We start from the raw sequence: 288,358 nt of genomic DNA, 5'->3' as shown, positions 1-288,358 counted from the left end.
AATTCCACAACACATCATCCGCACACTGTATTTTGTGTTCACTGCCTCAGATAAAGTCTCCTTCCATCACTATCTGTCCCCGCTGTACCCTCCTCCTCCTCCTGCCCCTCACCCATGGCAACCACCACTGCTGTTCGTGTCCATGAATTTTTTTCTCTTTTTTTTCTTCTTTGCTCAATCCCTCCACCCAACACCCAAGCCCCCAGCCCTCTGACAGCTGTCAGCCTGCTCTTCAGTTATTTAAAATAAATGAACTAGAATCACATCTTCACCATACACAAATATCAAAAAACATTGTTGAGCTAAAAACCAAGCCCAGAATGATACCTATAGTATGATACCATTTACGTAGTTTAAAAACTTGAAAAAAAGCAATATTACTTTATGTATTGGATTGGCCAAAACATCTATTTAAATTTTTCTGGAAAATAAAAGACACATTTTTCATTTTCACCAATAACTTTACCAATTTGGACATTTTGAGTATGTCGGCTGTCTCCTGCTATTAGTTTCTAGTGGGTGGAGGCCACGGCTGCTGCTGAACATGTTCCAATGCAAAAGACAGCCCCACAGCAAAGAATTATTTGGCTAAACTGTCAATAGTACCAACAAACTTTGCAAACCACTTTTGACACATTTAATCAGTCACAGCACTTCTCCATACACTGCACAAATCTTTTTTTGCATTTCAGTTGCATTTTTACCTTTCTTGAAATAATAAAGCATAATATGAAGTCTATCCAGAAAGCATCCAGCCACGTACTATGAAAAATAGAGACATTTATTGAAAAAAGATATAAGACACAAGAACCATTGTACATAGGAAAATGACACCTCAATCCCCTTTAAAGTAGGCACCTTGGGACCTCACTCAGTTCTTCCAGTCACCATCAGCTGCCCCGTCATATTTTCCTGAATCTCATTGACAGCCTGAAATATCTTCCCTTTCAAAGGCGATTTCAGTTTTGGGAAAACCCAGAAAACCCAGAAGTCACAGGGCGCCAAATCTGGGCTGCTTGGGAGTTGAATTACCTGGGTGACTTGATGTTTCACCAAAAACCCTGCATGAGACGTGATACATGAGTGGACACATTGTCATGATGAAGCTGCCAATAGCTGTGGCCTTCTGAATCATCTGAATACTTTCCGCAGAGGAATGTCCAAGCTTAACGCAAAATTTAATGTGGATTTGTTGCTCTACTCAGTCATTTTGAATGCGACAGCCACACAGTACACATGCTCTCTCAACAGCATCTACCACCCCCAATGACTAGTACAGTGCAGTCTTCCTTGTTCACACAAGCACATTCCAATCCACTCTCCTTCACTGCCAGGTTACATCAACATCGCACAAACCATTCTTGTTATATTAAAATTGCTGGACTTTTCTGGACAGACCTTGTACACTGAAAATGCTGCATAGTTTCTTCCATCTTCAGTATAAAAATGACTGCACAAAAATTCACCAGTTTTGATAAGTTTTTAAAAATGCATGCTGGTATGACAGCTGTCACAATACAATCTAACAAAATTATTTTGAATGTAGTTAAAGACAACTACATGCCACTAGGACCATCATACAGAAAAATCATAATGGACTTCTTGGCCAATCCAATATATGAATCCACAAATATGTGGTAATGGATAAAAACCCAGAGGGTAAAAAAAAAAATACAGCAACAATGAGCAATCATGCCGATTTAGAGATGACAGAGAAGGCTTTCTGAGAAAATGATGCTTGAGTGACAGGAAAGGGTTGGATGCTGAGCTGGGGGCAGGAGCAGAGGGTTCTGCACAGCCTGGAATCAAATCCTGCTCTGTCTGCCATTTAATCACTGTGTGAACCTCAGCAAGTTATGTAATATCTCTGTGCCTCAATTTCCTCATATATCAAACAGCATAATAATAGTATTTACCTGATAGGGTTGTGGTGAGAATTAAACACATTGACAATGTATTAAAAAATTAGAACACTTCCTGGTACATGGTAGTGGCTATAAACGTTCACTATTATTTACATACATTCCAGGTGGAGGAAACAGTAAACTCAAAGGCAGGATGAGGAGAAAGAATGAGCAGGAAAGATTTGAATATTTATATACTAGCAAGAAACCCATATGAATAAAGCTAAGTAAATGAGACAAGGCAAAGGGTGGATGACATTGAGGTCAGAGAGTAAGGCAGGGGTCAAATCCCAACAAGTCTTAGAGGTCATGGCAAGGAGTATGGATATTGTACCATATGCTACTGGAGAGATATAAGCCATTAAACAATGTGATTCAATGTGTGTACTTGAAAAAGAAGACTGACTTAGCCATTTTTTTTTAAACCAAACTATTAACACAATCATTGGATGAAACTCTAGGAAATTATGCCAAGTACAAGAAAAATAAAGCCAATCCCAAAAGGTTACATACTGTGTGATTGCATTTATACAACATTGTTGAAATGGCATTATAGGAATAAAAAAAAGATGAGCGGTTGCCCATGGTTAGGAAGGGTGAGGAAGAGAAGGAGGTGGCTGTGGTTGTAAGAGGACAACACAGGAAGAGATACCTGTACGCCCATGTTCACAGCAGCATCACTGACAGTAGCCAACAGGTAGAAGCAAACCACGAGTCCACTGGCAAATGAATCAATAAATAAAATGTGCTCTATACATACAACAGAGTATTATTCAGCCTTGAAACAGAAGGAAATTATAACACATGCTCCAACATGGATAAACCTTGACATTATGCTAGTGAAATAAGCCAGTCATGAAAGGACAAATACTATATAATTCTAATTACATGAGAACCAACAGTAGTCTCATTCATGGACACAGAAAATAAAATAGTCGTTACCAGGACAGTAGGGGATGGAGAGTTATTGTTTAATAAGTACAGAGTTTTACTTTTGCAATATGAAAAGATTTCTGTAGACGAATGGTGATGATGGTAGCGCAACAACGTGAACGGAAGAAATGTCACTGAACTGTACACTGAAAAATGGTTACGACGGTAGATTCTATGTTGTGTCTATTTTACTACAATTTTTCAAACATATAAATAAATAAAGTAACACAGGGATCCCTGCGGTGCTAGAGCTGGTCTATATGTTGACTTTATCGATGTCAATATTCTGGGTGTGACCTTGTACCATTGTTTTGTAAGATGTTACCATTGGGGAAACTGGGTAAAGGGTATACAGATATCTCTATTATTTCTTACATCTTCATGTGAATCTATAATTATCTCAAAATAAAATGTGTGACTTTAAAAAATCACTCTGGCTGCTGGAGGAGCACAGATTGGAAGCAGGGCAAGGACAGGGAAGCTGTTGTAGTTGTCCAGCTGAGTGCACGGGGCCTGAACCACCACAGGATGGGGTAGAGAGGAGTGTGGACATGCAACATGCTTCAGGAAAATAGGCATATAGAGCTGGAATTTAGCGAGATGATGAAGGGAAGAGAGTGGAGGTGAGAATGATGTCAACTTTCTTACTAGGATGATGGGTTATCCAGGTCAGCTCAATGTAATCACAAGTCTGAAAGTGTGGAAGTGAGCGGCAGAAAAGTCAGTGTCAGAGCTCTGCCACATGCGAAAGACTAAACTGGCCATGGCTGGCTCTGAAGATGGAAGGAGACCATAAGCCAAGGAATGCAGGCAGCCTCTTTCCTTAGTTGGGAAAGGCAAGAAAACAGATTCTCCCTAGAGCATCCACAAAGGAACGCATGCCTGCCAACATTCTGGTCTTAACCCAGTAAGCCCTAGTTTGGAATTTTGGCCTTCAAAATGGAATGATAATGACTTTATGTTGTTTAAACCGTTAAGTTTATAGCAATAGGAAACTAATATAATTCTTAAAGGGGTAGTAAAATGGCCTGGTTTGGGAAGGACCTAGGTAAGGGCCCTGTCACGTGCCAATCCATCAGTGAGGAAGGGAAGACCAGATGGATGAGAAGAGAATTCAAGAGAACTCCAAAGTGTAATAGTAGTCCTGGTTGGTGTGGCTCAATGGATTGAAGGCCAGCCTGTGAACCAAAAGGTTGCTGGCTCATTTCCTAGTCAGGGCACATGCCTGGGGTGCAGGCCAGGTACCCAGGTGGGGGCATGTGAGAGGCATCCGATCAATGTATCTCTCACACATCAATATTTCTCTCTCTTTCTTTCTCCCTCTTTACCCCTATCTCTAAAAATAAATAAATAAGTAAATAAATATTTAAGTGTAATTAAATAACAAATCTGAGGTTCACCCCCACCTGCACTCTAAACACCATTCATGTCAGACAACAGGAAAACAGCAGAAACATCTCTTAATGAAAAAATAGCAACTGAACCACCAGGAATATTGGGCAAACTGCTATTTTTACTGGCCTCACAGAACTAATTGTTTTGCCCATGGCCCATGATATAGAGGCCTGAGGCCCCTTCTGTCTCTGGGCTGCCTGAGAGGAGCCTCACTTTGTTTGGGAAAAAGCAATTAAATGGCCCCAGGAGTTCCCTGAAAATGGAGTTTCAAGCTATTTTTTCATAACAAAAGTGGTATCTGGTATTGCCGTGTATTTTAGTGTTGTGAACACTGATAGGAGTCAGTGAATGCCCACTGGTTGGATGGCTCTGAGTGTGTTTGTCTTTCTGTCTCTCTACTTTACTTTTTTATTGAGAAATAATCAACCTACATCTCTGTACAAGTTTAAGTTTATGATTTGGTGTATACACACACACACACACACACACACTCACACATATTGTGCAATGATTACCAAAATAGGTTTAGTTAACATTCATCATCTCAGATAGATAAAATAAAAAGATATATATATGTGTGTGTGTGTGTGTGTGTGTGTGTGTGTGTGTGTGTGTGTGTATCTATCTCCTTGTGATGAGAACACTTAGGATCTACTCTCATAACCACTTTCCTACGTTATACAGCAGCATTAACTAGAGTCATCATGTTGTACATGGCATCCCTAGTACCTATCACTCTTGTAACCAGAAGATCATACCTTTTGACCATGTTCCTCCACTTTCCTGCAGAGCCTACCACAGAGCCTATTCCATATACATGCCTAGATTGGATCTTCAGAGAAGGGGACCAGAAGTGGGAAACCGATGCTTAAAATATGGTAAAATCCATAGACAACAAAACTTTGAAAATTCTGGGGTCTCTATCTCAAAGTGGGTGGCCTCCAATGCTGGGAAATCTGAGACCAGGTTTCTAGATTTGGGTTCAAGAAGCTGGTATGACCTTTTATTCCTTGACATCTCTTAGGAAATAACAAATTAAAGTCATGGAAGGGGCCCAGATACATGACTTTGCTCTACCACTAATTTTCTTATTGAATAATTGAATAAATCACTTAATTTATCCATACCTCGCATTCCTCATTTTAGTAAGAAATGACCAAATCAAGAGACCAATTTTACTATGTCTAAAGAGAGCATATACCCTTTTTAGATTTTAGATATCTATACATTCACTAATTCCTTTTGTCAACATTCTATTTGTTTATTTCAATTACTCTTTCATACAAAAAAGATTTAAAGCTACTGACAACCAACATATAAAATGGAGCAATATAATAAGAATTAGGAGTGGGTGAGAAGGAAGAACCAAAGGCACAGGCAAACAAGAGTGAAAGTACAATGGCAACAAAAATGAACCTGGAACACAAAATTAAGTTCTATGTGCTGGCTAAAAGTGAGCCTAGAATTCTATTCTGAGCTCTCTAGAAGCCAATAGGAAAAGGGACACTTAGATCAAAAAATAAAGGCAAACCAACCACTCAATAGAAGACAACTAAACACTATACAGAAATAAGACAAAGAAATTCTCCTGAAGTTCCTTGCAAGAGAAGAACATTTGCTGTGATAATCAATGTCCTCAAAAGCTGCCTTAGAGGACACCCAACATAGAGATCCTTAGGATCCTTACAGGTTGGTGGCATCGCACCCATATGAGACTCCGTAACTCAGAACTCCAGTGCAATCGGCTTTAGGTATGCAGCTTTCTAGGGTTCTGGGTAAATTCAAGGATTCTTTTCAGATTTTTTTAACACTCACCTGAAGACAATTTTTTTTTTTTTAATTATTGATTTTAGAGAGAGAGGAAGGGAGAGAGAGAGAGAAAAAAACACCAATGTAAGAAACATTGATTGGTTGCCTCCCGAACTCGCGCCAACTGGAGATGTGCCCTGACCGGGGGCTGAACCCACCAACTTCTGGTGTGCGGGAGGATGCTCTCACCAACTGACCAACCTGGCCAGGACCAAAGCATTATTTTAAATGAACTAGACGTATGAAGGACTACACACGTCCCAGAAATCTTCACTTAATAGTGTTTCCAACTAGTTTCAAGATATCAGATAAAGACATTTCTATTACCTTTTCTTTTTAAACTCACTCCAAACAGTAAAAGGGAGGGGAGCAGAAATACAAATTTCATCTTCAGTGAAACTTAAGGAGCTTCGTAACTTAGAACAGAACAAAACAAAGGCAAAAAGCAGATGGGAATGACTAAGCTGGGATCAGGAAGGTCATGCCTAGAACCCTACAGTGGGGTCAAGAAGAAAGTACATTCACAGGAAAACCCAGACAGCCTCTGGCACTGAAGGCTGGGGTACAGCAGAAGGCAGGGAAAGGGAAGATGTGGAAGCAAGAAGACTGTTTGAAAGACTGAAGGGTGCGAATTTAGACTCCCAGGACCTAACCGCACCCAGTCTGACAACTCACTTCCAACCCCAGGAATGCTAAGATATTAAACCAACTGAGAGTTGCCAGGCACTGAGAAGGGAGGACCCATTGAGAAGACAGTGGGAGGGCCCGGGAGGGACGCGGGGGAGTTCAACAAAGGCTTACACAGTGACAGGGGAGGCAGGTAGCCCTTCGCTCCCTCCCTGCTCCCAAACCTCAGCAAACAGGGTTACATTCCCAGCCTGGGAGCTGGAGGATCCTTCCCCACAAAACAACAACAACAACAACAACAACAAACCCACAGACTAATTAACACATGGGTGTCTACAAGGAAAAGCCTGCTGACCACCCATCCCTCCCCCAGCACAGCTCCCAAAACAATAAGCCCCGCATGTACACACACGGCTCCAATCAATTTCTTAAACATCACTCTGAAATATGAATGAACTGTGAAGGGTGAGCAGGTCTTCAATGTGAGACAGAGATGCCGAAACAAACGGTCAGGCAAATAGGAATTTCAAGGTATAAAATAAAACTTAGGTGGAAAAAAATGCCTTATCCTCAGCTGGATAAGGAAAAATCTAAACAGATCACAGAATAATGCAGTTATTAACTCTAAGAAACATAAAAGTTGAACAAGAAATAAAATATTGTCATGGTATATTACTCAACTCAGTGAACAATATTCATAGAGTCACAATAGAAAATACGCAATACAAATTTAATAAAAAAATATGATTTAACCATAGTGGGAGGATAGGAAAGGAGGGGATTGGTGTAAGAAAAATCCTCATCTTCTACAAAGTTGATGAATCATGGTACAGAACACATTATTTAGGATTGTGGCCTTAAAAACTAGAAGAAACTATAAGGAGAATGAAAAGTATTATTTAAGGAGGAGATTAGGGTAGAAATAGGAACTCTTTTTTTCTGATTTAACTTTTAGCATCATGTAACTTGTTTGACTATGTGTATGTTTTACTCAGATAAAATAAAAGTTGTCTCAGCCACATGTGAAATTTATTAGATGAAGGTCAATTCACAGTCACATTTTCTTAGGACTCACCCATTTGGTGTGTACCCAGTGAAGCAGAAGTCTCGTGTTTTTACGGTCCGCTGAGATGGGAAGCTGCAAACACACCTTGTAGCACGAGGCCCTAAGTTTCAAGAAGGCGGGGACCACGCTGGGTATGTCCACTTAGCACCGACAGCCATACCGGCTACACTAACTAATAATAGCTAATGTTGTTGTTGTTTACCTCTAACTATGTGACGATCGTCAGCAGCATTTTGCATGTGGTATACCATTTAATCCTGCCAACATCCCACAAAACACATATTACTGTTATCCCCCACTTAATAGATGAGACAACAGAGGGACAGAGAGGACAAACATTGCCACCTAGCAAATGGTGAGCCCAGGATTGGATTCCAATCTGACACCTTCCCTCTCAATGACTGTGTGCTCAATTAATATTTGTATAGAGAAGACGGCAAGGTGGAAGGCAGGAGGAAAGAAAAATTAGCAGGAAGAGAGAAAAGGAAAGAAAGGCCAATTCTCCTTAGAAATCATTTGGAATCTGATATCACACAGAAACTCCAAAATTCTCCTCCTGTGACCAAGAATACAGTAATTTTAGCCTGGAAAAATGTGCAGGCACATCCATTCAAAAGATGCTTCCAGGCTAGCAAAGCCAAGCACCCCTAGCCTGGCCAGACTTCAGCAGCACCGCTGCCTGGTGTCTTCTCCAAAATCACCTCGCGGCAAAACAGAATGGCAGCAATGAGGGCAGCTCACTCCCCAAGGAAGAGGCTGGCAGGACAGCAAGAGCCTGACCTCCTGGGACGGCCCTTGCAGACCCTGCATCGGTCACCTGAACCTTCCATTTTACTACAGGAATCAACACAGCAGTTATAACGCAGGATTTCCCTGGCTCCACCCCACCTGCTGACCCAGTGCCTGAGCCACGCCGGCGGCACCCATTCCACCCCACCCCCTCACGTGTGCTCACAAGTGCCATCTTCCAGCCACCCCCAGAATGGCCATTTTCCACCTCTCCTGCTCCAGCTCCAGCTGCCACCACCGGCTCCGATGTCTGTGCCAAGGTCACGGGGGCTCGCAGACTCCCCCATGCCATCCCATGGGTGCTGGGAACCGCAGGGTTCTCACGGGTGTTTCCTTTCCTATCTCACTCCACCTGTGGCTCCCAGGCCCCCAGCAGTGAATCCACTGGGAACAGGTCCCTCACCAGCCCCAGGGCCACCTTGTCTCCCAGCACCCCTCAGAGACTCAAAGAAATTACTTCCCCACTTTCTCCTTTCTCCAGGATTTGGGATCAAATTCCTGAGATATTAATTGAAAATAGATTCCACCTGTCTCCAAGCAGCCCTGCTTTGTCCAGAATCTTGCCCGGGGCCACAACCCTCCCGTCTTTGTGTATTTCCCAGCCCCCTTTAGCTCCTGGACCAAACAGGTTCCTGAGAACAATTCTAAAGAAAGATGGAGAGGGGAGGAGAACCAAGAACAAAATCATACAGACCCTCCATTTGGGAAAAAGAAAACTTTCTCTGGCTGAGCTGGCCAGGGGCTGCTTCAGGGAAGATATAAGATAGAACTGAAGCTCAGAGCATGACGGGACACGGGAGAGCGGGGTCCAAGTCGGGGTGCAACAGAGCACGTGAGTGCCCGGTGTTCAGAAGCTGGAAATCCGGGTGTGCTGGGCCAGCGACAAATGCAGGGAAGAATGAGACAAGCCTCCAAATTTTAGACCTTGAGTACAAGGTCAAGCAGCTTGAAGTTTAAAAGAATTCCAATTCTGGGAATCGCGCTTACAGCTCTATTCACACTTGTGCTGTGGTGGATGAACTCTGAGGAAGGCTCACATACGTTCCAGCCACCTTCTCCTGTACCTTCCTCTACAACTGAGCCTGTAAATTCATTTGCACCCTCCTTTAAGGCCAGGGTTAACTGGCCACTGTGACGCAGTCTGGCCATATACATGGAGGTATGTTCTTGTAGAGAGTTTCCCTTTCATTAGCCCCCACCCCCACCCCATACTCACACAAAAGCAAATTCTGAAAGGCAAAATGCCTTTGGCTTTTGCCCTTCACCTTCACTCTTCTTTCTTCCTAACTGGAATGTAGCAGCAGCTCCTGGAGCTTCAGCAGCCATTTTTTCACCAGGAGGACCAAAGCCATAAACTAGGGTGACAGAAGAGGAGGACAGAAGAACATCTTTGAACAGCCCTGGACTGCCTGCCTCCAGAATTCCCATGAATTTAAGAAAAGGAAGGGAGAAGATAAGGGAGAAACAAGGAAGGAGGGAAGAATCTTGTTTAAACCATTATAATCATGTTTATATATATTTATAGTTATAATCTATTACTTGCAGGACAATGCATTCCCAGACACTGGAGGATCACCTGTAATATTGTAAAATGGAAACAATTAAAATGGGAGTGGTAACACAAATCATGAGCCATCCACACTATGGAATACTATACAGTGGTTAACAAGGATGATGTAAACACACACACACATATAGGGGCATGGAAAGATCTCTATAGCATATTGCCAAGTAAAATACACAAATCAACAGAACAATATGCAGCATTGATCCTTTTATGGAATTTTTAAATTATATGTGTGCATGTATCTATCCATCTACCTACCTACCTATCTATGAATGTATATATAAAAGAAGTACATATACCAGCTTTGAACAATGATTATTATATCCTGGGGTTGTGGGAGAATAGGATTGGGATGAAAAGGGGCTCAGGCACTTCACCTTATGCTTCTTGGGGAAAAATAGTTAAAAAGTACAGTGTTAGTTTGCTTCCTTCCATGTGGGTAATTAAGTTCTAGACTCTCCAAGTCTGAACAGATGAGTAAAATGGCTTCGAAGACCATCCTCTTGATGTGTTTGGCTCTAAAATTCCAAAAGCCTCACAGAGCCCCTACCACAGAGGCAGGCATATGGCTGCATGGATGGGGCACCCGCTGGAACCGCCATGCTGACGGCATTGTGCTGTCCTTCTGCCCCCAGAGACCTACGAATGGAATTCTTACACCCCAATCATTAAGCCATTGGGTGATTCAAAGAGCTAATTTTATGGCATCCCAAATTCAGCCAAAATGTCCCTGCCCACTGCAGCTAGGGGACTGTCCACAGCCTGAGTGCAGCCTGCTGCCCGTGCAGTCCGGGGTGGGAGGGGTTTCCCTGGACCCCTGGCGCTCCCTCCGCTCCATGGACCTGGGAGCCTGAATCGGGAGCCTTCCCATCGCTTCTCCACAGCACCGAGAAGCGGCCTGGCGCTGGGGCCTCGGCCTGTTTCTGGCTTCCTGGGCTCTGGCAGGTGTGGGTCTGCAGAATGCCATTAGCAGGGTGAATGGAAGTGACCTGTGAATTACACAGCTGCTCAGAGGGATAATTGCTCTGTAATCTAAACCATAATGGGAGTGAGGGGGAGACTTTTCCACAGTGGCTGCACTGCATGCCTGAGGATGTTCACAGTTGCGGTTCCCTGTGAACAGAGGGCTGGCTGGGCATGGGGGAGCCCATGGTGGGGAGAGCACTCCAAGTTCCCATTCAGGGGAAAGGATCTATGTGCACACTTGTGCTGGGAGCTGACCAAACGCGTCAGAGGCATTCCGCCTAGTGAGTGCCAATTAGTAACGGTGCGCTTATGAGGTGGGAGCAGACAATTTCACTTCAAAGACAGCACCAGGGCTTGTGGGAGAAGCACAGGACTCATACACAGTGGCCCCTGCATGGCATCCCGGTGGCGCGGGCCAGCCTCCAGTTCACTGCTCGCAGCCTGGTACCCCTTGAAAATGAGGAGGATCCCACAGTCCTGTGCCACTGGATTTTCTGCCTCTTAGAGCTAAGTCCCACATGCATCCAAAATTCCAGCCACTTGGCGCTTATTGGCTGTCTCCTGCATGCACGACCCCAAGTGGGGCAGGTGCAAGCTCGGTGCCTGTGCACTTGTGGGCAGGGGACATGGTGGGGCTGTTACTGGCAGGGCAGCTGCCAATCCAGACATCATGGGAGGGATGACCACACTACAGACAGCAACTGAGCACCGGTGGGCAGGGAGAACGGGGGAAGGCTTTGTGGAAGGTCGCACTCAGAAGCGTCCCTTATCACCATCAGGTCACTGGGGCTGGTGGTCACAGCTACTGCTGAGCATCCTCCCATCTGTGGCTGAGAATGGGTGGCAAGATCATGGTCTCCTTCTCATGTCAGCCTTGAGGCTTTAGTGGAGACGGAAGGGTCCCGGGGAAGCATGTGATGAGGGTACAGAGGGGCTGGGGTGCTTGTTGAGGACACGGAGTGGGCACCATTGCACTGCACCACTTCACGGAGATCCCAGAGCACCCCGGGAGAACCACCCCACATCCTTCTGCTCCCAGACTCCTAACCCGTCTCCCTGACCCTCCTCACGGGGGCTCCACCAGCGCCGCTGAGCTCTTCTCCTCTCCTCCAGGAGGGTGGAGCGATATCCTTGCTAAGGGGGCTTGGAGGAGGCGGCTGACAGAAGGGGTGTGTGGAGGGAAATGCTCGGACTCCTTCATCTCAACCCAGGCCACTTTCTGCGACTTGCAACCCTGACATTGCTCAACTGGCCCATCTGCCACCTACCTTCCCCTCCCACCCACCACACTGGTGCTTTTAAAGTGTGGGCGGGGGGGGGGGGGCACCCAAATTCCCGTAAGTAACAAAGAATCATATAATTACTTTGCATCTACTTGTCCTTGGTAATTTGATGCTTGTGTTGCTATAATTACACATTATGTGGAGTTAGAGAGTCACAGTGCTTATCTGGCCAACCAGAGACATCTGCAGTACATATCTGCACACGGAGAGAACAGTCCTTGAGGAAGCCTGGCTGATGGAATCTGCAGACCCCAAGCTCAGAGCGGTGGGGGCAGAAAGTAAGGGGCAGGAGCGCAGGTGAGGCCTGCGTCCGTGCTGGAGGGGGGTGCCCACCGTGTGCGGGGCAGGAGGCCCCGTTTGTCTAGGAGTGCCAGGTCTGTGTGTGAACCTCACCCACCCCACCATGCAGCACCGCGATTCCACGCAGACCCCTGCCTGTCTGCGTGGTGATTTTCAGTCACCTCTGAAAATCTCTCGCTTGGTTCCCACTTCTCTTCCTGTCCAGCGAGGCCACTCTCTGCCCAGCCCTCGCCTGCACTCCTGCCTCAGCATCCGCTGCCATGGCCATGTATTCTCCACACACCCCTCGAGAGTCTTCTTTTAAGAAAAAAAAGAAGAAGAAAAAGCAGATACTACGACTTCTTGCCCCGCGTTCACTGGCTTACCATTGCGTTCAGGGGACGACAGCAAGCCCTGGCGCGGATCCCCGGGGGGCCTGGCTGCCGCAAGGCCGCACCTCATCTCTCACGCTGTCCTGCTGACCCGCTTCACTAGGAGCAAGGAACCAGGGACGGCTGGGCCCAGGGTCATCCTCGTTACCCGCTTACTCTACGCCCGTTCTCCTGCTCTGTTAGCTTTTATTCCACTCAAGGGTGGATCATAAATCAAACTAATTTGGCTCCGGAATGATAATAGGTACTCAACAAATTATAAAAACATAGAAATTTGGAGGTGAATAGGACCCTGGGGCTTATGGGGCCGGTGGTTCCCAGCCACTGTGCGCATCGGACTAGCCTGCAGGGCTGCGGAAACACAAAGCCAGCCTCACGGCAGCGTGGATTGCTCGGGGTGGGTGAGCCTGAGCATCGGCAGGGTCTGGAAGCTCCTGATGTCATTAACGAGGAATGCAACACTGGAGACTTGGAGTAATTTGTCTCCGTTAGCATAGGCTGTGTAGGGATGACCCAGGGACCCAGGCAGGCCACCCAGGCCACTGACCTTGGCCTCTGGCCTGCTCCATCCTAGCCAGGCAACCAGGGGTACAGAAATACCACCACAGGGGCTGGTAGCACTAAGGATACTTGGAATTTCCCTCCGAAGTGTTCTAAAGTCCCATTGGACTCAGACCACCCACGTGAGGCAGGAGGAAACTGACGTCACTGCTCCATTGCACTGATCTGGAAAACTGAAGAGCTGACAGTTTAAGTTCTAGGAGGCAACAGAGTCCAGTGACTAAGATCCTTGGCCGTGGCCTCAGACCTGGTTTCAGGGCTGACCCTGCACTCACCAGCTGTGTGATCTTGGGCGGATCACTGAACCTCTCTCAGCCTCGGGGTTTCTCGTTTGCTAGGCGGGGAATTGTAAGGGTATTGTGGTCTTGAAAGAGTCTGGCCCATTATGCTCTGTGATGAAGAAATGCTCCCCAGTCTCTCTGTCAGCTCCTGAGCAGACAGGAGTGGGTTCACAGACGACGTACAAAGAAGAAAGCTGAGGCGCAGCCCCCGCCCCTGGGCAGCAACAAGCACGGATCTGGCAGAGCGCAGTGGCGAGAGGGGACCCGGAGTGGCCGGGCTCCTGGTCGGGCGGAGCACGGTCACCCTCCTTCTCATCCGTCATCTGTCAGGGGTGCACCCAGCAGGCATGTAGGATCCCCCAGGGGCCCCAGAAAGAAGAAACTGCGGCCTTGCTCACCCCAGAGGAAGACATGACCAAGAGCAAAGAGATGGCCCAGAATCAGGAACCTGCAGCAGCTGGACTCAGCGTGACTGTCACCCACGGTAGTGAGAAGTGCGACCTTCATGTTACCCCGCAACAGACCTGTAGCGAACCAACTGTCGAGGACCTGGCCCAGGTTGCTGAAAAAGCCACAGGGTCCTGCTACCTTTTCGGAAACTCACATGGAAGGGGAAAACGTCTGTAGGAAATGGAGAAGCCATTGTCTGCACTTGGAATGCAAAATGGTTGTGGGGCTGTGGTAAGTGGGAAAAGGAACAGTCCAGAGGAAGAAGTTGAACTAAAGAAGTTGACAGATTTGGAGAAGTCTGTGGAGAAGATAGCTGACCAACTGGAAGAGCTGAATAAAGAGCTTACCTGAATCCCGCAGGGTTTTCTGGCCAAGGATTTGTAAGCTGCAGCTCTCTGCAAACCCGATAGGAGAGAAACAGCCACAACCGAGCAGTTTATGAAGATCTTGGAGGAGACTGACACACTAATTCTGCCAGAACATTTCAAAGACAGCAGACTGAAAAGGAAGGGTTTGGCGCAAAGGTTCGGCGTTCCTAGCCGAGCAGGACGACGCTGGAGCAGAAGGCATGCCAGGAGACGGACTGGTGCCGTGCACATACTTAGGCCAGGCCGACTGAGGGGAGGGGGCGGGGAGGCTGTGCTGCCCTAAAAAGCAGGACCACCAGCTCTGCCCTCTCTGGAACAGAAGTTACCTAATTTCTCCAGGGCTGCTGGGGACAGCTGGCCAGTTCTCAGCTGCCAGTTTTCCTTCTTCCACACCTGTTCTCCATGAACAACTATTGTCTTCATAATCTTAAGAAGAAAAAAAAAAGGAGGAAGCGGAGACTCAGAGAATTCAGAAGACTGGCCCGAGGTCACACAGCAAGCCGGATGCAGGACTGGGACTGAAAGACAGACCCCAGCCCCAGGGCCTCCCTCGTGACCCTCGGGCTTTCCGCAAACGCTCCAGGAACCCAGGTCTGTGGACTCTCCCGCAGGCCCTGCTCACTCAATGTGCTGCTTATAATGCAATTGGAAAGTCACCTCCTTGTTAGAACTCCGGGGGCCGGGGGGGGGGGGAGGCGGGTGAGCGCATGAGAAGGAAGAAAGAACCCACTGGTCCTCCAGCCTCCGCAGTACACTCAGCCCCTGGAAGAAACGTAATTAAAGTCATGAATCCTGGGAACAGTGGCTGCATCACTATTCACATTAGCTCAGACCCCACGCGATCTCTCCATGGGGCCACCTGACAAGGAAGAGTTGATTTGCAAACAAGCACAAACTGCTTAGCTTTGGATTTACAGTTTGATAAGGGACCATCCATCACATTTATGGGGAGATAATCACCTATGAGCACAGAAGCAGCCATCCGAGCCACCGCGGGAGGCCAGCCCAGCTGGGCCTTGGGACAGGTCGTGATGGGCCCACCTCTGGAATCAGAGAGAACGTGAATGGGGCAAAGGCCACCTGGGGAAATGGAGAATAAAAACTTCTCTCCCATTCCCCACTGGTTTCTCTTCAGCATGAGAACAAAGTAAGATTAATTCATGCTGGTTTCATTTCCCCTTCCAGAAGACAGCAGAAAGAAGTCAGGGCAAAGTTAATCAAGCAAGGGAGAGTGGGGCGTGGCCCCTAATCCCTCCTGTGTGCAGTTCTTGCTCAGCTAGTAACTGACTGTGTGGCCCGCGCCCTCTCTGGACCTCGCTACCTCATTTATAGAGTGACCAGATTAGACCAAGCTCTGACACTCTGTCACTCTGGGGCCCGTGGCAGGAGAGCCAGGTGCACCTGAGCGAGCAAGTAGCCACTGCTGACTGGGTCAGGCCTGCGACTCCAGTGCAAGGACAGACCTGGCACCAAGGCCTCCATTCCGCCTCCACGGGTTGGAGAACAAGAAGATCACTCCCCCGGGGGAATGTTTCCTAAGAAGCTGGGATTACTGGGGCCTAGAAGAACGGCAACCCCAGAGGACTCCAGGTGCCACTGGGGGGCATTAAGATTCTACTCTTTGGAAAACAGGGGAATCTGCATTTCTGAGAGCAGTGACACCGCCCAGCCCCGGGACACCACCCAGCCCGCGCCTCGCCTCGGGAGGAGTGCAGCAGGAAACGGAAGGGGCGGGGCGTGGGGGGCGTGGGGGAAGGGTCTGGGCTCAGCCCTCTCCAACAGCAAGGGAGGCAGGCTAGAGGCCTCTTGGGAGCCCCAGCAGTCAGCCCTATGTGTTCCCATTAATTAGAAAATTGTAAACTACCTAAAGTTTATTATTCTTCTTATATTTTTTAGTCTATTTAAAAGACCTAAAGACTTGAAAAGCAAAGGAGCAAGAGAGCACAGGAATGTGCATCCAACAAGTGGGAGCTCTCTCTGTCAACCCGAAATCTCTGCTTTTTATTAATTAGAGGAGCCCAGAAATCACCCTTCAAAAACTGGCCCTTCGTCCAGAAATGCCAACTGCTCAGCCTTTCTGGGAACCGTGCTGCTGGCCACCTCTGGAGCCACCCTTCGGTGCCACCTCTGCCTGTTAATTACCACATGGGGGCGCTCCTCGCTGGACCTCCCCATCCATCTGCTTCAGGAGCAGCTCCTCCCGCGATGCTCCCGGGCGCCGGGCTGCCTGAGCTGCTGCCCCAAAGGCCAAGCACCGCCGCCTCTCCCCTCCTCTCCAGCAGTGGCATCTTCATCTCGGTCTGGTTCCCGATTCGTTCCACGGCCGGCTCCGCTCCTGGCAGTGCAGAGCAGAGGGGCAGCTTGGGAAGCCTAGGGGACAAAGAGTGGCAGCTCCCGGGGCTTGAGCCCCGCAGCAGTGACCTCCCCTCCTGCTCAGCTGCACTTGGGTGGTCTGAAAGTAGAGGGCAACACAGGGTGGCCACCACGGGACTGGTGATCGTGGGCACTCAGAGTCTCCAGGCAACATCTGATTTCTGCCCCACAAGGACAGGGGAGGTGAACCCTAGAGATGAGGCTGCCCACAACACGAGACACTGTGATTTATAATAAGAAATACAATATATGTTTAATCTTCCAGTTAAGGGCACAGAGCTAGGAAAGCCCTTGGGATTTTCTAAGTGAAGAAAGTCGTAAAGGTCTCTTTGTTATGTTTATGAGGTGACTTTTGGAAACCCCTAGGTAACCCAAGGGTGGGAGCTGGTTGCCAGGGTAATCAACCATGTGACTAGAGGGTTGGAACTTTCTGTCCCACCAGAGGGAGGGGCTGGGGATTGAGTTCAATCACCAATGGCCAACGGTTTAATCATCAATCATGCCTAAGTAATGAAGCCTCCATAAAAAAACTAAAAGAAAAAATAAACAAACGGGACTACATCAAACTAAAATGTTTTTGCACAGCAAAAGAACTCATCAATAAAACCAAAAGACAACCTATTGAATGGGAGAAGATATTTGCAAATGATACATCCAAAAAAAAAAAAAAAACGGTTAATATCGAAAATATATAAAACATGCATACAACCTAACACCAAAAACAAACAATCTAACTTAAAAATGGGCAGAGAGCCTGGATAGACAGTTCTCCAAAGAGGATATATGGATGGCCAACATACATATGAGAAGATGTTCTACATTATTAATCAGAGAATTGTAAATTAAAACCTCAATGAGATATCACCTCATACTTGTCGGAATGGCTATCATCAATTAATACATAAGAAACACTGGCAAGGATGTGGAGAAAGGGGAACACTTGTGCACTGTTGGTGGCATTATAAATTGGTACAGCCCCCATGAGTGACAGTATGGAGATTTCTCAAAAAATGAAAGATAGAGTTTCTATAAGATTTAGCAATTCCACTTCTGGGTGTTTATCTGAAGAAAACAAAAACATTAATTCAAAAAGATATAAAAAGTCTGTCCAGAAGGTATTCAGCAATTTAATATGAAAAATAGAGACATTTATTATAGAAGATAGAAGATACAAGAAACATTGTACATAGGACAATGACATCTCAGTCCCTTCAAAGTAGGCACCTTGGAACCTCACACAATTCTCCTAATGGCCATCAGCTGCCCTGTCGTATTTTCCTGAATCTCATTGACAGTCTGAAATCTCTTCCCTTTCAAAGGTGATTTTAGTTTTGGGGAAACCCAGAAGTCACAGGACACCAAGTCTGGGCTGCTGGGGTCTTGAGTCACCTGGATGATTTGATATTTTGTTAAAAAACTGCACAGGACATGATGCATGAGCAGGTACATTGTCATGGTGAAGCTGCCAATCACCAGTTGCCCATAGGTGCGGCCTTCTGAATCGTGTGAATAGTTTCTGCAGAGGAATGCTCAAGCTTAATGCAAAATTTGATGTGGATTAATTGCTCTACTCAGTCATTTTGAATGTGAGGGCCACATGGTATCCATACTCACTCAACGGTGTCTACTGCCCCAACTGACTAGAACAGTGAAGTGGTCATTGTTCACACATGTGCATTCTAGTCCACTCTTCTTGGCTGCCAGGTTACATGGATGTCATGCAAACCATTCTCATTTTATGAACAATGGTTGGACTTTTTCTGGGCAGACCTTGTATGTACCCCTATGTTCATTATAGCATTACTAGTAACAACCTAGATATGAAAGGAACCTATATGTCCATCAATAGATGAATGGATAAAGAAGTGGCATATATATATATATATATAATGGAATATTATTCAACCATAAAAAAGAATGAAATCTTGCAACTTGTGACAACGTGAATGGACCTAGTGAGTATTATGCTAAATAAAAAAAGTCAGACGGAGAAAGACAAATACCATATGATCTCACTTATATGTGGAATCTGAAAAAAAATTATATCAATAAACCAAACAGAAACAGACTCATAGACATAGAGAACATGCTGATGGTTGCCAAAGGGGAGAGTAGAAGGTAAGGACAGGCAAAACTGGTCTTATATATAATAATGTTCAAAACAATCTTTGTAGTCTAAAACCAAGTCAGTTTCAAAAAAAATAAATGAACTAAATGTGACATAACAATAATAAAATTAGGAAGTGTGCCTGTCTGCAATATGGAAGAGAAGGAAAGAGCACAGGCTGTGAAATCAGATGGAGTGATTCCACCCCAATTCTGCCACCAACTTGCTGACAGTGGGCTTTAGCAAGTCCCTTAGCCTCTCCGAGCCTCAGGCTGCGTAAAACAACAGGTCACAGAGAAGGCTACTTCTGAGTATTCCTAATCTTCAGTGTGGCAGTGCTGCCAGGCCCCAGACCTCACCCTTTCCCTTGGCCAGAGAGGGGCTGGACACGGGGCCCTTTAGAGCCAAACGAATGGAAGAAGGCTCCCAAGGTCACCCAGAGTCAGGAGGGGCAGGGGCGCATTATGGAGAAGTTTTCGTAGCATAAGGTCAATGTTACGCTAGCAGAGAGGCTCTGAGTCTCAAATGCGGAGCTGATAGGGGCTTGTGGCAGAAGTCAGGCCTTGCAATTTGAGGTATATCTGATCGGTTTTAGGAACTTGATGTAAATATAAGGAAAAGATGGCAGCAGCTGAGAGCAGAAAGTCACTGTTGCCACCTCTTCTCTTCCACCAGGCATAGAATGGATGGTGTGACGAGCTCACACTGTGTCCAGAGGCAGTAAATGCTCGCAAGACAGTGGGAGAAACTTGAAACATCCCACATTCTGGTGGAGGCTGAGGGTGGGGCATGGAGAAGGAGGAGAAAGGGTCTAGGGGAAAAAGAAAGGAGTTAGAAAGGCAGAAAAATTATGTGGGAAGGGAAGCTAGTGAAGCAGAGAGGGTACCATATGCTGACCAAGGGGACATCCATTTGGGGTCATCCCAAAGGTCTGAGGCAAGGCGATACACTATTGCATGACACGAAGGTACAAGATTGCTATAGCAAGATAGGGGGTGGATAGCAACCGCCTGGCTCCCTTCATATGGCCTCTACGCCATTCTTCCTTTACACCCCAAATTCTTGCCCCAGCCAGCTTTCTAGACTCACGCTTGGCATTGACAGGGTAGTGAAAAGAATTCCCTGAACATATTAACACAGCGTGATGTTCCTGGAAACACAAAGGGAGGGAGTCTAATGAGTGTCAAATATGACACAGCATTTACCACCACTAATTAAATATTCAGTAATAAAAAGAAACTTTTTATCTGGTTACTTCTCTTAGACAGAGAAAGCACTTTGAAATAAATATTTTAATAAGTCACTTAATGGTGAGTGACATAATTATCAGAGATGATTGTAAACTGTCTTTTATGGAAAGTAGGTCTAGTTAACCCCATTAATCTTTGTTTCACTGTGGTCTGTGTGGGGTTTTGGTGCCAGTTCGGGAACAGAAACTGCGCAAAGCTGCTCCGCTGTGCGTGAAAGAGGAGAGGACCCAGGTCAGGTGCTGCCTGGTGCCTGGGAGCTAGAAAAACACTCAGAGGAAAGATTCTAGAGAAGCAGAACATCCAAAATGGATCCTTAAGTACTTAGCTGTGATGTAAACCCCTGGACCTGCCTCCCCAGTGAGAGCTTCTGTAAATCCTACTTTGCTCGCTGCCGCAGTGGTGCGCGGGAATTCTCATTCAGTCTGCTCCCAAGTCGGCGCAGGATAGAAATTCAGGCTATTTCCACAAATACCAGGGCCAGCGGAGAAGCGACAGCTGACGTCTGGCACAAGTGGAGGGACCATGGAGTCATCCGTGCTGGATGTGATCTGAAAATGTCCTCAGGAGGAGACAGGGCTGGGGAGAGGCAGGGAAAGGATGTGAAGACGATGGCAGACAGGGTGTCCCTGGGGACAGGTGATAGAATCCAAAAGCACGTTGACCTGTCAACTACCAATGCCACACCTGCCTGTGTCCCTGTTTTCTCCACATGGGCCATAATCTTTGATTCTCACAGGTCAACAGGCCGGCCAGGGGGTGGGGGGAGGGCAGGAAACCAACACCACAAAGACTCAAAAGACGTTTTGTCATGGAAAAAAAAAATGATAGGCTTTTACACCAAGCACTGCTCTGGGAACCCAACTGTTCCTGCCTTATTTCAAGTGTACATTTAGGAAAAAAGAAAAAGTAAACTAGATGAAAGCACTTGAAATCCTCCCTGAAAGAAGGCCGCCCCTGCTTTGACCCAGCCGTCACTCTGCCCTGTGGCTCTCCTGAGCCTGGTACCGCTGGCCACAGAAATGGGAGATTCTAATTAAAATGAGGCTGGCTGATGCTACCGCTCAAATTAAACTCCTTAAAAAAAAAAAAAAAGAAGAAGAAAACATTTTCAATAAAGAGAGACTAAACTCAGCATGCTTTAGTCATTATTATAGTACTTTTTTCCCAGGAGGATTAGCAAATCTGAAGTATAGGGTCTAGAAATTCTGATCAAGCAAAGTGTTTTTAAAGGGTTTTATTTTCTCCCTCTATCATTAAAATTGCACTACTGCGATTCTATTCTATATATAAGACATATATATACAAGCATGCTGCGTCTCTTCTGTATTGTGAGGACAATAGGACCCTCCATAGAACCAATGTCTCTTTTAGGATCTGTTGGGGAAAAGCCTTACATACAAAAATATAAATGAAAAGTACATTTATTTGCTCAAAGAGGCAGATCTAGGTGTGGGAATGTGACTTAGGGGAGGCCAGAGGGAAGAGCCTGGAGACACGTCTCTAAGTGGCCGGACCTGAGAGGAGCTGAACCCGGGAGAGAGGGCAGCTGGTTGCTGCAGCCTGGAGCCTTCTGCCCCCAACACCTCCCCTCCTTTTAGGCTCAATGACTAGAAAGGAAGGAAGGGGAAAAGAATGGGGAGAGGAGAAGACAAGACAGAAGAGGATGAGGAGAGGAAGAGAGAGGCAGGCAGGAGAGAGAAAGAAAGACAGGGGGAAAGGGAGGAGGGAAATGTTGCAAGGTGCCTTTGGTCCAAAGTTAGAGTTACCAAGTCCAGCCAGATTAAGAGAAAAGGGTTGGATGGATGGATTATGAAGACAATGGGGATGAGTAGTGGACACACTCATAGGCGGGACTCAGGCAAGTTCTGGAACGAAGACCTACAAAACCTTTGGGGTAGGATGATGAAACAAGGGCAGAGGGGGAAGGGCTGTTGGGTTTCCCTATCTGGAGGTCATGGAGCAGCTTCCAGGGAGTGGAGGGCTGACAGCAGAACCCCTGTAGGAAGAAGGGGTGAGGGGGCGATCCTGGCAACTTTGGCCAGGAGTGGGAGCGGAAGGGAGGAGTCCCAGCTGGGGAGGTTAAGGATCCCCAAGGGACCTGATGAGAGGGAAAAGGTTTGAATGATGCGGGAAAAGAGCCAGCAGGGAAGGAATGTGGTATCCGGAGGAGGCAAGAGTGAACACTGGCCTTGGGAAAGAGACGATTCTTCCATTTCAACACAAATGAAGCAGGAAAAGAAGGGCAATCGGAGCCTATAATCAAAGCGAGGGAACCCCAACAACGTGGGGTGTGCAGGAAGTGCTTGCAGCAGAGGGAGACTTTAGGTAGATCATGAATGGAGGTGGAATGGAGGAATTAATAAAAATGAACTGATGAGTGAATATCCAACATGTTTGGCCACAGACATGCCGATCAGGCCTGCTGTTTTTGTATAAGATTTGCTCTCAGGTTGCCACCTGTGCCCCTGGCCACTTGGTATCTAGTCTAGCAGACAGGAGCTTTCCCATCACCAACTGGAAGTAGGCCATCGAGCTGCCCACAGGCAAGCCAAATTTTCCCCAGAACATATTGCATTAACTATAAAAGCCGGAGGCGTATGATTTAAACCCCTAAAGCTGCAAACCACAGAGCAGGCAAAACTTAATCTGGGCCCCGGATTATTTTAAGGGCCATTGTTATAAGCAAAAACAACCGGTGGGACTTCCGTTGAGCCGGGTTTCTCCTCTTCACTCCCTCCCCACCGCCACCGCAGGTACTGACTGCAATAGGACGCCCCCGCTCTGTGGGCCCTCGGGTCCCGAATAAAGCCCACTAGTATAACTGGGCCATTGAATTTCAAATTAAATCGCCCCCACAGGCCCGGCTTCACCAGTTACTGGGCTCATTAGAGCTCAGATAATGGAACATCTCCTCCTGCTAATGGCCCATGAGCAAGTGAAGGAGAGAAACCAGCCCCTCTACTACTTCACTAAAGAGAAACAGGGAGGGAAAGGTCACTGACTACAGCCCCAAAGTTTTTAGTGCTTTGGAAGAACTTTCTCCTGACCAGGAGAGATCTGGAGCATGAAGAAAGAATTTACTGGGACGTGCTGTTTATAAACAGAACAGACATCATTCACACACCCTAGTGACCCAAGTCCACAGTTCTGGAATTTATCATTCGAGAAGGTTCTGTGGCTCATCTCACTGGTAGAAATGGGGCTTGTGAGATCACTGGGGCCAGAAGCGGCTTTCAGAAGCTGCGGGGGTGGCATGCCAAGAAAAGTGAAGTCTGCTAGGAGCTGCCTGGCTTATGTTGACTTCTTCCGCATGAACCACGGGGTCTGGACAAGGCTACCCTCTCGGGGCCCAGTAAAGAATCTGACAGTGACTGGACAGCTGGAACACAGAAGCGTACCCAGATGCTCCTAGCATCCAGCCGCGCATGCAGGGCTGGCCCCCACATGTGTGCGGCTGCTGGGGAACAGGAAACATTCTGGCCTAGGAGCATTTCCGGGGCTGGGACTCCCGTGGTACCTCCACCAGGGACCACACCAGGGGCGTGAGAAAAAGCAGTGCTTCTGTTGCCCACCTGTCTGACGCCGAGCCCTAGCCTGCCTCCAATCACATTTACTTCTTTAGAAATCAGCTACCTTAAGAAAGTGATAGCACATAAAGCAAAGGAACTAGATCTGGTTTGGGGGTGGGGAGGTTCCAGGCACAAGAAAGCTAACAGCAGCCTCTAATTACATCTGGACCAGACAGACTTTTCTTGAAGGACAAGAGCAGAATGGTCATTGTCAAATGGGAAGTGTGGTCAAGTGCCTTGCACATGTAAGGTGAACTGTTTATAACTGGCCCCGTTAAAATCACTCGCTAAAATGAATGGAAACAAAGGGATTCATAGTTGTGGGGCTTCCCTAACCCACCAGCCTGGAAGTCATTTCCTGAAGGTGAGTGACGTCAGGACAAGAGAACTGGGACTCCACAACCAAATTCCACTTCAGCCTCTGATCAGGCCCTCTTACTGTCATTCTAAGGTTGAGGTGCCTCTTTAGGGCCAGTTGAGGACCTTGAGCAGTCATTGCCTGCTTGGCCCTTCTCTCCCAGCCTCCCGTCCATCACAAAACCTGCAGAGGAATTGCCGCGAATCCCCAAAGCCTGCCATTGGAGGAAAGAGGATTTGTGCGGTGTGGGGTCACAAGTGGGACATGGAAGTTTCATACGTAGGGCCGTGGTGATCTCAGTTACATCACAAAAATGTGGGACCAGGAGAGAACCATCACCATGGCAACCAGAGGGCACATAGCTAGGGTCCAGGAGGGCCCTGTGGCACAGATCTACTGTGTCACCCCTGCAGGTCCCCTTACAGCCACCAGGAAGGGGAAGGTGGGGGCGGGGGGTAGGCCCTGAGCAGAAACCCAGCAAAGACCTCCCTCTCCCTGCTTCCTGGCCCACCGCCCACTCTCACCGTGTGCCCTACTCATCCCACCCCCACCTCTCCAAAGTCCTCTTGAGGCCCCATCACTCATCTTAAGGAAAGTTAATGGTTAATAATAAATCATGTTTAAGACAATATGAGAAAGCTAGCATTTGTTAAGCACCATCTTTGTACCAAGCACCTTGTTACCCCACACAACTTATTTCCTGCTCAAGAAAGACCCAGTGATCTAGGCGCTGTGCTCATTCCCAGGCGACAGATGAGGAAACTGAGGCTCAGAGCAATGAAGGAGCTTGTCAGGAGGTTAAGCACAGGCCTTCTGGCCTCTGAGATTTCGCTCTTACCTTTTTTCTTCAACTTCCCAGGAGCACTTGCGAGCTAAATTTAAGCACTTAGAAAGAAAACAATGCTTAACGCTAAGCCTTAATTACTAACAATGATTTTGCACAGAGTACCTACAGAGAGACATATTTTGAGAGAGAACAGTTCTGGAATCAGTCTCCAGGTGATCTCCTCTTTCCTCCATTGTTCATGAGGGGGGATGAAGGGGGATTCCTCTAAACTCTCGCTTCATTCCTTCATTTTTTACCTGTTCCTTTTCGAGGGTCCCTGCCCAAAGTCACACAGGTGTCCTGTGCATGGTCAGGCTGGACCCTGGTAGGCCGCCACTGAAGTGACGCCACACCGTGTGTCTGGCACTCTGAACGACAGCCCCACTTGCTCGGACTGTCATGAGCCACTCTGCCCTGAGCTGAGCAGCACAAGCAGACAGGAAGGCCCCCAGCACCTCCTGGCCCCATCCCCCAATACCTGTCCCCAAGGAGTAGAAATCCAGGGTCATGGGCTCCTGAAGTTCTGCTCTGTCTCCACCTTATGAGACAGCTTGTAGGAGCATGCTGTCTGCAGATTTCCCTCTGATTCAAAAAAGCAAATCTGATGACAACAGTATCCACCAAGGCTGCAGAGGGAGTTTAACCAGAAAAATGCAATTACACAGCTTGGACTGGGTCCACGATGTCAGCTCCCGGGGAGGCCACAGGACCTCAGAGGCAACCCAGGGTGGCACCGCCAGCAAGCAGCCCAGCTCCCCAAAATCAGAGCAGAGAGGGGGAGAGGAGACAGCCCTCACCAGCTGCCCCTCATGGGGGTGCTCACCTCCAAACCCCCAGAGCAGAGTTGGGGGCCATGGGGCACCAGGATCCAGAGCATGGCCTGCGGGGAAGGACCTCTGGGAGCATTTTGGTCCTAGGTCCTCAATGCACTGGATTTTGAAAGAGGGATCTGGCGGCAGCAGCTCACGGCCATGGACACAGTGGGGGGCCTGGAGGTCTAGATCCTGGCTGAGCGTCTCCTGGTCATGGTGCAGAAGCAATGTCGGACCTCAAAAAGGACAAGGCTGACCTTTCTTGTCCAGCCCTCTGTCCTCAGCTTTCAGTTTACAGACAGTGCCCAACCTTCCTTGCCTGCCCAGGGAACCAGGTGGGGCAGCCGGTTTCCTAACCAATAGGCAGGTGTGAATGCCTCCCTTGTGGAGAGCTCCGGATTCCTGGGCAGACCCTGCCTCAGGGGGACCCTTGGCAGTGGGGACAATGGACTGAACACCATCTACTGAAACGCAGGTCAGAGTGCGATCCAGGCAAGATGACGGATTGAGGAGCCTGGGGAGGCCGGAGAAGAGCGTGGTTGCTTTGCCCAGGGAGATCTGGGAGACTTCACGGAGGAGGTGACCTTGAAGCTGAGAATACTGAACAGATCATTTAGAAGTACCAGATAGTTCTCCCAAGTGGGCTGGGAAGAGCTCTCAGCTCCCACAAGGCAGCGGAGAGTCTGCAGCCAGGGTCTGGCTCCCTGGAGCCAGGGTCATACCAGGCGACCTTCCTGGCGGCATGTTGATGGGGGTGTTCAGGGACTTGCACTCGATTGTGCCTCACTCTCTCCATCTTTCCCTCTAAAAATGCCTCCTTCGGGTCTGGCCTGGTGACTCAGTTGCTGGAACATTGTCCTATATACCAAAAGGTTGTGGGTTCAATTCCCAGTCAGGGCACATACCAGGTTGCGGGTTCAATCCCTGGTCAGCAGGGCGCCTATGGGAGGAAACCGATCAGTGTTTCTCTCTCATATTGATGTTTTGTTTTGTTTTTAAGATTTTATTTGTTTATTTTTAGAGAGACAGGAAGGGAGGGAGAAAGAGAGAGAGAGAAACATCAATGTGTCAATTGGTTTCCTCTTGCACACCCCCAACCGGGGACCTGGTTGGCAACCTAGGCATGTACCCTGACCAGTAATCGAACCAGTACCTTCGGATTTGCAGTATGATGCCCAGTCCACTACTGAGCATCACCAGGCAGGGCTCTCTCACCTCAATGTTTCTCTTTCTCTCCCCACCCAAATCCCCGCCCCCATCTCCCTTCCTCTCTCTCTAAAATCAAGAGTTGTAAAAATGCCTCGTTCCTGCGGTGCTTTTCTACCCTCCCTGAAACAACACTATCATCCCACTTGAAGCACATTTTTTAAACACATACAAAAGTAGAGGAGATAATTTAATGTGCTATTACCTAAGTTCCATTATTTTTCAAGTCAGTTGTAGTTCGTCCATACCCTCTCCTGTTTCCCCCACCTCTACCCTAGACACCATATCATTTCATCCATAAATATTCCAGATGGCATCTCAAACATAGCTGAGTTTTAACACACATCCATAATATCATTGCCATTTCTTTAAAAATGTTGTCAGTTTCTGACTATTGTCAAATATCTAGTCAGTGATCCTGCAGCCTGGATGTTGCTGAAAGCATCGCCGAGATAAACTGAATATGCTCCCCTGTCCTTTGAATTTCCTGTAAATTGATATTTAGATATAAAAACTTAATCCAAGACAGTACAGTTATTTTTGGCAAGAAGCATCAAAGCTGGCCGAGTACCTTGCGCCGGGGGTGCGCAGTGCCTGGCGAGCTCTTTCCATGGCATTCGGGAGCACTGCTGACCAGTGCCAGATCCATTCACCCTTTAGAGGTGGTCACTTGGCAATGTCCTCTTTGTAAAACGCCTTTGTTTATTAGCTAGAATGCTTCTAGAGGAGAGAAGCTTTTCAGGGGAGAAGAACAAATGCTCGATTCTTTGCCTTCTTGTACCGGTTTCCCAAAGAATGAATTACTTCCCTAACATTCTCCAAAAGTGATCAATGAGCATTTTATTTTTCGCCTCTTTAGAAAGGCTTGAATTTCAACATATTTGATGTGTTTTCATCCATTGCTGTCAATCCCTGGCAGTTATTATCCTAATTGGCGTTTGAATCTCCTCGTCTCTGGCTGGCAGGAACCACTTAGGGCCCTATGTCCACTTGACAGTTTCCTTGCTTTCTGCTGTGACGACACGTCCCAGGCTCATCTTGTACGTTCATCTTATTCTTGTTTATTTCAACAGCAAGTCCTCTGACCCCCTCCTTCCATCAGTCTGTGTCTTCACTGCAGCTAGAATAATCTTCCTTAAATTAATTTTAGCTCTGTTTCTCTTCTTGGGAGGCAGGGTGGTGCAGGGAACAAACATGAGCTTTAGAACTTGAGAGAACTGAGTTTGTAAACTGGCTGCGTCAGTGACAAGCTGTGCAACCCTGGGCTGTTTACAGCATCTCTCTGGGCCTTAGTTGCTTCATTTGTAAACTAATGATATTTTACCTTACAAGATCATGGTAAAGATTAAATGTAAAGTGTCTAGCTTAGAATCTGGTGAAAATTGGCACATGCCAGTATCCATTTATTTTCTTCTTGCTCTTTTCTAGAGATATCCTAGTGCCCTTCCCATTGTCCACATGTTTAAGCCCCCTTTAGTCTGACTCACTTTATCCACTTGTACCTATGACCGTTCTCTTCATCCACCTGCCCTCTGGCCCCATCAGCCTGCTCTCATCAGAGCAACTAACCCCTTCACCAGCCTTTACTTACACTGGCCCCTCTATGCCCCACATCCTTCCATTTGTTCAGATCCTACCTGCGTCAAAGACCCAGCTCAGCTCTTTCTGTTTTCCTCACCCCTTCAGCCCTCAGTTTCCTCCCATCTCGTGAAAGCCTGATGGGAGCTTCCTGTCCCCTTCAGCTCGAAATCACAGAGTTCTGGCGACTCTGTCCCCCCAGTGAGGCTTCAGCCAGGATGTGGGAGGACACTGGAACCTGATCTTTACAGAGACCCAGTGATGGTCTCCTGGGGGCGGGGGTCTCATCTTCCTAAAACAGATGTGACCCCATCTGGAACAAGGAGACAAGCCCGAAATGACTAGGGGGAAACTTCCCTGTCCAGCTTTGACAGCTGGATCCAAAACTAAAGAATTCGGCACAGAATCTTTCCATGGAAGAACCGTCCCACGGAGTAGCGATGAGTAAAGACGTAAGGACGCTCAGCAGGGTGGCCTCTGCTGCTGAGACAGGGCAAGTCCTCCTGGGGCTTGACCAACTGCCCCAAGGCACCACAAAGTCCAGAAGCAACTATGGCCACGTGATGTCCACCCCGGCCCTTTCCAGACCCCTGGGGTCTGGCCCAGGACGGAGCCCGGCCCAGGACGGAGCCCACAGGCAGACCTCAGTCACTGCTGTGCAGAGGAAGAAAGAAATGATGCTCCAGGTGGGACACAGAGGGAGCTCCAGGGCAGGTGGTCTTGGGTTTCCAAAATTAACTTTAGGTGGGCTTTCTTGGGTCTTTAGGGTTTAAATGAAACACCTGCTCCTTCCCTAAAAGGTGTCACCCAGGTCAAAGGACTTCAGTCAAGCTGGGTTCAATGCTCAGCATAAAACAGCAACGATGATTCAAGCAATAAAACTGGAATGTCCCTGGGGGGTGGAAGGGACAGGGGAGGGAGCCCGGGGGCAAAGACAGGGACTGAACAGCAACTCAGAAAGAACTGGCAGAGGCCCCTCAAGACAGGGATGGTGACATTTGAAGTGGCCACTGAGTCCACCTCTGCTGTCCCGAACCATCGAGGGGACATACATCCTGGGCCCGTGTGCACTAGGGACAAAGGGGGTGGGCAGAATCCCAACTGGCTGCTCTGTGCCCGGGGGCATCGGAAAAGCAGGCAGGCAGCGGGGCAGCCATCGCAGGTGCAGACGTGAGACAACCCCGTTCTCGGGAGCGAGAGCGGCCTGGGGCACGAGTGCAGGCGGGCTGCGCTCTTTCTCGGGCGGAGTGTATACGGGACCTCGGGTTGTTCTGCGGGATGTTAAAGAAATGGCGTCACCCTCCCCGCAAATGGGTTCAGTGTGTGTGCAGCCTTGCTGTGATCTTAACCCACGCAGGACCTTGTGTCGGCTCAGAGCAGGAGGAGGAGTTCCCAGGGAGGGACGGAGCTAATTCCCACTTGCCGTCACGTGATAAACAACATCTAATAGTAGCCCACACTGCCCCAGATTACAGTGCCGCGGTGACTTGAAGATGCCAGCCCCCATTCCTTCACAGGCTTGCCGCAAGAACAGCATCTAGGAATGTGAAAAGCACCCGATCTGGGCCACCAGCGCCCTGGTAGAGGCCCCACCCCCAGCCCTGTGGGCGCTGGGACCAAGGAGGGTTGCCCCTGGCCGACAGCCTCAAGGAGACAGACAGGTGCTGATGCACGTGTCTTTAAAAACCCTGCAACCTGCTCCCTAGTTCTGACCTATAAATAGAATGTGCTTTTGTGCATCTTTCTGGAGCAGGTCACGTGTGCAGGCTCCCCTCCCACCACCCCTCCTCAACCCCCCACACCGACTTCTCAACCCTTAAAAGGGTCCTAGGGCCAGGCCTCCTGGAGGCTCTGACTCCGGAATTCTGAGAGAGCCTCTCCCCACTGCCAGCCAAGGAAATCAAAGCTTTGAATGGCCTGCTTGGGGCACTCTCGCTGGGGTTCCAGGAAACTCTTTATTGTCTGCTTGCTTTTGTATTTCAGTTGTCTTTAAAGGACCCTGTCTGGCTTGCTTAAGAAGGATGCACTTGTCCGCAGCCATGGCCTCACGAAGTTAGCAGGCCATCTTCTACCCCACTGACGGCTCAAAAAATCCTAGAAAGGACCACCTGCCACATCCTGCATCCCCTGATCAGGACAAGCCACACTGAGAAGCAGGGCAGCAATGGGGCCGAGATGGGCATCCCGAGCCTACTGGGCACAACCCTCCAGTGCAGCCTGAGTGAGCATCTCACCTGCCTCACTGAGACCAAGCCCCGAGTGCAAATGATCCCATCTTGCACTGCATAATTCATAGGTTCTGGAAGTTTTCCCAGGCATCTGCTTTAAACTCTTCTACTTCAAATTGAAAAAGATCATAGTTTTTGTTGCAAGAGAGACAGAGACACAGAGACAGACAGCGAGATGCTCCCAGGCCTGCCAGATGCTGTCTATGTGATCTTAGGCAGCCCTCTCCTCAACCTCATTTTCAGTTCTGATTTTTTCAGCTTGATCTCGCTACATCTTTCAAGCTCTGCTGGCGGCATGAACTCCATGGGACTTCCCACAGGCATCCTCGTCATCGTGCATTTCATTTTCTGTATAGCTGTCTCACCCTTGAGCCCCTTCCTTCATTCATTCAGTGCCAAGCACAGAAGGCTGGAGAGGGCAGGGTCCGAGGGCTCGGTATGATGACACCAGTATAATCCAGAGGGTTCTGAGAATCAGCAAGCTCAAAAGGAACACAGTTTGCTGGGTCTGTCTGCCCCCAGGACCAACCTTTGGGACCATAAGGAGTAGAGGAAATAGCACGCTGTGGAAAGGTGCCCTGCACCCAGTAGTGTATACACAGGAGATGGAAAGAGTATAAAAGATGCACTGGAGAGAGGGGGAGAGAGAGAGAGAGAGAGAGAGAGAGAGAAGCCTCAGGAAATAAGAAGTGGCTGGAAGGGGACGGCCTGGGCATCCTGCCTGCACTGCTCTGTGTCCAGTGGGTTCGGGCTTTTGTGTGTACACGGCCAGCTGATTGACACCCTCCTCCCACTGGGCATCTCTGAAGCTGCAGGCTCTGGCTTCTTGAGGAGGAGGGGAGGGGGGTTCTGACTCTGAAACCAAGAATCTGGGAACAGGCCAGAATCGGGGGACATTCAAGACCAGAAGGGCAAGAAGAGATGATCGAAGGAAGTGCAACTCTTTAGCAATTTAAGGAAAGCCCTTGGGAAGCCAGGAGAGGAGACTCAGCTCATACCACCCTAGAAGTAGCAAGGGACGCTGGGGCGTGGCCTGTGCCTGAGGAACCCCACGCGGGAGTCAGGCCAGCGTGCACCACGGGCCTCAGCCGTGACTGCGGTGGCGGTGAGCACTGGATCACTGCTCTTAAATTCTAAATCAAATGCACTCTGCTAGAAGAGAAAGGTCCCTGTTAGAATACGGATCACTGACAACAGGGATCTTGTCTTTTTCTTTTTTCAAATTGTGATAAAATACACCTAAGATAAAATTTACCATCCTAACCATTTTTAAGTGTATAGCTCAGTGGCCTTCGGTACATTCACACTGTTGTGCAACCATCACCACCATCCAGCTCAGAACTTTCTCATCCTCCCAAATTGCAACTCCACCCATGAAACTCCCCACATCCCCTGCCCCCAGTCCCTGACACTCACCATTCTGCTTTATGTCTCTATGGAGTTGAGTACTCTAGGGCCCTCATATAAGTGGACTCATACTATATTTGTCTTTTTGTGATGGTTTATTTCACTCAACATAATGTCCTCAAGGTTTATCCATGTTGTGGTGCGAGTCAGAATTTCATTCTTTTTCATGGCTGCACACTATTCCACTTTATGTATAGGTCACAGTTTGCTTCTTTATGGGACTTAGTCTCTTCTGTTCACTGCTGTGGAGCTGTTTAAATACGTGCATTCACTTCATGAATGATTTACATGAAATAGCCCATCAAAAGCACTTCTTTCAGGCACATCAAACTTTCTGCAAGTATTAGCCATTGCTGTGATTCGTCATCTTCATCCTGAACTCATCTGTATCAATATATCACACATGGCAGAAAGCAGGTCTTAGCACTGCCAGGAAGTGATTGCATTTCCTCACGGCCACCATGTGTACACACAGAGCGAGGCAGCAGCAGCCACAAGTTAGAGTGAAATGTTGCTAATACTTTTGAGTTTGAAAGTTACAACCAGAAGTTCTACTAGCTTCTGCCTGAGGAAGCACTTCCGGGACCCAGGCTGGCCCCTGCCACCTTGGTGAAAGTTTTCTAGATACACACTCCGGTGGAAGCCCCTCGTAGCTGCCCTCTGTCACCCCCATCTTTCTCAGGGGCCCCTGCTTTCCTCACAGATGAACTACCCCTTCCGAGAAGGCTCAGGGCAGCATGGAGCATGCTGTCAGCACTCTTGAACAATAGCGAATGAAATGGTGGAGGCATGAATCCATGGCCCTCTACATTCCCTTTAGAGAGCTGGGGGGAGGGGGTGTTTGTTTGATTGTTTGTGTGTTTGTTTGTTTTTCTGAGAGAGAAACATTGATGTGAGAGAAAAGAGACACCCTGACTGGGAATTGAACCCACAATGCTTCGCTGTACAGGACGATGATTCTACCAACTGAGCCCCCAGCCCAGGTGAAAACCTGGGCTTTTAGATTGGTCCTTTTTCATTACTGGGAGAGAGAAGCCCCCTCTACTTCCTCTTTGAATGCATTCCAGGAGATCTAGATTATCTGCCCTGAAGAGGGTGAGCCAGCAGCCCAGGGCCATCTTTCTCATCATGTTTTCAGGCCCCAAGATGGTGTCATTGCCTGAAGGCCTCTGCTCCAACACAGAGAGAAGCTGTGGGCTGGTGGGAGCCAGAAGGGAGCACGGGAAAGAGACTGTTACATCTCAACACAGAAAACTCCAGAACCTTTAACCCTCCCCTGGAGCCTCGTGGCCCAGAGCCTGTTGGGGACCCACTGCCTTCTCCTGTCAGATTTGGACAGCTTAGCACCGCAGCCTTTTGACATGAAGTAATAATTGTCAGAGCGGGTCAGGGCTGCACCAGCTGAGAAAACACCAGCGTGACCCCTGAAAGGAGAGTGGGCCCCGCCAAATCAAGACACAGCCCATTAGCAGGTCAGAGGACCTGCTGACATGCGTGTCGGTGCTGCTCATCAGGAAATCTGACGCGGGAGACATCCTCTGTGCAGTCACCTCCGTGGGGACGTGTGCTGAGCCCTCTTCAGAGTGGTGTTTGGCAGATGGTTTTAAACGCCACCATAAAAACACATTAGAAGGCATTTCACGGTTATTATTGCTTTAATACAAAAGGAATAAACAATCACAGAAATTTTGGAGATTATAGAAAAGCAGAACGAAGGAGTAAATTGTCTATAATTTCACTCCTAAAAGATTAAATGATACCTCTTGCCACTGTGGTGTAGAATCCTCAAATTGGTGCCAATGCCTATGTGTGTGCATGTATGTGTATGTGTGTGCGTGTATGTGTATGTATATACGGCCATCCCCCCTTAGGTACAGAGAATATGTTCCAAGCATTCCAGTGGATGCCTGAAACTGAGGATAGTACCAAACCCTATACTATGATTTTTTTTCCTCTGTGAACATACCTATGAGAAAGTTTAATTTATAAATTAGGCACATACGAGACTAACAATAACTCATAATAAAATAGAACAACTACAGCAATATACTGCAATAAAAGTTATGTGAATGTGATATTTTTCCCCTCTCTTTCTCTCAATAATTTTTATATTTGTCAGTCCAAACCTATTCCTGAGTTTGTGTAACCTTCCCTTACTTGCAGTAAATGGCTTGGTGTCGCTTGTTTCAGGGGATCCTTGGCTGAAGTCTTCATATAAGCTCAGTGTTTTCCGGTGCAACACACTGTTCTAGCAAAAATAATTCCGAAACTTTCACAACGCTGATGCATTTGGCTGTTCCTTGATGCATTTAGCAAAGCAAGTTTGTGAGCAGAGATAGGAGGACACAGCTATGCTCAGGGAAGGCCGCTCTGCTGGTGGCCTGCCATCGAAGTTGACTAAGTTACTGGAAAAGCCAGCTTTCTCCGGACCCCAACAGCAGTGCCCCCGCTCCAAGCCCGTAGCCCTCTCAAGGCTGCCAGGCAGCAGCACCCAGTCTGGACGCTGGATTAGAGGCGTTACTTTCCACTTAAACTCAACATTTCAGATGCATCAAGAAAGCCACTGTTAAAAAGAGGAAGGGGGTTCGGCAATGTAAACCGGTAAATGAAAGAAGACCCAGGGACTGCATCCAGGAGAGATTTGTGAGTAGACTTTTGCCCATGGAATGAACGGGAAAAATGGAATGAAGGTCTAGGGTACAAACTCACTTGGGCAGAGAGCCCACACCGTCTCCCTTTGCAGGTGTTTATAATACATGGCAAAAAGCCACGGCTTTGTTCTATTTTGGCCTCCAGGTCAAGCTCTTTACATCGAATAGTTAGGGAGGAAATATTTACCCACACATCCCCGAGGAAGCATTTCTGGTCTTAAAGACAGACACAGCAATCGAGGGCTGAAGTGTACATGGCGGGGTATACAGTCCCTTTAGTTCTCACGACAACCCTGTGAGGTGCCCCTGTCAGCAGCACCTTTCAGAGATAAGGACACTGAGAGGTGCAAGAAATTTCCTATCATTCATTCCCTAAAATGGGCCTCAGACCCCATGCCTGCAGCAGCAGCCGGGGTTCTTCAGTGTGGCCCCTGCGCCCCTCGGCATGACCGCGGCACCTTGGGTAACGCCCCCGCTCCGTGGTGTGAGACAGCCTGAGCTCCTCGTGAACACATCCCATCCCGAACTCGGGAGAGCCCTGGTTCCTTTGGAGGAAAAGGGTTTCACATATTTAATACTCTGATTGGGGTTTCGGGGGTGTTCACTGTCTCCAAGCCTCTTAATTGGACAAAACCATAAAATACTTTTCTTTTTAAAAATAAAACACAGGAGTGCCTACTAAAATTTCCAATTCAGATTCAGAGCTGTAAGGCTTTTATTTAACTCATTAATCACGCATCTGCACTTCTTTCCTTCCATGCCTAGAATTCCAGGCCTCAGTGACGCCAGAGAAAAAACTCATTGGCTTCATTCCACTATGTGCACACAATGGTTTTAGAATAAAAATGCCTGATACTACCACAGACAATAGAATTAGTGGATACAGTTTTACAAAATATTTTACAGTTCTTTTTGTCCTCAGAATACAGCCTAACTCAGGATGCTGAGTTAAATTACTGCCTTTTATAGTCACTTGAACTAGTCTCTCTCTGAGTAATTACGCTACCAGGCCAATGCCCGGTTCAGTTCACTTATTTCATTTTGCTTTCGATGGTTAGGGACCACTTCTCAAAATTTATTTCGTAGATATGTAGAATATTTATACGAGTCTAAAGTCAAATATACAACACAAGGTGAAGTTTAGTGGGCAGTCCTTATCAGTTGTGAGCCCTAGGACAGGGTCACAGACTGAGGCCCTTGTCTCATATATACATGTATTTTAAAGGTATGAACAGAGCCAACAAATTCTTAAACAGCATTCTATTCCACTCATAGACTAGCACTTAGGCTTCTTCACATGGACGTGGAGGTGAAATTTCAATTTCAAATTCTTGGCACCTTAGAGTTTTACGCTAGAACACAAGGGCATGGAGCGCGCCTGGCCCTTCGGGCTCCTCCCGGACACTCGGAGAGGCTGCTGGCAGCAGGCCAGGCTGCCCTGCCAGAGGAACCCAGCTTCTCCCTTTGTCTCCTCCATCCCTGCCATTTTCGGTTTATCATTTCTTTTAACAAGTATAAGCGAATTTTACGTATAAGCATATATACTTACATACACACATTTATACGCAGACTTTCTACTCTGTGGTGGGGACGGGAGGGAGGGGACAGGAAACACACTCTCACATAACCACTCTCCTAACAGCTGATAAGTTGTCCCGGTGAGCCAGCAGCAACAATGAACCCAACGAGCAGACAGTGAACACAGGGAAACTGCTTCCTGTCATTTTGAGGCGATTCTGTCAAAGGAAGCAAATACAACCTAATTCACATTAACTAGTAGGAAAATAAGACAAATTGGACCTAAGAGAAACAGATTCAGTTCAGGCTCTGGAACCAGAGCACCACCACCACCTTGAACTGAAGTGCTGGTGGGCCCACCTTCTCTTTGCTTTGCAAACACCTAAATGTGACTATGCCCCAGGTCCTTTCAGGGAGAAGAAGGAAGCTTCTCCCCAACGCACACACGCACACACTGCACCAGCGGAAAACTGATTCATTCACCCCACAGCCATTTTACAAACTGCCATCTGCAACTCCTCGATTTTTCATGTCAATCAGTCCCATATGCCCCACTTTTGGAATTTGCTTTATCTTCTTCAGCTCCATTTCCCACCAGCTCTTATCTGAGGTAAGAGCGGTGCTTCACAGCGCTGCAAATTGCCAGCTCTCCACTGAAGCACCATTTCCTCAGCTACCAGGGAGGGAGCCTTAAACTCTTCCTGCTGAATGATTAGCAGGCTGCAAATCAATATCTAGTCAAGTTAGGAGGATGAAATCAGAAAAACAAAAATCAGAATTTCAGGCACGAATCAGCTTCTGTGTCTTTCTTTTACCAAAAAAGGGCTGGACCTGTCAGGGACACCCTGGGGGACTCACTAGTTTCCTCTGGGGGACACTGCGATTCATGAAGCGGCCACTAGGTGGCCTGAGGGTCTGAGGGAAAGCACTTCTCCCCACACAAAAGCTGATAGGACGGAAAACCCATGAACCAGCGAAGAGTTCTTTTCTCAAAATAAATAAACATATATATCATTTAAAACTTACCATAGGTTATATTTATAAGAACAATGTGGTGTCCATTCATTTAAAACATTACCTGTAAACCACCACCTAACTTTATCTTGGGTTGAAAATCTTTCCAATTGTTTTTAGAGTTAGAAATATCAGAAGCAATGTTCACTCCATATTAGCCTTATGGGAAAGAAGCCTCCCTCTGCCTCCATAAGTAATAATCAGCAGAGCTTTGCTGGAAGCTCTCAAAGTCTCTTTCCTGAGAGAAAACCAACAGGCCCTTTACAATGGGCTCTTATCCCCTACCTTTTGTTTGCTCTCCATTTATGTAGTTAAAAAAAAAAAAAGTCTGTGTGGAAGCATGGCACCCAGGCTGCTATACCCTCGTCATGACCAGCTACCCAATTGGGAATACGGTTCACCTCGGTTACCATGGGCAACCATTGCTTGTCCCTCGCTCTCCAGGGCCTTGTCACAAACAAACACTTTTCTGAGATTGACAAGATTTTCTTTGTTAAAGAAGGACTTCCTTCCTTCATACTTTCAATTTCATCCTGACATCTCAGACCAATCTGCTTTATTTCCCTTCCAAAAACTCAAACATTTTGTACAGACCAGCTGGTAAATATAAATGACTCCACAAGTGGAGGTCAAACCACAGGGCTGCTCAGCTGGGATGTTAATATCACCACTTGTAGAAACAACTTTATCTCCATAAGACTGCTGGTGAAAAGACCATGTTTGTTCTACAGATGGTATCATAAACTAATCTTAGTCTAACATAGTCTGGAAGGAAAGAAGGAAGGAAGAAAGGGAGGAAGGAAGGGAGGAGAAGAAGGAATGTATCGGCTCATGTCGCTGGGAAGCTGAAGGAGGCTGTTGAGCTGAATGACGGGCAGAAAGGGTACCATGAGGGCTCTCCGTCCTTGCGCCACTTGCCACTGGTGGCACCATTCTGCCTCAGCCTCCACTGGCCAGGCAGGGTGACCAGCCTGCAGCCCAGTCCCAGCCTGGAAGCCCAGCAGAAGGACATGACGCAGTGCTGTTTCGGTATTCCTCCCTGTGCTCCAAATCACCAGCTCACTCCAAACACCCCAGCGTGCAATAAGGGACAAGCTTGGGGGCTATAATTTCTTTGAGGGTTTACTTTCTTTTAAGAAGAGGAATTAATTGTGGACTTTCATTTTTCTTCCATAGAGGGAGGAGTAAGTATCAGGCAACGTCCAATCAGAAGAAAATGACTGCCATGGTTATTTAAATAGGGGAATTTTAATGTGAAGAACTGTTAAATAAAACTATTAGAGGGGATGAAAAAAGGACTAGCAGGTGTCCAGAGGTGGCAAGTGCAAAAAGGCATGACTACTTCTTGGCTGAGGGAGTCCACAGAAGGACTGGGAGAGGGGCCGCCCCAACCCCGAGACAACAGGGCTTCCGGGGAGCACGCTGATACCAAGAAGGTTGCTGGAGGGGCAGCCAGCCTAGGCTCCTGTATGGAAGGATAATAGTAAGGGAGGGCACGGCCTGGAAGGGAAGGGTCTTCCTGCTGCCTGGCCTTGTGGGGACCCTTTGTTGCCCTCTGTTGATGAAGCCTAACCTCCCTCCATCCAGTCAAGGAGACATGTTTACACGGTCCAGCTCCGGTGTCCCAGGCAGAGCAAAGAAAGACAAGAGATGATCAATTAATAACTGAAGCAGGTGATTGTTTTGCTTGGCCTTTCCTCTCTCTGGTAAAATAACAATGGGAGGGGCTGCTACTGTTTGGGGCACTTTGGGGACATTGTATCCGGGTGATGCCATCAAACAGTCATGGTGTCTCTTTCTGGGAAGGCAGGTCGGGCATGGGGCTGGACATGGTGCTGGGGGCCGCATGTAAAGTGTGTTCTTGGCTTCAGTTTTGTCCCATTTTTACTTACTTGAGGGCAAACAGAGCTGAACTTCCCACTTCACCGCTCCTGCAAGGAGATAAGGGATTGGCAGCGGAGCAAGGAGGAGGCAGCATCACAGCTCCGCACAAGCCTTCAGAGAAGAGGAAGCCGAGGAGTTCCCACATGGCTTCGTGCAGCATCAGGCTGGGCTGCATTTGCTGTGGGTGGGGCTGCTGTTCACGAGGGTACCCGGGTGCACTGCTTTTCTGTCCTCGTGGGACACGGCTGATGGCCGAGCCCTGCCCTGTGCTCTTTTCTGCCCCTTGCCAAGGGATCCAGGTGTGCTTTGCTCTGGTCTCCTGCACGAAGCTCCAGGGGAAAAGGTGATCAAATCCTAAGTTTTCAGATTGTGGCTACAGGAGAGAGAAAGCCTCCTGCAGAATCCAACCCAGCTTTGCCCAGCTTCTGTTAAAGTGGTGCCTGCCTCCCCTTTTACGCCTGCTCCTTGTCACCATTGATCCCTTGAAGCTCGGCAGCCAGGACTGAGTGTTCCTGAGTTCCCTTCACCTAATGATGCTGACACTGGCCACAGGACAATTATGCTTGATTCCTCATGGCAGCTGTTCAGAAGACCTCCTGCCAACAGACCCAGCCTGGAGTCTACCGGCCCTCTGAGAGGCCAGGCTGCAGAGTCCTTGCACTGTACGCGAAGGACACGTACATTTGCACTGCAGATGCACCAGTGCTGCGGTGATTCCCAAGGGAATCTCCGAGCCACGGGATTCAGCATGATAAACCACCCACATTTAGCACACACCTAGCCCTGGATTTGCACAGAGGAGATCCTGGGGAAAGCAAGCCTGAATGCACAAAAGAATGAGCTTTGGGAGAGCTGGTGTGTGCTGGCAAGCAGGTGCCCGGGTTGTTAGAGCTCTGAATAAAACAGGAAACGCTAAGCCTTCATCCATCATCCAGGCGGAAGGCAAACCGATCATTTCCCCAAACAGCACTTCTCTTCAACAAACAGTGGCCATAAAAGCAGAGGCTTCGAAACTTTAAGAGGCCATAAACCCTTTGGCGATGGCACAGGTTCTGAGAACACACACATGAATAAATAAAAACCCAAAGCTGCCGCGAGACAAAGCCACGTCCAGAAGGATACAGATCAACAAACTCTTAGAGGAAAGAAACACAGGCCATTCCACCTGACAGCATTTCACATGAGCCAGGGGCAGCTACCTGCCCGCCAGGCACCCAGGGTCCCCAAGCCCTGAGCTAAGGTGTTGGCTTCCATCCAGCTGAACAGGAAGGACATGTTGCAACACAAAGTCAATGCCATTTTTTGGTCAATGGAATAGGGACCTCATCGGATGACTCTAGGCCTGCAGACACTCTGCTCTGAGGAGGCAGGAACAGTCCTCTGTGCCTGGGGATGCAGACACATTGCACCCTGAGTCACCACGTTCACATTCAGTCTCCCAACCAAGTACTTAAGGGCAAAGAGGCCCACTTGTCAGGCCCCGCATTCAGTGATGTACGTGGGAAGGCTTTCCACGTGGAAACGCTGATATTAAATGCTGGATTTCTCCACTGAGAGCTGGCTACAAAGACCCCGCCGCCTGCCCCCACCAAGGCTTTATCCTCAATTTAAAAACATTCTTTCCCCTGCAGACCTCTGAGCAGTGACTGTAAAGAATGGCAATGAGGCCCTTGAATCGGACAGAATTAATACGACTCATTTCTCCTGCTGGATTTCGATAGGACCCTTAAAACCTAGACCGCATCCATGTAGCTCCTGTCCCAGGACCACATGGCAAGGCTGGGAGTTCCGTTCAGCTTCAGGGATCTTTGCAACAGAATCAGAGTGGGGGATGTTTTCTTGGGGCGGGGGGAGGGGTCTTTCTTTATTTTGTCTTCTTTTCACCTGCAAGGACAGCTTTCCAATCATGTGCCCAGACACACTTTTACCAGGGCTGGAAAAAGGCATATAAACCAGGACTTGCAAGAGGCAAGACAGAGAATCCATTAAAGCCACCGCAAGGAGGCAGAGTTTGGCAAATAGGAGTAGGGCCGAATGAGAAATGAACCTATTAGACTGTCATCCTAGGTCCCCTGAGCACTTTTTATGTGCCAATGCCACGCTGGGTGATGGAGACATAAGCAATTTGGGGACAGAGGAAAAAGCCCGAGCAGGCGTTTGAGGGCAGCTATGCCCTCGGGATGATGGACTGTCATCCTCAGAGGGGTCCATGTGGGGACAGGTCTAATCCTTCACGTTCTGGTAAAGAAACGGATGCTCAGAGACAATAAATTAAACTTAGCCTTTCCAAAAATAATAATAAAGTCTGCGACTGCTTTTAAATCATGGGACTACTGTGTCAGAAAACCTCTGATTTTATCTGGCTGCTATAAGAAAAATATTGGGTTGGCCAAAAAGTCCATTACTTTTTTTTCCATAAGATGGCTCTACTAGTGCTTAGTTGTCTTTAATGTCATTTGAAACAATTTTGTTAGATTGTGTTGTGACAGCTGTCATATCAGAGTGCATTTAAAAAAAAAAATCAAAATTGGTGAATTTTTGTGTAGCTATTTTAATATTGGAGATAGAAGAAAATACGCAACATTTTTGGTATATTATGTTTTACTATTTCAGGAAAGGTAAAAGCACAACTGAAATGCAAAAAAAAGATTTCTACAGTGTATGGAAAAGGTGCTGTGACTCATTGGACGCGTCAAAAGTGGTGTGTGAAGTTTCCTGCTGGCGATCTCCCACTGGACATTGTCCATGTTTGGGCAGACCAGTTGATGCTGACAGCAATGAACTCGAGACATTAACTGAGAACACTCAAAGTTATGCAACTCAGGCGAGAGCCAACATACTCAGACTATCCAAATCAACAAAGTTATTGGCGAAAATGAAAAAGGTGTTTTTTATTTTGTGGAAAAAAAACTAAATAAACCTTTTTGGCCAACCCAATACAAAAGGCTGTGTGGCTTCAACAACATTCATTTCTCACTGCTCTGCGGGCTGGCAGATTCAGTGTCTGGTGAGGGCCCCCCTTTCACAGATGGACCCCTTCGCTGTGTCCTCTCACGGCGGAAGCATTCATGAAGCCTCCACCCTCGTGACTTACTCACCTCCCAAAAGCCTCACCCCCCAATGCCATCCCAATGGGGAGTAAGATTTTGACACACGGACTTGAGAGGGACCGAAACGTTCAGACCATATCATGGACCAAGCAAGCACCGCAGCCTACGGGCCACCTGATGGAGGCAGGAGAGGCTGTCGCCGTTCCTGTGGGAGAGTCCGAGGAGTTCAGGAGTCCCCCTTTTGGGAAGTTTTGGGTAAAACTTCCCTTTTACCCAAATAAAAACTCACTTCCTTATTCCAAAATAAAGCAACTTACTTTTTTTTTTTTCTTAATACCTTCAAGGCATTAAGAAATAGAAGGTACCAAATGCTTCTATTTAACCCTCACAACACTCCTAACAGGCTGGCGTCCCATTTTGTGGATGTGGATATGGAGGCTAAATCACCTGCCATGATCTAACCATGACCTAGCCATGATCTAACCATGACCCAGCCACGATCTAGTCAACTCTGAAGCTGACAGATGCCCTTTCCAATACTAGCAAAATTCTCATAGATTTATTTGTTGCACATGAGCAAGGAGCAAATGGAGCAGATAAATAAACTCCACCCCACTGGCCATTCTCTGGCACGAGTGCTCTCAGAGGCCGGCCGGGAGCAAGTGTGCTCACCCTTGCACACAGGAGGGGTGGGAAGCTGTCTGCAGCAGGGGCCATGACGGGGCCATGTCACCCCCGCGACGGCCATTCCTGAGGGTTCTCAGGCTGTGGAACTCCAGGAGATGGAATGGAGCGATGGCAGCCCATGTATCTGGGGTGTCACAGGCTCCTTGCAAATGCCTAGACCCATGTTTCCATAGGAACAGAGCTGGGGTACCTGAGTTGACCCCTGTGCACTTCTCCCAAGCATGTCTGCTCCATCTGATGGGTCTCATCAGTCACTAGTATTAAGCTGACCTTCTCCAGCATACGCAGACAGCGCTGTGTGTTTATACCCTCTAACACAGTGCTTTTCAACTTTTTCACCTCATGGCACCCATAAACTAATTACTAAAATTCTGTGGCACACCAAAAAATATTATATTTTTTGCTGATCTGATAAAAATAGGTATAATTTTGATTCATTTCCATTAGATGGCTATCATTTTTTGGACGTTGTTACTTTTTTTATTTGACAATCTAAGGGGGAAAAGGTCAGTGCCCTGACTAAATTGTCAGGTATTGCATGTTTTACAAATTCTTACGCCACACAGGCTGAAAATTGTTGCTCTAACAGAATCCCCCTGCTGTTTCCACCGTAACACCTGGGAATGTGGCAGAGCCAAGTCAGAGAAACCCATTCATTCATTCATCAAACACTGCAGGGTTCCTCTTATACACCTGCTGTCGATGTGGTAGAAATGTTATGGGTTTCCAAGAGACTTGTTTTCAAATCTTGGCTATGCCACAGACTATGTGACCTTGAGAAAGTTACATGACCTTTCTGTGTTCTCATGGGTAAATCTACTTCATGAGGCTCTGAAGGAATGAGATGGAATAGCACCTGGAATGACAGCGGTGTGACGTGATCAGTAACGTGACTGCTCCTGCGTTCCCACTAGGCAGGGACCCACCTCTTCCACAGTAGACGCGGGCCTTCCGTGGCTTCAGTGCTTGGCCAAAAGTTTAGGATCTGTGACTTCTGTGTAAAAAAAGAAGACGAGTACATCTGACAAACTAATTGCATGCACTTCCTTTCTCCACAGAAAGAGAGAGAGAAGAAATAAAAAGAAGAGGGTTGGCAGGGAATGGGCATTTGCAGGCAGAGAATGGGAGGGGTTTTCTGAGAAGGGGCCCTGTCTCTTGGTAGGGAAGTTCCCGGATAAGTTTAGGAAAACAGCATTAGGGGCAGTTTCCTCATGGCTTTGGAACCTGGCAGTGAGCAGACGCTGGAAGGACTCAGAGGAAGTCTCAGTGAAAACCTGAAGAGCCTTGAAAAACTTCTTGTCCTTTAAGGTATAACTGACATATTCCATTACATTAGTTTCAGGTGTACAGCATAATGATTTGATATCTGTATATATTGCAAAATGATCACTATAATAAGTCTAATTGAGATCTGTGATCGCACATAATTACAACTTTTTTTTTGTGATGAGAACTTTTAAAATCTACTCTCCTAGCAACTTTCAAATATACAACATAGAATTGTTAACTGCAGTCGCCATGCTGTACATTATATCCTGAGGGCTTCTTTATTTTATAATTGGAAGTTATATATTTTCACCTGTTCCTAGAAACATGATTGTCTTTGAGGAGGACTCAGATGAGGGCTTCCAGGAAAGAGGAAAAATCTTACTGGAAACTGTAAGTAGTCGTGGCAGAAACTTTACCAGCACTGTTGCTGAAGTAAGGTGGAAAGTAAGAAGAGCACCTTAAGCACTAGGTGATTTGGCTGAGGAGATGGTCCAAGCAGAGTACTGACGGTGTCGTCTAATTTCTTCTTGCTGCTTCTGGTGAGATAAGAGAAGGTGAGATAAGAGAAGGTGAGGACGGACTATTAAATAAAAGAGAGCCAGAACTTCCTGGTCTGGGGGATTCGTAACCTCTCCAGGTGGCAAATGATGTCAAAATTAAGAAAGGGCTCCCGGGCAAAAATCAAGTACAGGGCACAGTCAGGAAAACCTGGTTTAAGGATGCTGCTCTGTCTTAGCTGGCTTGACCTATCATAACAAATAACAAATGCCACAGGCTGGGTGGCCTAACTGGCCCTGTCCTGTGCAGGCTTATATTTAAGATTCTTGTAGGTAAGGCTCTTTTCCTCATGGAGTGAGCCCCAGTAAGAGTCGCAGGATACCTACAAAGTTTATAAGGGAATGAGAGTGGAAAAAACCTTGCCAGCTTGGGGCAAAAGAGGCAGACAAAAAAAATGGAAAAGATGCCTTTGGACTCTGGACCTTCTATAGGCAGAGAGCAGGCTGAAAAAACTGCACAAACACAGGAAAAGGGAGGATGACTCAAAGGGTGGAAACAAAAGTCCATGAAGGGACCGAGAGCCATGAAAAATTATTCTGAAGAACTGTCGATTTGCACCCAACTGGATTTCAGAATTGCCATGAACCAGTGGCTTCAGGGCCTCTCTAATTTCCACCTTTTTGAACAGGAGGGTCTACAGCAGTTATCCCATCTTGCTCTACCATTGCATGTGGTAAATTAATTGGTGGGCTAGGGGCTCAGGCATGGGCTGTAGCAGCTATAACTGCAGCCTGCGGGTGGCGTGTCTGCAGGAAGTGGGGCCAGGTTGGAGGATTCTACCTCAGTGAAGGAGGGAAATCCAGAAAAGGGAACCCAGTGGGCCTTGCTCTCTCTCGCCCTTCAGGAATGCTGTTGCTTCAAGCTTGTTTTCTAAGGCCGAGGTCCAGTGAGTACTCATGCTGAACTCTGATGGACCCGTCTTCTCAGGGACCCAAAAGCCAGGGAGCACTCCTGGGGCTAAGGTGGGTAACCCTCCCAGGCGGGGGCCATTCTGTGTCAGTGTCCTGCGGGGGGCGGTCTTGAGACAGGAAGCAAGGATCAGGGAGGCCAGCTGTATCTGGGCCTCCCAGCAGCTGGGTGGGACCCTGATTAGGGACAGGCACAACGCCCTCCCCGGGGTGGGAGGTGGCTCCTCCTTCCCATTCAGGCCGCCTGGAGGCCAGGTTGGGGAACCCTGGAAAGGACCTCAAAGGCAGACCTGCCTGAGGCTCTAGGAGCGGCCGCATCCAGCGGCTTGTCAGTTAGTTACCTGTGCTGCACCTCGTCCCCCTTCTTTCTCCCTAGCCTCTCAGCACAGTCTGGTTTCTGTCACCGTGGAGGAATTTAAGGGGAAAGCCTGATCCGGGCCTGAAATGCAGTGCCGAGTGCCAAAGCTACCACGAGGGTAAGGATGGCGGCCTGAGGGAGAGGCATGGAGACACAGCTCGATGACAGAGCACATATGAGCCATTATAACCCCCAAATCAGCCCCTAAGAGATCTCAGGGGGACTGAAACCTGGGCAAGGAGGGCACCCGAGATTAAAAACTCACAGGTTAATGAGTGGCTGGGGAACTCATGGAAAGACAAAGTGTGCCTTAACTGGTGGTCACAGACTGGTGAGGCCTGCGCAGGCCGGCTATTGACTACATGGTGATAGACAGGCGGATGGAGATGTAGGTGCAGGCTGGATAGATGAGCGAGAGGAGGGGTGGCTAGCTAGGTAGATAATGAATATATAGGTACAGGATTACAGGACTGATGGTGAAGGAGTTCAGAACATGTCACGCCCAAATGAGCCATTCTGGCATATTGACCACTTTGAGTTAGAAGCACTTAAGAAACATCAGGTGTAAGAGGGGCATCCTCCTCCTTTTGTATCCTGAAAGCAGAAGATAAAACTGTGTGAAAGGTGCCCTCTTTATAACAGGAGGAAGACAGACAGACAATCTTATCCCCAGAGATAGAAAATGTGGGCCTGAGAGATCTGTATGAGCAAATCTTGTTAAACTCACCCTTGTGTTCCTAGTTACTTCTTCACCATTTACTACCCTTAGCCCAAGCCCCTCTGTTTTGTCAATTCTGCACAACTTTATTTTATCTTTGTCTAAAAAGTAAAAAGCTTTCTGCTGTGGTCAGTTATTTGGGTCTTCATTATTTTTTGAAGACTCCCATGCATTTGTAAAAATTTAATAAACCTTGTAGCCATCTCTCCTGTTAACCTGTCTTATATCAGTTTAATTCTTAACACCCAGCTGGAGACCCAAAGAGGGGAATGGAGAATTTTTCTCCCCTACAATGGATGGATGAATGGGATAGATGGATGGATAGATAAATAGATAGATAGAGAGAGAATAGAAAAACAGAAAGAGAGAAAGGAAGGAAGGAAGGAAAGAAAAAAAGAAAACAAAAGAGAGAGGAGAAAACTGTGGAGGAAATATTTCTTTTATTATATTTCTAAAATGTGGACAAGGGGCATAGAAAGGACAGGAAAACATAAGTGAATGGGAAACCAGAATGCAAATTTCTTGCTTTAGCTCATCACACTCCAGGAGGATTTTAGAGGCAAAGTTCAGTGGTCCCCAGTTTCCCTCAGTTCTAGATACCCATGATGGGTACATTTCACAGCGATTTTACCCAGTCCCATTCAGGAGATCAGAACAACGTAAGACCCTAAGAACCAAAAAGTGCTTGTTTCTATCCCCTACATCACATGAAAGAATGAAAGAAAAGAAAGTTGTTGAGATGGACCTGGAGAGAAGGCTGGTTCTTGAGGGTTTTACCTTGAGCTCCCCCAGCCCACAGTCCTGTGGCTCCTTTGGTCTGCCTCCTTTGTCCCTTGCATTTCCCATATACAAGGTGAAGGCTGTGATATTTTACCCACTTCCTAGTATGTGTCAAGCAGCTCCAACAACTATTCTAAAGAATGTGGCAATTTGCGGGGGGCGGGGGGCATCAAAGACCCTGTGCAGGACAAATCACTGCCAATTTATAACCACACAAGGTCTCCAGAAATGTGGGAGCCAGAGAGATTCTGCCGGGGAGCGAGACCAAATGGAGCCCATGGGATGCTGAGAGTTCTAATCCCCCGTGTGAGCTTAGCTGGGGGGCCCAGCCACGCGCAGTGCGCATATTTTTCTACTCATAAAGCTGATTATCTACCATTACCCGGGAACAAAGAAAAATTACTGGTAATTATTCTAGACTGAAAAATAGCGACTTCTGGAAGTTTTTTTGACTCCCCTCCTACAATGCCCATTAATGGATACAAAGAGGAAATAATAAAGCATTGAGTTCGACTAATGCAATAGATCAGAGCGTGATTCACGTCGTAGGAGGTGGGTGAGAAGGATCTACCTTTAAAGAACTCCAATTAGAGTAATTACCATTGTTACAAAAATTACTGTTTTAAAAAGACTGACGTCCTCTATTGGAGAACACTTCAGAAAGCTGGGGGAGAAAACCCACATGACCAGCACGATTAAGGAGAACAAAAGCCAAGCATTGTTTAAACGGAGCTGCTTAAATCCCCCCATGCCTAGTTCCTTGGTGGGAAGTCACCACTCCTGAAAGCTTGTCAGACTTTCTGAAGTCTTCAAAGAGCTGTCGGCAATATTCCAAGGGTGGGAGGCGGACCGACGCGTGAGCCCTGCTGCACGTGGCAGGGTGCGCCTGCCACTGTCTTTTTCTGAACTTACCTGCAGGCGAGGTGGCGTCCTGTGGCTCCCCACGCTGGACTAAGTTAAGGATGGACCACGGTGAGGTACCCGGGTCTGAGACTCCGGCCTCAGACTAGATAGAAAATCACAGAAGGAACGATAACGGGCAGGGCCAGCGGCCCCGCAGAGGTAGGGGACACAGGGAGATGGTCCCAATTCTGTCTGGACAGCCGCTGTGCTCTGGGCTTGACCCTAGAAAGATCCGGTTGGGGGTTAATGTTGCGGGGGATGCTTTCAAATTATGAGGAAAATGACTGTGTTTTAAATTTTTGGTGTGCTGCAGATGGATATTTTTTGTAAAGTATCCTAAAAATTAATCACTGGGTACATGAAATTAATAAAACAAATACAAAATATAAGCCCCAAGACTTTGTTATTAGGCTCAGCAGACAATAAAAATTACTCTGTCCAGTAGTTTGAACTGTTTAGCTATAATTAGCTTTATAAGTCCCTAAAAGCTCACCTTCAATTTCTGTACTACCTCTTTGCAGACCAGCGCCCACGGGCCACACTGGAAGCATCTCTGCTCTAGACCAGCAGATCCCAGAGTCGTCACCGGAACACTAAGTTACCCAAGGTGACCACAAGAAAGCGGTTCCAGTTGTCAAATAAGGTTTGCAAAAAGTTACATATCCTTTTGAACAGTCACAATGCATGGTGGCATATTAAAGGCTATGAGAAATTCTGTATTGAAAGAAAAAGTTAAAAATGACTTTCTTTTATTGAACTTGGTTTTCCAAATTTATTTGCTTACTATCTTTCTCTCCTTTATTTTTTTCCTCGTCCAATTCTCACCCAAGGATATGTTCATTGACTTGAGAGAGAGAGAGAGAGAGAGAGAGAGAGAAACACAGATGTGAGAGAGAAACTTTGATCGGTTGCCTCCCGTATGTGCCCCGACCACAGGCTCAAACCCATAACTGTGCCCCATCTGGGAATCGGCCCATGACTTTTTGGTGCACAGGATGACTCTCCAACCAGCTGAGCCACCCAGCCAGGGCTCTTTCTCTGCTTGTTAATTGTATTTGTTTACTTACTAATTTGTTTTTGCATAACACCTGAAATCTTTGTCCAACTACATTCCACCAACAGATGCTAAGAAATGCTTGCCTGGCGTCTGGCCTCACAGGACTCTGCCTTACTGGGGACAAGCTGGTCGGTAGTGCCAGACCCCAAAGTGAAAAACCGGCCTGCATCAGTGAGTCGTTGCAGCCTGAGCTGACCCTGCAACGGTGATGCCGCACCCATTTGCAGACCTCGCCAAATGGTCCAAGGAATCACTTCCAGTAAAACTCAGGTGCCTCTTTAATTGTTTAGCTGCAGCAGATAAGAATTCCAGCTGTTAATGCTACTATGTTTTGGCAATTGTCTTGCATGCTGGGACACGGTGGCCTTTACAGACCACCGTGCATGGAATAAACTCAATCAAGTGTAAGGAGACTACGAGCAGGACCAAGGAGCTCCAGCACACCAGCTGTAGCGACACCACTTACCCTTCCCCGGTCTCAGTCATGCCAGGCCCAGAATGCGTTTTCCTAATTAGTTGGCATCAGGCAAACATCCCATGGTGCAATCAATGTCCTTACGCTAGGTCCTCAAATACTGCTAGGAAGTGCATTTGAATCACTCGGCTTCCCAATTCCACTCTAACAAAACAACTTCAATTTCTGCACTCAGAACCCCAAGTGCCATTCACAGCAGGGGTAGTGGAATGAGAGGTCTGGTTGTAGCAGGACTCGACTCACCCCTGATTTTGACAGTCACGAGGCAATCGGATATCCTAGAATACTACTGTCCTTCAAAGATATAGGATTTTCCGGTGTTGTATCACAAATCAAAGGCATGCCAAAGTCCAGGCCACATTCTTGTCTATTGCTCAATCTCCTTACTGTTTCTTGCTTTCCTATTGCTGTTTTGTATCCCTGTGGGATTATCACTTTAGAGTCTACTCTGATATAAGCCATCCTGAGCCACAGGAAAAAGTATTTCCAGGCCTGGGGATTTTCCTGGTAACTGCAGAGATACAGTATTTAGTCAGAAAATGTAGCCACTTGTCTGCATGTTACACCAACCCTTCTGACACAAACTGCCAGCCACTGCAGGCACCAAAAGACTTTCACTGACACGGGGTATAATTAGGAGGTGCTCAGACTATGTCACAGGCTTCCGTGTGGTTATAAAATATGCCAGCAAATTCCTGGACATGCCTCCCAGGAAAAAGCAGAGTCTGGCTTCCCTCGCCGTGAATAAGGGTCAGCCACGGGCACTGATTCTGACAGACAGACTGCAGCGGAAGAGACGGCTGCCGGTCCTCTCAGGCGAGGTCAGAAAGGGGTGCAGTTTCGTCCTAAGCTGCCACGTAGGAAGTTCTGCTCTTCTGAAGACGTGCTGGGCAAACCATGAGCGAGACCACCTATAGAGAAATGGCCAAGTGGGAGGAGCCCTGGCTCTTCCGGCCCAAGTGCCAGATAGGGGCGCCAAGAAGCCTTTGAGATGTTCTCAGCCACTCCTGACACGTGAGAGAGGTGCCCCCACCTTGAGCACATCCTGAGGCCACACTCCTTGGCTTCTCCCCTTGCAGGCGAGGAGCCCTGTTGGGTCCAGGCCTGTGGCTGTCGCCTGCAGCTTCCGCACGCTCACTCACTCACTCACTCACCCACTCATGTGTTTAGGAGGCTTCCATGGGGCTCCGGCAGCAGAACAAAGCTGATAATCTCTTGCCATGCTGCAGAAGCAGGGAGGACGCTCACATCTTCATTAGCAGTGTGATGAGCCAACACCAACCAGGGCACTGCGCAGCTAGGACACAAAAATTAAACAGGAAAGATTTGTTTTGTTGCCATCGTTGCATGAAGCCTTGTGAACCTGTGAATGAAACAACTACTAGTTTTCTCACAGAGCTTTTGTAAGGATCAAATGGCACAATAGAGGTAAAATGCTCTCCCCCGTGCCTGGCATGTAGGAAGACAGGCTATTCTGATTGTTTTTACACATCACCTCAAGTTTAACATGTCCAGTGCTGAGCTTCTCACATGCCCTCGGCGCTTCCCATATCTTCTCCATCCCAGTTCATGGCATGATGTCCTTCTAGTTACTCAGCCAAAAAACAAACAAACAAAAACAACAAACAACCCCCACACCTGGAGTTGTCCTGTGTCCTTTCCTTCTCTCACATTTCACATCCAGCCCAACGGCAGAGCCTTGTGGCCTTGTCTTTAAAAATGGGTTCGGGATTGCCCACGGCTTACCCCTCTGCTCTTTCTGTCCGCGCTCCGTGCCTCCCCTTAGCACAGCCAAGGTGCGCTAACTCCTCTGCCTGCTGCCGCCTCCCTGCCCCCGCCCCCGGCCCCACCCCACCCCCCACGCCCTGCCCCACTGCCTCGCAATCGGCTTTTCTACCAGTTGCCAGGAGACTTATGTTTAAACAGAAGTGCTGTCAACGTTTTTGCTGAAAATCCGAACGATCTCAGGATCTGATGAGCTGGCCTTGAAGAGTTAGAACCGAGTTAGAGGTCAAGCCTTCCTGGGTCGCTGCTAGTTCTTATGGAGGCCCTTTGGCGCCGTCAGTGGCAGGTTTCCAAATTTATTCCCCACCCCCACTCACAATGGGGTAAATACTGGGGGGGTTGAGGGGGTGCACATTTCCTTGACAGCTAAAAATCATGTTGAGTGGGGGTCCCAGGATATGGGTTTTTAGCCCAGGCCCTGCTATTCACAACCTGAGGGAGACGGTTCTGCCGCCGAGGCACCTGCCCTGACCCCAAGAAATGAGTTACCCTCTGCCTTCTCAGCAGACTCACACCACAGATGTCTCTGCAGGCCCCAGGTGTGTTTAGGACAAGAGCCTTACCCGTAACTGTAGGAAAGTGACTAGAGCATTTTGTGGAGACACTCCTGCTTCACATACAATAGCTTTTCCCTTCTCTCTCTCTCTCTTTTTTTTTTTTTTTTTTTTTGTTTCACTTATTCATTTATTTAGCAAATGCTTATTCAATACCCATCTAGGTTACAAAAGTTGAGTGGCAATGAGTCTTACCCTCAGAGGGCCTTCATTCCCTCTCTGCACCTCTGCCTCCATGTTTCCTCTCTCCCTGAGCTGTACACCCTATTCTGCTCCCCGGGGTGAAGCTCATGGTCTGTGAGGCAAGACAGGGGGTTGGTTCCTGTGCCAAGTGCTCGCGTTGGGAAAGTCATAGCCCTCCAAGGGCCCGGCCGATACCTGCTGGCAGACCCCAACATCCTGTAACCCCCTACCCATGACCAAAGTGTTGGGCAACCTGTCTCAATGTGGACCTGAGAAAACACTTGAAAAGGAAGCAATGCGGGAATGCAGGAGAGCAATGACTAAAGATTTACTGGAACAAAGGTGTCAGGAGCTGTGGGTTCTGTAGGGATGGGTTTGTCAGAGTTGGCATCTGCAACATGGCACGAGGCCCAGGCATAGCAGGTGGCCTAGACTCAGTCTTAATTGATAGCTTAATTAAGGAATTAGGTAGGTTATAACTTCCAACCTACAGCTTGGTTTAGCTAAATTTTATTATCTCCCTTTCCCATACAAAAATACACAGACATAAATGAGGAGTGGGTGTCATCCACCCAAGAACCGTTGCTAAAATGGTTTGGCCCACCTGCACGCATGAAACGCAAGAAAAACAATGTGTTAGGGCGGCACTTCCTCCACCTGCTGCAAGCTGTTCCAGGGAACCCCCAAAGGCAATGATATACCCTTTTCCCCTTAAGAACTTGTGGAATTGTCCTCTGGAGACGAGAAACATCATCTCCAACAGCCGGACTAGAGCTTTCAAAGGGTCTAGATCTGTGAAATGAGTGATCTGTCAAGACAAGACATAAAGCCATTCCATTTACGTCCACAAGCTCTGCAGAGGCAGCTACTATGTGCTTCAGGAACCATATTGCACAGCTGCCTCCGGCGCCAGGAAACTGCTTGGCCCTCCAGGACAGTGCGATGGGTCTTGAACTTCTTTCTCATTCTTTCCAAGGAAGCCTGGCCTTGATCCTCGTTTCAGCACGGTCCCCAGCCTTAACAGCATCAACATCGCTTGGGAGCTTATAAGGACAAGAAAACGTCAGGACAAGTCACAGACCTATGGAATCGAGTCTGCATTTAAAAAAAGATCTCTAGGTAATTTCTCTGCACATTAAAGTTTAAGAATCCGTGACCTGGAAAATAGATAGTACAGATAAAATGGGCACTCCCCTAAAAAACTTTGTATAACTTGAAACTGTAAGAAAAGTAAGGTCGATTAAAAAGGCCACTGGATGGAGAACCATAACTTAGATATGACACACCTATTTAAATTTAAACATGACGCTGGGGCTCACGAGAGAAGTGATACCAGGTGGCAAGAGTCTTAGCTACATATGGCAGGTGGATACAAAGCAATAGATGCTATACAGGAAGGGAATGGGGGATGCTGAAGGCTTTATAATTCTGCGACTAGCCTGGTGGGTGATGTCCTTCATGGGTACCATGGAAGATGGCCTTCGCACTCTGGGATGCTGCGGACTTGGGAACATTGACCAAGCTACTGAAACCTGCAACCCAACAAATGAAGAGACCAGCTGTACCTCTTTGTTGATCTCTTATGCTATCAAAACCCCTTAGGCATTTTCACACAAACATCCAACTTTGATACTCTCCAAACCACCGCCATCTGAGTTATTCCCAGGGAGGCCCTGGAGCCCCAGGAAGCAGAGACAGGAAACCCTGCGCGAAGGATGTTTATGTCATGAACAGCCTTGAAAGTCAGCTGAGTGACCATGGGGAGCCACTGGGGTTTTTAAGCAGAAAAAGGACATAACCCAGGTTAGGCATTAAAGGTATGATTTGAGATTTTGTAGTTGAGTAGGAAGTTATTGCAATAGTCCTGGCAAGTGTCACTGAACACACTTGAACTAAAGTTTTTGGTTTTTCAATTGGGATTGTAGTGAACACATGTAACTTTATTCTGATGGACACTTATGGCCCATAGAAGACATTCAGCAACACTGGTTGAATGAATGAATGTGAGTGACTTAGACATCATTACACAGACCAATCTACACAATAATACAATTAAACCTTAAATTTTGTTGAGCTCTTTTCATCCATGTTACCTGAGCCAAAATACCATTTCTTGAATATTTGCACCTGGGGTCCTTGGTTGGTGGCTTTTACATGTAACTAGCTTTTTGTCTTCTTCCCTCACTCTCAGGTTGGGCGCTCAACAGTGTCCGCCTGCCACCTTTGAATGCTGTGGGATGCAGCAGTGGAGGAAGGGGAGGGCTGGCCCTTTGCTCAAGGCCAAGTCAACAGACCTTCTGGCCTCCTTTCTTCATCTATAAACTGTCTATCAGGAAACGGGGAGAACTTTAGGGACGGCCTGGCCTCAGTCCACAGGAGCCCTGAATGAGCCTGCTGGCCTTGGGGCTGGTCTGTCATTGTAAGGGGTCCCCCAAGAGGCACAGTGTTTCATCTCTGCTGCCCTAAGTGTGGACATTCCCTTGGTTCAGCCAGGCTCCTTTTGGCCTCTTGTCCTCTGGTGAAGCTGCCGGGTGACCAGGTTCTGGATAGGTAAGTTGTTCCCGCTTCTCATTAACACAATTCATCATAAAATAACATCTGGTTTTCTTTGCATGTGTCACAATTTCTCATATCAGCTTCAATTACTGTATTTTGCCATGTATAATGGACATCCACATTTTTGGCCCAAACTTTCAGGAAAAAAATCTTCCGTTTTCATTTTTAAATTCAATTATTTATTTGTTTATATTTAAAAACAAAACTGATTATCATATTCCAGGGTATTATGTTGCATATGGATGTTGTTACTGCTTTCTAGAGTTACACTTTTAACTCATAAGAATAAATAAAATAATTTAAAACATTTATATAGATAAGGAATTAGCACTACCCATGTATAATGTGCGTCCTTATTTTTCCCTCAAAAATTTGCACAATAAAGTGCACGTTATACATGGCAAAATACAGTTGGGTCCTACTTTCTTATACTTCACTCAGCTACTCTCAGACGTCATTCATAGATCACCACGGATTTTTAAAATACATTGTACAGGTTCCTTCTCAGGACACTGATTAAACTCACAAACCCCATCTGGTGTTACAAAAGCTGTTTCAAGCCTGGATTCCTTCTCTGAGGTTATTTGCCAACAGTCGACCCATAAATTAATAGTTATGGTATGTTTATTAGTTCCCAGGACTTCGATAGTACACTGATTCTGGGCAGAAGCTTAGCATTTGGTTTGGCTAAAGAGTTTAATTTTCTACAAACCGCACAATCTAATCATATCATCTGGTATTGAACAAACACCAATTTAATGGTCTTTGAATGCTGATGTGTGCACCAGGGCTGAGCTATATAGAGTGTTCACCAGTCTGCAATGCAATGTTTATAAAAGATAGAGGGAAAGAGGGAGAGATGAAGGAGGAGGAGGAGGGGGAGGGGGAAGAAAGGGAGAAGAAGATCAATACAGTGAATTTTTTTAAAAAGGGTAATTCAATTTAAAGACTGTCCATTTTTCTGAGTTCATGATCTTTCCTCTTTTTATGTGTGTTACAGTTGTCTTTAAAATATTTTTAAAATAAGTGTATTCGACAAATAAAAATGGACAACTGTACCACAGTACCTCACATCTTGGAGAACGTTTTACTGAGTTATGAAAGCCAAAGGAATAGGCTATCCAGGACTAATACAGTATCAAGTGAGTTTTAAAGGATGGGACAAGTCCAGATTTAAAACCTCCTCCATCCCTTTCTGGTATGAATAAACATCCGCCACTGTTTCTCATCAGGGCCGGCCAGGGTCAAAAAGATGGGCTTCCCAGACAGGCTCGACGATAGAAGCCTCTATGTCCAACAATGACTTTGCAGAAAGGGGCCATCAGGCATCTGAATCCCTGTCCACTCCCCCATATTTCCAGGTCTTCATATTTCTAAATAATTTTTCAAAAAAAATTTATTGCTTTCACTCACTGGGCATCATTGATCTTCAGCTTCAATGGTAAAAATAAGATTGTGCTCTCGGTCCCAGGCCACACCAGCCTCAGGCAGTCAGAGCTCGCCTTCCGCTGAGTGTCCCTGCTCTCAGAGCTACCAGCCTGTGGCCACTTGCTGCCTTTCAAGGCTGCCCCAAGAGCCTTCCTGATTTTCTGACCCGTCCTTCCTCCCCTGACAGAAAGAACTGGAATGGAGTGAACAAGGCAGTTCAAGAAGAGTAAATGGCAGATTGAGAGCCTTTCCATTGAGGACTGGCATTTGCCGAGTTCTATCCAAAGCCCTGCCACGCTCATTTCTGGATAAAGCCTAAACGGTGACCCAAGCGGGGAGCATATGCTCTGCTTCGCTCCTGCCTCCTATTCCTACCACCTGGGACACACCCTGCTCTCCGCCTTTGGGGATCTTTCCCCACCCTCACCGCCCTGCTATTTTTTTCAACATGTTTAATTCTTATATCTCAGATGCCTGCCCAACAGTCCTAAATTCTTATTCACTGTCTTAAAAGGTTCAAAGCCTTCATGCAAAAGGAACTTCTGTGGCACTCCTTGACAGCCCATGGATCCTAAACCTATGGTTAGCAACCCTCATCCCCAACCCACCCATGACCTTCAGCACCAGGTGGCTGAGTCTAGCCTCATGGCTGGTCTGGAAGGAAGCCAGAGGCTAGAATGTCAACCAAGTGCTATGTGAATACTGCTTGGCAGCTTTTTTCATTCAGCAATAAATCATAGACATCTTTCCATGTCAATCGTATTATCAAGCTACATATGCATGTATTTTTAAAGGGTGAACCTATTCTTTTTGTATGGTTATATCATAATTTAACCTCTCCTTTACTAATGGACATTTAGGTTATCCTTTTACATGTATGTATTTTTCCATTTGTACTTCTGTTTACAGTAGTAGTGTTGCAGGAGCAAAGCACACAATGTACAAACGCTGAGGTTGGGAAGTGGTGCATTTGCAGAATACAGTGTTCCTCTCACTAGTTGGCCATTCCCATTCTTTTAGCCAACAGTCTTTGCCAATCATTCAAATTTCAATTTCTCTAATTAATTGGCTTGTATACCGTATATTTAATAGCTTTGTGCTTCTTTATATGTACATTTTCTTTTCCCCCCAAAATACTTTATTTATTTTTAGTGAGAAGGGAAGGGGGAGAGAGAGGGAGAGAAACATCAATGTACCAGAGAAACATCGATCAGATGACTCTCGCAGGCCCCCAACCGGGAACCTGGACCACAACTCAGGGATGTGCCCTGCCCAGGAACTGGACCAGCGGCCCTTAGGTTTGCAGAGACTCCCAACCCACTGAGCCACACCCGTCAGGGCTCTGTACATTTTCTTTCAATATTCTTTGTCCATATTCCATTTGGGGGCACTTCATAAATCTAAAAGATGAAAAAACTCTTTAAATATGAGTATCAGCCCTTTCCCTATGCAAACATTTACATTCATCACTTAACATTTATGTTCTAGGCACTGTATTACATGTACATTATCTGAATTGATCTTCAGAACAAACTTGCAAGGGAGACCTTATTTTTCCCTATTTTATTCATGAGATTGATGTCCAACAAGGTTAGTGGGAAAGCTGAGACATCCCCAAGTTTGTTTTCAAGCCTGTATTCTTTCCACTACACCATTTGAAACCTCTACATAAACATTTCCTAACACGATTTTAGGGTTGTTTCCTGATCATAGTAGATGACATGGAAACTAGAAAAATTAATAGAGGTGGAGAGAATGACATTTCCTTTCTTTCTCTGTGGTCAAACACTTCACTTGTTAGCAGAGGCTGGTCATTCAGTTTTCATCAAAGGTTTCAAGTCCAAGGCTCTGATTTCTTGTGGTTTATTCCTTCGCAATTGCATTCCATGGTTAGGTCCTAAGGGATATACTCCAGAACCATGAAATATTGGCCTGTATCAGTATTTAACTTCTTTGGTCTGGGATGGGCCTGGGATAATATTTTGGCAACTTCTCAAGTGATTCTTATTTGCAGCCACAGTTGAGATCCACTGTTTTAGAGCATTTCCACAACCCTTTCTAGCTCTGATGCCCCCATTTTATAGCTGAAGAAAGCGGGGCCCAGAATGTGACCTGTCCAAGGTCACGCAGCTGATGAGTGGCAAACACAGACTGCAGTGCATGTCTGACGGTTACCAGGCCGCTCTGCCAAACTGCCAATGTACAGGGAGGGCCACGGCTGTTCTAACTCAGCTGACGGCATAATTCATGGGCTAGACGTGGTTGAGAACTGAAAGGAGTCCTCATGTTAGCACCTAGAGCTGCTGTGTCAGTACTGGCCACTCTGTGATCTTTGCTCGGAAGCTGTGCTGAGAGCCGCTGCATCCCCCGAGGCTGTGAGCCGGCTTCTGCTGCCCCTTTCTGGCACTACTTCCCCTGAACGTCCCATTCGACTCACATCTTTCTCAAGAGCGTCATCTCCATGCTTGCCGTTACTACAGGTGCTGAGTGCACTGGGTTCTCCTCCTCCCTGGTGCTGGCCCAGGCGTGGCTCATCTGTGTTGGTAACCCTGTAATTAACACCAGCCTTCTCCACAAGGCTCTTCACTCCACGAGGCCAGGGACCATTGCTCACCATTGTTTTCCTAACATTTGACCCAGCACCCAGCACCCAGCCTCTGGGAGGTACACCCTCTCCTTAGAGTTTGGGCCAGGAGCCTTTACAAACTCTTCCTCCTACTCTAGGGTTTACAAATTAGAAAAGCAACAGAGGCCCAGGGACCTACCCAAAGTCAGAGAATGAATTTGTGGCAGATTTTATTAACTCATTCAAGACTGAGTTAGCTTTTGAGGGAGCCACAGTTTGTTGCTGATCCATATTTAGCTTACAGAGAAGCCACCCTCTCCATCTTTGGTGCGCATATACTACTCCCGAGTCGCATCTCCAGTTAGTGTACATTCCATTGCAGTGCAACTTAGTGCTCTTCAAAGTCAAGGATGACCATGGACAGCACTTAAAGAGTTTTCTTGATGCCCCCTGCTTTGTATTCAGATTATGCTGATTTTTCTCCAAATTAAAGTGCGAAGTCTGAGTTACAGAAAGTTTAATAATGGGTGCTTTAATACTCATTGATACATGAAGTAGTCACGAACTGGAATTAAAGCAAGGGCTGACTTGTAGGACTTCAGCATGTTTGAATGGCCCAAACTGATTTCTAATTAGGATTATTTTTTCCATGTAACTACATCTGTTCCCTCCACCCCCGCCTTCACTCACCCTTCCCTCCAGTCACTAGTCAGCACTGCCCATCTCTCCTCCCTCCTTTGGAAAGAGCCAATCACCTTCCACGGGTGCCTGCGCCCACTGCTATCCGAATGTGGCTCTAAGGACAGCATATGACAGCACTGAGCTCCTAATTGTCAAATCCAAACTGCCTTTTCAGTCCCAGTGATGGGGCCCTTCTGTGCATTTTACACTGCTGCTACTTCCTTTTTTGAATGCCTCGTCCTCCATCTGTGGCACCGCCTTCTCCTATCACCCTGTGTGCTTCCCCTCTCACGTGTCCTGTGCCACCCGCTGCCTGTGAAGTCGAGGGCCATTCCTCTCGCTCACTAGAATCTGGCGCAGAGGGAGGATGTGAATGTAGACAATATTCCAAAGCATTACTGTGTGACGGTGCTGCACGGAACCATTTTTGCAGATTAACTCATTTGACCCTCACAATTCCATGAAATAAAAATACTACCGTCTTCCTTTCATAGTTTAGGAAATGGATCAAAACATAAGCTCCATGAGGACAGGGATCTTGTTGTCCTTTATGTAACAGTTTTACCAAAGGCAGTGGGGCCCACCGATGCAAGGTTCAAGCTCGAGTCATTAGGACTTCAAAGCTCAATCTGCAATCACTGGACATTCAAACATTGCAGAGCCAGTCCAGGACTGTTTCCTCTGAGTCCTTCATGCACTCCTTTCCCTCTGGCACCTATTCCTTCTCCTGAATTCTTTTTATCAGACGGTGGCCCCACTCTTCACCCTAACACCCGACACGAGAATTGTACAAATCAACCTTGACCCTGCCTCCCCCCTCACCAGTACAGAACAGTGTTGAAGCACCCTGGCTCCACAGAACACAATTCCATTCACAGAGCAAGAAAAAGAAAATCTCAGAAATAATTTTAACAAAAGAAACACAAGATGTGTACTAAAACCAGAAAACATTGCTGACAGAAATTAAAGATCAAAAAAAAAAGGAGAGACATTCTATGTTTATGAATTGGAAGACTCATATTTTTAAGAAGGCAATTATTCCAAAATGAATCTATGGATTCAAAACAATATTTATGAAAATCCCAGCGGGGTTTTTGTTTTTGTTTTTGGTTTTTTTTTTTGGCACAAACTGACAAACTGATCCTAAAACTTACATAGAAATGCAAAGGACCCAGAGTAGTGAAAACAATTGGGAAAAAAAAGTTGGAGGATGTGTCCCTCCTGATTTCAAAATATAAACCGATATATAAACAAATCAATTGACTTTTGACACAGGTACCCTTACCTCACATCATATACAAAAATTAATTCAAAATGGCTTGTGGACTGAAATGTTAGAGCTAAAAGTATAAAACATCTAGAATAAAACAGGAGAAAATCCTTTGTAACCTTGGGTTAGGCAGAGAAACAATGCTACAAGCATGATTCATAAAGAAAAAACTGATAAATTGGACTCCACTAAAATTAAAAACATTTGTGCCTCAAAAGGCACCAATAAGAAATTGGAAATACATGTCACAAATTGGCAGAAAATATTTGCAAATCATATGTCTTATAAATGACTTGTATCCAGAATACAGTATGAACTCTTACTGTGAAATAATAAATCAACCCGATATTAAGTGAGAAAAAGATTGGAATAGACATTTCTTTGGCCCACAGGCACAGGAAAGGATGGCCGAGATCACTATTAGAGAAATACAAATTAAAGCCACAATGAAATATCACTACACACTCACTAGAATGGTCATAATAAAAAAAAGTACAAAATAACAAGTATTGACAAGGATATGAAGAAATTGAAACGCTCATACATTGCTTTCTGTTGAGAATGTAAAGTGGTGCAGACACTTTGGAAGACAGTCTGGAAGTTTTTCAAAAAATCAAACATAAACTCACCATAAAAGCCAGCAATAGCGCTCCTGTATACCCATGGGAAATGAAAACATGCACAAAGACTAGTACACAAATGGCTGTATCAGTTCACAAACAATCCAAGCCTATCAGCCAGTGAATGAATAAACACATTATAATATTGCCATACGATGGAATACAATTCAGCAAAAAGGAAAGTACCAATACATTCTACAACATTCAAAAACATTATGCTAAGTGTGAAAGGTAAGATGCAAAAATAAACCACGTATTGTCCGATTCCACTTTTATTAACTGTCCCTAAAAGGAAAATCAGAAAGATAAAGCGGGTTGGTGGTTGCCTGGCACTGGGGGCAGGAAGGCAGATGGAGCGCAAAGGGGCCCAGGAGATCATTGTGAGGTGAAGGAAATGTTCTACAATAGGTTTGTTGCACAGCTCTGTAAATTTATGAAAAACTTATTGAAATGTACATTTAAATGAGTGAAATATTATGTGAGGTACACTATGGCTCTTCAAAGTTTTGTTTTTTTTTTTGCAGGGTGCAGGACAGACTTGAGATTCAGACCATTTGGATTCAAGTCCTTGCGGTTACCTACTGCTGTGTCACTAAGTTACTTCATCTGATCTGTGCCTTAGTTTTCTCATCTGTTAACTGGGACTTAGAGTAGTACATATGTTATAGTTATTGTGAGAATTAAGTAAGTTAATATGGGTAAAATGCTTACGCAGGGCCAAACATGTAAGTATTCAGTAACTTTAGCTACTTTTCTTATGATTGCTATGATGTCCAACAATTACCAGGTCTTGCCCATTTTACTTAGTAATTAGCTCTCAAGTTAATCACCCTCTCTTTGAAACTTCTTCCCTGGCCTCTGTACCACCGTTTGGCCAGAACACTTGCCTCAGTCTCCTTCCTCTCAGCTTGTTCCCTCACATCTAGGCCCCACTGCTTCTAGGGACCACACAGGTAGTGTGAATGTAACAATGGAAAAACCTGCCTACAGGAAGGACCAAGTTCAATGGCATACAAGGCTCTCCAAAATCTGGTCTCTCTGTGGAATCCCACACCCACCCATCAAAGTAGCAAACGTTCCCCCGTGGGCCATGCAGTTTCTCATGCCTTCCCCGCGGAGGAATGCCCCCTTTTCCCTCCCCGTTTTCTGTCCACTTTATGAATCCCATGAGGTGCAGCTGAGGCAACTCCCCCACAAGCTTCTCAGCCTTCTTAGCTGTGGCCTTCTGTGCCTGCAACGTTCGTCTGTGCAGGTCTCCAATGCTGAACGGGGATGCAGAGGTGATACAACTTGTCTCTGATACTCAAATGTGAGTCTAGCACAGTTCCTAGGATGAATCACTGGGGGTGCTTCATAAAACGCTGACTGGTCAAGTGAGTAACCAGTCTAAGAAGCATTTCCTCAGCTCCTCACATGGGGAAAGTGCATGCAAGCTTCCAAACAACGTAGGCCTTTTTTCAGCATGTCACTTCAGGAAAATGACAGAGGCTGTCTAGGGAAATGGAAATTCAAACAAGGCTCTAGCTATTTTGTACAACTGTTGTAAGCAGTAATGAGAGACAGCACAGGGTTATGCCTCTTTCCATTTGAAGGGATTTATACTTTCGACAACCGTCAGTAGTTCATCAAAATTTATAGAAATTGCTGGTAATATTAATCTTTCCAGTGGAATTTTTCCTAACTTACCTAAAATTAGAGTCTTTAAACTCAAACTGATCTGTGAAGAGTTTTTGAGACAGCTCATGGTAGGAATATAGGACAATCAACTTTAGAAGGATTTTTAAAAAACAGCTTAACTGACAGAATGGGGGAAAAATACAATTATCTGATACCTGGAATCAACCCTGGCCATTCTGATTTAAGGGGCCTGGGGTAGGCACACAAATTTTTTTTTTACGTTCCCATATAATTCTAAGGAGCAGCAGGGGTCGAGATTCACTCCTATGAAATCTAAACTTTGTTCCTTTATTAGTGTTCTTATCTATAAAATGGTGACAACTTATCCTTAGATTTATAATGAACTGAAATCATTCTGAAAGTAAAATTGTAAATTCTAAATGGAATCATTCTACCTAAATGCAATACCTGTGTCATTGTAAGAGTAAAATTTGACTTACTAAAATCACCTTGTCAATAAGCATTTATAACCATATTAGAGATGGACATTTACAACCCATTAAAGACCAATTAAAACAAGCAATAACAACAAAAAAACAGATCTCAAAATCATAATCATAACTCACAATCAAGTGCATACTAAAATAAGGTGTGAGTCTAAAAGATAATTGAGAGTACAAATATTTCCAGAAGCTTAAGCTTAGGTCCTCTATGAATAAAGCCCCATTTATGGACATGGAATGTTTTTCTCCAGTATGAAAAGAGATCTCAGGGCAGTATTGATGAAGTACTGTTTTTATGCCTGAATTATAATGGGCCCTGAGGAAGAGGTCTGTGGTAACTACAGATATGAAAGTCAATTTTAAAGTTATACTGAGTATAACATAAATTTAGTATTAGAATCTTCTTAAAATGAAAAAAAGTTAAAACAATCACATCACATTCTGTAAATATCCCTTTTTCTTCTCCAGAAATATAAAATCTCTTTTAGTTTTTTTTCAAAAAAAAACCTTTATTTTTGATGCTGAAGGGGATCAGGACATGTCACCCCAAAATATTGCCACTTTGGCATAAGATTTTGAGCTGAAGGTATTTGAGTTCCTGAAAACCCTTATATGCCTCAAAAAGCAGAACCTCACCGAAGAACGCAATAGTCATACATCCTTTTCCCAGGCAACTCTAATCTCTTCTGACACCACACCCGGACTTGTCACAAACTATCGTATCTCCCATCTATTTTTCCAGAAAGCCTATCTATTTTCCAAAAAGTCACTTACTTTTCCATATGGGCCGTTCTCCCTAACCCTTCTCCGCTAGGTTGCGTATCTAGACTCTACATTTGCCCCGCCTCATCACTGGGTCCTCCCATTTGAATGCATGATAAACAGGTTAATAAACTTCTGTTTGTTTTTCCCTTGTTCATCTGCTTCTTGTCAGTCCAATTGACAGGGCCTCCATTGGAGAACCTAGAAGGGTAGACAAAAAAATATTTTTTTCCTCCCCTACAATACTTTGATATCTGACTTTACATGTTATTTCCTAGCTTTAAAAAGCTATCATTAAAAAAAAAAAAAAAATCCTACAGAAAACATAAGTTCCTGAAAGAGTCAAATTTTAAAAATCATTTGAGACTCTGGGTCTACTTTTTTTAACTTTTCAAACTAAATATTAAAAAAATATAAACTATACCAAAGTGCTTATTATTTTAGGCAAAACTGCCATGAAGACTTAGTAACAAAATATTTACAAGTACATGCAATTAGAGTAAAATCAGTCTCCACTCATAAAAACTCTTACCAAATGTTTTTCATTAATATATTTTAACCCACTTTACCAATATTTATAATTTCTTCATTATTTATCTTTATTAAAAATAAATCTGAAAATGTAAAATTGAATTGTGGCAAATAACTTCAAATTAAATTTTCCTATTTGAAAAAGTAACATAGAGATCTATACTTTGTAATGGGGAAGGCTGGAAATAATACCTTATTGCTGTTAATAATGGCAGATTAAATAATATATAGGACAGATGCTATAGTTCTAAACACAGCACTACTGGAAATTAATAAGGTACATAACACAGTATTTGATATATATACAGTCATGTCAGCAAACACTGGGCAATATCGACTCAGTTAGAAGACAATTAGCCTCAGAAGGATGAGGGATGCAGCACTTCAGTCGTGTGAATAAAAACACAGGAAAGACACAAACAACATATATGTATTACTTTTAGCATGTTAAAAACAATCACATCGAAAAGTATACAGATAAAAAATGTCATAGATGACATAAGAAAATAGTGTGTGTGTGTATACATATTTTGCATACATATATATATAAATCTACAGTATCTACCACTGTTGATATATAGATTTAGGAGCAGCTCAGGTGCTGCTATTATGAACTAAATTGTACAGCTTGGTTTATTACAAGTCACAGAATCATGATTTAAAAATTAGAATGAATATCCTCAGCTACATTTTTATATACATTTATTTCTAAGGTTCACATGATCTGAATCGAGAGCCCAGTGATGTCAGGATTTTGTTTGCACTTCAGTGTAGTTTTCACCTGCTAATATACTTCATTTGTTTTGCCATTTCATAACATCATTACCAAGTTGATTAAAATTACATTAGACTCATTATATACATAACAAATATCATCACATTCACTAGCTACACAAATGTTAACTTTCATTTTAAAAGACATACTTCTGTACCTTGAAAGCTTAAAGCCCCGACTTTCAACAAGAAGAGCCCGCAATATTAGGTTTTCTACTCTATTATTCAAATGTGAGCGAAGTAATGTTGAAAACAAGCTCTCCGATTAAACACAAAGTCATACTTTCTTGGCATGCTCCAAACTTTGTCAGTGTTTTGGTAACTGTAGTGTAAATAGAATATTTTAAAAGACATTACTAATTTCTTTTTAACATGGACCTAAATTTTTGTCACTGAACAAAAAAAAGATTTTTGAAATTATGAAAGTCATACTTTTAAAACAGGACCAAAATCTTAGATTCCTGTTAATAATTCAGGTCATTTTTTACAATTTTATACACTGATAATTTAATGGCCTAAGTGCAGTAATACCCACTGACTACATTCTTTAAAGAAAAGAGTGCCAGGAAAAAGATCATGTAAATGACCACCCCATGTTTTGTAGTGAAGCCTTGCAGGAATTTGAGGGGCAGAAGAAGTAACCAAATTGTTAATCCTGGTTTCAAAGGAATTTGCAAGTAGTTTGTTGTGTCACCCAACAGTAATTTGCAGCCTCCCCTGAGGGCTCCACAGCCCTTCCTCTGCGTCTGGCAAGGGACCTGCCGCTGTGAGCTCTGCGAGAGTCAGACCGTCAGACCGGAACAGAGGGCGCAGGGGCACTAACGCCCATCTCCGCGCTATCGGGGCACTGCTGCACCTTTGCCATAAGCTTACTTTAACTGCCACAATTCTTAAGCATCATTAAGGGGTTAGCCATTTTCTCCAATGTCGTTAGTTTTCAGAGTAAAGAAAAATGTTAGCAACGGAATGAAAAAATACGACCATTCTGTGAGATTTGAATTAATCAAGTCAGGGCAAACCCTTAAGTCAGTTTAGGATATGGGTTAAAAACATGAGGGGGGAAAAACTTCACTGAAAAACCAGTTAAAGAAAAGAAGAAAAATAAATTATTCCATGGATCTAGAGTCAAAGCAGAGTTGTGTTTTGGGGTTTTTTTTTTTAAACATTTCATTAGTTCTGTGTTCAAATGTGTATGCATAGATGCCTATTAACTATGAAGAGATACATACACTACATAGAGCCTTAAAAATATCTACTCTACACAGACAGTTTTTCAGTGCTTTGTAACATTTCTCAAAATAGAATGGGCTAATAGAGTAAAAGGGATCAGATTTTGGAGAAAGCTACAAATGAAACTGAGTAGTGAATGATTGCTTTGCGTGCATCCCTATATGCTATTGCTATGTTTCCATGTTAAATCAACAGGTTCAGTGATGATGTGATTTAAAATGCTCACCTTAAGCAGCATCTACAGGGGGAGGGAAACACTTCCATCTATTCTTATTACTAACATACATAAGAATTGTGCGAGTTGTTTACAATGGTATAAAATACTGCTTTGGCAATTATAAACATAGCAATGTAGGTTCTGTATGGTGTCTATTCTCTTGTCTTAAGCAACTAGAGATGAAGTCTCACAGCAATACTGATTCTTGAATAGAAAGCCCATCCCGGTTTCTGTAGTGATACACTGGAGCCGCGGGCCCTGCATATGGATACCCAGATGAACTGGCGTCTTCTAAAGCTGGGGATGTTCTATACCGCAATGGACTATCCACGGAAACTGCGGGGAGGTTATGGTCCTGAAAGGGTACATGTTGAAAGGCAGAATATTTTGTTAAATTGCTTAAGTGGCTACGGTTAGCATCTTGAGTCCGTGACTGTTCAGACATCTCAGGTCTGTATGTGTAACTGACTTCTGACCATTTTCTGTTATCTGGCAAATAATCCACTGGAGGAATGATGAATTTTCCATTCTTTGGGGACCCTGAATTGCCCGAATATCCCCCAGCACCAATATCAATGGGAAGAACTTCTATTCGACTAGATGGCAGGACGAGAGGAGTTGGGCGGCTCTGTGATTTCTCTGGAGAAACACTGATGGAAAGAGTAGAACTAGAACCATAGGGCTTCCTGGAAGGATTCATTTGCGCGCCATGGCTAAACTGTGGAGAAGCAAAGCTGCTGTTAGCGGCAGGGATGTGTTTTGGAGAATTTCCATGGTAAACAGGGGGATTGCTGTAAGATGGGGGGTGTATTGTCCCGTGATCTTCCCCATCTAACTGAGTTGGATAGTTTGCATAACTTGGAGGCTGTACTTTAAAAGTAAATTTGTTTGATACTTTTGATGGACTAGAACTTGGCTCAGCGAGCTTTCTTGGACTGTGAGCGTAAACAATAGTCCTTGGACTCTGAGAGTACGCCCTTCCGAGTGCCTCTTCAACAGACGTGCCATTTTCATTCTCAGGCACATTATCATACTGCGATGCGTTCGAGCCCCGTTTCCCTTCCTCGGCATCCCAGACCTTCATCTTCGGCCGCGCGTTGGACATTCGAGCATCAGTGGAACATGGGATGGTGACTGTAAGCATGGGGTGTGCCGATCGACTTTTGCCTTCAGTGGCATATTTGGCCGTTTTTTCAATAGCTGAAACATCTGACGGTTTATTCCATTTCGGCATAAATTCCTTCCTGATATTTGAAGTAGCATTGCTGTTTTGATTAGCAGCTGCATGATCATATTGCCTGGCATTGTCTTGTGGACCTGATGGAAGTCTCCTTTGAAGATCTGACTCATCTCTAAGCTTTTTACTATCCTCATCCACCGATTTCCGCCTGGGCTGCCTCACTCTTTCTGGTGTACCAACTCTACTTTGATGGTGAGGGGAATGCTCTGATTTCTTGTGAGGTGAGGAGTCACTCTCTCTTCTGATGTTCTTATGGGGACTTGACCTGCCAAAGCCTTGTCCATTGCTCAGATGACTAATGCCAGCAAACTGAGATTCAGGTGGAAGCTGTCCCAAAGGTTTCTTTGGAAATTCATCCTCTTTACCTAACAGGAAAGACAAATTCATAAGTAACGTAAACACATGAGTAAATAGTATGAAACATAAGAACCACACTATAAATAACTGCATATTTCTATTTGCACTCATACACATACACACAGAATTACAGTGGCCTAAGAGAAGCATTTAGAGAGACTGATAGTAAGACATACCAAAATTGAAAATCTTATTAGGTAATGTGCATATGGGGATATTTTATAGCCTTACGAGTCAAGTTCATACAATTGTGTAACATATGGTTCTTATATTTTGTTAAGACATACTGTTACATGCTTTTTCAAGAATGCAAGGCTCTCTACTTCCCCCAGTAGAGAAGTAGAGAGGCTAAAGGATGGGTAAATGACTTGGGGTTGTGTACATACAATGCAATATGCAGATGATTTGTTATAGAACTGTACACCTGAAACCTATATAATTTTATTAACCAATGTGACCCCAATAAATTCAATAAAAAGACATGTTTTATCATGGGGGAAAAAAAAAAAAGAATGCAAGGCTGATAGTCTCATTTCTATTCCTAAAACAATCCTGCAGGTCAGTTATTCAATGTCTTGCCATTACTTTCATTTTAGCTGACCTTGACTAAAATGATTTTGAAATCTCAGTAAAACATTTCTTACCAACTTCAAGCAGATCTGCCAAATTTAAAAGTCAACTGATGACCAACTGTGATCTAAAGTTGTCCCCAATAGCCTATTGTTAGTATTATTACTATCATCATCATCATCATCATTATCTTAAGTACCTTCCACAGTAAAACTGTTATCATAAAAAGAAAGAGTACTCTTTCTTTTAAAGCTAATATTCTAAGAGGATCCTCCTTTAAAGAAAAAAAGAATAAAACAAAAAAAAGAAAGAGAAAATCATTATTGGCTACTTTTAGCTTTATTTTAAATAACATCAGAAAATAAATGAGGAATTAAAGAAAGTACAATAAGTTTGGCATTTAGCAGTGTTTGAAGATGATCTATTACATATGAATATCCAATAAATATCACCTTGGAAAGAAACAAGATTTCACTTATAAAAGCTCCATAGTTTAAGATATATTTTCACCAGTTATTACAAAATAATATATTCTCACTTAAAAATAGTTGCGGCTCACTTCAAGTATCCACCTGTCTGTTGTCCATCCATCTAACAAACACCGAGTGAGCTTTGCTTCAGGACTGCGCTAAGCAATGAGTATGTTAGTAGTGAGTTGGCAGACCTGGTCTTTGTTTGCATATAGCTCACTTCCTGTAAGCACAATTTTGTTATTTACCCACATATCATAGTTTTCTTTAGAACATTTCAAAAAATATTCGATGAGCTTTTCTTTGGGAGAGGAAGGAACAGAGAATGATGAAGAAACAATATCCTTCACATAGTTAAGCTACCAGAATCAATCAAGGAAAAATAACCTCATGCTCTTCTAATTTGGTGGTTGTGAAACTTTTTATAAGCAGATTTTGTTTTTGTCAAACCAAATTTCATATGAAACCCCAATATATAAAAAAGACATAAAGAAAGCTGCTCTAACTAAAGCGGAGGGGCTCAGAATGCCCCCATCACCCCCTTTTCCACCCCCCTCAGCTGGGCAGCTTCTCCGGTCCCTGGGGTTTCAAAGGGGTCCCGTCCTGGCCACATTTTATGGACAGGAAAGCAGAGTCTCAGAAGCCAAGTCATTTTTAGTGGCACAAATAAAACGAGAACCAGGGCCCAGTGTTTTCTTCCACTGTGCTATGTTCATTAAACTCCAAAGAAGCTTCTGATGGTTTTAACCAAATTTAACTTTACTTTGACAATATCTGTACAAGATCTTTATTTGATACGTTTGAAAGCACACAAAGCATTAGAACTGGGAATCAGTTTGTTTCATTCACTCACCCATTCAACGAGTACACACCTATCGAGCAACCACTTTGTACAGGAGCTATTCTAGGTGCTGGCCATGCGGGGACAAAATGGGGGAGCCCCTGCCCCGTGGGGCTGATGTGCGCGCTGGGCAGAGCTGTGAGCAAAGGGCCAGGGCAAGGCCAGTACAATGCCATGGATGGGGCGGAGCAGGGCAGGGGAGAATTCCTCCAGGAACACAGGTGCTCTGTTCCTAGCATGGGAGGCCGGTGGGCAATGACTGCGGACGGGGCCAGAGGAACGGAAGGTCACGCCGCACGGGGCCTTGAAGAACTCTGGACTTTTTGTCTGTATCAACTACAAACTACTGAAGGCTTTTCAGCAGGAGAGCCACACAATCTGATGTCTATCTTATTAAGTTCACTTTGAATAGTGGGTTGGACTTAGATTGTGTAATAATTAATGAAGATAGAAAGAGTACTAGCTAATACTCATTAAGCCCTTACCTGTGTCAGCACTTCTCAAAAAGCTATCAATAACAGCATCAGCAATAGGCCTATACCATAGCTCACAACTATTATTCTCATTTCAAAGATGAGAAAACTGAGGCAGAAGTGAATTTGCCCAAGGGCGCACAGCTAGTCAGTGGCAGATCGGGAACTCAAGCCCAGGGCTGATTCCACAGCCTTCGCTCGTTACTCTTACACTACAGTGTGGTGGGAGCAGGGAGGAGAGGTTGCTGCTAGGACATGTTCTAAAGCAGAGTACAGCACTCGTTCCTGTGTTAGATGTGCGTGATGAGCAGAGCAGAGCATGGCTCCTGGTTTACAGACAGCAACAGACAAGTGCTACTCAGTAACGTTCTGCGTCTTTCATAATAAAGACATTTTATGATATGTGGACAAATTATTTCAAGTGATAGCCCCGATTATAAAATGCTCATCATTGAAGAAGTTTTCTTTGTTCATGAATGCTGTATGTAAATTAATCCAAAGCATTCCAGTGCTCTGACTAGTCTCATAGGAAATACCTAGAACTGGGGTCAGAGTTGACTCAAAAGCAGTCCAAGTCAAGAAGTTTCTAAGTACATAGTTATTCAGCTTACATGGTTAAAAACTGACAATAAAAATTAAAATATATCTAGTGTCCCCAAAAAGTTTTTATCAACTCTACAAATAGTGATCCATTTAGTCCAGATAAATAGATGCATTCCTTCCTCCCTATAGGCAACTGACCTCAATAAACAGAAATTATCAGAAGGCAGAAGACCTATGTAATGGAAAAATTGGATCTATGAATTTTCTTTTAGTCCCTACTCGAACAATTTTCTAAGGGTACACAACTCAGCTACTTGAATGGCTAATTTCAATGGCTGGTTGATATTCCATCAGATAATAATATTAGCCAATCGTCAAAACATCCTTTTCAGGTTGGTGAGTAGGAGCCTGATGAAAAACATAACCATTAAAAAGAAAAGGAAAACAGTGGCACCCAGAGAGTGGTTAATTCATGCCTGCAAGATGTGCTGTTAAGGGACAAAATTGGATTAGTTGTAGAGATTTTCATGCTGAGCCCTTTAAGCCGCCCCACTTCCCCAGCACTCAGTGGCTTTTAGCAGCCTGCAGAGAGAGCCTGGTTCATAGGAAATCATTTTAAATATTTTAAAAATTCTCCATATAAGTATTATTTTTTTTAAAGACGAACATCTGTTACAACTTGCACGTGTACTCCCTACAACATCAATCTGTCCCAAAAGCTTCAAATGTTTCTCTTAGACTGGACTGTGGATACTCAGAGCCTGTTTTCAATGTTTCAATCTATATCAATTCACAATTCATGAAACCAAATCCACACGAAATTAGACTTTTCAAAGGTTAGTTACCTACTGTATTCCGAACACCTGTGATCCACTCCCCCTCCCAAATTCCATGTGGAAAATCCCCAAATGTAACCCCAGTGTAATCGTATTTGGGGGTGAGGTTTGAAAGGTAATTAGGTCACAAGGTAGAAACCTCATGGTGGAATTCACATACTACCACGCCCTCTAAAGTGGAGTAATGGATGGGGCCAGAAAGAGAGGTGTGATCTGCCCAGTTTTTACCTCCCCTGAGTTGCGGTCAGCTGTGGAGAGAGGAGAGGCCCCTGGCAGAGCAGGAAGGAGCACCCGGGGAGGACAAGCAGTCAGGCAGGAGCTCGGGACCACGTGGGGACAGCCCATCTCTTCCTGCCCTCACACCTTTCCAAACACACCAGAGAGAGGTGACACGTAAGAGGGAAGGGAGACTGTCCTTGATTAGTTGTGGGAAGTCCTGGACAGTGCCTGGCACATGGCGGCCCTAGTAGAGGGCTGCACAGTCTGGGGCCCGGGAGGTGGACTGGGCACTGGGCCTGAGGAAGATTCCCCAGAGGACGAATCTGTGCTTGTCTCTTCTTCAGCAAGGCCTGTGCCTGAAAACCACCTCATTGTTATGGGCCGAATTCTGTCCCCTCAGAAATCATATTCTGAAGCTCTAATCCCTAGTAACTCAAAATATGACTGCTTTTGGAAGTAAGACTTTTATAGATAAGTAAGGTTAAATGTGGTCACTGGAGTGGGCCTCTAATCCAATATGACTGATGTCTTTATAAGAAGAGGTCCTTAGGACACAGAACGGACAGAGGGACAACCATGAGAAGACAGCCATCTAAAGCCAAGGAGAGAAGAATCCGACCCTGCCAACTCCTTGATCTTGGACTTCCAAGCTTCCTGAATAGTGAAAAAATAAATTTCCATTGTTTAAGCCACCCAGCCCAGTCTGCGGCATTTTTGTTGTTATAGTCGGTGCTAAGATGCGACCCTTAGGTCTACATCCTGGATCTGAAACCTGGTTTGCATTATTAAGCACTCATTTTATGGACTGCTTTTTTCCTAAAATAATGAAATATTTATATTTATGATCATCTGCTTCTATGTCCTAGCACATTTTCAATGTGTCCCAGCAATAGTAATTAAAATTTATGTTATAGAACCACATCAAAAAGGCACTGTACACAACATATGTGGACACAAGCAGTGCCAGACCCACAGAGGCGTCTAGCTTTCCACTACTCTGCGGACTCCTGTATGACACTTCCTATGTCTTGTCACCACCATCTTACTGCTAAGAACAGTAAGTCTGCGATTGGCTTCCCAAAGCATTTTCTACAGACATTCAGCTACAACTACTTACATACTGATGAAGATGAAAAGGCATCCTATAAATGTGGTACTCAGAATTTAAGCAATATTCTAGGTTTGGACTAACTGAAGAAGAGCTGAATAGGGTATAAAAAGGAGCCAATGAGGGGGAAGAGATTTTTTAAAAAGACTTTAAAGCGGGAGTAGAAGGGAGAAAGTGGGGAGGAAAGAGGACTGCGGAGGATAACTAAACATTTATGGGAAAAATAATGCCATTTCACATGTTGTTCATATTCTAACATCCATAGGATTTTCATTTTTAAATCCTTTAGATACACACAAGGCATACCTTGGTAAAAACTAACAGGACACACAGTAAAATGTAGGAAAAGGCATGTATTTCTTAGGAGAAGCAACAGAAAAATTGAGAAGGAAATAATGACAGACGGAGGTGGTAATTTCATGCACGAAACAAAATGGAAAGGTATGTATCGTACCTACGTACCTACGTGCGAGATTTAACTGTTCAATATAAAGGTAAGAGAAGTATTCATATTACACTTAAGACTCCTTTATATTCAAGTCAAAAGAGAAATTTCTCTAAGGAAGGGAGATTAATATTCTATGCATCTACACATCATATTAGAATAATAAGAAAAATTTAACATGTTCCATTTACTGAATAGGTAAGAGACCAAAATTTGTTCTAAAATATCCAAAAAGTAGCATCTTAAAGTTCTTTTATGAAATATATTTCCCTTCTCCCCTAGTAGACAAAAACTTAAAAGTGACTTCTACTTCTTTTGTACTTCTTCCTGAAATATCTAAAATAGTAACAGAATTATAAATAAGGTGTTGACAAAATGTCCGTTCATGACATATAACAAATATGAATTTAGAATAATGATGCACTGTTCCTATATTCACTACAAAAACATGATGGTTATAAATACCCAAGGTATACATAGCTAAGAAACGAGATATAGCAGGGTTTGGAGAAAAAAAAAATTCAGTGCAAACAAAATGGCATTGTGTCTTATTAATTTCTAAATGGCAATCTCTCATTAAGAACTAGGACTCTGTAAAAGGTACATGGCAAATACTTCAAACATACAAAGACACAGAGAGAGTACGGCCATTTGCCCTCATAAAGATCTTCAATAAGCGAGGAAGAAGGTAAAGCAATTTGAAAGAGGCAGTAGACAGCAACCTAAGAAATAGCCTCCTAAAATATAACAGCTTAAAAAAACCAATTCCTCCCAATTTTAAAGACAGTAATGCCAGTTCTGCTGGGAGGCCGCATGGTAGGGTGAGGATACTCACAAGTGCCAGGGCCACACTGTAATGCTGGGGTTTGTTTAATTTAAAACAGTGTCAGCTCACATCTACTTTCTATAATGACTTGTGATCAGGGAGCATGCTAAAGACGAACAAGTGGAACCAACCCATGACTCATGGTCCCATATCGACATCTATCTTCCACAAGTGTTTGCTGACGGATAACACCGTTGGATTATGCCATGTACAGGTTATGCCCATAAATGACCCAACCCCTCTGAACAATGTAAAATTCTATATACATTGTTGGCACATCAGCAAGGACCTCAGGCGAACCTCACCTACGGAGAGCTGTGTCTCTCAAGAGGAGGGGGAGGAATGAGAGGTGATGGAAAGGAGCGACCAGAGAAGGAAAGGAGAAGAGAGGGAAGGAGAGGCATAGAAAGAAGGAAGGGGAGAGAGAAGAGGAGGGCCGATCATGGTCGGTGGGTAACGGAGAGGACCGGAAGGAGGAGGAAGGGAAGCAGGAGGCCAAGGGACTGGGAGGCAGAAAATGGAGACCGCCACAGGGAGTGTTACGAGTGAGCAGCTCTTGTCCAAAAGTAGGTTCTAACAGCCATGTATGAGTGGGGACGTGCTCATGTGACACGGGGCAAAGCAAGGCCTTTCAACTCCAACCGCAGGGACTCAAGGACTCTTGTGCCCGGGCGATCTAACCTTCACAGGGATGAAATTGGGAATAAAATCTACTTGACTTTGTCATAAAAGTGACTCTTTTTGGAGATTAATTACTCAACTTTCATAGAGCTGAAGGTACACTATGTGGATCCCGTACGGAGGACAAATGCCTTCACCAGCAGTAATTTTGTATGCTAATATTAATGTTCTCAGCCTTTTTCCACAGAAGTAGTATTTGCCGTTATAATTAAACATTACTGTAGTCTGTTAGAGCCCTCTTCACCTACTTGAACACACACACACACCGCCCCCCCAACACTTGGCCTTTGTTTTTTTAACTATCTCCTTTCATCCCTAAGCAATTGAGTGTAACTAAAAGATTCAAGCATAACTAATGCCAAAACAGACAACTAAAAATAGGCAGTAAGTATTAATATTTATCATCCACAGTTTCATTCTAGACTGCTTTTCAGCAGACATAATATTGTTTTGCCCACCTCATTATAGCTCCACACCTAAAATTTTATTCTTTCCTCCTTCCCCTGAAACCACATGGGAATTACTGCCTTACTCCTTAAAGGATAGGAAAGCACTGCAATTCCCATCAGATATAATAGAGGATGCTTTTGTGAAAATACCACATTGATGATAGTTTTCACTGCTATTACCATCATGTAAGTGATGAGCATCTTTAAGCCAGCAATTAGGATATTCTACTCAAAAAAGGGAGATATAACTTGATATATTTCAGAATAAAAGCAAAAATATTTAGTAGCTTTTCTTTAAGCCAACAACAACAAAAATAGTCTAGCCACCCTTAAAAACGTAAGGGAAAGAGTCCCTGTTAAACAGTCCCTCAGGCTGCGCTCGGCCATCTTTGATCTTACTCAGGTCTCTGTCACCCCCCAGTGGACACCACGCCCAACTACAAGCCTTGCAGATTAATTGCCTCAGAAGACATTAACAGCTTTTTGCACCCAACAAGAGACATACAGTAATTACAGGAAAGTGCTCTAAGTGCTCTTTCTTGTGAGCAACATTTTACTTTTAAATTTCAACACTAGACAGTATGGGCTCTGACTGTTCTAACAGTATTAAGTAAGAAAATGGTGGGGGCTGCTGTCAGGAAAATGATTCTGGGAGGGTAGAGTCATCTCATTCCCTCCAAATCAAATATGAAGTCCAATCAAGTTTTAAAATACTGTCGCAAAATTACTGATCTCAAATTTATATCTGAAAAACTGTCAGCCAAAAGAATATACAATTCAAACACTATTACAGCCTTCAACAAGGTGATCAAAAGAGTAGTTTGCTTTCTAAATTATTGCTAGGTTATTAAAAAGTCAAAAAATTATTATAATTAGGCTCATAGGCTGGACTTTTCCCTCATCAGGTAAAATTTGAAAGATAAAGGAAGGAGAAAGGAGACAATTATTTAAACACATTTTGTTTAATACCACATAAATTCAGTAGATTTTTGTGAAATAATTTTATTTTAAAAATCTGCACTTTGTGTTTCCTAGCATTTCAATTCACATACATATACATAAAAATGGTTAAACATATATGATTAACACTGGTTTCCATTATATAAACAAATACAAGTGAAAACACACTCAAAGCCTCAAAAAGTGGGACAGGTTGTTTTTTTTTTAAACTAACAATAAAATTTGCTTGTTTTTGTGTGTGTGTGCAATCAGGATACAAAACAATTCCATCACCTCAAAAACGTCAGTAGTGCATTTTGTCCTTTGTTGATTTTTGTTGTTGTTGTTTTTGGTAATGGTAGTCAAAAACTTTGAAACACATGAAAAAAATTTTTTGCATGCTGAATTAACAAACTTAAAGAACTAGGTTTCTGGATTTATATCTTAAGTAAAACAAATACTAATTTTAGAAACCTACATAATGCCATTCATGGAAAATTATCCTTAAGGATATTAAAAAACAAACAAAGTTACACTGACAAATACCTTTTTCCAAAGGGCTGTTGGAAAAAAATAACTGATAGGTGTATGTAAAGAAAGCATTTTGTAAGGAATCTAAGACTCAAAAGTTTGCTGTTACTATTAATCCTTAAAAGTGGCCAGGGAGGTGGGATGGATGGAAGTAAGAAAACAAGCAGGCCAAGGGGGTATTGCATGTCAAACTCAGAAGTCTGGATTTTCTCCCGTAAGCACTGAAGTGCCTCTGAAGAGCTGGCTATTCTGCCAGGTTACTCAGGCTGAGCAAGGAGGCAAGCAGCACCGGAGTCAGGGCTTCCAGTGTGGGCGATGCAGTTTTGGCGGCGAGGGTGGGGAGAAGGGGAATGTTAGAGAGGTATTAAGAATCAAAAGAAACACACAACTTGGTCACTCAATGCACTGAAGCTACATGGAGGGCTAGTAAATGAGGGTAGCAGGAAGGAGGAGATTTTGGATGACTAAGAGGATGAATGAATATTGAATATTTTACCAAGACACGGAATGCAGAAGAAAAATGGGAAAAGGTTGGAGGTGGGGTGGGAATTCAGACATTAAGCCTGAAGTATTTGAGGGGCAGGTGGATGAAGATGCCATTTTAAGGCATCAGTTAAATGAATCTGGAGCTCAAAATTTCCAGCGCAAAGATATGGATCGAGGTTCAGAGCTGGAAGTTTTTAATTGACTGCCATAAGCATGGGAAATGATAGAGAACCTAGGGCAGTGTGTAGAATGAAAAGAGGCAAAAACCACGACTTCAGACACGTAACTTAAAAGAGAAGCTCAAGAAAACGAAGCCATGGAAGAAAAAGAGAAGGAATGGTTAAAGAGGAAGACATGGGGGAAAGTCAAAAACAGACCAGTTATCTGGAAGGGAGACAGAAAGAATGCAGAATTGCAATTCACAGAAAGTACTGCTGTGGACAAACACCAATGAACATTTTCCTCCTATGTTCAGTCAAAAATTTAGACTGATATTACAAAAAAAATACAAAGGAGAAAATGTAACACTGAAGCTGTAAAACTTTTTCTATAAAGAAAATAAAATTCTGAAATTACTCTAGGGGAAAAAAAAGCACAGGTACCAGAGTTAAAAGCTACAAATGCCTGCTTTCTTAAAAAGGTTCCTTCAGTTTCATATTTTCTGATATCTAAAATAAAAGATAAACTTTAAAATGGCTCTCTCAATTATTCTAAAAAAAATTTCTTTCGATTGTTCTATATAGGTCATAAACTATAAATCTGGGCCAACTTGGCAGTCACAGTGGATCAGCATAGGCTTTCTAACCACAATGACTTCCCTAAGTGACAAAAATCTCTGCCAAATGGCTTCATTTGAACAGAAGATAGCTGCGAGGAACAAAAGGGTATTTCTGTCTAAATAAACACTAGCCAAAGAGTTATACAAGAAATCATCTGAATCATTTTAATACTCCACTTGTCAAAAGTACTTTTATTTAAACTGAGGTCTTCATAGGTGATTCACATAAAGAGATAGAGAGCTAAAACATTATAACTGCTTATATATGTTTATTACTAGTGGCCCAAAAAAGGGCATTAGAGAACTAATCAATAAAACAGAATGGAAATGGCTGGAAATCAATCAGATTAGCAAAAATAAAGGAAAGGCTTGATACACTCACAATAAATGAAGATTAAAAGAACAGTGATATAAGGACGGTGTCAGCAAATTAGGAATAGAATGGAACATCTATTGATAAAAAAAGACACCTACAAAAAAAGCTACATGGATTTATGTAAATGTATGTGTTTACATATAAGTTTATATGTAAAAGCAAAGGAAAAGGACTAGAAAAATCTGCCCCCAACTGCTGGCCAGTAGTTTCCTTTGAAGGAAACAACAGAAGTACAGTGAAGTAATGGAAGGTCTTCATATATCACTCACCATGCTTCAGAGATTGTCTGGAGCTCTTATGTGGATATATTTGTGTAGTAAAACTGAGAAATGGGATTTTTAAGATAAGGCAGAAATACTTGTTGCACATAAAAGCAAGGAAGTATTCAGACTACTAGTGTTGGGTCAAAAGGAAATAGGAATCAGTTTACAGGAGGTCCCACTGGCCAAACTGTAGGACAATTTGAGCAATAAAACAATAATTATATATGATTGAAACATTTAGAATAAGTCAAATTCCACTAATTCACGATGAGAAAGCAAGGTCATTTGTTGCCATTGGAGATAATCAAGAACATCAACTCCTAATTTTGAAAAGTGGTAAAGAGAAAACAATTAAACATTTATTTTCCCTTTTCAGTAGGAAATACATTTTAAAGTAACCATAAAGTCCCTGTTGATCAAGGAGGAGAGACTCTGTTGCAGAAGAAAATCTGCTGATAAATGTAAAAGAAATATCAAATTTGAAAGTTACTATTTTGCAGCCTCTAATGAAATATTTGTTTTAGGCAAGAATTATCAATGAAAGCTAAAAACATCTGGGGAAAGATTAAAAGGAAACAATTATCTGTACAGTGTCAAAACATAATGACATAGATTACTTGCTATAAGTTTCATAATTAAAAACATCTTATTTGTAAAATGAGAGATCTGCTTACCACCACCTTTTACCCAGCGTTCAAATTGAGTGTCTCTGTTATTAATAGAACTAGTTTTTATGTTCCACCTATTTAATCTGAATCTAATTAAACCTCTGAATTTAACTTTTATCTTACAGAAAATAAAGAGGTTAGAGGAATGAGTTAAATGACTATAGGAAAGAAAAATTGGACTACTCCAGAATGTGGGACATTCCACAAGATAACAGGACTGATTTCTTTAATTTAGAAATTTAATTAAAATATGGGATCTATAGTGTCTTTATTTTCACTTTAAAATTGTTCAGTAAGTTGGGTGATGAATAAATGGAGAAAGGGACTCAATACTTTTTCTACTTTTGTATATGATTGAAAAGTTCTTTGCAAAAATCTTATACAAATACAAACAGAAAATGAACAAGTTTCTAAAAAAAAAAAAAATATAGAAGTCTCCCCTTATCCATAGGGAATACATTCCAAGGTCCGCCAGTGGATGCCTGAAACTGCAGATAGTACCAGAGCCTGCATATAGTTTACTATATTTTTTCCCATACATACATACATACACACCTATTATAAAGTTTAATTTATAAATTAGGTACAGTCTATGAAGCCAGGATTATCCTGACAACAAAGCCAGACAAAGCCACTACAAGAAAGCTACAGAACACCCCTTATGAACACTGATGCAAAGCTCCTCAACAAAACACTAGCAAACTGAGTTGACCAGCATAGTAGAGAGATTATACACCATGGCCAAGTGAACATATTCCTGGAATGCAAGGATAGTTCAACATACAAAAAAATGATCAATGGAATATACTGCATTAAAAAAATGAAGGGGAAGGAAAAAAACCATGATCATCTCAATCGATGCAGAAAAAGTGTTTAACAAAATTTAACACTTTCTCATGATAAAAACACTCAACAAATTAGTAATAGAAGGAAACTACCTCAACATAGTAAAGGCCATATATGAAAAACCCACAGCAAACATCATATTCACTGGGAAAAGACTTAAAGCTCTTCCTCTAAGATCAGTAACAAGAAAGGGATGCCTATTCTCACCATTTCTAATTAACGCAGTACCAGGAATTCTAGCCAGACCAAGTAGGCATAAAAAAGAAATAAAGGGCATCCAAGGTGGAAAAAAAGAAGTAAAATTAACAGTGGTCCCAGATATAATCTTATGTGTATACAACCCTGAAGATTTCACACACACCAGAAAAATTGTTAGAGCTAATAAACAAGTTCAGCAAAGTGGCAGAATACAAAGTCAACACACAAAACTCAGCTGAATTTTTATACAATAACAATAAACAACCTGAAAAGGAAATTACAAAACAATTCCATTTATGATGGCACCAAAAAGAATAAAATACTTAGGAATTAAACAAAGAGGTGAAAGACATGCTCAATAAAAACTATAGAACACTGCTGAAAGAGACTAGCTAAAACATAAGTAAATGAAAACATCTCACATTCATGGATTAGAAGGTTTAATATTGTTAAGATGTCAATAGTATCCAAAGTAATCTACAGGTTTAATGCCCTTAATCAAAACCCCAATGAAATTTTTTGCAAAACTAGAAAAACCATCCTAAAATTCATATGGACTCTCAAGGGACCTCAAAAGGCTAAAACAATCTTGAAAAGCTGGAGGACACAAATATTCTGATTTCAACACTTATTACAAAGCCATAGTAACCAAAACAGTGTGGTAGTAGCATAAAGACATGCACTTTAAGACCAATGGAATAGAGAGCCCAGAAGTATATCTTCACCTATATGATTTTGACAAGGGTGCCAAGACCATTCAATGAGAAAGGAACAGTCTTTTCAACAATGATGCTGGGAAAATTGGTTATCCACCTGCATAAAAATGAAGTTGGATCTTTACCTAATACCATGAAAAAACTAACTCAAAAAGGATAAGAGACATAAACATAATCCCTAAAACTATAAAAACCTTAGAAGAAAACATAGGGCAGGAACTTTATGTCACTGGATTTCGCAATGATTTCTTGGATATGACACTAAGGGTACAATCAACAAAAGAAAAAACAAACTGGATTTCATAAACATTAAAAAAAATATACATCAAAAAATAATACTGAAAGAGTAAAAAGGCAACCCATAGAATGGGAGAATATATTTTCAAATCATTTATTTCATAAAGGATTAATATCCAGAATATAGGACTCTTAAAACTCAATAATAAAAAAAAAAAACCCCAATTCAAAAATGAGCAAACGATTTGAACAAATATTTCTCCAAAGAAAATATGCAGATGATCAATAAACACATGAAAAGACACTAAACTCACTGATCATTAAGAAAATGAGAATCAAAATTACAATAAGATTACTACCTCGTACCAATCAAGTGGCAACTAAAAGAAAAAGAAAAAGAAATGTTGGCAAGAATGTGGAGAACTTGGAAACCTTGTGCATTGCTGGTAGAAATGTAAAAGGGTACAGCTTCTGTGGAAAACAGTGTGGTAATTCCTCAAACAATTAAAAACAGAATTACAGTATGTCCCGGCAATGCCATTTCTGAGTGTATATACCCAAAAGAATGAAAAGAAAGGTCTTAAAAGGATATTTGTTCACCCATGTTCATTGCAGCATTATTTAACAATAGCTAAAATGTGAGATAAGTGAAGTGTGATTTATGCATACCATGGAATACTATTCAGCCTTAGAAAGGAAAGAAATTCTGACACAGGCTACAATGTGGATGAACTTGAGGATATTATGCTTAGTTAAATAAGCCAGTCACAAAAGACAAATACTGTATATTCCATTTGTATGAGCTACTTAGAGTAGTCAAAATCATAGAGAGAATGTAGAACGGTGGTTTCCAGGAATTAGGAGGATGGGAATAGATAGGTCTTAATTAAGGGGTATGGAGTTTCAGATTTATAAGATAAAGAGTTAAGGAGATGGATGGTGGTGATGATTGTACAACATTATGAATGTGCTTCATACCACTTAACTGTACACTTAAAAATGGTTAAGATGGTAAATTTTATGTCATGTATTTTACCATGATTAAAAAAATTTAATATAGCAAAAGTTTTCCTAACCAGTTAGAAAAAATGAAAATTTCACCTTACAGTAGCAATAAGAAAGATAAAATAACTATAGGAGTGACGTCTGGGCTAGGTGGATAAGATATGTGTAACAGTCATATGAAGAAAACAAATTTGACTAATGGAGATTAAAGAAACTTGAGCATCTGAAAAGCAAAAGCCTGTATTCAGAAAAAATATTATCTTATAAATATCAATTTTCTCTCAATAATCTTTTAAATTCAGTACAATCAATTAAAATACTAGTGGTTCTTTTTTTGTTTGACAAAGTAATACGAAGTCATGAGGGGAAATCAGCCCCAACAGACAGTAAAACTGTTTGTCATTAGAAAAGTTGAGATCGATGGAACAGATTGTAGTCCTAGCAAGTGCATGGCCACCTGACCACATTCCACCTTAACTGCGGTATGATCAGAGCAAAATTGAGACAATGTTTCTGGTTGTATTTCTCGATCCCTCTCCCTTATCCCCCTGCGCCACTCTCCATCCCCATTCTACAGTTTGCTGGTACAAAGATCTTAGAAAAGACTATAAGATTCCTCATGTGTAAAATGAGGATGTGTACTTTCTCTTAAGTTATTTTTAGGGATTAAATGAGATAGTACATGTAGTAGGTGGCACACAGTAAGCATTCAGTAAATATCGGCTGCTAGTTAAACACTGATCTACCATAGGTTTTGGTATTTTAGTCTTATGTTCAAACAGTTCTATGTATTTTTTCTCTGTGTCTTTTACTAAAACCTTTCTTAAACTCTTTTCAAAAGTAGTCAACATACTTAAGAATAAATGTTAAAGCAGCAAGGCTATAGTTAGTAATTGTGCTCCAAATGCATTCCCTGCTACAGGAAAGGATTAGTAGAAAATGGACATTATTACACTGAACGAGAGAGGGTTGACCTCACTTAAGAAAGGTGATGGGTCCAGAGAGCGGATGCCCACGTTTGATTACTGCTGTAATGTTTTGTTTTCTAGTGAGCCCTTATGACCCAGGGCAAACTTCAGAGAAACGCTAATGATCAGACCCCTTGCAATTAATAACTAAAAGCAGAGCATCCTGGTTTTCACCAAAGGGGAAAAGATATGTTTTTCAGTAATGTATTTCTGCTTGTTCTGTACACACACATGCAGACATCAAAGTATGGGCCACACTCCCTGGAAATGCTAAATCCAACTGCACCTGAGGGTATTCATAAGTGACCCCATTTCCTTTTCTTCTCTTACCCATGGCCTTCCACTTCCCTACTCCCTTCCCACACCCATCCATGCAACAAATGTAAGAAAGGAAAAGGGCTGGATACCTTTTGTACAGGAAATCACACATTGTCACATATCTAGTCAAAACTCTTAAAAGTTATTCCTACTGTGATCGTTCTACATTTTCTTTTTTCTTCCTTCTCATCCTCCACTACCATTCCTCTGATCCTTCCCTCTATAGCCTGTACTGAGCTCTATTATTACCCCTCCACAATCTAGCTTTAAGTAAATCACATCTCTTCTATATTCTGAAAGCAAGAAGCTTGTCTTTCTTTTCAGTTATTCATCCCCAGGACAGCACTTAGCAGAAAACCTAATAGGAGGTACTAGAGGATGTTTTGAGATTAGTAAATAAAGTATATCATCTACACTGCAATATACTGTAAAGAGCCCGGGATTTTAGTAGTTAGAAAACTTGGACTCCAGTGTCGGTAATGCTATTTTTTGGTTCTGCAGCTTCATATTTAAGCATCTAAGTATCAGTTTCCTCTTCTATAAAATGGGACTCTAACTTGTTCTGCTATTGCATATACTTTCACAAATTGAAATGATGAAAGTAAAAAGTGCTTATTATGATACTACTTTAAAGTTACACAGTTACTTCTATTGAACAGTATTACTTGTCAACCCAACTTTCTAAATTTAAGTAGTGATAGTACAGTTATTCTATCAGGAGAGGCAGATTTAGTTAATACATTTATTTGCTTTTTCTTAAAATAAGAATCAAGTCATAAACAGCGGGTAAAACACTGATTTACATTATGTCATCACAAGCATGTATAATGCTCATGTTTTGACACAGAAATGGCCCGTGTTAACTGTGCTGTGTCTTTCAATTTTAATTATAATTTAAGTCAAAATTAAATTTAAGATATAAAATATTTGGATATTTCTTACCAGGTTCTGGAAGGTCTAATTTTGCTCGTTTTAGTTCTGCCATAGAAATCTGAAGTTGCTCTATTACAAAGTCATCTTCAAAAAAAAAGTCCTTTGCCAAGGTCTCCTGAAGAAATTCTACAAGTTCTTCCATAGACAATTTCATTAAATGTTCTAAGAAAGGATCAGAGAAATAAAAATGCCACATTAATAGCTACTTTAGGTTGAGATGATAATGCATTCTATTCTGCTTTTCTGGTATAGTTTTTTTTTTAAGGGCACAACAAACAAATTAAATATGTTATTGTGAATATCACTGAAGCTCAGTATAACAAAAATATTTTCTGATATTAAAGCAGTCACAGAGAAAAGCAGGTACTTGTACAAGCAGGGGGTAGGGAGGAAAATACTACTAAGTACTTTCTCATTGCTTTAAGAATGGTATGTAAGCATTGATATAAACCCAGAGCAAGAGCCCCTTTGCATACAATAAACGCAGACCATCAAAGGTGACAAGAGCTCTTTCCGTTTTATTGGCATGAGCTCCCAATGAACATTTAGGTCTATATTTTTACTGTTTCAGAAATTTTAAAAAATATGCATTGGTAATTTTATTTTTATTTCTACTTATGAAATTAATTTTACTGGAAAACTTCAAATTACAGATACAAAACAGAAAGGAAAAATCAGGTAAGATCCCACTGGCGACTGCCCTATAAGATATGTGTATATGTGCATTAATTTAAAAAATAAATTACATTTTCCATGATATTCACCTCTTTGTTTTTCCCCCACTCAATAATGTATGTGTATATCACTGATATTTCTTATTTCAACAAGTATAATTTTATACCATCATTATTAATAACTGTAAGAGTCCATTGTATATATGCACTATAATTTTTAATATTGGGCATTTAGGTTGTTTCCTTTCTTTTTTAACTATTTAAAACCACTATGCGGCGAATGTCCTGTAACACTGTCTCTTAATATTATTAAGGCAATCAGGAAATAACCAAAAAAACCTGTTGGGAGCTTCAGCTAACTACTGGTTAAGAGCCCTGGACACAGTTTTTCAAACTTTATATGAAGGAACTTCCTGTAAGTCTTTGGGCTTTTTCTTCCTAAGAAAACATACATAGTAGCCAATAGCCTTTTTTACACAGCTTTAGTCTAATGAAATGATAGAACATAACCTATTAATAATTGTTATGCTTAAAGTTCATTTACAAAGGGTGAAGAGATTTTTACTTGTCAAAATTAATCAAGTCATATATGATCTCACCTCTAAGTGGAACCTAATCAACAAAACAAACAAGTGAGCAAAGTAGAACCAGAGACATGGAACTAAAGAACAAACTGACAGTGACCAGAGGGAACAGGGGAGGGGGATAGTGGGGGAAAGGAAGGGAAGGGTTGTCCAGGAACATGCATAAAGGACCCGTGGACAAAGCCAAGGAGAGTAGGATTGAGGGTGGAAGGCGGGGATGGGTGGGGTGGGGGAAAGTCGTGGGGAGAAAATGGAGACAACTGTACTTGAACAACAATAAAAAAACCTGTTAAATAAAAAAAGAAAAGAAAAAACAAAAAAGTCATATAAGTAAAACATACTTTAAGAGGGAGAAGAGAGCTATGGAGATCACGTTTCTACTCCTCATGTTTAGGGAACATTCACCTAGTAAGTATGTATCTTAACAAAAAGTATACTTTTGTTCTATTTCTTGGTCAGTTTATAATCCAAAAAAAGGAAAGGGGAGGGGAGAGACTGAGAGAAATTGATTGATTTCCTGTGGTTATACAAATCTTGAAAACAATTCACTGTCATTTGTTTTGTTTGGTGCTGTGCTTTGTGTTTTGGGGGAGTGAGGACTTGGGTGTCAGAGGAGCAATCCACAACATTTCTGAATCCTTTTCTTTCTGAGTAATACAGATGTGATTTTAAAGGGAGTTTTTACTCTTGTCTAAAGTTTGGACAGTCTGGCATTTGTGAAGTCCATGCTTTTCAGGTAAGCAATCAAACAGTCTTATATTAAAGTACCTAATGTGCACTTAGAACACCACCACACACAGGAGAGGGAAAAAAACTATAAAACATGACTGTAATTACTTAGTTAGATCATAATTCAGTTGGGAAGCTGAAGAGCTGAATCATTCAAGAACAACATAAGAAGAGTAGAATGCAGTGAACATGAAACTATGCTGTGTGGCTGAATGAGAAGCACACGGGCAGTTCTAAAGCCTTCAGTGATTCTCTTCTTTGTGTAGTTACAAAAGAAGTCACATATTTTTAAGGATGAATTGAAACATTAAGATGGATGAGCTCTTCATTTCATGAAACACTCTCATTTCTTGATTTTAAAATAAGGCATAACACATCAAATTTATAGAGCCTTTGAAATATTGCAACTGCAGACTTTTCAAAGCCTAGTTGCCTTAAGGCAACGATAGCCATGGCCTGTACTTGTCCCAGAGGCCACACTGCAGTCAAGCAGAGCGATAAGCTGAACGTTCCCCAACCCTGTTCTGTACCTTGAAACTGGATGCTTTCTCCTGGATAAAGGAAACAGTAACGGCAAATTGGCTCTCTAGACCTTTTAATTCAGGCACCTGGTTTCTTTAGCCTCTCTCTCTTTTACTACAAATGTTGAGATTCAGAATGATGAAACGGAAGGATGGGGTTCCAGTGGAAAGAAATACTTAATAAGATTATTATTAGCAAAGCCACATTGTATTCTACTCTTTAAGTATGAAAATAAAAAAAAAAAAACTGATATAGAGAAAAGAATCAAAGACCTTTGCAATGAGGTAAGCTTCTAGTCATAAGAATCAATGAAAGTAAAGTGCCAACTGAAGATAATTTCTTCACTGATTTTCAGGAATTTTTAAAACTCATTACTAAAAGAAAATGAAGTTGAGTGGGGAATGTTAACTCAGAGTTAAAACACGGCCAGATATCTGTGAAATCTTTATAGTTAAACATTTTCTTACTTTTGTGTAATTTTAAGATTGTGTAAGACATAGCAGTAAGAACTCGTTCTCCTTCAAAGATGTAGATATCCCATATTCTGAGGTTTAGAGTAAAGGGAGTCTACAATGAAAAACAAAATAGAAATAAGGTTAATAGTTCGCCCCACGTGGTATTTACAATTTTATGATTGGGTTTCATAAACAAATACTCACACGATCAAGGAAACATTGAAAAAACCATTTCATTGTATAAAAACTTGTGTAGATTTCTTGAGAATCCTGAAAAAACAAAGACTTCATAACTTCTGGATTGTAGCAAACAAAATAAGACTTATAACACTAAAAGTTAGGAAGGCTGAAGGAAGTAGCCAACACAGCTAAACATAAAACCATTTTATTACAAATCTTTTTTTATGCTGCTGGAATAATTCTATTTTTTCTCTTCTTATTTCTTCTTCTCATTTTTACTTTTGAAAATCAAATCCTTTTTATGATAGGATTGTAATAAAACATTTTGATTCTCTTTAATACAGTTTATAGTGAAGTATCTTTGCTTTACTGAACTACTTTTTTAATATTATAGAGCGTATATATGGTTCACTAAGAATGAGTTTGTATAACCCTTAAAATACTTTCTGTGCAATCCAAACACCTTCAAATTTACTTAAATATTACATATCTTTAAAACCTGCATTGTTTGTATATATTAACATCAAAGTTTGAGGTAGGGCTATGATAGTTGATCAATATTAAATTTCACAAATCCAATGTTCTTTAAACAACTGCATAATAAATGAAATGGAAAACACTATAAATCAATACAGTAATTGGGACCAAAGGCTGCACTCAATTCTTCTAGCTTTATTCTTTTTTTTAAAAAAAGATTTTATTAATTTATTTTTAGAGAGAGGGGAAAGGATGGAGGAGGAGAGGGAAAGAAACATCCATGTGGGAAAGAAACATCGATCAGTTGCCTCTTACACACCCCCAACTAGGGACTTGTCCCCTACAACCCAGGCATGTGCCCTGACTGGGAATCAAACCAACGACCTTTTGGTCTGCAGCCCAGCGCTCAATCCACTGAGCCACACCAGCCAGGGTTCTAGCTTTACTCTTGATGTAGGTGGGTTTAAGTCAATGTCACGTCTACCTACCAAGTGTTGCTTAAGCTTGGATAGAAATTTATTCAGTATTTTTTCATGATGTTCTTGAAACCTCAAGAGCTTAGGAAAACCATGGACAAAAAAGCCTAGAATACAAACATAAAAATACTTCTTAAGACCAATAAAAATCCCTATGTTTAAATGAAATATTACTTTCATTTTTAATGGTCAAAACAACAACAAAAATTAAATCCAGTAGTTACCTAAATATTTTTCCTCCCCAACAACAAAAAAATTGTGTGTGAGCTTTGGTTCTAATATTCTAAACCTGTAGCCTAGTATTTGTTTTCTAAAGATCTCCTACAACCTTATAAAAATACAAAAGAGAACAGAATATATCTGTATTAAAAGGAAAACTAAGCAGCTAAGAAAAAAATGGACATAAGCCATTTATCAAGATTACCTGTTCTCTTAAAATATTGGGTGATATCTTGATTTGTTACCATTTTGTTTTACTGTTAATACATTAAATAACAAACATTTTATTACTTTTTTTCAGGTTTACTCTGAAAATGTCATTAATATCATGCCTTCAAAGCTTTTATCTCTTTTTAATCCTTTCTATAAATGATATTTAATAACAGCTAAACTATACTAGCACTATGTGATCAGTTACATCAAAAATGGAATTTTTCCCCAATTGATTATATAATACAATGTATAAGATTTCTAGGCTACAACTAATTGTAAATAGTAATTCAGCATTAATTTTGTATATTTTAATTCAGGGAACTTTATATCTATTTTTATTCACAGGTCTCCTTTCAGACATTCTACACAATCCATTAAAAAGGATATATACTTAATGGATTTATAGTTTTTCCCATATTTGTATTTAAGAACCTGGATTCTATGTAACTTTGAAAGATATTATAGATGTTCCATGTTTAAAAAAAAATCCAGGGGAAATGCTTTATGTTATATATACCCTCCTTGGATATTCATGATGCAAATGAGCTTCTTAATGTTTCTAAGTTGTTTTATAGACAAAAGACACATTTTTCTTTGTTTAACTTGGTCTTCTAGACTTAATTGACCTTGAAGACTTTCTCCCCGGCCCCTCAAAACATTCTTCCCAAAAGTGAAACTATGTTCCTCACATACTGTTGGGACATACCACTTTATCATCTTTGGGGAAGGGCTATTTCTTAACTACTTCTCAGTTTTCTAAGGTGTGTACAAATTTCCATAGATAGAGATTCTATTTATCCTTAGTAATATTTTCCATTTATATAATTTCATTAAAAAAATCCACATCTCTCTCCATCTGTGCCACTTTCATGGTCAATTTGATAGTAATGGGAACTGGAAGAATTTCAAGAAGTCTGATTTTTAAAAAAGGCAATGCCCATCATAATAAATACAAGCTAAGACACCTAATCTTTCTTCACTTTTCAGTGACATCCTAGACTTGATATTTGAAATCTCACTTTCTTCAGCCCTCACTTTACTGTGTACATTTATAAGTGAAACTTTCATATATGAAATGCAAAAAAAAAGACTTTTCTAAAATTGGGCAGTCTTCTACCCAATTACATACACTTAAATTAAAACAATCCATTGTACTTCAACAAATACCAGCAACATCATCCCATGATAAAGCAAAATAAAAATATACAAGGCAGAGTTATTTTTCTTCAAGATGCTTTTTAAATGATACTGTCTGTTGGATGGCAATTCAATATAATATGTCATATTTTTGGAGTCATCAATTTAGTGAGGTGCAAACTGTCCAGAAACAGTTATCATGAAGATAGTATTTATTTTAAAAATTTGCAAGGAACACAGAGGGAGACAGCCAAATGCTAACACATGTGTGTGTGTGCGCACATTTGCACGTATACACACAGACCACACAAATACAAAATACTCTCACACGAAAAACACATGGTACGGATGTGAGATTTAATAAGCTCTAAACTATGGAAGGCCATGATTTTGAAATGTTAAAATATCACTTTAAACTGTTGCAGGCTCCCCACAACATAAAGTTGAAATATTCACAGAGCTTATATGACCCATTCTTACAGTGATTAGTGTTAGATTTTGGTTTTGGTTTGGTATTATCACGCGGATGGCACTGGGAAAATAGTTTTGCATTATATGGACAAATGCCACTTTAATTTCCAAGACAAGTTGTAATCCAAAGTCTTAAATAAAGTTTATTGCATATGCTCGGCAAATATAAGGACACAGTTATTAAAATCAATCTTGTCACTTGAAAACCAAAAAAGTGCCCAGAATGTGTTACCAGCTTTTTATGTAAAATGGAATCTACTTTACAGCTGAAAGAACTAAAACACACACTTGTTATACGAAACTACTTTATTATGTACCTTTTCTTTAAACACCTTAAGCATCATTTTTCAATGAATGTTCTTTGACAAAGAGTTATATATAACAATATCCAATCAATAATAAACAGTTCACTGAAATGATAATAGTGTGACTGTCTAAAAGTTTTGATCAAAAAGCATTTTTTTTCCTCCCAATAATACAGCTTTTCCTAAAATTGCTCCAAACCTAAAATTAGTTTCTTCTGATTATAGGGGCAAGTAAGCAAAGAACTTTTAAATGCCAAAAATATACTCTGGGGTAAACACAAAGGAGTATAAATGTGAAAAGGAAAATTTATTAGAGTTTAATAAAAGAGAAATGAAATAAAAAATTTGTAACAAACAGTAATTAACTGAACGAGCCCTTGGGCAGTAAGTTTTTGTACTTAACTCTACCAAGCATCTTCCACAGTTTGACTTTTTTCTCCCTCTCTTGCTTATTGTTTATGATAAACTATGGGGCTTTCTTACCGTGCATGGCATGTTTAGGGCCTGAGAAGAGTTTGACCAGGGCCCAGAAGGCATCTTCTTCATTCATATACATAAGGAGTAAGGCTGTGATCTGGCTCATCCCCTGACAGTATCCAACTTCCTGAAGAGTAAATGAGAACAAAGAAACCGGGAGCTTTAAGATCAGACTACATGCATGCACACATAAAAAAAAAATAAATAACTGACCTATAAAATAACCAGAAAACACCTAAATACATTATGGAATGAGTAATTCTACAGAAAAAAATATTAGAATCTTCATAGCACTGAGCCACATACTATAAAAGAATAAAATTGTGTTCAAGAATAAATATACAGGTGTGAACAAAGTCTAAACCTAAATGTACTTTTATTGCCCCCTGTTCAGCTATAATACCCTCTGTAAAGAGCACTAACAGGTTTTTCTTTTCTTTTTTCTGTATGCGTCTCAGCTCAATATTCCTCTGCTTTGCTCAGATGCTAGCAAGTCCTCTCCTCCTACAGTCCCAATTCACTGCCTGGCCTCCTCTTGATGTCTAGACCTTTACATACACACATTTGTAGACACATCCAACCAAGTTATGCCCCTTCTCTGAGAACTGCCCATTCTCCCCATGTTCCCTGCCATAATTATAGTGTGGCATTAAGCATTCATGTTGGTAGCACATGAACCAAAGCTGAAGGAGAAGAGAACACCTCACCCCAGGGGAACAATTAATTGGATGCACTGGCTAATCATAAACTCTTGCTAGGAACTCCGAATAAAGCCCCAGAGACTGTAATCAGATGGTGATGTGTACTTGAATAGAATGGTCACAGAGAGTCCATGGGTGCAACTTTAGCCATGGAAATACTGATAAGTAGGCAAAGAAAGCAATCTGGAATAAACAGTTTACAGATCAGCATGTGGCCCAAGTGGAAGAGATAAAAAGTGTAGCTCTCATTGAAGGCTTCTCGCTTTCCAGTTCCAATGCCCACGAGGCCCAACTATTGCTTCTATGAGAAGTCCCTTCAATAAGTTCCTTTTAACTTGCCCTAGTTGGAGAATTTCTGCCCCTTGTAACTTAAAGGTTTTCATTACAATAGAAATTACATATCTCAAGGTTCAAGGCTGTCCTTCCTGAAACCTAGTCAACAAGCATTTATTTAACGTCCCAATTACCTTCAATCCTAATTGATCTTTCCCCAAATTATCATCTCCCCCCAAAATGATAAATATCTAAAGAAAAACATGTTCCATTACAAGAAAGGTTAGTCTTATCCTGCTCTGGGGAATAGCAAGTAGGCAGTTTGAACCTCACTGAATGGATAAAAAGCAAAGCAAAAATTAATCTACTAACTTCCTATCCTTCTAGCCCTGCTCATTCCCAGTCCTATTTCCATAAAATAAAAACAAAACAAACAAAAACATCAGAATAATAAAACAGTCTGGAGAAAGAGGGACACAGTAAGATCCACTGACATGCTGTGGTTTTTCCCACTTCTAAATCAGCTTTGCTCTATGACTCAGCGTTACTGTAAGAGATCCACAGAGCTCAAAGAATGTGGAGATCATCTGGTCCTGAAACGAAGGAACTCAGCCCCAAAGGGCCTTGTGAGGCAGGGGGAGCTGAAAGACTCCTACCGTTCCTCAGGAGACACCTCAAAAAGCGAGGAGCAGGCATGCTCCAACTTACCGTATTATAAATAGAATATGCAGCAAGAACATGGAACAGGGACTGTTGCCTAGAGAAAAGAAAATTCATATTGAACACAGCTTAGTTATTTCACATATTTTAAAAATGATAAACTTAAAAAAAGTTGACTGAAAATAAATAAGATACTCCAGATAAAATTACTATCATAATAAAGAAATGATCCCAGGCTCAAATTTTAACAATATTCTATATGGTATAAGTTTGAGGTTAAACAACATGCATTTTGCCAGAAAGAATTTATAACAAGAAAAACACAAAAGGCTTCACAGTTTCTTGAATGTGTTGCCTTCTTTCACTGAACTATTCTCACAATAAAAATCACCCTTATGGAAGCAACTGGCTTGATAGAACCATGGGATGGCCTGTTAGAGCTATAGCAGGCGCAGTGTCCTCCAGGAGGCTGAGTGCGCTCTAAATCAGCTTGCATATATATTATGTCTCTCCCACAGCCAGGATTCAGGGGTCCAATCTGAAGGGGTAGAAATGGGTAGGGCTCCCCGCATGATAACCTCTGGTATTCCACTAGCAAAATGTTTGTTTCCCTTCCCATCAACCTAAGGCTCTCTGGCCATCTGGAGATATTAGTTCCAAAGTGGGGAAGGCTTCCACAAGGAGACACAACAATGATTCCCCTGAACTAAAAGTTGAGATTACCACCCAAACACTTTGGGTTCCTCATGACTCTGAATCAACAGGCAAAGAAAGGGTGATTATATTAGCCAGGGTGATTGATACTGATTATTAAGGGGAAATTGAGCTGCTACTAGATGGTGGATGTAAGGAAGGGTATGTCTAAAATACAGCAGAACATTTAGGGTGTCTCTTAGCATTACCAAAACCTGTGATTAAAGTTTATAGAATACTGTAATAATTCAATTTGGGCTGGACTGCTAATGATCCAGACAGATCCTTTCGGAATAAAGGTTTAGGTCACCTCACCAAGGAGGTAACCATAATAAGCAGAGGTACTTAATAAGGGCAAAGGAAATGTGGAATGGGTAGCAGAAAGGGTTATAAACCAGCTATGACCACATGCCCAGTTGCAGAAATGATGACTATAAATAAGTATTTCTTCCTTATTTTGGTATATGTCTGCATATATGTTAAAAAAATTTTTGTGTTTCTCCTTTTTCTTTTCCCCAATGATCTTATATGAGATATTTTAACAATAGTTAACTTTATATCACAGTAATTAGCTTATAGAATACCAAAGCAGAACAGTGAGCATGCATCCTCTTGTGGGGAAAGGGTTCATAATCAGAACAGTTAGGCCAAAGTATAACTTTGTTATTGTCTTTATTTGGAAACTAAATTGACAAGGGTTGACTGTGATGGTCAGCTTTGTCAAGCTGGCTCTGCTACAATACCCGGTTATTCTAAATCTAGGTGTTACTATAAAGATGTTTTGTACATGTATTAAAATCCATAATCAGTTGACTTTAAGTAAGGGAGATCATCCTAGATAATCTGAGTGGGCCTGATTCGATCAGTTAAAAGGCTGTAAGAGCAGATCTGTGGCTTCCCTGAAGAAGAAATTCCCCCCGAGGACAGCAGCCTCAGCTCAGGCCCAAGAATCCCAGCCTGCCCTTCCTGATGGCTTGCTCTGTGGATCCCGGACTTGCTAGTCAGCCCCTCCCATTGTATAAGCCAATTCCTCACAATAATCCTCTTTAGTATATATCTCTTACTGGTTTCTGTTTCTCTGATGAACTCTAAGCAATAGAGAGGTCTGCAAAACTATACCTTTCATTCATGAATTGTCATAGTCATTTCACTCATTCCTCACTTTTTTTTAGTTTCATCTATACATGGGGTCAAGGTTATAGGAATATTATTTATCACTGACACAGTTCTTGAAAAGCAACACAATCTCTCTTTTCTAAGACTTTTAATAAAGTATATACCATGTTTTTAAGAATTCACAAATTGTAAAATGATTCTTTACCAATTTTATAGCACCAACTATGTCAAAAATTTAAAATGTTAAGTTAAATGTGAACTTAAGTTTAACACAACATGAACCAAATGATCTGCAAAAGCTTAAAATGTTTTAGGATCTGAATGAAGATAAGTCTTTATGAAACATTCAACACTCACATTTTAAGTTCATAAAGATTTTGATAGAGACTATTTATAAATGCTACTTACATTGCATAACATTAAACTTTACTTACTTAACACCGTATCTGTCTCTAAACATAATATGGTCCCTAAATGTGCGGTTGACATCAAGGTCTATTTGTCTGATATCAGGCGAACAACCACGTGCTCTGTGCTTTAATTTCTGAAGAGGAAAAAGAGAGAAAGAGTATACTTTTTATGGAAATCAGCTGTTAAAGAGCCTAGGAAAAATAGTAAAATAATTCTCATTTAAAAGTTATTTTGGTTTAGGAAAATCATTCCCAGGTTCAGACATGAAAACAACATAAAAAGGCACACGATGAAAAGGCCCTCTCCCCTTCATGCCCCATCTCTCCTACTCCCAGTTCTTTCCTTTTCCCATCACCTCTCTTTTCCTAATGTCCCATTAATTGAGGTAGATTTTAATTCTGGATAGAGAACTTTTTTGAGTTTGCATTGCTAGGGCTATGTAAAAGCTCTTCACAGCTGAGTTACAAAGTCCACTATGATTTCTGTTTTCTTTCCAACACAACATTCTTGTCTTCCTTGGAGCTAATCACCGCATTATTTCTTGATTTGCTTGTTTTCTACATAGTTGTTGTTCATTCAGTCTTTAAGTTGCATAAATCTCCTCTAGAGATGCTCCTATTGGACGGATATTCTCTCAGTTTCAATTTCTTGCATACATTGCCCCCAGAGCCTCCTGGCCTGTCCTGGTTTGGGCTGCTGCAGAGCTGGTGTCTTGGGGTCTACCTTCACCCTCTGTGAGGCCAGCCTTTGCTTGGGTCTCCTCTTTCCTGCATATCACATCTTTCCTGGTTTATTCCCTTGTTCTGGAGGAGCATGTCCTCCAGTAGCTCCTCTGAAAGGGTATATGGAAGATACATTTTTGAAACTCTGAATATCTGATAGCTACCTTCTGTCTTAACGATTTGGCTATTTTGAATTCTAAGTTGGAAAATGTTTTTGCTAAAAAGGCACTGCTTTCACTGTCTTCTAACTTCCAGTGTTTGCATTCTAATTCCTACTTCTTTATAGGAAGTCTTTTTTTTTCTCTAGAAGCTTATAGGAGTTCCTTTCTCCATGTCTGAAACTTCACATTTCTGTTTGGTTTGGATCTGTTTTTATCCACAGGGTTGGACACTTGATGGATCTTTTCAATCTTAACACCTCATACATCTCTCTGTTCTGAGAAATTTTCATAATTTACTTGTTGATTTCTCCAGCCTCCTCTCCCACATTCCCATTTTCTCTTTCCAGAACTCTTATTATTATTACAGTGTGGGATCTCCTGGGCTATCATTTAATTTTCTTATATTTTCTCTATTATTTTCCATTTCTTTGACTTCATAATCTACTTTCCGGGAAATTTCTTCAATTGTTATTTTCAAACTCTCCTCTAGGATCTGTCATTTCTATTATCATTTTTATATTCATAAGCTCTTTGTTTTTCTCAAATGTTCCTTTTTATAGCACTCTATACTTGTTTTATGGATGCAATATCTATTTTTATCCCGCTGAAGATATTAGTGATAGCTTTCTTGTTTTCTTCTTTCGCTCTAGCCTATTTCTTACAAGTTGCTTTTTTTCCATTTGTTCAATTTGTCTTTTATATTAGCTCCTTTTCCTCAAATGAATAGTGATACTTTGTTGTCTGCTTATATTTAAAAGTAGGAGACTAAAAGCCGATAGAAAGCTCTGTGTGCAGAGGTGGGGATTCACTACTGTGTCTCCACTGGCTGGGCAGTTTCACTGGGGTTCCCCAGAAGTCAGTATCTTTAAGTTTATTTTCTCAGTCTGGTCAGATTTTCCAGAGACGGCTCTTCTGCTCTCCTGTCAAAAAGACAGGCCCCAGCTGCCCATGTTCTGGGAGCTGAGTAGAGGGAAAGGCCGCAATGCACCAAATTCAGGGTATTCAATTCCTCTGTGCTTTCAGTGCAGCAACCCTGCCCTGGGCGATGTCTGTGTTCTGTCCAGCCCAGTGGCCCTCTGTTTTATCTTCTCCAAACAGTAAACCTCCAGTCTCCCTCCAGGGTGGGACGGACTGAGGGGGTCTAACTGCCTCTGCAACAGACTTGTTCACTTCCACTCCAAAGGTACCTGGAATTGGCAATTATCAAGGCTTTTGGAGATTTTGAAATATAAATCAGGTGCTTCTCCAATTTCTCACTGCTAGCCTATGATTAGTTTTCTCAGGTTTGCTAAGATTAGTATTTGTCTGAATTCTGGTTTCCAAAAATTGGCAGCTGTTAATTTCTTCTATTTTTCTCTTCCTTGAGGTTTGCCTTTTAAAACATTCTCTGTTGTCAATTTAGTGGCATTTCACAATTCAGGGGCACTAAATGAATATGTTTAATCACCCATGTTTAATCAGATGGGAGATTAAAATTTATATAATTTATACTTACCCATGCTTAAGTATAATTACGTTTCTATATACATAAGTTATAATGACCCATTTACCATGTGCTGGTAATATATATTTCTGCTAAAATCAATTCCAAAGATATATTTAAAAACATAACTGTTAAATCCTGACTTAAGCTAACAGTGAAAAGATGAGGGCTATCATGGATATGTGTGTATTTTAAGTGTTTTCTATGTGTAGTTTTGTGTTTTGAGATGGATATCAGAGAAAAGCAGCTTCTATAACTTTTTTAAACAAAAAGTAATCATGGTACACTCAGAGTTCCAAAGACAGAAGAGGATACTTATAGTGCTATGCTGGAATCATACAGCCACTTAAATGTTATTGTATGCTACTCCTTATATAAGTTGGTCCAGAATACATTACAAAAATTTAGCTTTAAAACTAACAATCATTATATATTTGTTCTTTAAATATCAGGGGTGGGGAGGGGGAAGGGTAATGGGTAAGTAAAAAGAGCTCAATTGTTGTTCACAGGCCTCCTGGTAAAAAATAAGATGTCAAAACAAAGAAAATATTTGATAAGAAATGATAAAATTTAAAATAAAATTTAGTTGCAAGGGGGAAAAACACCCTAACACATCTATAATATCAGCTTCTCTAGAAGACAAGAAAATCCAACATAAAAAAAAATAAGTTCATGATAGAAACAAAGCCCAGTTGAGTGAGGAAAAAAAAAAATGGTCAGAAAGATTGTTTATGCCCTAGACTGTTTACAAGTTAATATGCAGAACACAAGAAATCAAGCATATTTCTTATATTAATGAAAGGAAGTTAGCAACTTCTACAGTTATCTCTGAGATTGGTTGGGTTGAGATTCATGAGTGTCACAATAATATAAGAATAAATATTTTATTTAAAAGAAACAGGAAATACTGAACCTATAAAACAGAGGGCAGAAGTACTATGGAAGCATGTAGATGAAAAATTAGCACTGTGTGTTTGGCCTACATGGTTATTAAGCCCCACTAAGGCTGTAGATGATGTTGTTAACCTCTATGGGCTGGACCTCTACCATTTGCAGGATATAGTATCACTAATGAGGAGATACAATTAAAAGAAGAGAAGAACAGATGAGCATACCAGGTGAGGAGCAAGGACAATTTGATAAGCCAAGAAAAACTTTAGTAGGTTAAGAAAAGGTAGTTTTATTTCTACTAAATTTCCAACTTGAGTAGAATAGTTTACATGACTTTTGCAAAGGGAGAGGAGGAAATACTGGCCAAGACAGGAAGTCTTGGTTAAATAACAATGCTGGGGAAATTCAAAGAGTAAAAATAATGTTTATGATAGTGTTGAAAATGATAAACTTGAAAGTTTCAGTGAGCAAGTTATTTCTCTCATTGTTGTTATTGTATGACTGGCTTTTATCAAATGGTTCTCTCATATTAACCAGTCACTGGGAAAAATCCTATTCTATGTAGAAAAGGAGTAATATACGTGATTGAAAACCACAGTTCTAATATTATCATGTATACTGGGTTGAAGAGTCTCTCTAAAATTCATGTTTACCTAGAAACTATGAATGTGACCTGATTTGGAAATAGGGTCTTTGCAGAAGTAATAAAATGAAGATGAAGTCTTACTGTATTGGGGTAGACCCTAAATGCGATGATAGGTGTCCTTTAAAAGGACAGACACGGAGACACACACAGGGAAGAAGCCAGCCATGTGAAGATGAAGGCAGAAATGAGAGTGATGCAGACACATGTCAAAGAACACCAAGACTGCTGGCAACCACCAAAATCTAGGAAAAGTCACGGAAGGACTCTTTTCTAGAGCCTTGAGAGTGGGGTCCTACTGATACCTTAATTTCAGACTGTATTCTCCATAACTGTGAAAGAATAAATTTCCAATATCTTAAGCCACTCAGTTTCTGGTACTTTGTTGGCCCTAGGAAATGCATGCAGCATGCTAATCTTTACTGAGCACAGACCACAGGCCAGGCACACTTAGGAGGTGCTAAGTGAGATCTTGTATGTTCTCTCAGGCATCATTTTCACTAGTGGCTGTCCAACTAATACACTAAAAGCAAACATTTAATCAACAGTCTAAAATAATTTGAAACTCTATAACCATAAGAACAAACTTACAGTCTATGTAGGGTCCAATCAGCTAATTTTGAAAATCTATGAGTTATACCAAATGAGTAATTCTTTAAAATAACTAGTATTTATTACCTTCATCTTGATGAAATTTTACATATATTACAATGAAAATATCCAAAGAGAATTTCAAAGCCTCCTTTATAACTGAAATTGGGTTTAAATAATAGTTCTTCTTTGTTCCATCTATTCTAGCTTATTCTACTTATATACATTTCCTGAGTAACATATTTCAAACTGATTCTCAGACATAAGTTTCTTACCGCTTTTAAAGACTGATATAAAATTTAGGTTTCAAAGTAATACAGCTGAGATGACAAAGAAGTAAATTTAATGCATGAGGTAATTGAAGGAATGTGTTACTGATAACTGAATACAGTGTAGCTTTTTATTATGAATAATAAAACCTAGAGATACCCTAATAATCTTCAGGAAAAATTCTTCTTTTTCATGCTTAGAAGAAAACAGTCAATCATACACAGGCAGTTGTTGGATAAATTGAATTCTGCTATTATTTTCCCATAACTCTGAAAGTGACACGTAAATCTCTTTATTAATACTACACTGCAAACAAGCAGCTACAGTCAGGTCTCAGTCAATTTTTCTTATGAGTATGGCTCAACGCTGGTTGATCATTTCAAGTATTTGAAAAGCACTTAATACTTACTGATTGATACAGAACATAACATTTTCACTGAAGTACTTGTTTGAAATTTAGGGAAGAAGACTTCAATAAACCAAACAATCAAGAAAACAGATAATAGGCCTATAAAACCCAGTGTAATATCATTTTAATATAATTTTAAATGGTTATATGAGTATCTCATATCACCTTGAATGCTAAAAGAAATGGATTTTACTTTTGAATTTCAAAATGACAAGTTAGCTTCAGATACTCACACTATAAAGGTCCCTTGTTTCTTCTTTCATTTTAGGGATCTCAAGAAGCAGAGCCCAGACTTCACCTCGGAGCTGGAGTGGGATCCCTTTGTAAATTCTCCTATGAAACTTAGTAAAAGAAAAAATTTGATGTGAAAAACTGACAAAGCTTAGACCGGTCCCTTAAACCAAATTAATTAATATTTATTAGTCTTTTATTTTCAAAGTATCCATGATAATTAATGACACATTTTAACAAGGCACATTTGGATCCTATCATCTCTACATTTCAGATCTTAACAGGGAGACACATACACAGAAAGGAAGAAAATAAACAAGAAAGTGTTAAATATAGCTAGTACATTAGTATTTTCACACTATTCATTAAAAAGGTGTTCCCTAAGTGGCATGAAAACATAATCATTGCTTTTTTTAAGTTGTGAACATTCCCTGTTAATATAATTAACTAGTATACACTTTCTCCCTTTAGATCCATACACCTCAAAGGCTCCAAAAGCAAAAAGGTTGCCTTGTGCCAAAAGTATCTTAATGGAACATACTGCGAGTGCTGTTAACCCTAATCTCTTTCCCACTACCTTCTCACCTTCTCTCTGGAACTCTCTAGAACACAGCAAACTCGTAATCTCAGTTAATCCCACACACAAACTTCAGTCCCCTCCCATCACTCCTTCCCCACCCCCAAACTCCCTCTTCCCTTTTCCATTCTTAATCATTTCTTCAGGAAAACCTTTGTCCTTTACTTAATGACATAGATCCTTTGTGATCAGACAAAGATAGTGATACATTTCCATCAAGAAGGAAAACCATTACTTTTTGAATGCAATTAGCCAAAAAACATCAGTATTACCAAATCTTTGGTTCCTTAAAAACACACTACTAATGCTCTCAGAATCTTAAGATGCAATATACTTCTCCATCTAGTAATTACATCTTTTTCCTCAAGGCTAATTATTTAAAATAACAAACTAACCTTCTAGGGTTATTACAAAATTGGCATAATAAAACTTGGAAACTTAGAAGCAGATGTGGAAATGATTAAACAAATTATGGCAGAAACCTTAAGGAATAAGGTAAGGATAGATGCATAATTACCTTTATGATCAAAATAAGATATTTAAATAGAATGGCTAAGAAAATAAGATGTAAGTTCTAATAATTGAAATGTTGGTGAATAGCAGAGCTTCAACTTCTACTACTACGCTACTTAGATCTTTAAAAAGTAAAGCTTTAGTAACTCAGACATGATATAGTTTGAGAAACTTTGATTATATACTTTAAAATGAGTGACACTAAAGAGGAACTTTTACTGTAAAACAGTGAATATTGTGAAATTGATTCAATTATATAATTACATAATTTCACTTTTGTTCTTTTTTTATAAACAAAATATGCCTCAAATTTAACATTTCAGCAATCACTGAAATCTTTGAAGTTGAATACATGCAACAGCTCTAATTGGAAGAACACATACAAAAAGGCTTTGTGTAAACTAGACTCTGCTACTTATAACATTTCCCATGTACATTTACCACAATTAATTGCAAACTGAATGTGCTAAAAAAGCAAGTGATTTACTTCCCTAAAGAAAGCTTGTCATCTGTCAAAATTACCTCAAAATCATGATAAACTGCTTTTAGATATATCACCCACTAAAAGTTACTTCAAATTATCTCCTAAATTTTTAGAGTAAAGATGTTACATTGTAAGCATCTGATATAAATATCAGAAAAGGTAGAAATTATTGCAAATGTAAAAAGTGAAATTTTAATAATCAAGTAGAATATGATAGCAGGTAAACAGATTAACTTTGATAGGCTTGAATCTCCATTAAACAGATGTTTTTCAATGAGTAAAAAACTCTGACATGTATTTCTTGAAGTATATTACTTGAAAAGACTTTTGACATTTTATTGCTGTCATTCAATTCTGCATTCAACAGTTATACATAAATTATTATCTATTATCCATTCTAAAGTTTCATTGAGATTTAGAAAAACAATCAAATTACCATGGTAAATTGGGAAGAAATAATAAGAGAAAGTTCAGGGAGAAATAAGAAAATAATGTTCCCAGTGCTATTCCAGGGCTAAAATGAACAATTAGGCACATTTGAAAAAAGGTGGAAAAAGAAACATTGGCACATTATCACTAGCATCATCAACAATTAAAATCAACCACTGAACATTTACTATGTTCAGAAAACTATTTTAAGCTATTTACAGATATTTGACTCATTTAATTATCTAAGTACCTCTATAAGACATTATTATCCCAATTTTACAGATATTGAAAGTAAATCACAAAGAGGTTTAAAAAGCTCATCAAATGGCACACGTAAGTTGTTACCAGTTAGTAAAAAAAAAACCCCCAACAACTGATTTCACATTTTATTAAAAAGAAAAACCCAAAACCAAAGACTATCTTTCAAGACCAGTATACATATAGTATCCATTGTTCTGTTCAACTGGACTTACTAAAGTACATGGAACAGGAAAATAGTTTCTTAAAAGCATTAGAATAATGATAATAAAATTACACCTAAAACTTAAAAAGAATATAAAGGATGAATCAAAAATTCAAACTGTGAGAGGTAATGAAATAAAACATGTACGAAAAGTCACATATAGACAAAAAGACTATAGATACAGAGAACAGAATAGCAGCTATTGGGGGAGGGGGACTGGGAGGCTAGAGGGTTGGGTGAAAAAGTGAAGGATTATGCAAAAAAAAAAAACAACCCAAAAACCCTCATAGACACAGAAAGCAGTATGGTGATTACCAGAGGGAAAGTGTGCTTGGGGGGAGGTAGAAGAGAGTAAAGAGGGAGATAAATGGTTATGGACGGAGATTTGACTTTGGGTGGTGAGCACACAATACAATATACAGACTATGTATTACAGAACTGTATACCTGAAATCTATATAATTTTATTAACCAAGATCACCCCAATAAATTCAATAAAATTTTTTAAAAAAAGAAAAAGAAAAGAATAAATTATGAGGCCCTAAACGAATTTTACATTTATGCTTATTATTTTTCAAATACTCGTCCTGTTAATAAGACAGGCTAACTTACAGTTATATATCTTTCCTCACAAATTTTCAACTATCATACAAATTTGTAAAACAAAGAGAAATTACATCAAAGCACAATAGTTGTGATAAAATTTGCTTATTTTCCAGAACAATAATTCAGTCTACATCTGTAAAAATCTTTCATGGACAAAGTAGTATCTCATATTTCCTGCAACAACTCAAGGAACCAAGGTACAGAAAGTGGTTCACCTAGGTCAAAAAATCCATCTTGGTACTCCTACTTCAGGGTATTTCTGCCAAATTGCACTACTTCCTAGATGTAACAGCTTTATTAAAGCAGCAGAATTTATCAGTAGAAGGTGATAGCTGATGTCCCAAATCATACATGAATATCATTTATTCATTCATTCAAAAAAGAAACTGTAATGACTGCCTGCTTTGTGGCCAACACTTACTATGTCCTATGGTTACAAACATGAAAAAGTTCTGTGGAGCTCAGAGTGCAGTGGGGAAGATAATTATATAAGCAGATAATTATAACGTAAACAGATAATTCTTTACAATACAATAAAGCCGCATACACTGATTGCTATCAGAGCTGAGCATCCCACTTAGATGGGAGAAGTCGTGATGGAGACAGACGCCCCCAGAGGTGGGCAAGGGTGGTCAAAGGAGAATGGAAGGTACTACACTGCCTGGATCTTCAGAAATAACACTGGGGACAGTTAGTCTTTATGTAGTAGGACACATGAGATTCCAAGGGAAAACCAGAAAAAGTTTAGGGATAAAGGTGTTGAAGGTGAAGGAAGTGAATCTGCTGTGGTGGTCACTTTTTATTGGTCCAACACAGTGCCTCTCATCCTGAGGCTGTTATTCAAGACACTATAGGGGAGGGAGGGAGGAGGGATGAATTCTGCACGAGAATTCCTTCCTTCAGATAAGATGACAATAAACTCAATACTGACAGATACGGAGGGATTTGCCAAGAAGGGGAAAGGAAAGTGGGGATGAGAGCGAGGATAATGATGAATCAAAGAGTAGTAACTATTAATAACACCAGTTATGCTAACATTTTCTGATTATTTGTTAGGAGCTAACATATCAGTGATTTTCAACCTTTTTCATCTCAGAACACCTATAAACTAATTACTTAAATTCTGTGGCACACCAAAATATATATTTTTTGTCAATCTAACAAAAAAAGAAAATAGAAAAGGGGGGATATACTTTCTGTCCAGAAAGTATCCAGCCATGCACTATGAAACGTAGAAACATTTACTCAAGATACAAGATAGGGAAATATTGTACATAAGACAGTAAAGCCTCAGTCCCCTTCAAAGTAGGCACATTGTGACCTCACACGGTTCTCCCAGCATCTCTTCTGCTGTTCAAAACACTCTGCAAAATTCACTGTTGGAATCACCATCAGCTGCCCCGTCACACTTTCCTGAATCTCATCGACAGTCTGAAATCTCTTCCCTTTCAAAGGCGATTTTAGCTTTGGGAAAAGCTAGAAGTTGCAGGGTGCCAAATCTGGTTCATTGGTAGCAGTTTCAATCAAGTCATTGGCAAGTGCAGCATTATGTTCCTTTTGCTCTTGTAGCAGAAACAATGGAGCAAATTTTGCCAGAACACGTTTCATGCCAAGATCCTGTGTCAAAATCTCGGATACAATAGTTTTTGGAATCCCCAGATCAGCCTCTAGTTCTCGCACTGTCAGCCCCAATTTTTATCAGTTGCATCCCATACATGTTCAACATTCTCAGGTGTTCTAAGGTGTTGCAGGCCTTCCGGAATGTGGACCACTTTCAACAGATTCTCGACCACCTTTGAAGCGTTTATGCCATACTTTTATTTGCGCTGCACTTACTGCATCATCCCCAGAAGCCTTCTGAATCATCTGAACAGTTTCCATGGAGGAATGTTCAAGCTTAATGCAAAATTTGATGCAGATCTTTTGCTTTACTGGCTCAGTCTTTTTGAATGCAAGGGCCACACAGTACACATGCTCACTGAATAGCTCTACCACCCCTACTAAGGACAGTAAAGTCATCACTGTTCACGTATGCGCATTCCAGTCTATTCTCCTTGGCTGCCAGGTTACACTGATGTCACGCAAACTAGTCTTGTTGCATTAACACATGGCTGGGCTTTCCCAGACAGACCCTGCAATTTTGACTGATTTACAAAAAATAATAATAACAGTAGCAATTAACCACTCTTTTTCCTCCAAAGAGACTTTTTAAAATATCAGGTGCCTATACGTTGTATACAAGGATTTCTGGTACCAAGAATTAACCAATCAGATGCAACCTTATTATGTAACGTAGCCAATATGATATAACTCTATTATATGCCCTAGATATTTATGGTTCAAGACAGGGCATTCACACTAAACACCTATTGTTTTGTTAGCTGTTGCCATTTTTTTACTCAACAACCAAAGGCAGTTATTTTCAACCTTTTTCATCTCATGGCACACATAAACTTATGACTAAAATTCTGTGACACCAAAAAATATATCACATTTTTTGCTACTTGACAAAAAACAGGTATAATTTTGATTCATTCACACCAGGTGGTTATTGTTGTGTTGGCTGCTGTCATTTTTTAATTTGACAATCTAAGGGAAAAGAGGTCAGTGCCCCTAAATGAATACTCAGGTACTACATGCTTTAAAAATTCTTGCAGCACACCAGTTGAAAATCACTGTTCTAGATCAATTTATTCCCTGTAATATTATTACATTCCTAAAGGGGTAGGTACTATTATTATCATTCCAATTTTATGGATAAGAAAGTTAAGATGAGGAAAGGTTAAATAACTAGCTCAAAGTCATTCTAATAAACTATGGAAGAACTGAAATTCTGGTAGTCTGTCTTAACAACCATGATACAGAACTACTCCATGTTGGATTGTTAACAACATATTTTAATATTCCAATTTGAAAAGTACTGTCTTTAAAAATGTTATAATTTTATTAATATAATGTATGAAATCTTTAAGAAAAAAATAAATAAGATTGTCTGAAATCTACCTTTGTTTTTAGTATCTTCACTTTCCAATAAAATCAAGCTACCTACTTCAGTCACAGATACTTTTAAAAATCCATCAACTAAAAAAAAAGACAATTCCATTAACCTGTCTAATGTTTTCAATAACTCTTTCAAACCTGAGTGACTCTGAAACAGCATTAAGTGTGCCAGTCCACGTTACTACAGATGGCAGTGAGTAAACTTGTCAGCAAGTTTGACTCAATTCTATACGACTCTCACAACTACAATGTACACCATGAAATGCAAGTTCTCATTTGGAGCTGCGGATGCTCCTTACTGCCTCCCCATTTGCTTTAATCATCCCTGCTCCACTGTCTCCTTCATCTCTGTCTCCAAATAGGCATGAGGCTACAGAGTTGGATCTAAAAAAGTCCATCCACAGGCCTTCCTGCCTCTTATAACTGCATTCTATCTCCCTCTCTGACTCTCACTGACAAACACTAAAAGGAAAAGCTAGTGTAAAAAATGGTACCATGAACAGGCCCTGAAGTCTGGACATAGGATCTCTTGCTTGTAACTAAGCTGTGTGACCTTGAATATTTTACCTCTAAATGTGGTGCCTCCAATTCCCATTAGTGAAACTAATATTAGTCCATTAGTTATCTGACCAACAGAGATCCATTCAGTTATATTTGATCAAGAAAAAAAAATAAATGTATCTGTAGTAGGTACCATGCTTTGGCTTAGCTTAGACACAATCACATCATGACTAGTTAAATTATAATGGGTTCCACTTAACAGAGATAGCCTTGTTTAATAGACTATATTTTAAAAATACATACTATTGTATACAGGGGGCAGTCACCATGAGAACACACGGGCAACACAAACAGCCTTAATGGAAACATTTTCATCAAAGCTTGTATCCTAAAAATCCAAATATTCTCTATGAGGGCTGTATTTTTGCTTCAAGATATTTCTATAAATTTCTTTGCATTACTGCTCCATAAGTAAGGGATCTGTAGAAAGGAAACTTATACCTGCTCCTCTTGGAAGAGAAGAAAAATACATGCTGTTTTTTTTACCTCAATGCAATTTAAAACTAGGTATAATTTGAAAGCAGCTATTCCTTTAGAAGATGTGTTCTGTTTCACACCAAAATGGGCCATATATATCATCCAGTAATTCCAGCATTATGGTTGTGAGAAAGTGCTTTAAAATTATTCATCAAAGAAATAGTCCTGTTAAAATCTCTCTAACTGGGAACTAAATTAGTCAGAGTTGCTGTGCAGAATAATAGCCTAGTAGAATTGCTCATTTTACAGAGGCTTACATACTATCATAGATATAGGTACACTAGACAAGAACATAAAGCCATATAACTCTACAAATATTTTATTAGACTGAATGTGAGATTAAAGTATAGGTACAATGCACCAAAATTTATCCTGTAATTACCACTTGAGAAATCTTTCCACAAAGACAGAAGGTAAACTATAGTTGTCAACTTTAGGCCAATCTGAGAGACACAACATAATATTAAACAAGAGCACAGGCATTGTAACTAATATTTTACTTTGAACTGATTCCTCTTAAAAACATCTTGACTTCGAACCTAATGCTAAAACACACATACATTAAAATCAGCAAGTAACTCACTCCTGATGAAAATAAATAAGAGTCTAATAGATTTTAAATAAGCATACTTAAGATGATCAAAAAGAAAAGTGACATTAGTATTTTGAGATGCCCTAGGACAAAAAGATTTCCGTGGTTAAATAAGTTTCATGTAATTTATGATCCCTCTTAAAAATTCCCACTATATATAATAATAATAAAGACTCTCAAAAGTGGTGCTTAACTATGTGGTGCTTAACTTTAACATGCTAAAGAAACATTGTTTAACTATGTTTAGCTCTGAATTTCCCAACTTTATTTAGCAGACAAACCTTTTCTCGTGTAGTAAAAAGCAATACTTACTGACTACATACTAAGGGTCAGGGACTACTCTATGTGTTTTATATGAATTAATAGTTAATGCTCAAAACAACTCTGAGAGGTAGACGCTATTTTATCCCCATTTTACAGATGAGCAAACTAAATCACAAAAAGGTAAAATACTTTTCAGGTCACACAGCTAATAAAGTGGAAGAACTGGGATTTGAACCTAGGATAGCCTGGCTCCAGTCTTCTGCTAACCATTAGGCAATTCTATTTCTATGTAATATTCATTGGAATCTAAGGAACTTGTTTTGTTCCCTGGGATTCTTATTGGCAAATGCTGACATACAACAATTTATATCTATGCAAAAAGGAAAAATGATACATAGAAAAAAAAAAGTGTGAGGAAATAGATATCCTAATAATTAACTCAGTTGTGTTTGCTGTAGAACTATGGAAGATTTTTTTTCCTTTAAAAAGAATTCCTTTTTTCTTTCTTTCTGCTGTGTAGTATTCCATTGTGTAAATGTACCATAGTTTTGTGATCCACTCACTTACTGATGGGCACTTAGGCTGCTTCCAGCACTTGGTTATTGTAAATTGTGCTGCTATCAACATCTGGGTGCGTATGTTCTTTTGAATAGACATTTTGGGATTCTTAGGGTACATGCCTAGCAGTGAAATTGCTGAGTCAAAAGGTATTTGCATTTTTAATTTTTTGAGGAAATTCCATACTGTTTGCCACAGTGGCTGCACCAGTCTGCATTCCCACCAACCATGTACTTGGGTTCCCTTTTCTCCACAACTTCGCCACCACTTGTTGTTTATTAAATTGTTTATGATGGCCATTCTGACTGGTGTGAAGTGGTATCTCATTGTGGTTTTAATTTGTACTTCTCTGATGGTTAGTGACGCCGAGCATCTTTTCATATGTCTCTAGGCCCTGTGTACATCCTCCTTAGAAAATCGTCTGGTCAGGTCCTTTGCCCATTTTTTAATTGGATTGTTTGTCTTCCTGGAGTGGAGTCATGTGGGTCCTTTATATATTTGGGGGATCAAACCCTTGTCTGAGGTATCATTGGCAAATATATTTTCCTAAACGGTTGGTTCCCTTTTCATTTTACTGATGTTTTATTTAGCCATGCAGAAGCTTCTTATTTTGATGAAGTCCCATTTGTTTATTCTTTCCTTTATGTCCCTTGCTATAGGGGACATGTCGGTGAAAATACTGCTGCATGGAATATCTCAGAGTTTCCTGCCTATGTTCTCCTCTAGGGCTTTTATGGTGTTGTGACTTGTATTTGTCTTTTATCCATGTTGAGTTTGTTTTCGTGTATGGTGTAAGTTGGTGGTCCAATTTCAATTTTTTGCATGTCCAGCTCTCCCAACACCATTTACCGAAGAGGCTATTTTTACTCCATTTTATGCTTCTGCTCCCTTTGTCAACTATTAATTGACCATAGAGATATGGGTTTATTTCTAGGCTCTCTATTCTGTTCCATTGATCTATGTGTCTGTTCTTATGTCAGTACTAGACTATTTTGATTATAGTGACCTTGTAATATAGTTTGATGTCAGGTATTGTGATCCCTCCTACTTTGTTCTTCTTTCTCAAAATTGCTGCAGCTATTCAGGGTCATTTATGGATTACCCTTCACGATAGCATGGATAGAGCTGGAGAGCATTATGTTAAGTGAAATAAGCTGGGGGTTAAAGGCAAATAACATATGATCTCACCTATAAGTGGAACCTAATCAACAAACAAGCAAGAAAAATATAACCAGCAACCCTGAAAGAAAAAAAACCCCAACAGTAACGAGAGGGAAGGAAGGAGGGAAGTAATGGGGAAAAGAAGGGGAAGGTCAAATCAAGGAACATGTACAAAGGACCGATGGAAAAAGCCCAAGTGGGGAAGGACTGAGGGTGGGAGGTGGGGTGGGGGGGCAGGTGGAGAAGAGGAAAGTGGTGGCAGGAAAATGGAGACAAATGTATTTGAACAATTTTAAAAATGTATTTTCAGAAGATGCTGTTATGAAAGTGAAAGGACAAGTCAATGCCTGGGAGGAAAGACTTTTAGTACACGTATCTGGGAAAGGACATTAATCAATAAAAATAAATTCAAACAAACAAACAAACAAACAGAAAAAAAATTTTCTCCCCATTTTTAGCACAATTCATTTTATACCTGTGTTACCTTCTTTCTAGGTTTGCCAGAGAGGTCACACTCTACTCTATTACAATTCTCCGTCAATGGGGGAATCACCTGGCACATGATGGATGAGTTTTATTTCCCTCAAATGACCAATATACTTTTCATTAATGTTCCCTACATAAAAAAATATTTTTTTACTGTCCAAACTTCCTTCAAAAAACTAACAGCAGTAGCTAACATTTAATGAAAGCGTACTCTCTGCACGGTGCATGCTGAGTGCTATATGCACATTAATTGTTCACTTTTCATCCCTTTGAAATGGGTATGACTATCTCCATTTTACTATCAGGAAACCAACACTTAGATGTCAGCCATTCTCAGAACATAGTCCATGAGGTCAAAACTGTTCTCATAATGATACTAAAATGTTAGTTGCTTTCTTCATTCTGTTGACTTTTGCAGTAAGAGCAGAAAAGCAATGGTCATAAAACTACTAATACCTTGACACAAATCATAGCAGCGCTTTGCCAGTGGTCACTGTATTCTCCACTCACAGTTGAAAACAAGTAAGTTTTGTTTGAGATGAAACAGTAGAAATTATAAATTTTATGAAATCTCAACTTTGAATACATATCTTATTAATATTCTGAGTGAAGACATGAGAAGTACACAGAGAGCACTTTACTATTACCCAAGTACAATGGTGGCCTCAAGAAAAGGTACTTACAAAACTGTTTGAATCATGATCTAAATCAACTGCTTTCTTCATGGAACATCTTTTTACTCAAAAGAATGACTGACTAAACAAGTATGATTATTCAGATTTGGGTATTCAACATTTTCTCAAAAATAAATGAAGCCTGTCACTTGAAGGAAAATATCTGATAGTATTTGGTGCCACTGATAACATCTGACCTTTCAGGCAAAATTAGAATTTTAGAAATTTTCGCCATCACAAACTTCACAGTATCAATATTTAAAGACTCTTCTGATGATATTAATAGATGTGTATTTTTTAATTGGTTTAAAACTGAGCACAAACTCAATACACAGCAAAAAGACTTAAGGAGAGGTTGCTAGAAACTTCTGGAAAGATTGCTCCTGTTTCAGAGAAAGATTTCAGAAGCCAGTCCTCTCTTCCTGAGCAGTGTGACATCTGGGTACGAAGCCCAAAACTGCATTAGGAAGTGCGATCCCAAAGGGAAAAAAACCTCAAGATGAAGCTAACACTGCAGAGGGCAGAAAAGGGGCAGAGAGAAACTGTCACAGGCAACCTGAGTGGCTGACTAAATCGCTCCACACCCAGCCGACCTCTAGACTACCCAATGCATTTTCTTAATTGCTGAAACCAATCTGAATTGGACCTTCTGTCATAACATAAAGACGCTAGTTTGAGGGATTCCAGTAAATTAAACTAAAATTTCTTTTAAAGAATATGAATGTAATATTCCGATAACTAAAAGAGAAACTTCTACTGGGAAAACCCAACATTGAACTTGTATAGTTTCATCAAGAAATACCATTACTTTTATTACCTTTTCAGTGTTCTTGTATTTTTCCCATCCTTTTAGCATTTTCAACCACTTAGTAGTTCTTTCAATTTCCAGGTGCTTTTGCTAAAATAAAATTGAAATTTATTGTTATTATTTATTCAAGGCTTCTTTACTTAAAAATTACAAAAAAAAAAGTCCAAGAAAATGCTCCTAAAAAGGACTGCTAAAAGAGTTATGCTATATGAGATAGAAAATATCCTATCATTTTCAAAGTTGTATCAGTAACTTTAGAGTTGAATCAATAGTAGTCCATAGTGAAAGTTAAGATACACAGGAGGTACTTCACTGGGGTAAGTAAAGAGAAAGAAATTGTTTAAATTTCCCAGCACGCTTAAACTAATCACCAAAAAAGACTGTATATTCTACAAATTTAAACTAAAATGAAATTTTTTAATATTCTGAAATATCTTTTATGAAGCAACAAAGACGTAACTTCAAAATTCCATTCTCTTCTCTTCCCCCCCCCCCACATTTTACTCAATTCTAGCATCTTAATGTTTTCAGTGACAGAGCTGGATTCTTCAACAAGAATTTGATATTTATTGATTTGTGGAGTGCTTAGTATTTAATTATCACTATGCTAGTGAAAAATTATACAAAAATTATGGTTCCTGCCAAAAAAGGAAGTTCATCATTTGCTAAGGATGACATATGTGGGAATATGCTGTGACAGGGGCTATGACATAGGGACAGAGGGGTAAGAGTAAGGTCATGGTGGAAGAAGTATTCAAATACACCAAGGGATATCGGAGAATATGAGCCCTACATTAGGAATTAAAGGACTTAGGAGGATTTTTATCAACTGCACTGTGGGAAAAAATATTCTAAGAAGCATGAGTACATGTAGTTCTGAAATAATTCAGTATCAGATGAGGCTGAATGAAAACATTAAGTCTTGTATGTCACACTAAATTGGAATGTGGGGCCAAGCTGTGGAATGGGCAAGGTGGTACAGAAAGTACTTCTTCCTCACTTCTTTGATTGCCAGGAGAGGGATACTGTTTGCCTAAGGAACTAGGCCTGCTGTCCAATCTCCTACCCACTCCTAAGGTGGTAGAGTGACTAGGTGATTCGTAAATTTGGAAAAAGAACCAGGTGTACGGACCTTGGTCCCTTTTCTTGGAAGCCCAACAACTCTCAGAAAGCACATTTGTACTCCATCCTTTCAAGAAAAAAAAAAGAAGAAGAAGGAAGGGAGGGAGGGAGGGAGGGAGGGAGGGGAAAACACCCTCCTCAGCCAAGAAGTCTGCAGGGACCTCTGCCCGTGACCTGGTAAGTATGTTTCCTTCGAGGGTTCAATACCAGGATGCCTGCATGCCTCACCCATGTTCTCCCCTAACTACTCCACTCCAGGAAGGCTCGGGTGCTTGCTGTGTCCCCACTGCCCGGAACAGTGCAGGGCACAGAGTAGGCACTTAGCTAAGCATTTCCTTTTCATGAGAACAAAACACAGCATAATTTTCTAAGTGACCTAAGATTCTGCTATTTTGTTCATTTTTCTCAATCCCCACAAATTTTCTTTTCCGGAGGCTCCTGTAAGTATAATAAGCATATGAATAAAAAGCAATGGAAATGGAAGACTACCTAGGAAAGAAAACTATTCTGAGGATACATTTTATGCTCAAAATGTATGCTCATTACAATCCCATGAGGTAAACACAGTCATCCCCATTTTATAGATAAGAAAACAGAGGTACAAAAGGGTTAAGTGACTTGTTCAAATTCCCCAATTTAGTAAGTTCAAGTTTGAAGGGGAGGTTTGAAGTCGGGCACCTTGGTTTCAGGACCTGCACTTTTAGCCCCACACCTCATTATCTCTTGCTTCTCTCATGTACCTGCTCTAGTTCAAGCAATCACACCTCCGGATGAAAGCAGTAGTTCCTTATTGACTGTCTTTAATGCAGCCTCAAACAGGCAGATGGCATATGCCCCCCACCAATATTTTTAGATTTAAAAGAGGCATAAAATCCAAAGAAAGTCCTGAATTTAGGAAAAGATTCTCACCAATCAGAATAATCTTGCAGAATTTTATTTTTGGGAATATTCTTAAAGCTCTTGGACTTCTGGTCAAGATGGAGGCAGAGGCAGACACACTTTACCTCCCTGTACAACCATAAGAAGGATCACAGCAAATCTCAAAACAAAAAAAACCCCAGGAACTGCCAGAAAACTGAAATGTATAGAAGTCTGACGACCAAGGATTTAAAGAAGCCATATTCATCCAGACGGGTAGGAGGGGCGGAGATGGGGAGCAGGAGTGGAAAGAACATAGTGTGGCGAGATGGACAGTGGAACAGGCGGCCTCACACTCACGTGTGGTGGATAAAAACGGGGAAGAATACCTGAGGGGTAAGTGGTCCCAGCCCCAGAGCAGACTGCACAGCCCAGGGCTCTAGCGCCAGGGAAACACAGCCTCATAACTTATGGCTATAAAAAACAGTGGGGGTTGGGGTGGCAGAAGAAGCTGCCAGTTTGTCTCAAGAGGGTCCGTTTAAAGGACCTACACAGTCCTAGAATGTACACAAACCCACTCACACTGGGAACCAATATCAGGGCAACAGCTACAGGGGGTGCCATTCACATATGGGAAGTGGGTGAAGTGACTGGAGGCAGGACGAATGCTAAGCAAGCCTCCCGCAGCCGGGCATTCGCATTGGCCCCTTCTCTGACTCCTCTTCCACATACAGAGCAACAAAGCAGTGAGGCAGGTTGTCCTACCTTGGCGAAAGCCTGAGGCTCCGCCCCATACATCTTAACAGGTGTGCTAAGACAGGGAGTCAAAGCAGTTCTACCTAATACACAGAAACAAACACAAGGAAGCTGCCAAAATGAGGAGATAAAAATGGCCCAAATGAAAGATCCAAACAAAATCCCAGAAAAAGAACTAAGTGAAACAGAGATAGCCAACCTATCAGATGCAGAGTTCAAAATACTGGTGATAAGGATGCTCGGAGAACTCATTGAGTACAACAAAAGCAAAACAGGAGAAATGAAGGCTATCCTAAGAGAAATAAAGATAAACCCACAGGAAACCGACAGTGAATGGACGGAAGCTGAGGTTCAAATAAACGATTTCAAACATATGGGAGAAATAAACAGTCAACCAGAACAGAATGAAGAAATAAGAATTCAAAAATACAAGGAGAGAATAAGACAACTCTGGAACATCTCCAAAAGTGCCAACATCTGAATCACAGGGTTGCCAGAAGGAGAAGAGAAAGAGCAAGAAACTGAAAACTTATTTGAAGAAATATTAAGAGAAAACTTCCCTAATTTGGTGAAGAAAATCGACATATGAGTGCAGGAAGCACAGAGAGTCCCAAACAAGTTGGACCTAAAGAGGACCACACCAAGACAAATCATAACTAAAATGCCAAAGGTTAAAGAGAAAGAGAATCTTAAAAGCAGCAAGAAAAAGGCAGAGAGCCACCTACAAAGGGGTTCCCATAAAACTATTAGCTGATTTCTCAAAAGAAACTTTGCAGGCAAGAAGGGAATGGCAAGAACTATTTAAAGTGGTGAAAAGCAAGGGCCTACAATCAAAATCATTCTATCCTTCAAAGCTATCATTTAACATGGAAGGGCAGATAAAGTGCTTCCCAGACAAGGTAAAGTTAAAGGAGTTCATCATCACCAAGATCTTATTATATGAAATGTTAAAGGGACTGATTTAAGAAAAAGAAGATCAAAACTATGAACAGTAAGATGACAACAAACTCACAACTATCAACAACTGAATCTATTAAATGAAAACAAACTAAGCAAACAAGCAGGACAGGAACAGAATCATAGATACGGAGATTATTTGAAGGGTTATCAGCAGTGAGGTGGAGAAATGGGGCAAAAGTACAGGGATTAAGAAGCATAATTGGTAGGTACAAAATAGACAGAGGGATGTTAAAAACAGCATAGGAAATACAGAAGCCAAAGAACTTTATGCACAAACCATGGACAAAAACTAAGGCAGGGGCATTGCTGGAGGGCAGGTGGGTACCGGTGGAGGAGTACCAGGCAGAGGAGGGCAAAGGAGGAAAAACTGGGCCAACTGTAATAGCATAACCAGTAAAATATACTTTAAAACAACAACAAAAAAAAACACAAAAAAACTCTTTAATTATTTCTTAGCTCTATAAAAATTTTGGTGGATTTTTTCCTAATAAAATATCATTTGTGAGCAAAAGTTATCCTGTTATAAATCCCATATTTCAAAAAACTAAGCATAGTCTTCATTATATTATTAGAGATAAAGTGTTGCAGATGGTTTCAGAAATATGTTTAACTTTAAAACTCAGTGGGGCACTGAAACCTAATTAATGTTTCTGCTAAATGTGACTTTAGAGAAGGCCAAACTATGAAAAATTAAGATTGATCTAAGCTGTCATTTGGTATTTTTTTGTTCTCTGCACTTCCTCCTCTGACTTCTTCAAAGCATAATCCTCTTCTCCAACAACAGGAAAGCACCAAATAATTGAAGCTAACCCAAGAGTATAATAACATACTTTGCCAGGAACAACCCTGCTGAGATCTAGCCTGTCTCTTGCTATCTTTCATTTTTATGACCATAAATTATCAATTAATCACTTTAAGAAGTAGTTATTCTTTTTCATAATGGCACTCTTTTGTATTCTAATTCTTATCATATATATAGTTTATTTTAAATGGTACAAATTCTCACATGCAAGGACAAAACACACAGACAATTTTAAGAGCCATTAAGCATGCTTTTCTTTCCCTTGCAGCAAAAAACAAAAATGGTACACTTTGGGAAAAGTTCACAGGCTATAGGATTTTAAAATTATATATCAGTATTTGAATTAGGTTTAAATGTTAACTCCATGATACTGTCAGTTCAACTACGCTAGACTTGATGCATATGAATGTCTTTTCCCCCTACACACATAAATCATAAACTCATGGATAAAATATACCCTATCACAAAACGTGCTAGAGCTGACTATCCCAGAATTTATTCTAAAGTAAGAAGTAACTGAAAACTATGTGACAAATGAGAAATTTAGTGCTCTAGAAAAATAGGCTGAGGAAATACATCTTGCCATGGACTAAATAACACCAACACAAAGTAGAATATAACAGCAAGTTAGAATTTCAACCTACTAGGTTCAGCAAATACTTGAAACTCAACATATCCAAAACTATTTCCCTCACCATGTTGCTGTTACGCCCCTTTTCCCTATTGCAAATTAACAGCATCACTACCCACTAAGTCAAACAAACTAGAACCTGAAATTGTTCTCAGTCTTCATTTTACCTTCCTTCCCACATCCAAACTACACTCTCCTGGCCCCGCCCACGCCTCTTGTTTCCATCACATCCTCTGCCCTAGTCCAGGCAATCCTAATTCCTAGATGACAGCAGTAAGTCCTTAGAGGTAGCTCTGTCTTCAAAAAGCCTCCACACTGCCACCACAATTTTTAAAACATGTCCCAGTTTAAAATCCTTCAATGCCCACCCATTCATCATCGACAAAAATGTCCAAACTTCCACATGGATGGATTTTCACAGTATGGCTCCAATTCACCTTCCTGCTGCTTTTACGATTTGGCCACCTTGAACTATTTGTCATTCCCAACATACAATATATGTCCGTATCTATTTGACCAATGTTGCTCTTCATTTACTTGTGATGGTCTTGCTTACCATCATTTGGCAAAACCCTATGCATCCTCTTGCGACCAGTCAAATGTGCAAGGTTTGGAAACTTTCCCAAAAGCAACCAGGCTCCAAGCAAAACTAACTGTTTCCTTAGCATTTCATGGCATGGGCTAAGGACCCAGATGGCCTGGGTCAAATCTGAATTCTGTATTTTCCTATCTGTTTCACTTGAGGGCAAGTATCTTAATTTCCTTCTCTATAAAATGAGAACTGTTAAGATTATTGCTATAGCACCTAACACCTGTGTTTCGGCTCTCTGAATGCCCAAAACATATTAGTAATATTAAAATATGAACTCCTTGAGTACAGTAACCGTATCATACATTCTTTTTCTTCTTTCACCACCTAAAACAAAGACTGGTATATAAGAAACACTAAATAAGCATTTTAAAGTTAAACATTATTTACACGAGAAAAACAAGAAAATGGCACTATGTAGCCATTAACAGCATTCTGTGGTCATGGAGGTAGAGGGGATAAGGAGAATGAATACCCATGGACACCTGAGGATATGTTTATTGATGTGTGTGTGTGTGTGAGAGAGAGAGAGAGAGAGAGAGAGAGAGAGAGAGAGATGTGATGTGAGAGAGAAAGTGATTGGTTGCCTCCCATTCATACCCCATCCAGGGACTGAACCTACCATCTACGTATGTGTCCTGATGGGGGATCAAACACACAACATTTTGATGCACAGGATTATGCTCCAACCAACTGAGCCACCCAGCCAGGGCCAAAATCATAAATAATTTTGATAGCAGTTGAATCCTTATAATATAGAACTAACCATAAGTGAATTTTAACAGTGTCTCTTATGTAGCATAATGATAGAAATTCTTTCATTCCATCATGCTGGCAACACTACTGATGGTAAATGTCTATACAAAAATGATATGAAATAACTCTGTTGACTTTGTCCCAAAAGTATTCTTCATAGCTGTTTGTCTTTGGGTTGGGTGGGAAGGGAGATTCAGAATCCAATTGCGATCATGCATTGCCTTTATTGGCATACCTCTTTACTTCCCTTTATTCTAGAACATTCCCGTCATGACACTGACATTTTTTAAAAGTCCAGCCCTAGCTGGTGTGGCTTAGTGGACTGAGTGCCAGCCTGAGAACCAAAGGGTTGCTGGTTTGAATCCCAGTGTAGGGCACATGCCTGGGTTGCAGGCCAAGTCCCCAGCAAGGGGCATGGAAAATGCAACCACACATTCATGTTTCTCTTCCTCTCTTTCTCCCTCCCTTCCCCTCTCTAAAAATAAATAAATAAAATCTTTAAAAAAAAAGAAAAAACAAGGGTCCAGGCTACACTCTCTGGATTTGTCTGGTCATTTCTCCTGTATTTTGGCAGGAATATGACACAAAAGATGTTGTGTCCTTCCCACGACATCACAACCAGAGACATATCATGTTGATTTGTACCATTACCAATTATGTAACATTTGACCCCTTAGTTAAGTGGTATTTGCCCAATTTCTTCATTAACTAACAGAGAACTTCCCTTTCATAACTGATAAGTAGTATGTGTGGAACATTTTGAGACAGTGTGGATAATCTGTTCCTTAAACAACTCTACTCAGTGGTGCTCTCATCCACTGATAATCCCCGTCTGAATCAATTCGGATTCTGATGGTGGTAAGATAACGTTTGGTCTTTCTTCTGATTCTATGATTCCTTCTGTATGATTAACCGACATTTTTTCTATTAAAAAGTTTTTCCTTCCTAGCTCTTCCACACTTTTTAATATCACTACGGTACAGAAGATTATTTTATAAATGTGTTACAATCCATTATTACCATTATTCTTTTTAAAGTTCAAATTGTCCCAAATTTAGCTGATCCTCTCTTTTTTGGTTGGAGATTTCTCCCTTCTGGTGGATGCTTTAGACATGCCCTATCTGGCACAAACACTTCAGGCTCATTTTATACATTTCCTACCTAGACCTATACCAGCCATTTCTTTAAGAAACAATGGTTCTTTTTAATGGGGAATTATATTAAAAAAACTAAGATCTGGGTACGGGTACCAGATGTGTTCACCATTGAAATTTTAAAAATCATACAGGAGACCATACTATAAGAAAATTCTACTCCCCTGAGGATATTAGAACAACATATATCAAAAGAAAAATGGTGCAGAGATCTTAATTTCCATTCTATATTCTCTAGTACTTCTCCATTACCTCCACTGACTACAAAAATGGTACTTTCTTGTATCCTTTTCCCCCCCAAGGGTTGTTTTCAGCAAAGGACTAACCTTACATTTGAAGTAAGTGTGCAATCTGATATTTGATCATCTTCAATTGTTGTCCCCTCTGGGTCACGACTGCCCCCTCCTATTTGGGCAAGGAGGGCGTAAGGACTAAAACTGGGACCAATATCTTCTTTGTTACCTCTCAGCCTCCAGTGGTCTGAGTCCATATTTTTAATCATATGCACGACCTGTAAGCACTTAACAACTGCTGCTTACCCACAAAGTATTTATTAACTTCTCTTCTATCTGGCTCAAGGCCCCTCCCATTATTAACATGATTAATAATCCAGATAGTAAAAGCTAAACACACACACACACACACACACTGCATAAATGGATATAAAATAGGCTGCTCTTCTAGAATAAGAAATCTAGAACTTTAATGAAGCTTAAGTCTTCAGATGCTTTTTTGTCTCTCCTATTTGAGTATTAGGATGCCTGAGGGAAGAAAAGTTGACCAGACACACGCACACCTAAACCTCACCAGCAGAGGTCAGGAGAGGACAAGAAGAAAAAAAGCTTTGGGTTTTGACAAAACAACATTGAGAAGTCTACCGATCACATATTTTGAGTAAGATTTCAAACCACATAAAATTAAAAGTTTTGAAAGATATGAATAAGCTTAAATATTTTGCAAGCCATGCAAAACATTGCTCTACATAAAGGAATAGATGAATGAAAGAAAATGCAGTTTTATATATCCTTTCCTCCTTATTAAAAACATCAATAAGCTCAAAGAAACAATATAATCCATTATTAATATTGTTCTCTGCAGAGTAATATAATAACTGTGCCTATTTGTTTAAGTGACTATTTGGAAGAATCCAAAGCACTTCACAAATAACATAATCCTCTAATGAGGGACTGCCTACTACTTTCCTTATTTTAAACATTAAATTGCCTTCTGTAAAATAATACACTGGCAAACCTGACACTAAAGCCACAATTACTTGACTATGAATTAGTGTAGAGCTTCCCAAATAGCAATAAGTGCATGCTTCAAGTGTGTGCTTTGTAAAAGATTCATAAACACTTTAGATTTCAGCAAGGCTATCATTTCCATTGATTTTATTCAACAAAGTCATATGTGTAGAATTTTTTAGTATTTCCCTAGAAATGGCAGAGTTGGCCATTAGGACTAGGCAGTTACTGAAGAATCCATAAACTAAACTCAGACCAAAAAAATATTGGAGGAAATCCTGATAAACTAAAAAGTTTCTAGCATTATACTGCTCTGCGTATGTCTAAAGTTCTCATTCTACTTTAAAGAAACCAAAACTGTAAAGGCAGGTCATGCAATACGAGTGCAGTTCATGTACAAAAGGCATAATGGAATCTCAATCACCAGTCTCAGAACCCTGCTCCTCTCTCAATAAAAGACTAACAAATGAATATAAAATTACATCCTATGTTAAATTATTAAGATGTGCATAGGCCATTTTTTAGCGATTTCTTACTATATTAAATTCCTGAGAATAACAACCAATTAATTACAAGCTTGACTACATTGGGTAGAAGGTCTTTTATTGTACAGGCAAGTATATTTTAAAAATCAAATAAAGTGGGTTTTTTTTTAATGCCTCCCTAAAGTATGCATTCTCCACTAGCTTTCATCTTATATTTCTCCTTTACTTTACTGTCACATTTCTTAAATCATCTGTATCACTTGTTCCAAGACTTCTGGAAATTATGTTGAAAGGGAGAGGGGGTAGGTATTGGAGAAGGCAATATTGAGTTTCCAGGTTTCTATTTTGCCAAATATGGATATCTTTTGTTACAAGATAACCTCCAACTCTTCCCTCCCAGATTTCTCAAATAAAGGACAAATACAGGACATTTAACATTTGGAGGGACAATCTTTAAATTAACCTATTTAAGTTAAGCCAGTCTTTAAATCAACCTATTTAATTATATAGCAGTCATTATACTCATTTGGTCATTCAGCCACCACTTCACCACTTACTGCACATTTACTAACATAGCATGTGCACTGTTGTAGGTTCTGGAGAGACAGCAGTGAGCAAAGCAGATTTTTAAAAAAATTATCATAGATATTACATTCTAGTGAGGAAATTCACACACACAAAAATAAGTAAAATATTTAGTATGTGAAATAAATGTTAAAGAGAAAAATAAAGGGGGAAGGAAATAATTAGTATTATGGGGGCAGTTCCCAATTTTAGAAATGATGGCCAAGGAGGATAATTTTCTGAAGGTGACATTCCTTGGGTGTCCAACCCCTGGCCCATGGGTTGCATGGGGCCCAGGATGGCTTTGAATGCAGCCCAACACAAAATTGTAAATTTACTTAAAATCTTTTTTTTTTTTTTGGCTCATCAGTTTTCATTAGTGTTTGTGTATATAATGTGTGGGCCAAAACAACTCTTCTTCTATTGTGGCCCAGAGATGCCAAAAGGTAGGACATCCCTGAAGGAATGAAGGACTGAGACTTGTCACTATCAAGGGAAAGAGCACCCACCCCAGCAGAGGAAGTGGCCAGTGCAGAAGGCCTCGTCGAAGGAATATGGTGGACATGCTCAAAAAGCACTAAGGGGGCCAGTGAGTGAGCAAGGGAAGGCAGCAGGAGATAAAATGAGAGCCTTAACACAAACCAGGTCGTACAGGGCTTTGCAGATCATTCTAAGGAATTTCCCTCTTAGTGTGTTTTGAATAGAAAATGACATGATCTTACTTATTTTAAAATAATCTTTCTGGTTCTTTTAGTGAATAGTTAGACTCTGGAGAGAAAGGGGAATGGTAGCAGAAGCAGGAAGTTGGAAGCTCCAGAAAAGAGATTGCACTGGACCAGGTGGTAAAAGTAAAGCTGGAGATCAGATTCTGAATACGTTTTCCGGGCAGAGTTCACAGAACTGCTAAGAGATGAAATGTGGGGTAAGAAAAAGCCAAACATAACTCTGAAGTGTTTATTTTATTTATTTACACATTCATTCATTCCTTTCAGGGAAAAAGGTGGGGGGCGGGGAGAGAGAGAGTGCCCGCGAGTGCACGTTGACTGGTTGCTCCTGTATGCTCCCAGACTGGGGATTTTAGGCACCTGGACTGAGGACTGATCCTGCAACCTAGATATGTGCCCTGACCAGGAACTGAACCGGCAACCTTTTGGTTATGGGACAACGCTCCAATCAACTGAGCCTCACCAGCCAGGGCAACTCAGAAGTTTTTAGACTGAACTACTAGAAGAGTGGAGCTCCCATTTACTGAGATAAGGAAGTTTATTAATAGAATGGATTTGAAGAAAATAACAGAAACCCCAGTTTGGACATTTATTAGACATCTAAATGTATATAGTATGTCAGACATCTAAGTCTAAACACTAAAATGTATATAAAAAAATATACAAGTCTGGGATTCAGAGAGCTAACTCATTGACATACAATTGGCATTTAAAGCCAAAGGCCAGCTGAGATTACCATGGAAGAAACACATATGGGAAAAAGTTCAAGACTGAGCCATGAGGTACCCCCAAGTGTAGAGATCAAGGATGTGAGAAAGAGCAAGCAGAGCAAACCGAGAAAGAGTAGCCAGTGAGGAAAGAATATGTGAGTTCTGAAGTCCAAAAAAAAAAAGAGAATGTGTCAGAATAGACAGACAAGTAATCAACCATGTCAAATACTGTTAGTAGGTCAAGAGGAAGACTGGGAATTGATGTAACAGTATAGAGGTAGTTAGAGACCCTGGCAATGGGGTGGGGTGGGAGTTAAAATCTGATTGGAATAGGTACAAGAACAAATTGCAGGAAAGAAATGGAAAAAAAAAAATATATATATATATATATATAGGCACCCCTTTCAAGAGAAAGAGCTACAGAGAATGCTGTAGTTATCAGAGCTATAGCTGAAGAGGAAATAGGATCAAAAGAAGATTGGTATGTGTTTCTTTTTAAGTGGGAGTAATAATAGAGTTTACTCTGCTGGGAACGATTAAGGAGGAAGAGAAAGAATTCAGGAGAGAGAGGGAAGAATACCTCAAGAGATGTCCCTGAACAAACACATACACTCACAGGAACTAAAGTATTAGGCAAGAATGATTCTAGGTGGGTAGGCATAGTTGTGAAAACTCATGGAAGCTCTCTTCTGATTGTTTCTATTCTCTTGTAAGAACTAGAAGGCAAGACCATTAGCTGAGAAAGGGCAGAAAAGGTGGTATTGGAGGTTTGAGGAGTGAAGAGAAGGTTCCAATAGTTGAAATGAGAGCACTCACTCATTGGAGAGGAAGAGCATGACTTCCAGGAGGTGCTAATGCTCCAGCTGAGGTTTGTGATCATGAATTTAAAGTAAAACCAATCAGCATGGTTGTATTTTCCTAGCTGCACTTAGCCATGCAGGTGCAGGCACTGCAGCAGCAGAAAGCTGGTTTTATCTAGGGCTGTATATAGGGTAGCCCAGAAGAAGCAAGAGAAACTAGAGAGGTTAAGGTGCATGCAAGTGACTGTGGAACCGAGCTGGGAAAACAGGGGAATGAGGACATGAGTGTGGTGATGAACAATGAAACAGTGGTGGTAACAGTGAAGTCCAAGAATTAGTGAAATCAGGGCACTAGAAAAGAGAGGAACAGTCAGAGAGGGGAAACAAATCCTTATGTTCCCATTTCAAAGTGGGCTGGTAGAAAGTTCGACAGAGGCAGAATTTAGAAATTGTTCAGTTATTCATCACTTCCTTCTCATTCATTCCTTAGCCACAGGTCTGCTTCCCGCACCACCAGCACTACCATTTCACTTCATCAATACTGCAATGCTATGCTCCCAAAAGCCACCACGAAGCTCCCACATGTTGCCTCACTTGCCCTTCTTTTAGTTACTGGGCAGACAGCGAGCATCTCAAAGGCAGAAACTATGTCTTAATTGACCCAAATATTCTAGGCAGTACCTAGTCCACTGCTATACAAGAATGTAGCTATTTAAAAAAAAGAAAAGAAAAAAGAAATTCCTTTGCCAAAACATCAAGGTATGATACTGAGAAAATCAGGAAGTCACAAAATTCAAATATAGGCAGCACCTATGGGGAACTCTATGTAAAATGGCAATTTTGTCTACATCTCAAAGTTATGCTACAGTTGTTATTTTCAGGAAATTTTGATTTTAGAAAGGTTTTCTAAAATGTTTTTCAAATTCCAATTTTAATTTTACCTCTATTATCTGAAACTCAGCTTTCTTCCTCATTAAAGATAAACTGAGAACAATCCTAATCAGTAGCCTCCATCTCATTCTACAATTCACTTTTTGGTACAGGGGGGAAAAAAAGAAAGAAAGAAAACAAACCAGAAGGGAAGGAGGAGTCTGACCAGGTTTAAAACATTCAGTCCCTAGTTCTCAGCTATGGAACAGGCTCCCTAGCCAAGTATAATGAAGAAAGGGGAAACTCCAAGTTACCAAAGGGTGACGGGCTTACCATACACAAGATTTCTCTTGATCATGGTATCTCCCCTGCCAGGTAAGTATTCAAGATTTCTCTAAGTCCTTAAAAAGTTAATATTTTTATTTGACTATAGCAAACTTTGTTGTTGCTGTTTTTGGGAAAGTTGATTAAAACCTCATGCAACAGCTGTGTTGCAAAGAGCTACTGGTCTAGAATAGTGCTCTATTAGCCACTAGGATGCATGAGAATCCCTTGTGAAACTTTTTACAAATTACATGCCCAGCCTCCTGCCCAGAGAGTCTGACTTAACAGACTGAGGTGGGTCCTAAGTAACTATGCTCTTTAAAGGCTCTGCATTAGTAAGCACTCCTGGAGTGGGAACTACCTGTCTAGAAATCAAATATTCTTTGATAACTGATACCTCTCCTTTTTTCAAATATCTACCAGAGGTCCCATCAAATCTCCTAAAATTATTTCACCATTAATGTAATTACTTCCTAACAGTGATATACTTAAGATCAAATTTTAAGAATGACTGCCCCATTAATATATAACATGGCACTCAAAATCAGAAAAGTGGTAGACTTTATTCCTCTGATAAACACAATTCACCAGTAACTATAATTCACCAGTAAACGCAGAGCTGGCCTTACCCGTTCCATGGCTGCATTATGATATGGGAGCTCCTCCTCACTGCAGAGAGAAAAAAAAAATAGTATATGTCAAACAGTTGAAACCAAAGCAAATTTTGAAAAATTATAAACCAATAGGTACAAATAATGTACAACCTTTTCTTTGTCATCACAAAAGTAACATAGCTCATGTTCCACCAAATTCAATATAAAGCAATTAGCTATCTGTAACAACGATGTCCTCTATCTTCAAATTTCTAGACCAGCACCATCCAATAAAGTAATCTCTAGGCACACGTGGCTATTTAATTTTAAATAAAATTTAAATAAAAATTAAATAAAATAAAAAATTCAGTTACTCATTCTCATTAACCACAGGTCAAGTACATGACAATCATGCAGAGAGAGGCTACTGTATTGAACAGTGCAGACAGAGATAGCACATTGCCACCAATGCATAAAGTTCTACTGGACAACACTGCTCTAGACCATCAGGAACCGTCAACAATCTTTTTCTATAAAGGTAAACATTTAAATAATAAATACTTTAGGTTTTATAGACCATACAATCTTTTTCATAATTACTCATCTCTGATGTTGTATTGTGAAAACAGACACAGACAGTATGTAAATCAAGTGTGGTTTTGTTCCCATTAAACTTTTACAAAAACAGGTGGTAAGCTGGGTTTGGCCTACAGGCCACAGTTCGCCAACCTCTACTCTAGACTGTTACCTCCATTCTCTGGCTCAAACCATGGCCTATAATAAATGATTGGCTAAAAGAATTTGTATAGAAAAATAAAACTGCCTCCAAGAGATTTATGAATTAAAAGAAAATGTTAATTTGGTAAATAAGGAAATCTTCATTTGTGAAAACTTCAATGGGAATGATTTTTTTAACATACAATAACAGATGAAATCCACTTTGCTGACATAATGATTTTGTGATATCACCCCTAATATAAAATATTCTGAGACTCTTAGATTCACTGTGAGTAATATAAAAACATGTGCTATCCATAGAGTTATGTGCTTCAAGTTGCTATCTCAGTAGCGTTGATGTTTTGGCAATGATATGTACATATTTTTGCCTTAGTTTCTCTTGACATCAAATAATATCTCTTTCCAGAGTGCAAAACATTTGTACTCAAGAGTCTGGTATTTCAAGGGCACTCTTTGCTACTCTGAAAAGTAGGTGGACCATGAAGCTACAACTGACAAAAAAAAAGTGTAATATCTGAAAGAGATCTCAGACAGTCCAAACCCTCATATCATAGATTCATAGATAAGGAAACTAACATTTTCACTTAGTCACATTTAGCCTAATGTGAAGACATTCAGCAATCTCTAACCCAGTGAGTTCGCATTAAGATCAACAAGATCTTCAGATTACGCAGAATTATATAAAAAGGCTGAAAAATCAATTCTCAAGAAGACAAGAAACTTTGAGGATTAAATATAAAAGGTCTATTGTTGTTTTTCTCCTGTAAAGCAAACATTCATGCACCTTTACTGAATGTGACACCTTGATTTTTTTGTAGTTTTCATTATGCTCATAGTCTAAATTTCCCTAATTTGTAATCCTGATTACTAGGGCCTGTCATGTATGAATGATACAGGATATAACTTCTGATTTAAAAGTGTAACTATCCATTCTTCATTTACTGGCAAGAGAGGACTTGTCAACACCACTGGAATGCCCTGCCTTGGTAATTAGTCAGCAGTGACACCTTGAAAGAATAAGAACATCTGGCACCCTTTGGGCACACCAAGAATGGTATTTCTGGGGTTAGTAACCTACCCTGGGCAGGATTAACCTTTTGTACAGCTGATTTGAGATGATCCTGACAACTGTTTATTTAAACATTCCTAACTGCAAATGAAGCACCAGCTATGGCTGCTTATCACAGGAGAAGTTCTTTGAAGTTGCTGGGTGCATTTCTTTGGTGTCCTCCTATTTTCTAAACAAGACTGACAGACCTATTCTCAACCCTGACTCAGAACCAAGTGTTGCACTTGTCTGTTGAATGATGCTGATCCTCTGCTCAGGCTACATGGTCTGTGTTTGGCAGGTTCCACAAAACCAACTGCTTTCTGAAATTCAAGATAAGACAGAACTGCACACAGCACCCCACTCTACCTTAACTTCAAATCATGCTATTGAAATCCTGGCGGAGAGGAATGCCAGAATATACATACACAACCACAGTCAGCTTTAGGCAAAATCCAGGAGTACACACACTTCCTCTTAGATTTTTATCCAACCCAATATTTTATATAATTTCCTTTTGCCCTATTGCAACCCCACCAGGATCTGGTTGCCTATTCAGTCCCCATCATGCTCCCCAAAACAGTTTTGGAACCCCTATTATCCAAGCATTTTTAATGTGCATTTAAAAAATTTATTTATTTAAAAATTAAGACATAATTGACATAACAATGTATTAGTTTTGCATAACATAATGATTTCATATATGTGTATATATATATTGCAAAATGATTACATTGTTTATTTAATTAACATCCATCAGCATACATGCTTACAGATTTTTTTCCTGCGATGAGATCTACTCCCTTAGTAACTTCCAAACATACAATACAGTATTGTTAACCATAGTCATCATGCTATATATTCATTAGATCCAGAACTTACTTATATCTAGAAGTTTATACTTATTAACCACCTTCACCCATCGCCCCCAACCCCCACCCCCGTCTTTGGCAACCACATATCTGTTCTCTATATCTATGAATTTGTTTGTTTAAGATTCCACATATAAGCAGTATCATACAGTATTTGTGTTTCTCGGTCTGATTTATGTCACTTAATGCTGTAAAGATATAATCATAAATATACATAGATATTTTCTTTTCCATTCATCCATAGATGTACACTTAGGTTGTTTCCATGTCTTGGCTATTATAGATAATGCTGCAAAGAACATAGGGGTACAAATATCTTTTCAAGATAGTGATTTGATTTCTTTTGGATAAATACCCAGAAGTGGAATTGTAGGATCATATGGTTGTTCTATTTTTTAATTTTTTGAGAAGCCTCCATATTGATTTCCACAGTGGCTATACCAATTTACATTCCCACCAGCAGTGCAGGAGGGTTCCCTTTTCTTCACATCCTCACCAGCACCTGTCTCTTGTCCTTTTTATTCTAAACTGGTATGAAGTGATATCTAATTGTGGTTTCAATTTGCATTTCCCTGATGATTAGTGATGCTGAGTACCCTTTCCTACACCTGTTGGCCATCTGGATGTCTTCTTTGGCAAAATGTCTATTCAGACCCTATGTCCATTTTTAAATTAAATTGTTTGCTTTTTTTTTTTTTTTGCTATTGAGTTATATGAGTTCTTTATATAGTTTAAACATTAACCTCTTATCAAATACATGATTTACAAATATTTTCTTTCATTTGGTAGGCTGCTTTTTCATTTTGCTGATGGGTTCCTCTGATGTGCAGAAACTTTTCAATTTGATATAGTCCCACTTGTTTATTTCTGCTTTTGTTGCCTCTGTTTTGGGTGTCAAATAAAAAAAAAATCATAACTAAGACCAATGTCAAGAAGTTTACTGCCTATGTTTTCTTCTAGAAATTTGATGATTTCAGGTCTTATGTTTAGTCTTTAATCCATTTTGAGTTGATTTTTGTGTACGATGTTAGATAGTGGTTTGATTTAGTTCTTTTGCATGTGGCTGTCCAGTTTTTTGAACACCATTTATTAAAGAGACTATTCTTTTCCCATTGTATATTCCTGCCTCCTTTGTTGTAAATTAATTTACCATATATATGTGGGTTTACTTCTGGGCTCTCAATTCTGTTCCATTGATTTATATGGCTGTTTTTATGTCAATACCATACTGTTTTGATTACTTTAGCTTTATGTGATGTCTCCAGCTTTGTTCTTCTTGCTCAAAATTGCTTTGGTAATTCAGGGTCTTTTGTGAGTATATAAAAATTTTAGGACTTTTTATTCTATTTCTGTAAAACAACCCATTGAAATTTTGATAGGGATTGCACTGAATCTGTATATTGCTTTGGGTAGAATGGACATTTTAACAATATTAATTCTTCTAATCTATGAGCATGGACCATCATCCCATTTATTTGTATCTTCTTCCATTTCTTTCATCAATGGCCTATAGTTCTCAGAGTACAGCTCTATTACCTCTTTGGTTAAATTGATTCCTAGGTACTTTATTCTTTCTGAAGCAGTTGTAAATGAAACTGTTCTTTTAATTTCTCTTTCTGATAGTTTCTTACTAGTATATAGAAAAACAATTGATTTTTTGTATATTGAGTTTGTATGCTGCAATTTTATTGAAATTGCTTATTAGTTCTAACAGATTCTTTTTTTTGGTGGAGTCTTTAGTGTTTCTACGTATAAGATCATATTATCTACAAATAGAGACAGTTTTATTTCTTTTCTTCTGATCTGGATTCCTTTTTTTCCTTGCCTTATTGTTCTGGCTAAGACTTTCAGCCTTATATTAAATAAAAGTCGCTAGAGTAGGCATCCCTGATTTCTGATCTTTAAGGGGAAAATTTCAGTTTTTTCCCATTGAGAATGATCTTAGCTGTGTACTTGTCATATAGCGTCTTTCAGATACTTTCTCTCCCTATCCATTTTGTTGAGAGTTTTCATGAATAGATATTGAATTTTGTAATAAGTCTTGAGACTTCACTAATGGATGACAGAGCTCAAGAATGTGGTCAAGTTTTCCTATACGGAGTTTCTTGCATATTACTCCACACCCTAAAACCTTTTATACAAAAATCTTCTGTGCATAACACTCATCTCCAAGAACCATTCCTCCTCAAATTTTTATAGTGGAATACATTAACTTCCAGAGTCTTCCAAGAAGAAACCAGGGGAATGCTGCTTCAACAAGAGCTACACACAATGTCTACAATACACAGGTAAAGCACTGTACCAGCCTCAGGCACAGGTGCTGGCATGTTGGAGGAATACACTAATATTGCTGGATGAATGTACAAAGGGAAGGATGAAAACATACCTGCATGCACATATGCATCTTTACCTTGACACCTAAAAACCCTTCAAGTAGGAAAAAAAAAAAAAGGACCAAAATCTGGGTGACTGGAACATTCTTTTAGGTCAGGAAACTACAGACCATGGATCAAATCCAGCGACTGCCTGTTTTTGTAAATGAAGTTTACTGGAATAGTCCCATACTTATTCATTAATGTATTGTCTGTGGTTGTTTTCATGCTACAGTGGTAGAGTTGAATGGCTGGGACAAAGGGTCCATAAAGCCAAAATTAGCTAATATCTGGCTCTTTACAGAAAATGACTGCCTCCCCCTGCTTTAAAACTTTTTTTAAAGGTTTGTCCTCTAAGAGAAAGAAGCACCTAGGAGCAGCTCAAAAAAAACACAAAGCCGACGGTAAGAAGCAATGCCTCACAGAAATACAGTAAGTAAAAACAAAAACAACAATATAGTCATCTCTGAAAGGGGAGAGACCTTAATTGGATATATTTTTTCATCTGCTATTAAATTTAGAATTACTAATTAATGTGCCTATAACTTTTTAATTGTTTAAATGGAGTATTTCTATAACTTGAAGTAAACTTTCATTTTGGAAACTTAAAAGTTAACCTGCTAAAATCCCTTAAAACCCTATTTTTATTTCTAAATTTTATTTCTATTTTTGTAGTAAATTTTGTCTAAATTTATATTTACTCCAGTCAAAATTATTATATGAATATAAAATTCTCAAGCCCTTGTCATCAAAAGATATTTAAAAACAAAACCACCTTTATTCTGGTTCTCCAATATTTATACAGTTATAGTAAACTATAATCAGCTAAATTTAATAAATATATATATATATTTTGATAAGTAGTTGAAAACCTGAAGCTTGGTATTAATTTTATCTTTATTTTTGGTACAATTTCCTTCTATTTCTTCTATTAATAACTTATGACCTAAACGCATTATCTAACATTATCCAAATACCAATCATTCTTTGTTGAGCATAGTTGTACTGGCTATTTTTGATAAAAATGTTTAAAGTTCTCCAACTTTTTAAATAAGCTGAATTTCCCCATTCTCCAAATGCAGTGCAATCACAGGCATACAGACAGGGGACAGCTCTGAGTCTTAACAAAGTTTCTGAGTACTTAACATAGATATTCCTGTCCCAGCATCAAGCCAAGCTGGTTTGGCAACAGTTTTCATATTTATTGTGAAATCTGTTATAGAACCGAGTTAGTCCTGTACTGCATTTGTTAATTACCATCATCCCTCTTTACATATTATAACAAGTAATTTAACTTACTAAAACTGTAATTAGATATGAAGTCAGCAGCCTTCAGAGAAGGCTGCAAAGTTAGTTTTTGCCATTGTGTTTTATTGACATTGACACTTAAAACCCAATTTCATTGGAGAACCCATCGAAAATTGCAAAGGACTAAGCAGAAAAAAGTGCTCTTTCAATCAAAATGTGACAGGGAGCAATATCTAAACACACAGGCCACATGACTTTATTCAACAGCACAATACTCTCCAGTCTACAGTGACAAGCAATAAAAACCACCAGCAGCAACCTCTGGAGAAAACAACTTACTGAAATTAGATATTGTAACAAAATTCAATGATTTTCATGAAACTTAATAAAGTCTAACATTACACTGAAATCCATTTCTATATTTCATTATTCTCATTTGAGTTGCCTGCCTTAGGACAGCATCATGGAGTAACTAAAAAGAAAATTAGTGAGATAGGTAGCATGAGAAAGGTATCAATTGGCTTCGTTTTTAAAGAAGTGTAGAGCTCAGCTCTTAGAGCATAACTCAGTACACGTGATCGTTTTAAATAGCATCCTCTCTTTAGGCACTCTTTTTGCCCCCCTTTTCTTTCTAGGCATTTCAATGCCTTCTACTGGGTTTCTCTTTTTAAAAATACGGGAGCACAGCAACAGGCAGCGTAATGCAGAAGCTCAGAACACAGCTCTGCTGTAGGACTGCCAAGGTCCACATCCCAGATCGGACACTTGCTGTCAGCACAGCTCGGGCAAGCTGCGTGATCTCTTTGTGTTTCATTTTCATCTAAAAATACTGATTTTTTTTTTAAAAAAGAATACTTATCCCAAAGAGTTTTTGAGAGGAATAAATGAGTTAATCCATGTAAAGAGCATAAGACAGTGCGTGCTACACAGTAAGTGCAAAATAAATATTAACTGACATTATTAAGATAAATTGACCGACTTTTTCCCCACTAGTGCCAAATGGAGCTCAGCACAGAAGGTAAAAAAACAAGCACAAAATAACTGATTTTTAGACTGCCAAGTACAGGCTAGGCTCTTGGGCCAGAAAATTGTTCACACTGTTTCAAGCAATGAGAAAAAAAGAATTTAGGTAATTACTAGATCCTTCGGAATGCAGTTTTTTCATATGTATCTTGTACTATATTAGGCCATGTTGGATATATTTTTTCATCTGCCATTAAATTTAGTTCACTGCCATCAGAAACACTGCAGAGGTCAAAATCAGCTGAGCTGTATTCCACCGGCTAAATCAAAATCTGGGATAGACCCCAAAAATCTATTTTTAAAAAAATAAACATTTCTCAGCTGACTAATTTGGGATCCACTGATTCTGACAGTGCTAAATGCTCAAATCATCCTCTAAAACTTTACTCACATACCTCAGACCTGCATGTTAACGCACACAAATGTGTACTCATTTCCTGCCACATTTTTGGCCAAGCTTGATTTACTTAACATTTTTTTAAAAAAGTAGAAGTGGGGAGGGGTTAATTTAAGAAGAGTATTTTCATCATAGTTAAATACTCATCTGCTAGTCTGTTGAAGTTCAAAGTCTACTAATTATAACTACTCAGGAGAACATTTGGGTATGATAATGTCGTTAGGTATAATAATAACACTTTATATTTGTCCTTTGTATAGTAGTCTATTATTTTGTGTCTTCAAAGCTTCCACTACATTATAAGGTATGAAAAGCAGTTACTGATTTCTGTTTTATACATGAGACAAGAAATGGTTAACTTAGCCAGTGAAGCCACAAGAAAAGCATATATTCTCTAATTTAGAGTACTGTTGCTGTGTCTGTCTGCTTGTTTTATCTTGAGAGAAAAAAACATTAGATAATCAAATACTATCTAAATGCAAGAGACCTGAACAAAAGGAAAAAACAAGTTCTGAGTACTGTAAGTCACTGCTATGAACTACACAAGAAATTCTATTTTTCCCTCAACTCTAATCATATATCATAAAATAGAAATTTCTGGCTTTTTCCTGTTTATAATAAACAAGACTGAAAGATACATTTGAATGAGGAGTTAATCACCGAACTGTATGGAACCAAAAAAACTACAGAATGAAGTCTCCAGCCCATGGGAATCTGACTAAACAATGCCAGAGCCAGAAGAGGTAGATTCACATCATTTACAGTATATTTTTAAGAGTCAAAATCCTTTTAATCACTTTACTTTATACTGGTCTAGACCTCTCTCAACTCTTTATATAACATACTCAGGATAAATGGAATTAATTTTGAGAAGCAATAACATGAATACATTTATAACTATAGGGAAGATTAACGGCATTTTTTTTCATCACTCACTTTTAGGCTGCATAACACTAAAAGTTTTAATTGCTCATTATTTTAAAAATGCGTTTATATAAAATGACATGTTTCATAATTATTTTTGAAATATAAATTGTTATTCATTTCCATTTAATTCTGCTAAATTATTAATGCAACTCATTTATTGCACTTAATGTTCTTACTAAAATATAACAAATATGTACTAAAGATTGTATTCTTACAAAATAGTTCAATTTCCATCACAGAGGTTAAAAATGCCAGGAATTTAATAACAAAAGTATGTTGCAATACAAGTCTTGGAATCTTATTCATAGCATGCTATTAAAAATAAATAAAATCACCCTGGCCAAGTGGCTCAGTTGGTTGGAGCATCATCCCATACAACAAAAGGTTGTGGGTCCCATTCCTGGTCAGGGCACATACCTAGGTTATGGGTTCAAGCTCCAATAGGGGCATGCACGGGAGGCAACCAATCAATGTTTTTCTCTCACATCGACGTTTCTCTTTTTCTCTTACTTCCTCTCGCTCTAAAATCAATAAATATATCCTCAGATGAGGAATTTAAAAAATAACAATAAATTAAATAAAATAAATAAAATGGGTATAACAGATGTCCATGGAAGCATTATAATAATGTTAGCTTTCAATCTATGCAACTTACTGTAAAAAGCCAAATCTATCCGTGACTTTGTAAACAAGGTAATCAGCATCTTCCCAAGGTTCAATCTCTGCACCTTCTCGTCCCTATAATAGTGAACAAAGAAGGGTGTTATTGGAAACCTGTATAACTAATAACTTTTTAAATAAAACAAAAACAAAAAACAAAAAAAGGAGAGCCGTTTTTATATATTAACAGTTAAAGCTGGAAATGAGGCACTATCCATCTTAGCTGGCTTTAAATACATATTGATATTTTTGGCAATATCATCACTATTTTCTAGTTGCAAACTCTGGAAGATACTATATGTCACCAATAGCCGATAGTAGCTAAGCTTTGCTCAGACTTCGGTTCCTGTGAGTACTGGGGAAGAAGGAAGCAAAGAGGAGTAAGAAAGTCACTTAAGAACGAACTTTCAAAAAGTTTTGAGTGAACATGTCTTAGAAAAAAATTATTTCTTGTCTTTTCATCCAAACTTCTCAGAAGAGTGGGCTATCCACCTTATCTCCCTGCTTCTTTACTTCACAGAGATATCAGCCCTGAAACTATTCTGGCCAAGGTCAAAAACCATCTCCCATTGTTGAAACCAGTGGACACTCTTCAGTCCTTTTCATATGGATTTTTTTGAAGCACTTGGCAGTGCTGCTGCTCACTTTCTATTCCTCAACCTACATGACATCACCTTTCTTGGTTCTCCTCATCCCTTTCCAGCTCTTCTTTTGGTGGCTTTTTCATAGTATCTCTTAACTGTCGATGTGTCCAGACCTCTGTCCTCAGCCACTGCTCTCTCATTCCACCCTTGAGGCTGTTAACTTGTACTGTTGGGGCAGGAACCCCAAATGTAACTGTTTATCCAGGGGTGTCCAACATTTTGGCATCTCTGGGCCACATTAAAATAAGAAGAGTTGTGCTGGGCCACATATTAAATAAAATAAGAAGAGCTGTGTTGGGCCACATATTAAATACACAAACACTAACGAAAACAAAACAAACAAAACAAAAAAAACCCTCATAATGTTTTAAGTAAATTTACGGTTTTTTGTTGGGCCACATTCATAGTCATCCTGGGCCACATGCGGCTGCAGGTTGTGGTTTGGTTACCCCTGGACCAATCCCTCAAATTCCAGACTCAATACCCAACTGTCTTGTGAACCCTTCCATCTGAGTACACTTTATAATTGTCTGCTCGTGTGTTCTCCAGTAAGCCGTGAGCATCTCATGGGCAAAAACTGCTCTAACTCATGTCTGTAGTGTGACTCCCCAGGGCCTAGCACAATGCCTCGCCTAGTCATTAACTGTTAGTTGCATGGCGGGGCAGGGGGGCGGGGGAAACATGCAAGGATGGACAAGTGATAGTTCTACTGGTTTTAAATTAGTTAAGCAGTTAAAAAAAATTAATTAGGTTTTTCATGGACTACCCAAAACCTAATCATAGTAATGGGAAACTGTGTCTGATGTGCCAAATGACCACTTAAAACAAACTCTGGGAATGTAGCCATTGAGCTGAGCACTGCCTGTATGCCTCCCTGGAAGCAGGGCACAGTCCAGACGGCTTTCTCTAATTCCATGCTCCTGTTATTCTCACAATAATAACAAGTAACAGATATAAAATTACATGCAAGTGATACAAATGTAAGACATGACATAAATCACTACTGTGACTCATAGACCTCAAGAGGTAAGGAATAATGAGACACATAATTCGTCAACAATTGTGATTTCCGAGGGCATTAAAAACCAGATTCCGAAACTAATTTAAGGATAAAATGCTAATGGAGTGTATACATAAATGTGTAATTTAAAATTTCAGATCCAGGGTAAATTTTTATTGGCACATATAAGTTATGAATAAAGTAGGTATTTAATTTGATATGCTAACTTATTAAAATATTTATTGACTATCTAGTTTGAGTCAGGAACCTTTCTAATTGTTTAGAATATGAGAGTAAATCAAACAAAAGAAATTCTTACCCTCAGAGAGTGCAGATTCTAGGCGTGAGAGCAGCCAACAAACAAAGTATAATATTTAGTATGCTGATGTAATAAGAGTTATGGTGAAAAATAAATAAAAGAAGGGGATACAGAGTGCCAAGGGTAGAGGAGGAATATTAAACAGTGTGTTCAGAGATTTCACTAAGGTGGCATCTGGGTAAAAATCTGAGAGAGATAAGGCAATGAGGCACAAGGATATCAAGGATCTACGTGTTCTAGGCAGAAGAAACAGCCAGTGCAAAGACCCTGAGTCAGGGGCAAGCCTGGTGTATTGGAAGAACAGCAAGAGACTGGAGTGGCTAGAGCAGAGGCAAGGAAGGAGAGAACATTTAGAGACAAAGTCAGAGAAAAAAGATGACTTCAGCGGTCACATGAAGTAAACTGACTGGTTCTGTAATCAAGCTCTCCAAAAAGCACATCCATTTCTATTTATATGTTTTTTCCTAATAAAACTTAAAGAGTAAATATGAATACTTACTCTGTCATATTTAGCAACTATTTCAGCTCGCTCCTGGGCAAGCTTGAGTGCTACATCCTGGTCTGAATCTGTGGAGAGATCAAATTTAGATGAACTGTTATTTAAAGAATCATAAAGTTATTTAATTATAAAATTGAGCTAAAACATACAAATCAAATAAAAACACATACTGCCAAAAATGACAAATCAGCAAAAATCAAGTAAACTTTAAAAGATAAGTTAAGTATCTATAACTATAACCTTGGAATATCAACATATATATCATTTCAATATTATATATAGTATTCAAAAGAAAGCAACTTTGTTAACATAGCATTAACTTGGGGGATATGATAAATCTTACCACTGAGAAATCAATTTTGGATCTAATTTCAGAGAAAAAAGTATTAAAGGAGAAACTAAAACTAAAAGCTCTAAGTTTTCAATGAAATCCATTTGGGTAGATGATGATAAGAGCACTCAAAAAGGTTTTTAAAAATTAAGGGAATTTGTCCACCAAAAAAGCACATAATAAAAATAATCATTACCTCATTTAGCCTCTCAGGACCCCTTTACCAATTGCCCCAAATACAATAATAATTTCTACTTTTACTCCTTTCAACCCCCACACTCCTTTCTTTCTCTGTTACCACCATGTATCTTTCAAAAACACAAATATGACAACGAAAGTAGAGATCATAACATAAAACAGCATGAATATGATTTACATGCCCCAAGTACCATGAATAAAAATAAAAGACCAATGACAGATTGTATAAATGGCACCTCTGATAAAAAAATAAATAAATAAAAAGACAAGCATTCCACTGAAAGACTGGGTCAAGGTCATGAGCAAGAAATTCACAAGAGTAACAAGAGGAGGGACAACTATGTTTGTATTCTTACTAAGTGCCTGGCACATAGTAAGATACTGCCAGGCAGTAGATATTACTGTGAAGAGCACTTTACAACAACAGTCTAACATAGGTTTTATATTAAGCCTATTACACAGATGAAAAAATAAGGTTTACAGATTTGAACTAACTTGTCTAAGGTCTCAATGCCAGTCAATAGCAAAGCCAGGATTCAAATCTGGACAGCCTTGACTCCATATAACCATTACTTTATAAAAGTAATTACGAAAGACACACACAAAGAAAGGACTTCCACTTAAAGATGGCATATGGAACACACATATCCATTCCTCCTAAAACCACACTAAAATGACAATGAGGTATTCTTTAAAACCCCTCCCTCAAAGGCTCAGCAAATGGTTAATTCCTGAGAGAGAAGGATGGGGTTAAAAAGAGTTGAAGGGATGTGCAGGTGTGTAGCAGAGGTTGGGTGCATGGAAGAAAACCAAATCCAAAGCAGGAAACCAACAGACGATGCCTAAAGCTACAGAAGCAGGAAGTGGCAACAGAGGAGCGTTATCTCGCACTATGGAAGTAAACAGAAAATTCATCAGCCCTAGGGGAGTTGGCAGTGAGGAGGCAGGAATATGGAAGTCAGCTAGTTTTCAAAATAAGTCTTACAGACTGCTGAATCTTTAAACCAAGTATAGCTCTGATAAAAATAAAATCTAAATTTAAAAGCCAAGACGTGGGGAAAAAATCAAAGTCATTAAAAGCTAAAGAAAGATACACAAGTTTCAAAATATCCCTTTCCACCTGTCTCAAACTAACCAAAAAATGCAATGATATTACTCAATGATGACAACAGTGGGCAAATCTGCAGTACCTTACGCTGACTGTAGAATTATAAATGCATAAATCTCTCTGGAAAGCAACTTGATAATATGTATCAAAAAACTTAAAAAGAGGCATATCCTTTACCCACTGCTAGGGTTTTATGTCAATGAGATCATCAAACAAGTGCAAGATTGTTTATAATAGTAAAAATAATGAAATGGGAATCTGTAAATTTTTAGAAGTTTATTTAGTAAAAAATGTTTATGCCATTGTTTTTCTCAGTTGGACTATAAAATGTGTCAATATGCTGTCCTTTGGGGGAAGATGTGAATACATAATAGAATGATTCAATAAAATAAAAAAATACAGTCTAGTTCAGATTTTCAGTGAACTAATGCAATCAGAAGTCTGAGATAATCAGCTCAATTATATACATAATTCATTATCCTATTTTAGATGTATGAACCTTTGTCAATTCCTTTTTCTTTCTTCTGTTGCCCAGCTTTAAAATATTACATTTACATTTTTACAGAAGGTAAGGGAAAGCAAATCAACAGAAGTTAAACAAGGAAACTTGACTACTTATTAAGTTTCATTTCCATTTTCAGAACAGCTAAGCGTGAATTTCTACAGTGATTAGGCCAATTAAATAGATGAGCATTTTCTATGAATGTATTTTATGCCAACCAGTCCTTTATTCCTGCTACTGGTTGTAGGAGTTGCAACTATACTTCTAACTTAACAACTAAAAGTTTAAAAGACTAAAGGCAAAAACTGGAATCTGTATGGAGTTGGAAGAAATGCAAAGTTTCCCAAGAAAACATCATTATGACAAACTGGAAATGCAAAGCTTTACATGAATCATCCCCAGCCTAGAGATTTCCAGAAAGGAAAACCCAACCATGCAACAGAAGTTGTACTGGAACTGGATGAAGCTGTATCCTAATTTTATGGGAGAAAGATGATATACTTTAACATGATTAGAATAGCTGACTCTAAATCAGTGTTCTATTTCTTTAAATTTCTTTAAAAATTCCTTATCTTAGTATTTTTGTATGGGGAGAAAATTTTATAATATTAATGAATGTAGTCTAAAAAGAGAGCAAATTTAAAGTCAAACTAGTTTTACAAAATACAGCCAAAAAGAAGCATACAACCTGCTGCTTTAAAGAGGCTAAATGGAAATACCAATCTTTTTCAACACTGAGTTTAGAGACATTATTTAGTATTTCGCATTGTGAAACAATCATCTTTAGAATAAGAAGTAGTGTCCTTAAACAGAACTTGATATAGTTAAATTGTTTCATACTGTCTGACCTAGAATTGAGAAGTATATTAAGAATTACACTCAACACCAAACCATTATTATATGAAATATCAAAGGGACTTATATAAGAAAAAGATCAAAACTATGAACAATAAAATAGCAACAAACACATACCTATCAACAATTGAATCTAAAAAACAAACAAAGCAAACAAGAAAAACAGAGACAGAATCATGGATATGGAGAGCATTTATATGGCTGCCAGATGGGAGAGGGGTTGGAGGAATGGGTGAAGAGGTGAGGGGATTAAGGAGTGCAAACAGGTAGTCACAGAACGGCCACAGGGATGTAGAGTACAGTGTAGGAAATGGAGTGGCCAAGGAACTCATATGCATGACCCACAGACTTGAACAAAGAGGTGGGGATTGCTTGAGGGAGTGTGGGGTGTCGGGTGGGGAGGGGAAAGGGAGAAAAATTGGTACAACTGTAACAGCATAATCAATAAAACATAATTTTTTAAATAAAAAAAGAATTATGCTCAAGTACTCCATTTGGTTTCATTCTAATTGCTTATTTAGAAATTCCATTGCAAAAACAAAGAGTTTGCCCTAAAACATTGACCACAGGGATATCAGCAGCTGTCTTGTATCTGTGTGCAAGTGTGCATGAAGTTCCAGGCACCTATTAAACAATGACAGCTGTGTTACTTGGTACTTACATTACACGTCATTATCAAATTTAAAATACCTATTACATTATCCAATCCAAATTAAATCAAATTATTTTTACTGACTTTAAGGTTTCAAAGTTTAAGAGGCAAATTTTAAAAAACAGGGATAAGAAGATATTTGGATTAAATAATACTAAATAATATAAGAAAACATCTCTGAGCCCAAATTTATGGAAGAAAATGATACCTATAGCATCTCAAGAAATATTTCACAGGTTTTAAGAAGACCTCTAATTTCACTTAAATACAAGAACTGTTAAAAATCAAGTATCCTCCTGAATTATATGTTTTAAAAGCAGGCATTGTAACTTAGTATTACTCAATTAGCCCCAAATTCTAATGAACAATTCATTCAAAGTTGTTAAGTTTCAAATTCAATTCAATAAAACAAGATTGACAGCAGACCATTTTTTCCTGGTGTACATTTTGAAGAACTTTAAATATACATAGCAACAATTTTAATTTAAAAATTACTTTACCCTTTGTTAGATACCCAGGCTGGCCTTGAGAGTTAACGACAGCTTCAGTCCTCATAGAATAAATTTATCTATTCCAAGATTTCATTATTATTTTCTCAAGCACACCAAGGGTGTTAGGTGGTACCCTCACACATTCTGCAACAAACTGAAACGGAAAAATGGAAGCCAGCTCTACTTTAAACTACTGGTGAAACAAGCACAAGAAAGAAGACTTTGAGATACATTCTAAGGGAGAAAAAAGATCTAGCTGTGGTTACATGGACTATAGATATTCAAACAAAGATGATATTTGTTGAGGGTAAAAACATGTCTTTCAGGCTAGATCCCAAGTATGAACGACACCAGCCTACACCCAGCATTCCAGCGAATAACAAACAAGGACTTCAAGCAAGCAGCTTCAGAATACGCCTTACTCTTGTACTTCAAAATCAGCCACACTCTTATTTATTAATTTTAATAAAGTTTGTCATGGAGTAACGAAGAAAATGTTTTTTTAAAACAATGGTGCTAAGTAGGAATGCTCTCCTCCTCAAATATGTTTTATATCATACCATAATTTTAATGATAATTTTTAATGTGAAAATTGCTCCTGTTTCAGACACTTTAGCATCTACATGCTAAATTTTGGAAGGCTCTGGAAATTCTTAACATGCCACATGTATACAAATGAAACAAATGTTTTATGTAATAATATGTATAACGACTGAAGGATGGCATTGTGAAAATGCCATCCTTTGATATCTGATCACCTTTGACATCTGGTCAGAATCCTCACCTACCACCCTTAATATCTGATCACCCTGGCCTGCCTTTACCAAGAATCCTATTAAGTTGTTTTAGCAAGAAGCCCCCTGCCCTTGATGTCTCCTCTTAGTAATTTTGCACCCACCAAATTCCTCACTCCCACGCTATAAATTCCCACTTGTGCTTACTGTATTTGGGTTGAGCTCAATTTCTCTCCCCTGTTTATAGTCTCAACACCTATTGCAATAGTCCTGGATAAAGATTTCTTTACTCTTAACATGTGTCATAATAATTTTTTATTTAACAGAATGAAAAAGAGGGATAGACACAGGATCCATGAAATCACCAGGAAGCTAAAATTAGAGGTTTCCAAATGCTGACTGTGTAGTTGCCTGGAGGGCAACTAACCTATATTAGAACAGGGACTACAAAGTGTCTTCAATAAGAACGTGGATTATAGGCAATATATAGATCATGGTCTTATTAGGGAATACAGTAAAATCTTACATATAAAAGGCACCTAAAAAGAGGATGAGAAATCTGATAACAAGCACAGCAGACAGTGTTAAATCAGTCAAAAATGAAATAATGTACAAAGGGAAATGGCTGTGAATTTGATGGCATATGGAAAAAGTGAGTTCATTTGACCTTGACACCTTCGACATTAGTATTATATTTCCTCCTACATACCTCATCATATTTCAGATTGAAGTAAACAATATTAAAATTATTATGATTACATAAGAATTTTATTGGCTTTTAATGTTCAGTATAAACAAAGTTAATCAATGTAGACAAAGTTTGTAAAACTAAACTCTGATCTGTACACATACCATTCCAAACCTAATCCCCCATCCTAGACGTAGCTACTCTCACCTACCAAAAGTACTCTGCACACCATACAAGAATCTGCATGTACACATGCACACACACATATATTTAAATCTCTTTCCTATTCAAAAACTAGAACCATTTTGTAAGTTATCCAACATCTTACTCTCTTTTTTTTTAACAGTACATCTTGGTGATTTCGCATATCAACATCTACAGATCGCCCCAGTGGTGTGCCAATAAAGGTTTAGCGACCAGTTCTTGGAGTCAAGGAGTAGAGGCTGTGAGCCTAGGTTTGTGGCATCTGCTGGTTTCCATACTGTGATGTTCCCACTATGGTGACCAATACCAAGCTACCAAGGTGATGTCTCTGTACGAAGAGTTCAGTTTGCCTCCAATACATCAATGCATCTCCCCCAACCTTCTTAATAGCTGTCAAGTTTCCCAATACATTACCATAATTTATTCAACCAATCCTCTCCTTTTAGGAATTTGAACTGGAAGAAACTCAGAAAGTCAATTTGCAATGGAGTTCAATGAAACATCAGGAGGTAAAGAGACTAGCAGTTAATACTGACCAAAGAGGCAAGCTGTTAAAAATTAGAAAGCAAAAACTACTGGTAAGCAGAGAACAAAGCAGCTGCTGCGGAGAGGAAAAGCAGAGTCATCATCGAGATCTTCTAGCCTAAAAAGCAGCCAGCCCGTCCCTGGAGCTGCTTCATACCTCAGTTTCTCATAGCTTTCATTTCAAGTTCAAAGTATTCCTATGGCCCATGCTTTTTTCCCTGAAGTAATCTGAATAAGTAACTCATGTCTAGGACTTGAGTTACTTAATTCTATCTCACCTTTCAGCCAAAAGAGTGTCTATGAATCAACAGTGCTCAAGCAACAGTTTCAGTTACTTGGACTGCTTCCTCAGTATAACACTGACTAAGATACATTGAGAATAAAGATTCTTTTAATGGTAAAATCTTAATAGGCACCACTTCTAAAACAAGCATTTATTTTGCTGTGCTCTAGATTCAGGCTGGAAGGAATGCTCAGTGGAGGAATAAGCAGAATTAAGCAGATCAACTGCAAAATACAACTGGAAACAAACAAAAATTAAGGAAAGTACACCAGTCACAAGAGAACATAGAAAACTGCTTGTTTTTATGGGTCATTCTGTATAAGATGACATTAAATATGAAAGTTACACGAAAGCCCTAGAAAGTTTATTCTTAAATAGCATCTGGGTACACTAAGGCAGCCTTAGTCAAAAGCACCATCCGTTGTCCCATGAGAAGAACTGATCCAGAATCTCCTTTCTCTTTTATCACCTCCATTGAGTTGCGGGGAGGGGGCAAGTCTATAATCCAATACTCCTTTGCACTCCAGCCCCGTCTCATTTCCATCCTGCATAACTCAGTTAATTCCATGTTAAACAAATGCCTTATCAAAAAGTGCACAACCTCAAAAACCCATTTATCTCCTTCCTTCCTCAACAGCATAATCATCTTAGAAAAATCAGCTGGCTTCCTTCCGTCCTTCTCATGTTCACTTGGGAGCAACACAGCAACAGAAGATTCTGATCATAGCTGTAATTGTAAAAATAGTATAAATGATCATGATCAAGAAGGGAACAGCCAAAAACCGAAAGCTAAATGTATGAAAGAACCAATGCCATGAATTCAAAAGTCCTCAAAAATGCCCAGATTTCCTCTTTGGAAGAGCCATACGAGTATCCATAAAACTCTTCATATTCCTCTGATTTAATATGCATAATCTGATAAAAATAAAAGTGGTCAACATAAATAACCCTAAATGCTCTTCAATTTTAGCTTTTATTTATCAGTGTAAAAATGATTTCTACCTCTCCATTCAAAATATTTTCAATATATCTCTATCAGCAGTCTATCAACATTTTATATCATGTTTTAAATGAACAGTTTTTTAAATTTTTAAGCAAGAAGGGTAAATGGGGTTGAGGATAGATGTAGCAAAGTTCCCTTAGCATGTATCCCTCCTTCCTCCAGGGACGCCCCCGGGACCTCTGCGGAACTGCTAGCGCTGCACAGACCAAGCAAGGAAGGTGTACCCACCTGCCTTCTTTTGTTAGTACATTTGTAATTTAGTGCCCAAATGACTTCTCTTCCATCCCTTTCCCAACTGCCATCTCAACCTTCATAGAGTCCCCACAGTTCTCCAAGTCCTTCTCTTCCTTTTACAAATAAAAAGATCAACACTTTAAAATTGGAAGGTTGTTACTTCATCTGTAAGCATATGTTTTAAGACACTGAAGAGTAGGATATGTCGCCAATATTTAAAACATGGAGCACTCAGAGTCGAGTAGATATTTAATATTTCTATAGCTAATAATTTAAATTATAGTTTTAACAATAATTCCTGGGTAAGCCTCTATTAATTGCCTCCAAATTTATATAAACATAAATAATTTAAGTCCTAGAAACAACTCCTTACAAGAAATCATCACAAGATAATTTTTTTCCCTCAATCATGAATTGTAGACTGTTTCTAGGTGATCCAGCTTACCACTGCCCACTGCCATAGAGGTAGAACTGACTAGCCCCTGCTTCTTGGATCTGCTATATTTGCAACGTAGTACTCAGTATATTTTATTTAATATTTAATATTACATCTCTTGTATTAACTGTATTTCCATGAACGAAGGACAGTATCACATTCATTTTGGTATTTCTAGAATTTATCATAGTGCTTACCACATGGCAGCTGCTCACTAAATATTTCTTAAAAGGGTAAGAAAAATTACTCAAAATTAACTACTAATGTAAATTATTCAATCAGGTAAGCACTTAATATATCAATTTGTTTTTAACATTATTCTGCCTTTTGATCCAACGATCCCACTGCTGGGATTATCCCCTAAGAATACTGAAACACCAATTCAAAAGAACCTATGCACCCTTATATTCAGAGCAGCATTATTTACAATAGCCAAGTGCTAGAAACAGCCTAAGTGCCCATCAGTAAATGAGTGGATCAAAAAACTGTGGTACATTTACACAATGGAATACTATGCAGCAGAAAGAAAGAAGGAGCTCCTATCCTTCATGACAGCATGGATGGAACTGGAGAGCATTATGCTGAGTGAAATATGCCAGGGGGTGAGAGATAAATACCATATCATCTCACCTATAAGTGGAACCTAATCAACAAAACTAATAAATGAGCAACATAGAACTAGAAACTTGGAAATAAAGTACAAACTGACAGTGACCAGAGGGGCAGGGGGAAGGAGATAACAGGGGGAAGAAAGGGAAGGGGCAAGCCAAGGAACATGAATAGAGGACTCATGGCACAGACAATGGGGGAACTGACTGTGGGAATGGGGGTGGGGATGGGGCAGGGGAGAGCAATGGAGAAAAGGGAGGGAAAACTGTAACTGAACAACAATAAAAAGAAAGATTACAAAAAATATTAAATTCATAAGCTTTTTTCCAGGTATATCATGACTGCAAAAAGTATGCCTTTGCTAAAGACTTTTAGCTTTCTCATATATTTTATTGATTTTAAAATTTTATTTCAAGATAGCATTTAAGATTTTGTGGAATCTAAAATTCAACCATGAAGGGACATCCAGCCAAGATGAAGGTGTAGGTAGATATACTTTGTCTCTTCATACAACAACAACAAAAAAAGACAACAAATTTAAAAACAAAAAATAACCAGAACTGCCAAGAAATCAAACTGTATGAAAGTCCAACAACCAAGGAGCTAAAGAAGAAACATTCATCCAGACTGGTAGGAGGGGCACAGAGAGCAGCCAGGAGGAGAGCACAAGTGGCAAAGCAGCAGCTGGAGGACCAGGCAGGTGAGGTGGCGGCTGGAAGACCTGTTGGTCCCACATTTGCATGTAGATAAACCAGGAGGAACAGGTGGGGAGTGAGACAGACCGCGCAACCCAGGGCTCCAGAGTGAGGAATAGAAAACCTCAAAACCTCTGGCTGTAAAAACCTGTGGGGGACATGGCAGCGGGAGAAATTCCCAGCCTCACAGGAGAGCCTGTTGGAGAGATCCACAGGGTCCTAGAATGTACACAAACCCACCCACCTGGGAATCAGCATTAGAAGGGCCCAATTTGCTTGTGGGTAGCAGGGAAGTGACTGAAAGCCGGCCCAGAGCTGAGCTAGTGGCATTGTTCCCTCTCAGATTCCTCCCCCACATATAGCACCACAACTCAGCAACCTGGGTTGCCCTGCTCTGGTGAAAACCTAAGGCTCCACCCGTTCCAATGTAACAGGCATGCTGAAACAAAGAAATACGGAGCAAATGAAAGAGCAGATCAAAGCTCCAAAAAGGGAACTAAGCGATAAACTGACAGTCAACCTATCAGATGCACAGTTCAAAACACTGGTAATCCGGGTGCTCACAAAAATGGTTGAGTATGGTTGCAAAATGGAGGAAAAAGTGAAGGCTATGCAAAGTGAAAATAAAGAAAAATATACAGGGAACCAACAGAAAAGGGAAGGAAACCAGGACTCAAATCAAAGATTTGGAGCAGAAGGAAAAGATAAACATTCAACCAGAACAGAATGAAGAAACGAAAATTCAAAAACATGAGGAGAGGTTTTGGAACCCCAAGACAACTTTAAACATTCTAACATCTGAACCATAGGGGTGCCAGAAGGAGAAGAGGAAGAGCAAGAAATTGAAAATGCATTTGAAAAAATAATGAAGGAGAACTTCCCCAATCTGGCGCAGGAAAGACTTCCAGGAGCTCGAGGAAGCTCAGAGAGTCCCAAAGAAGTTAGACCCAAGGAAGCACACACCAGGGCACATCACAATTACATTACCCAAGGTTAAAAATAAGGAGAGAATCTTAAAAGCAGCAACAGAAAAGGAGACAGTTACCTACAAAGGAATTCCCATTAGACTATCAGCTGATTTCTCAAAAGAAACCTTGCAGACAAGAAGGGGCTAATAAGTATTCAAAGTCATGAAAGGCAAGGACCTACATTCAAGATAACTCCATCCAGCAAAGCTATCATTTAGAATGGAAGGGCAGATAAAGTGCTTCCCAGATAAGGTCAAGTTAAAGGAGTTCATCATCACCAAGCCCTTATTATATGAAATGTTAAAGGGACTTATCTAAGAAAAAGAAGATCAAAAACTATGAACAGTAAAATGACAGCAAACTCACAACTATCAACAACTGAACCTAAAGAAAACAATAACAAAAACAAACTAAGCAAACAACTAGAATAGGAACAGAATCACAGAAATGGAGATCAGAGGGGGAGAGAATGGAGGAAAGGGTACAGGGCATAAGAAACATAAATAGTAGGTACAAAATAGGCAGGAGGAGGTTTAGAATAGTCTAGGAAATGGAGAAGCCAAAGAACTTATATATACGATCCATGGACATGAACTGAGGCGGGGGGAATACGGGTGGGGATGCAGTGCGGGGTGGAGGGAAATACAGGGGAGAAAAAAATGGGACAACTGTAATAGCATAACCAATAAAATATATTCTTTAATTAAAATAAAGTTCAAACATGAGAAGTTACAATCTCTGATTAGCACTTCTGATTATTACGAATCTTTTATATCAATTAAGAAATGAATGGATGGATAAATGGACAGACAGACAGAGATGAATGAATGAATACATGTCGGGGCCTCTTAAAAGACAGAAACATGTTTGCTATGTCTGTGTTCCAATCTACTCTTCTCCACAGGCTTTCCTTTGTCTACCTCCCAATCTACTCACAGAAGTTCACAGTCTCACTTTCCTTTCTGGAAGGTCATGCTGACTTGGCTGTGTGTGCCCCCATCATGCTCCCAGTCCACACAGAAGGACTTCAGCGAGCGTAACACTCTGGAACTCTCTCCCCCCTCTCCCCTTACTCCCCTCTTCGGGGAAGAACTCTGGGCTCAAGGAGTCTGAAAGGTGACTCTGAGCAGGCTGGCTACGCTCCTCCCTTTCTCAGCCACCCAACCCCTGGATGACGCCCTCCGATCTGCTCTCCGTGCAGGAAGGCACCTGTCCTGAGCAGAGGCCTGGGTGGCTCAGCTGTGCTAGTCACCCCAGGGATAAGTCTGTGTAAGTCAGGACGGGCTAATAAACCCTCTCACTTGAGATCTAATGTTATGTGTCCTGCAAACAACCAAGAGGAGTCATTCTGATCTCCATCTGTCAGTCTCCTGTGTCCTACTTCTCAAAGGGAATAATATCACTACTGGTTCCCTAGAACTCCCAATCAGACTAGTCACTCCTATGTTGATGTGTAAAATGATTCACAGAGGAAAAAAAGATATGAAGTCATATAATATTTAAATAAATACCATTAATACTGTTGAGAAACATAATTACTGGTTGTTGAATATGAGTGTAATTCCCATTTTGGGGGCAGGGTTAAATGAAAAAATTGCCAACAACAGATACTTAGAACCCAAACAAGCATATGAGTCATTTTACTGACTTAAATCCACCTACACTTGCTGGCAAACTCAAGATTATACCTTAGCTGCGTTTCCGCCAGTATGATCATTTTAATAGATGACACACAGTGGCTTGTAACAACTCCTTATTTGTGGATACTTTATAACCTGTTTAGCTACAGCTTACTGTGTGCCAGACACCACGTTGGGCATTTACAATACATAATCTCACACAATCCTCACAGCAAACTACCCACTCTGTTAGTTGTATAACTATCCCCAGTTTACGTAGGGAGAGCCTAAAGCGCAAAGAGGTTACATCATTCAGGGGCTGTACTCCATGGGTTACATCAATGATTACATCATTGACTCAATGAAGGAATAGCTATTTCACACAACATCCACTTACTAACATTATTGTGTCAATTCAATCTGAGTATCATCTTGGAACATAAATGTGCATAATTTAAGGAAAAAGACAACTTCACAAAGTCTAAGCTCTTCACTTATACACATACTAAATGTAAGTGAAAGAGTTTTCAATCCTCATTAGAAAAGAATCAGCACGGTAGCACAGTAATATTTCAGTATCTTCAATAAGTAACTGTCTAAGATCAAGGAACAAGTCTTTTTCACTTTTGGTATTTTGTTGGTTACCAGCAGGGTAGGTAACAAAGTGTCCTTAGCTTTATACTGAGACAACATCTGAAAACTAATTTTATAATTAGCCGCAACTGTTGTGTGTTCAGGACCCTGCCGTGGAAGCGGACAACTAGGGAACCTGCCCAAGGTGGCCAGGATTCCAAACACCACAGTGTGACAAAGGCTTCAAGAGAAGTGCATGCAGAATGCCGTGGGAACGTGACAGAGGGAGAAATGGACCCTGGCTGGGAAAGTTAGGAAAGATCTAAAAAAGGGGACCTTTAATTTGATATCTCAGCTGGGTCTGACAATGTAAAATATTTCCTTAGTATTGAAATTCACTGCCCAAATTGTACAACTTTCCCTTACTTCTCCTATTTCCCTTGCTATTTTTCCTCAATATTCTGTGTTAATTCCTTCCCTTCTTATTCTTTTAATATGAGGTTTTCTAGGATTTGCTCTCTCAGTTGGCCTCATCTCATTCTTGTCATTTGAAAATTTAAAAATCAGAGCAACTCCTGGAGGTCACGACATGTAACAATTGGCAATATTGCTGAGGCATGAATTTGAATCATGGACAGTGTGTATGAAAGCCGGTCACCTGCCTAGTGAGGGAGCCTAGCTGCCTAGCCTGTGACTATCAAAGTAGCTTTGTTTTTCTCTACTGTTTATCAAAAACACACTAAATCCCATGATCAGAGTGAAACGAAATAAAGCAAAACATACAATGTAATGGCCTCAAAAAGAAACAAGTAATATTTTCTAAGCAGTTCTGAATTGAGGAATTTGCTAAGGTAACACTGAGACACCACAGAGACCTGGCTCCGGGATCCCAAGGGTACCACAGGGCCAGAAGAAACGCCAGATAAGCCACGCACGAGAATGTCACCATCCCGCCACTCAAAAAATGCAGAATTTTATCGCCCTTCTAAATGTTGCTTCTCCTACCCTGACATGGGAAATTCCACAAGCCCACCTTTTTCAAAAGGCCCACCTTGTCATGCAAGTCCACTTTGTCCCCAGCTTATAAAAGCAGCCAAGCAGAGACAGCCCCATGTGCATGACAAACATGAGCCTAATGAAATCTGTCTGGAAATTTCTCTGGGGTTTCCTCTTCATTTCTATCTTGAGGAACCCAAGAACCCTAAAGCCGGTAACAACACAACATAAACCCTCTAGGTGTGATCTCCAGAGGTCTTAAATGATGGACATCACCACAATTGTGCCATCCACAAACTAGAATTTCTCCAATACCAAACAATAAATCAAACAATATGGAAAACAAAACAAACAAAAAACCACGTGAACAGAAAGAAGGTCGGTTCCCTCAAGACAAGAACAAGACAAGCAGACACAGAGGGTATCCATTTTCACCACTCTTCTTCAACATAGTTCAGAAAGTTCTAGCCAGAGTGATCAGACATGAAAAAGAAATAAATGGCATCCAAATTAGGGAGGAGGAAGTAAAATTGTCATTATTTGCAGATGACATGATAATGTACATAGACAACCCTAAAGTCTCCACCAAAAAACTACTTGACCATTTAATAAGTGAACTTGGCAAAGTAGTGGGATACAAAGTCAATATTTAGAAAGCGATGGCATTTTTGTACAACAGCAATGAACTATCAGAAAGAAGAAGTAGGGGGGAAAATCCCATTTACTATAGCAACAAGAAAAATAATGTACCTGGGAATAAATTTAACCAAGGAGATAAAAGACCCGTACTCAGAAAGCTACAGAACACTGAAGAAGGAAACTGAGGAAGATATAAATAAATGGAAGCATATATCCTGTTCATGGATTGGAAGAATTAACATCATTAAAATGTCCATACTACCCAAAGCAATCTATAGATTCAACATAATCCCTAATAAAATACCAACAGCATATTTCACTGATCTAGAACAAATACTCCAAAAATTAATATGGAACCAAAAAAGACCTCGAATAGCCTCAGCAATCTTGAGAAATAAGAAAAATGTAGGAAGGATCACAATACCTGATATAAAACTATACTATAAAGCCACTGCAACCAAAACAGCCTGGTACTGGCATTAAGAACAAACACATAGATCAATGAAACAGAACAAAGAGCCAGAAATAAGTCCATATCTCTGTGGCCAATTAATATTTGACGAAGGGGGCAGGAGCATACAATGCAGTAAAAATAGCCTCTTCAATAAATGGTGTTGGGAGAACAGGTACATGCCAAAAATGAAACTAGACCAACAACTTAAACCATACACCAGAATAAACTCAAAATGGATAAAAGATTTAAATATAAGTAGTGGTACCATAAAAGTCCTAGCAGAAAACACAGGCAGTAAAATTTCAGATATCCTACATAGCAATATTTTTGCTGATATATCTCCAAAGGCAAGGAAAATAAAGGAAAAAATAAACAAATAGGACTGCAACAAATTAAAAAGCTTCTGTGTGGCTAAAGAAACCATAATCAAAGTGAAAAGGGAACTGAGCATATGGGAAAACATATTTGCCAATGATATATCAAACAAGAGTTCAATCTCCAAAATATATAAAGAACTCATACAACTCAACACCAGAAAGACAAACAATCCAATTTAAAAATGGGCAAAGGACCTGAATAGACACTTCTCTGAGGAGGACATACAAATGGCCCATAGACATATAAAATGATACTCAACATCGCTAGCCATCAGAGAGATACCAGTTAAAATCACAATGAGGCATTACCTCACTCCTGTCAGAATGGCTATCAATACGTCAACAAACAACAGGTGCTGGTGAGGTTATGGAGAAAAGGGAACCCTAGTGCACTGTTGGTGGGAATGCAGACTGGTGCAGCCACTGTGGAAAATAGTATGGAATTTCCTCAAAAAATTAAAAATGGAACTGCTTTTTGACCCAGCAATTCCACTGCTGGAATAAGAATCCTGAAACACCAATTCAAAAGAACCTATGCATCTATATAGTCATAGCAGCATTATTTACTATAGCCAAGTGCTGGAAACAGCCAAAGTGCCCATTAGTAAATGTGTGGATCAAAAAACTGTGGTACATTTACACCATGGGACACCATGCAGCAGAAAGAAGGAACTCCCACCTTTTGCGACAGCATGGATGGAACTGGAGAATATTATGCCATAATTTCTAAGTGAAATAAGCCAGGTACCATGTGATCTCACCTATAAGAGGGATGTATGAACAAAATAAACTAATGAGCAAAATAGAATCAGAGACGTGGAAACACAGAAGAGATGACAGTGGCCATATGAGAGGCAGGGGCAGGGGGTAGATAATGGTGGAAAGAAGGGAAAGAAACTAGTCAAAAAACATATATAAATGACCCATGGACATGGGCAACAGTGTGACTGAGGAAGCAGGGAGCAGGCTGGGCAGAGGAGGGCAAAGGGGGAAAAATTGGGACAGCTGTAAATAGAGTAACAATAAAAAAAAGGAAAAAAGACTGGAATGAAATGCACCAAAATGTTATCAAACATTTTAGCTTCCAAGAGGAGGAAATATGGGTAATTTTATTTTCTCCTTACAACTTTTTAATTTTTTCCTGAATGATCAATAAAATGCATGTATTAATTTTATTATAATATATGTGTTTCAAAATATAAAGACAGATCACATTGATACCAGAAGTTAGAAAAAATTTTTAAATTTCCAGACACATTTTTAAGCTTTTTTAAATAAAAAGCTGGAAAACAAACTTGCTACCCAGTTTCTACAAGGTTTGTATAGCAAGTTACAAAACAATTTTGAGGGGAAAAAAAAGTCATCTGCAGTCATCAAAATAATTCTGCCTATATCCATGGATACCTGAAAATTCCATTTGGAATACCTAGTAATCAGTCATATAAGTCAATGAAGATCATATTAAGAATATAAAGACCATTTTCAACAGCATGGATGGACTTAGAGAATATTATGCTAAGTGAAATAAGTCAGTCAGAGAAAAACAAATATCACAATTTGTCACTTACATGTGGAATCTAAAGAACAATATAAAGGAACAAACGAAACAGAAACAGACTCATAGATACAGAGAATAGACTGACAGTTGTCAGAAGATGGTGGTGGGGGTGGAAGGGTGGGAAACTGGGTGAATAAGGTGAAGGATTAAAGAGCACAGATTGGTAGTTACAAAATAAGTCATAGGGATGTTAAGTACAGCACAGGATATACTCTCAGTAATATTATAATACTGTAATAACACTCTATGGCGCCAGTTGAGTACTGGAAATACCAGGGGGAACATTTTATAAAGTATATGATCATCTAACAAATATGCTATACACCTGAAACTGACACAAAATAATACTGGATGTGTGGGAAAAAAAGAATATAAAGACCACCTTTCCCTTGGAAAAATGAGATGGATCCAATTTTCTTATATTCATTTATTCTAAATTATTCAGCATCATTTATTGCCACTGTACCTAACTACTATGAATACAAATAAAACAAAGTTCCTCAAAAAGATCAGTCTCCTGAGGCAGTCAGACACACAAAGAATCAACTATAAATAATGTAATAAATACCCCTAAATGGAAGTCTTATTTAAAATACTATGGAAAAACTAATAGAAAAGAAGCAAAGTCAGGAAAAGACTTCGCCTCCAAGGCAACATTTGAGCCAGACCTTAAAAGAACGGTAGAAATGCACCACTTGGACAGAAAAAGCCATGACGTCTTAATGAAAAGCTAGGGTCTGCAGCAACAGGTGTATCTATTTCAATGGCACCCATCTCAATAGTCACATTGGGTAGGGAAGACAAGTCTCAAATTTACATCATTTCTCCGTCCCCTCCTTTTTTTCTTATTATCCCACTCACCACAACTGGAGTAGAAGGTAATCCCTTGGAGCAAAAGTTAAGTGTATGCAAGAAAATAGAAAAAAGGAAAAGATTTAGGGATTAGACATTACTCTAAGGCCGTAAATAAAGTGAAATTAACTTGGTAAAAATTTAACAACTCATGTTTTGATACTACACTAGGATACCATTATTAACTGGGTCATTCAGAATTGAATGACTAAGAAAAAGGCAACTGTCAGTCTTGGTTTAATTATGCTAATTCTGCTCAAAACCAAATTTAAAAACACATTAAGCACATCCAAATACATGTTCCTTCAGTTTTATGAAATGCATTTATAATTTGCTATGTACATTATCTTCCCAGAATTGAATATATTTAAGAAAAATAGTAGTATTAGAATGTAGATTTCCAACAAAACTTGCACAACTATCTTCAGGATTTAAAAAAACAAACAAACAATAATCTTAAATGCAACTGATACAGGACAGAAAAGGAAAGCGCTGCCACTGGGCTGCAGGTGACATCCTGTCTGGAGATCCTGAAAATTCACATGTAGGGTTCTTTACAGTGATCTATCCATTCCATTCTCATCCCAATGCCTCACCCTCCATTGCCTGGCCAAAAACGTATACACACATTCAATCAGTTCCTAAATCTATTTTTTACACACCAGAGTAAAACTCTTTTAAAAAGTCAGTAAGAGAGGAAATGAACCTCTCCCAGAATGATGTACTTGACGAGTTATGCCAATTTCCACAAGAAATATTACAATATCCCAAGGCGAATGACTATAAATAAAAACACATTTTACATAAAAGAGCTACCATCCTTCTCATGGTGGAAAACATTTCTTAGATGTCTTCATTGTCTTCAATTCTTTGAGTAAACATCTGAAGTTATAGAAGGCATTTATAACAGCAACACCAATTCCCCTTTTATAAGCATGACCACCTTCACAATGCAGCAAAAAAAACTGGAAACAACATAAATATCTATTGATTGAGCTATTAAAAATCATGAAACAAAATTATGTACTGATTTGAAATAATCTCCAAGATATATTGTAAGCAGGAAAAAAAAAAAAACCAGGTTCAAAGCAGTTGCACAACACACAGTTGGGGGTTAGGGATACACATAAATGCTCGAAGTTAATAGTGGCTGTCTTGGGAGAGATTAAAAGGAGATGGCTGAATGGAAATGACACTTATTTTTCACTGGGTAACCTTTAGAACGTCCTCAATTGTTTACCATGTACATGGACCACCTACTTAAAACATAAAAAACCTTTTAACAATTGTAAAGATAATTACTGTTAAGAAAAAAATTCCTCCACAGGAAAAAGATGAAGGTTTAATACTACTCCAGCATACCTACTTCTACATAAGCAATGGGTTCCCTTCTCTAGCACACCCTTCTTTTAGCCCGTCTTATCAGAAACATAAGGAGGGTCAAGAATATGCCACCTCGCTTTTTCATACCTTCATGTTCCAGTTCTTTTTACTGCTCTAAAGAAGAAAGGGGGAAAATATACATTCCAAGAGATAGACACTACGTACAAGTGCATAATTACTGCTCTCCTGTGACCATAAGAAAGCCAATGAAAACTTTCTCCTACAGCAGGCCATGCAGGCAGGGGCGCCATGACGGTGCAGAAAGGAAGATTAAGCATCTATATTCTACCTTCTCGACGTATAAATAGAAAAACTGGCCCAGAAATGCATATCCTTACTCACTGCAATCATCTGTAAATGGGTTAGCACTTTACTGAGAACTGCAAAAAATAAACAAAGAATAATACCAAAGCTAAAGTCATTACATTTTATGCTATTAAGGGCTGGGTCAAACACTTTAAAAATAAGTACAAGCCAAACAACAAAAGTGACAGGAGAATCTGCCTCAGTAGATCACACTACAACTTTCTTGATTAATTAACTTACCAAATGAGATTTTTACTGCTGATAAATCTGGGTTGTTTTAAAATTGATTTCTTATAGGACTCTCATTTACAGTATTTTTAAAATTCCTTTAAGACCCCTTAGAGAGTATTTTTTTTCACTTATATTTTCACAAGACACTGATTTTACCAAATGCAGTTTTGTCAGTGGAAGTCCTTTTCAAGAACAAAGCTTTAATAAACTTGCTGACAAATAATTACATTGCTATCACTGTGAATGGCAAGTTAATTCAATTGACTATTTTTTAATACAGCCAATCTAGTGGGTTCTTTGTTTTCCAATAAAGCCATCAATGCATTGACAATTTCACAAACTCACTATGTTCAGGGCTAATTGCAATTACTGAGAAAAACAGGTTATTAAGACATATTATGTGCCCTCAAGATGTTTACAACTTTGTAAGTTAATAAAAGAATCCTTACCGTAAGAGATGTGTCCTCCCCAGAAACTAACCAGCAATGAGAAAAATGCAAAAGTAACAACCCTTGAAGCACACCATACTTAATCTACAGGGGACACCTATGTATACTGTACAACACAAACTGTTTCTAACATGACTAGAAAACTACCGAGCATTTCATGAATTAAGAGGTGACTATCTGAAGACAGAATTTTGGTGAGATTATTATATTGTTAACTATAAATGAGAGACAATTTGGACTTTCCTTCTACGAGATGCCTTCAGTTTGACTTACTTTCCTCTAGAAATCTAGGCACATCTAGAAACCAGAAGGTAAGATTGCTTGGCAAGTATACTGGAATGGCAACAGAACTAAAGTTAATTGCCTGCTTCCTTTTAAATGCTATCAAGCACCATAAATCTTTTGGAAAATGTGGTTATTTTCATTTTCAACATGCTTTAGGGCCTTCCTACTGAGCTATGTCTGAAATGTGTATATGTATGTACACACATGCAAAAGTGAGCTTTCTCAAAATTTAGTCGATTGTTTCACAGCAGCCTGATAGATTCATGTAACAAATTAAATGAAATCAATACTATTTCACAAAATTAGTCCATATGCCAGTACTGGACTCCATTTCTAATTTCATTTTCATCCAAATAGACAGAATTCTCAATAACTGATCTACCACTTATTATTGATATAAACCTGGGCAAGTCACAACCTGCATGAGCTTCAGTCTCCTTACCTTTAAAAGAGAAATGAAATAATAACAAGATCATTATCTAGCATTTTCTGTCTACTACATGTCAGATACTGTTCTAATCACAGTATAATGTTCTAAGCATATATTCTCAAACCTATGGTCATACATAAACCCAAACAATGCTATGGTTATAGTTGCTATTATTATCATCAAATTACAGATGAGGAAAGGAAAAGCATTCAGAGACCAGATGGTCTAGAATCCAGAATTCATACTCTAAGTCATTAACATGCAACTGTCTAAAAACTGTAAAATATTTCCTGCCCAGCTTGTAGAATTCTTGTGGTCATTGTATTTATTTGGACTATGGTATAAAAGCATTTTAAAACTTTTAAGTGCTACATAAACATAAGATATTTATTATTAATAAAGTCTTAGGACAACATTGATGAAATTAACTGTAAGGTATCAAAGACGTTAAAAAAAATTTAAGTCAAAGGAACTGGAAGGAATCCCAAACTGTACCTAGCTCAGCCTCCCACAAATGATGCCGTCTCCTCTATCGCTTCCCAGCAAGCAGTCACTTAATCTCTCCTTCAATGCTTCCTGAGATGAAAATTTCACAAATCAGCCCATTCTATCTTGCAATGTTCTTCTTTTTAGTTCTAAACAAAATTAGGCTTTTTTACATGACAAATCTTTAAATACCAATCACTGAGATAGTCACCCTGTTCTAAACATGACATTTTATACCCAAGTCCCCTTTGAAATCTGACACCCTAATTCAACATGATACCCCAGAAAAGGTCTGATGTAAGGAGAACACAACTCTATTACCTCCCTTGATCTGCAACCAAACCATTCATTTTCCTTTTCTGGCTGGCAAGTCAATTTAAAGGGCTAGTATCCAGAATATACTTAATTGAAAATCTCTCAGAACTCTCTCAGGAGCTGTCTCAATCTCAGTGTAAAACTTGGCCTTTTATCGTTTTTAGTTAAAACTTTCTTTTTCACTTTAGTTCATTATGAGCCTGTAAATATTTTCTAAGTCTGGATTTCATAATCTTTCTCAAGCGATCTCTGTCAACTTTGGACCCCTCCCTCTTCCTTCATAACTCCAACAATCCTAACTACATTTTCATCCTAGCCACTAAAAAGCTGTTGAATAAGGTAAGACCCTAGGACACACTAGCAAAGATCTTCACTCTGACAAATGTAAACATGGCCCATCAATCAATTGTACAATCCTTAGATGACTTATCACTTCTAGTCTTTGGTGGCATCACAGATAACTTTATCAAATACCTTTCTAACATCCAAATAAAATCTGTCTTCAACATTCCCTAGGGTTGTCTTTTAGTGACAACAAAAAAAAGGAAGTTGAGTTAGTTTGTTCTTAGTGAACCAGAAAGGCTCCTGAAGACCATTTCCTTTAAAACTCATTCATAATCATTATTTAATAAAACCAAATAAAATTCTGATTAGAATTAACATGAAGTTCACAATGCACCCTTACTCTTCTTCTGAGTCATTCATCAGGTACATTCTCCACATTTCATTACTTTAAAGAACTATACACAATTATTCCAAAATAATCTAAGGCTGTAACTCATCTAATTCTAAAAATCTGAACTGAAAGAGCTTTATTATCTCCTATTCTGCCTTGGGCTTTAATTGCCTCTTATTTCTGTCCATTCCCTCTTCTGTTTGAAGATAATTCTGCCAAAAAAAGAAAAAAAGAAAAAAAAGACAGAAGCAAAAGAGCCTGGGACTCACATGCTTTTTTTCTACTATTTACATTATATGACCTACTCTCAATAGCAGATCTAGCTGGTCATTGCTGATCTTTGGGATCCATACTACGCTTTCTGAAATGTTTTCAACGTGCTCTGCACTGTTCCTAGATGTCAATACATCTGTGCTGGGTACTCCCTGATACCGCTTTTTACAGTACCTAGTACTCTTTTTCATTTATTATTGGTTGCAAGCCTTTTCCTCCACCTTTCATTTAAGCTCTTGAACTCAAAGAGAACTTAAGCAGTTAGTGCATTTATCTTTTCTTTCTCATGGAATCAGAAGCCACCATAGAATTTTGTTTTACTGATCCAGGTCTTCTTTTAGTGTTTGTAAATTTGAGAAGCCCAACTTTATCCATATTTTCCTAATTCACTTGCCTGAAGATAATCATATCTTACTAACTTACTAATAGGTAGAGAGGAGGCTAAGAGCTCTGAGTGGGGATAGAGGGAAGGAGCCAAACAGTAAAAAAGAGAAAGAACTGATGGCACAGACAGCAGTGTGATGACTGCGGGGGTGCAGTGGCGGAGGGGATGGGGGGGTAAACGGCAATGGAAAAAGTACAAGGAAAGAATTTTTTTTTAAGTTCCATGACATAACTGTTAAAAAAGAGATAGTTAAGAAAACAAAATAGAAGCCACAGACTGGAAGAAAATATTTATAAAATAGCTGTCAAAGGGCTTGTACCCAGAATATCTAAAGAATTCTTATAACTAAATAAGAAGACAAGCAGTAGATGTTTTATGAGAAGATTTGAACAGACACTTCAAATATTAAACAGATATCTTCATAAAGAAAAAATATGAATGGCCAACAAACATTTTTAAAAAGATGCAAATTAAAATCACATTGAGATATGAATACCACTAAAGGTAAAAAGACTGACAATACAAAGTTTACCAAGGATGTGGAGCATCTAGAATAAAATGGGTACAGCCACATTTGAAAAAAGTAGAAGTATCTCATTAAGTTAGATATGAACTTTCCCATATTACTCATCCAACTCCCCGTATCTACACACACAAAAACATATATTCATAAAGAATCTTCTCTGAATGTTCATACAAGCATTATTCATAATAGCCAAAAACTAGAAACAACCCAAATGTCTATAAACTGGTGAATGAATAAACAAATTGTGGTTCATCTCTACTCTGAATACTAGTCAGCAATACAAAGAAACAAATTACTAATACATGCAACAACATGACTAAAAGAAGTCAGACATATAATGTATGATGTTATTAAAATGAAATTCTAGAAATACAAAATTATAGTAACAGAAAGCAGATTAGTGGCTGCCAGATGCTGGTGGCCAGGGCAAAGAGACACAAGAAAACAAGAATTTTTAGGATTCTTGTTGGAACTTTTCTATATCATGTGGTGGTAGTGATATGACATATTACCAAAATTCATCAAGTTCTGTGCTTCAAATGAATGAATTCCACGGTATGTAAATACCACCTCAATAAATCCAAAAAAGTGCCAGAAGATTTCATCTGACATTTTTAATAATCATTCATTGTGAATTTTATACTGAATTTATTACACTAAAACTTCCTGCTTTTAGAAAACCTCTAAATTCATGCCCTAATTTGCCACTTTTAGGCTAGGCTGTTCTAAAAACCAAGTAACTCAATTTATGTGAACAGTATGAAAAATAACCACCAACAAGCTCTGAGTGAGAACCTAAAGGCCTCTCTAAACAGCACACATGAGCTTAAATATACTGACTCTGTGGCATCTGCTTCGGAAGCTATTTGCTTCTTTTAAGGTTTTAAGTGTCAGCCCATAATGTAACCTCTAAAAAATAAAGGGATCACTGTAATGATAACAATGATAGCAACTAACGTTAATCATGCACCATGGGCCAGGCACCACACAGATCATGAATAGCTATTTATCCCACTCTTCATCATTTGCAAGCAATATTCCTATCACACAGGACTTTTTTCAGTTCCTAATAGCTTCCTTTTTGTGTGGGTACTTCAGAGCCATTCCATATTCTATTCCCTTTGTCTAGAATTCTTTTCTCCACTTTACCACTCTTTCCACCTCAGCCTCAGAGCTACCTGCTCAGGGAGATCTTCCTTCAGTTGTTCTCTTTCATGGCACCTTGATATCTTCTTTCACAGAAAATACCACAATTTTAAATTATTTTATTACTTGTTAACTTGTTTGCTTTCTGTCTTCTCCACTAGGCCCATATATCAGGCCAGATCATTTTATTTACCACTGTAAACCAGTACCTAGTACAGTGCCAGACACATGATTGATATTCACTAAACTTACGGAATGATTAAATGAATGAATAAGAATTTTCTAATGTAATCCTAACACAACCCTAGTGACATAGGTATCACTGTAGAGATGAGAAAACTGAAACTGAGAAAGGTTAATGGTGGCCCACAATTGCAAAGCCATTAAGTAGTAGTGCCACCAATCAAACCCAGGCCTCTCTGTCTCAAAATCGTGTGCACATAACTGTGTTAACATCTATACACAGTATAGCAAAACTCAGTGAATTTCTGCAGTGGCTTGTTTAGGTCTGTTCACCTAGACTTAAGTCATTGGTCTGATCCTATCATAAACTCTAAGGACTACTCAAATTCTTTCCTTGAAATTTTGTTTGATCAAATATTCTTAGAAATCATTTGGCTTGGCCAGGTCAATTATAAAGCTGAAAATATTCACTAGGCCTCATGGTACTTCCTGGAACAGGTTTTAGCTGGATACAACTAAATTTATAATACATTTCTAAACAACAGATGCATACTTCCACTAGAGTAAATTATACAGTATTTATACATTCATCCTATTAACAAAAGAGCTTGTTGTCTCACTTACTCTTACATACTACTAACTCTCACTATACTACTTCCTGCCAAGACTAAACAAGAAAATGCCAGCCATGATAAGTAAAAGCTTTGAATATGCTTCAAGGCATGGCATATACACACCAATTAAGAAAAAACAAAGATTATATTCAGCAATGTGATACTTGCTACAGCAATTCTATTCACAGGGAAAAAAATTTAAAGCCAGTAAAAGAAAGGCAGAATGAAAGAGCTTTTGAATGACAGCGAACTCCAACAAATGAGTCAGGATAGTGAGTCATTCTTAAGTGTATACCTCAAAAATGTGAACAGATACTACTGTAAGTCCTAAGACGCTAATTATAGTCTGTGTCAAAAGAAGGAAATAATGCTGCTTTATGCTGAATTCCTGTTTTCAATGGGGTCAGAGTTTTGCCACATACCTAAGGATTATAAGTGGTTTTAAGACCAGTCCCTGAAATACTGTCCAGGGAAAGAGGCAGTTACAGAATACATAGGGTACAACTGCAACCGAAGGTTTGGCAAAGTTCTGTAATATCCTTCAGGGTTGAAAAGGTAAAGAAATCCTTTTATACTGATGTTATACAATTCACATTATGGAGAGAACTCAGGCAAGGAACCCTTTCCTAATTTGCCTTTTTCAATCAAAAGCTGGGTACAGACCTTAAGTTCAAAAGCTTAGTGTCCCTTTTAACATTTTCTTTTTCTTTCACCCTCTACATGTAATTTCTTACTAATTTCTCAGTATTTTTTCAATCATCCCTTGCTTTTTTGAGTTCCCACAGTACATATGTCTACAACCATATTTTGTTCATTGAATAATATTTGTGGAATGGAAGAAAAAGTGTTTCAGGACAGTGTACAGTAACTCCCAAGTATAATCTATTTGGATCATTAGGTAAGTATGTCATAAGTAATTTGTAATAATAATAACTAACAACACTTAAATTCATCTTTCTGTATAGTAACATTCCTCTCACTAACTTGGATTTCCATGTTTTCTTGTGTGGGAATTAAAGTACAGGCATTTAGGCAAGTATGGGAGATACTTCATTCAGTGAAACCATTCGCTCGGTGAATATCACATGTTATATATGTAACAACTATGTAAAAGACTAAAAATCGATGGCCCTTAATATGTTCATGTGAATGTATACTTATGTCAGTTTGCTCTGTTAATTAGCACTATGGTTTGTCTAGGTAAAACACAAAAGTTAAAATAGCAAGTCTAAAACAAGAGAAGATACTGCTATCTCTGCTGATAACTAAGTAATCTAGATCTAAGTCCTCCAGGTCTGATATGAGGACTCTAGAGTCAACAGGATTCCAGGCTTTTCAATGTTTCTTGTCTATTATTTGCTCTAAGGGTCCCATCCTCAAAGTCACCTCGTGGTCCAAAGACTGACGGCTATTGGGTCTCCGGCCATTACATTTGTATTACAGACAGCAAGAATGAAGAAAGACAGGTGGCAAGAATGCAGAGGGAAAAGAGTACCAATAATGCCCACCCCAGATAAAAACTACTAAGAGGAAGAAAACTCAATAATTTTCACCAGCTCCAAGAGCTGGGAAGACAAATACTGGCACTGAGGGCCTAAAGGGCAAGATCCCCAGAGGAAAGAAAGCAAAGAGAAATCAGTCTAAAATCTCAGTTCCTTAACTCAACACTGCATTGCCAATTCATAAGCACCACAGAATTTGAGAAGCCAAGCAGAGAACAGCAGTAACAGTTAAAAGCTAAACAGAGTTTCTGGCAGTCCTGGGAAGATAAAAATTGGAGTTCAAGACCCATGAAGAAGGCAGAAACCTTGGTAGACACCCCAGGTTTCCAGCTGAGGTCCCTGAATGACCATAACCTATGACTATAAAGAACTCAAAATAAACAAAACCTTATAAACACTAAAACTCAGACTTGCAACAGCTCAAACATGATAAACAAAGTTACTCTGTTTTTTTAATTGCCTGCCAGAAGCTAAAAGTTTATTCAAAACCTCAACAATGTTTTCATATATAACAGTTGCTATTCAATAAAAAGTTACCAGGCATATGAAGAAATAGTATAAAATTAAAAAAAATAAAACACCCTGGCCAGTGTGGCTCAGTTGGTTGAAGTGTTGTCCCATGCACCAAAAGACTCCAGGTTCGATTCCTGATCAGGACACACACCTAGTTTTCAGGTTCAACCTCTGGTCTGGGCATATACAGGAGGCAGCAAGTTTATGTTTCTCTCTCACATTACTGTTTCTCTCCCCCCACCCTTCCTCTCTCTACAAAAGCAATGAAAAAATGTCCTCAGGTGAGGATTAAAAAGAAAATTTAAAAAAAGAAAACAGACCTACAAGGTATAAAAGGTATTGCAATATCAGCCACAGAATTTCTTTTAAATTCTATATTATGTTCAAGAAAACTGATGACAAGATGTAGAATCTCGCCAAAGACTTGAATCTTTCTTTAAAGAATATAAAAATTCTAGGACTGAAAAATACAGTCACTAAAATTAAAATCTCAACGGACAGCCTTAATAGATTAAACACATGTAGAGAGAGGATTAAGTGATCTAGAAAATCTCTAGACTGAAACAAGAAGAGAAAAAAGGGTGGAAAATACATGAAAGAGCATAGGAGACATATGAGACACAAGGAAATGGTATAACACACATGCAACTGAAGGCCCAGAAAGGTGATATAGAAATAATGGTGTGGAATCAGTTTTAAAGACCTAATAAGCAATAACTCACAGATTCAAAAGGCAAAATAACCCCAAGCAGGATACACACACACACACACACACACACACACACACACACACACCCCCCCCCCCCCCAATCTGGGCGTATCAGAGTAAAACTTCTGAAATTTGAAGACAAAGAAAAAAATCTTCAAAACAGCCAGAGAAAAAGACCGATAACCTACAAAGGAAAAGCAATAAGAAGACTAATGGCAAATTTCTAAACAGAAATGATGATAGGTGGAAGACAATAAATCAACACTTTTAATATGCTGGAAGAAAATAATCAGTAACTTAGAATTTCAAAAAAATTTTAAAAATATCCTTCAAATTGAATTCTTAAAAAATGAAGATATTTCAGACAAATGACATCTGATATATTTAATGGTCAATACACATATACTAAAATACATAAGGGAGTTCTTCAAGCAGAAGAATACTAGTACTGATAGAAGAACAAACATGAAGAAATAAATAAATAGCAATGGAAAAAGTAAATACAGGGATATTAAATACACAGGGCTTAAAATACATGTAGAATTAAAACATACATGAGTAATACCTAAAAGTAGGTAGCACATGAATGGAGAAAGTATTTTAAGGTCTTAAGATATTTCTGGGAAATGGGTAACAGCACTAACTTATACATTCTAATAAGTTAAGGATGAATAATGCAATCTAGGGTAACATTAAAGAATCATAAAAGAATTTATAATTAAGAAAGAAATCTCACAATGGATAATACAAAATATTTGAATAATCTAAAAAATGGTATGAAATGATAGAAAAAGGATTTAAAACAGGTGGGAAGATATAAACAGGAAGTCAGATTTAGACCCAAACATGACAATATTATATGTAAACAAACTGAACACTTCAATTAAAAGATAAAAATTATCAGATTAAATATAAACACATATAGACACATCTTAAATATAAGAACATAGAAAGTATGAAGGTGAAAAAAATGGGCAAAGAGATACCATGCAAACATAGATCTAAAGAAGCTGATATAATTGTACTCATTTTAGACAAAGTAGGTTTAGGCAAGAATCATTGCTAGAGATAAAAAGTAACATTTATTAGCAACAAAAGAATCAATCCATAGGAAGATATAAGCATAAACTTAATAACATATTTTCAAAATATACAAAGCAAAAATTGACATAGTTAAAAGGAAAAACAAACCAACTCACACTCACATTGGGAGATTTTAATGTAGAGAGGTGTCAGGAAGAGTCTCTCTAGGCCCCTGTTTAACAACAAATCAATCACATCCAATACTTTTGAGCCTATCGATGTGACTCGCAATTTCATTCAGGGGTACCACCAACTGAGACCTAAATTTTTCATATTCCTTGCATGGAAGAAAAAATATCCTACTGATTACTTCCTTTTGGGTCATAACTAGAGGCTTTTAAGTGAATTCTAGGAAACTCCATGTCCTCAAAAGGATTTTTAAGAGATTAATAAAAGCTAAAGCATACAACTCATTATCAAATTATGGAGATTATTAATTATATATCAGATTAACTTTGCTTATATTTTTTCTTTCCATGCTAAACTTCCTGCATGCTAATTGTTTTTATGCTCACTGGGCTCAGTTATTCATTCACAACTTCATTCAACATATTACAGAGAAACTTAAAACCATCTGCTTGATCAAAACTAGGCAATTTCTTAGTCATGGGAAGGACTAAGGAATAAGTCACCAAAAAATACATATGGAGCCCAATACTACAAAGCCAGCAAGTATAATGCCCAATATTTAACAAGAGCAATTAAAATCTGTGACCATTTTTAGTACCTCTTTATGATACAACCATAGCAACTAAAGATGGATGATAAAGTCTACACATTTCTCTAAATATATTATACTTGGCACAAGAACTTAAAGTGTTATCAATAACATTCTAATTCAAATAAGGTTTTTGATTTTAAAAGCAGATTTTTAATTGGATTATCTCCAATGTTATATTGGAGTTATGGAGCTGCAAATCTGACTAAAGTCCATATAAAAGAGGTGGAAGTGCATAAATTAAAGACATTGAGTACAGACAAGTCCTTTACAGCAAAGGTGAACAAGGAAATGGGATAGTTGCTGGCAAAATTAGTAGAGTCAAATGTGGGTTTTTTCTTTTTCATTCGATAAGAGAAAAAAAACAGCACATGGTATAACGGTGCAAATGAGCCAACAGAAGAGGAAAACTGATGACATGAGAAAGAACAGAGAGCTGAGTGAACAATGTTTTGGGGAGGATGAGGGGCAGAGAATTTAGCGAACAAGGAAAGGAGCTAGCATGACACAGGAGCAGAGAGTTCATCTATAGTGGGAACAGGCAGAGGAACATGGGTTCCATGGATGTGATGTAGGTTAACTGACACTACTAGTCCATTGAAATAATTAACTTCAAGCTTCTCAGTAAAGGAAGCAAGATAATCAGCTGAGAATTTGGAAAAGGGGAACAGATGTTGAAGGCTTGAGAAAAGGGGGGAAACTGAGATAGTTACTTCTATGAATGAAGTAGGATAATGTAGTATGACTACCAGGCATCAGTAAAAGTCCACCTAAAGATCAAGATCATGAATTCAAAGTACAATTAGCCAGACAATTGTGGTATGTTCTCCAGCCACATCTAGCTGCACAGATACAAACAAAGTGGGTATAAAGTTGGCAAGAGCCTATGGGAAGTAACAGGTCAGGCCAGATGCCAGGAGGACTCAAAAGTCTCAGCCTCAGCCCCCTGACTAACTTTCACTTCAACAAATACAGTCATTAATGCCCGTGCACAGACCACCACCAACATGGCAGAGGTCTGTCTCCTTGTCCAACAGCATTCCCTTGGGTTCTCTCTTCTTCTCTCCTCTCCCTGTCTTCAACAAGTTCATCAGCGATTACATCCGTTCCCAAAATGATGAATTCTATATCTGTCTATGTCTCTTCAATCTAACCTACCTGAATACTACACTTATTATGCGGCTTTCTCAATGTCTACCTCTGGATATCTTAGGATAAATCCCAATGTTTCTGAAACAACCATTAACAGTCTGGCCCCAGTCTGAAGTTGTGAAATTCCAAGCATCTCCTCCTACAACTTCCCATCCACAGACCCCGTAATCACTGTACTTCTTGGCCAAACACCCCTAACTTTATAACAACGCCACACCTCTACAAATAATCACATTTAATTCACCTCATTAACTTTACATAAACTCTATCCACATAATCCTAACCAAATTGAAAGTTACATCATATTTAAGTTATATATAAATACATAAAGAACTCTGCTACAATTACAGAATATAGTGAATTCTTTCTGGAATGTTTCTGGCAATGTTTAAATTCAAAGTATAATGTCTAAAATTAACCACAGCTTATTTTGCATGATATATAATTGCCTAGATGATACATTCAGATGAACTACTAACATTATTTTTTAAAATCTTACTTCTGAAAAAAATCATTAAAAAGCAATACAAGCCATTAAATCAAGCTTGGTTACATACTGCTATAATCATGACAGCATAATTTTCAAAACTGTGTAAATAATAGATTACCAAATTTCCTAAGAAAAAGGTACAAGTATAACAAAGCAATGAAGGTTAAGTCTTCTTCAGGAAATAGATTTGTCTGTGTGTGTATGTGTGTGTACCTAAGTTACTATGTAGGCAGTATATGCAGTATAATATAAAAACTAATTTTTCAGGGAGTTTCTGAAGATTACAAATAAATATGTAAATGCTTTAGCATGTTTATATTAAAGGCAAATAATAATTTCTACTTCTTAAGAACACACGAACAGGAAAATCTGAATTTCAAAACTATTATAAAAATAAGAATACAGGATGTGGCAAAAGTGGGTTTATAGTTGTTCATATGAAAAATAATAAAATAATAAATAATAATACAAGAATAAACTGTTTCACATACTTACAACTGTAAACCTACTATGCTCCACCCTGTACAACTTAGTCATTTTTTAGTATAATAAAAATGCAACTTTAAAATCATTTTCCAAATCACACAGTAATTCAACATCCAAGTGTACACATAGTATATCCCAAGCACTGTTGTAATAAGACTGCAGCTTAATCACTTTGGACTAGTACAAAATCTACCTTTGACCTCACTCATTACAATTTAATATTGATGGGGCTCCAAATATGCACATCATCCAAGTAATATACTGTAAAAATATATGGAAAAACACTGTACTAAGCTCAAACATATTTTGCTTTCTTAAACAATCACAAAGTACAAGTTAAACCCTGATCAACATCTTACAAACACAAATTTGTGTAAACTGATTCTGGAGAGGACTGGCTTTCCACTAAGTAAGCAGGGGAGCCCCATCTCGTTCCAACGGGGCATCAGTCCTGATCATGAATGCCACCACTAACACTTCTCAGCAATTTGATCTTAACCTCTCTCAGCCTCATTTCCCTTATTTGTAAAACTGAGATACAACCACACCATGCAAGGTTGTTTTTAGGGACTGAGAACCAAATCTATAGGGCAAGTAATAAATGCATATAGAAAAAAGACTAGAATGATAGACAAGTGAATATTAACAGAGATCTTTCTTGAGTAATGAAATTACAGAGGATTTTTAAAAAATCTTCCCCTTGTGTTTTGTGTTGTCCAAGTTTTTTGCACAAAGAATGATTAATTCTATAAAGATAAAATGAAATAATAAAGTCTCGTTTTGTTAAAAAAAAAAACACAATACATTACACAAATCTCAAATTTCACATTGTCTTCTACAATTACAGTTACTATATCTTTTTTTACATTTTTAATTGACTTTATAGGGGTGATACTGGTTAATAAAATTATATGTTTTGTACAATTCTATAATATGTTATCTGTATATTGTATTATGTGTTTACTACCCAAAATCAAGTTCTCTTCTGTCGCTACTTATTACCCTTTAACCTCTTCTACCTGCCCCCACTCTTCTTTCCTTTGGTAATCACCATACTGCTGTCTGTGTCTAGAAGTTTTCTTTTCTTTTCGTTTTTTTTGCTTAATCCCTTCACCTTTTTCACCCAGCTCCCCTACTCCCTCCCGTCTGACAACTGTCAGTCTGGTCTCTGTATCTATGAGTCTGTCTTTATTGCATTTGTTAGTTTATTTTGTTCATCAGATTCCACATATAAGTGAGGTTAAATGGTATTTGTTTTTCTCTGACTGGCTTATTTCACTTAGAATACTCTCCAGGTCCATCCATGCTGTCACAAAGGGTACGTTTTCCTTCTTTTTTTACAGCCAAGTACTATTCCACTATGTAAATGTAGCACAGCTTTTTTATCCAATAGTCCTTATTTCGATACTCACAGAAACTATTACAGAATACATTACAGAAACTATTTCCACTTAATGTTCACAGTAATTGCTGATGTGTCACCTAGGCAATTACAAAATATGTACTAATATTAATCAAAATAAGCTTTTAAATGTAAGAAAACTGAGGACCAAAAAGGCCACTCAACTAGAGTACACTCCTCAGTCTGATTTGTGTGCTCTAGACACTATATTACACAAGTTAATTATTAAGTTGTCAGCAAAGGCAAGAATCATCTTACCATTAAGGGAACAGAAAAAAATGCAAATATTTGAAGGTTCCTGGGTGTTTTCTTACATAACCCTACCCTGAAACATTCTATCCCCTTTCTTTACTACAGTAGTAAGTTTCTCTAAAAGAGGGATCCACACTGTTGGGTTATCTGTTTTTAAAGATTCCCAGGTTCAGCAAACTTCACATATCAAGTCATCTCAAATAATCAAACCATGGCTGAGACTCAAAGGTAACCAAAGGAAAAAAAAAAGGCCTCTGAACAGTAAGAAACAGTATTTGAACAACAATGAATTAAAGTTTGTGTAATTAACCTATAAAGTCTCTCAAAACCTTCATTCAGGCCTAATTTCTCCTGTTTTTATTCAGAACTAGTTTCAGGCAAAAATAAAAGCAGATTGATGGCTGTTTCATTCCCAAGTCAAGCAACATTAAAGCAGAAAATGAGAAATAGGAAGGTCAATAAGAGATAGACACACCCATAATGTACAAGAAATAACTACCTGCCTAGAGTCAGAAAGTTAAAAAATTGGTAAGAGTTAAAAAGCATTTAATCTATTTTGAGAATTCCAGTAGCCCTGGCTACCACATTAGATCCAGAGTTACCAAGAAAAAATATTTAGTATACTCTATGACATAAAATGGCAAAATAAAAATGTAAGTAGTTTCATCCAGAATAGTTAAAATATACAACTTTATGCTTCGAGCAACCACAAATCGTATTGTAGAATATCATTTTCTAACTGGACAGCTATTACATGTGTGTAAAATATTGAAGAACTACAGTTTTGTATAAAAAAGGGTGAAATGTCTTCCCCCCCTCCCCTAACCCTTTTCCCTAAGCCATTCCCAGTATTAACCAGTTTTGGTGGGTTTCCATAAAGTCTTTCTCTTCTGCATACTCCAAAACATATATAGTCATACCATATACACACACATGTACACAATATGAACACATACCTATGTATTGAAGGGCAGGCGATGAAACCATATTGTTCTGCAATTTTTATCTACTCATATGTATTTCATAGTTATTTTCCATAACACATAATTCAAACTTATTATTTTCAGTGACTGGCTATTCTATACTCCACTATATGAATGTATGGTAATATTTTACACTCTCTGCAACTGAGAGCTAGTTGAATAGTTCCTAGTGGTTTGATATTATTGTAAACAATGCTACAGTGAAGATCTTTGTGCACATATAGTATTTCTAACAGAATAGAGTCACAGGTTTGAATTGATGGGCCAGGTAAAACACCATTTTTAATTTTGATAAAAAAATACCAAATTGCCAGTCAAAAAAGTATATTGATTTGTCCTCTTACAATCAATGGTGTTAGTACCTCTTTCATCACACTGGACATTATTCGTATTTCTTTTAATTTTAGCCAGTCTTGGGCACACATGATATTTCATTATTGTTTATATCTACATTCTCCAGCAAACATTGCTAATTTCCTACCCAATATCACAACATCTTTCTCAACTAAGAGAACCCCAAATCTTTTCAGCCAGAATGTTTCCAGTTCACAAAAAAAAAAAAAAAAAAAAAAAAGGCTTGCTTCCCCCAGCCACTCTGCAGCAAGTGGTAGCCATGTGACACAGTTCTGGCTGGTGATTTCAGAAAAAGCTTTTGCTTTCCTTCTCCAGGTGACATCCATTCTGGATTCCCCCTTTCCCTTTTTCTTCTGGCCTAGCTCTTGGATCTAAGAATGGAGATGCAGCAGCTATCTTGCAAACATGAGAACAAAGATGAAGTGTGACCAAGGAGAAGAATGAAAACACCTGGGTACTCAAGGCATTACTCAGCCACTGTAACTGCCCGACGGAACCCTCCAACGCTGCACTTCTATCTCGTTTTAAATTAGTTGCATTTCAACCTAATGCCAACAATGAATAGTCCTTTAATTATTAGTGACTGTCAAAATCTTTCCATATGTAACTAGCCATTTGTACTTCTGTAACTTGTCTGTTATATTTGCCAGATTTCACTTGGTTGTGTTTCTTGATCTGTAGACATGGAATTCTGCAGAACCCAATCATTATAAATGGACTTCTTTCTTGGTATCTCAGTTTTATTAGGCATTAGTAAATAAGTTTTAGAGAAATAACAGTATTGGTCTCTTGGCAGTTTCTTGAAAAGATAGACATCTACCTACCATTCAATCCACCAATCACATCCCTGGGTATTTATCCCAGAGAAATGAAAATCTTTGTCCACACAAAAACCTGTACATGAATGCCCATAAAAGCTTTATTTGTAGTAGTCAAAATCTTGAAACAATCCAAATATTTTTCAATGGGTGAATGGTTAAACAAACCCTGAGACATTCATTCTAATGGACACCACTCAGCAATAAAAAGGAACAAATGACTGATACATGAAACAATGTGCATGGAAACTGAGTGGGAAAAAAAGCCAATCCCTAAAAGGAAGTTAACATATGACTCTATCTACATAATGTTCTCAAAATTACAAAACTATAGAAAGAGGGAACAAATTAGTAGTTTCAAGGGGTTAGGGAAGTGCAGGGAGGGTGAGTGAAAGGGGTGTAACTCAAAAGGGGCGGCTCTGTAGATGACAGAACAATTCTGTATCTTGATCAAAATGGTGGCTCCACGAATCTACTCATGTGATAAAACTGCATAAACTACACACACACGCAAGTGCAGGTAAAACTAGTGAAATCTGAATAAAGTCTGTGGATGGCACCAATGTCAACATCCTGGTTTTGATATTTAGCTATAATCCTGTGACGTATCACCACTAAGGGAAACTGAATGAAGAGTCATGGGACCTCTCAGCACTGTGCTTTGTAACTTCCTGTGAATACATCATTATTTCAAAATAAAAAAAGTACTTGTTCCTATTTTTGAAAACCCCACAATCAATTTATGCTTTCTCATTTTTCATTTCTCATTTCTCCCAGCAAAGTCTGGGTACACTTTTTCCTTCCTTTCAACTCCACTCCAAACCCCGTATTTCCAGTCAAGGTTTCACATGATAACTAGAACGCATGAGAGAGTCACTGTTTCTGCCATCCAGTTCTGCACACAGACAATTCCTAGACACTGAGAATTCAGCCCATAAGGCATCAGGATTAAATTATAACCATTCCAAAAGTTTTTTCACTGGCATTTTGGATTGTACACTCTACAGAAAAATAAGGGCTTTCTCACAATTATTTAAAGGTATATTAAAATGTTCTTAAGTAGTAGACTAAGAAGATTAGCCTGAGTCAGATTTTCCAGGAAAAGCATCTATATTGTGCTGGATGTTTTGGTAACTGCAGTGATGAAACTAGCAGATGTTCAGGTGACAGTCATTAAAAGCTCTCCATGAGTAAGTAGCATAATGACCTTTATTAATCACTGCATCTGGTGTTTGCTAGATGGGAGAGACACAACACTCCAGCAGCCTATTTTTAAAGGGTAACAAGTTATCTGAATGAAGACACAGCAGAACTTTCAAATAGCATTTAAATTCTAGGGAGTGGAACAAATATTTTATTCCAAGCGGCATTCCAAGTAAAATAAATCTGGCAAACCTAATTGCTCTCTAGAGAATGTTTCTAATATCTACTGGGCAGTCTGTTTCACTAATAAAATAATAGAGAGTAAAAACAGAATCCCCACATTAATTAGGTAACTGGTTAAATAGAACAATTATCTCTTACCCATGTGTGCATTCATCACTTTGATGATAAGCTATCGAGAATCAAATACCAGGCAAGCTCATCAGCCACTGCATTCTTCGTAATTAACTTTTCTTCAAAATGATGAATGAATTATGGTCCTTGCCCTCAAGAAGCTCACAGCTTAATACACAGCACTTAAAAAAGTAACTGTAAGTATATATGTTATAGGGTAGCAAGTAGAGATATATGCAAAAGGCCTACTCTAAATCATTGTCAAATGGAACCTAGTAACCCCTGTCCTACCAGTTCCCAAGTATCCTCCATGCCACCTCTAAAAATCCTAAGGAAGCAACGTGGGATACTGACTCAATGTCTCAGAGAAGATGTCTGAGTTAGCTCCGCTTACTCTGCAAGACCATACATAATTTTGATTCCCATTACTCATTTTACAATATCCACTCTTTTCCATCAAGACAATAACAACAGGTAACTTACACAACATATATTTGTGACATTATGTGCAATCCAAAACGCAGCTATCCATAGGTAATTATGGCTTTGCCACTGATATTACCTATTAAGCAATTTATGAGATTCCATATGGTCTTGCTACACCACAGGCATATGCTGTTCTACAGAAGTTTAAAGTTTTTATACTTTTTCCTCATATGGGGAAGATAAACTTGTTTAAAGCAAAAAAATGACCAAAATTATATTTAGATGCATTATAGAAACATAAAAATTAAGTTGTCATTGTTATATTGGATGGTATATTTTTCCTTTTGATTGATTTCCCTTTGTTATTTTATGTGATAAACATTTCAGTATAATCAGGAAAAACACAAAAAGAAGCAACAAACAGCAGAGCAAAGAATATGAAAGATAATTTAAAGAAGTAAACCAAGACCCTTTACGAGGATTCGTTAAGAATGTGTTATCCAGCCCTGTCTGGTATGGGTCAGTGGGCTGGGCATCATCCTGAAAAGCAAAAGGTCACTGGTTTGGTTCAGGGTCTGGGTGCATGCCTGGGTTGTGGGCCAGGTCCCCAGTTGGGGGCATGCAAGAGGCAGCTCTTTCTCTCGCACATGAAAGCTTCTCTTCCTCTCTTCCTCCCTTCTCCTTTCTCTAAAAAAAAAACAAATAAAATCTTCAAAAAGAAAAAGAACGTGTCATCCAGAAAATCTCCAAATGTGTTACCAAATGGCACTTTGCATGTCACCATGTTGTGGGGTAGTGACCTACAAAGTTAACAACTATTATCCAGGCAGCTTCCCACTGTTTTATTAAACAAGCATACCCTGGGCATTTACTAAACACACAGATAATAGTACTATGCAGTCAGAGAGCTTATATACCACTTGAAGAGATGAAACCATCACCATTAAATATTTTTAATAAGAACTGATTAACTAAACAGTGAAACAAAGGGTTAGAATAGATGGCAGAGTGAAAAATGAGTTGGGAAAGGCACGCTGGAACTCTCAAAATGCCTGACAAAGGAGACTTCTTCACCCTGAAAGCAGTGTGCACTAACTCTAAATTGTTAAGCTAGCATGCATAACAAAAACATTATTATCAATTGTGGTCAAATATAAAAATAAAAAAATCCATTCAATCAGGTTGGCATACAGTTTTCTTCTCAAAAGGGCAATAGAGATACAAAAAGGACAAAAAGATAATCACTACACATTAGTAAATTATAGAGCATCATAAATCTGAACACTGTGCACATTTTATTTATTTAACAAATACATACTTATGTGCCAAGTGCTGTTCTAAGCACTTTACAAACGTTGACTCAGGGCCATATCATGGCTGATACAACTCCAGCAATCCCAGACAGAAAAACTTGCCCAGAAATCCCCAGCAAGCTTTTGCTTACAAGTCAGGAAATAGACTTTATTTGTTGGTGTGTTTTTTAACTGAGCACAGTATCACCCCAAAACAAATCAATGTTATTTTGTTATTAGTAAAGAATTAAAGGAGAATGGATAGAGTGGGCAATGACAGTGTTTGCTACGAGCAACCATTTCTTAACTTCTCAGTAAATAATTATCATCATGGTATCTCTTTTTTGGTCAAGAGCATTCAAGTTTTTATTTATCATAAAGAACTTCAAACAACTAAACTACACTAGATACTATGACTTCAGATTCTCAAGCTTAAATAGTCACTATGTTTAGCAACATATGGATATGTTTTAAATATAAGTTGAAAACCATTATCGTATCAGATGATTACAAAATAACTCAAAGGGCAATCAAACATTTCCCTGTGTATTGTTTTGTTATTAGATATGATATGCCACTTATTTAAAGATCAGTTTACAACATTCTTAACCATCTCAAACACAACTAAAAACAGAATGGAAGCAAAAATGTCCTGTAAGCCAAAACATTTATTTCAATGAACATTTATTGGTCACCTCAATAAACATAATCATAATGTAAAATATAATTTTAAAGATGTAGTATTAAAGACAAAAGTAAAATGTTAAGAGAATACTGAGAAAGGAGTGATTAATTCTGACTTAGAGGGGCAAGGGAAGAAAAAGCCAGGAAGCACTTCGGTGGGGATGGCACTGGAGTCCTGCAGGCAGATCTGGTGGGGCTCTGATGAGGAGCAGGACGTGCTGTCCTCATGGAGCCCTGCTCTGGAAACAGACAAGCATTCTGGTACAGCTGGCACAGTTAGGGCATGGAGAGATTTAGTGACAGACCTAGAAATATAGGTTAAGTCTAAATTCAGGTTCAATGGCAAATTGTTTCAGAAAGCTATCTAAAACAGTTATTTCAGAAAACTATTTCATAGTGTGGAAGGATGGAATACAGAGTTAAACGACCAACTACAACATGACCAGTCTTCTCCTCCTCTTCTCCCACTATCTCTTTAAGATTATTTCCAAACGTCTCACATGGTATGGAAGTCTCTTCACATTTGGACATCTGAGTTCCCTCCATTATTTATTTGGCTTGGAATGCTTATACACATTCTTTTTTCCCACTAGCTAGCTAGCCTTTATGCATCCTTTGATACTTGGCTCAAATGAGAGCATCTGTCAGTTCATCAAAGAGCTGAAGTCTTTCACTCTCCTAATTACCAAATGAGGGCCAGTTCCCTGTCGGGTTCCCATGACACCTTGTCTACTCCAAGCCTTACCATACTGTATTAATTATCGATTGTCTCTTACCACTTGCATATGAGCTTAAGGATACACCTCTGTATCCTTGCATCTAAAATGTGATAAATGTTCAGTGCAAGTTTATCAAATACAGTAAGTGAGAAGGCTACTTTAATAATCTAGAGAAAAGAAAGGTGCTAAGGTGTGGGAGTGGGAAATTAAAAGGTTAGGACAGATACCAAAGCTCCTGTTTCACTAATAGGAGAAACCTTCAGGGCCCCACCCTTAATCTATTCTTATTTTAATGACCTCATGGTCATTAAGTTTTGTAACCTACAAAAACATATTTTTAATTAAGAACCTGAATAATTAAGAAAAGGTTAAATTATGGGGAGCATACTTCTGCTTAACAAGATAGAGAAACATATACTATTTTCAAAATGTTTTCAGCCAAATAAACATGAAGCTTTTTTTTGCACATAAACATTTTACTGACATTCTGTGATAGACTGTAGCAAAACACACCCTCATACACTGTTCATAAGGATATAAATTTATACAACTTTTATAGATATTAATTATCAAGAGCTCTAGAAATTTAAAAGGGTATATCATTTGGTCCAGTAAATCCACTTATAAAAAGAAATCTTGCAGATTTTAGGTGTTCTAAATAAAAGACATTCATTCACTTAATACTGTTTGTAAAAGCAAAAGATGACACAACCCACAAACCTATCAATAACGTTATAGCTAATTAATCTGTTTCATCCATACATTGGAAAAATACAGAGCAGTACAAAAGAATAAGATAAACCTACATGCACCTACATGTTAAGATCATGACATATTAGGTGAACAATGTAATTTGCATACACAACTATTTACGGAAAGGACATATTTGCATATATTTAATATGCCTGTAAATTCATAGAAACTGTTTGTCAGGATAAACATCCACTTTTGAACACTTTCTCTAAGTAGAGGAAAGCCTGGCCAGTGTGGCTTGGTTGGAGTGCTGTCCCATAGCTGAAGGGTTGTGGGTTCAGTTCCTGGTCAGGGCACAGGCCTCAGCTGCAGGTTCATTCCCTGGTCATCCAGCCACAGACGGAGGCAACCAATCAATGCAACATTGTTTTTCTCTCTCCTTTCTCTTCTCCCTTCCTCTCTCTCTCTAAAATCAATGAAAGAAATGTTGTCGGGTCCTCATCAGTGTGCCTCAGCTGGGTATAAGCCCACAAAGCAAGAGGTCGCTGGTTTGATTCCTAGTCAGGGCATGTGCTTGGGTTCTGTCCCAGACAAAGCGCAGATGAAAGGCAACTGACTGATGTTTTCTCTCTCATATCCATGTTTCTCTCCCTTTTCCCCTCCCTTCTTTGCCCTCTCTCTAAAAATAAATAAATAAAATATTTAAAACAAAAATGTCCTTGGGTGAGAATTAAAAAAAAGAAGAGAAACAGAAGGAAGGTTTAGGGTTGGATTCTGGGGCGGGGGTGAGGTTCACTTTTCATTCTAACTTTTTACAAGAAAAAAATGTACATATCACATTTGTAATTAATAAAAAATAATATAATAACAGACAACAGTATGGTGGTTACCAGAGGGAAAGGAAGTAGGGAGAGGTAGAAAAGGCTATAAGCGGCATAAAAGGTGATGGAAGGAGACTTGACTAGGGGTGAACACACAATAAAATATATAGATGATGTATTATAGTATTGCACACCTGAAACCTATATAATTTTATTAACCAATGTCACCCCAATAAATTCAATAAAAAATAAATTAAGGAAACCAGGTTCACAAAAGACTTACTTGAGAACCGTACTACTGTGTGATCCCCAGAAAGGTAAAATCTGCCACCAAAAACACTTGTAGTATCTATGTCATTTGTATGTGTGTGTGCACGCATGCCTGTGAACAAGCCAAATTCTCCCAATACAGGCACACATATTATTTGCATTTAAAGTGTTTCTTATATTAACTAAACTCCTATGAGGACAGGTTCACCACAATCTGGGGCTAGTCAAGTGACCAGTCGCCACATGCTCCCCAACGAAGCTCCAGCATCCAGGCCATGAGTAGCCAGAGCTCATATAGGCTTAGAATTTCTCCAGGAAACTATCGGTTGGGGTGGAGACAGGCACTTGGTCCAGCAGCTATTTTCCAATCTGATGTGGTATTTTAGAATATGGTCTTTCCTTCCAGGAAATGAGCCTCAATTCCTCTAAGGTTGCCCCAGAGGCAGAGGTGGAGGTAGAGGAAGAGCCTGAGCCGGCAGCAAAGAAGGAACCAGAGTCGACACCAGAGTTGTAGAAGCTGGTGGGGCCTAGGCCAGAATGGGCTGCGGGGGCAGATTTGAAGGCAGTGCCACTCTGGCCTCAAGGCAGAATTCGGAGCTGCTCTTCGTATCTAGTCAGGAACAGGGATCCCAAGCTGAGCTGGGCTTCGGTGCAGTGAGAAGAGCCAGTAGGAGCGACTGAGCAGGAGTCGGGGTTGGTGAGGTGGGATTCATCTCTGCCGCTGTCGCAGTTGTTAATTGAAGTGTCTCAGAGGCACTGCTGCCACATCAACTGCCTGGAGGCTCCGCTTTCATGGGCCTTCTGATTGCTGGGATGGGAGGTAGGCTCCTACCCCTGGCCTTCCTCCTAGTGCCCATTCTGCTGTCAGCTGCTGCCAGAACTGGCTTTGTAACAGTGGGAAACCGTAACCCACCCCACCATTCTTTTGACATTGTTTCTGACTCTGACTGATAGCTTGAACATGGACAGCATGTTTGTAAAAAGATACAAGGAACTAACTTCAAAAGATAAAAGACCCGCATCTTCAGGCATTTCAGCTCTGGGAGATTTGCTAACCTCCAAACATAAAACCAGGATGATGCAGAGCTGGGATGACTGAACCAGGACCATCCCTTGCTTTACTGGAATGGACTGTGCTCATCTGCATGTAGAGAACTTTTCAACCCCCTCCCTTGATCTCTTTGTTCTGATCCCCTCTCCCTATTAAAAAACCTCTGCATGGACTGATATTTGGAGATGGGCTTTGAGACAAGAGTCCCCCATCTTCCAGATGGCCAGCATCTGAATAAACCACTTTCCTTTATATCAGCACCTGCCTCTCCAGTGTTGGCTTTCAAAGCAGCAGGCAGCCGGACCCTCATTAGGTTACAGCTTGATTTATGTGCCCAAGGCTGAAGTAGAGGACCTGGAGGAGCAGTAGAGTGAGAGAGGATCCCAGCCAAGACTGGAGGCCAACCAAGGCTTAACACAATTTCTTTCTTCTATTCTAGCAGTCTCCCATAACTACCTCACTGCCATATTGCAAGTTTAGCCTTGTTTCCATCCACTGAAATTGTTTTCACCTTAGAGTCAACTTCTATTGTTGCTGCAAGTTCTGGGTCAAAAGTATCATCTGTGAACCTCAAGAGCAGGCTAGACTGGCCCACGGCACTCTCCCTGATGAGGAGGATCTTCAGGGTGGTCAGCATGTCCTGGTCCATCCTGACCCTGTTGGTTCCAAGCCCAGCTGCCTGGTCTCACTCTCAACTCTTCACCATGAAGAACTGCCCATGCATGAGGCGGGGGTCCTGTGGACGCACTGGGGACCCAGCTGCCAGTGCAAAAGGTGAGGGGGGACTAGCCAGGGAGTGCACATGGGGGGAGGTGCCCTCCAACATGTGCCAACACGGTAGCGGCTGTGGAAGGTGGGGTATGGACATGCTGGGTCTGAAGGGGCACACTGTGGGTTGTGGGTGCATGGATGCCCTACAGCGGAGGCCAACAGGGAAATAGGGGGAATGGCACCCAGTGGTGGGGTGTGGGGAGCGGGTGCATGGACTAGCTCCTGTAAAGCTGCTGGCACCAACTGCAAGGAGTGCAGGACACACTGGGGGCCCAGGTGCAAAAGGTGAGGGGAGGTGGTCAGGGAGCACACAATGGGCTGGAGAAGAGGGTAACGGGCACAGAGGTGCCCTCCAGGGAACAGGGGTTGGGGTTGCAGGAGGACCATGGATGCATCTGGGCTACGTTACCCAGGCCAAAAGCAAGGGCTGGAGTGGAAGAACACATGGTGGGCAGGGACACAATCAAGCCCGAGCTAACGGGGTGGGAGGGGTGGACTCACTGGGCCCAGGGGCCAGAGCCTAAGGAGAGAGGGCCGGCAGTGCGCGTGGGGATGGGGGAGGGCCTGCACTCCAGGGAGCACCAATGGGGAGGGCTTGTTAGGTGGTTGTGGCTGGCAGGGGAGACGTATTGGTTTCATCCAAATAAACATGAGGCTTTTAAAGGAGAAAACCAGACTCCTCAATAATACACAGCTACAATGATATCACATTTGTGCCTAATGTACATTTGAATAGATTTTATGATTTTACATAGGTCTGCTCCATGGTGTTTTGCCTTCCCAACCTAGTCAAGCTCGGCCTTCAAGATGCGTGCTAACTAGGCTATATCAGACGAAAACGTAACACTTTATTTTTCTATTTGCCATGGAATCACTGATTCTATCCCTTTCCCTGGTTCACAAGATTAAATTGCTTAAACTCTGCCCATCATGGCCTCATGGCAGCACTACCCATTATTCTGCCTGAGTATAACACCTCTTAGAGTAGGCTGTCTTAACAAATTTACCTACCTTTTCTTCCTCCCACCCTCCCTCCCATAAATAGCAGAGTGGCTACCGTATTCCAGGAATGAACAGGGATCGTATCTTATTTTCTATCCCCAGTGACTAGCACAGTAACTTGCAAAGACTGAACATCTGATAAGGGTTTTAATAAGTGAATAAATGAGAGGATGATGGATAAATAAATGAATGCATATAATTCATGCATATTTGACCCTCTTTCCTATAAGGCAAGGATGCTTTTCCAAAGACCCGTTATCCTTTGACTATTATTCCTTTATTTTGCCCAAGGTTATATTACAAAACATCTATTCCTCTCCATTTCAACTATCTTACAAATATCAATCATTCCCATCAGTTCCCCACTGCATCGTTATAGTAAAAAATGTAGAACCGCTAAAATTATCCTTCAAATAGCATTATTAGTTCTCTCCCTTTCTCATAGTGTAACTGTTGCAAAATTCTAAGTAACTTAAAGAGGATTAACATGAACTCTTGGCACTGAATTTCACTAAAAACTGAGTAAACTGGTATATTTAACTTCAACTAAATGACAAAGCAGTGATTTACCAGATGTTTTGAACATTTTAGGAAGAATAGTCATGAGTATTTAATAAATTTCCCTCCTTCCCAAAAATAATTCTTAACCATATGCTTGGGCCCTACTTATAATAAATTATATCAAGTTTGTTCACTACCTCATACCAACAAAAACTAGTTAATGAAAACTTTTCAAACCATTTGTCATAATTATTTCATCCCTAACTTTGATACTTTCCTTCACAAAGTCAATTTTCCATACTATTTACTAATGTTCTAATATTAAATATGAATACTTTGAAATGTTGCTCTCTCTGTATCCATCAAATTTATATTACTTTTTTTAGACTTATTTATTTATTCATTTATTTATTTATTTTTAGACAGAGGGGAAGGGAGGGAGAAAGAGAGGGAGAGAAACATCACTGTGTGGTTGCTCTCACACGCCCCCTGCTGAGGACCTGGCCCGCCACCCAGTCATCAGGGCACGTGGCAGTGACCCTTTGGTTCCACAGGCTGGCATTCAATCCACGGAGCCACACCAGCCAGTGCTGTACTACATTTTAAAGAACTAAGTCAAACACTCTTCTGATGGGTCATTGTTTTTATATCTGTCTATAGGACTTTGAAGTTTACCAATATTAAAAACTGGTAAAATATAATCTTTTGTACAAGAATAAAATATGTTACCTTCTAAATGATTAAAAATTCTATTAAAATAGGTTTGGAAAACAAGCTTCTAAGGGGAAAAAAAAAATCTATGAGTAAGTGCCTCTGCTTTCCCAGGTCACAGAAAATTCTGTCTAAAAAAAAGAAAAAAATCTAGGAACAAAAGCCATTCTATTACTCTAATAAATAGTATCTTTTAGTATTATTTTCTTATATCCTTATGGCTTTTCCTGTCAAATGTGATTGCACTATTTGTGTGTGTGCATGCACACGAGCATATTGAAAGGCAAGTAGAATATTATTATTCTTTTCCCTGGGTCTATTCCAAGTAAGGATGATTGTGACTGAAAACATAAAGTAGAAGAAATATTCCAATTTAAAAATTCTGACTGTAAAGGTCAAACTGTATGAATTTCCAAACAGATTGTGATTAAATTAACTAATTTATAGTCTCCTGAAATAGTAAAAGCAGTAAGCTTTTCAAAAAATGCCTAATTGTTAGAATGCTGCTATTCAGGGGACTGGAATGCAGTCTTCTATATCAGAAGAAATGGGAGTAGAAATGCAGTAGAAAATAGGATGTGAATAACTGTAAAGTATTATAAATGATACTATCATATTTTCAAAAATGACAATAGTTTCTGTGTTCTGCATTTTTGTCAATGTAAGAACCATATATCCCCATAAAAAGAGAACAGACATAAAGATTTATAAGATTTCTTTCAGCTGCTAATATTCTATTTATTGGTTGATTATACTATATGTCACAATATTATTCCATACCACCACCCTAAATCACTTTATAGGACTTAAGGAATCTCATAAGCTTTATTTTAACCACAGATCATATCAAGTTTTTAAAAATTCAAAATAATTTATATTTTATATCATCTGAGTTATATTTATGCTATTCAAATACATAGACAAATATATTTTATATATTTTACATATATAAAAATATATATATAAAAATTTATCAATTAACTGATTTTAAACCACAGATAAATTAGTAAAATTGCCAGGATTATAAACTCAGTTGACAGCCTACATTTTTTAAATCAATCACTACTTATCATTTTGCTTTGTAGGTCAGCACTCAATCCACTGAGCCATACCAGCCACACTACTTATTATTTTGGAGATTCACTATTTCAAATGTTTAAAAAGAAAAATATACAAGGATTTCTTCCAAGATATATCTGCATTAGTTCATTTTAAGAATATAAGTCAGACATACAATTAAAAAAGATTTTGGAAATGCATTTCAGTATATCCTAAACTGAGAAAGGCTATAAATATAGGAGCATTTTAAATATAAAACAGCAATGATTAAGCATATAATCATAAACAGAAAAAATTAATTATTCACTGAAAAATGCAGTATAATCTACCATTCACTGTTTAGTTTGTATTTATAACTACTATTATATTAGCTAGTCACAATAATAAGAACCACCTAGTTCTTTTGCCCTGCTGTAGGCAGAATCCTAATTTGCTCCCTTTTGATTTCTACCGTGAACATTTATACTTTAAAATTAAAAGAAAAGAGGATTATATAACTTATTCTTTGCCCTCCAAAATCGTAACACAAGTGCTTTACAATGTGGAAAATACTGTTTAGCAGATATGTCATAACTTCTCCTTACTCTTTGTACCTTTTAATATAACAATACGCTTCTAATGCGTGGTCTAAAAACAGTAATAACGAGGTGTGTTAACAATTATGCCATTACCTGATTCTTTTCAGATACCATAATATATCAGAAGTGCAAAAGCATACATGATAACTCAAAACTCCTTTTTTATATCTGTTCTTTAGGTCCATATTTGTAAAAATCTGAGTGCCTTAAAGTGCTCCGATTGTTCCTTCTAATGATGTTCCTACCTTCCTTCCCTGTGGCTGCCTTTTGCCTTGATGGTATCACCAGCTCCTTTACAATCTGCAAGACTTGAATCATTGCTAGTCATTAACAAGCCAAGGACTCCAGCTGCTTTCTCCAGAAATCCAACAGGTTTCATCACCAAGGGCTCATGGCATTTCGGCTTTCAGGAAGCTCAGGAACGAACACAGTTCAACTTCAGAGAAATAAATGCTTTGCTTAGCTATTCCCGAAGGCTCTGAAGCAGTTAATAAGGAACAACGAAAAGATAGGCTGTGTTTTCTTGAAATGATAGATTCAAAGCGATTCCAGCACATGTGAAAACCAACGTCCTCAAAGTTCCAAATGTATGACTTCGCAAAGCATTAACAGTTATAAACAAAACAAAACAAAACAAAATGTGAGTAATTGTCTGTAAATCACTAAGCACAGTGAAAACATTTTCTCACAAAGTCAAGACAGGATAAATAAAGTGCTATGCTATAAATTCTCATATAGTGGATCACAGATGTTATGTGCAAGTTTTTAAAAACACATTCAGAAGTAGTCAACCAAAATACCCTGCACTGTGGAAAAAACTTAATACTTTTTTCCAATTTCTCAAAAATCTCACATTTGGAACACAGAAAATAAAATGTGGATAAAAATAAAACTCTGTCTTGCTAACTCTAAGCTCCCAGATCTGCATCAAAGATACGGTACTCAAAAAATATCCTCTAAATTCCTTTCCTCCTCCTCACACACACATACACCTCTGACCTCACCCTAGTAGAGGAAGGGAAATCTAGATTCACACTCTGCACTAGAAATCCCCAGAGTTATGTAAATTTGTTGGTCTCACCATCAGAGACATGGACCAGAGAATTTCAAATCAAGTATAACCACCATTTCTGCCATCAGTTTTAACAGCCAAGTTGCGACAATGTTCAATTAATACTTCATATCTTTATTACATATTTTATATTTCACATAGCAACCCTTTTCAAAGTAAACCTACAGAGTTAACTAAAAGAGAAAACTGAAATTCAAGTTAATATAGTTAAATGTCACTGTTTTACTAAAGTGACTCTCCAGCAGCAATTTGTTCGCCTTACTGAGCTGCCAACTTCCCTGAGTTTTCTTTCCTTCCCATTTATTATTTTGATATTATTAATGTATCATAAAATGAGTCCCTAGGCAAATCAAATACATTTTCTTTGCCTCCACACATTTAAAGGCTTTTTTGTTACTTTCTCATTTTTCAGTTGAACTACTGAGGCACACAGGGTATCAACCAAGGCTGGTAAAACATAGCTTCCAAAATTCAAAGGCTTCTTCTGCTTTCTCTGACACAAAGTCTCTTCTATAAAAATGCACAATTTTAAAATTCAGGATAACATTTTCAACTTGTCAAAGAAGAGGTACTATAAAATGTGCATATATATCTACCTCTAATGTATTCTCCATATGGATGTTAATTTAAGACTTCAGTGCTACAAATCCATGATAGTGAGAAAATATTTGCAAATGGAGAAGAAAACAGGGCATTAATCCTAACTATATATTATCTTTAAAGACCATGTTTGTACTTGCAAACTAAATCAAAGCCAAGAGTTTGGATAGGTCAAAGACTAAGTTTTAAATTTCAAATCAAAACTGTGCTCTTTAACAAATTCCTCTGATGACTGGTATAGACAAATCAATATTTAAATCCAACCCCTAAAATCAAGTTCCCCTAATTCTTTCTGTCTCTTGTCCTGTTTCCTAGGGCAGTCCTGAACAGGAAATAGGTGTTACATATCTCTGGATTTACTTTCCAGTTCTTTGCAGTTCCAGCTTCTGAGAAATTACTTCTACTCTTCTGGGGAAAAAAATAATGTTTTTGAAAGGCATTTCTCTGTTAGCTTTGCTCTCTCCCAGTACTTTTCTCTTTCCATGCAAGGAAAGGGATGCACAGGACATGATCCTCTCAGTCAACTCTGTGCCCCATGTCTGATCAATGAAGAGAGGAATATCTATATTCTTGTTTTCATAAATTTCAGTTCCCATCATCACCTATCTCACTGATATCAGTGTTGGTTTTGAAAAATGAAAATCATACAGCAATCAATTTGGACACACTGGTTCAATACTGTCAGTCTTTACCTTCTGATAAGCAACCAATAGCTTTTTCTTCTCTCATTCTCTTCACATTGTTTTATGACGCACTGCACCATTAAAAATACTTGAGCACATATTCTAATAAAGCACTGAACTGTGCTTTAAAATGTCAAGATCATGAAAGACAAAGAAGGACTGAAGAACCATTATGGATTAGAGGAGAGTAGAAACTATAGAGTCAAGGTAAGTCAATGAAACACATGGTCCCAGACTAGATATTGGACCAGAAAAAGATGAGGGGAAATGATGACATTTTAAGACAATGGATAAAATTCAAATACAAGCTATAGATTATCAGTGTTAACTTCTTGACTGTGACCGTTACACAGTAGTTATGTCACAGAACATCCTGGATTTTAAGAAATATACCCTGAAGTATGAAGTACTTAGAGGTAAATACTTCAATTTACTCTTTAATGATTCAGGAAAAAAAATACTACTAACCTAGAATGAGAAAGAAAATGTGGCTAAGATTTGAGAAATCCAAGTATTAGAATATATGAGAATTAGTCTTATTCTTGACACATTTTCCTAAGTCTGAAATTATTTCAAAATGAAAATTTAAATCCTTACTAGATATTCCAATACATGTATATTTGTTTTAAGAGGTATATATGTATTCATATCTGTGTATGTTTAGTCATACAAAATAGTCATTTCAAAGAATGAGATATATGTAAAGAATTACATATTTTTATATATGCTGTTTCAGTTAACTCTGTGTATGCAGGTACACATATATACACATATGCATTCTTGTGTCTGCTTTCTTCACCCCGTCAGTCATTCTCAATCTTCCTGGCAAAGGCAGACACACCTCCGGGGCTACTCTGACATGGAGATTCTTCAAAGAATTAATTTCCAGATCCTTAACTTCCTTATGTACTTATTGCTAAAGCTGATCTGCTTGAGAAGATGCATGTAGCACGGGATCTCCATTCCCATCTCCCTTTACACAATCTCCGTTCTCCCATTTTACAAAAGGCCAAGTCTCATCCATCTTATATGGTGCAGTGCTCCAAAGGGGCAACATGGGAGGTGGGGGACAGAGACAATTCAACAAGTCCTTTAATCAAGGCACAACAATTAACAGCCTATTCCCCTTATTAAGATAGGAGTTTCTAATAAAATATTACTTTATAGTAAATAATTATTTATGAAAACTTATCACATATTTGTTGTTTCGACCAATGGCATTAGAATAAAACTCTGTAAGAAAGTAGAATGGATGTATAATTTCAGGGGAAAAAAAGAAAGTATTAAAAGCTCTAGCTAACTAAGGAACAGTTTATTCATTTTTGAAGTAAATGACACTGGGTATCAAACCACTGTGACACTTTAACACAGCTATACTTACAAGGATGCTGTAACAGGTTTTAATTGGTTTTTTTGGCCTTTCTGGGCCTTTGGAACAAGAAATTGGTTTAATCATACTTTGGTTTATATAATTGATCCATGCACAGCCCATTTTTATTTATTCACTCAATTATTTAATTATATTTAATAATTTAATAAACACCAGAAAGTAATTACCTGAAATAAAAACTAGGGCCTTAAAAATAATCAACATTTAACCTACAGTCCTGCCAACCACCAACTCATCGTCTCCCTGCTCCAACCCAAAGTAACAATGAACTCTGTATGCTGCAGTTACAATCATTTCCTCTACCTCCTTTATATCTACATATCTATATTTATCAACATCTGTATGTGTGTTTCTACACGTGTATTTGGCTGTTCTGAACTTTATACAAAGAGTATGATGTTTTTTATATAATTTTTGGTAACTGTATTTTTTCTTTTAAATGATTCTATTATATTCTTGTCCAGTGGTTCTCAGTCTCATGCACACTGCACGTCCCTGGGAGTATGATGCCTGGGTACATCCAACAGGGATTTTTGACTTCATCATCCTAGGGTAGAGCCTGAGTATCATAAATTTTAAAAGCTCCCCCAAGTGATCCTAACATTCAACCAAGGTTAAGAACCACTATCCTAGAAGAATGACACAGGAAAAGCTAATTACATGTGGATAAGTAAATATGAAAGGTACAAAATATTATGACTCCACTATCGTCATTCACATTATAGACATAAATAGACAGACAGATAAAGAGATAGGGGCACAAAGAAAAAATACCAAAATGTTACCAATAATTTCTCCTCTGAAAGGTGGCATTATATATGAATTTTTACTATTTTTTTTCTTTTGCCATACTTTTCTACAATCAACAAGTTTGGCTATTTTTTTTAAAGGAATTACATTTTGATTTTTTAAAAAGCCATGTCACCTCACCAAAAAAGATACTTACAGAGACGGCAAGTAAGCATATAAAAAGAGGCTTAACATCTTATGTCATTAGGGAGCTTCAAACAATGAGATGCCACTACACACCTAATAGAATGGTTAAAGTCCAAAACACCGACACCACCAAATGCTGTTGAGGATGTGGAGCAACAGAGTCTCTTTCATTGCTCATGAGAATGTAAAATGGTATACCCATTTTAGAGACGTTTGGCAGTTTTTTACAGAAGTAAACAGTCTTATCATATAATTCAACAATTGTACTTCCTGTTATTTACCCAAATGAGTTGAAAACTTCTATCTAAACAAAAATCTACATATGAATGTTTATAGCAGTTTCATTTATAATTGCCAAAACTAGGAAGCAACCAACATGTTCTTCAGCAGGTGACTGGAGAAACTCTGGTATATCCAGACAATGGAATGTTATTCAGCAATAAAAGGAAATGAGCTACCAAGGCAAAAAAAAAAAGACATGGTAGAACCTTAAATGCATATTGCTGAGAGAAAGAGGTCAATCTGAAAAGGAGCAAATTTGAAATCGTACATAGTGTATGGATTTCAACTATATGACATTCTGGAAAAGGCAAAACTATGGGAACAGTAAAAAATTCAGTGGTTGCTAGGGCTTTGAGAAAAGAGAGAAGGATGAGCAGGTTGAACACAGGGAATTTTTAGGGCAGTGAAACTACTCTATGAAATTATAAAGGTAGATATATGTTCATTATACATTTGTCAAAATCCATAGAATGTACAATACAGAAAGTAAACCATAATGTAAATCTGGACTTTAGTAAACAGTAATATATCAATATTGGCTCATCAATTGCAGTAAATGTACCAACTAATGCAAGATATTAGTAATAGGAGAAAATGGGAAGATGGAGAATATTATGAGGGGGTATAACAGAACTCTTTGACTTTCCACTCAATTTTTCTGTAAACCTAAACTGTTCTCAAGAAGTCTTTTTTAAAATGACAAAGGAATTCTATAATATATATTTAACCTATATCCTACTCTTCAGACTTTATCTGAAATAATACAAAATTAACCAAAAACTACAGAGTTTAACTGGAGAGAGAGTGCTTAAAACAAAAATAATAATTGCCTATACATACAAGAGATCCAATGTGGCTTGGTGAATAAAAAATGTTATAGTTTCCCTTGCAATGAGCTGCCTACAAAAAGCTGTGATCTAATTATTTTTAAACATAAAATTCTTAACTCAATTTTGTTTCCCACAATTGCATTTTTGTTGTACACGGCCACCCTCAAAATCACTAACTTTTGACTAACCCAAGAACTGCTGACTTTTCATCCCTATCACTTCCAAATCCAGCATTCCCGGAGTGGAACACAAAGCATGATGGCTATACGAGAACAGGAATGTGACAACAACAAAGAGAGACATGCAATAGGCCGGGAATATAAGCTATGTGCTTATCCACCTATTTGGACATTCCAAATTATGCCATTCTCCTTTCTTCAAATAAAAGTATAAGGTATAAAGTATCTTCTTTCAGATGAAAAGGGTTTATAACAGGACTTATATGGTAAATGATGTAAAGAAAAAACAGCTAGGTAAAGGAAGAAAATTTTTTCCCACCATTTCTGTAAACAAAAGAAGGGAGGGTGGGAGGAGAAAAAGAGAAAGAAGGAAGGGATGGAGGTACGGAAGGAGGGGAAGAATGAACCGGACTGGAATTGATCTCATTTGTATACTCTCTCTCATTCATTTAAACCATGAACAAGTTCCCCGGAGCATCTTGTTTGGCCCTAAGTGTAAAGGACAAGAGAATTAGTATTATTTTAAAGCAAAATCATAACTACTATTCATAACAAATGTTATCAATAATTCAACTTCCAACTCCCTAGAATCTTAAAGAATTACAAACTAATTTAAATGATCTCTATCATCTTCTTTTTGTCAATACACATCTTTAATAGTATTCCTTATTATAAAAATAATGCATCTTCACTGTAGAAAATAAGTATCCAAAAACATGTCATAAGAAAATAAAAATCTTTCTTAGGCCTACCATACAGAGGTAAGCACTACTAACAACCTTTTAGACTTTTCCATGTGCTTTTTTGTTGATTTTATAAAAGTGGGATAATGTTATGCATACTCTTTTTGAAGTGATATGTGTTTTCACATTTTAAAATATTTCTTCAACATCATTTTATACAATCAACACAGACAAGGGTATTTGCACTGTGCTCTATATCTACACCATTTTTTGATTATGTGAATAACAACCAAGCATCTTCTCATTCTTGGCACTGATTCTGATTTTTTTTTTCTAACCCCTTTTCAGAAAACATGTTGGCTTTCCTGGAAATACACTTTAGAATAAAACTACTGTCATCTTCTTTCAGGACATGTAGATAAGTAACAAGAAAAAAATGTGAGAGGCCACACTTCTTTTAACAAAAATATTCTGTAAATATTCCAGATGTCAGCTGGCCTGCAAACAGAAAAGACCATTGAATATAAACCCATTTGTGACTAGTCTCCTTTGGGTTAATAAATCAGATAATATAGTTAATTTCTTTGCCATTCTACTTAAATTTTAAGGGTAGGATATAATCACTCTTTCTGTAGAATTTTGAAAATCAATCTCTACAAACTCATCAATATAAAATGCACAATATGTTGCTTATTTTAAAAAGTTGCACATTTTTCTACCTAAAATCTACACTATTTTCTGTCCAAATAATGTTTAGGTGATTTTACAGTACTTCCTAATAATTCATACTGGATATTTAAAAGTTAATGCTGTCAGGATACAACACGGTGGCAGAGTAAGTGGAAGCTATACTCACCTCCTCCCAGGACCAAAGTGGAACTGCAACTAAATTATATAAAAATCATCCTGAATAACCAGCTCATGTCTAGCTGGAGAGAAACCTTATAACCAAGAACTTACAGAAGAAATCACATTACCACAGGATTGGTAGGAAATGCGGAGGTGCAAGAGGGCTGGCTGGGCTCCCACAGATGGAAGCTGAAGTGCTAGAGAGATATTTCAGAGCTGGGGGGTTCCCCCTGAAAGGGCTAGGATCTAAACCCCAAGCTGGGCTCTCCAGCCTGGAACACCAGGACCTGAAAAGGAACCCAAATAACATTCCCTTTGAAAAGGAGCAGGGTTTCCGTTTGCCAGGGAGAGACAGTTAGAGACACAGAGAGCCTCTTAAAGGGCCAACACAAAATTTTGTTTGCAGCCACTTACCCTGGGCTCCGGTGAAAGGAGGGCAGAGCAGACCAGAGCCACATGAGAAACATCTGGGATTGGTGACTGGGGAAAGAGCTCAATGGTCAGCGGCCAGGATCCCCATGCTCAGTCATTGCCCATACTGCAGAAACCATTTCTCTTGGGCAGAGCACTCTCCTCCATAAGGCATCAGCTAGGGGGGAAGCAAGAGCCCCACTACAAGAATTACTCTGTCTCACTCTGTGAAGCTTAGGCCCAGCTGGTGAGGAGGACAGCCAGAGGCCCTTCAAGTGATTAAGCCTAACAGAAAGGCTGCGGGCAGCTCTCTGGAAGCTTTGAGACTTTAGCTGACCCTCCCTCAGGCCCAGTGCTGGCAAGAGCTGTCTTTGGTGCACAGCCTGGTTGCTTCTGCACACACCTAGGCCCAGCAGAGGGAACCATAGGCTATGGATTGCTGATAGCTCCAAACAGTTTGCCCAGGGCCAGTCCCAGGGAGACAGGGAGTCTCTGACTTAGCCTGTACCAGAGTATTTGCAAATCTACCTAATACATAGAAACGAACACAAACACAGTCAATATGGGAAGACCAAAAAAAAAAAAAAAAACCCAAAAACAAAAAAACAGGTTCCAAATGAAAAAACAAGAGAATTCTCCAGAAGAAGAACTAAATTATATGGAGGTAAGCAATTTATCAGATATAGAGTTTAAAATAATGATTATAAGTATGCTCAACAGCATGAAAGAAGACATAAAAACCATAAAGAATAGGACCAGTCAGAAGTAAAGAAAGCAATACTTGAAATAAATAATACACTGGAAGGAATAAACAGAGGGTCAGATGAAGCAGACGACCAAACCAGCAATTTGAAAGACAAGATAGAAAAAAACAGCCAAGCAGAGCAACAAAAAAGAAAAAAGAATTTTTAAAACTGAGGAAAATTTAAATCATCTTTGAGAAAACATGAAGCATAACAACATCCTCATCATGGGAATACCAGGAGGAGAGAATGAGCAAGGGATCAAGAACTTATATGAAGCAATAATGACCAAAAACTTCCCTAACCTGGTGAAGGAAAAAGACACACAAGTCCAAGAACCAAACACAAAGAGCATGAAATGAGATGTACCCAAAGAGGCCCACACAATAGACACATTATAATTAAAAAGACAAAGCTTAAAGGCAAGGAGAGAATCTTAAAAGCCACAAGAGAAAAGCAGTTAGTTACTTACAAGGGAGCTCCCATTGGATTGTTCTGACTTTTCAGCGCAAACATTTCAGGCCAGAAGGGATTGGCATGAAATATTCAAGGTGATGAAAAGCAAGAATGTATGCCCAACCCAGTAAGGCCATCATTTAAAATTGAGGGAGACATAAAGAGCTTCCCAGACAAGAAAAAGAAAAAGGAGTTTGTTACCACCAAACAAGTATTGCAACAATGTTAAAGAGTTTGCTTTAAGAAGAAAAAGAAAAAAATACAGAGGAAAATAGTAAAAAAATAAAATGGCAATAAATACATATCTATCAATAATCATTTTAAATGAAAATGGCTTAAATGCTTGAATCAAAAGACATAGGGTAGCTGAATGGATTAAAAAAAACAAGACCAGTATATAAGTGGGGACCCCCAAAAAAAAGAACCCTAGAATTATGTTCAGGAGGGCGGGCCCCGTGTAGTACAGGCGTCCTCTACTCGGTGAACATTCTAGGAAGCCACTGTATAAGTGTACCAGCTGACACTGTCCTGAGAGGCAGCATTCAGCATCACCAAATTGTTTTTGAAGACCGTTTCAACATGTCTGCCCATTTCATGAAGGGTAACTAATACACGCACCTGCCCACAATTCAATGTTCAGCAGTTTTTGACCAAAAACAGCATGACCCCTGTGCACCACCCTACCCTCCCTATTCACCCAGTCTCACCCCTAGTGATTTGTTTTGTTTGTTTGTTTCTCTGGATGAAAACAGTCCTCAAAGGGAAACGTTTTGCCAATGTGGAAGAGGTGAAACAAAAAAAAATGGCAGAAGCACTAAATGGCATCAAAACCAATGAGTTCAAAATTCTTTTGAGCAACAGAAAAAGCATCATGATAGGTGTTAAAGGGAGAGTACTTTGAAGGTGACTGAAGTTTAAATATATAAGAATAAATACTAAAATTTTTATAAATACATTCTGGTTTTGGGGGGTTCCCTTCACAAATAGTCTCCAAAAGATGCACCTCAAAATTAAAGATACACACAGACTAATAGTAAAGGCATGGAAAAAGATATTTCAGGCAAATGAAAAGGAAGAAAAAAGCTGGGATATCAATACTTATATCCAAAAAAATAGACTTTAAAACTAAGGTTTTAGTAAGCAACAAAGGACACTATGTAATGATAAAAGCAACAATCCAAAAAGAGGCTATAACCCTAATAAACATTTATGCATCCAGCATAGGAACACCTAAATAAGTAAAGCAAATCCCGATGTACAAAAAGGGAGAAACTGACAGAAATACAGACATAGTAGGGGATTTTAACATACCACTGACTCCAATGGATGAATCTTCCAGGCAGAAAATCAACAAGATGACAGTGGTCTTAAATGACACACTAGATCAAATGGATTTAATTGATATCTTCATAACATTTCACCCCAAAGGAGCAGAATATGCATTCTTTTCAAGTGCACATGGAACATTTTCTAGGATAGACCACATATTAGGACACAAAGCAAGTCTCAATAGATTTAAGAAGACTGAAATCATATCAAGCATCTTATCAGACCATAATGCTATGAAACTAGAAATAAATCACAAGAAGAAAATTGAAAAATCCACAAAGACATGGAAGCTAAATAACATATTATTAAACAATGACTGAGTCAACAATGAGACCACGGAAGAAACCAAAAGATACCTTGGAACCCATGATAATGGGAACTTAACATCCCAAAATATGTGGGACACAGAAAAAGCAGTCCCAATGAGGGAAATGCATGCATTACAGGCCTATCTCAAGAAACAAGAAAAAGCTCAAACGATCTAATTTTACATTTAAAGTAACTTGAAAAAGAACAAGAAGCAAAGCCCGAAGTGAGAAGGAAGGAAATAATGAAGACGAGAGCAGAAATAAATGAAATAGAGTCTGAAAAAAACAATACAAAAGATCAATGAATCTAAGAGCTTGTTCTTTGAAAAGATCAACAAGATTGACAAACCTTTAACCAGACACACAAGAAAAAGAGAGAGAGCACCTAAATAAATAAAATCAGAAATGAAAGAGGAGAAATATGAACTGACACCAAAGAAATACAAAAGGTTGTAAGAAAATAATACAAACAACTATATGCCAACATATTGGACAACGTCGACAAAATGGGTGCATTTCTAGAAACATATAATCTTCCAAAACTACATCAGGAAGAATCAGAGAATTTGAACAGATTACACCTAGTGAAACTGAAGCAGTAATCAAAGAAAATCCCAACAAACGTCCTGGACCAGATGGCTTCACAGGTGAATACTACCAAACATTCTGAGAGAGCTACAACTTCTCCTTCTCAAACTATTACAAAAAACTCAAGAAGCTGGAAGACTCTTGAGCTCATTTTACAAGGCCAGAATTATCCTAATTCCAAAACGAGATAAATATACTACAAAAAAAAAAAAAAGAAAGAAAATTATAGGTCAGTATCTCTGATGAACATAGATGCTAAAATCCTCAACAAAATACTAGCAAACTGAATACTAGCAATACAGCAAAAAGATTATACACCATGATCAAGTGGGTTTTATTCCAGGGATGCAAGGTTGGTATAATATCCACAAAACCATAAATGTGATACACCATAGAAACAAAATGACAGATAAAAACCATATGATCATATCAACAGATGAAGAAAAGCATTTGTTAAAGTTCAGCACCCATTTATGATTAAAAAAAAGAAACCTCTCAGCAAAGTGGAAATAGAGCAAACGTACCTAAACATAATAAAGACCATATATGACAAACCCACTGCCAGCATCATACTCAATGGACAAAAACTACACGTGTTCCCCTTAAGATTGGGAACAAGATAGGGATGTCTGCTTTCACCTCTCTTATTCAACATAGTACTGGAAGTCCTAGCCACAGCACTCAGACAAAAAAAGAAATAAAAGGCATCCAAATTGGAAAGGAAGTAAAACTGTCGCTATTTGCAGATGACATGATACTGTACACAGAGAACCCTAAAGAGTTCACCAAGAAACTACCAGAACTGATAAATGAATTCAGTAAAGTAGGATACAAAATTAATATCCAGAAATCAGTTGCATTTTTAATGCCAATAATGAACTATCAGAAAGGGGAATTAAGAAAACAATTTCATTCGCAATGGCTTTAAAAAGAATAAAATACTTGGGAATAAATTTAACTAAAGATGTAAAAGATATGTACTGATAAAATTATGACACTGAAGAAAGAAACTGAAGAAGATACAAATAAGTGGAAGCACATACCATGTTCATGGATAGGAAGAATTAACGTCATTAAAATGTCCATTCTACCCAAAGCAATCTATAACTTCAATGCAATTCCTTCAAGATACCAATGACATATTTCATAGAACTAGAACAAATATTCCAAACATTTATGTGGAACCAAAAAAGACCCCAAATAGGAACAGTGATTTTGAGAAAGAAGAACAAAGCTGGAAGAATCATGCTACCTAATATCAAACGATACTATAAGGCAAAACAGCATGGTACTGGCATAAAAACAGACACGTAGATCCACAAAACAGAACAGAGGGCACAGAAATAAACCCACACCTTTGTAATAAATTAATATCTGACAGAGGAAACAAGCACATACAATGGGCTGAAGACTTCTTTGGTCTTTTATTTGTACAGTTTATTGGATTTTCTTTTCAAATTGATATATATATATATATATATATATATATATATATGCATTAAGCCAAGCAACCATCTAAAAGGTTTAAAATGTTTAAATGTTAAATGTTTTGTGGTTTTGAGGATAATTTTACTGGTTAAAAAAAAAAAAAAGATGGTTCATTCAACAAATAGTGTTGGGAAAATTGGACAGATTCATGCACAAAAATAAAACGAGACCATGTTCTTACACCACCCACAAGAATAAATTCAAAACAGATTAAAGACTTAACTATTAAACTCGAAACCATAAAAATCCTAGAAGAAAACATAGGCAGTAAAATCTCACACATTGCTCATAACAATATTTTTCTGATATATCTGTTCAAGCAAGGGAAACAAAAGAAAAAAATAAGCAAATGGGAATACATCAAACTAAAATGGCTTTGCACAGCAAAGTAAACCATCAGCAAGGTGAAGAAGCCTACTAAGTGGAGGAACATATTCGCAATAATACATCTGATAAGGGGTTAATATCCAAAATTTATAAAGAACTTATAAAACACCAAAAAACAAACAATCCTACTAAAAAATAGACAAAGGACCTGAATAAACACTTCTCCAAAGAGGACATACAGATGGCCAACAAACATGAAAAGATGCTCAATGTCACTAATCATCAGAGAAATGCAAATTAAAACTACAATGAGATATCACCTCACACCAGCCAGAACAGTGATCATCAATAAATCAACAAACAAGTGCTGGCAAGGATGGAGAGAGAAGGGAACCCTTTTGCACTGCTGGTAGGTAGGTAGACTAGTGCAGCCATTGTGGAAGTATGGAGTTATCTCAAAAAATTAAAAATGGAACCATATTATGACCCAGTAATTCCACTTCTGGAAGTGTAGCCAAATAAATTCCAAACATTAAGTTGAAAGAGTATACACACCCCTGTGTTCATTGCAGTGTTATTTACAGTAACCAAGATTTGGAAGCAGCCCAAGAGTCCAACAGTAAATGAGTGGATAAAACAATTTACACAACAGAATACTACTCAACCAATTAAAAAGAAAACTTTTATTCTTTGCGACAGCGTGGATGCACGTGGAGAACATTATGCTAAATGAAATAAGCCAGTCAGAGAAAGGCAAACACCATATGATTTCACTAATATGTGTAATCTAATGAACAAACTGAATAAGCAAAACAGAGAGAGACTCATAGATAGAAAGCAGGCTGACAACTCTGGTGAGGGGTATCAAGGAACAAATAAAAAGGGCTCATGGACATAAACAACAGTGTGGTGATTGTGGGGGTAGGGGTGGAGGTGGAAGAGGGTATAAGAGGGATAAATTATGAATAAATACAATTAAAAATAAATGATTAAAAAATAAATAAAAGTTAACTATGTCAAAAGCTAATCATCTACCCTCACAATGACCTGAAAGAGTAGGATATGGAAAGAACCAGTGTATGTGTTTATGGATGACAACATTATCCTTCTTTCACATAATCTCAAAGCATATTAGATGATAGTAATTGACTATGAACAAAACTACTTGTATTGATGTAATTAGGTTAGCAGTTCTTTCAAAACCTGTTTTTAAAAATACTTTACCAAAGGGCAATTCATTTTACTTATAAAAAGCAACCAAGAAACTTCCCAACTCTGTAGCTCAGTGGAAACTGTTATAAATATGTGCAAAATATGCTTCACAAACTGAGAAATAAAAGCATTATCCCAATGTATCTTCACAATATCTAGAAATTCTTAATGTATTGACTGCAAACCATAAGTGCATTTTAAGGCAATAAAATTGTGTTCATCCATTCAAAATGTATTAAGCACTTAGTATGTACGTACAATGCCTAGCAGGAACGTAATAAGTGCAGTGCCAGCTGAAGGTGATTGACATCTTCCCATTCTATGAAGAGAAATGGCATTACACACATACAAAATTAATTACTGAGTTACGGCTGAGATGACTCCTCCAAGTAAGTATAGGATGACAGGAGAATGTACCCTTAAATGGAAAATTTGTGTGAATTAAAGGCCAACCATAGACCCTTAAACACGGGGTGTAGAGGAACTGATCCCCATGCAGTTGAAAATCCACATGTATTAACTTTTGACTCCTCCCAAATTTAACTCATTTGTCCCTCAGTCTCTGAGTGGGATTGCTTCTAGGGCCCATGGTCATACCCCCTCTATCATCTTTTAAGACAGGAAGACATAGGCAAAAACATTTCCATGCTATAAACCCAGCCTAAGAAATTAATTCTGGTTTTGTTTTTTCTCTTTCAAGAAAAAGGGAAAATTAACCAGTGATATTCATTCTGCAAATATTTTTTAAAAATTGAACCATGCTAAATAACCAAAATGTAGGGAAATATTCACCATTACCTTTAAGGAATATGATAATCATGAATTCTAATTATGAAAAACAATTACAGAAATATAATTGTCTAAAAAAAATTCAATGTTATAAATCCAAATATAAAATTGCATATAAACTATGAATTTGATAGTGTAAAATACATATTATCCTAGCAATACCAGAGGGTCATAAGCAGAAAAGCAAATAGTTAACTTCAGCATAGTGGGGTTACGACATCCCCCCCCCCCATTTCCAGAATGTGTTTAAGTCATTGTTATACTTTTAAAAAGGGAGTGGGGCACAAGGGATGGGGAAGATCAAGAGAACAGATTATTTTAGATAAGATTAGGTAAAATTAAGTATAAAATACAGGCAACAGTAGAACGTTAAACTAAACCAAAGTTAAGAACTTAATCTCCTCCAACCACCTACTTCAATCAATGCTGAATTTTCCTTAATTTCTCAATCTTAATATCAACATCTCAACTCCAGGTTTCCACACATGTTGTTGTTCCTCTGCTTACGACCCCTTTCCCTCTTCATTTTCATGTAGCCAGGACTCAAGCAAAATATGACTTCCTAGTGGTGGTCTGTCTGCCCTCCCTGTAGGTCAGTTCCTTTGCTCCTGTAAGCTCCTCCTGCATTTCCCTTTTTGTATTAATAATAGCATGCTACTTTGCAGCATCTGTGTTTCCCACTAGCTGCATGCTCTATGAGGGCAAAAGTCATGCCTGTCTTGTTCTTGCCTATATTCCCAAAGACCAACACAGTAGCAGTATACGTGGAGGTGCTCATTAACTGTTAGTAAGAAATAAAAATCTAATTATTATTTATTCAAAATCATATAAGCTCTTCCTTTAAAATTGTTTTTAAATTAGACTTGAACATCACTCTTAAAATGTTTTAAGAAATTAATTTATAGCATCATGTGTCTCAAAGTTGTCTAAAAAACAATATTTCAATCTCTTATACTTTGCATAATATTCCAAATTAATTTTCTAGCTTTCAATACACCTTGTAATTATTAAACTTTTAAAAGTCATAACTATGGATGTTAAGTATCCTGACGTTTCACATTAAAATCTAATATAACCCATAAATCTCTAAAACCTAATGAGAATCAGAATCTTGATATGTTCATTTCTTCTGTTCTTTAGCTAAAGAAAATTTACTAGAACAAAGACAAAGAGGTGCCACATAATCTTTAGTAACGCAATCTCAATTTATATACAAAGAGCTGCAGCTGGTTTATTGTTATAAAACAATAGTGTGATACCTTATACCTTCATATTATCTATTCAACAACATCTTGAGATTTCATCAACATAATCCAAAATAGAAGAAACTGTGCAAAAAGGAATTTCTCTTAATAAAAACCAAATCTCTACTTTCAAGGTCATCTCACAGTCTATATTTCACTGCCGTTTTTCTCAAACCTTTGCAATAAAAGCAAGACAGAAACTAGTAAGCAGAACAGTAACTTCTGTTTTTATGCAAGAAGTTTGAATCCTATTTCAATTAAATAAGTTGGAAATTTTTTGTTAAAGAACTAAATAGGAAGGAAATCTAGAGATCACCATGTAGTTTTCCTTTCTTTTCCAGATGAACTTTCTGAAGGAATGCCGCCCAAACCAGTCACACGTGGTGGCACAAATCTCATTAGAGAAACCCTCAGACAATAAAGAACTAGTCTGTATTCTTCCAAAACACCGTATCATGAAAGAGTAAAAAAAAATCTGATGAACTGTTCCAAATTAGAGGAGACTCAAAAACCTTGACAACTAAATGCAATGCGTGAAGAACACTCAGCTGGACCCTGTTCTGGAGGGGCAAAACTGCTCTAAAGGACATTATTGGGGAAACCGTCAACAGGGAAAAAGGACTGTTGGCTAGCTAAACATAACTTATCTATTTAATAGTTTTACTATGGTTACATAAGAGAATCTCCTGTTTTTAGAACTACACATTGAAATACAAAATGGGTAGAGGAGAAGCATGGTAAATGCAATCTAGTCTCAAATGGTTCCAAAATACATATTCAGAAATTTAAAACACAAAATGAAGAACTGATCCTACTGAAAGACTAAAGTTGGACTGGTTGAGAAGAAGAGAGAGAATTTCATGATATCAGAGGTAGAATTTTACCTGCTGAGAAGACACACACACATTAATCAAAGAAAAAAAATAGCTTAAGAAGCAACTGCAGATGTAGACACTGTTTTTTCCATCAGGATGCAGCTCAGCACTGAGCCTGAAAAGCATATCGATATTTTCCAAGACTAAAGACTCTGATAGCTAACATTTTACATCACATTTTAAGGGAAAGAGAGTAATGACTCCATTTTGATAACACAAATCAAACACTTTAAGTGGCTTTATTAAGTGCAGGGATACTTTTAGTAAGTAATCATTTGGATATAAGTTCCTTTTAACAAAGGTACTCAAAGTTTACCCAAAGTTCCTTGGGTACCTAGAAAGTTGGGATGGGTTTTTTCTTCCTTACTGGACAAAGTGCCCCATGCATACATGTACCTATAGGACATATAGGCACAAAGTTCCTATAAAAGGTCTAAGGTCGATTTTTTTTTTTTTTTTTTTTTAAATCACAGTGGCCCCATTGCCTCCATGTCCGGACAAAGGCAGCATCTTTCCTTATCCGAAGGAGAAACTCTGAAGCAATGAAGATTTCCCCTTGGTTAGCAGTAAGGAAATCCTCTTTTATATAGCTTCAAGGTAGCTTCCACACCAGAAACAAGATTTCTGATAATGCAGCATGTCAATGAAATACATCTTAACAGTCTGAATCAATCATTTATCATAGAAACTTGTGTTACTGTAGTTAAAACAAATTCATGCATATTTGAAAATCAAATTAAAATTTGTTGTGCCACAATTATCACAAGTAAACAAATATGCAATATTATTACACCAGTAATACCTAGTTCCTACTTTTCTAATACAGAACACACCACACTTCATCTACATCTATATATCATATAAAGAAAATAACAGAAAGTTATTGCCTAAGGAAAATACACAAGACCAACTATTGTTAAGTTTATAAATTTAATACATGTATACATGTTTGTTTTTTCAAATTTAAGTTACAGTTAAGCAAACATATTCTACCTTACTTTTGCGTTTGTTAGAACGTAAGGGGGACATGTAAAGACAGAAGTCAGGCCATATACTAATGTGGCAAGTTAGCAGCAAAGCCAATTCAGATCTACAGGACTCCAGGAACATGAAGAAGACTGCCACTGGACAACTTACTCTCTCAGAATGGAATTTTAAAGTGTTCCTGATAAGAATAGTGTATCTTAAAACTACAATAAAAGGTCATTTGAGGTACCCTGGTTCACACTGGAGTAAAAAATTTTAATTGAAGTTTATTTTTTATATTATGCAATATATTGTATATCTAAAAGAAAAATGTTAATGACAGGGCTACAAAAGCTATATAAATAATGTGGCTTTTGAACAACAATAATAGCATAATAATATTAATTACATGGTTTGAAATTTTAATATTTAACTAGCAAAAGTAATTTAGAAGCTATACTAAGATGATAATACTACAGTAATTTACATTTGTACAAAGAATTTAAATGACTTTTAATAAAAGGAAACTAGATTTTCACAGAAAAAGTTTTGTTTAATTACAAATAACTTCTTTTATATATACAGATGCTAGAGTAGGGGTATATATGACAGAGAAAGAAAAAGAATGAAAGAGAGAGAATCAAATGGACAAAATATAAACAACCAGTAAATCTGGGTAAAAAGTATATAGAGAAAAGTTGTAAAAACAGTAAACTGACAATATAAAATAATGCCAATCATCTCCTAAGAAGAACTTAAAATTCTATAACTGAATATACTTTATAAGAAATGCTACATTAAATTCACATTTAATTCCCCATAGTATCAAACTAAGAATTACCCATTTTTCTGCAGCAAATGGCCAAAAAGAAGAGAAATGAGCTAAAAGTAAAGTATATTCCATTTTAAATGGTCAGTATTAACACAATTAAAATTGACCTAGTAAATTTTCTGAGAAGCAATTTTTGCTAACACTCTTTGTCACCTTACCTACACTTTCTTGCTGCCACTGTTCTAATAGGTTACACACAGTGTTTCTCAATAGGGACTGTCATACACTCTACCCCACCCTCACCCAGTAAATGACAGTAGGCTCCCCCAGTAATTGTGACAACCAAAAAGTCTCCATATGTTCCAAATTTACCCGCCCCATTAAAAATCACTGATTATATGTTCATTTTTAAGGATAGTTGACATTTAAAATTTTATATTGCAAAATCTAAATTTATCAAACATAAATGAGATTTAACAAATGGATACTTGTTATACTTCACAGGGGGTTTTCTTTCAAGATTCTGTTAAATGCTGATACCAGTATTTAAAGTACAATTCGACTTCAATTTTCTTCAACCCCTGCCCACCAACTTCTGAGGTACACAGCTATTCAATAAAACAGGATATCTATCTAAATAAGCTACTGTCCTACAGAGAGGTTTTAGACCATACTTAGGGAAAGTCTCGTATTACTTGTTGAGAGATTTTTCTATTTAGGAAAACGCAGAGGAATCCTTCCACCACCACTGAGGGATTTAGCAATCTACTCAATTATTTATAACTCTGCATGCTCTCACAAATGTTAAAACTGTTCTTCCTTCAGCATGAACTCTTAAGTCTACTTGCTCCAGCGAATAAAGACATTTACTCCTCCTCTACTGGAACGCCATAAACATACTATATTTCAAATTATCCACTGCCACTACTTTTTCCTCAGATCAATGAGAAACATTTTATATCCAGAAATGGCCTCAAAAAATCTCCATTATTTAGGCCAAAGGACAGGATTAAACACTCCAGCATAACAGATTCATTCCTGGACTGCCCAGTCAGAAGAGAATTAACATCCAGAAAGACTCTCTTAGGAAACATGTCACGTAATTAGTTACAGAAAAAACTTTCTTAAAGAAAGTAAAATAAAATATAGAAATAAAGATTAAAATTGTTTAATAGAGCAAATAGGCTTTACTTTTTTTAACCTAAAACTTGGGAAGAGGAAATTAAGTAGTACCCTAAATCATCCCTTTTGTTTTTTGGTGCTTTACTGACTTTTTAAAAAAAAATTCCACCAAAATGATCATCTACACATTGTTTGGTGTTACATGAATGAATTACTCTTGTTATAATCGCCATTAAAGATCTAAGAAATACACTTCAAATTACAGTCACACCTTAAATATAACATTATTTCATCTTTAGCACCATCCAATAAAACAGAATTTTGAATATTTCTGATAAATGCTAAGCATTGCAAACTATGCAAATACAGAAGAAAGGAACAATTTACTAAGTAATGAAAATAAAAAGGTTTTTGTGGATTATAATAAAGTTAACCATTCATAATGAAATATACAACATCATAGGAGCATCATATAATACATTTTCCATGAGATAAATATTCATTCAGCCTCAGAATTTATAAAGATCTAGCTGAAAAACACCTTAAAGCATTTAACATGACAAATTCTCTAGGCCTTATAGTCGGGGCATCCCAACTAGTGTTGCAGGGTGTGCAGAGAAAGGTATCCCCTCAGCTCTCAGGGCAGTTGGGTACAAATGATAACATGGCCTGAGGTGTGAGAGCCAGTCACCTCCAAGCCCCAAACAGCTTCAACAGTTTATCCCACATGCTGTACAACCAATTACAAGAACATGGGTAGGGTTAGGAAATCCTGCAGAAATAAATTCACTCAGACATACAAATACCCAAACTTTCTTCTACTCTCCAGAGAAATACTGACAATAATTTAGTTACGGGTCCTTATCTAGATCCTTATCTAGATGCCAAATCTAGATTTGGAAATTCTACCTGGATGTTAACGACATATCTTCCTATGTTGTTTGTTTTCTGTTTTTAATTCTCAGTTGAGGACTTCTTTTTCATTGCTTTTAGAGAGAGAGGGAGAGATGAAGGGAGAGAGACAAACATCAATGACAGAAAGAAACACTCATCAGTTGCCTCCCAGATGCTTCTAGACCAGGGATCACACGTGACCAGCAGGATCAAATCTACACCCTTTCAGTTAAGGGAAAACATTCCAATCAACTGGGCCATACTGGCCAGAACTGTATCTTCCTATTTTTTAAATATTGCTTCTCCAATGACTTTTTTCAAAAACAGGAACTCTGATATAGTCAGTTCCCACTCCCTGGAAACTGCAGTGTAATGTAACCACCACCACATCCCCTCAGCAATGGTTGCACGGTCTCCTCAAGGACGATGTCTATCACTAGGCAAAATCATCAAATTGGCAAGAACAAGAAAGGGAACTCAAAGACTATTTCAAAGGGAACCTGAAAAGAGTTGAAAACTAAGAATAAAGCTAGGAAAGGCAAATACTGTTTGTAACTGATCTTTTTCATTTATATCTCATAAAAATGTCTCTTTGTCAGAGTAATTTTTCCAGAATGAAGCCTTAAGGTACTTTCCTAATTGAAATCCTTAAATAGTTCCTTAAGCCCTACAGGATAAATTCCAAACTTTCCGGATTCCTGGAATGTATATGGCCTGGCCTTCCCTATCTCTACATTCCAGGCTGTTCAACTACTTGGAAACATCTATGCGTAGTCAAGTCTTCATGACTCACTCCACCTACACTGCTCCACCTACTTGGAATGCTTCATCAAATGCCACACTCCACTTTCTCACACATCAATGTTTTTCTTCTCTCTCTCTCTCTCTCTCACTCTCTCTTTCCCTCTCCCTCTATCGCACCCACCCTAGGGCAATAGCTCAGATTTCACCTAAAAAAACAAAAAAAACCATGGAATAGCTACCAAATGCTAAGGGCATTACTTAGGAACACCCAAATCTATGCACAATTTATTGAGCACCATTAAGTACCAGGAATAGTGTTTAGAACTAGGAATAAAAAAAGTCTGTGCCCTCAAGGAACTTACAGATTAAAATATAATAAATAGGCAGGTGATTTTAATACAGTATGACAGGTACCAGAAAGAGGCAAGCAGAGTGCTATAGAGAGGAAGTGGGATGAGACTCACCTAACCAGTGAAGTGGTACAAGGATGACAAAGAGGAACTTTAGGAACAAGGGAACTAAGCAGAAACTAATTCTTTTAAAAATCTTAAATGTGAAGTAAGGACTTTCTGCTTTATTGTAATGCCAGTGGTTAAACTCCCAATGGCATTGTTCGTTCTCAGTGGCTCCCCTGTCTTCACAACAAAGAAATTCCAGATAAAATATAAAACAAATAACCAAAATAACATACCTACGCCCAAAAACATGTTAAACATCTCTATGGATAATAAATCTAACAGAAACACAAAGTAGGAGCCAAGCTGAAGCCAGGAGGTCTGCTAGGCTCTGGGCCCCAAAGCAGGAAAAGGCAGCAGGAAGTTGATCCTACAGAGTAACTGTAAATATGAGGGTTCCACAAGAAACAGGATTAGTAGCCACACTCTTTGGTTAAAACCACAGACAAGGAAGGCACTTCTCCCTGATTGGAAAACTCGATGGATAAAGAGTTCTGGTAACTGCACTGAGGCTACAGCTTAGGAAGCTGCTGACCTAACACCAGCTGACTCAGTGACTGAACCTGCGATATCCCCAACGTCACCATGGGGCCAGGCTGTCATCCACTAGTACAAGACCTGATTCTGAGCCAGGAACTCCAAAGTCAGACTAGAAGCAACTGTAAATCTGCTAGACTAGCAGGAAAAAATGACAAAAAGAGACAGACAGAGACAGAGAGAGAAGTATAAGGGAAAGAAAAAAATCCCATCAAAATGTGCCATCAAAATTACAGAACATAAAAAAAACACCAACACTACCAAGAACCATGACATAAATTCACTGAATAAAATTAAAAAGTAATCCAATGATCTAAAAAAGATTTTACAATAAGCATGTAGAAGACTCAAAATGAGAAAGAAATAGTAGGAAGAAAACAGAAAAATTTTAAATAAAAACAAGCAGAGATGAGAAAATAACTAGTAGATATAAAAAAAAAACCAATTCAAAATCTTGCAAATGAAATACAGCCATTGCAATTCACAAACAAAAAGTTGTAATGGTTCAGAAACGATTGTCCCTCTGCCTTAGTCCCACAGGGCTCTGAGTTCTTGGGGGCAGTTGTGCACAAGACAAGAATCTCAGACACTCAGATTCAAAAAGGAGAGACATGGTAACTGTTCTCAAAGAACTCACCGTCTGTAACAAAGATGTTAAGAGAGTAAAACAAAATTTAGTTAAATTTCAAAAAATATAAGCATTTCTAAGTTAAAAGTCTTGGCATTTCTCCTAGTTTTCGCAAACTCACATCACCACCTTTACACTAGATCTGCGATTTTCAAACTTTTTCATCTCATGGCACACATAAACTAATTACTAAAATTCTGTGACACACCGAAATATACACTCTACCCCGCCCTCGCCCACTAAATGACAGTAGGCTCCCCCAGTAATTGTGACAACCAAAAAGTCTCCATATGTTCCAAATTTACCCGCCCCATTAAAAATCACTGATTACATATTCATTTTTAAGAATGGTTGACATTTAAAATTTTATATTGCAAAATCTAAATTTATCAAACATAAATGAGATTTAATTGCCAATTACACTATTGCCAATCTGACAAAAAAGATAGGTATAATTTTGATTCGTTCACACCGAACGACTATTATTGTGTTGGCTGTTGTCATTCCTTTATTTAACAACCTAGGGCAAAAGAGGTCAGTGCCCCTGACTAAATAGTCAGGTACTGCATGTTTTAAAAATTCTTGCAGCACACCAGTATGCTGTGCTATTAGATAAACATTCTCACACAAGTGTATATGAATGGAGCTGAAATAACAAACGCTGCTTCTTTCTTATTCTGTATTTTAACTCATCTAGCAACTATTCTTGTTTATTCAAAGTACAACACTGAAAATGTGCACCACGGAAAAGCCTGCAGACTTCCTTCCTGCAATATCATACTTAGTAGAAAGCACTCAAATACTTCGCAGTAACATCATTTTCATTTATCAGTTGCCTAATTATTTAAATTGTTGATATGAAAAGGTATCCTGGTCATGAAGGTAAATACAGGGGGGAGCAAAAGTAGGTTTACAGTTGCGAATATGCAAAATAGTTTATTCTTGTATTATTATTTATTAGTTACTATATTATTTTCCATACAAACAACTCTAAGCTTACTTTTGTCCCACACTGTATAATCAGTATGGATAATATATGAAAAACTTTAAACTCCCTAATATTATTACAATAAGGAAATGCTCATTCCATCCCAAAATTTTCATAACCACAAAAGCTATACTTTCTAAAAGTACATATAAGCTATCATAGGGTTACAACAGGATAAAATCTTAACGCTTCCCTCACTCTGTAAAATAAACAGTTAATACAAAATCCAGTTCTGTTCACAAGCAGAAGTGTACAGAAATGACAGAAAGCATTAGATATACAACTGAGAACATAAAATTTGTATCAAATCGGTAAGTCTATTTTATATAGACTTGATTCCTTGCTCCATCAAAGACATTGATAAAGAAAACTTTATCCTTTAAAAAAACATTTTTTTGCTTAAACAAAATATTAACTCATGTTACTCAATGATCAAGTTTCATACAATAAACATGTGCTGATTAAAGTCAACTGCAATTTTCCCTCCTCATATTTCTAATGAGTCATTTTACAATAGCTAGTCAACAGAAAATTTTAGATAATAGAACTATAAATTAGCCAAGTAGCTAATGACTCCTATTTCCTTACCACATCTAACTTCTTAGAATAAATCAAACATCAAAAATTATCTCCTTGTTTAAACAGAGACAAGTGCACAGTACTGTGACAAAACAGATTACCCAATCTCTAACGTGAAGTGACATAATTCCAATTAGACCAGTAATTATTTTTTCTTTTTTTAAAGTACAATACCACAAATGCTCCTGAGACCACTGAAATGAAATAAAAAAGAACACTTACTCATGACTGCAAATGTCTCTGTATGTTGTTCCAATCATATATTAAACCAAAATCTGCTGTCCAAGATTTCTTGGAGGAATACATGTCCTAGTCAAAAAAACAAAGAAAGAGAAATCATATTTCACATAGGTATTTAAAATTAAGTTTTCTAAAAGGAGATGAAAATAATTTAGTTTCAAAATTTTCTCTTTCTAAATAACCCCTTGGTGTCATCTAGATATAAAACTTAGCAATTGATCTTACAACATCATTATCCCATTCATACTTCCCTTTTTCTGTAAGAAGTCACCTCAAAAGTAAATAAAATGTATCAAGTAATTACCACACAGAAACTTATAAAGGTATCCTTTGTCTTAACATTAACCATAGTATTAACCCATTTTACTAAAAATGTATTCCCTCCAACAATACTAAATAAATGTCATAGAAAGAAAGCACTTCAGCTAGGGTAAATATAGCACACACCTGCTAAATTTATTTTGATTGCATATAAATGACTTATATACACTACCAAATAAAGATCAACAAAGTTACTGCTATAGATTTTCTCTAAAAATAGGCATTTTCCTCACTATGAAAGTAATATGGTTTCATTGAATTAAAAAATTGGAAACGACAGCAAAATACAAAAAAAATTCTATCACAGCAAAATGCTATTACATCTATTCAATCACTTGGGGAACATTTCTTTTCAAGGCTTTTTTTTTAATTTCTTAAATATAATTTATAAACACTACATACAAAATTTTGTATTTTGTTCTTTTCATTTGAGTATAACATAAGCATCACTCTGTACTACTATAAATGTAAACTTAATCCTTTGCTAAAATTTACATTATAAGTTTCCTCTTTTGATTAATATATTTTTAAATGAGGTATAAATCAATACTAATGCTAACTTTAAATTCACCAGTGGATGCAAAAATACTTCCCCAAATCTAACATATGAAATTCCACAGATAAGATTATATTAGATATAAAATTTATTGTTGTGATATCTAATGTGTAACTTCCATTCATAAACTGATAAGCTACTTCCTGTAATCACAAGCAATGTGATTACACATGTGATTACATTGTGATGGTTGTTTTATTTTCTAAATCAATTAAGAAAATAGAATAGTACTAAGGACCTCTGCCTCTGAAACACATTAAAGTTAGGATAACATTTTTGAGGAAATAATGCTTTCCCCATCCATATACCTTACTTATGTATGCAAAATACAGAAGAAGTATAAATATATAAACTTACAATTCTGTATGCACAGTATGGCTCACATACTGCAATTAGCAATGGCATTTAATCAAGGAGTTGTCACATTATCCCCTCACCCCCATCCCACAAGTTTTCTTCTTTATCTATGCAGTAGATACTATTAAATGATTTCCATTACCAAATAATCTAATTATCCCCCCAAAAATGAGAAGTTATATGGAAAATCTAAAATACATTATCTACATGTTATTTTCAGAATACATGCTGAAAGGTTCCCACTGTATCAGTACACTTTCTGGATGGTGTTCCACTAAGTCTATTAGATGTGTTTGCCCTCCCAGGAACTGTGAGATTGAACAGTCTAGCTCCGGAGTATGCTGAATGATGACACAATGGCAATCCCATGCTACAAATACAAAAAGTAAATGAAATGTTCGCAGATTACCCAGGAGTTCATTTACTTACACTGCACAGTCTAAGTTTGTTGCCCAGGGACTTTTCTTTTTGTTCATGTATAGATCAGAAGTTTTTTTTATCTTAAACTTAAAATTTCAAAATGGCAATAGCAAAGCAGTTTGAGATTTTTTTTATTATATTTTATTGATTATACTATTACAGTGTCCCAAATTTTTCCCTTTGCCCCCCTCCACCCAGCACCCTCCACTCCCTCAGGCGGTAACCACACCGTTGTTCATGTCCATGGGTCATGCGTACAAGTTCTTTGGCTACTCCATTTCCTATACTGTACTTTATATCCCATAACTATTCTCTAACTACCTATTTGTACTTCTTAATCCCCTCACTTCTTCACCCTTTCCCCAATACCAACCTCTCTTCTGGCAACCATAAGAAACACTCTCCCTATCCATGATTCTGCCTCTGTTCTTATTTGCTCAGTTTGTTTTTTAGATTCAACTGTTGATAGATATGTACTTATTGCCATCTTATTGTTCATAATTTTGACCTTACTCTTATTCTTAAATAAGTCCGTTTAACATTTACTATAATAAAGGTTTGGTGATGAAGAACTCCTGTAGTTTTTTCTTGTCTAGGAAGACATTATCTGCCCTTTGATTCTAAATGATAGCTTTGCTGGGTAGAGCAATCTCATCTGTAGATCCTGCTTTTTATGACTTTGAATATTTCTTGCCAATCCCTTCAAGCCTGCAAAGTTTCTCTTGAGAAATCAGCTGACAGTCTTATGAAAACTTCCCTGTAGGTAACTAACTGCTTTTCTCTTGTGCTTTTAAGATTCTCTCTTTATCTTTAAGCTTTGATACTTAAATTATGATGTGCCTTGAAGTGGGCCTTTTTGCATTTATCTTGTTTGGGATTTTCTGTGCTTCCTGGACTTGCAGGACTATTTCCTTCACCAAATTAGGGACGTTTTCTTTCAATATTTTTTCAAATAGACTTCCAATCTCTTGTACCTTCTCTTCTGTTTCTGGCACCCCTATGATGCAAATGTTGGACCCCTTGAAGTTGTCCCAAAGACTGCTTGCACCATCCTCAGTTTTTGGACTATTTTTTCTTCTTGTTCTTCTGATTGTTTTTTTTGTTGTTGTTGTTGTTGTTTTGTTTGTTTGTTTTTGCTTCCTTATGTTCCAAATCATTGATCTGATTCTTGGCTTCGTCCACTCTACTACGGTTTCCCTGTAAACTGTTCTTTATTTCAACTAGTGTATCCTTCACTTTTGACGGGATCTTTTCCATACTGTTGAGGTCCTCACTAAGTTTCTTGAGCATCCTTACAACCAGTGTTTTGAACTCGGCATCTGATAGATTGCTTATCTCCATTTTGTTTAATTATTCTTCTGGAGTTTTGATCTGTTCTTTCACTTAGGCCATGTTTCTTTGTCTTCTTGTTCTGGCAGCCTCCCTGTGTTTGCTTTTTGTATTAGGTAGAATTGCTTTGACTCCGTGTCTTGGTAGTGTGCCATGTCCTATAGAGTCCAGTGGCACAGCCTTCCTTTTTACGCTAACTGGGGACTCAAGGAGTGCCCTTGTGTGGGCTAAGTACACCCTCCTCTTGGTAGTTGAGCCTTGATTGCTATTGTCAGGTTAATGGGAGGGATTTATCCATGTCAGTCACCTGCTAGGAAGGGTTGTGACCACTGACCACCAACCTCCACCGTCCATGAAGGATCAGCTGTGCAGGGGCAGGATGGTGTTGCTCCAAAGTGGTCTGTAGCTGTCCACTCGGTGTACAGGCTCTCCGGTTTCCCAGGTGGTGCAGGACAACATCAGCCCCTACCAGTGTTTTGCCCAGATCCACCCTGCCTGAACTATAAAGCAATCTGAGATGGCTACTACTTGTGGGGCTTTAAGATTCCCAGGAGAATCCAAGCTGTGACTCTCAGCTGGCTGCTGCTAGTGCCAGCCCTGGGGACACTTAGCAAGAGGTACAGTGGCTGGGGACTCACTGAGGCCGGCTGTTGTTTCTTTGACAGTATTTAGGAAGTTGTGAAACATGAACCAACACCAGGCATCCATATAAAAAAGTCAATGGTTAACAGTTTGGTGGGCCTGTAAGTTGGATGGGACAGAGTCTCAGGGGATCTCCAAGGTGGGGCAAACAGTGTTAGCTAGGTTGATGGAGTTTCAGGCAAGGCACCCTCCTGCCAACTCTGTGGCTTTGTTGGGGAAGGACTCAGCAAAGGCACTATGGCTTCTTCCCACCTTTCTGTCCAGGTGAAAGCTGTCCCCCAGTTCCCACCTTAATGCCAGACACTTCAGTTGCTCCCCATATGCCACTGGAGCCTTTCAAGCTGCTACCCTGGTACTGGAGTGAGTCTGAGTAAGTCTGTATTGTGGGTTCTTTAAGGGGACTCCAGAAGTTTCTTCCACCATCTCAATCCCACCAGTTTTTACAGCCAGAAGTTATGGGGAGTCATTTTCCTGGCACTGGAACCCTGGGCTGTGGTGCTTGGTGTGGAACTAGGACTCCTCACTCCCACAATATCCCTCCCAAATGTTTACCCACCAAACGTAGATGTGGGACCAGCCCATCCCACATCTCTGCCCCTCCTACCAGTCTGGATGGATGTGGTTTCTTTAATTCCATAGCTGTCATACTTTCATTCAACTCAATTTAGACAGTTCTGAGTGATGGATGTACTTTTATATTTTAGTTGTAATTTTGATGTGGTTGTCTAAGGAGGTGAGCTACGTTTACCTATTCCACCATTTTTACCCAAGTCATTCAAAGCACTTTGTACTAAGCAGCATGTCCCTCCTGCCACTACTCATAAGTTGCCAAATAAATACCTACTCATGGATAGAAGTTCCTAAGAGATATCAAGAGTTTTTTCAGCACTAAAAATAGTAACTCAAGCCCTGACTGGTGTGGCTCAATGCATTGGATGTCATCTCGCAAACTGAAAGGTCACTGGTTCGATTCCTAGTCAGGGCACATGCCTGAGTTGTAGGCTGGATTCCCTGCTAGGGGCATGTGAAAAGCAACCAATCAATATGTTTCTCACGTTGATGTTTCTCTCTCTCTCCCCCCTACCTCCCTCCTCTATAAAAATTTAAAAATCGTTTATAAAAATGTCCTCAGGTGAGGATAAAAATTAAAAAAATTAACAAAATGCTTTAAAAAAATAATAAACTCAAGCTCTTTCCACCATCTTTCCACTGCACTATAATGGTGCACGTGAATGTCCTGGCTGATGTTCTCAAGAGTATCAACAATGCAAAGAGAGGCAAATGCCAGGTTCTTATTAGGCTGTGCTCCAAAATCATCACTTGGTTTCTAACTGTGATGATGAAGCATGGTTAAGTTATATTGATGAATTTGATACTATTGATGACCACAGAGCTGGGAAAATTTTGAACCACACAGGCAGGTTGAACAAGTGTGGGGTAATCAGCCCCAGATTTAATGTGCTACTCAAAGATCTAGAAAAATGGCAGAATAACCTGCTTCTGTCCTATCAGTTTGGCTTCATTGTACCAAAAATGTCAGTGGGTATCATGGATCATGAAGAAGCAAGACAAAAACACACAGGAGGGGAAATACTGGGATTCTTTGTCTAGGGATGTAATACATATGTGCAAATAAAATGCTCAATGGGAAAAAATAGTAAACTCAAAAATACTAGATTTACAACCTTACCGTATGAGGTGATAAATGTATATAAGTACATGACAATGCATAAGTTAAAATTAATGTAAAATGTCATGCAGTAATTCTTAGAAACATTTTTAATTTTTTTATAACTAAACTCAGTTGTTCAAGATTCTTTATGCTAACCACGGCTTTGAAATACAGATTCTCCCATCTACTTTCAGAGTACGTAGTCTACCAATTTTTTTAAGCAACTAAGCAGTTTAGTGGCACTAAGAAAATTTTCACATCCCCTTTCTCTTCCCCAAATGCTATTCCTTCCCATTGGACAAACGAGGAAGAAAAAAATATTACTTGCTATTCTTCACACCATCCAAGAGGGAAAAAGTAATTTACCTTATCCACAATTTCATATAAAAAGCATATTGGGGTATTTCTGCAAAATATGGCCTTTAAATTCATTTTCCAGGAAATTGAGCTATTGCTGTTTATTCTCGTTCTCATATTCTTATTCTCTTATAACTCTAATATGGACTTTTTTCAAGTAACTCCTCCAACTTTTATGACAAAACTTGATATACATAAATGATAAGGCTACAGCAGGCCTAAGGATAACCCAAACTGATAGGGAATTCAGGGTCTAGATAAAAGGAAAACAAGGACTACCATAACCTTTTCATTACTGCAGCACTAAACATAGCCTAAAAATAATTTCAGCCACTTTTAGACAATTAAGTCCTCTGGAAGTATCTAAAAGAATGTCAAGTTTTTTAATTTATTGATTTTAAAGAGGGAGGAGGGGGGAGGGGAGAGACAGAAATAGAGATGATATATATATAGAGATAGAGATAGAGATACAGAGGGAGGGAGGAAGAAGGAGAAACATCGATTTGTTGTTCCACTTATTCAGATTTTTTAATTAACTGATTTTAGAGAGAGAGAAGAAGAAAAGGAGGGAGGGAGGGGGAGAGATAGAGAGAGAAAGAAAGAAGGGAGGGAGGGAAGGAGGGAAAGGGAGAAACACAGATTTGTTGTTCCACTTATTTATGCATTCACTGGTTGATTCCTGTATGTGCTCCAACTGGGGGTTGAACCTGCAACCCTGGAGCACTGGGGTGATGCTCCAACCAACTTAGCTACCCAGCCAGGGAAGAATTTCTGACTTTTATAACACCTGATAATCTATTCTAGAATTAGCTCAACAGACCCAATTATTTTAAAACTTAAATTTAATGTCCTAACTGATGTAATTCAGTTGCTTGGAGTGTCTAGACCAAAAGGTCACAGGTTCAATTCCCAGTCAGGGCACATACCCAGGTTGTGGGTTCAATCCCCAGTCAAGGTGCGTAGGAGAACGCAATCAATCAATGTTTCTCTCTCACACTGACTGATGTTTCACCCCCCACCCCCGCGCTGCCGCTTCCTCTCTCTCTAAAGCAATGAAGAAATGTCCTCTGGTAGGGTTAAAAAAAATAAAAAAATAAAACATAAGTTTAATAGAATTCTAAACCAAAACATATGATATCACATTCTATTGTTTCTAATACCATTCTTTCAGGAGATCAAATTAACATTAATTTATTTCCTTGTATGATAATTTCTCCTCTGGAAAAAAATACATGAAGAACTCCAATCTCCACTAACAGTTGATGTGGTCTCCATATCTTTTTTTTACTCTCATCAAAAATTATAACTTTAAAAAATCAAATGTAATATTGAAGACATGAAGCTAAGTGAAATAAGCCAGTCAAATATTCTGTGGTTCCACATATGCAGTACCTAGAGAAGTCAAATTCATTAGGACATATAGTAGAATGGTAGCTGCCAGGGGCCTGGGGAGTGGGAAAGGGGAGTTAGTGTTCAACAGGTACAGAGTTTCAGTTTGGAAAGATGAGAAAATTTCTGGAGATAGACGGTCATGGTTGTAAATCAATGTAAATGTACTTAATGTCACTGAACTGCACACTTAAAAATGGTTAAAATGGTAAATCTTATGTATATTTTACCACAATGAACAAATACAAATTTCCTAAAAAGGATCAAATTTACCTATGGTTCCAAAAGAGTAAGTGAATCCTAAAGTAACAGAAATTGATTACAAAGAGTATCTGTTTTTATTAATATTTTTATATTTTAATATCCTTAAGTTCTTCATAAAATAAGAAGACAAAATAATTAACTGTTTCTCATAATTTTTAACTTTATAAAGTTTCTGCCTGAGGAACTTCTAACACTCTGCTATGAATTTTTCAATTTTATCACTTAAAAAAAGAACATCAACTAAACCAAAGCTATCAGAGATCTGTTTTCAAGATTCTTGTGCCCAAATGACTTGTGAACTTTTGTTACATGACACCTAAAAATGCTTGGTAAAAATATAAGAATTATCCTTTTAAATGCATAGCAAAGCTCACAAGAAACTCAAAAACAAAAATAATGAATGAATGAATGAATGAATAATAAATAAGAGCACAGAGAGTGGAGTAAGTAGGCAATGATGCCAGCAACTGCCTAGAGGCATCTGACAATCTCCCATAACCACGCTGTATTGTCCCACACTGTAGCCACTAGATACATGTAGCTATTTAATTTTAAATTAATTAAGGTCACGTAAATTTTTAAATTCAGTTCCTTTCTTGCATTACCCACATTTCAAATGTGGCTATTGGCTGCTCTATTATAAAACTGAAAGAAATTCTGTTAGACAATGCTGAACAGCTTTCAGTATTAACAGTTTTTATAGGACAAAACCAAACCTTTATGCTATACAATATGGGAAGTCACACTACAAATACGCACATAAAGTCTGGCACCTGAAGGACTAGATCTTCAATAAAAAGAACAAACTATGGAAAAATATACACCCTAAAAGGAAGCTATATGGAAAATTCTCCCAAGTCTAGGTTTATTTGTGTTTGGAGAGTGGGAAGGGAATATTCCCTGGAAATCTGTGACCAAACCAACCTTCACACCAGTTTCTAGTTCAAATTCCAACTACTTTTATGTTGTGAAAATCTTAAGTGGCCCTGGGTTGACAGCGTCCTCAATTGTAAATCCCCTCTGGGAGAAAGCAGTATTAAGTCTTATAAGAATTTCCACAGATAAAGTGACAATAAAAATTAGCTCAAAATTTTAAACTATGTGCCATAAGCAAAATTCAATAGAAATAAGTAGGTTAATCAAAAATATTTTTAAAAAAGAACAATGTTTCAAAATACAACATAAAACAGAAACTATGAACAAAAAAGAGGCAACGTGAAAAAGAATCAAGTGAAAAATAGGGTAACTAAAATTAAACCCCAAAGGACAAATTCAGCAAGGTAGATACTGCTAAAGAGAACTAATGAACTAGATCATATAACTGAAACTATCTAGAATGCAACAAAGTAAAACTATAAAGGAAGATTAAGGGACATTTAAAATAGATTAAAACATTTAATATATATATTAGTTGGATACATATCCAACTGGAGTTTTAGAACAAATACATGACAAATGAAGGGGAAATAATATGCAAAAAGAGCTGAGAACATTCCTGAATTGATTAAAGATACAAATATACAGATTCAAGTTCAGCAAATTCCAAGTATAATTAAAAGGAAATGGACATCTGGAGACATCATAGTAAAATGGCAAAATATCAGCAATGAAGAGTTCTTAAAAGCAACCAGAAACAAAAGACAAGTTGCTATCCAAGGAAAAATTAGACTTGAAAGTTGGTTTATCTACTCCAACAATGGAAGCCAGATACTATAATAGCACCCTCAAAGTTCTGAGAAAATAACAATTAAATTATCATTTAATACCAACTAAGCTAAACCATTTTTTTCCCAACAAAACGGACAAAATAAAGAAATTTTCAGAAACAAATGGATGTAACATACTGCAAATAGATCCTCATTAAGGATGCTTCCAAAACTGTAGTTCACAGCGATGGAAAGTGATGCCAAAATGAAGGTCTGAAATATGGGAAAGGGTGGTAAGAAAAGAAAATTATAAGAAGGTCCAAGATGGCAGAGTAGGTAGAAGCTGCACTGATGGAGGAATGATGGCTCAAGGGGTGCCAGCCATACAACGAGAGGCGGAGTTGTGTGGCTTGGAAGGGAGGACTGGAGAGACAGCAGCCAAGATTCCTGTGTTGAGCCCCCTACCACATGGCCCACAGGTGCCATCTTTCCTGGGCTAAGCACTCTCCCCACATAGCATTAGCCTGGGGAGCTACACTAGCTCTATCCTAATGACTCCCTAAGACCTCACTCTGTGGCAAAGGTCCTCAGCCCCCAAGAGGTGACAGTTGGCTTTGGTTAATGCTGAGACTTGCTAAGTGGCCTCCGACCCAGCACTGATGCTAAGACAGAAACTATACTGACATGGTGAACACTACACATACCTGTCTGGTGACCCTCTGATTCATGCAATCACTTACTGTCCAAGGCTCCTCAAGTGGCTCAGTCTAACAGTGACTTAGCCAACAGGGGGCCTTGGGCCTCTTGCAGACCTTCTGCAAGCCCAATATTGATGGGTGCCAGCCTCAGTTTGCAGCTTGGCTCCTCCCACATGTACCCAGGCCCAGCAGAGGCCACTACCAAGAGATTCACTACCTGTGAATCACTTCATTGCTCCTAAAGATAACACAGGGCCGGTCACAGGTAGCATTGTCACTGATCTGCACCAGAGTCCCTCCCAAGAGACCCCAGAATCAACACAACCAGGGGCTGGCTTCAGACTACAACAGAGTACCACCAGATTAGCTAAACAAGTGGCACACCCAAAAGGAAGTCACAGTAGGCTAGGGCAAATTCCACTTTGTGGGGTTGGCCTCCAAACAGCCACTTATACACTGTGATCATGGCCAGTTCCCACAGTCAGCCAGCCTAAGGGTCAACCTTACCCATGGATGTGTCGACAGCAATTAAGGCTCAACTACAACAAGAGGCCACACATAACCCCACAAAGGCTATTCTTGTAGCACCCAGGTCAGGTGATCAAGGACACTGTGCCATTGGGCCCCACATAACGCCTACTACATAAGGCCACCCAACCAAGGTTCGGAGAAAAAGCAGAGTGACCTAATAAATAGAAACAAACACAGACAGGCAGCCAAACTGGGGAGACAAAGAAACAGCATGAAACTAAAAAGGAGAAATTTCCAGAAAAAGAACTAAATAAAATAGAGATAAGCAATCTACCAGATATAGATTCCAAAAAAAAAAGTTACAAGGATTGTAATGGATGCAAGGGGAAAATACATGAATTCAGGATAACTTCAACAGAGAGACAGTAAGAATAAAAAAGGATACAGAAACCAAATAAGAACTATTCAAAAATGAGGAATATAATAATTGAAATGAAAAATTAATTCAAAGAAAAGTCAACAGCAGATTAGATTGAGCAGAGGATCAAATCAATGATTTGAAAGACAAGGTAGGAAAAAACACTCAATGAGACCACGAAAAAAAAAATCCAAAAAAGTGAGGATACGTTAAAGGATCTCTGGGACAACAGCAAGTGTAACAACATTCACATCATGGAGGTACCAGAAGAAGAGAGAGCAAGGAATTGAGAACCTATTTGAATAATAATGACTGAAGACTTCCTTAAACTGGTAAAGTAAAACAAACACACACACACACACACACACACACACACACACACACACACACAGTCCAGGAAGCACAGAGAGTCCCAAACAAGATGGATGCAAACAAGCCCACACCAAAGGTGAAAGACAAAGAACCTTAAAAGTAGCAAGAGAAAAGACAGTTACTACAACAGAGCTCCTGTAAGACTATCAGCTGATTTCACAACAGAAACTTTTCAGGACAGAAGAGACTGGCACAAAATATTCAGTCATGAAAAGCATGGACCTACAACCAAGACTACTATACTCAGCAAGGCTATCATTTAAAATTGAAGTAGAGATAAAAAGCTTCCCAGGCAGGACAAAGCAAAACAAGTCCATCACCACCAAATCAGTATTACAAGAAATGTTAAAGGGGAAAAGGAGGAAGAGGTTGGGGGTAGGGGGTGAGTGAAGGAGGAGATAAATGGAATAATAAATGGGAATATCATACCTATCAGTAATCACTCTAACTATAAATGAATTAAATGCTCCAATCAAAAGACATGGAGTAGGAGCCCGAGCTGGTGTGGCTCAGTGGACTGAGCACCAGCCTGCAAACCAAAGGGTCGCTGTTTCGATTCCCCGTCTAGGGTACATGCCTGGGCTGCACACCAGGTCCCCAGCAAAAAACATGGAGTAAGCGAATGGATAAGAAAACAAGACCCATATACATGTTATTTACAAGAGACCCACTTCAGATCAAAAGACACACAGACTGAAAGTAAAGGGATAGAAAAGATATTTCATGCAAATGAAAACCAAAATAAGCAGCAGGGATAGCAATATTTATATCAGACAAAATAGGCTTTAAAACAAAGGCTATAATGAGAGACAAAGGAGGATGTTACATAATGATAAAGGAAACAATCCAACAAGAGGGTATAACTTGGGTAAACATGTATGCACATAACATAGGAGAACCTAAATATATAAAGCAAATACTGATTGACATAAAGAGAGAGATCAATAGTAATTCAGTCATAGTAGGGGACTTTAAAACCCCATTGACATCAATGGATAGATGATCCAGGCAGATAATCAACAAGGAAACAGGCCTTAAATGACACATTAGACCAAACAGACTTAATTGATATTTTCAAAGCACTTCACTCCAAGACAGCAGAATATTCTTTTCAAGTAAACATGAAACATTTTCCAGAATAGAATACATTAGGCCACAAATAACTTTCAATAAATTTTAAGAAGACTGAAATCACATCAAGCATCTTCTCTGACCACAATGGTATGAAAATAGAAATCAATTAAAAGAAAAACACTGAAAACACACACAACACATGGAGACTAAATAACATGTTACTAAACAATGAATTCGTTAACAATTAGACCAAGGAAGAAATTGAAAGGTACCTTGAGACAAATAAAAATGAAAACACAACAACCCAAAATCCATAGAACACAGCAAAAGCAGTCCTAAGAGGTAAATTCATAGTAATATAGGCCTACCTCAAGAAACATGAAAAATCTCAAATAAATAACCTAACTGTACATTTAAAGGAACTAGAAACAGAAAAGCAAACAAAACACAAAATGAGTAAAAGAAATTAAATAATAAAGATCAGAGCAGAAATAAACAAAATAGAGTATAAAACAAATATAAAAGAACAATGAAACCAAGAGCTGGTTCTTTGAAAAATAAACAAGAATGATAAACCTTTAGGCAGACTCACCAAGAAAAAAAGAGATGACCCAAATAAATAAAATCAGAAATGAAAGAGAAATTACAATTGATACCACAGAAATACAGAGTATTATAAGAAAATACTATGGACAATTAAACACCAACAAATTGGACAACCTGAAAGAAACAGGTTAATTCCTAAAAATATACAGTCTTCCAAGACTGAATCAAGAAGAAACAGAAAATGTGAACAGACCAACTACAACAAATGAAATCAAATCAGTAATCAAAACACTCCCAAAAAATTAAAGTCCTGGACCAGATGGCTTCAAAGGTGAATTTTATCAAATATTCAAATAATTAACATCTATCCTTTCCAAACTGTTCTAAAAGTCAAGAGGGAAGCTCATTTTACAAGGCATTATCCTGTTTCCAAAACCTGACAAAGACAAAACAAAGAAAATTATAGGCTAATATTCATGATAAACATAATCCAGCAATACATATACATTAAAAAGGTCATACATCATCATCAAGTGGGATTTATTCTTGGGTCGCAATGTTAGTTCAACACTCACAAATCAATTACCATGATACACCACCTAACCAAAATGAAGAATAAAAAATCCTATCATTAGTTGAAATAAAAGCACTGACAAAATCCAGAATCTATTTTTGATAAAAAACTATCAGCAAAAAGGGAATAGAGAGAACATACCTCAACAATACAAAGAATTTATATGGCAAATCCACAGCTAATATACTCAATGGGGAAAAGGTAAAAGTGTTTTTCTTAAGATCAGACACAAGACAGGGATGCCCACTTCCACATTTCTTATTCAACATTGTATTGGAAGTCCTAGCCACAGCAATTATAGAAAAAGAAATAAAAGGCATTTAAATTGACAAGGAAGAGGTAAAACTGTCATTATCTGCAGATGACATGATACTAGATAAAGAGAATGCTTAAAGATTCCACCAGAAAATTACTAAAACTAATCTCCAGAAATCAGTTTTTATACACTCATAATAAGCTATCAAAAGGAGAAACTAAAAAGCAATCCCATTTAGAATTGCATCAAAAAATAAAATAAAAATACCTAGGAATAAATTCAACCAAGGAGGTAAAAGATCTGCACTCAGAAAATTTTAAGACACTAAGGAAAGAAACTGAAGAGCATACAAATAAATGAAAGCATATACATGTGCATGAACAGGAAAATTAACATTGTTAAAATGTCCATAATACCCAAACAATCAATAAATTCAATGCAATTCCTATCAAAATACGATGGTGTATTTCACATAAGTAAAACAAATAATCCTAAAATTTATATGGAATCACAAAAGATCCCGAATAGCCACAGCAATCTTGAGAAAGAAGAAAAAAAGTTGGAGGAATCATGCTGATATCAAGGTTGCAGCAAACAAAATAGCATATTACTGGCCTAAAAACAGACACACAGATTAGTGGAACAGAATAGAGAGCCCAGAAATAAATCCATGCCTTTATGGTCAATACATGCCAAAGGAGGCAAAATATACAATGTAACAAAGAGTCTATTCTATAAAAGCTGTTGGGAAAACTGTACAGACACATGCAAAAAATTAAACTATACCATCTTATTCCAGATACATGAATAAACTCAAAATGGATTATAAGACCTAAATGAAGGATCTGAAACCATAAAACTCGTAGAAGAAAACACAGGCAGTAAACTCTGACGTTTCTCTTAGCAGTATTTTTTCTGATGTATTTCCTGGGCAAAGGTAACATTAAAAAAATAAAGAAATGGGACCATATGAAACTAAAAAGTTTTTGTATAGCAAAGGGAACCATCAAAACAAAAAGACTGTACAGAAAATAAAATTATAAAAAAGAAAATTGTAAGCATGAACAAATGCAAATACTAGAGGTATAATGTAAATTAGTTATGAAAAGTATCTAAATACTGAGCAAAAATAGCATGTAATCTAGAAGGGAGATAACTGGAATGAAATATTCCCAGTTTCTTATAGTTATTCAGGAGCAAGATGTGGCAAACACCAGCTTTTGTTCACATGTCTTCTTTCACTTACTTTCCTTGCCATGGCTTCCCCTGGGGGCCACCCCATGGATTTGGGGTCCTGGCCATATAAATGTTGAAAGCTGGGCAGAACTGACACTGTACCAGTTTTTATTGGAGGCTTTAAGAAAATTGATCGAGCTTGTCTGTGTTTTCTTGCACCCCTCCACCTTACCCCAGGTAGCTGCTGGTCCCAGAATACATAGGTACCTGGCATGTCACTGCACCCAACCCATAGCTTATGGCCAATCCCAGCCAAACCCAGCAGAGACTGCCAAACGTGTGAGCTAGAAGTTAATGCTTGTCGTGGTACACCCCTGAAATTTAGCTGTTGTTTGTCACATAGCAACAGATGACTAATGCAGAGGATAAATATGTTAACTTTAAATGCAAATAAATTTGTGAGTTTTAATTTTACTAAAACTTTTTATTCACTAAATTTGTTAATATACACTATGTACATGTATACATACATACATATACATATATAATGATGCTATTTATATAAAGTTCCAAAATATGTAAAATTAACAATATGTAATGTAACTATAAAGAAAAGCAAGAGAACACTAGACCCCAGAGCTGAGACTGCTGGTTTCCTGAGGAGTAGTGGGAGATGCAATACCAGAGGAGCTGATAATGTTCTATCACTTAAGCTGAACAAGGGGAGAATATGGACATAATTGTATTAGGCCTTATGTAACACATACTACATATAGTTTTTGTATAAATGTAGTATTTTATATTTTAATATTAAAAAGCAAAATTTTTCCAACAAAATTCAGAAGTGAAATGATTATAAATAAAAGTAACATGCAAATGTCATAAAGGAATTAAATACACTTATAATCTTAAACCATATTTCAGAGGAAGAAACAGTTGTAGTGACTCACTTACTCTTTAAAAGTTAAAGACAAATACAAGTGATAGCCAGTTCCACCACAAATTGCAAGACAGCTTTCTGTGAAAGACGGATGATTATCCATTATGCACATGCAGAACCAGCTGGCCAACCTAAAGAGTTGTACGATTTGTGATGTCTGATTTCAGCTGTCTGATCACTGAAGCTTCTAATCTCACCTTCACACTTGTGTAATCCAAGTTCATTTTCTAGTAAAAAAAAAAAATCCTAGATCCTGTTTTGCCAAATTGCTATTTGTTGAATTGCCATCCCAAGAAAAAGCTTAAGAAAATTCCCTTCATTGAAGCATTATTTGTAACAGAAAAAAAAAACTGTAAACAACTTAAATGTACAATAATAAGGGATTGGCTAAATGAATTGTTGTTAATTTACACAAATGGACTATCATGCATCATTTGAAAGTGTCTCAAAGAAATTTAATGATGAATGAATGCTCTGCAATGTGCTTTATACAACTTTCTCAAAATCAGCAAGATATAATCAGAAATAATGCCTCAACCAATTTAAATGTATTTCCCCAAAGGCTTATAAACCAATACTTAAATGATTAACATTCAGTTTTTAAACTTAAAGACAGATAATATACAAAGTTACCATTCATTCAATAAATACTTACTGAGCAGATATTATGAATCAGGCAGTGTTCTAGGCTCTGAAGACACAGCCATGAATAAACCAGAGACCCTGTCTCTATGGAACTTACATCATAGTAATTCTAGTACCTTCCTTTCTTAATTCAGTTTCACAGTCTATTAGTTCAGATATATATGTCAGGGCAGATTCCCAGGTAACATATTATCATTCCAGATAAAGAAATAACTTTTGTTAATATTCAGGTCATTATTTATTGACACATAAGGCCTCACCACTGTACTTTCAAAATTCTTGGGCTTTCTATTAAAAAAAGTTTTTTTCTGCAATTTACACACCCTGAAACACAATGCTAAATTCCCACAGCTTTAAGTATTTTCCCAGCACAAGAGAAGTAAAGCAAATCTATCACTGCTAGAGTGAAAGGAGGTCTGTTTATCCTATTCACCAAATCAACAAAGTACTTACTTCCTGCTAATACGATCAGAGAATGAGATGGGCAAAATGAGAAATTGTTTGGTTTCCTCAGTTTGTTTAAACATGCATGTTAATGAAGCATGAGATAAGAATGAGGTCTAATTACCCCATCTACAGGTGGAATTTAAGTTAGGTTTCCAGAAGGACTTATCAAATTCCAGTAGCTTTACACTGATCAACATGTCAACTTGTAGGTATTTAGGAAAACAAATGTCCTTACTTATCTCAGTTCCAGAGAGGCAGGGCCTTTCAAAAGTAGCTTATAATTTGTTTATATGTTATATTTGCCTAATTCTCTTGATACATCCTATCAGAACTTTACATAATGCCTGAGTTCTACAGATAAAAGCTAAAATGAAAGATAAAATATCTATGATTTTCAGGAGCCTGGCATCCTTTAAAAAGTCAGTTAAAAATTCCAAACTGCCAACTATTATCCATATAATAATAGGCACTATAGCAGACAGCATGAGAAACATAAAGACACGCAGACATGATTCTAGGATATATCGTCAAAAAATTTATCTCTAGCTGGATTCTAAACATAAGACTGTACCTATCCATCCATTCAGTAAAAACTAAATCAGCCATACAATAATGCAAAAACTTCTCAAGGAGCTTAAGATACAACAATCAAAAGGAACGTGGTTCCAGCCATCCTGTGCTAACAGAACACATTCAGGACAGAAGAAAGCCAAAGTGAGATGGGAGTTAAGAGATTCTGCATATGCAAAGGCCCTGTGGTCAAAAAAAATGAGAGAACTTATACATACATACAATATACATACAAAAAATATACATACATACAATTGAAGAGGGGTAAATGCATATAGGATGTCAATAAACTTAGAATTCAGCAAGTTAATGACAGACTGTAGGCCCTGTAAAAGAAAATTTACTCAATATATAAGTCCTAGATACAAATGGTCCAGTTCTGCCATTAACTAGCTCTAGAAATTCAGATCAAGCCACATCACTTCTCTCACCCTCAGTATATCTGTAAAACTACAATTAAAATTTCTAACCTGCCTACCATTCAAAATTATCATGGATTATGTATGCATAAAGAAAGTTCTGGTAAACTAAATATCTTACATATTTGACATATGTATTAGTACTGATCCATTTTTTGGTCTTATTGTATAAAATAAAAGAGTTGACGTGCAACGTTTAAATTCTCTTTCCAGCACTGTAAGATTTATGACCTAAAAACTTATTTTCATTCATTAGATAACTAAGAAAGATTCTAACTTCCTTAGCATTATAAACAAGATCAATCCATCATAACCAGGTATGAACTGAAATGAACTAGACTAAAATGTTGGTTATGTTTTTTTAAAAAATGGGCTAAATTCAAATGACACTTGAAAAAAGTCAAAATGACTATTAACAGTGAAATAATCAAAGGTAACGCTAAGTTTTAGGCATTCTTTTGGCAATCCTCAGTGACAGTAAATCATTAACTTTGGGGAAAACATTTTATAATAGAAAAATATTTGCAAAGCTAGTTGGAGAAAGCTTAGAATTCAAAGTGGTAATAAAAAGTTGGGTCAAAAGGGGAAGGATTGAGGGAGGAGGAGGGGGGAGGGGACAAGGGAAAGTGGTAGAGGGAAGGCAGAGACAAATGTATTTGTAAAGAAAAAAAAAGTTGGGTCAAAAACAAAGTGTAATATAAACTGATGAGCAGTGGGGCTCAATCTCCCCAAAAAGCAATTCTTTAAAAAATTTTTCTCCGAAGTAATTAATGTAGATAGTCTGCTAATGATAACTACTCTTAGCAGTAATTTGAATACATATCCTAAAATGCTGTGTTAAATATTAGTTTATTACTACCCTGGCCAGTGTGACTCACTTGGGCATCATACCACCACAAAGAAAAGGGTCACCAGTTCAATTCACAGTCAGGGCACATGCCTGGGCTCCCAGTTTGTTCCCTGGTCGGGGCATGCAGAAGAGGCAGCCAATCAATGTATCTCTCACACATCAATGTTTCTTTCTCTCCCTCTCTTTCTCCCTTCTCCTCTTTCTAAAAATAAATAAATAAAATATTTTCTTAAAAATTTGTCTATTACTTCACAATCTTAACTGGAAAAGTAAAACACAAACACATGAAAAGTTAAATCAAAGACAAGATAATGGACACACATTTCCAACAAGGATAGACCAAAGGTATTTCCAACAAGGATAGACCAACAGGTATTACGGATTAAGCTTTTGCTTAGAGACAATAAAAAGCTAGACCAAAAAAATATACAGTAAGTATATTTTTAAATTATTAAAAATTTCAGAGGGTATAAATTGGTACAACCACTCTGGAAAACTCTTTGATAATACCTATTAAAGCTATAGAAAATACATATGTATGTGTATGTGTGTGTGTTTTCCACCTATTACCCAATAATTTGACTAGGAATAATACATATAAAGAATATGGGTGGGGGTGTGTGTGTGTGTGTGTGTGTGTCTGTCTGTCTGTCTATCTATTTTTCTACCTATTACCCAATAATTTGACTCAGGAATATATCCAAAAGAAGGGAATATATATGTTCAACAAAATACATATATAAAAATGTTATCAGCTTTATTATAATAGCCAAAAACTGTAAACAATCCAAGTTTCTATTAAGAGCAGAATGAACAAATAAATTGATATAGTCATGTACTAGGCTACTACTATGGCAAACTGTATTTTCCAATAATGGTCACTGCATTATTTCTGGTCTCACACACCCTTCCAGAATCTTGCCTCTCCCCAACAGGAGGCAGAATCCATTTCCTGTCTCTTTAAACCTGGGTACATACGCTCATAAGTGCCTCAAAGAATATAGTGCAGTAGAAGTAATACTGCATAAGCATAAAGTCAAAGAAGCAAAATAGCATCTGTTTGGCTCACTGGCTCTTCATCCCCCTTCTCACCGCATGTGGGTGGGACGCTTGCACTCGGAACCCAGCCACCATGCAGTGAGCACGCTCAGGCCGCATTTAGGTGTTCTGTCATCAACCACCAGACACATAAGCAAATCTTCAAACAATACCAGACAGCCTTCAAGCAGCCCTACTTGAAACCAAATGAAGCAGAGATGAGTATTGCTCAAACTTCAGATTTATAAGGAAAATAAATGTTTTCACCATTTAAGTCACTCAAGTGTGAGACAATTTTTTAGGTGCCACAGTAATCAGAACAAGTTCAGGACAATAAAAAGGAAACACTACTGCTGCATGTAACAATACAGTTGACTCTCACTGAGAAAATACAATTTGAATGAAAGAAGCCAGACACAAGATATGACATAATGTATGACCCCATTTTGATGAAATACTAGAAAATGCAAGACTAGTCTACAGTGACAGAAAATTGAGTAATTGTTAGCTGAGACAGGGGAGAGAGGTGGTATTGATTGGGAAGAAGAGTGACAAAGCCTTGCGGGGTGACAAAAATGTCCTTTATATTGAAGTGGGTATGATTATACATTCAATAACATTTATAAAAATTCTCCAAGGTATATACATTATTATATGTATAATATACCTAAATTTTGAAGGTGGGGCAGGGGAGACAAAGAACTAACAAGATAATAAGGAATTACTAGCTACAGCCCAAGAAGTAACAGGAATCTAGAACAGGGAGCAGGGTATTTTACTTCTAGAATTGTTTGCCTAATCAAAAGAGGTACCTGAGAGGCTAAACTACACTTAAGCATACTTGCAGACTAGGAAGACAAAGTATCAAATAAGACCTCAAAAAAGGTGACCCCCCAGAAGGGACAGTCCAGAAATAAACTAAACCAGCCTCTTGTACAGACTCTCCAAAAAAAAAATCTCCTTTTGGATAAAGGTGATCCTAAGCACCTGGAAAAAGCAACAGAAAAATCCTTACCTAAATCCATAATTACTTCGAGAAATACTTTTTCAAATACAATAAACAGTACACAATCAAAGATAAGCAAGCACATAAGGAAATGAGCCTCCTCAAGAAATAACAGATCACAGGGGGAAAAAAATCCTGTAAGGTCTCTGGAATAGAGTTATCATGCTTACTCTGTCCAAAGAGATTTGTGCAAAGCTTGAAAATTTTGGTATGGAATTAGAAACTATGGAAGTGGCATAGCAGATTTTTAAAAAATCAAATTGAAACTTCAGAATGAAAAATACAATAATCAAAATAAAAAACCCAGAGAATACATGTAAGAGCAGAACAGAGATGAGGATGAATTTAGTAAACTGGAAGATAGGCCAGAAGTAAATATCTTAAAAAAAGAGAAAGAAACAAAATAATGGAAAATATAGAAGATAAGTGAAATACACAGAGAATTCACTGAGATCCAACATTGTATATAATTGACATCCCAGAAGGACTAAGCTAGAAGCAATATTTCAAGAAATGATGGTTGGGAACTACACAAAACTGATGAAATACATCAAGTCGCAGCATCAAAACGTACATACCCTGAGAGAAAAGAAGAGAAAGAAAAGTCATCTGAAATCAAAAGACAAAGAAAATCTTTAAAACAGCTGACAAACAAATCACAAACAACAAAGCAATAAACTGCTGCTGACTTATCAACAGAAACAAAGCCAAATACTTCAGAATAATCTCTTCTCCAAAAACTGATATAAATATATGTGTGTATGTAGCTCCAATCTAGAATTCTATACCTAGCAAAATGTATCTTTCAAGAATATAGGTGAACTAGGTGGTCTGTCTGAGCAAGATGAAGGCTGCAGAATGGGGGGTGGGTCAGCACCGGAACCCTGCCATCCGCTTCCTCAGTTCTTTCCCCCAGGCCTCCCTCTCCAGTCTCTCCTCGGGCAGCTCCAGCCCACTCTGCCCTCGCCTCCACCAGAGCCCAGGCAACAGCTGGCCTTACAGCTGAAGGTAGAAATGCAAGAAAAAGAGAGACAGAGAACAGAAGAACTACAGAGAGGTCAGGAACAATTAGAGGAGATGAAAATGAAGATGGAAAATATAGCTAAGACTGAAGATACTTCACATATAAAAGGTACAGTAACAGACTCAGGCAAGACACTAGCTAAAATTAGTGATTGATATGGGGCACCTAACTTCAGCACAGTGGAAGAACTTGATGAACCAATGCTATCCGATGTTGCATTAAACATTGATAAAGATTTGTAGGATCAACCAAGCTAAGAGCAATAAAATTTTCTGCTTGTTTCAAGTTTCGGGGGAAAAAAAAAAAAGATGAACTAAAAACATTATCAGACAAACAAAAAGTTTGAAAATTTGTCAATACTAATCTACTTTAGTACTAACAACAATAAAGTACTAAAGGGGACTTCTGGTCAAGATGGAGACATAGGTAAACATATCTCACCTCTGCACACACAACTATAGCAAAAAGTACAGCTACAATACAAAGCAAATATCATCCAGATTTGTCAAAAAACAAACTGTGTGGCAGTCTCACAACCAAGGATTTAAAGAAACCACATTTATCCTGACAGGTAGGAGGGGCGCAGACCTGGAGAGACATGGAGAGGGGTGGAAATATGAAGTGGTACAGAGGTGGGGAGACAGGAACGGGCTGTCCCACACCCATGTGTGTTGGATAAAAAACAGGAGGGTTACTTGGGGAGCAAGAGATCCCAGTCCCAGTCCAGACCACCCAGTCAGGGTCTCAGCACCAGGAAGATAAGTCTTTGTAACTTCTGGCTGTAAAAACCAGTGGAGGTCGGGGTGGATGAAAAAACTGCATCCTCTTAAAGGCCCGAAAACGGACTTGGAACTCACGCAGATCCACCCCCTCTGGGATTCAGCATCAAGGCGACAGCAGGAAGGGCACTAGTGGCATATGGGAAGAAAATGAAGTGAGAGTAGGGAGACAGCTTCCTCCCAGGTAAAACTCCACACGTCAGGCAACGGCACTGTCACCTCTGCAAGCCCTCACCTGCAGGGCAACAGAGTGGTGACTTGGGTTGACCTGCCCTTGTGATTACCTAAGGCTCCGTGCCATACAGCTTAACAGGGGCACTAAGACAGGGGGTCAAAGCAGCACTACCTAATACACAGTTAAAAACACAGGGAGGCTGCCAAAATGAGTAGACAAAGAAATATGGCCCAAATGAAAGAACAGAACAATACTCCAGAAAAATAACTAAATTAAATGGAGAACACAGTTCAAGACACTGGTTATCAGGATGCTCCAGGAACTCTGGGTACTTCAACCCCATAAAAAAAAAGACCCAAGAAGAAATGAAGGTTGCATTAAGTGAAATAAAGAAAAATCTACAGGGAACCAACAGTGGAGAGGATGAAGTGAAGAATCAAATCAATGATTTGGAACAAAAGGAAGAAAAAAGCATTCAATCAGAACAGCAGGAAGAAAAACGAATTCAGAAAATCCAGGAGAGGCTTAGAAACCTGTGGGACACCTTTAACCATACCAATATCTGAATCATAAGGGCTCCAGAATAAGAAGAGGAAGAGCAAGAAATTGAAAACTTACTTGAAAACATAATGAAAAAAACTTCCTTAATTTGGAGAAGGTAATACAAAAGTCCAGAGAGTCTCAAACAAGATGAACACAAAGAGGACCCATCAAGACACATCATAATTAAAACAGCAAAGGTTAAAGATGAAGAGAGAATCTTAAAAGCAGCAAGAGAAAAGCAAAGAGTTACCTAAAAGGAGTTCCCATAAAACTATCAACTGATTTCTCAAAAAAAAAACCTTATAGGTTAGAAGGGACTGGCAAGAAGTGTTCAAAGTGATGAAAAGCAAGAACCTACAACCTAGATTACTCTATCCAGCAAAGCTATCATTTAGAATGGAAGGGCAGATAAAGTGCTTCCCAAGACAAGGTAAAACTAAAAGAATTCATTATCACCAAACCATTATTATACAAAATGCTAATGGGAATTATAGAAGAAAAAGAAGATCACAACTATGAACATTAAAATAGCAATAAATTCACAACTATCTATAACTGAATCCAAATAACAAACTAAGCAAACAAGCTGAATAGAAACAGAATCATAAATATAGAAGTCATTTGGAGGGTTATCAGCTGGGAGGAGGAAGGAGAAAAATGGGGGGAAGGTAGAGGGAATAAGAAGTATAAACAGGTAGGTACAAAACAGACAGGGATATGTTAAGAACAGTATAGGTAACGGAGAAGCCAAAGAACTTACATGCATGACCCATGGACATGAACTAAAGGGGGTGAGGAATTGCTGGAGGGGCAAAGAGGAAAAAATTGGGACAACTATAATAGCATAATCAGTAAAATATATATTTTAAAAATACTAAGGGTATTCTGCAGGCAGAAAAAAGAATTACTCCAAATGAAAGGTCAGTAATACAAGAAGGAATGGGGAAAAAAAAGGAAATACAGTAAGTCTAATTGAATAATAATAGCATAAAACAACAGAAAAACATCTCTGTAGTTAAATATATATTTATATTTATATATATGCACTTGAAAACATGGTAACAATGAAATACATAATGAAAGAAAAGTGGCTTTAATGTTTTTAAAGGTCTTGCATTACCTGGAAAAAGGATGAAAGTTTCGAGTAATATTGCACTTTGATAAGTCAAGAATACATACTAGAATTTCTTAGGCAAATACTAAAGGAATAGTAAAAGAATATATAATCCCAAGATAATAAAATAAGGAAATAGAAATACTATTTTTTAAATCAACTCAAAACAAAGCTAGAGAGGGGAAAAGTACATGTAACAGGTGAGAGACATGTTTTCATTCACATATTTTCTTATTGTTGTTCAATTGCAGTTGTCCCCATTTTTCCCCATTACTCTCCCCGGCCCTATCCACTCCCCACAAAAAAATTTTTTAAATTTTTAAACATTAATGTCAAAAGTCATTATGCCACTTCACTTATTTTTATAACAAGCATTGGCAAAATACAAAGAAATATCGAGCCCACACACACACCTAACCTTTATAAATTTCAATCTCCTCATCTATTCAATTTGTTTCCATTGTGACTAACTTTTCAATATCTTATTTCACCTTATCTTTTCTTATTTTACCACAGATAGACTAATGAACATTACAATGTACAAATATCAAACAAAAAGAAACAGGAACAAAAAACCCAGACAGCTAACTGGCTTATAAATACTGCATTAATTCCATAATAAAATATTAATTTGCCTTTAGTGATCTATGTAACATTACTAACTGAAATTCATACATTAAGGAACTTAAAATATTCTTGCAATTATTCCATGAAAAATATTACTCTAACATTTTTAATTCACTTGCTAATTCACTGAAAGAAAAATTCCAGAATAAAATTATAACTTTTTGCACACTCATCAATGTCAGCAACACACAGGTGCAATGTGTACCTCTATCAGAGAATAATTAATGTCTTTAGAGCCAAAAACACTTAAGCAAATAAAATATGAAACTCCAGTCACTACCGATCCTCCTAGAAGCAAATGAAACTACCTGCCATGTACTAAACATTTTTTTTATTTTAGTGTAGATTGGTAGTGCTGTTTTGTGAGGAGACATTTTAAATAAGGTAGCCTAAGCTCTTCTAAGGAAAAAATGCCATTATGGTTAAATCAGAATACTATACTGGCGTCAGCATATGAGGGGGACACACCCAAACACAGGGAATTTATTTATAAAAAATTGTGTATTTATTCTTCCATTTTTAAACTTCAGTCACCTTCAAAATACTCTCCATTTGATGAAATACACCCATAAAGACTTTTTTTTCCACTGCACAAAACAGTTTTTTAATTCATTTAATTTGGTGCCTTTCAGTGCTTCTGCCTTTTTTCATTTTGCCTCTTCCACATCAGCAAAATGTTTCCCTTTGAGGACTTTTTTCTTCCAGGAAAACAAAAAAAGTCGCTCGGGGCAAGATTGAGTGAATAGTGAGGGTGGAGGATGGGCCTCATGCCATTTTTGGTCAAAAACTGCTGAACACTCACTGTGGTATGGGCAGGTGAGCTCATAAATCATTCATCATGAAATGAGCAAACACATAAAAGTATTCAAAAACATTCACTGAAGCCAAATGCAGCCTCTCACAACAGCACCAGCTGGTGCACTGATACAGATGGCTTCCTAGAACACTCGCCTACCAGGAGAAGCCTGTACTACAAGGAGGCTGCCCTCCAGAAGTTAATTCCTGCTTTTTGAGGGGTCCCTCCTTGTAAAATACTATACTGATATCAAATGATAGTGTCTCTGTAAAGAAATCAAAGGATCTTTTATTAAATATTCAATCCCAGTTTTACAGATATAGAAACTAACAAGTAATGGTACCAGAGCTATATCATGGGCACCAAATTATGCAGTCATTTCCAGGCCTAGTGCAGTTAGAGTCAACTAGATTGACTGCCTTTCTGTACTGGCTATGGAACAAGGTGGTCAGAGCATGGTGCCAAGAGCCTTCTCTATACAACAGTGGTTGCTTTGGTGCCATACAGGGCACTAACAGACATGTATTCTTATCTAACCTTCACAACAGTCTCTTCAGGGACTGTGTACAGACTCTTCTCTCATCCTCAAAGTGTCCCACCCAGCCACCTCCCCTATTCACCTACCAACTCCTCCTCATCCTTCAGGTCTTACAAGTCACTTCCTCAAGAAAGCCTGCCCTGCCACCTCCAAATCAAGTTAGGTTCCCTAGTTATAGGTTTCAGAGTTCCCTGTGGTTTACTTCAAAAGACTTACGCACCCTGTTGCTGAAAACAAGGTACCTAATGCAAGGTCCTGGGTACACAAAAGGCACTCAAGAAATACCTGTTAAATAAACAAACTTGAATTTATGATTCCCCTAACTTTACAAATAATAATAATAATTAAGCTTTAAAATGTAAGTTATACATGAAGTGATATAGCCTGGAAATGGCACAGACCAGTTGAGAATGCAAGTGTTTGTGACTCTAATTCCTATGCTCTATTCCCATATACTGCAATGAAGTGTGCTAGCACCAGAATTCTTTCAAATTAATATTATCTTTGTATTAACTTTCTCTGAAAAAAATGAGACACTTTTTAAATGGAAAATTATGAGTTTATATATAAGTAAATCACATCTAAGAATGCAATATGCCTTCCAAAAATCACCCTGTACTAAAACAAGAATGGTTAAAGCGAATTTGCAAACATAAACCACAAAATGTAATCACTTGTCTCTATCCACCTGAAGTAGCAAATCCCAAAGTTTTAGTATTGTTGCTAAATCCTTTGCAGCTTAAAACTGTCATTTTATTCCTAGTGCTCTGTAACCATAACTTTTTTTTTTTAATGTACCACTAACTTGACTTTACTGGCCTCTTTTTCACCCATTATCACTGGCTTCAAAATGTAACAGTAATTTGAGATAGATGGGCACACTGTGGCAAAGACTGACCAGCACAACCTCTGCTTAGCACTAGAGGCCCAGCCCAGACTGGATCCGCGTGCCAGGAAGTTGTCTTGGTTCAGAATAATGCTAAGGGTGACCAGCCATTAACAGAGGGTGCCAAAGCTGGCACTTCTACTTACTGGTTTGTTTAACCAGTGGCAGTTGTTCTTACTACGAGCAATTTCATGTCAAAACACTGTTCAAAATGGTAATGGGATATTCTTACCAAAAACAAGTACAACAGTCACTGACAGGCTAAAAACAGTAAGTAGGTACCAACATCAAGACTTAATGTTTGGTACACGATGTTTATTTGAATGCCTCTATGACAACTCAATTCTTTAAATACAGAATCAGCAAAGGCATTTCTGTTAACTCAGGATACCTATACTTGAAATTAAGACTATGGTTTTCCTTTAAAAATTACTACTTTTATTAGTATAATTTTTCTTTTGACATATTTCAATCTCCTCTGTAGAATATAACATAGGATTAATATTCATTCTAAGTAATAAATTAGACTATGCAACCTTTATAATAAAAGAACAGCAAACTTTGGAATATTTTTCTTAATTTTACAGTCTGACGAAATGAAATATAAAAGCAAATAAACCACTATTCATTTGATGCTGGCTAATTTTAATTCTTATTAAGGTGACTTCAGGGGGGGAAAAAAAAACAAAAACGATTTCCCCCTAACAGAACTTCCCAGAGATTCAACATATGAGGGAGTTGACCAAGGTGATCTTTAAAGTTCTGTCGAAATTTTCTGAGCTACTAAATATTAAATACCTATCCCAAAGACTTAATTTTTTTAAATAAATGGAATATAGGATTGAAATCACTTTGTTCCATCAAGCGAAATATTCAAGATCGTATCCCCACTTTTCCTTTCCATTTGTGCCACATTATTTCCAATGACTGGGTATTGGCTTCAAAAATCTTTCCCAGTCCCATAAAGGTCTCATTTAACTCCTGCTAAAGTCTACTGACTACAAAGCATCTATGGATTAAAATGGGAGGGGAAGCAGGGAGAGTTCGATCTTCGATTTATAGATGTCCGCAAGTGGATTTATAGATTCCTCACATTTTCTGAAATTAAAACACCTGCGAGGAACCATTCTCACGCGTTAGATAATGCCCCACCGCACAAGGTTGTTAGCTTCAAACTAACTATTCCGCAAAGTTTCCAAAGACGCACAGATTTCCAGGCTCTCCGAATCCCTCATCCACCTCATCCTCCTCTTGCCTAGTTGAAACAAAGTTCCGCAGCATGAAGGCACTAATTTAAAAGCACGAAGTTTGGCTCAATCTAGCCCACTTGGACTCTGGAAGACTCAAGTGAAACTTGCAAGGGAGACACTTCTCCCCGCGGGGCCGAAACTTGCTCTGGGGGGAGGGAGCAGCGGGTCTCCCCTCCTCCGGGATCTGCTCGACCTAACCCCCTTCCAGGAGCCCCCTTCACCGGCCGTCAGGTCTCTCGGCGCAGTCCCCGGCAGACCCGCCCCGTATGCCCCCGGTGCCCCAGCGCTCCCACCCGGCGCCCGCCAACCTGCCAATCAGACCCGTAGAACCCCGCAATCAAGGTTCCAGGGGGACAACAAGGACGGCCCCACACACGGTTCCATAGCCTGGCTCCCACGAGCGCTGAAGGGGCACCCGCAGATCCGTCCACCTCCCCCGAGTCCGGGAATGGCGGCGTCCAGCTCCACGGGACCAAGTCGGAGTCCTTGCCCCAGAGTAAACCGGGGAAGACGCCGCGGGCGGCCGGCCACTGGCGGTGGGAAAGGAGGAAATTAAGTTACCTCCAGACGGTCCCAGCGGAGGCAATGAAGGGAGCAGAGCGGGGAGTCCCGGTGGCCGAGCAGGTCCCGGCGCGGCGGCGGCTACTGCAGTGCCCTCCGCCCCATTGTTTCCCTTCCAAGAGGATCCCAGCGTAGCCGAGCCCGGGAACCAGGAAGTTCCCCGGCGCGACACCTCCTGCCGCCGCTATGGAAACGGCCCCCGCCTCCAGGGCGGCTAGCCGGGGACCCCGCCTCCGCGCTGCCAGCCCCGCCCGCCTCACGGGCCGCCGCCAACCGTCACCACGGTGGCCGTGGCCGCCGCCATCTTGGCGCGGCCCTGGCGCCCGAGCCCCGCGGCACGCCGCTCCGCGTTCCCGCCGCCCGCGGGGGCGCGCGTCCAGGTTCAACGCATCCTCCTCTAGGAGCCGGGACTCTGAGGCTCTGATCCCCGGACGCTGAGGGAGAGAAGGAGGGGGCTTGGGGCGCACTGGAGACTTTGGAAGCACTGCAAGAACGCGACACACAAGCCGGCATCCAATGGACAGGTCAAGGGATGGCTGGGACCAAGCGTGAGGTCAACAGAGTAGTAACCAAGATCCTTGGTCGATGCAGCCAGATTGCCTCGGGTTTCATTTCTGCCTCAACGACTTAGCAGACAGTCTATTTAATTTTCTCTTTGCCTCAGTTTCTTCATCTTAAAGCGGCATAATGGTACCTGCCTCTTAAGACTTACTTGAAACAAGCAAATGCCTGGTCGTTAGTAAGTGTTGGAGATAATCATTCATTTAATAAAACTACATTAGTTTGACAAAATTCATAGTTCTGTAATTTTGCAGGAACTTAATGTAAACGTTCAAATCAGCACTACTTTAAATAGGCTACTGTGTAAGATCCCATTGCTACTTAAAAGTTGCCAAATGTTCACCTTTTGTCCCATCTTTCTCTAGGTCAGCATTTTAATTTCATGGAAATTGTCAAGAGTTTTAATCTCCAGAGTCTTCTATTAAGAGGTGCCATTAGAAGATGAATGATGTAAACTTTCCAACACCGTATTTAGCTGACAGTTAAATGATTTATTCAGTAGAAGTTAGAAAAGTTAGGGTGTGCAAATAACTAAAAGGCTTCCTGTCCTTGATTCCAGGAACTAGAATTACTAAAGCTGGCAACTCTGCATGGTTGTCATTATCTCTCTTTTCCAGCTGGTGAAAACTGACACTAAGAAACTGGGTCCTGTGTGCAACATGGGAGAGGAGGGATGGAAGGAGGGTCACATATTAAAGATGCAAACTTTAAGAACTCTCCATAAGATTAGTTGTCAGTCTCTAAGCCTTCTTCTAGCTCACAAGTATGATTTTATTTATACACTTTTAAGAAAATACAAATTTATTCTTCCCTGTGGGTCTCTTTTTCACTCATTTAAACCAGATTTGTGAAGACTAGTGTTTACTTTATGATGCTGATCCAAAAATAGCATAAATCGTTTGATATTTGAATTGGAATAAAAATAGATCAGGAGTTAGGAAGACACAGGAAACTTTTTTCAACATCCAAACACTTCTCCAAAAGTTACGGAATGCTCTGATTAGCTATCACCTAGACTGAGATATCCTGAACTTCTGAAAGGCAGAAACACCCACTCACATAATTTTGTGCCCCACCGATTTCTTTGCACATAGTAGGACTTCAATAAATGATTATTGAATTAAAATGCCATATTTTGCCGATTGGTGTGACTCAGTTGTTCCATTGTCCTGCAAAGTGAAAGGTCACTAGTTCAATTCCCAGTGAGAGCACATGCTTGGATCATGGGTGGGTTCCATCCCAACTGGAAACACGCGAGTGGCAATCAGATTGTGCATATATATCAGAGGCAACTGATCAATGTTTCTCTCCCTATCTCCCTCCCTTTTCCTCTCTAAAAATAAATAAAATCTTTAAATAAATAAAATAACCATGTTTTAGGTCAGCTCTCATCATTTAAGGAGACCTTGGGAATGACAGAGACATGCAAAAGATGTTACTCAAGGGACATCACTGCAAACACCATAAACAAGAACCCCAAGTCCCTAGTTAATGAGTTCATGGGAATTTGGATGAACAGCCTGGATTTGGCCAAATAAAGTAGAAATTTCAGATTTGCTTTTTCATAAATTATATGGGTAATGTTTCAAAACTTTATTTTGGACTTCATTATGGGCACCATTGACTCAATTTTATACTCCAATAACACTCTGATGCTGTAGTATTAAAGTTTAGAAATCCCCACATTTTTCCCCAAGTCAAAGTATCATCAGTGAGTCATGTCACCTCAATATAAAACTTGATTTGCTCTTAGGTATAACTTCTGGGGCTTGCCATAATTTTTATTATTAAGTATCTTAGAGGTATTGTTAAAGTATAAGTTCAGGTTTTTATAGTTCTTATTTACTAAGATATCTCCAGGGTAGTACTTGACATATGGTGGGCATGTAATTTCACTTATCTCTGGCATTTAAAACATTTTAAATTTATGTCAATGATTTCTAAGGAAATAAAAGAGTGATTTTTCCTCTAAGTCAGAATGAGCACATTTTTTCTTAAAAGGAAAAGATATAAAACACGAGAACAGTTATAAAAAAATATATAGAAAAGGATGGGTATGGATATGTTCCACTAAAAATTTACCTATAGAAATAGGTGGTTTTGACCCACAGGGCCATATATTACCAACCCCTAAATAATTATATTTAGGTTATATTCACTCCATGATTATATTCACTCCAACCTGAAATTCCAGATATTAAAATACCCTTTAACTGAAGAAAGGGTAAAAGCTTGATATCAATTAAGTACCAAAAGTGAAAAGATTTGTGTTACCAATTAAAATATCTCAGCTCTGGCTGGCGTGGCTCAATGGATTGAGTGCCAACCTGGGAACTGAAGGGCCACTGATTAAATTTCCCATCCGGACACATACCTGGGTTGTGGGCTAGGTCCCCAGTTGGGGGTGTGTGATAGACAACCACACATTGATGTTTCTCTCCCTCTTCCTTTCTCCCTTCCCCACTTTCTAAAAATAAATAAAATCTTTTAAAAAAATATGCCACAAATATCCAAGGTTTAAATCTATAACTAATGGACTAGGATAGATGGATATTTGCATTTCACTTTTGCAAGGGTTATATGTTATGCTAATGAAAATAAAATGTTTCCAAAAATAAAAGTATATGTTTGAATCCCCCACAGGATGCCATAATAACCGAGACCAGAGGTACAATTTGTGGTGAGAACATAAAAACAGAGAACATAGAGAAAAAATTTCCCCAAAGCAAACCATCCATCCTTCACTCACATCTTCAGAATATGGATGAAATTGCAGGTCCTTAGACTTTTCTGTAAACTGAGACTTTGAAATGTGAAACCATGGCTATCTGATCCATTTAATTTTTTTTTTTTAAGAGGTAAGCAGATAGTTTCCTAAGGAAGCAATCTTTTTTTTTTTTTTTTTTTTTTAAATAAAGCTGTGGGAAGCCTTGTGGGACACATTTTCATCCTTGCAAGCAGCAGAAGTTTCTGATATTTCATAAGGAACCAATGCTCCTCCATCAGTTAGGAAAGTCAGTTCCACTGACACTGCACATGGTTGTTCTTCATGGTCAGAAAAAAAAGTCAACATCTGTTTATTCAGTATAAGTGAAAAAGGAATGAAGAACCAACAGCCACATCCACACTGTTCATATTAAAAAGTCATCCTTTGGTTGAAATGAGAAGTTAGTGACTGCAAAGCAAGGAAGACAAGTCCATGGAAAGATTGTGAACCCCATAAAATTGTATACAAGATGTTGTGTATGCAGTTTGTTACTTATAACTGTCCAAGGTTGTCTTGTTTCATTTGTTGATGTATCATTTTGTTTTGTTTTTTCTGTCTCCCTATCTTAAGAATATACATGCCATGCGATTGGGAAGCTTCCCTGTCTTCTTCCATAGTCTATCCCTTAGTCCAGATCAGTGTCTGATACTGAATCAGCTCTCTATAAGTAATTGTATAAGTAATGAAGGAAGGGAAGGAGAAAGAAAAATAGGGAGGAAAGAATGCAGGAAGAAACAAAGATATACAAATACCCATTTGGGGAGGAAATTTTCTAACTTTTCTCATATACTCAAAAGTGTCTGTGACTCAAAAAAGAATAAAGCAGGAATAACTAGTTTTCCACTACAAAGGCTGCCTCTCATTATCTCCTCTGCTTTTTTGCTCACAAGCCACCCTGCTCCTAATTACATACCAAAATGGTTATCATGGTTTCCCAAAAACCTATAATGATGCCTGTCGCTTGAAAGATGTCTCCTTATGTTTTTATAGCTTTCAAGAATTTCTTCTGCCTGCTCAACTTTGTAGTTGCCATATTTCACCTCTCCATTTGGCCACTTAGATGGCATGCTATTCATTTATAATTTGTCTCATCAAGCAGAGTGTATTAAAAAGTATTGTAAGATATTGAAGAAAAATGAAGTACAATTTCAAGGCATTTTTATCTCTGTTGTCGGGCAATAAAAATTTTGCCTCTGTGTAGATAATTTTTAAATTAACTTTTAAACTCTGGTGCACAAATCTGTATAAGTTGTATGGTAGATAGTTTTCAAAGATGTCCTCCCCTCCCCCGGCAGTGAACCATACTCCTAATATTTACATCCTTTTTTAGCATTCTTCTCTTGAATCTAGATTGGCCATGGCTTACTTTTGACCAAAGGAATAGCCTGGAAATGATGCTAAGTGATTTCTAAGTCTAGATCGTAAGAAGTCTTGTAGCTTCCACCTGGGTCTCTGGAACACTAACCCTCTAAAACTCAGGCACCATGCTGACAGGGGCCCAAGCTGCAGAGAGAGACCACATATAGGTGGTCTGAATGAACCTTTGCTGAGCCTGGAAACAGCCAGCATCAGCTGGTAGCCATGTGGGTGAGCTCTCTTGGGTGTCCAGCACAGTTAAGCCTTCAGATGCCTTGAGCCCCAACTGTGTGACCCCATGAGAAACCCTAAATGAAGATGACTCAGGTGAGCCCAGTCAACCATGGAACCATGAGAGCAGTAATAAATTGTTGTTTTAAGCCACTGACTGTAGGGTGGTTTGTTTTTTGGGTGGTTTGTTACCCAAATGCAGATAACTGGAATAAATTGATTAAAAATAAATGCTGAAGCTATAGTTAGCTATATTTTTGCTAAAACTTTAAAAAATAAATATCAATATTAACAGAAATGCTTCATAAGCTAGTCAAGTTATAAAAGAACAAAATGTATATAAATGTCTACTCACTATAGTGTTCACCTGAAATTAATATAATATTGTATGGCAACTATAATTGAAAAAAATTTAAGCCTGCAAACCCTCCCCCAACCAAAAACATAACAAGGTAAACTTTAAGAGATTCTAAAGTATTGTTTTTCACAATCAAGTTGCAGATTTTGTCTGGTTCTGTCCTTTGAGGTGGGGTGATACACTGGGCATCGTTAAACAACATGACCTTAATCTTTAATCTTTTGGCATCTGCAAAGTAAATATACTTGCAACTACATTTGACTTAAATAAATTAAAAATAAGTCCCTGCCCACGTGCTTTGGCTAAAAAAGGAGACAAGGTGTGGTCAGAAGCAGACAGACTAAAGATTTTTTATTTGCTTATACTTGATAACCACAGGTCCACAGTTCCTAATCTGCAATTTTGAAATCCACCCGGGTCTGAAAACCAAAAGTTTTTTCCCCCTAAGTTTGGCACCTACCACACTTGGTAGCAATTGAACTTTCCTTTGACTATTTATGGTCTTTATCTTACTTAACATGAACATTCATCTCATTGCAGAACTATTAGGGTGTTTGATTACAAGGTCCTGTCCCAGATCCCTGCCCCACAACTAACATGCAGTATACGTGTTGCATCCCCCTTCTAAAAATTGAAGCTTCTAAATTCCAAAACACTTCTGGTTTTAGACCTGAAGCAGATCTTATTGGAGACCTGAAGTAAACATTTTTGTGTGAGGGGAAGGGCAGTGTAGCATGGAGCCATTGAACACCCTCTGGATTCAGACAGCCTGAGTTCAAATTTCCACTCTGCTATTGCCTCCTCTAGGTTAGTAAGTAAACCTCTGCCTCAGTTTCTTCCTCTGCAAAAGAGAATAGTAATAGAAACTACCTCATAACATTCTTAAGAGAACTAAATAAAATTATGCATGTAAAAATCCTAGCCCAATGACTAGTAGTTGGTAGACACTCAACAAATGTTAACTCTTATTGCATTATTATTAAATGCAAGCTTTTTATGAATTCAATAAAACTAATATCTCAGTTACAGTGTAGTGAGGAAAAAAGTAACTACTCAGATATTAACAGCAGAAAGAAATTTAATACACAGAATCAGATGTGTCCAAAGTCTGTGGAAGGAGTGGATGGGTAAAGGTTGAAAAGGGACCACCACTGACTGCCAGGTTATGCCACATCAGCTGGGGACATCAGGAAGCTGCTGCACACAGAATCAGAAACTGCAGGAAATGATAGGAAATAACCACCAATATCACAGCTGCCTTGCAGCTTAGAAACTGGTTACTGTCAGGGACTCTTTGGAGTCCTGCTTTGCAAAAATTTGTCTGTCAGACCCTCATGTCAACTGCCACTACTGCGGGAGGAATGATGTGCTCCTTGTGCCATCCAAACACCATGAGTGCATCTCACTGGCAGAACCTACACCTTATCAGAACTGTGTGGAAATGCAACCTGTGTGATACAAACAACATCTAACACAAGTCATTTAATAATATAATTTCCACTTGCAAGACACCATAAGTTCTGTGAGGTAGACAGGTCTACAGCATAGAGGGGCTTAGTGGTTTGAAATTTAGAGTATGTACTCAATCTCAATTTTATTAAATATAACCAATTCAAACTAAGTTAAAACTGAAACAAGTCCCCAAAATATGAAAGTAGTAGTCTATATGAAGTCTTAAAAAAGAAGAATCACATGGCAATAATTTGTCAGTATTCAACCTTCCACATCAAAAGTAAATACTGCACCTAGTAAACCTGAGAGAAAAAGGTATACTACAAAATCTTAGATGATTTACCAAATTCTATAATGGCTTAGATGTACCATCACTAAAAACCCTTTAACTCCCTTTACTGTTTCCATGTTCTCCAAACAAGTTTCTTGTTGCCGTTAGGCTCCTCAGATAAATTTTTAACGACAAAAAAACAAAACAAAAAACGTGTTTTGAATGGAAAACGAAAGAGTTTAAGCCATTAAAGATTTTATATTTGCATTTTAAGTTAATACAGGGCACCAAAGCTAACAAGATGGTTCATCAGTAAGCTAAACTGATATAACACAGAGACCAAGGGTGAGATATCAAAGTCTAGAACAGTGTCTAGAGTTGGGCCAAACCAACTAGTCCACAATGAGAAGTCATGCTAGCTGTGAGGGGCAGCACTTAAAAGGGAGAGTGGGCAGTGAGTCACTCTGTGGCTGTGTGTGACAAGTGGCCTCTGATTTACACACAATACCCTCTTCATTTCCGTTTGTTCTCCTTTATAATTGACAGCCTTTCTGATAATGCTATCCTGTATGAAGTCAGGTTTGTTTACATTGGAGGAAGGATATTCACAGAGAAAGTCCCTGTAACTATGGTGGTGACGATGATCGTGATGGCAGAGAACCCCAAGGGAAAAGTGAAACGCCTGTGTTTTATTGGAGGTTGTTTGGCCCTGCTGCCTGTCACATCCCCAAACCTTTAACACTTTCCCCTCTGAGACTTTGAAGCCAAGAATTTATGTTTTGTGGCTTGATTTATAAGCAGGAATAACTGCCTTTAAGGTTTCTACAAGAAACTTTGAGACTTAAACACATCAGGGTGGAAATACATTAGAACAGGAATCTAGGCAATACCCTGCTCAAGATACCGGTCTACCCAGAGGACAGGGTCCTGAGAGGCTAAGACATAGGCCAAGTAGGTTACAGAAACAAGTGGGTAGCATGATGTGGCAGGCTAGTGCACACTCATCAGACCCATCTCCTCGTGTAGTACACCGCCATATTGCATTTCGAGCCTCTTTGCAGTTAGGTGTGCTCACGCGACTTAGTTCTGCTCATAGTGGGCAAAAGTAACGAGTACCACTTCCTGTCCTGGCCCATAGAAACCTTCCACCAGCAATTCTCTGTGCTCTTTCCCCTTTCCAGAGCAACTTTGGAAGTCAAGTGTGGAAGATCGCATGGATGGAATGAGCATAGGTCCATGCATGTCTGCTGGAGAACATGACTACCCAGTAGCAATACCCAACTTGGTTTTACCTTCATGAGAAATAAAACTTGATTGTGTTAAGCCACTGAGATTTGGGGATTCATTTATTGTGGCAGCTCACTTTACCTTACAATCACCTTAATAAATACCAAGGAAACAACAAGATGCCCAGAGAAGCTGGATGGGAGAACAATAGTCAGCAGGAATACATGTTCCAATGAAGATGTCAGCGGCCTTACAGCAGAACCCTCTACCTGGCCTCCTCCTCCTCCCGCTTGCGCCCTTTATCTTACCTTCTGTTCATAGCTGAGTTTCTTGAAAGTGCAGTCTACATGTGTTTTCTCCACTTCTTCACTTCTCACTCTTGCCTCTTTCCATAAAATCTAGATCTGGGCCCACATTCTGCTGAAACTGCTCCTGTGACCTCCCTGCTGTCCAATCCATCTGAACACTTTTCAGTCTATATGGAGTGGCCTTTAATATGCAACAACATGTAGACTTTAAAAAGACATAATTGACATGTTTCCCCCATAAAAAGTAATCTGTTTCCAAGGTTCAAGAGGGTATTAGCACAGAATACGAGGGACAGGGTCTTCAGTTCGCAAGAGTCTGAAGTGACATGCTTCTTCTCTGCCTTATACTCTTCCCTTAAGGACAAATCACTCCCTGCTTTTGCTCTAACCTAGGCACAAGGGGTGCTGTCTAGACTAGAAAACCCAGTGCCTCCTCTCCAGAGAGACAATACACTTGCCACCTGCCCAGGGGTCCAGCCTCAGGGCTTGCTGGGAGTCCTGAGCCTCAGTTCATTCAGGACACTCTCCTGCTACCAGTATATGCTCAGTTGTGAAGCTTCCTTGGAGCCCTTCCCCTGCTCTTAAACAGCTCAACTCTTTTTGAGCATCCTTGGTCTCCAAACCCAACACCCCTGCTTGGGCCAGAGAAAGAAAAATATTTCCCACAGAGAATTATAGCTTCAGTAGATTATCTTGTGGCACTTGCCTCACTTGAGCTGAGGTGGAGAACAATCTTCTCCCTTAAAAGTCTACTTGAATTCTGTGAACATTCCCTCTGACTTTTTCTCTTTCTTCCTGGTTATTCCTTCTTAGTCCTCTTTGTTCTTCCCATCCCTAAATCAATGGTTTTCTTTTTTTTTCCTTTTTTTATATTTAAAAGTACTCTGAAAAATTATATACTCTCCTTGCACATTTTTAAGTTGACATTTAAAAAATTTTATCTTAAGTCTAAATAGTTGTAAATATTAAATTTTCAAGTATATCATAAATATTAATATTTTAAAATGAAACTTTTATACTGTTCTTTTCAATAAATCTAATGGAATCTACAAAACATAGTGATATTATAACCCACTATCATCCATATTTAAAAATATTTGAACCTCTTTTTTAACAGTTTGTATTTTATATGGTTTCTTTTTCCCTTTAACATCATATTTCCTTTCTCACAGAATTTAACCCTAATACAATATATTTTATACCTTATAGTTTATACTGCTCTCTCTCTTACTTCACTGAAGAATAAGTAAAAATTAAAATGAATTTGTGTTTCCCATAGTAATAAGTCTTTAAGTGTTAAAAATTCCTTCTAGATTGCATTACATTACAGTGATTAATGGTATATAATTGATCAAAACAACATAAATATTATAAGTTTGATATATAATTCCTAAATAGAAAATTATACCTTTATTGAGGTATAATTTAGATACAAAAAATTACCCGTTTTAAGTGTACATTTTGATGAACTTGGACAACTGCATTCAGTTATATAACCAACACCACAATCAAAATCAGGAAGATATAAAACATTTCTTTAATTCCAGAAGTTCCCTCTTGCCTCCTTGCAGGAAATCCCCCACCCTTATTCCTAGCCCCAGGCATATGATGAACTGCTTTCTGTCCCTATACTTTCGCGTTTTATTGGAAATTGCTGTGTGTTTGTGTCTCCCCCCAATTCATATGTTGAAATCCTAACGCCCCATGTGATGGTATTTGAACAGAAGGCTTTTGCAAGTGCTCTGCCCTCATGATTGGAACTAATGTCCTTGTAAAAAGAGACCCCAGCGAGCTTCCTGGCTCCTTCCTCCATGTGAAGACACAGTGAGAACGTGCCATCTATGAACCAGAGAGTACTCACCAGACACCAAATCTGCCAGCTCCATGCAAGATCTTGGACTTTCCAGCCTCCAGAACCGTGAGAAATAAATTTCTGTTGTTTGTAAGTCACCTAGTCTGTGCTATTTTGTTACAGCAGCCCAAGCAGACTAAGACAGAAATATGTCTCTTAATTTATAGGACTAGAGATATATAAATACATATTTCCTCTAGTTTAGTCATCTGTTGGTAAATATTATTTGTTGCTATAGACAGGGAGGAGACAGAGTTCAGAATCAATTTTATTCTATTCTTATTTTTCATTTTTATAGATGAGTTCTGAGAAACCTTCACATAAATAAGTGAGTGAGAAAGGAAAAAAGTTTATATATATAAATGTCTCTCAAATCTTTGAAGTCTTTTTGAGTTATGCTAAAAAACAGAGTGATCTATAATCACAGACTACTTGTGATGCTTTAACAGCTGACAACTCAGTTGGGTCCACTTCACGTCTGCTGAAAGCAGACAGCTGGAGACCACTGGCTGGCAGAGGGCCTGCTATTTAGTCCCTAGAGTCATACGCTTTCACAGAACCAGTACCAGTATTTCCAATTGCTCCTTTGTTTGTCATCCTGGAGACGTTTTACCCTCCAGGACAATGCAGCCTGGTGTGACGAAGAGTGTGCCTTTCTTTTTGAAAGTGGAAGAAATGAAATCGAGAAAGGGCAAGAAAGGAAACGCTGTCCTCCGTTTCTCAGCCCCATCACAGGCACATTCTCAGACAGAGAAATGAAAGGAATGATTGGAAATGGAAGCTGAGGATCTAGAAATGGATTTGCTTAAAACGTCCATGCTCAGGTACCCCTTAGAAAGTCTCCACACGTCCCTAAGAGTACTTTATCCAGTTTAAAGACCCCTGCCTTAAATAGCTACTATTAGTTTGAGTTCAGCCCCAGGCCATCCGGTTCTACACATTCCAGTCCGTGAAAATGCACCCTTGACTTCGACCACCAGGATAGGCTGATAGCCCCAAAATCTCTCCCTCCAGATCAGACCTCTGTCCTGAGGCTAAGAACCATACATTCAATTAGCTGTTCTCACTCTTCTGACTCAGGTTTAATATGCTTTCTTATATGTACAAACTTATTCTATCCTAGATTTATGAAAAATATTCAACCCCATAAATTAAATTGAGAACTAAGTAGCTAGCCTTTTTTAATTATTGTACTCTCTACAAAGTGCTCTCATCTATATACACGTATATATAATATATACATGTGACCCTTACAGTAAATGCTTATATTTTTCAGATAACCAAGACTCAGTGAGAGAAAGTGAAAAAACAACTACATTCCAAAACACATGAAGGAACTAAAAGATTTTTTCTCTGCCTTGACTCAGTTGCAGAGAAATTACTTCAATAAAGATATTAAAAATAAACCCAATCCTGTGCATGCTAGGGACTAAACTACTGTTCAGGTAGATGAGGCAAAGGATATTTTTTTCAATAGTTTTAATAAACAGTAGAACAGATTTACAATCAACGCACAGGCACTGAACCTCATTGTCTAATAAAAATATGAAAAAATTAAAATTAGTTGGGAAATAAATTAATTTACTCATAGTACCTAAAATCCAAAACAAGTTGATGAACAATAAAGATGACTTAAGGGTTGTTCAGCCAGAAACAGGAGGTGAGATGTGTCACTTCCTTGGCTTCCTTCCAACAATTTAATTCCATTAAAAGAAGGTTTTCCCATTCTTTTACAGATTGTGTCTTTGACATAGTAATTCATTGAGTGTACATTTCCTGCCCTGAGTAAGGTGTTTGTGGATTATGGGGGAAAACAATGTCTTAGGTTCTTCACATCTTGAACAAGAGTTGTTTGTAACAAACCCCAAACAAAAGGGCCTCCTGGCTTCACTCCCTCCCCGCATATTACTCAAACCAGAAACAGAAGCCATGTAGCACTTACTCCCACCTTTGAATGAAAATTAGACTGTAGCACCCAAATGGCACCAAAAGTGCAGAGAATATTATTCCATTGAATATCACTGAATGCAATAATTTAAAACATATTTGTCATCACAAAAAGTAATGTTTATCTTAAAAAATTCAAACAACGCAGTGGTAGGGAGAATAAAAAGTCAAAATTCCTCTCCACACAGCTCTCTTCCCCATAAGAATTCCCTGTTAAGTGTTTGAGGTGAATCATTTCATGCCTTACCTATTTCTATACATTTACCAACATACAGTATATTGTTTTTTAAGTATATTTTATTGATTATGCTATTTCAGTTGTCCCAATTTTCCCCCCTTGCCCCCCCTACCTGGTACTCCCTTCCCTCCAGCAATACCCCCACCCCAGTTCATGTCCATGGGTTGTGCATATAAGTTCTTTGGCTTCTTCATTTCATATACGGTTCTTAACATCTCCCTGTCTATTTTGTTCTTATCAATTATGCTTCTCAATCCCTTCACCTTTCCCCCCATTCTCCTCTTTCCCTCTCCCAGCTAATTATCCTCCAAACAATCTCCATAACTATGATTCTGTTCCTGTTCTTGTTGTTTGCTTAGCTTTTTTTTTTTTTTTTTTTTAGATTTGGTTGTTGATAGTTGTGAATTTGTTGCCTTTTTAGTGTTCATGGTTTTTGTCTTTTTTTTCTTAATTAAGTCCCTTGAACATTTCATGTAATAATGGCTTGGTGGTGTTGAACTACTTTAGCTTTACCTTTTTTCTGGGAAGCACTTTATCTGTCCTTCCATTCTAAATTATAGCTTTACTGGATACAGGATCTAGGTTGTAGGTCCTTGCTTCTCATCACTTTGAATACTCTTTCCAGTCCCTTCTTGTCTGCAAAGTTTCTTTTGAGAAATCAGCTGATAGTTTTATGGGAACCCCTTTTAGGTAACTCTCTGCTTTTCTCTTGCTGCTTTTAAGATTCTCTCTTTCTCTTTAAACTTTGGCATTTTAATTATGATGTCTCTTGGTGTGGCCCTCTTTGTGTCCACCTCGTTTGGGACTCTCTGTGCTTCCTGTACTTGTATGTCTATTTCCTTCACCAAATTAAGGAAGATTTCTTTCATTATTTTTTTCAAATAAGTTTTCAATTTCTTGCCCTTCCGCTTCCCCTTCTGGCATCCCTATTATTTGAATGTTGGCATGTTTGGAGATGTCCCAGAAGGTCTTCAGCCTAGCCTCATTTTGTTGAATTCTTATTTCTTCTTTTTGTTCTAGTTTAATGTTTATATCTTCCTTATATTCAAACCGTTGGTTTGAATCCCTTCTCTGTTAGTTTCCTATGACATATTATTTATTTTACTTAGTGTGACCTTCATTTCTTCCTTTATATTTTTGCTGTACTCGGGGAGTTCTCTGAGTATCCTAATAACCAGTGTTTTGAACTCTGAACCTGATAGGTTGGCTATCTCTATTTCACTTAGTTCTTTTTCTGGGGTTTGTTCTATTCTTTCATTTGGGCCATTTTTCTTTGTCTCCTCAATTTGGCAGCCTACTTGTGTTGGTTTCTGTGTATTAGGCAGAGCTGTTTTTACTCCCTTAGTAGTATGGCCTATGTAGAAAAGGCTCCTGTACATTGTGTGAGGTGGAGCCGTAGGTAATTGCCAGGGTGAGACAACCCAGTTCACCACTCTGCTGTGTGAGGAGGGTTCTGAGAGGGGACAATGCTCCCACCTGGCTTCTGGCTGTTTGGCCAGCACTCACCCCTTTCCAGTCACTTCGCCCCCTTCCCGTGTGCGACTGGTGCCCCTCTTGCTGCTGCCCCAGTGGTAAATCCCACAGTGGGTGGGTTTGCATATGTTCTAAGACCAGCCCTTGAAGTGGTGAAAATTCAGCAGTTACCTGACTGGTTTTTACAGCCAGAGGGAACAGGGATGCTGGAACCCTAGGCTGTGCAGTCTGGCCTGGGGCTGGAATGCTCACCTCCAAGGTAGTCTTCCTGTCTATTCTGCTGCCACTGCCACACTGCCTTTCTGCCCGTCTCTGTGACTCTGCCCCTTCTACCCATCTGGATGAATGTATCTTCTTTAAATCCATGGTTATTGGACTTCCATACAGCTCAATTTTCTGATGGTTCTCGATGTTACTAGTTTTGATATCTGGTTGTAATTCTCTCTCTGGTTGCATGAGGAGGCAAAGCATGTACTTATACCTCTATCTTGACTGGAACCAGTATATGGTTTTTAAAACCTAAATGGCATACCACTTATATTAGTCTATGATTTAGATTTTCATATAACAATATACTTTAGGACTCATTTTAATATAGATCAACTTTATTCTTATTAAGATTTGCATAATATTCTTGACTTACCATAATTTATTTGACTGTTCTTCTATTGGTGGGCATTTAGGTTATTTTCAACATCTTGATATTGCAAATAAAGAAACAACCTTGTGCACAATTTTGTACACTATCTGCTGGAATTTCTGTAGGACACATTCAAAGAAGACTCATTGGGCCATTGGATACCTGCATGTAAATTTAAATTTAGATTAGAATCACATAGCAATTTATGATTAAACTGCTTTTAAATTTCTTTTCTTTTTGATCTTTTTTTTAACTCACAAAATTTGATTATATACATTTCAAGCTGGGAGATATCATGCCAGTGTTGAGAGAGGCTTTTGGCATCTGGGGTGTGTCTGAGTCTATTCAGATTGTTAAAACAAAGGTACCATAGAATGCGTGACTTAAACAACGAACATTTATTTCTCACAGTTCCAGAGCCTGCGAAGTCCCGATCAAGGTACTGGTAGATTCAATGTCTGATGAAGGCCTGCTTCCTTCATAGACAGCTGTCCTCTAGCTTTGCTCTCCTATGGCAGGAGGGGTGAGGGTTTCTCTGGGGTCCCTTTATAAAGGCACTAATCCCATTCACAAAGGCTCTACCCTCAGGATCTAATCACCGCTAAAGGCCTCACCTTCTAATACTGTCACCTTGGGGACTGGGTTTCAACATATGAACTTAGGAGGACACAAAACTCCAGTCTAGAGCAGGGTGGGATGTCTTCATTGAGCAGGACTATCCCACAGACTACAGGACACTTAGCATCCTTGATTTTGCTTGTTAAAAAAGCAAGTCACATCCTGTATGAGTTAACTATTGCTACATAATGAATTACTCCAAATTTAGCATCTGAAAACAATAATCATTTGTTATCTCACAGTTTCTATAGGTCAGAAGTCTGGTTTGCAGGATTTAGCTCATCACCACATGGGCCCTTCCAGAGGGTGGCTTATGACAAGCATTTTCACAAAGCAAACAGAGAGAGAGAGACAGAGAGACAAAAAAGGCAGCTGCAGTGCCTTTTCTAACTTTATCTCTGAAGTGGTAGACTTTCACTTCTACCGCATGCTGTTGGTCACATAGATCAGCTTTGCTACAATATGGAATGGACTGCAAAGGGGTGTGAACACCAGGTGTGGAATCATCAGTGGGCATCTTGGACACTGGCTACCATATACCAACAACCACTGTGACAGCAGAAACACCCCACACATACTCCCAACCACCCTTCCCTGCCAAGTTAAAAATATCACCTAATTTCCTGGTGAGGAAAGTGAGGCAAGAGAGAGACAGTGACTGGCCCAGGTTCTGCATTTGTTACCAGCACCACTCCTGCACCGTACGGCCTCTCAGTAAATGCAGATGTGGATAATCTTTGGAAATCACTTGTGTTCATTCAAGAAAAAAAAAGAAATTATGATGATAGTCATGTATTAAGGTTAACAGTAGATGTCTTTCCTACGCCTAAAAATTTCAGTATTTCTTATATTAGAAAAAGTAAGCTTATATTTTAAAACTCCTCCCCAGTTTTCTCAAATATGGTTAAGATCCAGTCTGCTGCAACAGTTTTTAATATTTTTCAAACATTCATAAAATAAAATTTGTATATGCCAAAGAACTCTAATCCTGCAAAAAGCTCTTCAACTTGGGGCAAGTGGAGTTGGGAGGATGTGAATAATGACCATAAGGCGACTGATACTGCTATTGATGGGCCCAAAGCTTTAGAGCCATAACCTTGTTCAATTTTCACCATAATTCAGTAGAGGTGAGTATTAATAGTTCTTATTTGCCAGGTGAGAAAACTGTGATCAAAAAAGCTAGTAATTGCTAAGTCACAGAGCTTGGACAGAAGCCAACTCTGCTTGAACTTAACCTCTGCCCTTACATGATTAGGACTGAATTCTTCATTCTTGTTACTATATAATCATGAGGGGTTCTGTTGCACCAGCCAATAAACTCTGGAGGCAGAAGTTTGGTGGAAAAGGAAAGGGATTGCTTATTAAAGTCTATACAGTTTTGGAAGAATAATGGGCTTCTGCCTCAAAGCTTATTTCCTTTAAAACACCCAAAGGCAAATAACCCCTCCATCCCTTGCCAGCTCAGGTCAAGAATGCCCCTGGAATCCCTTCTCCCATTTAAAAAATATACTGTCCTTCGGGAATTACAGGTGGCTTAGCTGGTTCCTGGTCACAGTTCAGTTCCAGGTGTCTTTTGGAGACTGGATGTGCTGGCACCCTTCTCATGACATGCTGTGCTTTTCCTCCAGCCACTGCCCACCACTTCCCACATGTGTGGAGGGGAGTAGGGCCTCTCAGACTGTGCAGTCTCCAGGGCCCGCCGGCCTGGTACTGCTCTGGCCCCCTTGACCAGGCTTATGAGGGGAAGGAAAAAGCCAGAGCTTCTGTGTGCTCTCTGCTTTTAAAGTCTGGCCCAGAATCCCATGCAAGATAGAAGTGCACAAACTCCCAGCCATTTGGGGCCAACATCCACCATGCTCATTGCCCACAAACCAAGGCAACAAACGCTGGCGCTGCACTGTTGCCTAAGGGTGTGGAAAAGCTGTCACATGGTTGCAGTTGTGATTTCAATGAACACTTACCAACCTTTCCTGAGGGTCCCTCCAGGGAGTGAAGGCTGTCACCACTTGGGTTTTCTCCCTACTCTCCAGTGATCTGGCCAGGTCTGTCTGTTTTATTCTTACAACAAAAAACAGTAGTACTTAGTTCTTTAAGAAAGGCTAAGAGGTAGCAAGATGGCCCAGTAGTAGAATTTACTTCACACTGCCTCCCAGAACCAAGCTGAAAATAAAAATGAAGAGGGGAACACCTACCCAATATAAACAGCTGAAGACTACCTGAAGAGGAGATGCTTAACCAAGGATGGGGAGAAATCACCTTGAGACCAATAGAAAGGGCAGGGATGCAAAAGGTGCCTGAACCACTTTCATGAGGGACAGGGGACGGGCTGAGGTTGCCGCATGGCTGAAGGACCTTCTGGGGAGAGGAGTGAAGACCAGACCTCAGACTGGGCTCCCAAGCACAGAGTGCCAGTGCTGGGATCACCCACCCACGCAGTAGCCAGTGGTAAAAGGCATGAGTTTTTTGCCCACCAGAGAGAGATGGAGCCCACTGGAGACAAAGGCACTTTTTTGTTTTTCTTTCCCCCCACCCTTTTCTTTTGTTCTAAGGGGCCAATGCACAGGTTTCAAGTTCCCAGCCACTCACCCTGGGCTCAGGCAAAGGGAGGGCAGCATGGTCTGGAGTCTCACAAGGAGAGCCTGGAGTGGGAGGCGGAGAAAAATACCATACCACAGCTGCCATTTTTCTTGAGAAAAGGAAAATCTTTCCCAGGGGAAAAACAATTACTACACCCTCTGGAATCCTGCTTGTCCCCCTCTGCCTCATTTTTTAAACATTTTTTTCTTTTTTTGCTACTTTCCCCCAACCTGTACCTTATCCCCTGGTGAGGAGGGAGCAACATAGGCAGACTCAGGGATGTTAGAGACTGGCTTTAGGGCATGGCCACTCCGTACGCTTTCCCAGGAACCAGACTGGTGCTCCCCCCTCATGGGAGACTCTAGGAATGCCCTCCTGGTTCCTGGCAGGCCCAAATTCTGGGCTCTAGAGGCCACACCCACTATCCTACTAGAGTCTTCACCCTGTGGAGTTCAGGGAAATAATCTGAGATAGATCGACACATGTAGTAAAGGGATGGGAAACACAGCCACCATCTTCCCTGAAGTTTGAACAACACCTCCCACAGGAGATCAAGGGGCCCCGTCTTCTCAGCTCTACCAGAAGCCCTCTCAGAAACAGATGGTCAGTGGCTAGACTAAGACTAAAGGCAGGACTGCAGGCAGAGGCAGGTGGAGGCAGTGGAGAACTCCGGTGCCTTGGGTCATTAGTAGACCCACCCTTGGGCCCTGTGCTGATAAAAAACCAGACTTGCAGAGCAATGAAGCCCATCCTGGACACAGCCAAGCCTGGAGGAATCGGCCACAAACTGCAGATTGCTTGTAGCTTTAAATGGGCTGCCTAGAGCTAGAAGTAGACAGCAACTGACATTGGCTTGCACCAGCTTCAGATAACATCAGAGTCATATCCAGAGGGAGAGCCCAGCTGGCAAACACTAAACTCTGCTGAGATGAATTCCACTTCATTCTTTTTCATTATTTGTATTATTTTTCCTTTACATAGCTTTTTATCATTTTTTTCTCCATTTTTTTATTTTTCTCTACTTTTTCTTCCAAATTCTGAATTTTACTCTTCCTTTTTCTTACTCATTTTGCCTTCTTCCTTCCTTATTTTTTAATTTTATTTTTTCTCTTTCTTTGTTCTTTTGTGATGATTCTATGCTTCCATTCCTTACTCTTATGGTTTATCCTCCCTCTATCCTTACATAATCATTTTTCTTTCCTTTGGTCTTACAGTCTTGTTTTTCTTGTAACATTCTATTTCTCTTTCCACTTTTATTACTTTGCTCTTTTATCATTGATTTTGCTATTGTTGTTTGGGGGTTTTTTTGTTTGTTTTTTGGTTTTTGTTTTTTTTCCTTTTGTGGATTTTATTTCCTGTGTTGTTTTGCTTTGTTCTGTCAACAAATGTCTGGAAAAATACCATACAGACATTTTGGCCAATCAAGCAGACTTCAATACAACAGCAGATAAGAGATGGTCAAGGACGAGCCTCTCAGTTAGCCAGCCAAAGGGGAGAACCCACCAATGAATGGGCCAAAAACAATCAAAACCCAAATACAGCAGGAGAGCCCACAGAAACACACAAGGGGCATTCCTAGAGGATCCAGCTCAGGAGATCAAGGAAACTGCACCACAGAATCCCACAAGACTCCTACACATAAGGCCACCCCTGAAGACAGGAAGTCAAGCCAGATCTCTAATACATAGAAACAAACAAAAGCATCAGATAAAGTGGGGAGACAAAGAAACAATCCCCAAGTGATACAAAAGGAGGAGTTGCCACAAAAAGAGCTAGATGAAAATGAAGCAAGCATTTATCAGACATAGAGTTCAAAATAATGGTTATAAGGTTGCTCAAGGAACTTAGAACTACAAGGAACTCAGGAGGAACTACATCAGCATGAAAAAGCACGTAGAAACCATAAATAAAACCAGTTGACAATGAAGAATGCAATATCTGAAATAAAGAATACACTAGAAGGGATTAAAAGCAGGCTGGATGAAACAGAGGATCAAATCAGTGATTTGGAAGATAACGTAGGAAAAACAACCAGTCAAAGCAACAAAAAGGAAAAAAAAAGACTTAAAAATAATGAGGATGGTTTAAGGGAACTTTGGGACAACAATAAATGTAACAATATCTGCATCATAAGAACACCAGAAGAAGAAAGTGAGCAAGGGATTGAAAACCTGTTTGAAGTAATAATGACAGAAAACTTCCCAAACGTGGTGAAGGAAAAAGTTACACAAGTTCAGGAAGCAAAGAGGTTCTCAATCAAGATGAATTCAAAGAGACCCACACCAAGATACATCATAATTAAAATGGCAAAGTTTAAAGACAAAGAGAAAATCTTAAAGGCAACAAGAGAGAAGCAGTCAGTTACCTACCAGGAAGCTCCAATAAGACTTTCAACTGATTTCTCAACAGGGCTGAAGGGATTGACATGAAGTATTCAAAGTAATGAAACGCAATATCTCCAACCAAGACTACTCTATCCAGCAAGGCTATCATTTAAAATTGAAGGTGAAATAAAGAGCTTCCCAGACAAAAAAAAAAAAAAAAGAAAGAAAGAAGTTCATTAAAATGAAACCAGCATTGCAAGAGATGTTACTGTAAGAAGAAGTAATAGAGAGAGAGAGAAAGAAACATAGGTATAAAGGAATAAAATGGCAATAAACAAATACCTATTAATAATAATCTTAAATGTAAATGGATTACATGTTCCACTCAAAAGACCTAGGGTAGCAGAATGGATAAGAAAACATGACTCATATATATGCTGTCTACAAAAGACCCACCTCAGAACAAAAGATTTACACAGACTGAAAGTGAAGGGATAGAATAAAATATCCCATGCAAATGGAGATTAAAAAAAGCTGGGGTAGCAATTTTTATATCTGACAAAATACTGGGTTGGCCAAAAAGTTCATTTGATTTTTTCCTGTAAGATGCCTCTAGTAGCACTTAGTTGTCTTTAACATCATTCAAAACAATTTTGTTAGATTTTATTGTGGCAGTTTTCACATCAGTGTCTATTTTTAAAAACTTATCAAAATTGGTGAATTTTTGTGCAGCCATTTTAATATTCAAGATGGAAGAAAATACACAGCATTTTTGGCATATTATGCTTTATTATTTCAAGAAAGGTAAAATCACAACTGAAATGCTAAAAAATATTTATGCAGTGTATGGAGAAGGTTCTGTGATTGATCAAATGTGTTAAAAGTGGTTTGAGAAGTTTCATGCTGGAGATTTCTCACTGGATGATGCTCCAAAGTTGGGTAGAGGAATTGAAGTTGATAGCGATCAAATCAAGACATTAACTGAGAACAATCAACATTATACCATGCAGAAGATAGTCAACATACTCAAAATAGCCAAATCAATAAAGTTATTGGTAAAAATAAAAAACTGTCTTTTATTTCATGGAAAAATACCATATAGACATTTTGGCCAATCCAGTAGACTTCAAAACAACGGCCATAAAGAGACAAAAAAGGTCACTACATAATACTAAAGAGAACAATCCCAACAAGATTGCCCAACAAGAGAATATAACCCTTACAAACATTCACACACCCAATATAGGAACATCTAAATATGTGAAGAAAATCTTGGTGAACTATAAAGAAGCAATCAACAGCAATGCAGTCGTTGTAGCAGATTTTAACACCCCACTGTCACCATTGGATGGATCTTCCAGACAAAAATCAACAAGGAAACAGCAGCCTTAAATGACACATTAGATCAAATGGATTTGATTAATATTTACAGAACATTTTATCCTAAAGAACAGAATACACATTCTTCTCAATTGCACATGGATCATTCTCAAAGACAGACTACACGGTAGGATACAAAATAAATCTTAACAAATTCAAAAAAATTTGAAATTATATCAAGCATTTTCTAGAGTTACAATGGCATGAAACTAGAAATCAACCTCAGTTCAAAAAAAAACCCCTCAAAATCATTCAAATACATGGAGACTAAATAGCATGTTATTAAATAATGGATGAATCATCAATGAGATCAAGAAAGAAATCAAAAAGTACATTAAACAAAAGAAAATGAACACTCGACCACCTAAAACTTATGGGACAATGCAGAAGCAGTCTGGAGAGGGAAGTTTATAACATTATAGGCCTATTACAAGAGGCTAGAAAGATCTCATAGGAACAATCTAACCCTGCACTTAAAAGAACTAGAAAAACAACAACGAACAAAGCCCAAATGGAGTAGAAGGAAATAAGCAAGATTAGAGGAGAAATAAATGACATAGAAACCAAAAAAAAAAAAAAAAATCAAACGATCAATGAATCCAGGAGCTTATTCTTTGAAAAGATAAACAAAATTCGTGGGCCTTTAACTAGACTCATCAGGAAAAAAAAAAGAGAGAGGACCCAAATTAATAAAATCATAAAGGAAAGAGGAGTCATAACAATGGATACCACAGAAATACAAAGAATCTTAAGAAAATACTATGAACAACTATATAACCAAAAAATGGACAACCTGGGTGAAATGGATAAATTTATAGAATCATACTGTCTCCCAAGACTGAAATAGGAAGAAGCAGAAAACCTGAATAGACTGATAATGACTAATAAAATTGAATCAGTAATCAAAAAATCTCCCAGCAACAGAAGTCCTGGGGTAGATGGCATCACAGGCGAATTTTACCAAATAATCAAAGGAAAACTAATACCTATCCTTCTCAAACTATTCCAAAAATTTCAAAAAGAGGGAAGACCTCCAAACTCTTTTTACAAGACTAAGTATTATCCTTATTCCAAAACCAGGTAAAGACACAAGAAAGAAAGAAAATTATAGGTCAGTATCTCTGATGAGCATAGATGCTAAAATCCTTAACAAAATATAGCAAAACAGAACTAGCAATATATTAAAAAGATCAGCCCTGGCTGATGTGGCTCAGTAGATTGAGAGCTAGACTGCGAAGCAAAGGGTCGCCGGTTCGATTCCCAGTCAGGACACATGCCTGGGTTGTGGGCCAGGTCCCCAGTGAGGGGTATGTGAGAGGCAACCACACATTGATGTTTCTCTCCCTCTCTTTCTCTCTCCCTTCCCCTCTTTCTAAAAATAAATAAATAAAATCTTAAAAAAAAAAGATTATACACCATGATCACTTGGGATTTATTCCAGGGATGCAAGATTGATACATTATTCTCAAATCAATAAATATGATATGTCAAATAAAAAAAAGAAAGATAAAAATCACATGATCATATCAATAGATGCAGAAAAAGCATTTGATAAATCCAGTGCCCATTTATGATAAAAAAAAAAAAACACTCAGCGAAGTGGGAATAGAGGGAGCATACTTAACATAAGAAAGACCATATACGAAAAACCTACTGCCATCAAAATACTCAATGGGCAAAAACTAAAAGTATTTCCCTTATGACTATGTCTTGTTCCTACAAGACAGGGCTGCCTACTTTCACCATCCTTACTCTACATAGTACTGGAAGTTCTAGCTACAGCAACTAGAAAAGAAGGAAAAAAAGACATCCCAATTCAAAAGGAAGAAGTAAAACTGTCATTATTTACAGATGACATGATATTGTATGTAGAAAACCCTATAGTTTCCACCAAAAAACTATTCAACCTAATAAATGAATTTGGCAAAGTAGCAGGATACAAAGTCAATATTCAGAAACTGATGGCATTTTTATACACCAATAATGAACTATTAGAAAGAAAAACTGAGGAAACGATCCAATTTATTAATGCAAGAAAAACAAAATAAAGTACCTGGGAATAAATATAAACAAGAAGATAAAAGACCTGTTCTCAGAAAACTACAGGACACTGAAGAAAGAAATTGAGCAAGATACAAATAAGTGGAAGCATATACCGTGTTCATGAATTAGAAGAATTAACATCATTAAACTGTCCATATTACCCAAAGGTATCTATAGGTTCAATGCAATTCCTCTTAAAACACCAATGGCATATTTCACAGATCTAGAGCAAATATTCCAAAAATTTATATGAAACCAAAAACAACCCCAAATTGCCTCAGCAATCTTGAGGATAAAGAACAAAGTTGGAAGGATCACACTACATGACATCAAACCATACTACAAGGCCACCGTAATCAAAACAGTCTAGTACTGGCATAAGAACAGACACATAAATCAATGGGACAGATTAAAGAGCACAGAAATAAACCCATGTCTTTATGGTCAATTAATATTTGACAAAGGAGGCAAAAGTATACAAGGGAGTAAAAACAGTCTCTTCTATAAATGGTGCTGGGAGAACTGGACTGGTACATGTAAATAAATGAAGCTAGTCTACCATCTAATACCATACACCAGAATAAACTCAAAATAGATAAAAGACTTAAATGTAATTCATGATACCATAAAAGTCCTAGTGGAAAAGATAGGCAGTAAAATTTCAGATATCTCACATAGCAATATTTTTGTTGATATATCTCTCCTAGGGCAGGGAAATTAAGGAAAAAATAAACACATGGGACTACATCAAATAAAAATGTTTCTACGCAGCTAAAGAAACCATTGGCAAAATGAAAAGGGAACCCACTGTATGGGAGAATATATTTGCCAATGATACATCCAACAAGCGTTTAATCTCCAAAATAGATATAAAGAACTCTTACAACACCAGGGAGACAAACAAACCAATTAAAAATGGGGCAAAGGACCTGAATAGACCTTTCTCCAAGGAGAACATACAGATGGCCAACAGACATACGAAAAAATGCTCAATATCACTAGCCATCAGAGAGATGCAAGTTAAACCCACAATGAGATATTACCTCACACCTGTCAGGTAGCTATCATCAATAAATCAACAAATAACAAGTGCTGGCAATGATGTGAAGAAAAGGGAACACTAGTGCTCTGTTGGTGGGAAAACAGGCTGGTATGGCTACTGTGGAAAACAGTATGGAATTTCCTCAAAAAATTAAAAATGGGACTGCCTTTTGACCCAGCAATTCCACTTCTGAAAATACATCCCAAGAATCCTGAAATACCTATTCAAAAGAATATATGCACCCTTATGTTTACAGCAGCATTATTTACAATAGCCAATATTTGGAAACAGCCTAAGTATCCACCAGTAGATGAGTGGATAAAAAAGGTGTGGTACATTTACACAATGGAATACTACATAGCAGTAAAAAAAGAAGGAATTCTTAACCTTTGTGACAGCATAGATGGAACTGGAGACTATTATGCTGTCTGAAATAAGCCAGGCAATGAAAGACAAATACCATATGATGTCACTTATAACTGGAATCTAAGGAACAAAATAAACAAGCAAAATAGAATCAGAGGCACAGAAACAAGGAACAGACTGACAGCTGTAAGAGGGGGAAGGTTGGGGCTGGCTGAAAAAAGGTGAAGGGATTAGACAAAGAACATATATGCATTGTTCATGGACATGAACAACAGAGTGGGGGTTGACTGTGAGGAAGGGGGCTGGGGGAGGGGGGCCAAGAGGGAAATATTGGGACAACTGTAATGGTATAGACAATTTTAAAAATCAATTAAAAAATAAAAATAATAAGGTTAAGAGAAGAAGCTCCGAAGCAGACCAAAAGGATTATAATTCTCAAAGAGAAAAAACTAATAATCATTTTAATCCCCAGGAATGGACTATGTACCGAAGACTTTCCCTAAATTGATAATGAAACTTACAAAATGATATGATTAGGATTAACACTGGGTTTTTAGACAGTGGAGAGAAGGATGTTATCTCGGCACAAATTCAGTAAGACGTGACACTACACGTCAAAATTTTGGAACTGGCAATAATCTGAATAGATAAAATCTGAGTAGCGTAAGTGCCAACTTTTGTGGGTCCGTTTCTACAAAGCCATTCCTATGTTTACAGCCATCACGCCTCTGAGCCTTACCTAATCTACCAGTATTTTGAGTTCCATATTTATTCCAGTCCTGCTAAATATATAAAACTGATAATTACCACTATTAGTGAACAGCAAGTGGTAGCAGACACAGTTTTAGGCATTTTTAGCTACATGGCCTTGTTTAATCATTATAACACTTCTCAACAGATACGAGATCAAAGTGATTAATTTAAATAACTTCCCAGTGTCAAAATTAGTGGGCATTTCCATCAAATTAAGAGTCGTCTGACTCCCATACCTACGTTCCTATACCACATCACACTTCCTCCCTAAGGGCTCCGATGTGGAACATTTGGTACATATGTTCCTTCAACGGTACTGATACCTTATTTTGAATAATGGTGAATTAGTATACTTCTCCTTTATTCCCTTCTCTCTCCCATCTGATTTTAGTTGGTTTTGTTTTTGTCCTCTTCTTTATACCTTCAAGAACATGTAGGCCATATGAACCCATGCTATGGAGACGAGGGTCTTGCAGTTATTGATCGGAGAAAAGCTGTAGGAGAAGTGAGTCAGCAAAATGCACATGGCGGTATAAGCACACAAAACTCTAAAGAGCAATCCCAGCATTCAGCTCTATATTCACATTGTGATTGATGTAGAGTAAGAATTCCATGATGAGAACACACACCAGATCAAATAGTAAATAAGCAATGAATAAATTTTGTTAAATGATATTTTTAAAAAGAATTTTGCCATCATATTTGGGATACACTATTAGATTTTATCTTATGAATAATGGATAGGGGATATAAAATAAGCTTTGCTAAAAGGAGAAACCTCAACAGAGACAATGACAATTATCCCAATGGTGGGCAGTATGCTCAAAATCAAAATAGCCAAACCAACAAGTAAAATCTCAACCATATAAATAGAAGTTATAATTATTTTAACAAAACAATACCATCTGTCATACTGAATTCCAGTTTCTAGCTTATGAATTTTGTAGTTTTGCTAGTACTTAATATGCATTGATTTTATCATTGTATAAGAGCTATACACATAGTTATATATCTTGGTTTAAATATTTAAATGTATGTATTATAAAAAAATCTTTTTGTTGTGAGAAAAACCCAAACTAACCTGGTTGTGTTCATCTCTCAGTTCTCATATCTGGCCCTAATTGGTGTATTGGCCCAATACTTTATAACCATCTCTTCACACTAAATATAGGGGTTGCCCATGATTCTGTCCTCAGTCCTTTTTCTTTCTCTGCACTTTGATTTGGGAGAACTCATCCACTCATGCAGTTATAATTGTGAAGTGACTCTCTAATCTCTACATCACTACCCACCATCTCTCTTCAAACTTGCATTTCCGTCTGTCCGTTGCCCATCTTTATCTCCAGGGTGATGTAACCAACACTGATAGACTCTCTCCTGTCCATGTCCGTCTCTCTTCTGTCTCTTTGTGCGTCTCTTTTTAAAAGTAAGATATTTTAACTTTTACGGGTTAAGGCCACTGTCTCTTTTCTCTCAGATTTTCTCTCCATCATATTTTCATCTGCACAGATACCACTGGAATGGCTGTGGCATTTTGGATTTCAGCTAAGGGGAAGCTGAGTTAGGGTTGCATCTTACTGGGTTTGGGAGAACATACCCATGAGGTTCAATCACTTGTGTGTATGGTAATTGCTAGCCACCCTGGTGTCCGAATAGCTGCCAAGAATATCCCTACTATCCATTAGGCGGATTCACCCAGAAGGTATTTTGTGATATGATGTACACATGTCCTCCCGCACCCAGCCCTGAAAGAATACAGGTCCTGGAAGAAAAACAAGTTTGAAATATGCAGTTGGTTCTCACTGAAGCCCACCAGAAAAGAAGCCCTCTCACTAACTCAGAAAGATCATCTCATATGCACTGCTTTCCTTCCCCCACCCTTTTTTTATAGGAATTGTGTAAAATAGGATGATTATAAATTCTGTGTTTATAGGACACATATTGTAATAGAACTACAAACAGCAAGTACATCTATAAAAGCTCATATATGAACAAAAGCCATCTATATGTCCAGAATAAAAATCTATAAAGTAAATTATAAGATAAATTTATAAAATGTTTTATTTCACATATTACCTTATTTGATCTCTATTGCATAGAGTTGGTATACAAGTATTTTTATCAATTTTCATGTAAGATCAAAGAAGTTGTCTAAGCCGGAACTTGCACTAACTTCCCCACTTTCTCACAGCACAGAAGGGACCTCAGCCCCTGGCCAGCTGGTCTACCAATCTCAGCCTCAGTTCTTCTTGTTAGGTCACACTGGGTACAGGTGCTGATCTTATACCGCTGTCACCTGTCAGCACTGCTCCACTCACCATGACTATTTGTGCTGCTCACACAGACCCAGGAGACATGTGAACGATGTTGAAGTGTCAGGTACAAGTGCATGTCTTGAAGGGTACTACCAATCCACCAGAGAGGCTTTCTGCCCTTGATGTGCTACTGCATTCCTTCCTGAGATGTGGCTTTATCTAGAAAAAATTTTCCCTCTAACATTTTATTTTTTTTAAATGCCTCTCTTACAGAAAAGTGAAAGAATAAGATTGATACAAGAATAGCTATATACTCATCACCCAGGCTCAAACAATTTTTAACATTATGCCTATTTACCCTCTCCTTCTCTCCCCTTCTTCCTCTGGCACCATTTCTCGCCTTCCCTCTCTATCCTTCTCTCCTTCACTTCCCTTTCCCCTCCTCTCCTCTTCTCTCTCCATCTCTCCCTTTCCCTTTTATTTGAAACTAAGTTGTGGACATCAGGGCATTTCACCCTAAAACCTTCTGCAGGTGTCTTATAAGAACAAAGACATTCTACTATACAACCATAGCCAAAACCATAAGTAATACCATCATCACACCCAAGAAATTTAACATGGATACAATAGTACTATGTAGTGTGCTGTTCAAACTCCACTTTCCCAAGTTATCCACTAAATGTCTTATAGCTCTTTTTCATTCTAGAACAATCAAGGTTCATTAATTTCCCTTGGTTCTCATGTTGATTTAGCCTCCTTTTATCTAGAACAGATCCCTATATTTTGGAGGTTTTCCTTTCATGACATTTTTTAAGAGGTTAGGTCACTAGCCCTCGTAGAATGTCCAACAATTCACATTCATTTGTTCATTTCCTCATGATTAGATTCAAGTTAAACACTTTGGTTAAAATGCTATATGGTGTACTTTCACTTCATCACATGAAGATCATGCATGATAACCTTGTCTCATTATTGGTCATACTCAGTCAATACCTTGGTTAAGATGGTTTCTGCTATATTTCTATTGTAAAGGTATCTTCTCCCATTTGTAGTTAATAAGTGATCTATGGGGTGATAAAGGGAGACTTTATGAATTGTACAAATACCTTGTACCCCGGCAGTCTTTAATCAAATGGTTTTAGTGTCATTATTACATTGGTGGTTGAAAAAAAGAAAATTTTTCTAATTCTGTTGTTCTGTCTACATGTATTACCTGGCATTCTTCACAAAATTTTCTCTCCCCCTGCACACACACCTGTTTACTATTACTATAAACTCATGGATTATTTTGTAATTATGTGTTTTATAATCCATTGCCATTATTCATTCCTTTTAACACTCAAATTGTCCCACAATTTGCCAGTGGGAACCCCTTCCTGAGGGCTCTGCTGAACTTGAACACATCTCCCATTATCAGGATCAGCTCTCTGGGCATGTGATCTCCACAGTCACACAAGGCCCTGCTCTTAGAAACCCCCCTGCATAGATCAATGTTCTGCTGTGCTGTCCTGACAGTCTTAGCAGGTTTTCAGCAAGGCGCCCTGCATTCTCATTTTGCTCTGGGCCCTACAAATTATGTAGCTGGCCCTGCCCATTGGTCTTTGAGCACTGCCTTGCTTTCTGGTATGAGAAGATATTCCAAAAGCATTGTACCTTTCCTGTCCCTGATCTGGAATTTTAGGCGAAAATGGCATTTAGGCTGGAAACCAAGATTTGAGTATTAATGTGTCCATTGGCCCTGGGGTGACATTGCTTCAAGGCACTGTCAGTGGTGAGAACTGAAGAACTCCCAGCGCCTAGACTCTGTCCAAATCTCTGCACTAAGAGATGGCCAAACTCTAGCATGGCTTTAGGCAGCATAAGGTGTGTCTACAGGATGGCTCCGGGCCCTCCCTTAAATGCCTGCCTGCAAAGCTCAGCACTGCTGTGAGCATTTACTGTTTCTTCCAGCCAGCACCTGAGATAGGCCTTTGACCACACTTTCTTAGAGCATTTACTGAAAACAGCTTTCATCTGTGAATCCTTCCTCTGTCCCTTTGAGATGTACATGTGTCTTTCTCAAGGCCTTGAAAGCTGTTCCTTTGAAATGTCAATCAACATCAGGGCCTCTGACTCCCAGTTTCTGTGGGAGGATAGACTCCTAACTTGGACCACAGCCAGCTAGCAGACACAAATGGCCTAATCACACCTCCATCAACCCACCAGCCTTTGTCATTGTTTACTTGAACCCCTATCACTCCCCCACCCAGTCCTTCTTTCTCCCCTTAAAACACCCTAGTCTACACAAATCTCAGCCCTTACCCTACTGTCAGTAGCTCCTGAATAAAGTCTATTTTCCCAGCTTCAGCTAATTTCCTATTTTGTCTCTGACAGTGGATAGAACCAAAAAATCATGAATTCATACTGAAGCCTCCATTTTGAATCCCGGAGCATAGCATTGCTCCATTCGGTGTCGCCTCTCTCCTCCTACAGTGAGAGCCTTAGGTCACCCCACACAGTCAATTTATTTACTCATTGCTGTGTCCCACAATATATACAAAAATGTTTCATCATGATGACACAGATATTACTATTAGTTACAAGCCCAATTCATAAGCTTCCTTCAGGTCATTTTGTTTTTTTTTCTTAGAATACATCCCACTCGTCAGAGTACAGGCTTCAAAATTTATTTGTGCCGTGGCTGGCATGGCTCAGTTGGTTGGAGAGCTGTCCTGTAAACTGAAAGTTTGCAGATTGGATTCCCAGTCAGGGCACACGCCTAGGAGGTGGGTTCAGTTCCTATTTAGGGTGTGTACGGGAAGAAAACAGTCAACGTTTCTCTCCCTCTCTCTCTCCCTCTCCCTCTCTCTAAAGTCAGTAAGCATGTCTTCAGGTGAGGATTTTTTTAAAAAACAGTTACAGTGGTACCTCAGTATTCATTGTTAATTTGTTCCGGAACTCATGAAGAGCGCTGAAACCAATGTGTGGGGAAGGATCCTTTGCGGGGCCATGCCGTGACGCACACAAGTTCTAGTGAGTGCCGCAAGCCCTGAGCGCTGAAACTTTTTTTTTCTTTTCAAAATGTGACGAATACAGGATTTGAGGAGTTCTGAAGCCAATGAGTACTGAGGCAGGACTGTACTTGTAATTCTTATCTGTGTTGTTTTGTCATCAATTTGCTAACCACTTAGATTCCTTTATTTCTGTTTGCACTCAACATTGGGGTGGTTTTTAAATCTTCTTTGATTTAATTTTATTTTTTGAATATTTAAAATACATGATTCAAAACTGCGATACAAAAAGATACATTTAGAGGTGTCACTAACAGTCTCATCCCTATTCCTTCCACTTTGTTCACATCTATGCCCTTTAGGTGATTGTTTTCACTTGTTTCTGGTGTCTTTCCCATGATTTCTTGTGAAAATGTTAGGGAGGATGGACACTAGACGAAGGCAGGGAGAAGGGGAGCCCTTGAGATTCTGCGTATATCACTTGCATGGCAAAGAAAGCCTTTGTAACGATTTTCCTAGCTGGGAAAGGAAGCCTCTGTAGCAATTCCACTAGCTGAGAAAGTAAGCTTTTATAACTGTAAATTAATCCCAAAGTCTGGAAGAGGAGAGAAGGAGGAGGCAACTATAAACTGGCTAAAGTATATAACCCCTGAAGCCCACAAGACAAGATACTCAGATTAGCTGAGTGCCCTGTAGCTTTTGGCTCAAGTGTATAAAACAACTTTACGATTAAACTTATCAACAACTTTGTTTTCTCTATACATAGTGCATTAAGACTAGTTACACAGGGCATCCTGACTAGCTGGGTGTCTGCTTGCAGCTTTGTGCTCATGTGTGCTGTATAAATAAACTTGCTATTTCAGTTCCACTATACAAATTTGTCTCTTGCCTGAATTCTTCTCTTGCAAGCAAGGTGAGAACCAAGGAGGGGAAGCCCCCTGACTCCGGTCTCCCTGGTAACAAAAACAGACAAACACATACACACACACACACCCCCCCTCACACCCACACACCCACACACCCACACACACATTTCCCCTCCTCCCTTTTTTACATAAATGGTAGCCTGCTTTATATAGTCTTTGCCGATTGCTTTTTTTTTTCCCCCCCTCACTTAATAATATAGCTTGGACATTTCCAGTTCTTAGTGATTCCTTTATTCTCTTTGTGACTGCACCATACTCTATTACTTGGCTATTCCGTGAGTGATTCAACCAGTCTCATGGATGGAAACTTTGACTGTGCTTTTAATATTTTGCTATTTTAAGTAATGCCTCAATCAATAACCTTTCATATGTTGTTTTGCATTTCAAGGGGTGTTTCTTCAGAGTAGATTCACTGAAATTGGATTAGTGGGTCAAAGGGAAGCAGGCCTGCTGACACCTTGACTTAAGACCAGTGAGACCCATTTGATGTTGTCTTATTAAATATTGCTAAATTCTCCTCCTGAGGAGATGAACTATTCTGTACTCTTGTGAGCAATGCCTGAACATGCCTCTTTCAGATGTGGAAATGCTAATGTAGAGAAACGTACCTGGTGCAGATATCTAAAATTGGAGGGTTTATCCTGAGGGTGTCGTCTGTTGCCAAAAAGCCAGGCTTCTAACTCATACAGACAGGAGTTTGCTGTGTTTGTGTGTCCAACAAGACTGAGGTGAGACTCTGCACAGGCGAAAATAAAAAGAGGCCACAAAAAAACAGCAAAACCTTTGCATGATGGATTAGATATTAAACTACCTGTAAGGAGAGCCCTAAATATAGACTATGGAGGCTCAGAGGCACTGGTCTCTCAGAGGACACTGATGATGACACAGCATTAGAATCACAGACACTCCGTCAATCAAGGAATTAGGATTAGAACAGCTCCATGAGGACCAAGATAAGAAAAATACATGTCTGCTGCACACAGGAAGTGGGTGTAAAGGCCTGGCCCCTGCTTTAACTAGTGTACTTTTTAGCTCGTATGAGGAAGTTGAGTAGTTTAATTAAACCTCTCATCAGTAAAGTTTACAAGTTTAGCTTTCAATACTGTATTTAGGGTAATTAGAAACAGCTACATGTTTTGAATCCAAAATTTATCTAACTTCACCCCAAACTCATAAAACCCAGTGTATTAGTTTCTTATTGCTACGGTAATAAATTGCCACAAACCCAGCAGCTTAAAACATTGCAAATTTATTCTTTTGACGTTCTGGAGGTTAGAAGTCTGAAATGCCTCTTAATGAACTAACATCAGGGTAATAGAAGAGCTTTTCCAGTTTCTAGAGGCTTTGGTGTTCCCCGGCCTGTGGCCTGCTCCGTCTTCTGACGGATTCCCTGATCTGTCTTCCAAGGGCCAGTCCAGTCGTTCTCAGAAGGCACCAGCGCCTGGCACTGACACGTTTGTCTCCCTCTGAGCCAGGTAAGGACCCTTGTGCTGACATTGGGCCCACTCAGATAACCCAAGACAGTCTTGTTTCATGATCAGCTCCTCAGTAACCTTAATTCTATCTGCAAACTGAATTCCCCACTTCCATGCAACCTGACACATTCGCAGGTTCTGGGGATTAGGGTGTGGACACGTTCGGGGGCTATTACTCTGCCTGCACTACCAGATAATACTGGACTTTGTTGTTCCTATGTCCCAACATTGTGTAATATTCAAAATTCTACAAAGCCTTGAAAATAAAGCATATCTTCACGAAAGGTCCCTTGAGGATCCTGAGAAAGGAGTTTTAGCTCTTCACACAGTCAGTCCCCTTTAGACATCCCTTCTTCCTCCTCCTAAGCTTTCTTCCCAGTGTTTCTTTCTCTTTCTCTCTCTCTCTTTCTCTCTCTCCCCCTCAGACCTAGTTTTCCTTGTCAATATCACCCATACCTCCCTCTTTCTCTTAGAGAAACTCAACCCACCCGTTCTCAACTTCCCCATTTGCACCCCTATTTACCTCACACAATTCCCTGTAGAATGCAGGTAAACTGGATACATTGTTTGCTCCTCCAGACCCAACCTCTATCCTTTCCCACTATGCTCTCTGCCTGGGAGGCCAGTCTTGCCCTCTGGTTCGTGGTTGGTTGGGGTAGTGCAAAGCCCCTGCAGAAGACTGGGGTGCTAGAGAAGAGGGAGGCTGTGGGTCCATTTTCCCCTTTCCCCAAGGCTCCAGCTTCTGTCTGGTGGCCCTATTCCCTCTGTCTGGAGGAAGCCACAATTCTTCCTCCAGGTTCTGATATCCACCCCTTATCCCTTCAGGCTTTGAAGTGGTAAGAGCTCCCCACTGTTGCCAGCTCTAGGAGCGGGGGAGCCTAAGGACCCCCTGTCAGTTTCCTTAAATGCTGCCCACACCCTTATCAATAGTCCCTTCATTAAATTCTGCTGAGTATCCATGGCAATATTCTAAATCATATGTTTCCTGCAGGGACCCTGATAACAGTTTTAGCCTCAGTATTTACAATTTATTAAAACACACATATACACACACATTTCTGACTCGTGCTGCAACATAGATGAAACTTGAGGATATTATGCTAAGTCAAAGAAGCCAGTCACAAAAGGACAAATACTGTTATGATTCCACTCATATGAGGTACCTCAGGGTAGTCTAATTTATAGAGACAGAAAGCAGAACGTTGCGTGCCAGGAGCTGGGGAGAGGGAACGCGGAGTTTAGTTTAATGAGTGCAAAGTTTCATTTTGGAAAGGCGAGATGGATGGTAGTAAGAACAGCACAACAATATGAATGTACTTAATGCCGCTCAACTATGCACATAAAAATGGTTAAGATAGTAACATTTGTTATGCATTTTTTTCACCACAATTCTAAAAAGAGAGAAAACTGTAAAAATTCCTGTCACACACACAATAGGAACCTCGGCCTGAGTTCAGACTGTCACTGTCGCCTCTGACGGGATGCTGTTAGGCGCACGCTGAGAAAACGGTGGGGTGGCCTGACAGAAGTGTATTTGTAAGAGGGCCGAGGATTCATTGCAAAGGAGGAAGACCCAGGCATCCTGAGCCTGAGCTAGAAACAATGTCTCGCTCCTCAGAGTGTTAGAGCAAGTTTCCACTTCAGGCTCTCAAACACCTTTGCAGTCTCCACAGCACTTCCTGCCGTCACAACCAAATACGTGGTTAATGCCTGTTTCCCCAGACACTAAAAGCCCCACAAACAGGCCTCAGTTCAGGCTGCTGCAAGAAAGATACCATAGACTGGGTGGCTTATAAACAGTAAACATTTATTTCCAACAGTTCTGGAGACTAGAAGTCCAAGATCAAGTTTGCAGGCAGATTTAGTGTCTAGACAGGACCTGCTTTCTGGTTCATAGACAACTGTCCTCCTGTTGTGTCTTCACATGAAGGGGTGAGGGAGCTCCTTGGGGTCCTCTTTATAAGGACCCTAATCCCATTCTTGAAGGCTCTGCTCTTATGACCCAATTATCTCCCAGAGGCCCCACCTCCAAACACCATATTGAGGGTTAGGACTGAAACGTATGAATGGGAGGCAGGGCACATTCAGTCCCTAACCAGGACCTTGACAATTTTATTCATGATTTTGTCCCCAGCACCCAGCTTAACCTCCCCAACAGTAATACCTGCTCATTCTATATTTGAATGAAGAATGAATTCTGAATATAACCTGGCAGTTTGTTAGCATAATCTCTTCCTCCCAGCCTGTTGTGTCCTAGGGTTACAGAAGACTGTAAATGAAATAATTGTTGCTGTGAACTCCATAAAACTCCAGGGGCATAAGCAACATCACTTAGGACCTTTAGAGAATACAACATATAGATGAGAGCTATCGGGCTCAGCATGAGCCTCGGAATTTCAGAATTCACAGCGGCATGTCACCTGACAATGGATCACGGTAAGACACACTCTGACTTTTCTTCTTTCCAGTCTCAAAATATCCTAGTGTCAGCTATCCCAGAGCTTTAAAATGACTTTTCTGTCTTTATTATTAATGTTTTGAAGCCATATTAATCAAGGTAATTATATTTAACTTTAATGGACTTTATAACTATTAATATAATTCTTGAGATATTTTTGCATGAGGAGAACTTTCCCACCCTGCTCATGTATTCCTCGCTTAGCTTATGGTTCACATAAATGCTGGTGACTTTCAACCTTGACTTGAAACATGGTCAGCTGTTTCTGTTTTAATATTATAATGTAGTTTACAATCTGAGTGTTACAATGGAGACTTCTGAGAAGGTTTCTGACCTCCACCAGGATAAAGGGAATTCGAGACACCATTCCCTTGATTCTCTCATCACACATACCTGCCAACATTTGCTCCCAGCTGCTGTGCCTGCTCGCTCTTTATCTTGTTATGGCATCAGGCTTCAACTCTACTTACTCTGCAAACTGTCTCTTATCAATGTCTTGGGCTTTTGTCACCTCCTACTAACTGAGAACATATTATTATTATTATTATTATTATTATTATTATTATTAACTTATTAATTGTAGACAGAGAAGAAATTGTAGAATGGAGAGGGAGGGAGATGGGAAGAGGGGGGAAGGACAGGGAGAAGGAGTGGGGAGAGAGGGAAAGAAAGAGAGAAACATCGATTTGTTGTTGCGCTTACCTATGCGTTCATTGGTTGTTTATTGTATGTGACCTGACCAGAGATCAAACCCATAACCTTGGTGTATCTGGATGACACTCTAACCAAATGAGCTACCTGGACTGAGCTACCAGGCTAGGGCTCTTCTTTATTTTCAAAAACCAGCTCAATATAGCTATTGCCTAATGCTTTGTCATGTGGGCCTTTTCAAATTCCCCATGAAACCATTCCTGTCCTTCTTCCTTCCTTGTTGACCAAGACTAGAACTGAAATAAACATGCGTGGGTATATCCTCATGCTACTCCTTTCTACGGAAAGACCAGAGGGGAGAAGGGAGAAATGGACAAGACGGGGGTGTTTGGGAGCATTAAGATTTGCACGGAAAGAATTTTCTGTACTGGGCCCCTCCTGAATTCTGGAGTTTTTGTCATATCACCTGCAGGTGTGTTTAATGCTCCTCAATATAATTTCAGCATTATTTTTGACAAAGGTTAACATTATATTTCAATAATCTATTACTTGGCATTCTTTTCCCTGATGTATCTTCCTGTTAATGGCCTCTGACTCTCGCCCTGACTCTCACCTGTCCCACATGGACACACAAAAGCTCTGGGTATTGGCGATAAAAAGGAACCAAGTACTGACACATTCTACATGGATGAGCACTTGAAAGCACTGGGCTAAGTGAAAGAAACTACTCACAAAAGACCAAATACTACATGAATCCATTTATCCGAAATGTCCAGAATAGGCAAATCCACAGGGACAGAAAATAGAATAGTGATTGCCAGGGGCTGGGGAGGCAGAATGGGGAGTGACCAAGAGGTGCAGGTTTCCTTTTGGGGGTGATGAAAATGATCTCAAATTGATTATAAGGATAGATACATAATTTTGTAAATATACTAAAAACCATTCAGTTGTACATTTGTGAATTGTATGGTATGTGAATTATACTTCAATAAAGCTGTCACCAGAAAGAAAAATAATTCACAATGAGGGGAAAGAGGAGGAAAAGGGAGAATTTGGTATTACAGAAAAATAAACAATGAGACTTAGAGAAATTAGAGCAAGATAAAGAGTGTTTTTATTTTTAAGAGAAAGGAAAAAAAAATATCTTCTTGTTAAAAAATAAATAGGGCTTTTCACCCAATTCTTGGAGTGCTGTTTCTAAAGCATGTTCTAAAAACTGCAGGAATCAGCAGGAGGGGGGACAAACTACCTGGACCATTGCTGCAGACGTGGAAAACAGACAAAGGGCAAAGCTAACAGTGGGATCAGACACACCAAAGCAACGGTCTGAACGTCAGGAAGCAGAGCGGAAGAGACGGCCTGGAACAAAGCAACAGGAAAAGAATTTTGAAATAAAAATTAAGTTAAATGGGACAAGAGAGCCCACTTTCTTCCCCCGGCCTCTTTTTTTTTTTCTTACTCCACCCCCACTACCACCCACACCTCTCTCCCCCTCTCCTCCAGTGAGAGGCCCCATTCCAGCTCTGTTCACACCAGGCTCAAGCCTGTCCGCCCCCTGGGAGCACACGCAGGAGTAAGCAGTGGCACAGCTGGCATGAGCTTCTGCCACACCCAGCTCCTGAGCAGCAGTGTCCCTGGTCCTCCCCAGAAGGTTATTCATGGAACCAGTGAGAACCCACCTTCACAAAGCTGCTGGGAAAGTCCCCTGATGCCAGGCCAATCGGCCGCTTGCAAGAGCAGACAGTTTCTTGGAGCTGGTTCCTTCTACTTCCTCTCTCACCAAACATCTGGCCAGGGCACTAGACCATGAGGCAGGAAGTCCTGAGTTCTTTTTTAAGCTGTGACATTCAGTGTGGAGGCAAATACTTTCTATTCTGTAGTTATGCAACAACTTTTTCTTCTGGGTCACTTAGGGTGGCAGACATCATCATCCTTGCTGATGCTATGGTCCCCATCTTACAATTCTGAAAATTGAACAGGAACATCAACAGTCCCATGTCACAAGTGAGTCACTGGTCAGGCCAGGATTAGAATGCCTCAGTCCCCAGAGCCACTTCTTATTAGCAGGCTGAGTATTATTTTCAGGGTGACACTCTGATAGCGCCTTGTGAGGGAGAACATAAAGCTACCAGACATAATATATTAGTCTACTCACGCATTTCTTTTTTCCTGTTATTTCACCTGTCTTATTGTGAGAAATCTGAAACTAAGAAAGGTTAAATGACCTAAACTAAATTTAAAAAAAAAGCCCATAGCTTTTTCTGATTCCAAATCCTATATACAATTAGCTAGTCTTTACAGCAATTCATGCACCCACTAAGAAATGTGTGCCACACTTTTAAAAAATATCTTTAAATTGTGTAAATTTACTGTTTATGAAGAAAAACCTGTCACAAAGCTAGGTGCCCTGGCTATATAAAGACGTTAGAGAGTCAGGGAGGGCACAGGGACAGGGAAAGACGCGGCCCCATTCCTGTTTTATTCAGTTCAGGGTGACAAGCTTCCAAAGCAGACCTGCCATAACCTGATGCCAGGAATAGGATGACCTCACTTGTGTTTGTTCACTTCTGTTCCCAGCAACTCATTCTGGGACTAAACATGACCTGGCTTTGCAAGTAAGATTTACATTTCTAGAACTTACAGGGTCAAATCAGACCCTGTAAGGAACTAGGCATGTGAAAATTAGAAATTCGTCTCCTGGAAAAAGCTTTTAAAAATAATTACTACCACCCCGACCCATGTGGCTAAGTTGGTTGGGTGTCATCCAAAGCAAGAAGTCGCCAGTTCGGTTCCCGGTCAGGGCACATGCCTGGGTTGTGGGTTTGGTCTCTGGTCAGGGCACATACAAAAGGCAACCGATTTATGTTCTTTCTCTTACACATCAGTGTTTCTCTCCCTCTCTTTCTCCCTCCCTTACCCTCTCTCTAAAAATAAATAAATGAAATCTTCAAAAAATAATAATAATCACTACCATTCTACCCCTAGTCCACCAATCTTCCACTAAATTCAAGAAATACATAATTAAGGAAATAATTTCCTGTAGAATTATACCACCAAGAAGTATTTATTGAGTATCTAATTGCTTATGGTTCTGGGCTAAGCACTGTATAAAGAGATTTGCATAAAACTGGTCTCTCTCACTTCCTAGTTTTAAGACCTTACTGTGTAAGGTAGACAGCACTCACCTGGACAAACAGGTTCTGGACACAACAATAGCAGGTGGTAACTTGAAATCATACCAGTGACTGGTCACCAAGCATTCATCTGGTCACTGTCAGTGCATTTTGGGGGTGGGAAGCCAGAAAATAGCATTCAAGGTGTGTAGCTGTTGGGTTTCTAAGGGATGCTTTGGCTCAGTGGCAGACACCGCCCAGGCCTTGTAGAAGATGCCAAGTCAATCTCTTGGTATGTAGAAAAAACTTTGGGATTAGGTTCCAGACCAAGGGGAGGAGGCTGAGGGTAAACAGCTGGGTTGGATTAGGAGGGGTCAGAGGGCAACCAGCACAGGTGTGGCCAGCAGAGAACTTTGAAGCAGAGATGGCTCTTCTGAGAGCAGTCAGGCAAGGCGAACCAACCAGAGAGCAGCTGTGGTGGACAGCCCCACCCATGGGTCCCGGCCCAAGGGGTTTCTCAAGCCTTCAGCTGTGCTCAGAGACCTAAGGTGATTCTAGAACATTTGTGGTTGGTGGGCCTTGGGGAATGGGATCGGGGTGGGGGGGTCTAAGTAAAAGTTAAAACTTGTATTTTGGAAGTCAAGGCATCCTGGTGTTGACAAGGGTGTGAAAACATATCCTGCTCAAAGGAAATGCAAAGTGACAGGATCAAATGTACCTGGGAGAATGACATCCTTAGATCTGCCTTTGATGATGAGAAGACCTCAGCAAAACCCTTGATATTTGTGTCAGTTAATGAAGATGAAACAGAAGGGGATAATCAGGAGCCATAAAGTTTCACTGGACCAGCTTACTGTAGTTTAGAATCAGACCTCGTAAAAGAGATATGGGCAAGTACTTAAATCTGACTCGGTATCATAAAGCCTCAAAAGCAAAGAGAATTCTGTCATTAAGAGCCATCGCACTTACTAATTATAACTGTAAGCTTTCAAACCATTTAGATCAGTGGCAGCATCTTCCCTGGTCCCACAATTCAGACCCCAAACACAGATACCACATCTCACTCATGAGAGGGGCCAGGGGCTCAATGGAAGTGTTCCATTTTAACCCCCTCAATAACACACATCATTCTGTAATTGTGCATGCACATATTTGTTAAAAGAAACAGCTAAGTCATCTTAGTGAGAAAAAAATGATGGCAGACAAGTGTCTAATAAATTTGATCCATCCCCACTAGTTCTCAGAAAAATTCAAATTGTAACTGACAGTGAGATACTATGTCTTTGCAAGGCAGAGTGGTAAAAATTGTAAAAGATTGTCCATAGCCAAGGTGGTGAAATTGATTCTATCATATACACTGGTGGCGCACTGATACCACTCATTTGGGATAGCAATTTGGCAGTAACTGTTTTTATGAATGCCCATGACTTTCAACCAGGAAGTCACTTTCAGGTGTCTCTGCCAGTTTCTGTCTGTCCCAGAGAATTACTCAAGTAAGTGTGCAAAGGAACAATGGATGTTTATTATAACGTTTAAGATTTTTTAAAAAGGAAACAACTTAAACAGCCATCATTAGGGAGACTGGTTACATTTTGGCATGCCCATGAAATACAACGTAGCCTTGAAAAAAAGAATGAAGGAGATTTTATATGGAAAAGGGCACATAAAAATCTTATGGAAAGACCTCAAAGACATCAGTGGAAGCTGCAACAGAACACTGCAGAAAGCATAACATTATTTATGTAAATATATCCACAAAACTATATATTTCTCTATGTAAATATGGTCATCTAAATGCATATATGAAAATCTGGACAGATTTATACCAAACTGATAATAGCAACTACCCTAGGTGCTAGGAAGCACCTAGGTTGGGGATTGGGGAACTAAAGGGTTTTTTATTTTTTTGTCTTTATCTGTATAGAATTTTCTTTGACAAATAACAATAGAATGTATTCATGTGTTATTGGTGCAAGTAAAAACGAACTTTAAAAGAATGGGGAAAAGGAAGAGAGTACTGTCTTAATTAGCCAGAAAAATAAATAATTGACTGATGAACTGTGGTTGTAGAACTTCTTCTCAAGGAACTGAGCAAGAGAACTCTCCGTCCCCTCCCTCATGCCCATGACCTCCAGAACTGATTGGCACCCAAGTCCCATCGTCTCTCTCAGCTGGGTGGCCCCAGCAGTCTATTCTGAAGCAGTGTGGTACCTCACACTATCCTACCCCTCAGAAGGAGGAATACACATACCCAAGAACAATGATTGTGGAAACCATGTAGCTAGGAACCCCACATAACCTGATAATCTACAGCTCCAAAACTCCATGTCAGACCATTTCTTGACCCTGCCAAAGGAGCTTCATTACACAGAGTTCAAAGGCCCTCATTACCACACGGCTCAACCTTAGTGAGTCAGAGGGATGGTTTTAAAACAGACACGTGCAGTTTGAATGTACTGACCTGACATTTTAACAAGTAACCCCCAAGAGAATTGGTAAGTGACAAGGGTGACAAAAATATAGCACCTCCCCAGCCTAAGAATTGATAGACAGAGAGAGTAACATCAGGTCAGACCTTAAAAACTGAAAAAAAGAGACAAAGAAACAGCAACAAAAACAACCTGAAACAGGGGACCAAGGGATAGAACAGACCTAGAAATAAAAAATAACTAGACGTCAGGCTGGTAGTTTCCTTTACCTCTGTATCCACACTTCAATCTTACTTGTTTCTTTTTTTCCCCCCACATGGGAGATTAAAACAGTGAAGCATGAATGAGCCCTTCATCCTCAGAGAATGTTTGGCATAAAATATTAACCACATCAAACTTTATTTTATTTATAGGGGAACAAAACAAAAATTTTTCATCTCAACCCAGCTAACATGAACGTTTGAAAAATATCTTGCTGGCAAAGATTACAGTCACAGATGCACTGAGCCAAACAGCATCATGTTGCCTTCCTCATTAATTTAATGGATTGTGACTTCATATGGAGGTTCATATTCAAGGAGTAAGTATAGTAAAAACGGTATTGTTATCTTGACTCTATTGAAATTATAATGAGAAAATATGATCATATGTTGACTCTGAGGTCTAATTGGAAAAATATTATTCTACTTAGATAATGTACCTACTCTACCCTACCACTTGTAGAAGCCTGGTAAATGAAATAAAACCCAATTAAAGTTCTGTTGTCTTAGTTGTTGAATCTAGATCATTATATACATATACATATAAATATATAAACATATATACAAATATACACACATATACGTATCTATAGCAATATTCTGTTCTTCATAAGTTTCTGTATGCTTGAAAATTTTCATAATGAACATTGGGAAGAATCCTGTTGTTTTTCTCAAAATCTCTCAGAATACCCTTTACTCTCACCTTGTTCAGACCTTCACTTGCTTCTGGGTAATGACTTCGCAGCAGATTTCCCTGACTTTCTCTGACTCCGTTTTGCAGCCCAGCCTATGTATAGCAGCCACATGATTCTCCTAAAACAAACTTTTATTGGGCCACACCCCTGTCTCCACATGACTCTCCACAAAAACACCAAAACTCCTCTGCCCAGCTCTCCAGGTTTACAGCATCCGACCCCTCCCTCTACTTCACCTTAGTTCCCCACGACCCGTGGTCTGGTCTTCTCACCAACTCCGTGTCTCTGCCATGGGGCTCCCTGCCTGGAATGTGCTTCCTATAGTCTTCACTCCCCTAAAGTTCAGCATTCAAATCCCATTCTGAGTCCTGTGCCTTGCACTCATTTCTCGTCTTTAGCACCTGAAGTGTGAACCAGCAACATCCAGAAAGAGTACACGCTTGCCACTTGGATGCAAATTTAGCATTCCTTTAGCAATGAAATTACCACCTCAGTGATTCTCTGTCAGCTACTTAAAAACCAAAAAGCAAAAGGAACAAGTACCAACAAACAGATGTTTATAGGTAAATTATTTATTGATTTCAATGTGATGATGCTTCTAAAGATAGACAAAAGTAGACACACTAAAAATGTGTGACCACATCATGTGTTTGTTCAGCACATGTTCCTGAGTATCTAACATACGCAGGCACTTTTCTGGACACGTAAAATACATCAATGAATAAAACAGTGACTATATATCCTCATTAAATGTATATTCTAGTAGGGGCAGAAAGCATAACTAAGGTACAAGATAAATGTGTGTTGTATAGTATATTGGAAGATAACAGTGCAGTAAAAAGAAGAAGAAGTTGGAAAGGATAAAGGGAGCTTAGTATGTGGTGAGGAATGTGGCGGGGGCGGGGTGCCATTGTGAATAGCATGGTATGTGTGTTAGTCCATATCAGGGGACTATACCAGAATACCATACATTGGGGAGCTTATAAACAACAGCCATTTATTTCTCAGTTTCAGAGGCTTGAAATCTGAGATCAGGGTGCCAGAAGATTCAGTGTTTGGCGAGAGCCCATTTCTTGGTTCATATCATATAAGACAAGTCTTCTCACTGAGTCCTTATAAGGTGGAAGAGGCTAGGGAACTCTCTGGAATCTCTTGGGATTAGGGGCACTAATCTCGTTCATGAGGGCTCCACTCTCACGACCTATTCGTCTCCCAAAGGCCCCACCTCCCCATACCATCACTTTGGGAGTCAGGCCTTCAACATAAGGATTTGTCGGGGAGACACAAATTTCAGAACATAGCAGATAAGGAGGCCACACTGAGAAAGTAACATTTGCAGAAAATCTCAAAGAAAGTAAAAGAGTTGACCATGAAGATATTTGGGGGAATAGCATTCTAGGCAGCACACAGAAGAAGGCTAAGCAGGAATGAGCCCGATGAATCTTCATCATCTCTCATTGCGGGCACGTGGTACCTCAAACCAGAAAACACCAAGTTTCCTAGCTGACTTCCTTTTCTCCTTCCTTTCCAATACTCTCCACTTTAGCATGTCAGACTTTCCAGCTCCAACACCATCTTCTACATTTCATATGACAAATATTCAATAAATATTAATTAAGTAGGGAACAAAGAGATAATGCCATACTTTTGTAACTCTCAGTCATTTACTATAGCACAGATCTCAAAGAAGATTCTCAAAACACGTTTGTTAACTGATTTGTTAATGAATGGCTTCCTGTGTTACCAAAGTTCATTTTTATTTTGAAATGTTTTTCTTCAGTTGATTTCATGTTGTGTCCTTTGGAGACTTGTAAATAGGATTTAGAACACAATAGGAGAATGAAATATTCCACGCTATACCCTTGATGGAAGCTGGCCCAGTCCATGTGTGGGAGGAAGAACGGAGGCAAGAGGCAGAAGACACGGAAGGAGGGAATCACAAGGCCTTTCAGAAACACTGCTGTGGCTCGGCCGAGGGAAAGCCAGTCAGTGAGTTCAGCTTCATGTTGTCCGGCGTCCACGGAGGCTCCGGTGCCGTGGGACAACGCGGCTTATAGGGCATCTCTGCAAAGTGAAAATAATGAGGCGTACCAGGGAGGTACAATTTATACATTTCAACTTAAAAACACAAGTAATGAATCATGTTTATCCCCAGATGGAAGTCATTAGGGAAAGTGGAATTGGATAAAAGTGAAGAAACAAAAATTAGGATTTCATCTGTTCTGACTCTTAGTCATATATTATCAACCCAGCTATACACACACTTTAAAAACCACAACAAGCAAAATTACCCAACTGGAAAACACCTTGTCACCTTAATTAGATTGAATTTTATCTTAGCCATGACAGAGAGAGAGTGGTTATTCTAATTAGAATTTAAAAACCACCAATCTCTTCAGGATTTACACTTCTTGACACGGGTTAAAGAAGGTGGGTTATTTATTTCCTTACCTTGCCCTGACACTTCTGTCACCTTCTGCAGAATGTAATCACTTCCGGCACAACACCAGCCCCAGGCACTGGGGTCCCTGCGACCATCCATCCGCCGGGTCCAGCTTTGTACCACAGAGTCGACCAAGACAGTGTGGTCTCTGCCCTTAGGGAACGTATCATTGGGGAAAGGCAAGTATTAAATGGGAAAAATCACAACAAAACAAACAAACCCTTAATTACTTAAATTATTTAAACTTTTACATTACAGTTACGGTAAGTATCAGGAGAGAAGTTTAGAGAGACTTCACCTGGATAGTGGGGATGGGCATGCAGAGGGGTCAGGCTTTCGTAAGGAAGTCAGGCTTAAGCTGACACTTGAGGAAGAAGGGAAGGCTTTAGTCAGGACACAAAGGAGGGGTAGAAGTTTCCCACAGAGGAAAGGGACTTAGTGATTTCAGGGACCAAAAGGCCAGGGTTGCTTCAGATAATTAGAGCTAGAAGGCATTATATTAGTCATGGTTCTCCAGAGAAACAGAACCAAGAGATGCATACATAGGTTTATTATAAGGAATAGGTTCATGTGTTCATGAAGGCAGGCAAGACTCTGCAAGTGAGTAGGCCACCTGGAGAGCCAGGGGAGCCAATGGTGTATTTCAGCCTCAGGTCCAGCAGATGTGACACAGAAAGAATCTATATTTTAGTTTAAATGCAAAAGCAAGAAAAAGGTCGATGCCCAGCCCAAAGGCTGTTCTAGCTGCCTGAACAGATAAGATGTGGCCCTTTGGAGAAAAAGATTGCCAGCCCTTGACTAGAAGGTTGGAAACCCAGAAAAGGAACAGTGCGGAAGAGGGGCGGGGGGCCACCTTCCCACCTTCACCCAGGACTGAGGTCACGTTAGCGGGGGTCTCTCAGGGCAGCTCGTAGTCCGTACACAGCCTCGGGGAGGGGAAAGAGACTGTCTGACACACCTTTGAGCACATTACAGATAGATTTATATCTGGATGGTTGTCATCATTTTATTTTATACTTGGGTGTGTTTTCATATTAAGTTCGAAACTGTTCCTTTAAACAAAAATCCACTCTGCCTTCTAGAGCTTGACTTTCTCCCCAGTGCTACGTACTGATCGTTGGGACAGAGTGGCATTTTTGTACAATTCTGGCTCATTATTTTGCTTCAGGAATTGCAAATCCAAGGATCAAATGGCACAGTCTGAATACATCCAGGAGGGGCAGGAATCCCACCAGAGGTGCCCTGAAACAAAGGAAACAACTTCAAAACCACATCATGCAATCTGGACCTGTTACAGGACAGATGGAACTCTGAATTGTTTGATTCCATCAGCAGAACAGAGGAAGGAAACGTTTTAAAATGAGATTATGTTATTTTCCCCAGTTCTTATTATGAAACCTTCCTGAAATGAACTTTAAATATCGGCAGCCCCTTTCATGGGAATGAATGGGATTCAGCCAGCAGGAGCTTGCAGAGAAGTGGTTCCTTTGTGAAAGACGTGGAGAGGCAGAGGTTGAGAGGAATAATGGATCCCCGTGGGGTCCTTTGGCTGGGTGAAAAATCAGCCTCTAAAGCACAGCTGTGTGTGTTAGGAGAGGACGGGTAGCTTTGAAAAAGCTCTGTGCCCCATAAACATTAATTAAGGCGTCCTTTTTCAAAAGACATCAATTGTAATGAATAAAAAGACTCCTGCATTCTTTGCCCTCAAAAGAAAAGTGATTGACAACTAGGCATTGTATAGAGAGGAAAAGAAGTCCTAAAAGATATGAGAATCTTCCCCAAATATAATCATGCAATC

General features: G+C 39.3%; 1 protein-coding gene and 2 pseudogenes across 3 annotated transcripts; 2 read left to right on the top strand and 1 right to left on the bottom strand.

Moving 5' to 3' along the window:
* Positions 1–13,311: 13,311 nt before the first annotated feature.
* On the top strand, positions 13,312–14,907 carry LOC129084806 (BAG family molecular chaperone regulator 1-like; annotated as a pseudogene).
* A 50,878-nt stretch (positions 14,908–65,785) lies between these two features.
* On the bottom strand, positions 65,786–241,238 carry USP6NL (USP6 N-terminal like). Of its 3 annotated transcripts, XM_054593783.1 has the most exons (15): positions 241,082–241,238; positions 212,318–212,404; positions 139,328–139,395; positions 136,861–136,943; positions 127,617–127,656; positions 113,647–113,727; positions 101,988–102,095; positions 96,608–96,717; positions 94,413–94,461; positions 92,737–92,857; positions 89,921–90,015; positions 88,980–89,045; positions 88,788–88,887; positions 85,821–85,973; positions 65,786–69,096 (listed from the first exon to the last, which is right to left on the bottom strand). In XM_054593783.1, the coding sequence occupies exons 2-15, from the start codon at positions 212,319–212,321 to the stop codon at positions 67,679–67,681; spliced, it is 2,496 nt and encodes an 831-aa protein (XP_054449758.1). In that variant the 5' UTR covers positions 212,322–212,404; positions 241,082–241,238; the 3' UTR covers positions 65,786–67,678. The 3 variants fall into 3 exon arrangements, with proteins under 3 accessions (XP_054449758.1, XP_054449742.1, XP_054449750.1); XM_054593767.1 differs by lacking the exons at positions 212,318–212,404; positions 241,082–241,238 and adding an exon at positions 187,382–187,611; XM_054593775.1 differs by lacking the exons at positions 212,318–212,404; positions 241,082–241,238 and adding an exon at positions 143,474–143,618.
* Positions 217,180–217,571, top strand: LOC129087018 (40S ribosomal protein S15a-like; annotated as a pseudogene).
* Positions 241,239–288,358: the final 47,120 nt, after the last annotated feature.

This window comes from Pteronotus mesoamericanus, unplaced genomic scaffold (genome assembly GCF_021234165.1).
Source record: "Pteronotus mesoamericanus isolate MK-2021 breed Mesoamerican mustached bat unplaced genomic scaffold, CSHL_Meso_final contig_130, whole genome shotgun sequence".
Classification (NCBI taxonomy): domain Eukaryota; kingdom Metazoa; phylum Chordata; class Mammalia; order Chiroptera; family Mormoopidae; genus Pteronotus; species Pteronotus mesoamericanus.
This window is presented reverse-complemented; position numbering and strand designations above follow the sequence as displayed.

Coding starts and splice junctions, on each gene's coding strand:
- USP6NL (XM_054593767.1), bottom strand. CDS start 187,454: ATGATTCAAGTCTTGCAGATTGTAAAGGAGCTGGTGATACCATCAAGG. Junction 127,657..136,860: donor GATAGATTTGGCTTTTTACA/GTAAGTTGCATA, acceptor TTCTCTCTGCAG/TGAGGAGGAGCTCCCATATC. Junction 85,974..88,787: donor AATCTTAAAATTACACAAAA/GTAAGAAAATGT, acceptor ATCCTTTCTTAG/AACATTTAATGAAATTGTCT.